Genomic DNA, 288,358 nt, shown 5'->3' on the forward strand with positions numbered 1-288,358 from the left:
CAAGCCCTGGGTGTTCTTCTCCGCCTTTCAGAAAATGAAAGCTCAATTGCTCTGTTTGAAAATCTCCTCTTTGTTACGTCACAAGGAGGAAGGTTACCTCCCCTCTCTCTGCTTTGCCCGCCCAGAGAATCTGGCCCGCCCATAAGAAACTGAGCTACGACCGTGCAAGTGTTTTTATCCTCGAGATACATCATGGCTTGCAAACGAACGAAGCATTACATTTACTCAGTTTGGATGTACAAAGGAAAACAAAAATATTTTTACAGTTCCTTCATCCGAGCCTCTGAATAACCAGTATCTTAATTTTATTTTCTCTGGAAATGCGCCTACACAACTTCTGTTGTAGGCACATTTGTCTGCGCCAAACACTTCAGCCACGACTGTTTCCTCAACTTGAGCTAATACAAAACTGGCCTTGCTGAAATTAAATTCTGGATCAGTATTAACTCTCCTTCGTCCAGCTACTTCGGTGCTCCAAAAAAAAAAAAGGGTATATATATATATTCATTTTTTTCTTCTTCTTTCTAATCAATGTATTTATTCCCAGGTGTTTTGCACCCCCCCCCCCCCCCCGCCGAAACTACACCTATACACCACGTCCTATTTCCCCTAAAGCAATAAAGTTTGGCTACTTAAAGACACCTTACACTCATGAAGTATGTTCTAAATGGCATAAATGCTGCCAATTAATAATTGACGTAACAACTTATTGTAAATGGTCAGTAGCCTAGCCTATCGATTAAGGTAGGCCACTCAGCATGTACACTGCCTGCCTCATTTGATCTTGATAGGCTAAGTATTCTGTAGCAAATAATAACAATAAACCCACCTTTTATTAATTAAAACTACTTCAGCATAACAATGCACCTAAAATATAAACCTGAGCAAGGGCAGCAATCGGTATCGAATCAACAGACAATTTAGCTAGCAGGGGAAGAATACAAACAACGAAAATCACCAGTTAACTTGATTTACATTTGCAAGAACTATAGACTTATACAATAACAGGCTTAAATGAACTGACAACATAAATTATACGACTTACAGTTCTCAAGGACGCACACACGCAATCTCAACTGCGGTGTGAAGCGCGTGTCCGTGCAATTCTCCGACATGCACTCTAACAATCACTGCTGATAGACAGCCTAAAATGTTGTACAGCCTGATTTCTGATACCGTGGCGGCAGAAATGTAGCCATAGAGGAAACACTGCACTATATATTATCATTCCAGCAGTGGCCCCCCCATTGAAATCAAAAGGCTGTTATGGTAAGACCGATTATGTTCTATACAGCTAAAACAGCCTGGGGTCAAATTGACACCAAACATAATAGGAGGGTTACATAAACATGCCCTTACACGCTAAATGTCTGTTATTACATGCTATATTAATATAACTTTTAGGGAGGAACACTTTTAGTTATGACGTTAAACTATACTTTGTCACGAAATATAGTTGTAGCAAATAGCAAATGTTCGTCTTTGAAACTACCTACAGATTTGAAAATTCCGTTGGCTAATTACAGGGCCTAACCTAAATAATGAAAATAAATAATAACTGAACTTGCAACAGTTTTGTTGCAAAGCACACTATTATGGTGAAATGTTATCTCGTGTTTGTTGAGTTAAAACCGAAGTATTGTTGCATAGCAAGCATCATAGCAAAAAGGCTAACAAACGTAAGAGTTAGCCTATACCCATTTTTTTTTCAATTCGCCATTTCACACAATTAAAAAAAACAAAAATGTGCAGGAACTTTAGGCCTATATTTATAATATTATGAATTGTCCGTTCCATTTGGGAGACCCAGTCAGATGAGCTGTCTGTCCCTCTCCCCTTTTTTCACACAGCTTCTGTGCACGGCACCTTCTCAGCAAGCAGGGGTGCCTGCAGCTGCCTGAAGGGGGCGCCAATTTGCCAATTCCCCACACAGTGAAATGATAGAAAAGAGAAAACCGCTTCGCGGCGCAGAGATTTTTATTTATTTATTTTATGCTCGTGCGCCCCCCACGTGACATGAAAAAATGCCGCCCCGGGCGGCTGCCCGGTCCGCCCGTGCCTAAAACCGCCCCTGCATTCCAGGTTAAGAATACCAATGGAGGCTGCGTTGGAAATCGTAAATCAAACTTTTGTCAGCATTTTGAGTGGAAATTTCATTTGCATTTGTACAGGTGTATTCGTGCACGTCGGGCTGGCCCTCGCAGCGGAACGACAGTTTACTGGCCGCTCTGTCCATTCGCGCACCTCACAGTTGCGTATTGATCAGACAAGAAGACACGCTTATCAACTCAATTACTATTTATCAAAACAGAACGAGGGTTCGGCTGTAGCCTACTTGAAACATACTATTGAGAACATATTCGCTGACATGCATTGCACGCGTGATGAACACAGCTTTGTTTTTTGTTTTTCATCGCAGACTTTTTTTTGCCTTTGGCGCTCGGGATTTGTCATTGGCGCTCGGGAAAACGGCTTTGGCGCGCGCCAAAATGTTCTCTATGCAGGAAAAACCCTGGCTTTACTGTATATGGTTACCTAGCTTGCTACCTTTAGAATGTGGCTGTAACATTAGTTCTGCAGCTAACAGCTGAGTTACTGTCGCTAATGGAAAGGTAGATAGCATCAAGTATGTGTGTGAATACGCATGCTGTAACGTGAGTGTTGTGCACTTCTTTGTTATTTGGATAACTGTTCTGCTGTTGGTGTTATGGCGCGTGCGATATCCGCCTTTCCCCTCATTGAAATGACTGAGTGTGTACCTCTGCAAACCAGGGTTATCAGATGAGAATGGGCAAATTCGAGGCATCTTACAGCAATGGGGCTACAGCCATTGCGATACATCCATTGTAAACATTAGCGCATGGTGCCGCCCTTCCGCTCATCATTAGCATTTAAAACTACAGACACCAAAACAGCGCGTTCTGAGGAAAGTGGGTATGGAGGACCAAACCTGCCATATTTACAAATGAATGAATGAATGAATAAATAAATGTCCACATACATGCATTTAGACAGAAATAAACGAATATATGTATTAATTAATGCACAATTGTCAATCAATAGTTACATATATTTTACATTTATGTATGTATTTATTTTTGTATTCATTTATTGATTGATTTATATATTCATTTATTTATTCATTCATTTATTCATTCATTCATTCATTGTTCCCAATATGATAATGAGAGGAGGCCAGTAGGCGTGGAAACTGACGTTCAGACATTGCAATCAATCCAGAGCCATAGATTCAATCTAGCTAACGCCTGGGACACACTGGCTGCGAAGCGCCCTGAAGCGCCACAATCTGCTAGGAATGGCGTGATGCTGTTCACACTAGACGCGCATTTCTCCACGCCGGTCACCAAGCCTTTCATTTTCTCTGAGCTTTCCTTTTATACATGTAAAGCTGACCTGGTACATAAACTTGGCATAGGCTACAGGCTAATTAGGCAACTTGTTGCTCCAACAACCGTCGCAACAGCATCATATTCCCAACATAACGTGGCAACGTTTGGCTTTTGTTGCCGTAGTCTTTGTAAAATACACAACTCCATGTAGGACTAAGCTACATTTAATCTTCGATGATTAACTTTGTGTCGTCAATCTTCACAAATTTATCTTCTGCTTGATTGGGGGCTATGACCGATATCCGATCAATTCTCAAAATGTAAACATTTGTAGTGAGGTCCACAAGACCACACGGAGCCAACATCTTGCCACACCTGAAGAGTGATTCAATCACATCAGAATCAGCCCTTGTGACACCCTCAGTATGCTGATTACCCACCAAACGCCGATGCAAAGGAACCATAGAATGGGGGGGGGACCTCCCCAATCTACAAATCAGCCCTCCTGCTAGCTTGCAAGCTTCAAAGGGATATAAAGCCCTAAGATGACCATCAATCTCTGACTCCAGCGAAACCGACCATGGCATGAACGCCATCAGGATTGGCGTTGCAAGGACGTCGCCAAGCTTCTCCTGAGATTCAACTTTATAGTGAACGCGTCACTATCTGGACGTTTCAACAGAAGAACCAAAAACGCAATTCCAAATGCGACTTCACTGAGATCCCGCAGACTCAGTCACATGACCCAGCGCAGCCGCGCTGTGACTTCAGATTCTTCAAATGGACCTTTGGCGCAAACCGCCCTCAACATCATTGATCAACCCCTGATCAAACGTAACTATGGCTAACGCTCTTTCCTCCTCGACATGGCATTGGCGTGAGCTCTGTTTATGATTTGTAAGGATGTAATCACTGACTGTACAATTTCTGCCTTTCTTTAAGTTAGACCATTTCATTCTGTTCATTGAAACCAATCTCTCATATCAAACCCATAATCCAACTTTTCATAAGATCTGTTTACCTTACTTGAATAAATTCATTGTAAAGATATTTTGACGTGCGTGTTCACTGATGTTACGATTGGCTCTACTCTTAGAACGAATTCATTCCTAAAGATGAGACTGATTATTACATATTAAACATAGGATTCCCTAATGTCCTAAACCAATATTAGGGTGGTGCCCCAGACTTTATGATAAATTAAGTATTTCTATCTTTAAACGAGCAAACCCCGCTACACATTTAAAAATAAAAAATCCTGATTGTTGATTGTCAAACCAACATTTTTGTCCTGTGTGTAAGAGCGAGATAGACGATCTGTCATAGCCCCCAATCAAGTCATTCCCTAATTTACCGACGTGCGTCTGTGGAGGGAAAAGTCTGCTTTGCGTCGAGTGCAAACTAGGAATGATAATTGCGTCGTTGACAAAGTCAATTGCGCTGGGTGCAAGATAGGGCCCTTAGTCATTTAGCAGACGCTCGTATCCAGCCTTGCCTAGGGACACAACATCATTTGCACTGCTGGGAATCGAACCGCCACCTTCTGATTGGTAACCCGATTCCCTAACCGCTCAGCCATCTGACCCCAATGTACAATCCAATAATATTGGATTGTAATAATAATAGACTAACAAATCAGTCAGCAACTAACATATTAGTAATCTTTCCAGAAGCCTTAATTGATTATGGGATACACAACTTTAGGATTAATTCAGTTTTTAAAATATAAATGGTCCACTAAAAAAGAGAAGTCTGTCTTTTGTCTTTTATATTTTTTCCCCTCTCTGTCTGACCTTGCTAGCACATTCTATTGGAGAGTAAATTAATGAGTGTTTTAGTATTCTTTTTGTTCTCAGGGTTTTACTATGCATAACTCCGTGTCCGTGTCAGTTTCTCAGCAGGAGAGTGGGCGGCAATCAGTCACATGATCTGCTTATTAATCTTTGATCAGCTTCTTGCCTCTTGAGCGAGAGGGAGATGGAGGAGTGGCGAAAGCTATCACATTGAAGCGCTTTCTAAAACTATTTGGGCTTTACTTTGATTCAAATACACTCTTTTTGTTCCTGTTTAAAATAGACACAGTGACTGATGAAAATGTCATGTGCACGCACACACACACACACACAGTAGTTGACTGTTTAGTGTTTATGTTGTGAAAAGATACCTTCCATGGGTCAAGAGTGTTAGACTTTGTCATATCATACAGTGAGGGATTTTTTTATTTTTGGGCAAACATACAAAATCAGCAGGGGATCAAATCATTTTTTCTAGGGGTGGGAATCTTTTGGTACCTCACGATTTGATTCGAATCAATCAATTGCACTCTGCTGTGTACATGAATATCAGGTACAACTATTTGACCTTTCAGGAGTGTAAGGAAGGAGTTTTTTATACCAAAAAGGTGAATAGATGTTACAAACAGGCTCTACACAGTCAATATCCCACCACCAAAGGTCAAGAGTCTCATTTGGAATTCTAATTAACTAGTGCACGGTGCCCATGATGCAGACTGTGATTAAGATGCCAGTGAAACACACACAAATTACTTGAACTATAGCAGTGTTTCCCCTACCATTATTTTAGGGGGGCGGCTCGCCCCCCCCAACGGCATCCCCCGCCCCTCCTGGAAGGTCAAGTTAATATATATATTTTTTTTTATATATATAGCGCCAGATCACAAAATAAGTAATTTAACCCTTGTGCTGCCTTCGGGTCACATGACCCAAAGGTTCATAACGAACCTTGTTTACCCAATTTTACCCAATACAAAAACAAATAAAAATTATTTTCTTTTAACCTTTGCAATGTGGGGGGTCTGAGACAGCCCAAAGAAAATGCTTCACTTTGGTTTTGAATGCAGTAAAGTTGTCGCAATACGACGGTGGGTCACAATGACTGATGGGTCAAAATGACCCGAAGATAACACAAGGGTTAAGGTTACCTTTCCTATACAACAGGTCTATAGATTGCTCTTTTATTGAACAAACTAAATGGCCGTAAGTTATTTATCTTATTTACACGACGGCATGTCATTTCTGTCTCTACATGGTCGGGCAACCATGTCTCTACATGGTCACCCCCCCCAAAGCTGTAAACTTAGGGGAAACACTGTATAGATAGTGCACAGTGCCCGTGATAAAATTCTGTCATCAGTAGTCGGTACCAATACCAGCCTTGCCACCAGATTGGGCCTGGCCTAACCTGCCAGGCCCAATCTGCCTGGCTAATGCTCTGCCAACCCTGCCATTACACTAATGACATAAACCATTTGGATCTTACCTTCCAGTCCTGTGTCTTTGTGTTGTGCGCTTGGGTCCTCTATTGTTGCTCCCGTAATAGTAAGTGACTTAGGTAAGCTGAATTTAATAAGACTGGTTTACGGGACAACTTTGCAGCTTCAAAAACTTGGCTGATGAGAGAGTTCCTTGGTCACATTAGAGGTAGTATGTGTAATGTGAAAGTGCAGACATACCTGGCTCCATGGATTTCAAGTACAGAAAACAAATCTGTTCCGTTTTCTTTTCCTCAATATTGGGAATAGTATGCTGCACTAGAGACCAACAAAGCAATCCTAGATCTTGATCCTTTAATGTGTGACGGTCTCTTGTGGATTGAAGGACGTCTGAAACATGCATGCATCTATCAGCCGAAGGTAAGAAATCCAGTAATTCTCCCAAAACAAAGTGATGTTACAAAAGTACTGGTACATTACCACACAAAAGTAAAATACCAAGACAATTTACAGAGGGAGCAGTCAGGGCCGCTGGCCTGTGAATTGTTGCTGGCAAGAGGCTGATAGGTTCAGTTCTTCATCACTGTGTCACCTGCCGCAAGTTGAGAGGGAAACTTGATGTCAAACGATGGCTGACCTCCCTCTGGAATGTCTAAGCTCTTCCCCGCCATTTATATACGTGGGTCTGGACGTTTTTGGCCCCTGGAATGTGGTTCGAAGAACTAGAAGTGGCGCAGCTCAGAGCAAGCAGTGGGCTATATTTTTCACATGCATGAGTATTATAGTGTCCGTGTATACTGTCGATTGCATCAACGCCTTGCTGAAGCACAACCACGGCAACCAAGGCAACAAGCTCAACTGACTTAGGAAGTGCTCTGTACTCTGATGGCAGAGGTGTCTGCTATAATTAATGCGAGGCCCTTAGTTCATGTTTTTTCTGATCGTTCTTCACCGATGCTGCTGACTCCTGCCATGCTTTTAACTCAGAAACCAGGTGTGCCTGTTCCAGTTGGCAATTTTAATGGGAAGGATCTTTTCAAGAGTCAGTGGACATGGGTGCAAGGGCTGGTAAATGAGTTTTGGACCGATGGAGGAATGAATATCTCCACACTCTTCAACCAAGGTGGCAAGTGGGACACTTCATGTCGAAATCTGCAAGTTGGCACATTGTGTTGCTAAAACAAAGCCAAGCACGTCGCAATGACTGGCCAATTGGTCTGGTCACTTCCACCTTTCCAAGCAGTGATGGGAATGTCTTCAAAATTGAGATTCTACGGTATTGATACGTGTGGTTGTCTTTATTTACACACGTGGACAAAATTGTTGGTACCCTAAGATATTTTGAGTTTTCTAACAAGAGACGAACTCCTAAACATCAGGGAAACAACTCCTGTGGATTTATTTCCCACTTTTCTGCTCCCAGCGACAGAATCAGTGGACATTTTAGTCAAAGCCACGCTAGGCTTTGCTCAAGCAGTGAAACGCCCTAGAAGGGGAAAGCGAGCGGGAGCGCTAGTTTGGCTACGCAGGCGTGGGATCCGAACACTGATACCTATTTTTTTCCTCTCCAACGTACGTTCACTGTGCAACAAAATGGACGAACTTCAGCTACTAACCCTAAACCTGAAAAACAGAGACCGAATACCAATACTCTGTCTTATCCCTACCCCTTATCCCTAGCCCTTAGTTTTGCGCGTTCCCGTGAGAGTAAGTGGTGTCCCAATACTCTTTTTGTCCGAGGGGTAGGTCTAAGACAAAGGGGTATACACCCCTTAAAACCACGTTTTTTGGGAGCTTACTTGAAACCTAGGGGTATGTGAATACTGCGCTATAAAGTCGCACGCACACGCATCCTCGATTACCTTGTGTTCTGCGCTGCTGCCATTGCTGGTCGCTTACCGTTCTATGTCTTGTGTCAGCCTATCTGTCGTTCGTGTTTCCCTGTCCGTCTCTTCGGACCCGGACGGCGTGTGTGTTTTGGGGATCTGGAAGAAGGTTTCGAGCTGCTTCCTGATGGTTCTCTGTCTGAGGAGCCCTGCACCTATATGCTATGTGAAAACTCGGAAGGTATAGGGCCCAACCAGTCATACTATAACTTAAGTAAAACAGATGTCAAATAGAACAAGGGGAATGTGTTGCTCTCAGGTGGAGGCTGGATAAAAGGAGCACATATTTGCACAATGGATCCTGGCTCTGCCTAAATCTACAATTGTCCACTACAGATGTACTATCCAAAACCTGGATGAGTAAATAATATAAATGACTGTGATTGGTTGGTTGACAAAAAGTGACATTCACAAGCCGTCATTGTTCAAGACTTTATGAAAAGTTTAACACGTTTCAACAAAAGGCACCTGATCTAGCTAAATGACCAGCTAACCAAACCCAAACCTTCCTTATCTCATCCCTATTTTGTTCTGTCTCTGTTATTGTTTAACAAGACGCTTAAGCAGCCCACAGACCCATGCTCCCGGTGACTATGTTTTGAATGATCAGCAGCGGGGCGGGGGAGGCTAGTCTCACTGACTGCTCATTAAAAAAAAATCTAGTTCACGCACGCATCACATATTAGGGGCATAGGCGAGTGAAATAGTTGCACTGTAGAGCCCTGGCTCTTATTATTAGGGTTCCTCCGGTAGGAGGAAACCTATTGTTTTTGTTAGTATTCTTATTATTATTAGGGTTCCTCCGGTAGGAGGGAACCTATTGTTTTTGTTAGTATTCTTATTAGGGTTCCTCCGGTAGGAGGAAACCTATTGTTTTTGTTAGTATTCTTATTATTAGGGTTCCTCCGGTAGGAGGGAACCTATTGTTTTTGTTAGTATTCTTATTATTAGGGTTCCTCCGGTAGGAGGGAACCTATTGTTTTTGTTAGTATTCTTCTTCTTATTATTATTATTATTTTTCTTCTCCGCTAAAGGGCTCAATAGCTCAAAAAGTCCTTGACCCGATTTTTTCCGATTTGGCCCAATGATACAACAGGTCACTCACTACTCCCAGACCGCTAATGGCCCATGTACGCCCATAGGTGGCGCTATAAGCCACGCCCAAAGTCTACGTGATTTCTCCAGCACCCCATTATTCCAAAATGCCTGAAAATTGGTACACATGCCTTATTTCTCATGGGGAACAAAAAAGCCTCAAGAACCCATAAGGTCCGCCATGATAGATTTTGCTGTACTGTCCAAATTTGGTACAACCTTCAAAACCGTTCTCCTCATGAACCATAGATCCAATCGACTTGAAATTTGTTACAGATTTGTAGAATACATGTCTTTCTATAGGGTGAAATTGAATAAGTAATGCAATACAAAATGGCTGAAAGAAGTGTATTTATGTAAATGTCCACATTGCCACAATATCTTTGTGTTAATAAATCAAATATAATTTTGACTGATGGTTTTTCAAACGTTAGTGCCTTCAAGTTGACATCATTCTGAAGTACCATACGCAATTTCACCTTGATATGTCAATATATGATTGAATTCAATTGAATGGCTCCACAGCGCGCGTGCTCCAAATTCTCAGACTCATCCTACCCCTTGACACTAGGGTGACCACCTGTCGCGCCTTGCGTTGTGTCGCACAGCATTTTCACCCCTTGTCCTGCACGTCCCATATTGAAAATGCTGTGCGATACAGCGCAAAGCGGGACAGGTGGTCACCCTACTTGACACACACGCGAGCTTGGCGAGACGCACACACATCCTTTCTGGAAATTGTGTGCTGACCAAGCCCCCACCCTCGGTTTTTAGCTCCTGTTTCATTTTGCTTCCAATCGCAGCTCGCCGTTACGAATATAAATTATTTTTTGGCGGCCATTGTTGTTTTCAACTGGAATCGCTTGATGTGTTGGAGGCAGCCACGTTCGGTAAGTCCTATTTTTACACATTTTAAGCTAGAATCAATGATTGGGTTTGTGAAAGTACACTACTCTTGAATTATGGTGAAGGTTTTAGCACTTTTAGACCTTTAGATCGTGAGTCTGAAGTGACGGAAACTGAACTCGAAAAGTAGCTACTGTAGCTCTAGCTTTTTTCCTCTGTGTTTTTAATTAGTGAATCATTTTGCATCTCGGTGAATTGTTCATCAAAAAGGTTGAGGAGGGCAGCCTTTAGGAGAAAAAGCAATTCCCCACAGACCTGTCGGCTCAGAATTTTGATTTGGGGCGTGAAAGTCTTTGTAATAAGCCTATGCGCCAGGGAGACCGCATATAGGCTTAGGCGGCAGCCATGTTTTGGTCGCGTCACGTTCATAAGTTCACCATTTTACAGTTAGGTCTACACAAAAAAGGTCGAGGAGGGCAGCCTTTAGGAGATGTGGGAATTGTGCTTTTAGCCAGATGCTCCGATTATTTTTGTGATTTGTGGACTTGCAATTGGAGTGATACTGCGTCCTGGGGGTACATTGTTTTGACGTTAGCCTCAGAGTCAGACTCGGCTCGCCCACTTGCAGTGTGTAAACAATTTTGTATTTCACTCAATTCTACTACAAAAACGTCAGGGAGGACTGCTTTTTGTAGACAAGGGCCTGCTAAGGATAGCCAGTATATCTGATTTTTCAAGGCGAGCCTGTTTCATTCGTCATATGCCCTGAGAAAGCGACCTACGTTAGCCAGGCTAGTTTTGCCAATTTCAGTAAGTCAGGCTATTTAAAGGTCTCTGACAGTCAGAATCACTGTTTACAGGCAAAGGTCGAGCTGGTCTTTTGTCAGATGTGTATATATTGACCAGTTTAGAGCTAAATACTCTTGCCAGAGCCTGGAATCAAACCCGTGTTTTGAGTGACTTTGCATGGGTCTCCATCAGGTCAACAAATTTGGATTCAAGTTCAAGTACTGCCACTGCATTTCACAGTCAAAACTGTAGTTTATGTCAAGTGTAGATGGAAAAAGCTTTGTTTTTCACAACTGAACCGACATGGATCCTTTCTTCACTTTTACAGGTCTGGAGGGTCATGCAGAGGCCTGCTCAACAGAGTTCAATAGAGGATGTTGAGAGCAACAACAGAGAATGCTGAGAGCATCACAGACCCCTTGCTGGACTATCCCTCTCTAGCTGGACAGCTTCATTCAGCTGGCCTGCCTGGCTGCCGGCCTGCAGGCCCTGCTTGCCCCTGCCTGGCCCTGCCTGCCAGCCCTCCAGAGACAGACAGTCACCCCACAGACACATTAGCTCTGCAGACTGCTTTTTTGAGGACATTGATGAAAAAAAACAACCCAGCATGTTTTACTTTGATGAAAGTCTAAATGTTTAATCCTTTCCATGTCCCAGTATGCCAAGCTGCTGACTTTGAGTGTCTTAAGTGATGAAACCAGTTCAAGTGATAGACTTTTGACCTGAATCCAATGATTATTCATCTGAATAAAAACCACTCAAGAGAAGTACTGCTTCTTTATTAATAGTATTTATGTATATATAATTGCGCAGCTCCCCCTGTCAATGATCTAGCACCTCCTCAGCACCTGTATTAAAAATTCTCTGGCGCCGTCCCTGCCCAGGGTTGATTGTAACTGGTGTTGGAAAACACATGTAGTAGGGAAGAATAGAGGGACTGGGCAAAGGGTGCTGGTGTGGAAAGTCCCCAAAAACTGTGCAGAATGGGCAGAAAATATTAGATGACATTGTATCGAGGCCCAATTGGGGCCTAGGATATTTACAATTGTAGTAGGCCATTAGATCTGTTTTAAAAGTTCAGGGGTGTAATTTGTTGGATATGAAGCCCCCACCCTCCACTCCAGAGACAGTTGGTGACAGAGAGGTGCAGACATTAAGTTAAACATAGTCACGCGTTAAGAGTAGAGTAAATACAGATTTACTTTAAAAAAAAATTTAAATACAGATCCCCCCCTTTCTGAATAAAGTTCGACTGATCTGATTTGTTGATTTCTGTTGCTCTGAAAACCAGTTTAGCCAAGCTAACTAACATTGTTTTTAGCTAGCTTGCATTACCATTCAATAGCTAACAAAACATTAGTAAAAATAGCTTGCTAATCGAGCAGAACTTGTTAATGCAGGAGACTCAGAGACCTTAGCGCATCACTAGCATCTCGTCATATCGCGCAGTCGGAGCACAGCTACATAATCAGCTGTCAGTGCTCTTGAGTACCCAGCATGCAGTGCGGCATGTCAAAAAACGCAAAGACTTGTGGAAAATAGTTCGGTTACAACGGCCATGCGAGGGATTTCAGTTGTTATCTTCGTTCAGTTAGATGTTTGTAATGTTATTGTTTGTTAGTTAATAGAATCTTGTTGGTCACCCTGAGTGTGCATGTCGTGTAGTTTAATTGGAACAGAGAGTCGGCATATTATCAGAGGCTAAACTCACAAGGAGTTGTATGGTGGCTGTACCCCAGCCAGTTGCCTATGAGGCTATTCTTGAGCTCTACTCAAGAAGAAAGTGGATATCTGTGGTTTTCAAGCCATCTTTGAGAAAGTTTGAAAACAATGTTGTGGTTGGTATGTATTGATTGTTTAATTTTTGGACTACATCTAAACCTCATGCGGCTGCTGCAGCATTTCTGCTTAGGAATGACCTGCGCTGGGAGAGAGGGAAACAGCATGGATGGGGATAGTGTGCGGGCAGATGTGTCTTTATATAGGGTGAAATGGAATGAGAAATGCCGTACAAAATGTCTGAAAGGGGTGTATTTATGTAAGTGTCCACATTGCCTCAATATCTTTGTGTCAATAAATCAAATATAATTTTGACTGATGGTTTTTCAAACTTATTGGCTTCAAGGTGACATCATTCTGATGTACCATGCACAATTTTATGCAATTTTACCTTGAAATGTCAACCGTTTCTTAACCTTTGTCCCAAAGCTGACCAAAGCTCATACTCTGCACTTTCTACTCATACAATCTCAACAGTTGGTGTGTAGCAGAGAGGATAGAGAGACTGACTTGTGACCTTATGCTCATGAGTTCAAATCCCCATTCAGCCTATTGTTGTTGGCCAAACATGAAGTAGTTTTGCTCTCTTGTTGTCCAACTCTCCATCTTCAACAGTGTACATGTTTATAATATTTTGCCATTTTGTGGAGGAACCCGCATCGCAGCTTGCAGCTATATTTGAGGCTTATTATTGTCAACGATGGATACTTGCTACGAAGTTGGGGTGCGCTGACTCTGCTCACCATGCAAACTTGGGATGACAGGGAGGCTTGTCCGGCAGCTGGAGTTGGCACCCTTGCTTCTCGAAGACAGTCGAATGCATTTTACCTTCATGCACAACGTTGAGGTGCTTATTCATTGCAGTAGTGTCCCCCCCCCCCCCCCCTTACAAGAAATGATCTTCGAACATATATTACACTTCGCTTCGTCCTTATCTTTGGCTTTATTAAAATGTAGCCAAGCCTTTGACCGCTTGGTACATTCAGCCATCGTAGCTAGCAACAAAATAAGAAATAAAGCGAAGTAGGGCGTGAGCCAATTAAATTCTTCTTCTTTTAGTTTAAAGGCGGTTGGCAGGCCATTCAATAGTATTTAGTAATTTTATTAGACAATCGATGTACGTTTGTGCACCAGTGATTTGATTTAAATGACATAACTTCTCTCTCGAGACAAGTTACATTATATTAGCCTACCTAGTCTTGATAGCAGTATCGATAAGCTTGGACCTGATTGATATTCGGGTTTTGAGAAATTTGGAACCGGGTCCTTACAGAACCGGGTATCGATCCCCATCCCTAGTCTTTAGAGGTAGCATAAATCTGCCCTGTATGGATGAGAAGGCTACAGGATCATCACAATGCTAGAATATCTGTAGGATCTCCGTTGCCAATGCGCATGCATGCTGCATGCACTATGACAATCTGTCTGGAGGTATCTGTCAGGAGATACCCCGGATACCGGCCAGGAACAGCATGCTGCTGACACACACACCTTGTTCCTTCCCACTAGATAACATATCCTCGTGTTCCAGCATAGCGTCTTTGTGCTGCCTTTGTGTACATCCTGGGCGCATGACGATGGGCCGCTAGAGAGTCAGCGCTGCTCTAGAGGTAGCATCTGCCCGCGTTGGATGAGAAGGGAGATGATCGGATGACGGAGAGATTATCGGTGTATGGGGCTGGTTGCGGGCGCACGTCTCGTCGAGCACTGGGTCTGGATGGGACGTGCGCATGGGACGGTTCCGTAGACCGCGCACAAGATGGTATGCAACATGACGGATGTGCACACATAGCCTTAGTCATCGTTAATGATAACATGACCTGGGCATCCAGAAAACGCCTTGTTTTTGGTCACTAGTAGTGGGATGTCATGTGGTCCTCATGTGGCTCAGGAGGAGCGACGCTCCGCTCTACACATAGAAGAGACTGGCGAAGTGTCTGTGTTTTGGGGATTTAACTCGTTGCTCTCTGCCTCATGTCATGCATGCTGCAGTGAAGGTAGGGAGCGCATCCCCATGTAGGCCTACATCCATTCCGCCAATGTTAAACCTATTTTTCATGTATATGAATAAATGGTGAAATCAATGAGTGTCTTGACTGAACTGCAACAATGGCGGACAGATCTTCCAGAGTCACCTAAATGTAATATTTTCACCTTAGATAATTGATTAAAAAATTATGACAGTCTTGTGCTTTACACAGTCCTGTACATATGTATTTGCAACCATGTTCTTAATTGAAACATATTTAAAAATCGCTAGTTTGCTACGCTAACGCTACATTGTTGATTTGCACAACAGTCCCGCATTTTTCTGATTAGCCTTGAATGGACTCCATGCATGTCTACAGTTTTAACTAAACACCAATAGCAGCGAATTTCGTTTGATATCAGTGCATAACACTACTTACTTTGGAGACATCAATATACGTAACTGTAACCAAGTGGTGTCTCATTTCATAGGGCTATGTAGCCCTTACCACTCAGTTTCGAGGGCTAAGGGCTAGGGGTAAACTAGGGGTAAGGGGTTCGAGTTTGCCTCGCTCTTTCTGGTAGGAGTGTACATATGGCCGGGTCCTTAGGTTATAGAGGCCCAAAGTATGTTCGCCGGCCAAATTCTGAGTGTGGAGCGAGCAAATCCGGATTCCCTGGTTATCGTACTGCAAATTTAATAAGGGTAATCTCAGCCACGAACTCCCCAAATACAGACAATTCATCAAATGCCCAACTAGAGAAGGGAACACTCTGGATGACTGCTACACTACCGTCAGTAATGCCTACCACGCCGTCCCTTGGGCAGCACTGGGTCACTCTGACCATGCCATGGTCCACCTGATTCCTGCATACACGCAGAAATTGAAGCTCTGTAAACCTGCTGTGAGGACATCAAAACAGTGGACCCGTGAGGCTATTGAGGATCTGCGGGCGTGCTTGGACTGTACTGACTGGGATATGTACACGACTGCTACCAATAGTCTGGATGAGCTCACAGAGGCTGTGACGTCTTACATCAGCTTCTGTGAGGACTGCTGTATTCCAACAAGCACCAGGGTGAATTTTAACAACAACAAGCCCTGGTTCTCTACAAAGCTCAGACAGTTGCGGCTGGAGAAGGAGGAAGCTTTTAGGAGTGGGGACAGAGACAGATTCAAGGAGTCGAAGTACAGGTTTAGCAAGTCGGTCAGAGAGGCTAAACGACTGTACTCAGAGAGACTAAAACAACAGTTCTCTGCTAACGACTCTGCTTCTGTCTGGAGAGGGCTCCAGACAGAATTACCAACTACAAGCCCAGAGCCCCCCACACCACTAACAACTTCCGCCTGGCCAATGATCTGAACGAGTACTACTGCAGATTTGAAAGACAATGGTACTGCCCTGAACTACCCCCCCCCCCCCCCCCACCACCACAGTGATGACTCTCTCCATTCAGGAGAGTGAAGTCAACAGACTGTTCAAGATGCAGAACCCCCACAAAGCAGCTGGGCCAGACTCTGTCTCTCCTGCCACCCTCAAGCAATGCGCTGACCAGCTGTCTCCGGTGTTCACCAACATCTTCAACACCTCTCTGGAGACATGCCATGTGCCAGCCTGTTTCAAGTCCTGCACCATCATCCCTGTGCCCAAAAAGCCAAGGCCAACAGGACTAAATGACTACAGACCCGTCGCCCTGACCTCTGTGGTAATGAAGTCTTTTGAGCGCCTGGTGCTGGCTCACCTCAAATCCATCACAGACCCCATCCTGGACCCCCTGCAGTTTGCCTACAGAGCCAACAGGTCTGTGGACTAGGGATGTCACGAGAACCGATATTACCGATACCTTCCGGTTCTAAAATTTCAAAACACCCACGATGCCAATTTTTTTGAAGCACTGTAGGCACCGTTAGCGACAATGCCAGTGTTAGCAGCATCGGTTCCGGAACTGATGGGGGCAGCATACGCTTCAGTGTTCCAGTATAAGCATTAATTGCACTTTATTATGTTGTTCTATGCTATATTGCACATGTTTTTATGTATTGTTATGACATTTTGATATTTTTCAAGTATTTTAGACGTGTGAGTTCTAAATATTTCCGACGGTCCACACAGCGCAAGTTATTTATCCGAAATGGTACAGTAGCTAGCTAGCTTTCGTTAGCTTCCTGGCTAAATTAGCAATTGTACTACCATGCTAGTGTTACTTGTTAAGGCCGAATTATACTTCTCCGACTCCGTTACGGACAGACGGACGGACGGAGTCGGACGGATTGGTTGAATTAGCCTTCTCATTAATACATTTTGAAGCCATACTAAAGCGTTTGTTGCATAGTTTTTGTCTATCGGAAAATATTCAGTTGGAATGTTCGAAATCGCATATGTGAGACCCGCATTCGAACGATCACATATGTGCGACGCTACTCCTTTACGGGTTAATAAAGAAGTTCAAGTACATGGAATCTTAGAAAACCCTTTTTTAACGTGGTATCGAAATCAGCATCGAGAACCGTGTTATTTTACTGGTATTGGCACCGACTACTGAATTTTTTGTATCGTGACACCCCTACTGTGGACGATGTAGTTAACATGGCCCTCCACTTCACGCTACAGCACCTGGACTCCCCAGCATCCTACGTCAGGATCCTGTTTGTGGACTTCAGCTCTGCCTTCAACACCATCATCCCTGCCCAGCTTCAGGACAAGCTCTCCCAGCTGAACGTGCCCGACTCCACTGGCAGGTGGATCACAGACTTCCTGTCTGACAGGAAGCAGTGCGTTAAACTGGGAACCCAAGTCTCTGACTCCCGGTCCATTAGCACCGGATCTCCTCAGGGCTGCATCCTTTCCCCTCTGCTCTTCTCCCTGTATACCAACAGCTGCACCTCCACTCATCAGTCCGTCAAACTCCTGAAGTTTGCGGACGACACCACCCTCATTGGGCTCATCTCTGGTGGGGATGAGTCTGACTATAGGTGGGAAGCTGACAACCTGGTGTAGTCAGAACAAGTTAGAGCTCAATGCTCTTAAGACAATGGAGATGGTTGTAGACTTTAGAAAGAATACAGCCCCACTCACCCCCATCACCCTGTGCGACTCCCCAGTCAACAGTGGAGTCCTTCTGCTTCCTGGGTACTATCCTCTCCCAGGACCTCAAGTGGGAACTGAACAACAGCTCCCTCACCAAGAAAGCACAACAGAGGATGTACTTTCTGCGGCAACTGAAGAAATTCAACCTGCCAAGGACAATGATGGTGCACTTTTACACAGCCATCATTGAGTCCATCCTCACCTCCTCCATCACCATCTGGTGTGCTGCTGCCACTGCCAAGGACAACAGCAGACTTGCAGCTTATCATCCGCACTGCTGAGATTGGCTGCAATCTGCCTACCCTCGAAGACGAGGCGAGCGAGGAAGATTGTGGCTGATTCCTCCCACCCTGGACACTCTCTGTTTCAACCACTCCCCTCCGGAAGGAGGATGCGGTCCATCAGGACCAAAACCTCATGCCTCAAGAACAGTTTCTTTCCTTCCGCTACTAGCCTTATCAACAAGGCCCCAAACTGACACTGTCACTTTACATTTAGTCATTTAGCAGACGCTCTTATCCAGAGCGACTTACAGTAAGTACAGGGACATTCCCCCCGAGGCAAGTAGGGTGAAGTGCCTTGCCCAAGGACACAACGTCATTTGACACGGCTGGGAATCGAACTGGCAACCTTCAGATTACTAGCCCGACTCCCTCACCGCTCAGCCACCTGACTCCGTATTTTGTTTTGTTTTGTTGTACATTTTCAAAAAAAAAAAAGTGTTCATAATGTTTAAAATGTTCACTGTATGTTTCTGATTCTGATTCAACAGAATCATAAAAAAAAAAAAATAACTACTGAAACTGGCCTGGGCTGCGTTTCCCGAAAGCGTCGTAAGCCGAAGTTGATCGTAGAATCCATCGTAGGACGAATCTTAGTTTTACAGGCCGTTCCCAAAGACATCGTAGCTAAAGTGTCTCTTGAAAATTCGTAAATCTTGAAAGTGCATAGATTAGCCTACTCCTTACAAGCATGTTTGGGAAACGCATGTAAGAAATATCGATGGTTTCGTTCTTTGCTCGATCGTTGCTACGATCCATTGTTATCGGGAAACGCAGCCCAGGTCAAAAATGATGGTACCCCTAGAAAAGATTTAAAATAATTTGACCATAGGGACATGTTAAAGGTGTGTCCTTTAATTTTTATCACAGGTGTCGTCAAACTTGTAATTAGTCAGGCTGCCTATTTTAAAGGGTGAAAACCCACTGTGCGGTTTGGTATCATGGGGTGTACCACACTGAACATGAACCACAGAAAGCTACAGAGAGAGTTGCCGCAGGAGATTAGAAAGACAATTATAGACAAGCATGTTAACCCTTGTGTTATCTTCGGGTCGTTCTGACCCATCAGTCATTGTGACCCACCGTCGTATTGCGACAACTTTACCGCATACAAAAACAAAGTGAAGCATTTTCTTTTAACCGTTGGGCTGTCTCAGACCCCCCACATTGCGAAGGTTAAAAGAAAATTATTTTTATTTGTTTTTGTATTGGGTAAAATTGGGTAAACACAACGATGATTCGTTATGAACCTTTGGGTCATGTGACCCGAAGGCAGCACGAGGGTTAAAGGTAAAGCCTATAAGACCATCTCCAAGCAGCTTGATGTTCCTGTGACTACAGTTGCACATATTATTCAGAAGTTTAAGGTCCACGGGACTGTAGCAAACCTCCCTGGATGTGGCTGCAAGAGGAAAATTGATGACAAAATGGAGAGACGGATAATACGAATGGTAACCAAAGAGCCCAGAACAACTTCCAAAGAGATTAGAGGTGAACTCCAAGGTCAAGGTACATCAGTGTCAGATCGCACCATCCGTCGCTGTTTGACCCAAAGTGGACTTCATGGAAGACGTCCGAGGAGGACTCCCCTATTGAAAGGGGACATTGGACTATTCTGAAGTGGCCTTCTATGAGCCCTGATCTAAATCCTATTGAACATCTGTGGAAGGCACTGAAACATGCAGTCTGGAGAAGGCACGCTTCAAACCTGAGACAGCTGGAGCAGTTTGCCCACAAGGAGTGGCCCAAAATACCTGTCGACAGGTGCAGAAGTCTCATTGAGAGTTACAGAGATCGCTTGATTGCAGTGATTGCCTCAAAAGGTTGTGCAACAAAATATTAAGTTAAGGGTACCATCATTTTTGACCAGGCCAGTTTCATTAGTTTCTTTTTTTCTATTATTCTGTTGAACCACAATTCAAAAGCAATGTCTGATTTTCATTTGCACATTTTCAATACATTTTTATTTATTATTACTTTTGTCAGTTTCAAGTTATTTCAGTGACCATTGTGGGTTTTTCTTTCTTTAATGGGAGGGTACCAACAATTTTGTCCATGTGTGTATTTGTGACCAACGGTGTATTGGAGACATAACCGCAACGGCATGAATTGTTACGATCTGGTTTAAAACATTGGGTAATGAAATGACCATCAAATGACGTTACTATTATGTCTCTAGCTGGTAAGTCAGAAACGAAGAAAAGTATGAATACATAACGTTGCCGTTACGTTGTGTGTTAGCTGGGACATCTACAATAGGTACCTTTACCCTTAGAAATGTGTAATGTAGCTACCATCACTGCAGTTATATTGGTGTTTGTCTCGTGTGTAATTTAAAGTGTAAATGAGACAGTCGTTTCCTAAGCAAACTAATACAGCATATCTGAGACTACACCAAAAAAACACCAAATGTTGAATTCTATAGTTGTTTAGGAAGCTGGCCACGGACGAACTAGCACCCACATTACAAGTCAAAAGTCCCAGTTTTTCGATTGGTAAAACAAACTATTAGAGCTAATTAGAGCCAATGCCTGTCTAAATACCATCCCGTATGTGGCACTGGGGTTTTAACATTTTAAGACGTCTGTAATTAGCAAAGGGGCCTTTACGCCCTTGGCTACTAACATGAACTTCAATGCCACAACCTTAACTTGATGTCTGTTCAGGAAAGTTTCCTCTACAGGACTGTGAAAACTGATAAAATTTTCCAGTTGGGACTTTTGAGATAGTTGAGTTTATGTCTGATGAGTGCCCGCACCCATTCAATGCAATGAAATCGCTTCAGGAACTCCCAACTCGGAATCTGTGCTTTTTTTTGTTGTCAAAAAAGGACAAAATTGGGCGTGTCTGCCATTTTAGAATTATTCATGTAATGTGTTCCCATCGTATTTAAGATGAAATATTCCACAAAGAGGTTTGTTAATGTAACTGTATACATCTTACTCATACTGGCTAATCAGCTAACATATTAAAGTAGAATACATACAAAGTCGCTGTCGTGAAACAAGCCTTTTTTGCACAAACTTCTGATTAAGGGAAGTAGCGTTGAACCTTAAAAAACACCAACATTTAACAGATATTGTTGATATTTTTGTTCAAAAGTATTGTATTATAGTTCATATGGAACCACATGATGGAAATAAATGACACCCACCATGAACTCATTGATAATGACAAGAAATACCGGCTGACGAGTGCCCATGGCCACACCTGGAGGAGTTATTCACGTAGGCTACAGAGGGGGGAAAGGTGACAGCATGCTAATTTACATTACATTTACATTTTAGTCATTCAACAGACGCTCTTATCCAGAGCGACTTACAGTAGGTACAGGGACATTCCCCCCGAGGCAAGTAGGGTGAAGTACCTTGCCCAAGGACACAACGTCATTTTGGCACGGCCGGGAATCAAACTGGCAAGCTTCTGATTAATAGCCCGATTCCCTAACCGCTCAGCCATCTGACATCTGACCATGCAATGCTAACTTTTTTGGCCATCTGCGGTGATTTAGAATTACAACAATTCAACCTCTAATCTCAGAAAACCTTTTAATCACCATTAATCAATAAGGTCATTTTATTTTTATTGAAAGTAACTATTTTCTCAATGGATCTCCGATTGTATTAAATGTTTTTTAAGAAGTTCTTTAAACATCACCAGCTAAAAAGTAACTAGTACTCTGAGTCTTTGAGAAGAGTAATTTGTACTTTTACTTAAGTACCCATTTCCAGTTCTCTTTTCACCACTGATTATTTGGCTACTTGACTAAGGTGTGATTGCCACAGAAAGCATACAAAAGTACTGTAATTCCTTATTGGCACAAATTCATTTGGTTTTAAGACAAAAAGTAAACACTGAATCCAGATAGGTAAAGTATGCATTTCGAAATTTGTTTTATTATAAATAATACATTTGAGTATATCTTAATTGTTCTTGCCAGCAAACTGAACAACTGTAAAGCCACAAAGCGACAATAATGGAGACAAAATGCATTTGATCATTAAAGCATGGTCACAGACAGAATAACAGCGTGTAGGTCCCGGCAATGAGATTAAGAACACAGTGAATATTGGACGGTATCCAGTACCTTAAAACCATGTAAATATTTTGACAAGAAAATAAGATACAATCATCAAAAGTATTCACACGTTTTCTTAAAAAAATACGGTGGATGAAGTACTTTCGGTTATTTGTATAAATTAGAAAACTAGTTTACAGTCTGTTCCACATTGGGATCTTTAAAGCACATTTGTGGTACTTTCAGAACATATTGTTAATAGCATTATTGTCATCACGTTTCACCATTATTTTCAATATTATCTCTGTGTTGTTGTTACTGTCCTTTTCACAGTAGGTAATGTGCAATCCACTCAGCCGACACAACAGAAAGCTGCACGGCACATTCATTGGACATGGCCAGGCTATAAAAGATGCGGTCCTGAGGCATACATGTGGATTTCATGACAACTGAAATAAAAACAAATGAACCACATCACAGCTCTCAATAAGCCATGAATGAAGGCCAGCACAATGACGGTCTCCTTTGGAAGACGCTGTAGAGAAACAAATTTAGAATGCCCAAAAAATTAAATAATAATCAGAGGAACAAAAGAAAGTACCATTGAACACACACAATTTTGTTTGTTCTTACTCCCACTTCTGCAGTCATGCAGAACTGAGGTAACCTCTGATGGAGGAGTCAAGGAGAACTTGAATGTCATGAGGAAGTTCTATTGTACCCAACTCCTAAGTTTTTCTCCAGCCAAAGTCCTGCTAGCTGCATTGCTGATGCATAAGTACTTGCTTTAGACCCACGGCACATTTTGTATTGCTTGGGCTCAAGGCTTGTGTCGCATTGAACAGGGTGATAAAGGTGTACAATTCCAGGTTCCTGACTGCGGAACACTTTTAAACCAGAGTTGATCACTTTTGTGAACAGGTCTACATCTTCCAAACCCCAGCCTTGGATTGACGTATCAAAACCACCAGCTTTTTGCAAGTCACTTTTAAATATGCAGGTTATTCCAAAGCCATAATCCCTCCAGAAACCACTTTTCTTGGTGAAGACAAAGTTGCTATCGTCAGGTGTGTTTCCAGCATAGACGATTTTGGGATCAAATTGACTGAAGACAACAGGAAAGTAGGCCTGCTGTCCTTTTATGGCATTTTCCCTACAGCGCTGTAAGGCATCTACACTGAAGACTAGGTCCACATCACAGAAGAACAGAAGAGTGTCGTTATCGAGCTGCGAGGAGCCCAGCTCCAGAGCCAGCCCACGGGAAAAGTAGCCCGTCATGGGAATGATGGACAAGTCTGCTTTAGGATATTTCTTACGGTACTCCTTGATCAGGTGTAGTTGCTTCTCCCTGTCCTGGTTGCTGTCATTGTCCATCAGAATGATAGCCATCTTGACATTCTGGTTCGGAATCAGGCAAGTTTTTTCAAAGTTCTCCATGAAGCGGACAAAGATGTTGTACCTGCCGGTCAGAGGGACCAGGATATTGACTGTCTTTTTGCTGTTTTCCTGCATCTCCCTGGTAGATTCAGAGAACTGGAAAGGTGAGAAGATCTTGAGGGATTTGGAGAGGAAAGAGAATGACTGGGATTCAGTGTTGATGGCCTCAACCAGCTCAGAGATGTCCAACTCTTCAGGTTCACTGAAGAAAGGCCTGCTGAAAGACTGCTGCAGATAAGCATGTCGTCGAACAGGCATTGTCACCTTGCGTCCCTTATGTTTCTTATACAAGAGCAGTAAGTCCAAGATATATTCAGCTCCATGTATTGGATCCACCCTGCGGTAGCCATACTGGATCTCCTTGAAGTCAATAACACGACCGCGGGCTTTGGAGTTCTCATTGATCATCTCCATGACCTGGAGCACTGTGTCTTCCAGAGCAGCCCGAAGCAGGCTCCCAAGGCCCTGACGGGGCATTTGGTTCTCCCCAGTTGAGTACAGATGACGGCCTGTGAGAAAGTCCCACTCAATGACATCGCCCCTCTCTGCTGGCTGATAACGTGTGTAGGAAGGTGGGGCTCCCAACTGCTGATCCTCCCACTGTACCTCTGTGTTGCTGAGATGGCTCATGGTCAGGCCTTCGCGGTGCAGTAGGATGGTGCGGTAGCGAAGTCTGGAAATCTCTCGACTCAGCATGTAGCTGTGCAGTCGGTACTGGTAAGCAGGCCTCTTGTTGGGGTGGAGTGTAATGGCATTATGGATCTTGCTACTATGGAGCTCTTGGATGAAGCCTTTCTTGTTGTGCTCATAATTCTCATAGAACAACTGCTGCATCTGCGGAAAAAGTAAACAACACAGTGGTCAGCTCAATGTAAATTGGAATGTTTCAGTGTGCAAATGGGTGTCAATTAATATAAAAGGATGACTGATATCTTGAAAAGGACACTTTTGCATCAAAGCTGGTGTTTGACATTTCATATTTGGGACTGACTACTTTGTAATCTAATTGGGTGTGCTTGCCCTTGACAAGGCTCAACCTATATTCTCTCTCATATATATAATTATTATTTTCCCACCCTAACTCGTCCCTCAATTTTTGCACTACATAGACAATGTCGGTGTCAAAATGTTCATTTCACACGACGCCACAACGTCACACGACGCATGCGTTCATGACAAGGTTATGTACGATAAATACAAGCTGTGAGTCAGTGTAGACCGACTCAGTGAACGACAAGGTTTAAGTCATTTTGCTACTTGCATAGCTAGCTACAGATGACAAAAAACACAGCCCAGGGTGGTATTGCAAGATAAATTGCTGGCTACATCCGCTGTGTCGTCCTGTTCTTTTTTTCATATACTTTTCAGCTTTTTGTTAGCTAGCTAGTTAGTCTTCCATTCCAGACCGCTTCCGGGAGGTACTATATTACCATTATAAAACATGCAAAACAGCAGCCCTCGAGGACCAGGATTGGAGAACCCTGCCCTACAGCATGGATAGACGGTCAGTAACGTTGTTACTGACACATAATGATAACTTCTAGTAAACTTGTTATATTTTCCAGAAATTCATTTCAAGATTATTTACGTATAGGTGGTCATATTTTCAGTTTGCAGCTGGTACTGTTTGAATCGCGATTCCAAGTAATTAACACATAAAACACTCAGAGACTGCAGGTAGGTCTGTTCTGATATTTGCAATTGATTTAGCTAGTGTTGCTGTTGTTGCTAAATTCAATACATTTGAGGGGGCGGAGCTTCAGCACATTCAGGCGACACGTCCCCCCAGTCTCAAGCAGAGAAGACTGCTGATTTTCTCTTTTTTTTCATTCGAATTTGGATGGGTAGTTAACAACACATTCTTCTGTGGTGTGATGAACTTAAAACTCATTTTCAATTTCACTTTACATCATCTTTAATTGTGTTGAAATACACAAAAGAAACATGACAGATATAACAAGATGGAGACTGGAGGTAAAACATATCAATAACTTGAATGACAGCCAGAATCTACCTTTTTGGGGTGTGTGGTGTAGTGTTGTATGGTTTGGCAGGTCAAATTACTTTTGAGAAACACAATACAGTTGATATTTGTCATATAACCAACCATTTCATTTCACTTTCTTAACAGTGACAGATAGTCATTGAGTTTACATTATAAAAATACATAACACTTCTTGTTAGTTACTTCTAACTCAGTTTGTTAGTCTTGTTTACCAGGACACAGCATGCTGATTCTGTGTTTGCAAGTAAAGGCTCTGCTGTGGCCTATTTATCAGAATCAGAATTTGGTTTATTTGCCATGTATGTTATACAAACACGGAATTTACTGTGGCAGGGAGGTTCAAAACACTAAACATATATGAATCTTAAATTAAGTAAAAGTACAAAAGTTTAACTATTTCTAAGAACTAAACAACACTATTTCTAAGAATACAACAATTTAAATATAAAATAAAATATATATAAAAATAATAATGAGCAGCGTGAGTGGTCAACATAGTGCAATCGGATACTGAGGTAAGGTCGCTTGTGCATACTGTAATTGCCATTAGATGGACTTATAATAGTTAAATAAGTGAATGAATGTCAATGGGTGTCCTTGGCCTTGTTGAAGAGGCCAGTAGCAGATGGAAAGAAACTGTTCTTATGGCGTGAGGTTTTGGTCCTGATGGACCGCAGCCTTCTGCCAGATTGCAGCCGATCACCTTCTTAGCAGTGCGGATGATACGCTGCAGTCTGCTCTTGTCCTTGGCAGTGGCAGCAGCGTACCAGATGGTGATGGAAGAGGTGAGGATGGACTCAATGATGGCTGTGTAGAAGTGCACCATCATTGTCTTTGGCAGGTTGAATTTCTTCAGCTGCCGTAGGAAGTACATCCTCTGTTGTGCTTTTTTGGTGAGGGAGCTGATTTTCAGTTCCCACTTGAGGTCCTGGGAGAGGATGGTGCCCAGGAAGCGGAAGGACTCCACAGTGTTGACTGGGGAGTCGCACAGGGTGATGGGGGTGAGTGGGGCTGTATTCTTCCTGAAGTCCACAACCATCTCCACTGTCTTAAGACCATTGAGCTCTAAGTTGTTCTGGCTACACCAGGTCACCAGGTTGTCAGCTTCCCACCTATAGTCAGACTCATCCCCGTCAGAGATGAGCCCAATGAGGGTGGTATTGTCCGCAAACTTCAGAAGTTTAACATACGGATGACTGGAGATGCAGCTGTTGGTGTACAGGGAGAAGAGCAGAGGGGAAAGGACGCAGCCTGAGGAGATCCGGTGCTGATGGACCGGGAGTCAGAGACTTGTGCTCCCAGCTTAACGCACTGCTTCTTGTCAGACAGGAAGTCTGTGATCCACCTGCAGGTGGAGTCTGGCACGTTCAGCTGGGAGAGCTTGTCCTGAAGCAGGGCGGGGATGATGGTGTTGAAGGCAGAGCTGAAGTCCACAAACAGGATCCTGGCATAGGATGCTGGGGAATCCAGGTGCTGTAGGGTGAAGTGGAGGGACATGTTAACGGCATCATCCACAGACCTGTTGGCTCTGTAGGCAAACTGCAGTGGGTCCAGGAAAGGGTCTGTGATGGATTTGAGGTGTGCCAGCACAAGGCGCTCAAAAGACTTCATTACCACAGAGGTCAGGGCGACGGGTCTGTAGTCATTGAGTCCTGTTGGCCTTGTCTTTTTGGGCACAGGGATGATGGTGGAGGACTTGAGACAGGCTGGCACATGGCATGTCTCCAGGGAGGTGTTAAAGATGTAGGTGAACACCGGAGACAGCTGGTCAGCACAGTGCCTTCTTAATTGATCACTCTAAGAGAAAATAATTAAACTGCACTGATAATTAAATATCTAGTATTCACATATCTTTGTTTTCACATTTTCTGTGGGGGAAAACAACTGAGATGTTACAGTGGTTTGCTTTGCAGCTTCTAAGGCAGGCATTGATTAATCAGGCATATCGCAAGATTCCCTTCATTAGATCATCCTATCTGATCTATTGATGAGGTATTGATGTAGGTTTGTGTATTCATTATAATGAGGTGTTACTTAAAGCAGGTCAGGATACTTAAACCCCCAAGCAGTGGTCCTTGATCCTTTTGCCCTATTATTACCAAGCTAAGCTTCTTTTTTGGTAACTGGTTTAAGTTGCAAATTAGTAGTTTGAGCTTGGAATGAAAGAACCGCCCAGAGAAGCTATTTTGCAAAGTGAGCTGAGGGACCACTGAAACATTTAGTAAAGTAAGCCAATTATGACTTGGTGTTACATTTTGCTCCCCTACCATAAAAAAAGGTGTAGGTTGGAGCATAAGTACTCTATTTGTGTCCTTCCTGTTCTAAACCTCACTTGATTTAAATGGGAGGCTGACATGTGGCTATGAGAGTAGCTTCGTACATGAGACTATAGTAAATTAGAGTAGTCTTAGTCATTTTAATGCAGTAGCCAGCTACTGCTCCAGTCCTGACCTTCACAGATAAAGCCAATGGTAGCCTAAAAGGTATGTTGATCATACACAAAGCCACACTGATCTTCTAATTAGGTGGTTTAGGTGACTTTGTAATACTGCTGACTCTCAGATCTTTTCATCTGATGGTCCCTGTTGGTTTTTGCCTCCCACACATTTTGATGAGGCGCGCTTAGTGCTGTGTGTTCTTAATTGCACTGTAAGTTAACAATTTGCCCAGGAAATACAGAGAAGGAAGTTTATTGAGACTCAAATTATTTTGCCTGTGTGCTCCAAGGTAAAGTTAAACATGTGTTACTTCTGCAAAGAAACACAAAGGGAGAAAGTGTTGAAGCTGTTTTTTGATTATAGTTTTGTGAGAGATATGGACATGAAACATACACTTTAAATTAATGCAAAGCACTATAATGACCATTTAATTTAAGGATGAAGATACTGCAACTGAGATGTTAATATACAAATAAACATAAAAAGCAGCTTCTTTGTATCAGTACTGTGTATATTTTTTATGCAGAACCACTACAAGAGGGCAAAGGTTAGTTTTGACAAATTTTGTTTACACACGTTTTTCTTCTTCTTTTGCCTATTTTAAAGTAGTCAGTTTTGGTCTATGGGAAGTGTGGTTATGAGATCACATACTGGCTGTGCAGTCAACAGTCTTTCCTGAATCATCCTCACACTAAGGTTCAGACATTACAGGGCAGATTTCTCCAGCAAGATTCCACGACTGAGTCAATCGCTGCTCTGCTTTAGCCTGCCAAAAGCACAGTGCTCAGCCAAAGTTCCATTTTGAGATATTCCCTTCCTTAATGCCAACTTAATCCGTCACTGTGAAATGAGGGTGGTTATCGTAAAAAAAAATATTTTAACAAAGATCATAGTTGTAATGAGAATGTAATCTTATCTCAAATTAGTAGACAATATTTTTTACACTAGATAAGTGGAAATAACATTTTGGGTGATGTTATTACTTGTCTATTACATTATCGTTATGTGCTTTATGTGAACCCCCTATGTAGATAATTACAATCAATCTCAACTGGAACCCTTGAGTCCTATACAAAATTGTATCTTTTACCCACAATGCATTCATTTGCATGGAATTTTAACAAAAGGGCTTACACCTAAAATATAAGTAATGCTTGGAACAAACTTGAAGCTGAACGGTTGATTGCATTGATTGCTTGTGTAAGGCCAAGAAACCACGGGGTCCGGGAAGTCTTAACACACCTCCATTTATAACCAATACAAAGCTCTCATTGTTGATCCTTTCCTTATCCACCACTACTCAGGAAGCATGACAACCAATATGTCTGGCATCCTGCTGGCAACCTGTAAGTCAACTGATTCTGCCAGATGGCATCTTCCCCTTAAACACATGCTGAAGAAATGCGACATTGGTCTTTCTGATAGAAGATGCAAGAATGCTCCTTGCAACCAAAAATGAATACCTTTTCTCTAAAGGCAGACATTTTAATCAATTCAAAGCCTGCCATGAGAAGAAGCTTTCTTCCAGTGATTTTAATTCAAAACATACTATGTTTAAATAATCCAGGATGAATTGAAATGTATTTAACCTGACTTGATTTAAGTGAGGCCTTCCCTTTGGTGCTACAGTTTAGCATGATAACGTGAACACTGTCAAACCCTGTTTCTGTCTTTATCGATCAGCCTACTTAGCAACCAATTCCGATCATGGGGTCGTGCAGTTAAGAAAATGCTGATTCTGTGAAGAAGTACATGCATAAAACAGGGCAGGGCAGAGACTATGGTAAACATTAGGAAGTGGTAATAGAGCACCTCTCTTTTGCTCCCATAGACATCTTCATGTGAAAATCTGCGTGACAACAGTGCCAGAACTCTGAAACTCTGCTGATAAAAAGGGAGGGGGGTATTTTTGTCTGATTGACACGATGATCCAACCAATGACATTGGTTGCAGACATTGTAGAGTAATCTGATTGGTCAAGGGAGTAATGTCCCACCCTAACTTTTCTAAGTTTCAAATCTGCCAACATTTTCAGAGTTTAAAAACGTTCACGGCGTGACAACAGTGCCAGAACTCTGGAACTCCGCAGAAACATGTTTTGAATACTCGTAACTGAGTTATTATGCTTACAAACATAACAGATATGTTCAACCTTGCACATTTGTATTACAAGCTTTCAAGTTTAGTTTTCAAGCTTGCAAAACTATTCTTTCCACACAACGGAGTTTCAAATCGTATATTTCAAGGTTTCAGACTTCTGGCATTAATCTAACCTCATAGGCAAGTCCCTCCAAAAGTATAGTAGCCACATATGCAATGTAGCAAAGGCCAATACAGTTGAATTGATTAATCACTTATACAAAACTTCCATCGTCCTCAAAGTTTAGCAAGAACTGTAATATCCAGTAATCCACTGGTGAATGATGTACTATTTCAATCAGTGCCTAATCCTCTACTGAGTGTGTTATTTCTCCTTAATTATATCCAGGCAGAGAAGAAAATTAACAGTGCTCTTCGATGCCCGTGGGTGCTAATGGGACCCTGGATTAGTGAGAGAAAATAATTTACTTTTAGACCCCACCCCTCACCACCACAGCTTCCCTCCCCTCAACTTCTTTCACCTCTGTCTCTGGGTTCTGAGTGTTAAGAAGGGCAAGTCAAAATTCAGTTCACAAAGTATTACTCGTCTCATCCCTTTTAAGTTTGTTGCACATCAAATGTATCCTTTGCAGAGAAACAGCGATAGGTAGATAACACTTGACAAAAAGAAATGCCACAAACCAACTGGATGCTTGCATTCTTGCAAAGCTTTGACAGCCTCTCCTGCTCTCGCTCACAAAGCCTTTGAAGGGCCTGAGAGTGATGTTTTCCCCTCCCTCGGATTTTGCAGCTCTCAGCAATACACCAATAAATGCATCAAAGTAGACGCTTATTGTGCTTACAAAAGCACAATATTTTTGTTTATGGCACGGGAAAACAGCAGGATGATGCAGTCAGTCCTGAATGCCTTCAAATATGGAAGCAAATCGTTACCAAAATTCAAATGCAAATGCATTTCCAGAAATGCATTTGCATTTTAAGAATGTGGCTGCATTATTTGACTCATAAATGAAATTAGTAATCAATCATCCGATTTGCATTTTAATTTTTTTCTTCAAGAGTGCTCAATCTTTCACTTAATTAAAATGAAAAAGACATTTGAGATTTAATTTTCAAAATATGCCCCAGCAAATAGATACCAAAATTCAATTTGAAATGTAAAATTTGAAAGCTTAAAATTTTCATTTTAAGAACGTGGCTGCAAAATCGTGACCACAATTCAAATGCATTTCCAGAAATGCATTTTCATTTTCAAGAACGTGGCTGCAAAATCGTGACCACAATTCAAATTCAAATGCATTTCCAGAAATGCATTTTCATTTTAAGAACGTGGCTGCAAAATCGTGACCACAATTCAAATGCATTTCCAGAAATGCATTTTCATTTTAAGAACGTGGCAGCAAAATCGTGACCACAATTCAAATTCAAATGCATTTGCAGAAATGCAAAATGAACGAAAAAGCATTCTGAGCGGCGCAGCAGAGTGACGTCAGTAGCCGCTCTTCTTCAGCTCCCTGCTGACCGAGCTACCCATCTTGTTCGGTAGGGGGCGGTGTGCACATCTGCATTGCATTACATTGCAAATGTGCCGGGAAATTGATTGAATTGCCGGGTCTTTAGAGCAGCGTTCCCCAACCGGTGCCCACCGGTCCGCGGACCGGTACCGGTCCGTGGGTCATTTCGTACTGGGCCGCACAAAAAATAATTAATAACATTATTTCCTTTTAATTGATTATCAGAGTCTAAAAGACATTTTATTCTGAAAAATGATTCTCTCCTTCTCCGCGGGCCTTTTCCCCTGAGCAAAAAAGCTCTGCAAAGACGTGTGTTTCATCATTTTTTAGCAAGTTTGTGGGCTTTATTGAGCGGTATCATGCGCGTCTCTTCCTCTTGACACATGACAAGTGATAGTTACCACTCAATGAAGCCTGTTTGAGACAACAACTCTATCGGTGTTTTGGATGAAGGCTATCCTGAGATCGCCACTAAAGCACTGAAAACCCTGCTTCCATTTCCAACATCAAGCGGGATTTTCTGCCGTGACAGCAATCAAACCAAATTATGGAATAGGCCTAAACTGGATATAAGGAACGCACTTCGGGTGTCACTGTCGTAGCTTATAGTCACACACAACAGTGGGACTGACACATCGAAAGCTAGCTAGTAACAATATAACGATAGAAAACCAGGCTAAGAATCTTAAAGATGGGGCTGAAAAATTAAGAGACAAAAATACATCAGATTCACTAGACATGGTTTTGTCAATTGAAAAAATGGCTGTTTATTTTACATAAAACTCCAAAAACTATTTTTCGCTCAAATCAGCTAAACTATTTTTCTTGCGCGCTCTGCGCGCTCGCATTAGGTGTGGAAGTCACTAACTAGGATCACATCAAACCCAGAATGTGCATGCATTAGCAGCGCAGCTGTCCAGGGCCTATCTTTCCTCCCAGTCCGTCCCTGCCGGTCCGTGAAAATATGTCTTACATGAAAGCGGTCCGTGGCGCAAAAAAGGTTGGGGACCGCTGCTTTAGAGGACGCATCACAGATCATGGCGCTCCCTCAAATTGTGCAAACACTGTTAGAATTAGCTGAGCAGGTAGGATCTAATAATATATCTGAGTCTGATGCCCATGACCGAGTAGAACAAGTCATAGAACAAGAGAGCTTGGCTGCATACTCTGCCGTCACAGATTTACACATTAATAGTAGCTCTGCCACTGTTTTAGTCATTGTTTGACATCAAGTTGCTCAGTCTGTGATGCGTCCTCTAAAGACCCGGCAATTCAATCAATTTCCCGGCACATTTGCAATGTAATGCAATGCAGATGTGCACACCGCCCCCTACCGAACAAGATGGGTAGCTCGGTCAGCAGGGAGCTGAAGAAGAGCGGCTACTGACGTCACTCTGCTGCGCCGCTCAGAATGCTTTTTCGTTCATTTTGCATTTCTGCAAATGCATTTGAATTTTGGTCACGATTTTGCAGCCACGTTCTTAAAATGAAAATGCATTTCTGGAAATGCATTTGAATTTGAATTGTGGTCACGATTTTCCAGCCACGTTCTTGAAAATGAATTTCTGGAAATGCATTTGAATTTTCAAATTTTACATTTCAAATTTAATTTTGGTATCTATTTGCTGGGGCATGTTTTGAAAATTACATCTCAAATGTCTTTCTTTTTCATTTTAATTAAGTGAAAGATTGAGCACTCTTGAAAATTAAAATGCAAATAGGATCATTGATTACTAATTTCATTTATGAGTCAAATAATGCAGCCACATTCTTAAAATGCAAATGCATTTCTGGAAATGCATTTGCATTTGAATTTTGGTAACGATTTGGTTCCATATTCAAAGGCATGGTATTAGTCCTTGTTGATAATTTTTTTATGAAAACTGTCCATTTAGAATGGGGGGAATAGAACCAAACATCACTTTACGGCTGGTTGTTCCCTTCCAGCTTCATGTTTTTCAAATGTACTGGATATGTATCCTAAAAAAGGCTTTGATATTTGTTTTGACTTTCAATTTAACCTGATACATAATTTTTTTTTGTTAATCAGTTGACCTGAATGTTCAGATTTCTTTTGATCTTGATGCATAATATGAATAGAAAAGTAATTTTTCCACATCTAGTTCCTTATTATAATGTATTAAGGTGTATAGGGAGGTGTGTAGGGAGTCAGGTGGCTGAGCGGCGAGGGAATCGGGCTAGTAATCCGAAGGTTGCCAGTTCGATTCCTGGCTGTGCCAACTGACGTTGTGTCCTTGGGCAAGGCACTTCACCCTACTTGCCTCGGGGGAATGTCCCTGTACTTACTGTAAGTCGCTCTGGATAAGAGCGTCTGCTAAATGACTAAATGTAAGTGTGTAGACTTAGGTATATAGTAATACATTTCTATTTTGATCTTCAGATATGGGTAAGCCGGTGGCCATCTTTTTATACAATGATCTAATTGGCTAAATTACTTTAAGACTTACCCATTTCAACTTCAAACTAGAGAGGGTACAATTTCTGGGGAAATTGTAGGGTGTGCTTGCTTGCGTCGGTTGGACAGGGGTCCAACTGATATTTCTGTATTTTATATAAAAATGCATACTTATTATTTATAAAGATGACATAGATTTAAAAGCATTTTTTTTTGCTGCTCATTTACAACTGAAAATACGAGTGAAGTGTAGAATGAAATGGATGTCTTCTCATTTCCCCAAGAGGCAAGAGGCAGCCTCATCGTTGAATCAAAACGAATACATTTGGCAGACCGGTGTACAAATTGACCTAATCTCTTTGACTTAAACGTCCTTTTAAGTTTTTCCCTTCTCGTGATATTTTCATGCATTTAGCCTACTCATTGCATTCATTCATTAATAAAGAACCCCCTTTGAAGATTATTCTACGACGTTACCCGGCAGTAGAAGATGAAATCGCGATTCAAACAGTACCATCTGCTAACTGAAAATATGCCCCCCAAAACGTAAATAAGCTTGACATTTATTTAGTGGAAAATCGCTCATTCATAAAAAGCTCACTGGTAGCGATCATTGTCAGTAACAACGCAAAATGCGATATAGCCCTGTGTGGAGAAGCTGCCCCGGTAAATTGTACTACTACGGTACAGTAGTAGTACAGACTAGACTACTGCTGTGTTCGTCTTGGTAGCGATTGCGTTGGTTGAATTGGATTTAACGTTCCGTTGTACGGTTTAGGCTGAAATTAATTATTTTCATGAACAGGTTGACAAAGTTTAGGCTGTGGCAATGAAGTTCAGGTTAGTAGTTAGATAGACTTTTGATTTAAGTAAGGGTGCCGAACATGTTCTGTCGCCGTTTGACTTCCTACAGCTGTGTAAATGTTTTTGTAGTGTCTCGCGTAGGCTACAGCGTTGCAGTGATACACTGGATTGAAACCACAGGTAATGATAATTTCACCCACAAATCGTTTACTTGTAATCTAATGTCATAATAAATCCTACAACGAAAATGTATATGTGAGGAATGTTTATTTTAACGATTGAAAACAGATACATCATAGACCACTGTAGTATGTGTTGCCCGGGCAACACAGGCTAATGTCATGATGCTAATATTTCAGTGAAATAGTAGACTACTGTTTCCGAAAGTAGATTTACTTCCTTAATAATATCAGCTTATATTGTACATTACACATCACAATTGTGTGTCATATCACAAAGTAAAATGAGTAAATAGTTATCACCCTGGCCTCTTTGCTTGTGGCGTTCCTGCAGCTGCCTTGCAGTAAAGCTATAGTTAGCCTAGCTATCCCCCAAGTTAACAGATGCGAAACGAATGTTCTGCTACAGGTAGTCACGCGTGTTTTCGTGACGTTAGTGACGTAGTGACGTTAGTAACGTCAGTGACTGTGGCTAGCAAATTAGCCACCGTTAGCTTCACTTTTCGCCACAAAAACTTAACTTAAGCCCAAACCATGCAACGGAACGTAAATTCCAATAGAAGCAACGCATTCGCTACCAAGACGAACCTTTTGACACCGCCGTTGTGTATGTAGGCCAAATATTGACTGAGTTTTAGGGGGGCGAAAATAAACAATAACTAGAAAAGGCTGTTCCTGCGAAACAGCAGTGAGAATGCTGAAAACCTGAATGGGGATAGCTGACCATGCTAAAAAAGCTGAAAATAGTGAAAATTTTGTAGAAAGTTATAAGCTGAAGCTTCAAAGCAACCGAAAGGTATTTTTGAAAGGGGCTGGAGCAGCATTCCAACAATGATTTGAAAGGATTTACCATTACTTTTAAAGGGAGAATAATTTGCACAAAAACCTTTATATTTTAAAAAGTATAAAAGTGAGAAATGAGAAAATACCCGCAAGCTGAAATGAATTTCAAAAATGTGTGAGTGACACAAAAGAGGCAGTGTGGAAGCTGAACTGCATCATCTGCATCATCTTAACAAAGCTAAGAGCTAAAATAGCCTACAATGCGGGAGAAGCTGAAAGCTGAACTGTTAAACAGAAGAAGTAGGCTAGCTAGTCGGAACAAGAATATTATCGTTTTAACAGCGGAAATATAGTTGGGATAGTAATAGCAGTAGCAGATGTAGCCTACCATTGAGTGCGTTTACTCGGCTTTCTTAGTAGGATTCAATGTGTTGATGGAATGAAACATACAGCAGTAGAGCCGATACAGGAAGACACGGCGACACTTTGTTGCAGAAGGATGATGGTGCAAGTTTTGTCCGTGGAGCATACAACGATTAATAAAAAAGAATCATGTAGACGCGTTTATTGAGTAATCGCATAACTAATTACACATGTAAACGGAGTAATCGTATTATTGGCATAAACCGACAATTGCTAGTAATCGTGTTTCTCATGGTCAAGTAAACGTACCAATCACCTGTGTGAGAGACTGAGTGGTGCGTGTCTGTCGTTACGGTGATGGTGCAGCTATGATTGCTAACGCGCTGAGGGCAGAGAATAAGAGAAATGTAGCTAGAATCCACACCTCAAACAAGATAACCTAGACGCAAAACTGTACGTCCAATCCAAAATATAAGGATATTTTCCGAGACCCAAGACTCTGCCGAAACCAGAGATATTCTTTATATGTCTGTGCAGTCAGAAATACGACTCTACCTGCAGTTTCAAAAACGTGTTCCTTTTGCTTTCGTGGTGCTTGTTTGTTTGGTTGCCACGGTGATGGCGCAGCTGTGATAGCTAACGAGCTAGGCAGAGAGAAAAACGAACATTTACCTAGCATCCACACCTCAAACAAGTTGACCTAGACGCAAAACTATACGTCCAATCCAAAATATAAGGATATTTTCCGAGACCCAAGACTCTGCCGAAACCAGAGATGTCCTTTATATGTCTGTGCGGTCAGAAATACGACTCTATCGGCAGTTTCAAAATCTTGTTCCTTCTTGCTTTCTCTGACTGATTTTACTCACCTCTCCATTGAAGTTAGTGAGAGAATTTGAAAGGCTGCTCTCGCTTCAAGGCTCATAGCTGAAAATCTGTAAATGTGAGCTCTTTAGTAGTTACATTGGCTGAAAGAGGACAATATTTCCTACATTTTAAGGTATAACTTGTTTCTGTAAGTTAAACTATATGAACGTTAAAGGAATTTGTTTGACAAATTAGTTGAATATCAGAAAAAGAGCAGCAAGCAGAGTGCCACTCTGCTTGCTGCTCATTCATAAAAATCAAGAAGGAGCAAACATTTTAATGTATTTCAAACTGTCATAATTCAAAATTGGCTGAACATTTGAAAAAGCTGAATCATTTGGGAATAGCTGAATGTCTTGTGAACATTGTAAAGGTTGAATGGTGTCTCTAGCTGAAAGTAAGCTGAAGTAGTTACGTTTGAAAGAGGAGGAAGCTTTTTAATGATTTGAAAGGATTTACCATTACTTTTAATGGGAGAATAATTTGCACAAAAACCTTAATTTCTTAAAAAGTGTAAAAGTGAGAAATACCAAAAGTCATAGCCATCATCTCCTGAAGGAGCTGAACGTTTTGATACAAAAGTTGTAGGAATCGGTTAAAGTATGCAGAACGAGTTAAAGGCCAAAAAACGGCGGAAGAACTGAGAAGTTGAAAAGCAATAGTGAGAATGCTTAACAGCATTCTCACAATAATATATATGTGAGAGAACAAAGGTTGTGCTCTCGCCGAAGGCTTGAGCACACCCAACTAGAGAGGGTACAATTTCTGGGGAAATTGTAGGGTGTGCTTGCTTGCAGATGGGTCCGTTTATTAACTGCTACTTTTACAACTGATATTTCTGTATATTTTATATAAAAATGCCTACTTATTATTTATGAAGATCGCATAGACTTAAAAGCATAGCGTACATTTGTTGCTGCTCATGTACAATTCAAAATACAAAAAGTGAAGTGTAGCATGTCCCTGTACTTACTGTAAGTCGCTCTGGATACGGGCGTCTGCTAAAATGACTAAATGAAGCCTACTGTAAATGTAGAATGAACTTAACCTATGACTAAAACGTCACCTTAAGTTTTTCCCTTCTACAGTAGTGATATTTTCAAGCATTTAGCCCACTCATATTGCATTAATTCATTAAGAACCACCTTTGAAACAATAGCTGAACCCCCTGGAAACAGACCTGTTTTAAGTAACAACGTTGTCACCGGCAGTATTATTAGCTAGATGGAATCGCGATTGAAACAGTACCATCTGCTAACTGAAAATATGCCCCCAGAAAACGTAAATAAGCTTGACATTTATTTAGGGGAAAATGGCTAATTCAAAATAAGTTTGCTGGAAGCGATCACTGTCAGTAACAATGCCAAATACGACCATTTGATCTTAGACTAGAGCCCTGGTGGCTCTAGTCTAAGATATTAGGTGGGTAGAACGTTACAGTTTATAGCAACCAAACTATATCGTGATTCAACTCAGCTTCAGTTAGCTAGCTCTAAACATCTTGAAAACTAACCTGACAAAGATCTGGACAAACATGCATCGTGAATTGTAGATTTACATAACACGCGTTATTTATTTGAATTAAACAGTCAGGAACATGAAACAACGTTAGCCCCATTGCCAATAAACTAGGCTAAATCATCACACATTCTACCTATAGCTCTTGCGTTAGCAAGCTAAACTAGTTTACATACAGTCTAGGTTTTTTCGCTATCTAGCTGTTCTTGCATTCCTTGCAAATCAGCGTTAATAAAAAGCAGATGAGCTAGAGTCTAGCTAACATTGACTAGTCGGGCATGATTGATGTTTGTCTATACCGTAGCGTAGAAGATCCCTGTGCAGTTCGACCCTCGACACATTTTGCGAATCATTTCACCAAGGACGGGTTTGAAAACCTGGTACAATGTAGCTAAAGCAGGATTTGCTATGAAGCTGTTGCTGAAAAAAGGTGCGTTCCGACCTTAGTTACGTTCATCACAACCGCAAGGTGTAGTATGATTTTGTCGGTCACAGTTATTAGCAATGCTAACGTATCCTGTATCTAGCACCTGCCTTTCTCCAGTTCTTTCAAATAGATAATCTAGACAGGCGTTAGCAATAGGCCAGACTGCTATTTGTTTTCTGGCTATTTTTTCGGAAGCTTCCCTTCTAATGCCGACTACAGCTAGTCTAGCTAGAGTCATTTGCTAAGTAAAGTATGTTGATGTGTTTGGAAACGTATTTAGGATTCTACCTATGCTAGATACAGGAGACGTTAGCAATGCTAATAACTGTTACCGACAAAATCATACTGTAGCCTACTTACAGCTTGCGGTTGCGATGAGCGTACGGTCGGAACAGCACATCTTTTCAGGTTCCGCTTCATAGCAAATCCTGCTTCAAATTGTCCAAGGTTGTCAAAACTGTCTTGGGTGAAATGTTCAGAGCAAATTAATAATTGAGTGTCGAACTTCGCCGGGATCTTCTCATAGACAAACAGCAGCCATGCCTGTCGAATGTTTGGCTCCTTGGGAAGACTATGAGTGTTACAGTGCGTTCACACTGCAGCGTTTTTTAACGCTCTGCATCGCTTGCCTTCCCACAGTACACCACGCTCGGGGGCGTGTTAGACAAGTTAATACAGAGTTGTAGTTCTCTAAGGTCACTGTTGTAGTCATGGCCAAGCGTGCAGATTTGGGTTCATGTACTCACAATATCGATCAAAATACCACTTTTACACAACATTTATGTAAGTGCAAGATTTTACTAGTGCAAGATTACAGTAGAATACATGTTACGCCACCGGTCACTCAACCAGTCGTTTGTAGGCTGGGCTCAGTAGCGAGCTAGCAGTGGCACAGAACAGTCACGTAATGTGACGACTACATTTAAAAGTAGGCTATAAAAACACACTAGGAACAATGACGACATCGGCAACCATGCACCATGCATTATTAGTTTAATGTAATCTTTAAATTCAGGCTCGTCACATTAGTAACTTTGTTCTGAACAGAACTGGGTGTGCAGACACATACGAAAAGTTTCTCCTCCATCTTGAAATTGTCAAACCTAGAAATGTTTACCATGACGAACAGTTGCTACGTTACAAGAAACAAGAAACCAATCCGATTGGCCAACGCTAGCGTTTTCACGCTCCTCATTTACATAAAGTTGAGAAAATCCAACTTGCAACGCTCCGCTCCGCTCCGCTCGCCTTCCCACAATGCCCTACGCGAGCGTCAACGCCTGGTTTCATTGAAAATGAATTGGAAGCCGACGCCACGCGCCGCCCGCTCCGCTGCAGTGTGAACGCACTGTTAGCCTTCCCTGTACAGCCTGGAACACAGCATTTACGACCGTGGTCCATTTTCAATATCCTTGTTATACTTCAAAACGTTATTCTTTGTAATTGCTTAGAAGTAGCCTACACAGAGCAGCGCGCAGCTCAACTAGCATCGGAGATCTACTGTACCTCGGACTGGGCAAGAACACAGGTTAGTGGGCTGGTCTGGATGTACATTTTGGGGCGTGACAAAGATACAGACCAGAGCCAAAAAAGGCGGTCCCCGGACTGACGTTGGTCCGGTGGCTTTGTTGAAAAGCTAGCGTTTTTACAGCCAATTTTTTTCATTTGGAGATTTGCATAGGAAAGAGGTTTGCGGCTTTGAGGTTCACTGTATGTTCATTTTACCCACCGAACTGTCGTTATTCAACTATGACAAGGTAAAATCGGTTTTGCAATCAGTCACCCCTTTGCTGCTAGTACACCACAGCCAGAGCCACAGAATTTTTTTCTATGGCTCTGACCACGGCACGATACTCCCTGTGCAACAGCACATCTATGCACGTTGTTTCCATGCGTCGTTGCTAAAGGCCGATATATGCTTCTGCGTTTTTCGAAAAACGGACACATGGGAACGCCCTCCTCTACGGGGAACGCCCTCTCCGAGCTCTCCGAGAGCCCCGGAGAGCTCGACGTGCACCTCCTGAATTTTCTAAAGGCCGAAATATGCTTCTGCGTCTCCGTTTACGGATGGGCGGGCGCACGGATAGGCACGGATACGGACGGATAGACTTCGTTTATGGTTCTCCGTAAGCTGTGGGTGCTGGAAACAATTCACCGCCAGAAGAGTAGGTGGCGCAACGGTTTTTTGTAAGTCGTCGTGGAGTGTTTATTTACCTAGGTCAGGGGTACTCAATTAGAAACCCAAAAGGTCCACTAACCAAATTTCCATTCAGTCCAGGGTCCGGAACAATTATGGTTTATTTTTCTGGCCCTTACCTCAGAGTTCTGGGGGTAATTTTGTTCAAAGTGTCCATGCTTTGTGTCATAGTGACCATAGCCGCGGGAACATAGGATATTTTATCAGGGGGGTGCTGCTGGGGGGGGGGGGGGGGGGGTTCTTAATGTTGCGGGCGGTAGGGATGGACTGGGAGTAAAAATAGGTCATGCACATTCTGTTTGATGTGATGCTAGTTCGTGAGAACGCTAGGATACTTAATGCGAGCGCGCGTAGCACGCAAGATCCTTTTTTTTGCCTTTATTTGAGCACAAAATCGTTTTTTGAGCTTTATGTAAAATGAACATAGCCGTTTTTCAATTGGTAAAACCTTGTCTAGTGAAGGTGATGTCTTTTTGTCTCTTAATTTTTCAGCCCCACCCTTACGTTTCTTAGCCTGGTTTTCCATCGTTATTCTTCTCCCGGAGCTCCCGATGGCCAGTCCGCTACTGCGGGGCTTGGCTGTGCCGCGGTGGTGAATTTTCAAGTCATATCATTGGAAATTCTCGTGCTGTCAGGGGGTACTACAGCACTCCAAGTTCCCACGGCCATGATAGTGACGTGATGATAGTGATTAGCTACTATTGCATAATAATAATAATAAAAAACAGAGAGGGTACAATTTCAGGGGAAATTGTAGGGTGTGCTTGCTTGCATCGGTTACAGGTGGGTCCGTCCTCTAAAGGCCGATTTATACTTCTCCGTTTTTACGGAGACGGACACAGGGAACGCCCTCTCCGACGAGGAATTCCCTCTCCGAGCCCCTCGGAGAGCTCTACGTGCACCTCCTGATTTTCCTGACTATCCGTCTGTCATTTTACAGATACCCCTTGGCTGTGATTGGTCCGTATTAAGAACCGCTTGCGTCAGGGGCGGGGTTGCCGTGATAAACAGGACCAACAGAATCCTTTGACCGCCATTACTGTAAGTTTTTACAATTCATATTTCAGTTAAACAGTACATGTAAATCAGCATCTGAATTAAAATGTGACGAGAAATGGGCAGTGTAGTTGCTGAAAATGTGCGTATTTTATTGATGAAACGGCTAATTTGTACATTTGCTCCGACTTCTCGATAACCTAGGTAAATAAACACTCGACAACGACTTACAAAAAACCGTTGCGCCACCTACTCTTCTGGCGGTGAATTGTTTTCAGCACCCACAGCCTACGGAGTACTATAAATTCAACCAATCCGTCCGACTCCGTCCGTCCGTCTGTCCGTAACGGAGTTGGAGAAGTATAATTCGGCCTTAAGTTTTTCCCTTCTAGTGATATTTTCAAGCATTTAGCCTACTCATATTGCATATTTCATTAAGAACACCCTTTGAAACAGCTGCGAACCCCCTTTGAGACAAGCTACTGTAACAACGTTGTCACTGGCAGTATATTTCAGATGGAATCGCGATTCAAACAGTACCGTCTGCTAACTGAAAATATGCCCCCCAAAACGTAAATAAGTTTGACATTAATGTAGGGGGAAATGGCTAATTCTAAATAAGTTTGCTAGAGGCAAGCTAGCTGTTGTTGCTCCACATTTCACAGATTGTTTGAAAGCCCCAGAAATGAGAACGTTTCTTTTGACATAAAGTTTAGCTGTGGCATTGAAGACAGTACTACACACTGCCAGTGGGCGAGCCGAGTCTGACTGAGGCTAGCGTCAAAACAAGCCGCGGTGTCACTCAAATTCCAAGTTTTACACAAATCACAAAAATATGCTGACCCGCTGGCTGTCTTCGCAATCGCCATATCTTTAAAACACACAGCCCTCCTTCTGATTTTTGATGTAGAATTGACCCTGGTACGAAATTAAGAAAATACTCATCAGAGATCGACAACAGCTGACGCAATCTTCAACAGAGGCTAACGGGGCTCTCACGTAGCAAACCAATCAAAGTTTTTACAGCAACCTACATTAAAATCTCACCATCTGGCTGTCTTCACAATAGTCATATCGTCATAACATTGCCCTCCTTCTGTTTTTTGGTGTAGAATTGACCGAACTATAAAATTACTAAAATACTAGACTACTATGCAGTGATGGGCAAGCTACTTGATATGTGTAGTGAGCTAAGCTACTAGCTACTCTACAATAAATTCAGATTCACTACACAGAAGCTACCACTCATAAAAATGTAGCAAGCTAAATTACAAAAATCTGTCAAAAGTAGCTTGATACATTAGTAGCTACTTTCAGTTAAACAAACTGCATACCAGGTCAATGCAATTTTAGTGATCAACACAATTGTCAGTCAGATAAAGGCTAAAATATGTTTAGATTTATTTATTGAACAATAGCCTAATACACAATGCTAATACACAATTGCTGTTATCTAGTCAGACTGGCCGCGCAGGCGCTGTGTGAGTGGAGATGACACGATGACAGCCCTCGCTATACTCAGTTTTCGTGAAATCGGTTGTAACGTGAACTGCAGAACGGGATATATGAGATGGTTTTTCAGTGCTTTGTCAACACAATAATCCACCAACCTTATGTATGAACATCAGAAATGTCCAGGAGAAATTAGCTTTTGAGGACGCTACTGTGCTACTTGATCAATAAAAGAGCTTAGCTACTGAAAAGTTACTTGGTTTTGTAAATAGCCACGTTACCACCAAGCTACTGACAAATGTAGTTAAGCTAGTAGCGACGCTACTGCCCATCAATGCTACTATGACGCTTGCATGGCTGCCGCCTAGGCAGTCTCACGGGCGACCTGCACTCGCTCAAATTACAAAGACTTTCACAACCTAAATCCAAAATCAGAGAAGGCAGTTCCACTCGAAATTGCTTTCTCAGCAAAGCCCAATGGTTTGTAATTTTGGGGGTTGGCATTTTTCACTCATAATCCAAGCTCCAACTTGCGTGCTAAAACGTCTCTTTCACGTTGTATCCATGCGTCGTTGCTAACGTGTGCTGACGTAGTGACGTAGCTAGCACTGAGTACCCTTCGTTGACAGAAGACACTTTTTGCCACAAAAACGTTGTAACCTCCTAAACTATGCAACAGAGTGTAAATAAAAATACAAGCAACTCAATCGCTACCAAGACGAAACTTTTGACACCTAGGTTTCTATGTAGTCCAAATATTGACTGAGGCTTAGGGGGGCAAAAATAATTTAAAACTAGAAAGGGCTGTTCCTGCGAAACAGCAGTGAGAATGCTGAAAACCTGAATGGGGATAGCTGACCATGCTAAAAAAGCTGAAAATAGTGAAAATTTAGTAGAAAGTTATAAGCTGAAGCTTCAAAGCGCCCGAAAGGTATTTTTGAAAGGGGGTGGAGCTGGACGAAGGCATAAAACTACAGAAAAGAGAAGAAAAATGCAAAAACCGAAATAATTCAGAAGAATTTGAAAATTTAGTAGAAAGTCATTTGCTCAGGTTTCAAAAGGCCTGAAATGTATGTTAGAAAGGACTTGCAGCGAGATGAAGGCAGAAAAGTACAGAAAATAGAAGAAAAATGCTAAACAAAAAGTGAAAAAAAATCAGAAAGAAGAGACACAATGCATAAAAATTTGAAAATTTAGCAGAAAATTATTTGCTGCAGTTTCAAAAGGCCTGAAATGTATGTTAGAAAGGACCTGCAGCAAGATGAAGGCAGAAAAGTACAGAAAAGAGAAGAAAAATGCAAAAGTACTGGCAGTTGGAAGGTATTGCTGTGAAAGGTATTTTTACTGGAGCAAGACGAAGGCAGAAAACAGAAGAAAAGAAGAAGAAAAATGCAAAACAAAAAGGGGAAAAATTCAGAAAGATGAGCTGCAGGACAATGTGAAAATTTAGCAGAAAACCAGTTGCTGAAGTCTGGGTTGAACAAATTTGAAGGTAAAAGGACAACACTGGGATGACTTGAACTTGCTGGAAAAAAAGGCAGAATTGATTAAATGTCTGAAAAAAAGTTATAAGTCCTAGCAGAAAAAGTTGAAGGTTTAAAGAAGGAGATGGGAGATGAATTCTGTTCATATTTTGAATTATTTTTCAATCCTTATAAAATGAAGTCACCTAAAGATGCTAAATAAGTAGAGAAAAGGGAAAAATTAGCAGAAATGTAGTTGCTGGAACTTTTCAGAGCTGGAAAGTACTTGTGGAAGGACAGTGGAACAGTGAAGAGCGTTGGCCAATCGGATTGGTTCCTTGTTTCTTGTAACGTAGCAACCATTGGTCATTGGCAACATTTCTAACCTAAAATCTAGGTTTCAGGTTCAAGGTGGAGGAGAAACTAATCATGTGTGCCTGCACAGCACACCCAGTCCTGTTCAGACACTGAATTTAAAGATGACATAAAAATAATAATCCATGGTGCAAGGTTGCCAATGTTGCCGTTTTCCCTGGTGAGTTTGTTATACTTTTAAATTCAATCTCGTCACATTACGTGACTTTGTTGTGCAACTGCAAAAGCTACTCGAACTCAGATTAAAATGCTGCTGCTGCAAAAAGCTGAACTACAGTATTGTGAGTATTAAATAAGATCATGCTACATCTAACCAGCAGATCATTTCTTGCAAGTGTGTCAAAGTGGTATTTGTACAGACTGTATTAACACCGTAGACGTGAATAATGCATGCATCGTCATCGTCGTCCATCTGACTTTAGCCGAAGCGAAACTAGAGAGAGGATGCAATGGGAGATTTCCTACAGTAAGCTAGATACTGCTTCAAATTGAAAACCGAGACGATCTTTTGATTTAAAGACAAGTTCCTTAACCTCTGTTGTCAATATCGCCAATAAAAAGTAAATACTCTTCAGTTACGAAGCATTTGTTTGTAGGTAACGAACAATAGTTATTGCAGGAAGAAGGTAGCTAGCTACTGTACAGTATGACCTGGTTTCGCCGTTCTGTGGCAGCTATGATGACAGTCGTAGTGTCACTAGAATAGCCATAACTTTAAAACAAAAGATCATATTTCAAATATGTCTGCTGTTCTACATTGCCCACACAATTATGTATATATATCAACTCTAATATGGCCTGTATCTTGTATTGAAAGTGCTTGAAAATTAGCTCGTCTAATGTATGGTGGACTGAGAAAACATATTTGTCAAAGCGGAGCGAGCGGATGTCGTGAGAGAATTCCTACTGTTAGATTTACTGCTTCAAATTGAAATTTGATATTGATATTTAGAGTAAAGACAAGTTACTTAACATCTGTGTTCAATATCGTCAATTAAAAGTAAAAACTTTCCAGTTACGAAGCGTTTGTTCGTAGGATTAACGCCAGCTGCAGCAAACACAACGTTACGCGACCCCGGTTTGGCTGTTCGTGACGGTCAGCTATGACAGTCTTGAGCCTCGATTTTTGCAGATTTCTGTGAAACTTGCAAAAATAAAAACGATCTAGCTAGATTATGTACACTTTAAGCTCAATGTACATACCTTGTTTGGCCAATTTGGTCGATTGTGGAAAAAAAACTCGAACCGTTTTTAGTTATGGAGAGCCATCGCGCTAGCTCGATTATAATAGAGAATAACATAAATGTAGCTAGAATCCACACCTCAAATAAGTTAACCTAGATGCATAACTATACGTCCAATCCAAAAAATAAGGATATTTTTCGAGACCCAAGACTCTGCCGAAACCAGAGATGTCCTTTATAAGTCTGTGGTCAGAAATACGACTCTATCGGCAGTTTCAAAATCTTGTTCCTTTGGCTTTCTCTGACGAATTTTACCCACCTCTCCATTGAAGTTAGTGAGAGAATTTGAAAGGCTGCTCTTGCTTCAAGGCTCATAGCTGAAAATCTGTAAATGTGAGCTCTTTAGTAGTTACATTGGCTGAAAGAGGACAATTTTTCCTACATTTTAAGGTATAACTTGTTTCTGTAAGTTAAACTATATGAAAGTTAGAGGAATTTGTTTGACAATTTAGTTGAATATAAGAAAAAGAGCAATAATAATAACTAGAAAGGTACATTTCCTGAAGAAAATGTGTGTGTTTTCTGAAAGCAGTTGAAACGATTGTTTTGATGGCTTGAATAGTGAATAAGGTTTTACAACATTTTTAAAAGAGGTATGTGCTTTAAAAACAAAATGGTGAGAAAAAGTGTTAAAAGTATATCTGTCATTGTTATGCATTGCGATATTTTCTTACTGTTGAAAATGGAGAAAAAACAGTGATGAAAAGAGTATCTTATTGACTTTCATACATTTTTAAGCGTTAAAAGTATGAAGGAATGAAACACTGAGAAACAGAAAAAAGTTTGAAGTTAGAAAAATGAGCAAATATATTGATGAAGAGTATATTGCATAACAGTTATCAATATCATAGCAGACAAAAGTATGTCAGCAGTATGAAGGTGAAAAAGTGTTGCTTTGAAACCAAAATGGTGACAGTGTTAAAAGTATATCTGTCATTGTTATGCATTGCAATATTTTCTCACGGTGGAAAAAGGAGAAGAAAGAGTGATGAAAAGGGTATCTTATTTAATTTCATAAATGTTAAAGCGTTATGTTAGAGCTCAATGCTCTTAAGACAGTCACCCCCATCACCCTGTGTGATTCCCCAGTCAACACTGGAGTCCTTCCGCTTCCTGGGCACTATCCTCTCCCAAGACCTCAAGTGGGAACTGAACATCAGCTCCCTCACCAAGAAAGCACAACAGAGGATGTACTTCCTACGGCAGCTGAAGAAATTCCACCTGCCAAAGACAATGATGGTGCACTTCTACACAGCCATCATTGAGTCCATCCTCACCTCTATCACCATCTGGTACAATTTTGCCACTGCCAAGGAGAAGAGCAGACTGCAGCGTATCATCCGCGCTGCTGAGAAGGTGATCGGCTGCAATCTGCCTACCCTTGAGGGCCTGCACACCTCAAGGGCCCTGAGGCAAGTAAGGAAGATTGTGGCCGACTCCTCCCAGCCTGGACACACTGTTTCAGCCACTCCCCTCCGGCAGAAGGCTGCGGTCCATCAGGACCAAAACCTCATGCCACACTAACAGTTTCTTCCCATCCGCTGCTGGCTTCTTCAACTAGGCCAAGGAGTCACACTGACTTGACCACTAATCACTTTATCTGCACAAGACACCATGTTGCCCTATTTGTACTATAGCCATTTTATTTCATTCTAAATCTTTTACATTTGTATCCCCTTAGTACGATTTAGACTTGTACACTTCTTATTTAAGATTCTTATGTGTGCACCTTTCTGCCACAGTAAATTCCTTGTCGGTGTGAAGTTTCTTGGCGAATAAAACCCAAAGTATTAATAATTGAAAGACGTAGAAACAGAAAAAAGTTGGAACAGTGAAGAGCGTTGGCCAATCGGATTGATTCCTTATTTCTTGTAACGTAGCAACCGTTGGTCATTGTCAACATTTCTAACCTAGAATCTAGGTTTCAGTATCAAGATGGAGGAGAAACTAATCATGTGTGCCTGCACACCCAGTCCTGTTCAGACACTGAATTTAAAGATGACATAAATATAATAATCCATGGTGCAGGTTTGCCGATGTTGTCGTTGTCCCTGGTGAGTTTTTTTTATACTTTTAAATTCAATCTCGTCACATTACGTGACTTTGTTGTGCAACTGCAAAAGCTACTCTAACTCTGATTAAAATGCTGCTGCAAAAAGGCTGAATTATTGTGGGTAGTAGATAAGATCATGTTACATCTAGCCAGTGGATCATCTATGTCAAAATGGTATTTGTACAGAACACTGTACTGTAGGCGTGAATAATGCATGCATGGTCATCATCGTCGTCCATCTTTGGCCGAAGCGAAGCTAGAGAGAGGATTCAATTGGAGGTTTCCTACAATAAGCTAGATCTACTGCTTCAAATTGAAAACGGAGACGATATTTTGATTACAGACAAGTTCCTTAACCTCTGTTGTCAATAGCGCCGATAAAAAGTAAATACTGTTACGAAGCATTTGTTTGTAGGTAACGAACGATAGACGTAGCTAGCTATGTGACCTGGTTTCGCCGTTCTATGGCAGCTATGATGACAGGGTTGTAAGCACTCGTCACTTTTCAAATCGGTCTGCTGTTCTACATTTCCCACACAATTATGTATATATATCAACTCTAACATAGCCTGTATCTTGTATTGAAAGTGCTCGAAAATTAGCTTGTCTAATGTATGGTGGACTGAGAAAACATATTTGTCAAAGCGGAGCAAGCGGATGTCGTGGGAGAATTCCTACTGTTAGATTTACTGCTTCAAATTGAAAACGGAGAAGATATTTAGAGTAAAGACAAGTTTCTTAAGACCTGTGTTCAATATCGTCAACTAAAAGTAAAAACGTTTCAGTTACGAAGCCTTTGTTCGTAGTAACGCCAGCTGCAGTAAACCTTTCGTGACCCCGGTTTGGCTGTTCGTGACGGTCGGCTATGACAGTGTTGAGCCTCGATTTTTGCAGATTTTTGTGAAACTTGCTTAAAGAAAAATGATCTAGCTAGATTATGTACACTTTAAGCTCAATGTACATACCTTGTTTGGCCAATTTGGTCGATTGTGGAAAAAAGTAGAACCGTTTTTAGTTATGGAGAGCCATCGCGCTAGCTTGGAATTGCGTTAATCCCACTCATCACTTCAGTGGTCATAACTTTTAAACAAAATAGTCTATCCTAAATCTGTCGGCTGTTCTGATTTCACGACAAAATTACGCATATTTCATACACTCTAACCTGTCCTCTAGCTTGTATTTAAAGTGGTTAAAAATGAGGTTTTCTAAAAAAGTATTGACGATGGAGAAGATTTTTGTCAGAATGGCTCTGTGAAATCGTCTTGATAAAGGATGATTTGCCTAACATAATCATACAAATATTTATATCATTAGAAAGCCCTACTTCTTTTCTTCAAAATTGTATAAACAGTTCAGGTCTATTATTTGAAAAACTATGCATATTCAGGCAGGAAAGTGTTAAACAGTGTCAAAAATTGACGCGGTGAGAAACAGTTCTGTCAGTGCATGACGTCACAATGGAATTTGATATGAACATTCTGAACCATTGAAACCCATTCATTTTTTTAGAACTTTAATATCTTAAACTTAAAGTTATCAATGAGAAAAGTAATAGCACACTAGAGCAGTTCAGACTTTATCAAATGAAGTTTGAACAGTGTTTCTAGCTTAAACGGTGTGAAAGGAGTAGGCAACGGAAAAATACGGAGCCCCTAAAGGGACATGAAAAAAAAACTAGAAAGGCATTTCCTGCTGAAAATGCATTGGAATGCTGAAAGATGAAATTATTTTTCTTAAATTGCAGAAAATACAGAAATGAGAAAATACCCGCAAGCTGAAATGAATGTCAAAAATGTGTGAGTCACACAAAAGAGGCAGTGTGGAAACTGAACTCCATCATCTAACAACGCTAAGAGCTGAAATACAATGCAGGAGAAGCTGAAGTAGGCCTAGGCTAGCTAGTCATAAAAAGAATATTGTAGTCTTAACAGCTGAAATTATAGTTGGGATAGTAATAGCAGTAGCAGATGTGTGCATTGAGTGCGTTTACTCGGCTTTCTTAGTAGGATTGAACAGCGATTGAATGAAAGCAGTAGGGCCGATACAGGAAGACACGGCGACATGAGTCACCTCTTGTAAATTGTATTAGGTTGAAATACTATCAAACTCTGTCTTGTGACTCCACTAATCAGCTAATACCAATCACCTGCGTGAGAGACTGAGTGGTGCGTGTCTGTCGTTGCCACGGTGATGGTGCAGCTATGATTGCTAACGCGCTGAGGGCAGAGAACAACAGAAATGTAGCTAGAATCCACACCTCAAACAAGTTAACCTAGACGCAAAACTATACGTCCAATCCAAAAAATAAGGATATTTTCTGAGACCCAAGACTCTGCCGAAACCAGAGATATCCTTTATATGTCTGTGCGGTCAGAAATACGACTCTACCGGCAGTTTCAAAATCTTGTTCTTTTTGCTTTCTCTGACGATTTTGTCACCAGATTTGCATTGGTCTCTATGGGGCGAGAGTTGGACTTTGTCTCGCTTTCGTGGGGCTCTGAACAAATGTGTACGTCTGTTGGATTCAACAGACAACTGTCTACGACCAGCACAAAATTAGCTATCTATTGATCCAAAAATGAAGCATGAAGAGCGAAAATTGTGGCAATGCTGGCAAACTAGAAATATTTTTTCAACGACATCCGAAGCTCAGGCCTCCACTCTAAGCGTTTCAGTCTGCACCCTGGGCTTTCACGTACACATGTAAATCTCAGAAACGGCTTGAAAAAGTCATGAAACATAATCAGTGATATTGAAAAAAGTTGAATAGATATCAAAAAGCTGAATTATTTAAAAATAGTTTAGGGTTTTGTCAACATTTTAAAGTTTAAATGGTGGCTCTAGCTGAAAGATTGAGGAAGAAGAAGGATTTGGAAGTTGAAGAAGTTTAAAGAAGTTTGAGAGGATTTGAAAGAAAACTCCATTGGAAACCCATGTTAAAAATATTATGAATATTGATTTATATTAATTCAAGCATAAGAGGTACAAAGCTGAAAAGTCATAGCACCCATGGCCTGAAACTGCTGAATTCTTTGATAGCTGAACGGTTTTAATAGCTGAAGATTTGAAGGCGCTGAAAGGTGCCACGGAAGAAATAGAAGAAAAATAATAAGTTGATTAAAGATTCAAAGAATAATACTTGGAATGCTGAAGCAGCATTCCAACAATAATAATAATAAAGAGAAACAGGAGAATGCTTAACAGCATTCTCACAAATAAATCTGGTGCGCACAAGATACTTTCTCGTGCTCACGAGAAACTTTCTCGTGCTCACGAGAAACTTTCTCGTGCTCACGAGAAACTTTCTCGTGCTCACGAGAAACTTTCTCGTGCTCACGAGAAACTTTCTCGTGCTCACGAGAAACTTTCTGAAACTTGTCGTTGTCTGGTCTCGTCTGTTTTGGCTCAAGAGATACACCCGTCTTGACCAGGGGTCTCATTTATAAACGTGGCGTACGCACAAAACGGGGCTGAAAATGTGTGTACACCACTTCCCACGCAAAGGTTGTGATTTATAAGAAACAAACTTGACGGGAGAATGTGCGGCCCCCCACGCTTACGCACATTTTGGAGACAGTGGGAATTGGCGACACAGATGACCGTACTGTAGTCAGACTGCAGAAAGTAAATGTGGGAAGAACGATTACTCATAATATGTTTTGTTTTCATCACACACGTTTTTTTCACTCCATATCATCATTATCATGAAGATTAAATCCAGCAGTGTTATTTGCGCTTGTACTGAGTGATAATTGTTCCACAAACACCTTGTAAAATCCAACTCAAATCTTAACTCAAAATTCAGCGCTGTCTCAACATCACGTCCACTATGGGCAGTGGCGGCTGGGACTTTGCAGAGGCCCCCGCAAAGTCGGAGCTCGAGGCCCCTCCCCTAAATCCACTCAAAATGTATCTCCATCTATTATCTTATACCACTGCCACTGGCAATATATTGATTGCTGTCTACCTTTAACTATAGCCTATATTCAGCAATGTGAGAAATAAAAAAATGAAAAAAGCACAATTGCGTCAGCACAACTGCATATTTGCCATCTGATAGTTCAGCACCAAGGATTATCACCGCGAAGTAACACACAATCAATGGTGGGAAAACATGTATTCTTGACAATAAGTAAGCAAGTATATTTATTGTAGACAAAAAGAATAATGCTAGCAACTTATTGGTCCTTCACTCAGTGAACGTTGTAAAGGTTTAACGTGTCTGCTTAAAAGTAAGGGCGAAACGTGCCAAATTATAATAATGATATTAAATAAATAATAAATAACAAAATTGGGTCATCTTGCTTAACAAAGCCCCAGTAATTACATTTGATTTGTTCATATTTGAAATTAGGCTAACACAAACTAAAACTACTGCATCATTCCGGGAGTGTTATTTTAAAATGTTAAGCGATCGCCGTGCATTTTCTTGTGCAAACTGTGTAACCACACCTTTTAGATCGAGGTTGCGGGCCCGTCTGTTTTCGATGCTGAGTACTGCCAACCCTGACAGTCTTTCTTGAGACATATTGCTTCTTAGATAGTTCTTTATTATTTTCAGCTTAGAAAATGACCTCTCGGCAGAAGCCACCGTCACAGGTACGGTCAAAAAGATATTTAGTGCTGTAGCAACTTCGGGGAAACTAGAGAGAAGAGAGTGGTGTTTCACATAAAGGAACTTAGTGAAATTGCTGGCCTCAGCACGTTACGGAAAGAGAGTAACTGTAAAGGAAAGTCTGAGGACAGGACATCTGAATATTGCACTGCCAATAAATTGGCCGATGAGTATAGATCATCATCTTTCACTAACAACAGTTCTTTAGGGCTCAGAAATTGAAAGCGGTTTGCAATTTCTTCCATTCCTCTAAACCAGCGTCCAAGTTGTGTGGTGGCAATGTCAACAGTAGCGTAGAACACAGACACCTTGAAGTATTCCTCTGCATTCTGAAGCCGTTGGTCTTCACTGAGTTCATCGAAGTGCCTTTTTGTACGCCGTGCACGCTTTTTATTAAAAGAAGTGCTGGTGCCCCATGATGCTGCTAGGGTTTGCGCTGTTGCCTCGATGTCTTCATACTCCCCCCTGAGCTTGGTCAGTGTGTCCATTGCGTTTCTTAACAGGCTTGCTGCATGAAGCAGGTCCATGTCTTGTTTCTGGAGAGCTTGCGAAGCAGCATTAACTGTCTCCAGTAATTTCGACTGTACTACTGTCATAAGCACAAATTCAAACGTCTCCATTGCCTTTTGTATGCCCGATGCCTCAGTGCGTTCTTCTGGTTTCTTAGACAGCATTATAATTTTACTCAGCGCCTGCATTACCTCTTTGTATCGGAAGCGTAATGATTTAATGGCATCGTATCTGGATGCCCAACGCATAGGGCACAGTCTTTTAAGAGTAGGTTTGGAAAGATGGTTCTCCAATAGCTTCCACCGGTTGATGCTTTCACTAAAAAACACATAGATCCTCTGTACAGTGTCATAATAGGCCCTTATCTCTGGTATATTTTGACAAGCATCGTTTAAAACCAAGTTTAGGTTATGAGCAGCGCAGTGGACATATACGGCATTTGGCGCTCGGTCTGAAATGCGCTTTTGGACACCGGAGTAAGCGCCACTCATTGTACTTGCGCCATCGTAGCCCTGGCCACGGCATTTGTTCACTGATATTCCAAGACTTTCTATCAGTCCAGTTATTTGTTTTTCAATACCTGAGGCACTTTGATCTTTCACGCTTTGAAATCCCAGAAAACTCTCGTTTATTTTAACCTCAGTCGGTTGTTCCTTTTCATCAGTCTCCACTGTAACATATCTAAACACTTGACTTAGTTGGTCAACCTTTGTGATATCTTGAGTCGTGTCCATGATAACTGAATAGAATTCAGCCTGCTTGATTTCAGTGACAATTTCTTCCTTTACTTTTTGGGACAGTAGTGCAATCAGTTCATTTTGAATTGTGTGGCTCAGATAATTCAATGTACTTTTCCTCTCGAGTAGATCTTTCAGTACAGGGTCATATCGCGCAAGAAGCTCAATAACAGACAAGAAATTACCATTATTTATTTCACCTATTTTCTCCCGATGCCCCCTGAATGCCAAATTACAAGATGCCAGAGTCAATGTTACGTCTGTTATTCTCGTCAGTACCTCTGACCAAAAGTTTTCTTGTTTTTTTAGATTGGAGTCTAACTCTTTATCAATGGTGTGGTCCGTTTTCCATGTATCATAAGCGACACATGCAGCCAAATGAGAACGACTGTATTCGTGGTCTTTGATTTTCCTTGAGAGACCCTGCCAGTCATTAATTCCCACATCCCATGCCACCTGGTGTGATCTGCACTGTCTGTTGCCGAAAAGCCAACAAGGCTCGCAGTAAACACGGTCTATCTTTGGTGAATAACATATCCATCTACGCGGAATCTTGTTTCCATGTTTAGTTTTTTTGACGTAGTGTTCGTCTGAAAAGCACCTGCCCTTACTGTCTCTAGGATATGGTCCCTTTGGCTGACACGACCCTTTATTTATTACATTTACATTTAGTCATTTAGAAGACGCTCTTATCCAGAGCAACTTACAGTAAGTACAGGGACATTCCCCCGAGGCAAGTAGGGTGAAGTGCCTTGCCCAAGGACACAACGTCAGTTGGCATGACCGGGAATCGAACTGGCAACCTTTGGATTACTAGCCCGACTCCCTCACCGCTCAGCCACCTGACTCCCAGATATTACATATCTCTTGATGCTGTCATGATCAATGTCTACAGGGAAAAGAGCCCTGTCAGTAGGGAACTCAGCGCTGGAGCTATCACTTGGAATAGAGGGGTAATCTCGGCTGCTCTGGTTGTCATCTTCTGTATGGGCTGGACAGGGTGGAAGAGAACTGGTGCTAACTGAACTATGTACGTCTCTGTACTCGAGAGAAGAAAGATTAGAAGAAAGGCTATGACTGCTGTTCTCAGGCAGTGCCAGTGATGACGTTGCGTTGGAAAGGCTGGTTACTGGTGAAGACGTGCTGGTGCTGCTGCTAGCTACCTGCTGCTGCTGAAGTGTTTCGTCTGTGGAGATTCCAATAGCTTCCTCTTTGGCTGGTCTAAATAATTGTGTGATTTTTGGGTGTTTAGCTCGAGCTTTTTCTGACAACAATTTACTGCTGCGCTTTTGAGCACCGCTTGCATGTTTTCTTTTACTCATTCTTTTCTTATTTGATATCTCGACTCGACCGATATCTAGCAAAATGTAATAATAAGCATTTTTGAAATTCGCGCGTTCAAGACAAGAGGCGTAATGGCGTAGTTGCGCACGTAAGATACGCAAAAGCCGTTTTTGCCATGAAAATCTGTTACGTTGCCTACATTACCGTATTCCTTTACCTGGAAGTTGAAACTTGGGGCTCTTAATGATCGCCCTCAAAGTTTTTTCAATTTTTATAAATATATATCTTTTTATACAGGCCTACTTTGTTTGTTTGACGCACAGACCTAGTTGGCTTTAGAGGGCTGTCAACGGGGCATGGAAGCTCCTATTGGGTCAAACAAGGTGTCAATCAAAAGGGGAGGGTTCAACGGACATTTTGATGCCTTCATATTGTAAATACTCCGTTGCTAACCGGAGAAAAGAACACTTTTATGTGAACAAGTTGTTTCTTCCGTCGGCTAACTTGCATAATGAAACAAAGGATAATGGCTATTCATGAACGTAAAACATTGTATTTGGACGAATTACTTTACATGGTTAGATACTTTGAACCCTTGGGACTGTAAGACTTAAACAAACCACACAGAGCCGTCGCATGGAGGGTGCCAGGCCCTGTGCTAACTTAACATGCGAGGCACTCCTTATTGACGTGATGCACGCACAAGAATCACTTTCAACCCACACGGAGACCATAATTCCGACACCTATCATCCTGCGCGGAGCCACACCATTTCTGCAAGACGTGCTGACAAATTTATCCAGCGATCCTCGAATCGACTTGTGAAATTCTTGCTTCTTTTTAGTTGTATTCCTTTTCTCAGCACCCGACTCATGTTTGCAAAATCGGTCTTGCTCTCTTGTAGGTGACGTTTGTTTCTCCCGGCCGTCTCCTTCCTCCTCGCACTCTCCCTGTGGTGTAACGTAAATCATGAACGATTTTTTGACAAACGGGAATTACATTTTAGATCGAGTCAAGAACAGGAATAAAAAAATATTGAAAGTAGAACATATTTTTTGTGATTTCAAACTAGGCAGGCGCGAGGCTGCGGTTATGCTTTGTATTATGACTGTTATTAGATCTGTAAGCCGCTGTTGTAGTGCGGGCGTGCATGTGTGGCTCTTTGCTATGGTGAGGTTTTTTTTGGGGCTCTTTATGCTGGACTGGTTAGCCGCCCCTGATCTATACCAAGGAGTAAATACAGGGCCAGTATTGCCAATTAGAAAAGCAGTTGATCTACTTTCGTGTCGGGGAAAGCAATGCCTCATAATATATTTAGTGAATGCATCATCAATATAAAAATTTGAATGAAAATGGAAAATTTCAATTTTCATGATCATTGAATGATTTTTCATTTAATTAATTGTTCATGATTATGATCATAATAAAACACAGGACAAAGAGTTTTGTCAAAAGTACTGTTAGTAAAGTGTGCTGCTGAGTCGTGTTACTGCACGTACACGCCGGCAACAACTCACAGCCTAGCAGGGGAGGGGCAAAGTGAGCTTGAGCGAAGTTAGAGGAGCGTTGTTTGCACAACCACTATGATGTAAAGGGAGTTGTGTGCTGAATGAACAGAAATTGAAACTTAAGTATCGATCTTATCACGCCAGTATCAATCAATAGGCTACTGATTCCAACATTTGTATCGATACTATCGATAGCCTACTTGAGATCGATTCGCCCACCCCTACGTTGTACCATCTCGCCGAGGATCGTGAACACATTTTCATTGATATCTGTGTCAGTCAGGGCCGATATCATTGCTATAATTTCAGCGAAGCTCTCAATATGATGTAAAACAAGTAATCCATCTCTTCAGCTACCGCCAACATTTCGACCACTGTAGCATGCAATATTTTATTCATTGAATCCGCACTAGGTACTGCCATCAGAGGCTTTAACCCGCCCCCTGACTTGGTGACGAGTGACAAAATATGTATGTTGCTGCAGCAAACACCGTGGATAAATGTAAGTATAAATAAATAAATGTGAACACATGAAAACGTAAATCTATATATATACACACAAATACATGTAACATTTATATATTTAGTGTCATTTAATTTGTAATTTATATATTTTGTATGTCAATTAAGCATTAAATTATATAATTAGTCATTTATTTGTGCTTTGTGTTATATAATTATTTATTTATCCAAGTATTTAACCATTCAATTATTTAATTAGTTTTGGCCCCTATAATCCTCCATAACTGAGAGCATTTGGTTGCAGTTCCACCAGAGTTCCACTGGGGGTATTCGCGAGCGCAAAATGAATGGGAGTCTATGGAGCTAAACGGCGAAATTTGTCTCGCCTGATTGTCGTTGAGAAATCACAGATTTGATTGTAGTTTTTGCATGTTCAACATGGATTATACGTCGAAAGTTGAATGAACGAGTACTTATGTGCTTTTGATTTCTTACAGGGTGAGTCATTTTTGCCTGTATCACGCTAGCATTCTGCTAATGAATGCTGATTGGTTAGTGAAGGACTGACTACGACCAGAGATCCTGCTTGATGGCATCCGAAGCGGAACCAGAATGTCAGAGCATTAGCAACATTAGCAACAACATTAGCAAGCCAAAACTCTTTCTAGCATGTGTATTGACAGGGAGAGCCTAACCTTTCAGCTGTGTTGTCGATGCCTCGTGAGAAAAAATGAAGTGACCAGAGCTTGCCGTAAAGCAGTATCTCTGGTCGTACGATGTGTATGACGTCATTGACTATTTAAAAGGATTTGTAAGACAAAAAAGCGACTTAAAAAAACCCCAGCAGTGTGTATTTTTTTTGCCTCCCCTTTCGAATTCAACATCCAAATTACTAGACAAAAAAATGTATCCTGAGAAAAGTGGATTTTGAGGGGTGTAGCTCCATAGACCTCAGGGTCAGATGGCTGAGTGGTTAGGGAATCGCGCTACCAATCAGTGTTGCCGGTTCGATTCCTGGCCGTGACAAATGACGTTGTGTCCTTGGGCAAGGCACAAGGGGCGATAGCAACTTTGTCTTCACCAAGAAAAGTGGTTTTGGGAGGGATTATGGCTTTGGAATAACCTGCATATTTAAAAGTGACTTGCAAAAAGATGGTGGTTTTGATACGTCAATCCAAGGCTTGGGTTTGGAAGATGTAGACCTGTTCACAAAAGTGATCAACTCTGGTTTAAAAGTGTTCCGCAGTCAGGAACCTGGAATTGTACACCTTTATATGTGTACAAGTAGCCTAAAAATCAGTGGTGGAAATAGAACTGAAAATGGGTACTTAAGTAAAAGTACAAATTACTCTTCTCAAAAACTCAGAGTACTAGTTACTTTTTAGCTGGTGATGTTTAAAGAACATTGTAAAACCATGTAATACAATCGGAGATCCATAGAGAAAATATTTACTTTCAACAAAAATAAAATGACCTTATTGATTAACAGTGATTAAAGGGTATTCTGAGATTAGAGGTTGAATTGTTGTAATTCGAAATCACCGCAGATGGCCAACAAAGTTTGCATTGCATTGCACGGTTAGGGAATCGGGCTATTAATCAGAAGGTTGACAGTTTGATTCCCGGCCGTGCCAAAATGACGTTGTGTCCTTGGGAAAGGCACTTTACCCTACTTGCCTCGGGGCTCAGCCACCTGACTTCCCTGACACATTTAAGACAGCTATGATAAAAATGTGTTATAATGGAAGCAAAGAAGCACACTATTAAATAGACAAGCACTAAAATCCTGTCCTGACATTCCAACCTCAAGCTGTAAAGCCTGTAGGGAAGTTCCATGAGGACATGGTACTCACTCCATGGGGCTTTAGGGCAAGGAAAAGAATGAAACCAGTTTACACACCAGAAGACTCTGCTCACACCACTCTAAGACTACTATAGGTAAATAGTTGCACTCACTCTGAAGTTCCTATGAATGCAGTATGCAGTAACTGGACACAAAAACATTAGAGGCCTACTGTAGTGATGCTTCAACTTGTCTGCTTAAGTGAGAGCCTATTTGTATCAGACTGCTGATTTCATTTTCCCTAAGGAAACAACATGTCATTGTACCAGCAGCCTATCACTTACATATCACAACTCTGATTCCAGAAATTGTGAAAGCTCTTGTAACCGGAATGCAGTAGTCACACTGAAAGTGTTTCAAAGAAGGCAGTCTTTCCCTCTATGACAGCTAAACCTGCACCTGCAGACAGCGAGCAGATTTCAAAAGACGATTAGCGCTTATTTGTGTTGATCAGATCCTTCTTTTGCCATCCAGTTCTACGAGGATTGTCAACAAATATATATTTCCTTATTATTATTATTATAGGAATAGTAAATAGTTTGTTTTAAACAGATTAAACAGAATGACTCAAAGAAGTATCAATGGCAATGCACATACAGTATGCTATATTCTTACTGTACAGTGCTACAATGACCTTATCGTGCATACAAATGTAATCCTAAGAAAGGCAGCTATGAAAAAAAAATATATAGCTTTTTTTTTGCATATTAATACATTGATTTACATGCATGGGTTCTCTGGACAATTCTTCCAGCCTTACAGCCAATTAATAAATCCTTGTACATTTTCACACAAAATAATGTTTTCAAAAGGACTGTGGCACCAAATGAGATGACCACATACTGTATTAGACTCAATATAAATTACATTACAGCCAAGTAAAGACACAAAGACGATACCAAGTAAGTAAACTGCACTGGAAAGCTGCCAAAGCCATCAGTGAGTTTGACCTCATCATTTATCAAACAACATCACAGGGTCTGTGTGTGTGTGCTTAAGAGACAGAGAAATGGATGGATTGAGTCAAATAGGCCTGTGTGGATGAGTGTGCTTGTGTGAATGTATGTCCCTGAATTATGTCTTTGCATGAGTATTTTCTCCCAGACCCCTGCACCAGCTTCAGACAGAGACAATATTTTCTGCACCATATAGTTTGGGATGAATGTAATAATGTTGCTGACCAAATTTCATTTCACACCTCAAATAACAGTAACAGTGGTTGAGAGAGGCTACATTGACAGTGCCTCTGTAGCTAGAGGACAAGCATAGGGAAAGTCCTACAGCTAAATGAGAAATCAAATGAGGGGAATTCTTGCTCTTGGAGACATCCAAACTGTTTATCTCTACAGTAATTACACATTAGAAAACTCTAAAACATAAAAGTACTAGTCTGAATACTCTTTATGCCATAATGTAAAAAGTATGATCAAATAACAGCTTTTTAACATTGTATTGTGCTCTTCAATAAACTGTACTGTAATATTACTTTCTCTCTTTGTCGTAGATAAAGAGAGATTTTTTTAGAAATATACATTTTGATTTAACGTGCCTTTCCCAAGCTCAGTGCCCCTGATGAAGATATCTATCAAGATCTCGGATGTCGAGGTGCATGGAATCACTGAGGAAGATGTGGTTGTTTATCTATATAAGGGTATCAGGTTGAACAGACGGATGTGACAAAATGAGAGATGGTGGGGAAACCCAATGATGGTATATCTGCTGAAATTCTGTGAATGTTTCAGCATATAGTAATATTGTCATCCTTCTACAGTATTTCATTCAGGAGAGTCCAGGGAATGAGTGGTGATGTTCATTTTACAAGAGATGATAGTATTAACATCAGGTGTTTGGCGTTTAGACCCCATGGGGAAATCAATGATCAGCCCAACAACCGAAGAGAAATCCTCCCATGGAGTCCAGACACTGGTGGCAGTGGCGGCGGCTGTAGCCGATGACCCTCGCCATTGTCGTCCAGTGCCTTTGTCCCTCCTGATTCCTCGTTTTGTCTGGCTGGGTCATCGTAGCCTGGCTCTGCCCTCCTACGTACTTCCGCTCAATTTTGATTTTGCTTCTGTACTAGGTCTGGGATTTCGGTGTATTAGTCGGTTTTCAGAAACAACATTTTTGTAGGTCCAATCAACAAATCCTGTCCTATTAAACAATGGACATCAAAACACAAAGCCACATATCACTTGGTTACAGCCATAACTTTAAAACCAGGTTTGGTTTGGTCATACCACAGTCTCCAGACCATTTCATAAAGTATTTCTGTCACCATTCATGTATTGAGTACTGTAAACATGAAAAAGTATTTGCCAAGTAACAAAAAATAAATGTACCCTAATTTTAGGACTATAAGCCGCGCCTTTTTTCCCATTTTTCGACCCTGCGGCTTATATAACGGTGCGGCTAATCTATGGATTTTTACAGCTAACGGCCACTAAGATATCAGTAAATTTTCGCTTAAAAAAAATATAAATATTCAAAGATGTGCACACTTTTTCAAGGTTTGTCAAAAATAGCCAAAGTTAAGTGGTTAAATGATTGTGACGCTATTAACTAATTTTGCTGGGGAACCCCTAGCACTCCCTCAAGGACCACTGGTTGAAAACCACTGCTGTAGATCACTGCCGGTATGTGCGCTGGGAGCGCACCGTTTAAGTTTGAAAGTTGAAAAGTTTGTGTGTCTGAAACGCTGTGTGATACAGTACAGTTTACACAGCACAGTATATGTTCTGTAGCTACTATTGCACTAAATGGTAACACTCAGTGTGCGAAATACCCGTCAATATTCGGGGTGGGTCCCCATCTCTCGATTGTTGCGCAATACCGATCTAAATTTAGTCAATATGAGGTAGGCTGGGACGGACTGGGAATAAAAATAGGCCTTGGACTTTGTTCCAGACCGGCCCACCAGAACCGGCCCCGTATACGCCACCAAAGTGCCCTGCTAATGCATGCACATTCTGGGTTTGATGTGATGCTAGTAGGGAGTTCTACAGTTAATGCGAGCACGCATGGTGCGCAAGCAATTTCTTTGGGCTGATTTGAGCGAAAAATTGTTTTTGGAGCTTTATGTAAAATAAACATGGCGCTACCGATGGTCAGTCCGCTATTGGCAGTAGGTTTAACATTACAGTAACTATTTTATGGATGCAAGCCAAGACAATCAGTGTATAGCCTACATGACAACACACACACGCACACTATTATTCTAGTATTCTATTATTCTATATGGTAGGCTAGTATTCGTAAAGCAACACTGACATAAGAAGTTGCATTGGCGAAAGTTGTTTGGATGCACGTTGTTTTATAACAAGGAGGCAAAGTTGTGCATTACAATGCAGACATGACAATGATTGGCACCAATCTGGCGCACTTACAAGAGCAATTAACTGAATAAATGCCAGGTATAGCCTATCGGAGACAGTTGCGGTCTTTCCATGCGCCCACCTGCTTCGTTGACCAACCAGCCGGCAAGTCACTTGTGCTAGCAGCAGTAGCAGCTAACGTTACCTCAGCACCTGCTGCGTCTTCGGAGCACTCTGCCTCGTTTCTTCTGGGGAATCACTGGGTGGGAGATGATCCTCTGTTTTGGTAGTGAGTGGGCCCACTGTGCTAGCTGCAACAGCATTGTCATTCGGTGCCTCTTCATCTCTGAGTGCCACCTTTTTGGATGTGAACCCAAAGTGTGTGAATGATACACTCTGGTTAGCTTTCGCTTGCTAGCCATTGACTTCTCAACGTTTCTGTTTGGCGCACAGGACTGGCTGGCTCCGCTTGGCCCAAAAAATGGTGAATAAATGTTTTGATTTCTGAATACTGAACATGGTGAGCTTAAAAACATTTTAGTGACAATATTTATTTATATATTTTGAAAAAATTGAGACCGTCTTCAAATTTAGCTTTTGAGGCTTTCAGGGGGGCTCATGGGATAATCGGGGGGGTTGAGACCCCCCGGACTCCCCCGTATTTCGCACACTGCTAACACTTGAATACCTTATGCAAATATGCAACTTGTTTGTTGAAATGTTAATAAATGGGAGCTTCCTCAAGCAGCCATCTCTTTCCCGACAATCCCCTCTTTGCACAAACCCTTACATATGGTAATTAAACATTAAAACACCTGCGGCTTATAGTCCAGTATGGTTTATATATGTACACATCATTTAATTTAGCTGCTGCGGCTTATATTCAGGTGCGCCTTATAGTCCGAAAATTACGGTACTTGTTCTCGTTACCAGCACATCAAATATTTGATCAAATTGCAGCAATACAAGGCAGTTATTCTAACTTTACTTATTCTAAAATGATTATAACAAAGAAACAGTGTGTAAACCCCACCGACACTGCCACCAACACCCTGTTAACACCATGATATCTTTGTCCACCGTCCAACGATCCACCCTTAGAGGACATGGCGCAAGTCCAAAGACGGACTGGACCTAGATAAGTATCATTCCCTCCTTAAATCCTTTTCTGCCCACATAACTGGTGCTAAAATTCACTACTTCCTGAACAAAATGAACTCTGCCTCAAACCCTCACAAACTTTTCTCTACCTTCTCCACCCTCCTTAACCTACCTCCCCCGCCCCCCCCTCCTCCCTGTCAGCAGATGACTTCTCCTCCTTCTTTGAGAAGAAAGTTGTTGATATTAGTAGCCAGTTCCCTGAACCTCTTTCCTACTCACTCGCCCTCTATGACTGATCCAACTAATAGCCCCACCTCCTGTCCCCTTGATCCAGTCCCCTCTCTTCCAATCCATCTCTCCCTCTACTGGTGTCCCACAGGGCTCTGTCCTTGGACCCTTCCTCTTCTCCCTGTACACCACCTCACTTGGACCGATCATCACCTTCCATTGCTTCTCCTACCACTGCTACGCTGACGACACGCAGTTGTACCTGTCGTTCCCCCCGACTGATCCGGGGATCTCAGATAGAATCAAGGCCTGCCTCACAGACATCTCCGCCTGAATGACCCAGCACCACCTCCAGTTGAACCTCGGCAAAACAGAACTTCTCATCATCCCGGCCAAACCCTCCATCTCCCACGATCTCTTAATCACCCTGGGATCTGCGACAGTGACCCCTTCATCCTCTGCCAGGAACCTCGGGGTTACCATGGATGACAAACTTTCCCTCACGGCCCACATTTCTGCAGTCTCCCGGTCATGTGGATTCACCCTCTACAACATCCGGAAAATCAGGAGATACCTGTCTGAGCATTCCACCCAGCTGCTAGTCCAAGCACTTGTCCTCTCAAAGTTGGACTACTGCAACTCGCTGCTCGCCGGTCTCCCAGCATGCACAACCCACGCTCTCCAGAGGATTCAGAACGCGGCGGCCCGTCTGGTCTTCAATCTACCCAGACGCTCCCATGTTACCCCGCTCCTCATATCCCTCCACTGGCTTCCCATCACGGCCCGTATCAGATTCAAGACTCTGGTACTGACCTTCCGAGCGGTGAACGGGACTGCACCCGACTACATCAAGTCTCTCCTCCAGCCCCCCCCCGCCACCTACGGTATTCTTCTGACAACCGTCTTGTGGTCCCACCGCTCAAGAGCGCCCGGTTCCAACACAAGCTCTTCTCCTGCCTGGCCCCCCAATGGTGGAATCAACTCCCCACCTCCATCAGGGACACTGACTGTCTCCCCACCTTCAAGAAAAGGCTCAAGACGCACTTGTTCCGGGAGTACAACGGCACTTAGGAATGCTTGGCTGGACCTGATGTTAGTTTCCTCCAGGATCACAATGACTCGTATTGAGAGACTTGTTGCTCTTGTTGGTTAGTTGTAACGGTTTCAAATTCTTGTACTCGCTGTGAAATATTTTTACTGTTGATTGTTTTTTCTACAGGTACACTCTTGCACTCTTGTGGGGAGTTTCATGTTGTTCAATTGTAACTTGTTTAACTGCATGCTCTTATGGTTCTTCCCTTTGGCACTTATTTGGTTTTCCACAATGTATGCTTCATGTTTTGGCTGCTTGCAATGTTTGGGGCTATCTTATTGTTATGATCAGTGACCGATGCTCTTTTGTAAAGCTCTCTCTTGGAAGTCGCTTTGGATAAAAGCGTCTGCTAAATGCATAAATGTAAATGTATTTGTTTCGCAACGTGCACGTAAAAGCATGGCGAGGTATATACAAACATGCCGCACTGAGGTAAAAGACTGCCTGTCGCGGGAACTGAAAATGGCAAATTAAGCTTTTCCGTGTCATGCATATGCATTCACGGGAGGGTCAGGGGAAAGTGGGAGTTTCCCATAAAGAGATGGGAGGGGATGCGTAAAGTGCGCCTAATTATGTATTCTGTGGAATGTACAAAAAACGCCTGTGAAAGCACACCTCTATTTTGCGGTGAACATTGTCCGCCTGTTAAAAGCAGGCGCAAACCAGGATGCGCCTGAGTCTCCGACTCAGCGTTCACATTCCATTCCAGCAGTTGTTAAACTCCTCGCTACATGGAGTTAGGCCTGAAAGGGTTAACTAAAGTTCGGGAGGAAGGTGGCACACCAAGACTCCTTCTCCAATCAAACGAATACGCATCAGCCCAGTAAAGCATGGAAGAATGCGACCAAACTCCCCTTGGTCAATTAAGAGTTCTGTATAAGGAGGAGTCAGGTGGCTGAGCGGTTAGGGAATCGGGCTAGTAATCTGAAGGTTGCCTGTTCAATTCCCGGCTGTGCAAAATGACATTGTGTCCCTGGGCAAGGCACTTCACCCTACTTGCCTCGGGGGGAATGTCCCTGTACTTACTGTAAGTCGCTCTGGATAAGAGCGTCTGCTAAATGACTAAATGTAAATGTATAAAGTATCTTCCATTCCTCTGGTCCCTGTGCTAGCATGTTGTTGTCACTTCAACCTTCCGTGCACCCTGTTGTTGCTATCACGCTGCCTGCCTGCCTCCTTCCCAGCTTGTGGTCGCTGCTTCGTGTCTGCTGCTCCCGCTCCGCTGCTATTCTGCTCGCCCCGTCTCCCGCTGTTCGCCTCCCGGCCTCGTCTTCTGCGGTAGGGGCCGGACGTCCTGGACCTCCACCCATCCGACCACGAGTTCCCCTCCCGGCTGGTGAGACGGTCCCGCCCACGGCGTTCTGGCCGCGTCCTCGGGACCCCCGGCCGCTCCCCGAGTGGTGCTGCTCTGGGCTCCTCTGCTTCCTTGGGTCCCACGGTTCCACCTCCTGGTCCTGGGCCTCGGCCTGGCCGTCCCCCGTGGTCTTCGCCCACCGGGCCTTCTACTTGGAATCGCTCCGGGTGTCGCTCCCAGGCCAGACGGCTGCCCGTGCTGGCCCCGGATTCTCCTCCTCGCCCTCTCCTCGGCCTTCCCGGCCTCACCTCCTCCGCCGGCTTTTCAGGCCGCTCCCTGTCTTCTGCTTTGCGGCGCCTGGCTCCGCCCGCTCCACGCCTCGGGCCTCCCGGCCCTGCCTTCGGTTTGGACCGTCCCCCCGCGGGCACCGACCCTGGTGGTCCGTCGCAATTTCGATGGCTGCTCCTTGTCTGCCTGCCAGAGCCTCCATGCATGCTCTTTCTGTGGCGGGACCCGTTCTCACTCCTCCTGCTCCCTCGACCCAGCCGGCCTGCGGGCCTTGGGACCGCGTTTGTGACCCTCCCATTCGCCGCCTTTCTGGGTTTTCTTGGGGTTCACTGGCAGGACTCAAACTTCTTGCCATCCGCCTGGCATTGGATGCAAAAGCAGGACGTGCATCTTCGTGGTTTCTTGAAGCACTCCACTGGATGCTCCTCAACGAGTCCAGAAGTCCCCTCCTCTTCCATCTCCTGGACGACTTCCTCACTATCGGCCCCCCTTCATCTCCACTGGCGCAAGGCCCCCACACCTCATCAGGCTTGGCTCTGCTACCAGCCTCCACCAACCACATCAGGCATGGCTCTGCTACCAGCCTCTACCACACTGCATTAGGCTCGGCTCTGCTACCGGCCTCCACCACACTGAATTAGGCTTGGCTCTGCTATCAGCCTCCACGAACCACAACAGGCTTGGCTCTGCTACCAGCCTCCATCACACCGCATTAGGCTTGGCTCTGCTACCAGCCTCAGGCTTGGCTCTGCTACCAGCCTCCACGAACCACAACAGGCTTGGTTCCGCTACCAGCCTCCTTCACACCCCATTAGGCTTGGATCTGCTACCAGCCTCTACCACACCGCATCAGGCTTGGCTCTGCTACCAGCCTCTAACACACTGCATCAGGCTTGGCTCTGCTACCAGCCTCTACCACACTGCATCAGGCTTGGCTCTGCTACCAGCCTCTACCACACTGCATTGGGCTTGGCTCTGCTACCAGCTTTTATGAACCACAACAGGCTTGGCTCTGCTACCAGCCTCAATGAACCACAACAGGCTTGGCTCTGCTACCAGCCTCAGGCTTGGCTCTGCTACCAGCCTCTACCACACTGCATCGGGCTTGGCTCTGCTACCAGCCTCTACCTTACTGCATCGGGCTCGGCTCTGCTACCAGCCTCTACCACACTGCATCGGGCTTGGCTCTGCTACCAGCCTCTACCACACTGCATCGGGCTTGGCTCTGCTACCAGCATCGGGCTTGGCTCTGCTACCAGCCTCTACCTCACTGCATCGGGCTTGGGGAGTCAGGTGGCTGAGCGGTGAGGAAATCGGGCTAGTAATCCGAAGGTTGCCAGTTCGATTCCCGGTCATGCAAACTGACGCTGTGTCCTTGGGCAAGACACTTTACCCTACTTGCCTCGGGGGAATGTCCCTGTACTTACTGTAAGTCGCTCTGGATAAGAGCGTCTGCTAAATGACTAAATGTAATGTAAATGACTCTGCTACCAGCCTCTACCACACTGCATCGGGCTTGGCTCTGCTACCAGCATCGGGCTTGGCTCTGCTACCAGCCTCTACCTCACTGCATCGGGCTTGGCTCTGCTACCAGCCTTTACCACACTGCATCGGGCTCGGCTCTGCTACCAGCCTCTACCACACTGCATCATGTTCAGCTCTGCTACCAGCCTCCTCCACCATCAGGCTTGGCTCTGCTACCAGCCTCCACCAACCACATCAGGCTCGGTTCTCTACCAGCCCCTCCTCGCTATTAAAGTAACTCCCTCCCGTCTCTCCATCCAGAAATTGCCTCTTGGCACAAGAGGCGGACCACTTCCTATTTCCGTATTCTCCGTTTTCCTGTACCATCTTCCCATGACGGCACCCCTCCACAACCTTCACTCCACACCCAAGAGGCCATCCTCCAAGCTTCATTCCACGCACACATACACCTCTCCATCCGCACTTCCACTATCCTGTACCTTGGCAGCATCAAGTTCATCAACTTCTTCTGCAAGTTGCTCTCCCTCTGCACGGCTCCCCCTCACTGCCGACCTGCTAGCCGCCTGCATACACACACTGTGCACTGTCTACTCCTCCCCTTCCACCCAAGAGGCCATGCATCCTGGCATTCTTTGGCTCCCTGAGGTGCTTGAGTTAACATCCACCTTCGACCCCTACGCTCACCCATGCGTCTCTGGCATCACGCTACATTCCCAAGCCACATTCATCTTCTCCCATAAAACGCAGCAAGACAAATCAGAACAGGCCAGCTGTTCCGATCTTCCTCTTCTGCCTTAACTCTCCCCTCAGCCCCTATGAGTCCCTGGATAATCTGGCTCTCTCCAAACCAAGAAGCCATGCCCTCACCTCCAGCCCACCATTCCTCGCGGACAGGACACGTTGCCTCCCGCTTCTGGTTCCACCATCATCCTCGCCAAATCAGGTATTGACGCTTCACACTATTCCGCACATTCATTCAGGATCGGTACGGCCTCCTCTGCTTCCAGCCAGGGCGTTGCCGACCACACCATCCAGCTCCTGGGTCGCTGGTTCTCCCCAGGCATACCGCTCATACGTCAGGACCAACATCCCCGACCTTCACCACAGTCAGGCTCGCATCAGCCTCGCTGCAGCCCGTAGGTGAGTCTGTTCCTTTTGGGGATCTGCTTGAGCTGCTGCTCGGCCGTGACCCATTAGGACTCTCCGCCACACCCCGAGTCCATGCCCAGACACCAGGCCCGGCTCTGCTACCGGCCTCCACCAACCGCTCCAGGCTCGGCTCTGCTACCAGCCTCCTCCACCATCGAGCTTTGCTCTGCTACCAGGCCTGAAAGGGTTAACTAAAGTTCGGGAGGAAGGTGGCACACCAAGACTCCTCCTTCTCCAATCAAACTAATACGCATCAGCCCAGTAAAGCACGGAAGAATGCGACCAAACTCCCCTTGGTCAATTAAGAGTTCTGTATAAAGTATCTTCCATTCCTCTGGTCCCTGTGCTAGCATGTTGTTGTCACCCTCCCACCCTTCCCTTTCTTCTCTGCTTCTCCCTGTCATCTATCCAGGCTTCCCAGGGGATCTGCTTGAGCTGCTGCTCGGCCGTGACCCATTAGGACTCTCCGCCACACCCCGAGTCCATGCCCGGACACCAGGCCCGGCTCTGCTACCAGCCTCCACCACCATTGAGCTTGGCTCTGCTACCAGCTCTGCTTCAACAAAAGCTATCTATTCAATCTATGACACTTATTGAGGGACTTGTTGCACTTGTTGGTTAGTTGTAACTGATTTAAGTACTTGTACTCGCTGGGAATTATATTATTGTTGCTTGCTTTCCTACAGGTACACTCTTGCACTTTTGAGGTTCATGTTGTTTAATTTGTAATTTGTTTAACAAAATGCCCTTATGTTTCTTCCCATTGGCACTTATTTGCTTTTCACAATGTATGCTTCATGTTTTGGCTACCCGCAATAACATGTTTTTGGGGCTATCTCGGTGTTTATGATCATTGACCTATGCACTTTTCTAAAGCTCTCTATTGGAAGTCACTTTGGATAAAAGCGTCTGCTAAATGAATAAATGTAAACGTAAACATGATTATCTAAATTATTGGACAGGCTTGTTTTTAAGGAGAGGCAGGGCAGAAAAGTATACCTGCTTCACTGACTCAATATTATTGTTACTTTTGTGTTTAAGTTTACTGGACAGAGTAAATATTGTGTTTTGTCACATCCTGGGCATAAAGATATTTACTGAATGAGTGTCTGGTAAAACTGCTCTTAACACAGATATGCCTGGGCCAGATAATAAAGCTAAAAAAGTACTGTGGAGAACAATAACACAGTTTACTGAGGTGAGACTGATATATCAAAGTTACCATACTCTTACCACACCCTCAGCTTTGGAAGTCATGTCTGGCTCTCAGCTTTCTGTGACAAAGTATTTGCAGTGCAGTTTACTGTATTTTTCATACCTTACTTAAATTGTTTTATTCAGTCAAGTCACTGACCTGCAGTCTAGGAATAGCTATATTACTCTTTCAAACGCCGGGAAATATTTTAACAATGAACATTTTAAATTGTGAGGCCATTTTGAATGTCTATCTTCCAGCTAATTAGAAAACGTAGAAATGTTCATTTGTTTTGTATTCTGAATCGATACTGTACGTTTCGAGATCTCACATTTTAGAAGTAAAGAAAACTTGCTTTGACTGCAAACATGGACAGTAGACTGAGTCCTTCAGAGCACACAAGCATATCTCCCTCAATCATTTGAAAAAATCTGTGATTTTTTCAAGCTCTTAATATTCAGGGTCAGACATTTTGGGAGGTCAAAAACAGACAGACCACGGAATAGATAGACACCCAATGTCCTCTAGTCCCCCATTTCCCTTTATCATTCTCTACTGTTCCCCAGAAGAGGGAGCATGACTTAGGGAGGGCCTTTAGAGGCTTGCTGCTCCAGCTCTATGCTGAGCTTCAGTCGCTCCCAGTCTAAATGATTAAACATCTGCAAAGGCTTTGATCTCATAGATATAAAATCCCAGCAGTTGGAGGGTATAGTGATCCCGACATACATGCAGCCACCCCCACTTTTACCCCTCTTTATTAATTTATCTGTTTGGCCAACAGTTATCAGCATTCTCTCCAGATTCTGTTGTGGTCTCATGGTGGTGTTGGGGAATATAGCATCAAATTAGATTACTTAAGTTATATCTCCTTCCTAATAAAGAGAAATAACTAACTGTTTGTTGCCAAAGCTGTGCATACATTTTTCACTCAGGCTACCACTGGAGTTCCATCAGCTTCTTACACCCTCAAACCTTTCTCTCTTATCTTCTGCCTCTCTGCCCTCTTTGACTTTTCCTTAAACATATTGACAGGCTGTTGCAAGGGTACAAAGCTACTTCGGTCTCTCCGTTTGTGAAATATGGGCAGGAAACTATTTGAAGTTTCACAGTTTAAGTGCCAACTCTTCTTTAGCTCTGGGGAAATGGCTAGCATCAGTCTTTCAGCAATCTCTCTCTCAACCAATTCCCATGAAATAAATGTACCTCTAAATGAAATCTGGATTTGCATCTGCAAGACCAGGTTGTTACTGCATACTTAATAGACTTAAAAGACTTGAGCGTTCCGTGGCCAATGAATGAGGTAAAAAGAAGAAATTCTGGCCTGCCCATTTTTCTGTCACTTGATGCAGAGAGAATGCTATAGATTGAGTGCCAGTTGGGGACTTGGGGGGGAGGGGGATTGGCCAACATAATCAGGGGAATTGGCCAGCTGCTTTGTATTCCTGTGAACATTTGGGATGCCTGGGTTGGCATTCTTCCATGCGCTTAAATAGCTGAGCTCCTTGGCTACTTTATATTGTTCTTAATCAGACCAAACTTGATGGCTGGATATTACAAAGAGGACAAATATGGAAAGCATAATCCACACAGGGTTTTAAAGGGGAAGAATAGATCAGAGACTGAAAGCACACCACTGTGACAATGGGTATAATTATGAGATTATGGTAGCAGGACAAAGGGTTGATTTTGTGGGGTTTTGTGGGAGGTCCTCGCACATTTGTATTCAAAATGTAGTACCTAACTAAATAAAGTTTGGGTGGTATTTAGAATTTGCAGGAATTTGTCGAAATTAGCTGGAATTTGCCATTTTACTTACTCGCAGGATTCATTCAAATGTGGCTACAACAAATCACTCAGGCAAACCTTCCAAACACCACCTTCAGCTAATCAAGTAGTGGCTTATAACTCATTTGAATTAAGATTGAAAGTTAAATTTTTGAACAAATCCCACTGTACAGTCTGACATCCCTAAAGTCTAAAATTGCCTATGCCAAATTTAAACCTGAGAGAAATTCAATTTAGTTAACAGTTGCTTTAGAATTTAAGATATTTCCTATGGGATTGAAAGCACGGTATGAGTTTTTAAACTATTATCATCCAGTATAGCTTATTACATAAAGGCCAGTCTTTTCAAACAGAGGTCATATTCATCTATTCTGGCACCAACAGAAGTAGTTACTGTAAATGTGGAGAGACCTCTGATGCATTCATTCAGACTCTCTCAACAGAACAAGCTTTAATAGTTGAAAATGGATAGAAACTACTATAAAGTGATACGTTTCAATATGGTTTTCCAAAGAATATTTAGACATGGATTGCCAAAATATTACAAATCACAAGCACACAAAAGACTATCTGTACTCAATTAGAAATGTAACAAGCTGATCTCCCTATTTTACTGGCAGATAAAGTATTGTCTTTCAATTAAACTATTAATTAAAACTGGAGAGCAGATAATAAGTAAACTATTTCAGAGGAAGTTAACTTTAAAGTGAGACAGACTCTGACTGCAACTCTAAAAATAGAAGGACAACTTTCTTGTGGCTGTGGTTGTCCCTTAGGGATACAATAACTCATCCCGCCTTCCAGAGGCTTTGTTGCTAATCCTCTCTGGTGGTTTGAGGGTGGTCACTCATCGTTACATACAGCTGAAGGGCGATAAAGTCCACTGCTTTAAAAGGTGGATTATACAGTAACAGCTTTCCTCTATCTTGGCCCATACATACTTAGTTGTTTCTTGGGTAAACCTGATGTGTTGACATAGGAATTGTTGAGTGTTATTGAATTATTAGAACTACTGAACTGAAACCACCCATTTAAAGTAAGTCAATGTGTATCAGAGTTCAGAGTCCAAGTCCATCCTTTTGCTGATAAACGAAAAATGCTTGGGTTTACAGACTTATGAATGCTGCTCAAGGAACCAGGTCTCACACTAAACCAACAGCAATTTGCATCTAGGGAATGCTAGGGTTGTGAGTAATTCCATAATACTAGTGGGATCATTTAAACACTGGAGGTGGACCTAAGTTTCATTTTGGTGCTCTGAGATGGAACGCTGGTAACCAACAGTACTTATCTTCAAGATGAATGCAGGTTCAGTTTACCTCCACACACTCTTGCATGTGCTGGAGTGGGAAACTGTGCTTATGAATGTGTTCAGTGTGATTTCAGGGCTTAGAAACAGCCTGGCTGTGTTCCTTACTCTGTTGAACTCTCTAAACAACCCTAGTCCAGCCAACTTTTTTAAAATTCTTTTTTTAACCCTCCCTGTCTGAGCATTTGGCAGTTAGAAATATGCTTGAGCAAGGATATGGTCAGGTGTGTGTTTTGTGTGCTCATTCTTAATGCTACCAACGTTTTCTCAACCATCCCCTTATCCACATTGTCCCTGTTCATTACCATGTATGCAAAACATGCACACATGCTGAGTGATGCACATTAGGGCACACGTTCTAGAACCTCAAAAAAGAGGTCCATGAATTATATATGCTGGTATGGTTTCCTCCCGTTTCTCTCAAGAGAATGGAGAGTTTACACTGCCAGAGGCATGAAAAAAAAATGTTTTATATATATATTTTTGTAAACAATATATATTTTTTAAACCAACTTATTTCAGTTATGCAGATATAATCATGCCTCATTCCTAGAGCAGGGTGACTGCATTAAAACACACACTCGAAGAAACAATTAAGGCTTGGATAAGAGAGGGACAATTGTACCAAAATGAAATATCTTTGAGTTGTACTGTGCCTCACAGCTTTAGGCACTAATGTTGAAACGAGACGTTACATCACCATACACGCTCAGCGGTAGCACTGATACCTGTTTCCACAGGATTAAACTGAACAATATGTCAACTTTCCTTAGTACAGAAACACCATGTCACCCATTCATTATCTTTCTGACAACAATGTCTGTCTCTTTAAATGACAACAAAAGGCATTATCTTATGGATACAAGAAATTTGATCTCTGGCTGTACGACACAGGTTGCATGTGGCTCAATTAGTTGAGCACAGGGCTAGGTACACCTACCTGTAGTTATTTAGGTTTAAAACAATCAGCTACAGGTGCAGTTCTATGGGCATATGTGAAGCCCTCTGTGAAATTGATTGTAAAAGGCTATACAAAGAAGCTTTGATTTGATACCTACTTGGATCATACTAGAGATACTGTAAAGGTTGAGTTTGAAGAGAGATATCTTGTGATATGTCAAAGGCAGGTGTTGGAAAAAGCCAAGAATATATTAACAGATGCACCATGAATTTCACCTTCTCTCCTCTGGTGTTTGTTTTAGAACTCCTATTAGTGAGACAAATTGACATAAATGTATCCCCATCTTTAAAGCTTGTAAATTCTAGGTAATGCTAAAAGGAATAAATTACATTATTGGGTGTGCTTTGCCTTCGGCAAGGGCACAACCTTTGTTCTCTCACATATATATTATTTATTGGGTGTGCTTTGCCTTCGGCAAGGGCACAACCTTTGTTCTCTCACATATATATTTATTTATTGTGAGAATGCTGTTAAGCATTCTCACTATTGTTTTCCTGTTTCTCTTTATTGTGAGAATGCTGTTAAGCATTCTCACTATTGTTTTCCTGTTTCTCTTTATTATTATTATTATTGTGAGAATGCTGTTAAGCATTCTCACTATTGTTTTCCTGTTTCTCTTTATTATTATATAAACTTCTTAGTTCTTCCGCCGTTTTTTGGCCTTTAACTAGTTCTGCATACTTTCACCGATTCCTACAATGTATGTATCAAAACGTTCAGCTCCTTCAGGAGATGTTGGCTATGACTTTTGGTATTTCTCACTTTTATACTTTTTAAGACATTAAGGTTTTTGTGCAAATTATTCTCCCATTAAAAGTAATGGTAAATCCTTTCAAATCATTAAAAAACGTCCTCCTCTTTCAAACGTAACTACTTCAGCATACTTTCAGCTAGAGACACCATTCAACCTTTAAAATGTTCACAAGACATTCAGCTATTCCCAAATGATTCAGCTTTTTCAAATATTCAGCCAATTTTGAATTATGACAGTTTGAAATACATTAAAATGTTTGCTCCTTCTTGATTTTTATGATATTCAACTAATTTGTCAAACAAATTCCTCTAACATTCATATAGTTTAACTTACAGAAACAAGTTATACCTTAAAATGTAGGAAGAATTGTCCTCTTTCAGCCAATGTAACTACTAAAGAGCTCACATTTACAGATTTTCAGCTATGAGCCTTGAAGCGAGAGCAGCCTTTCAAATTATCTCACTAACTTCAATGGAGAGGTGGGTAAAATCCGTCAGAGAAAGCAGGAAGGAAGACGATTTCGAAACTGCCGGTAGAGACATATTTCTGACCGCACATACATATAAAGGACATCTCTAGTTTCGGCAGAGTCTTGGGTCTCGGAAAATATCCTAATTTTATTGATTGGACGTGTAGTTTTGCGTCTAGGTCAACTTGTTTGGGGTGTGGATGCTAGGTAAATGTTCGTTTTTCTCTCTGCCTAGCTCGTTAGCTATCACAGCTGCGCCATCAGTGGAAACCAAACAAACACGCACCAGGAAAGCAAAAGGAACACGTTTTCGAAACTGCAGGTAGAGTCGTATTTTTGACTGCACAGACATATACATAATATCTCTGGTTTCGGCAGAGTCTTGGGTCTCGGAAAATATCCTTATTTTTTGGATTGGACGTACAGTTTTGCGCCTAGGTTAACTTGTTTGAGGTGTGGATTCTAGCTACATTTCTCTTATTCTCTGCCCTCAGCGCGTTAGCAATCATAGCTGCACCATCACCGTAATGACAGACACGCACCACTCAGTCTCTCACACAGGTGATTGGTACGTTTACTTGACCATGAGAAACCCGATTACTAGCAATTGTCGGTTTATACCAATAATACGATTACTCCGTTTACATGTGTAATTGGGTGTGCTCAAGCCTTCGGCGAGAGCACAACCTTTGTTCTCTCACATATATATTTATTATTTATTGTTTATTTTCGCCCCCCTAAAACTCAGTCAATATTTGGCCTACATAGACAACGTAGGTGTCAAAAGTTTCGTCTTGGTAGCGATTGAGTTGCTTGTATTGGAATTTACGTTCCGTTGCATGGTTTAGGCTGAAGTTAAGTTTTTGTGGCGAAAAGTGAAGCTAACGGTGGCTAATTTGCTAGCCACAGTCACTGACGTTACTAACGTCACTACGTCACGAAAACACGCGTGACTACCTTTGGCAGAACATTCGTTTCGCATCTGTTAACTTGGGGGATAGCTAGGCTAACTATAGCTTTACTGCAAGGCAGCTGCAGAAACGCCACAAGCAAAGAGGCCAGGGTGATAACTATTTACTCATTTTACTTTGTGATATGACACACAATTGTGATGTGTAATGTACAGTATAAGCTGATATTATTAAGGAAGTAGGCCCACATCTACTTTCGGAAACAGTAGTCTACTATTTCACTGAAGTATTAGCATCATGACATTAGCCTGTGTTGCCCGGGCAACACATACTACAGTGGTCTATGATGCATCTGTTTTCAATCGTTAAAATAAACATTCCTCACAAATACATTTTCTTTGTAGGATTTACTATGACATTACATTACAAGTAAACGATTTGTTGGTGAAATTATCATTACCTGTGGTTTCAAACCAGTGTTGCTCATTGCAACGCTGTAGCCTACGCGAGACACACGACAAAAACATCTAACTTACACAGCTGTTTAGGAAGTCAAACGGCGACAGAACATGTTCGGCACTCCCCTTACTTAAATCAAAAGTCTTTCAATAGGTGAAACTATCTGACTACTAACCTGAACTTCATTGCCACAGCCTAAACTTTGTCAATCTGTTCATGAAAATAATTAATTTCAGCCTAAACCGTACAACGGAACGTTTAATCGAATTCAACCAACGCAATCGCTACCAAGACGAACACAGCAGTAGTCTAGTACTGTACTGTAGTAGTAGAATTTACCGGGGCAGCTTCTCCACACAGGGCTATATCGCATTTTGCGTTGTTACTGACAATGATCGCTACCAGTGAGCTTTTTATGAATGAGCGATTTTCCACTAAATAAATGTCAAGCTTATTTACGTTTTTGGGGGCATATTTTCAGTTAGCAGATGGTACTGTTTGAATCGCGATTCTATCTTCTGCCGGTAACGTCGTAGAATAATCTTCAAAGGGGGTTCTTTATTAATGAATGAATGCAATATGAGTAGGCTAAATGCCTGAAAATATCACGAGAAGGGAAAACTTAAAAGGACGTTTAAGTCATAGAGATTAGGTCCATTTTTACACCGGTCTGCCAAATGTATTCTTTTGATTCAGCTATGAGGCTGCCTCTTGCAGGGGAAATGAGAAGACATCATATTTCATTCTACACTTCACTCGTATTTTGAGTTGTAAATGAGCAGCAAAAAAAAGATGCTTTTAAATCTATGTAATATTTATACATAATAAGTAGGCCCTATGCATTTTTATATAAAATATACAGGAATATCAGTTGTAAAAATGGCATTAAAATCCCTGTACAACCGACGCAAGCAAGCACACCCTACAATTTCCCCAGAAATTTTACCCTCTCTAGTTTATTTTTTTATTTTTTTTTGCCCCCCTAAAACTCAGTCAATATTTGGCCTACATAGACAACCTAGGAGTCAAAAGTTTCGTCTTGGTAGCGATTGAGTTGCTTCTATTGGGATTTACGTTCCGTTGCATGGTTTAGGCTCAAGTTAAGTTTTTGTGGCGAAAAGTGAAGCTAACGGTGGCTAATTTGCTAGCCACAGTCACTGACGTTACTAACGTCACTACGTCACTAACGTCACGAAAACACGCGTGCAGAACATTTGTTTCGCATCTGTTAACTTGGGGGATAGCTAGGCTAACTATAGCTTTACTGCAAGGCAGCTGCAGAAACGCCACAAGCAAAGAGGCCAGGGTGATAACTATTTACTCATTTTACTTTGTGATGTGAAACACAATTGTGAAATGTAATGTACAATATTAGCTGATATTATTAAGGAAGTAGGCCCACATCTACTTTCGGAAACGGTAGCGTTAGTCTACTATTTCACTGAAGCATTAGCATCATGACATTAGCCTCTGTTGCCCGGCAACACATACTACAGTGGTCTATGATGCATCTGTTTTCAATCGTTAAAATAAACATTCCTCACAAATACATTTTCTTTGTAGGATTTACTATGACATTACATTACAAGTAAACGATTTGTTGGTGAAATTATCATTACCTGTGGTTTCAAACCAGTGTTGCTCACTGCAACGCTGTAGCCTAGGCGAGGCACACTACAAAAACATCTACACAGCTGTTTAGGAAGTGAAATGGCGACAGAACATGTTCGGCACTCCCCTTACTTAAATCAAAAGTCTTTCAATAGGTGAAACTATCTGACTACTAACCTGAACTTCATTGCCACAGCCTAAACTTTGTCAATCTGTTCATGAAAATAATTAATTTCAGCCTAAACCGTACAACGGAACGTTGAATCGAATTCAACCAACGCAATCGTTACCAAGACGAACACAGCAGTAGTCTAGTACTGTACTGTAGTAGTAGAATTTACGGGGCAGCTTCTACACAGGGCTATGTCGCATTTTGCGTTGTTACTGACAATGATCGCTACCAGTGAGCTTTTTATGAATGAGTGATTTTCCACTACATAAATGTCAAGCTTATTTACGTTTTTGGGGGCATATTTTTAGTTAGCAGATGGTACTGTTTGAATCGCAATTCCATCTTCTACTGCCGGTAACGTCGTAGAATAATCTTCAAAGGGGGTTCTTTATTAATGAATGAATGCAATATGAGTAGGCTAAATGCCTGAAAATATCACAAGAAGGGAAAACTTTAAAGGACGTTTAAGTCATAGAGATTAGGTCAATTTTTACACCGGTCTGCCAAATTTATTTGTTTTGATTCAGCTATGAGGCTGCCTCTTGCAGGGGAAATAAGAAGACATCATATTTCATTCTACACTTCACTCGTATTTTGAGTTGTAAATGAGCAGCAAAAAAAGATGCTTTTAAATCTATGTAATCTTTATAAATAATAAGTATGCATTTTTATATAAAATATACAGAAATATCAGTTGTAAAAATGTCATTAAAAAACGGACCCCTGTGCAACCGACCCAAGCAAGCACACCCTACAATTTCTCCAGAAATTGTATCCTCTCTAGTTTGAGATGTGTTTTATGTGTTTGTCTTACTTGACAATCAATGGGATTGATTGTTGTTTTTCAACAATGCTTGTATGCTTCAACCAAATTGACTGCAGAAAATGTATAAAGATAAACTGAACTGATAAAAGACTGCATAAGAATCGTCCACATCTCATTCATTGGACAGAACCAAGTTTGAACATATCTCTGGACCACGCCATGATGTGAATGTTATTATTGCTTTCCAAGTCAATGAAATGAGCAGCTTAATGGCATATTTCATTTTTATTTGATGAAAGGTAATACAAATAATATTGGTGAAACGGTGTCCTGCACCAAACTGAATTCACAGATGTACCTAGCTTGCCTCCTCAGACTGGAGTGTCTTCTCTTGCCCTCCGCTGCTACTTTGAGGGAATGTGTGGATGAATGTGAGGAAGAGAAAATGAGAAAGAGATCAAAAGAAATCATGTGTTGTTGTGAATATATCTGTGTGTTTGTGTGTACTCTAGAGAGAGATGGTAGGGAGTGGGGAGATGTAGTGTCTGTACATTTTGATGTATGCATGCATCAGAATGAACTGTACATGGGGGGAGAGAGAAAGCTACACAGAACATATGTACTTACAGACCTACATCCATCGTCTGGATGTACGATGTAGTATCTGAATTTTGTATGCCTATTCTATAATATGCAAATGTAGAAGTTGTAATTTCATAGGACTGTAAATATTTTTATTTTAGCCCATTACAGTACAATGAGTTGTATTATAACTCATACGCATCTTATACACTCCCACTAATAGAATACCAGGTACACCTGCGCTTAACATATCTGCACTCACACATACACATACAAAGCAACCTGATACATAGCTCCATTGGACAGAGGCAGTCAAAGCCATGGTCCTTCCTCGTCATTCATAACGGAGGATGCATGGACAATCAATGACAATTAATGTCATGACTGCGCTGACATTTCGGCTTTCCAACAGATATCACTCCCATTCACTTTTCCCAGGAAAAGAAGGTCATTGGATCAATCCAACCCAAGACACATGTCTATAGAATGTACTGCCATGTACTCTATTCTGTTTGATCGTATGAGGAGGATGATTGAACGGGAATTGTAATGGATTACACACTGTAGTGGCGGTGTCCTTGGAGTGACTCTTCCTCAATGAAAGAAATTGACTCTTTTTTGGGGGGGGGAAAGTAAATCACTGAAAGAGGGCTAGGGTTGGAGGAGTGCCTGCTCTCCCTGCACCTCCCACAAGCACACATAGACTTCTGCTCTCGTACAAACACACACATCTATACGCAAGCACATAACCTTTTTCTCGCTCAATTTACTGCCCCCTCCCATCCCATTTCTGACAGCTAGAGAGCTTGAAGAAATGAAACCTTCACATCTCTCCGACAGAATATGTTCCACACATCCTAGCCAGATGTCCAAGTATGGTCATGGCAGGCCCTCTTGTTAGGGCAAGAGAGCAGAAAGAGTAGCTAAAGGAACAGTGACTAACTGGGCTCTGGTTCTCCATGGACAGAAAATAAATAACCCACTGGATTCTTCTGGGAAAGACTTATAGAAATGGTCTTTGAAAGAGCGGAACACAGAACAACAACAGTAGTCAATTTGAAAGTTTGTTAGATTGGAAGCAATACCATTTTGATATCACAGAAAGCACAGTGATGTGCTTTGCAGCTGGACTAGAAAGTTTCTCTTCAATCCAGATTAATTTATCATGTCTCTGTATCAGGGGTGTCACCAGCCATTGAGTGTAGCCCCCAATGTAATTTTAATATCTTGAGAAAAGCATTTGTGATGTGTGAGTTTTTGTAACATGCCGTAACAGTCTGTCAAAATAAATGCTCTAGCATGTCAGGGAACGTCTTTAGCTCTAAGTAACTCTGTCTGGGTGGGTGTGGGTCTGATGGTCCGCGCTGAGTGACATGTGACAACGGGAAGAGAGTCAGTGGGAAGAGACTAGAGGAGAAATGACAGAACGTGGGCAATATTTACTGGATTGTTTTATATTTTTCCAAAAGAGAGTAAAAAATCTAGCTTATAAAGAAACTTTTGAAATTGGATTTGGCACCTACAGTAATGAAAACAATGAGTCTAAAGTAACCTAATGTTTATATTAGGATACATAAAGTTCAAGAAACAGAATTCTGTGCTCAAATTAATTAATATTTTTGGCATTCTATGATTATGTCTCTAGCTGAGGTCAAATGAAGTGTAGCCTACTCAAGGTCCAATGTTAGGTTTGGGCTAAGCCCCGAATGTTAACAATATCTGGCAATGGCCCTGCTCAGTATGCCACTGCACCTGCTGTATTTCTCCTAACAAAGCTTGATGAAACTCCTGGTGATCATATTACAATAGAGTTAAATGTGAGGTGGGATCTGGTGATAAGTCTTTGCTTGGGTTAAAAAGTTAAGACCCCTATTTGGTTAGGTTAGCAGGAGCAAGCAAGTGATTCTAGGCAGCCTACATGCCTTGACAGGCAGTGGGGCAAAGAAGACAGATGTGCCTGTTGAGTGCAAAGAGGTGTCCAGACATGAATAAGGAGCTGGCCTTGCCACAGAGGAGGAGGAGCAAGACACGTGTATGTGTGTGCTGTGCTTCTACCACCCAGACAAGAAGTCAGACTTTCACCCCATCTTCAGGAATGCTAGGCGGACAGTTGCTTCCTCATGCCGAAACATAATGTTTTTTGGTACGTGTTGGCAGGTTTGATGTTCCTCAATGTTGTAAGGTAAATCGATTGCCCATCAGGCGTTTTGTCTGCCTGATGTAAGGTTGAATCAGTTGCATATCCATTCATGTTAGTATTAAATGTACTGAACTAGAAGTTGCATGTTAAGAACACGCTATATTCAGAAATGTGAAAAGCAGATTATCATACTTAACCTTTGTTTGTGGCATTAAATATTGAACTATTTGTTTTTTCAGGTCAGTTTTATACATTTTGCAGACAGTGTGAACTGAACATTGGATATCAAAAAATAATGCTAAAACAAGCTTTTCAGGAGTGGTAAACTAATTGTTTCCCTCAAAATAATTTTTTGTGATGCAAATTTGACAAATTCCCTTTGATGTAATAAGGAATTATACTTTATGATATGAAGGCCACTACGAAAACAACATGAACAATTCTCATGGCATTTTCTGATTTCTGAATTTGTGTGGTAGTTTGTACATTAGGTGTGCCTCATGGCATATGAAAAGCCAGTGAGCCAAGATGATTTAGTCCCCCCACAAATGTACAGTACGCTCCTCCTGCCTGATCGCTTCACGTGCAGTGATAAAAGCCCTAGTTAAATATCATTTGAGCATATCTAATTTTTTGCAACATATCCTCACAACAAACCTTAAATGTTTCTTGGAAGATAAATGTGTATACTAATGAGCGAAGCTAGTTCAGGCATGGCACCCATCATATCACCCATCGCCATGTTCACAAACTAGGAATGATACTTGCGTCGTTGACAAAGTCAATTGCGCTGGGTGCAAGATAGGGCCCATAATCTTTACCCTTACTTATCAACATATGACTATCAATGCCAAGTAAGTTACACAATGGGGTGTGAGAGCCATCAAGTTGAGACCCTGTCGAGCAACGATTTTAGCATATGAGAGGTGGGGGCAGGTTGACACCCAGCCTTACGGCTTATATATGCTTCTGCGTTTTTCGAAAAACTGACACATGGGAACGCCCTCTTCTCCGAGGAACGCCCTCTACGAGGTCTCCGTCAGCCCTCGGAGAGCCCCGGAGAGCTCGACGTGCACCTCCTGAATTTTCTAACTATCCGTCGTGAGCGACGGAGACCTACGGAGACCCCCTTGGCTGTGATTGGTCAGTATTAAGAATCGCCTGCGTCAGGGGCGGGGGCAGGGTTGCCGGGATAAACAGGACAAACAGAATCCTTTGACCGCCATTGCTGTAAGTTTTCACAATTCATATTTCAGCTAAACAGTACATGTAAATCAGCATCTGAATTAAAATGTGACGAGAAATGGGCAGTGTAGTTGCTGAAAATGTGCGTATTTTATTGATGAAACGGCTTATTTGTAAATTTGCTCCGACTTCTCGATAACCTAGGTAAATAAACACTCCAGGACGATTTACAAAAAACTGTTGCGCCACCTACTCTTCTGGCGGTGAATTGTTTTCAGCACCCACAGCCTACGGAGAACCATAAACGCAGTCTATGCGTCCGTATCCGTGCGTATCCGTGCGCCCGCCCATCCGTAAACGGAGACGCAGAAGCATATTGCGGCCTTTACACTTGCACGCACACGCATCCTCGATTACCTTAGTGTTCTGCGCTGCTGCCACCCACCACTGTCCCCTTCTCCTACATGTTGTCTGTCTGTACTCCACGTTGGGGGATTTAACTCATTGCTCCCTGCCTCATGTCATGCATGTTGCATTGAAGGCAGGGAGCGCTTCCCCATGTACATCCATTCCGCCAAAGTTAAACCTATTCTCGTGTATATGAATAAATGGTGACTTGACTGAACTGTCTTGACTGAACTGAGGGAGATTAGTGGATCCGTCTGAATTTTGGTGAATTCAGAAAAAGTTGGATGACCAAGGTCATTGGAAGCCATATGTTGAATCAGCTCTTAATGATCTTCGCCCTATATTCATCAAACACTATATCCAAATAGTGCTAAACATATGGTATACATTGTAACAAATTCCATATATTGTAAGTTCCCAAATACAAAAGGATTGCCTGCTGTTGTATGATTCCTATGGTCTGCTTTTCAACAATGAAAATGTATGTCAGCACATCAGATAGAAATACACCATTAGGATCAATCAGTATGAAGCATATGAATGATACAAATTTACTACAGGCGCATTCCATATGGAAGAGGATGCGCTGTTGCCTAGATTGATGGTGGGACCTACAAAACAATTTACAGAAAACTGTAGCCCAGATTGGATGGAGGGAAGTAGGGAAACAGACACACGGACAGTTTTTTCACAAGCAAATTGTTTTTATCTTGTGGTTTATTTTCAATATGTACTGTATATATATCAAATAAAATCCATATCAGTCCAAATGAATAGCAAGTATTAATTCTGCTTGTGGTTTAGCTGTTGTGCAGGCACGTTATCAGTAAGACCACAATTAAATGTTAAAAGCCTTTTTTTTATAAAGATTAAATAAACGTTCATGATATCCTGTTTATGACTATCTTATTTTACATGGTGTGCAAATTGAAACAGTGATATGTGATGTGCCATGGACACAAAGCAATGACATCAAAGATTTTAAGAACACGTGAGGTTAGTTTGACTATCTAGGACTGGAATGAGAGTGTCAAGCATTGCTCCCCAAGAGATTCTCATCAGGCCCTGTAGCCTTCAGCATTTTTTTAAATTTTAGAAAGCAGTGTTATCTACTTGCAAACACTTCCCTAAAACATCATTGTTTCACACCTTAGTAAATTAACATTTGATTTGGGACTTCTTAGTCACTCAGCAATGCATTAAAAAAAATAAGTTAATCAATATTACTTTATGTTTATTTACTTAATTACACATGCTGGTTGCACTAAACTGATTAGTGTTAATATGTCTTTAAATATTTTGCCATGTTGAGAGCTATAATCCAAAACAGCCTGGATCCATTTATACCTGTGAGGGCTTTAGCAGCTTATTTCATGGGTGTAAGACATAAAAGGGTAATTATGTTATGCTTTAGTCAGACTTCTAGAGCAACATGCTTTTTAACTGGGATGGACTGCTTGGTGTAGAATAGTCTAATCAAACATACTGTACTTTTCCTAGAAATATTATAAATAGTTCAATGAGGGGACCTTGAAAGTCACATGTCACCTAGCTGTATTGTAGTTTACAAATAAGACATATACTGACCACAATCCAAAGCTCTCAGATATACCCAAGATGCTGAGGAAGGTAGAAAATGTAATGTATTTATTTATTAAATTTGCTTGTTGAAATTGCTTTTCTCCAAAGAGACATATAGTCCAAGGGGGATTTAAACCTGCGACCTACAACAATTGAGCTATATTGTATTGCTATTTTGTATTTCATAACATAAGTCAGTCACAGTCATGTCACAACAAAACTTCACCCTTTTACCTCAAGCTGATTCCTTTCAACTCAAGCACAATTTAAACATGAATAGTATTCATATTATAGAAGTTCTTATATATAAAAACATTAAAATATAAACGCTTTTCTTGCCACACAATAGAGAGGACTGTCTTCTGATAGTGAAAATAGAAACATTGATGTAAATTGTTTTATTCTGATCACAGTTTTGTTTTCAATGTATTAAAAGTTTAAAGCGAGGGTTGTCATAGGACACCAAATTATTATATATTATAATTCCATTAGGACTTTCATCGACATTCCATTTTCCTAATAGAAACAGACCATGTGAGACTGTCTCAGAGGATGGGGCTTCCAGCATGAATATTTTTAAGGAGGAAATTACTAGGGTACTTCTTACAGTTCTTACAACTTCGCATTCCATTTTGGTCCTACAGACCTCCAATTACTTCACTCACAAACGTACATAAAGATGAATAATGTATGATGAGGATCATTTTACACAGAAAAAGGTGATTGAGGACAGTGTCACAATCATAAATATATTCAAAAATGTTTGAGACTTAGCATTAGCATATTAGCGCATATTAGTTTTCTTTATATCTAGTGACAGTGATCATTCAGGGCCTGACATTAAATTTTGGAGGCACTTGTGTTATTTGGTACATTAAACATTTACACCATTTCTGCAGAATGATACACTTTCTGTTATGTACTGTATTGCAGCTTCGTCCAAATATCTCTACAGACCGTGCAGCTAATTTCATGCTCCACACTTGAACGGGGGCTTTTTACTTGAAAGAGGAATTATTTACTGCGTCTTCTCAGTTACACTATCAGGGCTTGGAAATACTGTGACTTGCTAAAGTAGGCAAATGGCTAGTAGAACATAACATTTCATAATAATTTCAGTCAATCAAACAGCTGCAAGACCCAGTGAAATGTTATATACAGCTAGCAAACTAACGTTAGCTAGCATCTCTAACGACATTGGCTAACTCAACTTCGGTTGGCTATCCTTAGTATTTGCAAGCTGGGCAGAGCAAGTAACATGGCATTTTATTTTGTTTGAGTTTAAACTTGTCCAGTGGGGCAAGTACATTTCTCTTCCACTTGCCCTACAGAAAAATCCACTTGTCCCGGACAATCATGTTGTTAGCTGTAGTTCAGATAGTAGACTAGTACTACCGGTAAACTTATCTAGATCTAGAAGACATCATGCTAGCTATGGGCTAGCTATGGGCTAACTTGCCAGTCCCACCTGTAAAATAAGATAATCCCTAATTAAATATTTTCCCTGACGTTGTAAACACATTTCCAATTAAATGTCCCACGTTTTGATGGTACTAGCAGAGACCATATTAGACATTCTCTGGTACTAGCCTAGTGTTTATTTATAATCGATTTCAATGGTCTCTAAAAGGGCTTTGGTCTGTCGTCTCCCCAACGTGACGTCATGCAATGCATTGTGGGTGAAAGAAGAATCATTGCAAAAAGTAGCTACTTTTTCGTATTATATTCCGTTTTGTGACACCCAACAACATCAAATACAATGGATAACAGTTTAAATGTTTATTACCAACAAGCAAATAGCTGGAAGTTGGAAAAATAAACCTGCCATATGGCCTTAAACGGCGTTAACACAAACCCATTTTGACGGCGTCTATTCTTTTATCGCGAGATTAACGTTCTTTTTGGCCTAGCAAACTGTGTCGTTTTTTTCACATGCTGTTGCAACAACTACTGACGTTAGAAAACTACAACACCAAACCGGATCTAGCTAGACCCTAAACAAAACAACAGGCACGCCGCACACACTTGGGCTTGCGAGCCGGCTAAAGAGTAGTAGCAGAGCCTGTTTAAGGAGAGCCTGGCCACTCCCTATTAAGCCCCATTGTACCGAATTTTGTTGCAGTTCCACCAGAGTTCCCCTGGGAGTGATCGCGGTCGAGTGCAGAATGAATGGGAGTCTATGGAGCTAAACGGCTAAATTTGTCTCTTTCACCTGATTGTCGTTGAGAAATCTTAGATTTGATTGTAGTTTTTGCATGTTCAACATGGATTACAGGTCGAAAGTTGAATGAACGAGTACTTATGTCCTTTCGATTTCTTACAGGGCAAGTCGTTGTTGCCCATAACACGCTAGCATTCTGCTAACGAATGCTGATTGGTTAGTGAAGGACTGACTACGACCAGAGATCCCACTTGATGGTATCCGAAGCAGAACCAGAATGTCAGAGCATTAGCAACATTAGCAACAACATTAGCAAACCAAAACTCTTTCTAGCATGTGTATTGACAGGGAGAGCCTAACCTGTCAGCTGTGGTGTCGATGCCTCGAGAGAAAAGTGGAAGTAACCAGAGCTTGCCGTCAAGCAGTATCTCAGGCCATACAATGTGTATAACGTCAATGACATTTTAAAAGGCTTTTTAGAACAGAAAGGCGACTTTAAAAAAATCTATCACCCAGCGGTGTGGTTATTTTGCCTCCGCTTTGGAATTCAGAATTCAAATTACTAGACAAAAAAGTATATCCTGAGAAAAGTGGATTTTGAGGGGTATAGCTCCATAGACCTCCATTCATTCTGCACTCGACCGTTAGCGCCCTCATATGGAACTAGAGTGGAACTGCAACCAGTTCAGAACCCGGAAGTTTCCCGATAGTGGCAGTTCTCTCTATATTAGACATTCTCTGGTAGTAGGCTAACGCCTGGGACACACTGCCTGCGATCGGCTGCAATCTGCTGCGACACGCCTGGAAGCGCCTCCTTTTTTCTTTCGGCGCCCATGTTATCAAATGGGGCCGACCACACTGGCTGCGAAGCGCCGCGATTGCCTGCGATCGCCTGCGATCTGCAGCGATCGTTTCGGCAGCTGGTCTAATATTTTCGCGAGACGCTTGCGAAATCGGCTGCAGGATGATGAAATATACCATATTAGTTGATATATTTGAATAAAAAACATGTTATTAAAATTTTACTCCATTAATTGTAGACTACGGTGAACATTTGTAAAGTTGTAGACTCTATAATTACACAATGTTGGTAACGAACATCCTTTACATGTGGTTACCCTGATGAAAACGAATGAAAATAAACGGATTGATCCGTTGAGCTAGCATGCCCGTAGTTGTTTTGTTTGTTTGAGAGAAACGAGTTGTCACGCGTTGCACACAACACACACGCGTGCAGACATAGCCTACCGAGAGAGAACCCCCAAGTCGATGTCTAAAATCAGCATCAAATGAATTCTCGAAGTTGAAAAGCACAGGGAGTTGTTGTATGACCCCCCAGCAACAATTTTACAAGGACAACGTAGATAAGGATCAATGCTGGGATATAGCCAATGCCATGTTTAACCCTAAAAAAAACATTTGCACTAAGCAATCCGATCCACTTTTCCATGTTGATAAGAGCATTAAAATGAGAAAAAATTATGGGACAAAAAGAAATCAAGGGACATTTAGAATAGATAAAAATGTGCGATTAATTGCGATTAATCGCGAGTTAACTATGACATTAATGTGATTAAATATCGTTTAATCATTTGACAGCACTAGTTTAAATCTCTCTAATTGTATGTTTCGAGAGAACATTGAATTCAATTGATGACGTGAACATGGAATTTGCCCAACTCTGTATCCACGCACAAACACCTGGGTGAAACTTCTGAACTGGCTGTTGGCCAACCTAAATGGCATTCACTTTCACTCGTATAATCCTCTTGCCTATCCCTCTCTCCCTCTTTCACCCTGGCCCACAGAGTTTTCCAACTGTATCCATAACAGACATGGACACTGTTTTAGTGGCTGTTCCTGTGAAATAGACCCTGGCATGCTTCCCAGAAAGCAGTTATCCAAACATCTCAAATGGACAGAGGCCCGCATTTACAATTATAACTTCTACATCTCTATTTTGGAGTCAAGTCCAATGCTTTTCCTCTACTCTCTCATGTATGTAAGTGTTGGCAAGTGACTTATCTATGATCAGATAAAAGATATGCAGGGGAATTTTGAACTTGATGGCATATTTTGGTGACCTGCTTTGCTGTGGTATCAAGTCTTTCAGGAGGCCTTTGATGGGGGATTAGGCAGAGTAGGTGGAAGGAAGGAGGCGAGAAAAGCACATTTTCAGCTCTCTAGAATGGGGGACGATCTTTTCCTATCTCTAGAAGTCACATGATCTCAAATCAAATTGACAGTTGTTGATTTCAGCCAAATCTTCAGTTTAGCAATTTCTCAGACAAGATAAGATAAAGGAACTATGTGGAGAACTGTTTTTTTTATCAAGAGCCGTTTTTGACTCCATTCTTTAAGCAAGTCTTGCATGCATCTTCACAAGTCTTAATATCCTGCCAAATGGTAACAACAATAGTAATGCAAGGCTTGCATGTAAACCAGCAGTTTTATCACAATAAAACTCAATGCAGCTTTCAAAGCCGGATGAGTCACTGGGTATTTGTATGAAGTGTGTGCTTGGCAGTTTATCCATATCTACAAGGGTAACAGCTCGTCAGAGTACTCACCCTGCCAAATGCACACTCATAACCCACTATTATGCAGTGTTGGAATTCCTGAAATAATTAAGCTGCAAAAATGATAGATTATCAAAGTCCAGAATGTAATAGATAGTTGGTTAGATCAGTTTGAACATTAATATTACATGGTACAGATGCAGTGTTGTATTTAGAATATCGACAAAACCAGTCTTTGATTTGTTTATATACTGTATTCTGTAGGTTTAACCAGTGTGGTCATGTTAGAAAATATACTGTACTGCAAGAATGCAAAGAGTTCTAGCAGTTTGTATCTTATAACAATAGAAAACCTCATAACGGTATTTTTATACAAATATGTGTTGCATCAGTGCTACAGTGATGTTATGTTTTCATTTTTCAGAAATGTTATCCAAAATTATAAGGCCTTAACTTTGTAAAGTGCTGAGGAGGAACGTTTGTCACTGAGAGCCAAGTATTTTCTGTCTTAACAATGTCAGTAAAATATGCCATTATTTCCTGAATTGTTCATAGCAACAGTCTCATATGATTCCATCACATAAGTCTTTCAGAAATATAATTACATACAGTAGTACCTTTTTTTCACATAACTTCTTTTCTTTAGCACCATAGAATTCTATGGAATTCTATGGTGCTAAAGTATTTTGTTGGTAGCTATGTTTATTTTTATGATGGAGAAAAACAGATGAAAAGTAGTTAGAAGTCCTTCTGTAAACTCTCACATCAATATAGAATTTGGAATAAAATATTACTTAATGAAACTGATTAAGGCCGTGTTCACACTTGACTGCTTTTTTTCAACTGCCAGCGCCTTTTTTACATGCAACCCTATGGGAAAAGGAACTTTTCAGAAAAGCGCTGGGTGACGTCCAGCGCCTTTCTGACAGCTGACCAATCAGGACGAGGAGAGTAGGTATGCATGTACCTTCCCTGGTAACCTTCTACCTTAGTTACCAGGTTATGGCTCCTCAAACGCCAAAGCTAAAGCAAGAAATTGCATTTTATTCGCCATAGTAGCTAGCTATCAATAAGTAACCAACGGAAAATAACGGATAATAATGTATGCTAGAATGTATGATTCCCGTTCAAGTTACAGAATTCTCGCACTGAAAGCGCTCAAAAGGCGCTGAAGGCAGCGCTTAAAAAAAAAAAAAAAAGTCAATTGTGACCACGGCCTAAGGCTAAATAAAGTTTCCATTAAGGAAGTTATTATGTAAGCAAATGTTATCAGACTTAGGGAAGAAAAGTTGAATTTTCTGTCCCACGCACAGTATCCATTAATGTGGATAAAACAAGTGTGAAATCTTGACTCTCTATGCAATGGCCTGTACATTCTGTAAAATTATTTATAAGATTTAGGTAAAATGACATTGATGTGCTTTGATGAATACATTTCTTTGCAGAAAATATATTCCAGGAATCATCTACCAAATTGTACGTGTATAAAGCAATCCACTGCTCTTCCATTTTCTTTAAGATGTATGAAGGTAATTCTTTTGAAATAAATACATTTGAGTGTACAGTTGGTGCAGGGTAAAGTAATATGAAGTCAAACCTGAAGTATGGGCGAAAAATAATGAGCCTTCAAAGAAGGTACACTTCTAGTACAGAGCAACATGAAGGCATGTGGGCAGACTCTTACATGGTGGATGCAAAAATACACACACATAAATTCCATTAGCCATACTGCATTGGCAAAACAGAACTCTTGAGGCTGACAGACTGAATAGATTAGCAGTTTAAGTTCAAAATGTTAACAATCAAAAACAAAAGCATCAAGTCCTCTTAAAAACAATCAACAATTCTGTATAGTCTACCATTCTGCAAAGTGTTCACTCATTCATTATTATACACAATAATTATTCAGAATGAAGAAAAACCTTCAAACAACAATCATAGTAAATGATTTACCCCAAAATGTACACATAAACAGGAGGAAACTTCAGGACTATAGTGTTTCTAAAGGAGACTTAGTAGTGGATTTAGTTGTCTGAGGTGGATTTAGTTGTTAGAATGAAAATAGACTCCTTCTCCTCTGGCACTCATAAGTATTAGATGTACATATATTATTTTCAAGGCTGGTGGGATAGAGGGGATGATAGTGTGTGAGGTAGACATACAGTAATATCTTTGAGGAATCACTGAGGACTGTTTTCAGAGAGTACGTTTTGTCAGTCAACCTTTCAACAGTAAGCAACACAAATAGCAGAGGCACGTTGTGGGCAGGGATGCTGCAGGACACTGGTGTTCTCACAGATGCAGAGTGGCGGCAGTAATGAAACAAGCACTTTAACTTGGCCTGCGAGGCACTGCCTGCTCACTTCGCTGTCAGCGGGTGTAATCTATTACATTACATAAATGGAGACAATTTCCACTGAGTGAGTGAATGAATACGGTGATGTGATGTCACTTCTACCATGAGTTCAGCAAGGTCATTATTATTCCCAGTCCACTTACTGCTCGGACACTAAGCTTTACTTCTGAAAAAAACCCACAGCCCTCATCCAATTAAGTGGTGTTAGCACACAGTGGTGTTAGTATGTTGAATTAGCGCACTAGGATTATTAGCCTGTTGACTACACTTCACACTTTTGGAATCTAATATCCCGGAACACAATACATGACATTAAAATTACAATTAATACATTAAATTCCATGCAATACACTATCAGTGTATTAGATGCCCAAATGTAGATTTGGGCATCTGTTAAGCCATGTTTTGACAATAAATGTAAAATAATTTAAACAAATAAAATTTATTTTTGTTTGATAATGGCAATCTGACATGACAAGAAATAGCACTGTATTAAATAACTGTATGTAATGTAATACATTGTTTTAATTCAAATGAAATGAATAATTTATGGTCAGATTAATCCTTTTCCAAGGGTCAATTTATGCAATGGATCGTGCTCAGCTTTAGAACGTTGACATTCATCAGACAATTATGATATTAGCCTCTCAGCTGTAGTCAGCCATGCACATTACTGTACTTTATGCATTATTGATTTTACCAGCCATATTGAAATACACACCATTACACCATGGTTTGGCATCTGTTTTGATGCTAGAAAAAAACATCTCCAATTATAATGACCGCATATCTACAATAGCAAACTGGGTAAAACATGTATCTTTCGTCTTCGCTACTGTATCCATCCAACCATAGAACAAAAGCTCACGTAGAAGGCTGAGAGAGGAAGAGAGACAGTCATACTACATTCGTGGACACTTTCATTTTTTCCATCATCCCACCAATGCAAAATGGGTTTTATTTACAGGATAGGTGTTTCAAAAACAGATTACATTGAAACATCTGCAAACCTCAACTGCTTCCTCTCACACTGGTAGAAAGAATCAATTCTTCTCAAGGGAAAAAAATCTAGTTTTATCAGTCTTCCTCTAGGCTAGATGTCTTTGGGTGTTTGAGAATCATGCCCCACCGTATGTCCTAAGTCACTGTTTACAGAGGCTAAAGGGATTTATAGAGAGTTCACAGTGTTGCCTTGGACTCCACCCAAACCTTAGCTATTTATCAGCCATCATTCTTTTTGGGGAGTAAATTCAATGTATTCATCATCCTGGAAAGTTGGATATATATTGAAAAAGTTAAGGGTTTCAGTATCCTACATAAAACACAATCTGGTCTAGCATATCATAGCTTCCACTAATTCTGTGCATAAACTCCTACATCCTGTACTACAAAATCAGATGATGAGTGAATTAGTTGTGTATGTACACATCAATGACTGAAAAGATTACAGTAGATATGGATTGGCAGGGCCTGAATGTCGTAGTTTTATTTTGCTAGCGAACATTCTGTGTGGTAAGGAAGTAAACCAATAACAATATGTCCTCTCACTCTTTTTTCATAATGCAGTTATTAAAAATGTAATCTTCAGAATGTATTTTGCCCCTTTTATTTATTCATATCTGCACCGTGAAGTGTTTAGTATGTTTGTAACACACTTCCAATTTGTGGTATGAGGTTATCTATTCAAGATACAGAATACCTTCTTCCTATCTCAGTTTATCTCAGACCAACACTATATCCAAATCACCATAAAGATTAAACTTCCATTTTGCTACAATACCAGTGATTAAGACTATTATAAAGACAACTATAAGACTTATTGTTGCCTTATAATAGCTTTGTTAAAAATGGATTCTCATTATGAAAAGCAATAACTAATAATTTATCAGATTGTCATGCAGAGAGTGTTTTTTTATTATGCTTTGCCCCTCCAAGTTCATTTTGAAATATTTGAACAGCTCAATAAAAACAGCTACTGTCAACACTTCACATTAAGTTTACATGACTACATTGCAACTATATAGTAATACCTATCATAGCAACATTATAGTTACATGGGAACTGCTTTGTAACTTCAAACTTCATTAAGGCTGAGAGGTACAAGTTATTACACAAGTGAAACTTGGTTTGGTGGAGATCGTACTTTCCATAGGCAAGTAGATGTTAACAGTGATCTTGTTTTGTTAATGTAACCCACACCTGCCACTTTACAACATAACTCCTTACAGTAGGAGTTATACCTACCTTATATAGTTATACCTACCTTATATATCTGGCATACCGGGCAAATGCCCGGTATGCCAGATGGCCAGTCCAGCCCTGCTCAACGGGCTGTGATGTTTGTCTATGAGAAGATCCCTTGGCAGTTCAACCCTCAATTACACATTTGCTCGAACCATTTCACCGAGGACAGTTTTGAAAACCCAGGACAATGTAAAGCAGGATTTGCTATGAAGCTGCAGTGAAAAGAGGTGCTGTTCCAACCTTATGTTCATCACAACCGCAAGCTGCACTATGATGTTGTTGCTAACAGTTATTAGTAATGCTAACGTATCCTGCCTGTATCTAGCATCGGTAGAATGTGTGATGATTTTGTTTATAGGCAATGGGGCTAAAGTTATTTCATGTTCCTGAATCAGGAACATTAAATAACAACACAGGTTATTTATTTGAATGTAAATCTTCAATTCAAGATGCATGTTTGTCCAGATCTATTTTTCAGCAAGATAGCTAGAGCTAACTGAAGCTGATTTGAATCACGATAGTTTGTTTGCTAAGATGTAGTGCTAACGTCACCCACCTAAGTCGATCCTGTTTGCTTTGACAACAGAAGTGGAAACAACTAATGTAATCATTTCAAATGTTATCTAGTCAATCTGTTGAAAACAGTGTTGTGTTGACACAATAGATTTATTTGTAAGTTTTTATTTCAAGTCTCCACCTCTTGTTTCAGTGAGTGCTGTTGTGTCTTTGCTCCGCAGCTTCACTCGTTGTAAACCAACCAATCAGCGCGCAGCTCATCTATATATTCATGAGAATACCATAAAAGGAGAAAACCTAGCGTTTTTTCCCGGGACAAATTCACAAGAAGCATGAGCGGGCATAGAACAGCACCCGGGCCATTTTCAGCCCAACCATTGTTACATACGCTATTCGGAGACCTTAAGGAACAGTGTGAAATACCCCCCAAAAAACAGTCAATCACCCCTTTAATGAATACAAGCAGACCCCAGAGAGACTCAACAACTCACTTCTCCTGGTTCTGTCTCTGTTATGTTACAAGATGCCAGTGTGGCGTCGGAGACTGCAGGCCCCAATAAACATTTCAACAATGTTACTAGGTCCAGGATACAGTCTTCCAGGCTCTAAAACATGCTGCTGCTGAGAAGAGCCATCCAGAATTGTATGTTTGTTAATCATTGAAGGTCCGTTGTGTAAAATATGCAGATATATTGTTTATGTGGAAATTGTATCTCTGATACAACATTTAAGCTAAATAAAAGACAAACTATTTGGATATAAGGTGCACAGAACAAATATGAACTTACTTTAACATCTTTGCTTGCTTTTGTCACAGTATGCAAACTAAAGAATGTAGGACCTTTTTACACTTACAAGTAGTAAAATGCTTAGTAAAAAAGTACAGAAAAAGCAAAAGCAGACAGGCAGCATGCACTTTACTCCATGGCCCCCTGCCTCGTAATTCAATCAAATGGCAGCGGGCATTCCCAAGCAATCCATCAGCAGGATTGACTGCAAAAGACAAGAGCTTGTAATTATCTCCCAGATGTCTTGAGAATAGCTTTGTTTGTTTTTTTCAGCTCTTTGTTTTTACACAATTTCATAAAAGAAAACAAAAAAGCTTTTGTCATCTAGACAAAACAAAAGTAGCTCTGCCATATAGTAATTGGAAAAGCAATTTTTGCCAAGAGAGCTGTGGGGATTTTGTCATGTTAAAGGAGGCTGAAGCACTTTTGATATTTATAGAAATCAGAAGGCTTCTGTACTGTAGCAATAGTAATTTTTTCACATGGTTATTGGGATTTGACATTGAATGGACTTTTTTTTTTATTGATGTCAATGATAATAAAATAGATGGTAAAGCTTGGGTCTCACAAACTCAATCGATTTAAAGGCAAAATAGCCGTATTTGTCATTCAACTCTAATTGTGCATATACCGTTCTATATGATGGAGATTACATACTGTGGAGATACAATGTGATATATTCCATAACATTCAAAATATTTTATGTTTTACGGCTGCTGAAGTTTGTGTCTGTATTTATAGTATAAAACTTTAAATTACAAAAAAAGCAAACCGGAAGTGTGTCTGTATGTGTATCATACTACTTGAACTTATTAAAGAAGCGAACCTCAACTTGTTTGTTACTTCTGTTGCTAGTTGGAGATGACCGGGGACAGGGCATTCTTATTTAGAGTTTATCTTCCCTGGAACAGATTTCACGTTCCAATCTAGTGGGGCTGGCGTTGTCTTGGTGTCTAGGGCTACATCAAGTACTTTTGTACTTTTACTTAATTTAAGATATGTATATGTTTAGTGTTTTGCACCTCCCTGCCACAGTAAATTCCGTGTTTGTATAACATACATGGCGAATAAACCGAATTCTGATTCTGATCAAATACCCTTTTTTGTCTGCTAAACTGCTGCACTAGTTCTCACTTGACCGGTGGGGACCTCACCCTTACTGTTATTGTAACCGTTGTTCCTTTGCATTCTCTAATCCTGCTCTATTCTCTCGGTCCCCCCTCCAAACCTCCCCTGTGGTGTGTGTGTGTGTGTGGGGGGGTTGAGCTGTCAACATCTGCCTGGTCACAGGTCTGTCAACATTGGACCTAGTCGCCAAGTGGACATCGGTCTCCTTTGATGGACAACTGGTCCCTTCCTGTCCATCTACCTGGCTGTCCTGTGCTGCTGCACTGATCACATGCTCCCAGCCCTGTGGCTATCACTGCTTAAACTGACATTTGCTAACTCTGAGTTGAACTTTGGATGTTAGTGTTTCAACATCCATTTCTTTCTTTCTATACTCGAGTTGCATGTCTATGTTTAGCCTGTGTTCTGCACCTCTTTTTCACCAACCGTCTCTGGAGGAAGAGATCCCTCACCGAATTGCTCCTCCCTAGGTTTCTTCAGCTTTTTCTCAATGAGTTTTACAATGTGTTTTTCCTTGTCTGCCTTGAGGGTTTAGGTTGGTTCAGGGGCAGTTCTATGGGCATATGTGAAGCCCTCTTTGAAATTGCTTGTAAAAAAGAGCTATACAAATCAAATTACCAGTAGATTTGATATGATTCAGATGTCAGGGAATTCAAACATGAGAAAAAAACAGATTTTAAACATAGAACATCATGCATAATTAGCACAATTAAATATAAAAGTAGTATCCATTTAAACAAACAAATTAATGATATACCCACATATTTGACAATGATACTTTGAAAATTGCTAATTTGTTAAGGTGATTCAAAGAAGAATTGAGTGCTATGCTATTCTGTAAAAGCCTCAGAAAATGAGAACATGATGATATTTAATGTACAGTCCAGAAAACCAACATAATGTAGCTACAGGTCTGTAAGAGGGTTAATTGCTTTCTGCTGAACAAAACTGGTTGATCATAATTGTGTTACATGAGCCCCTTTGTACTTTGACTCTCAGGGGGGCAGGTGGGAAGGGAAAGGGGACTCAGTAGATGGCATTTTTTATATTGGAAGCTCTGGCATGTGTGTGTTCCACCGCTACATCCACATGTGTGCATGTGAGCCATCACTGTGAAATTAATGTTGTAATGAAATTAAGGTTTCTTCTTCTTTGTGTGTTATAAAACAAACTGTTAATTCTCACCTACACTAATGCAGAAGGAATGCAATTACATTATATGAGTGATGTAATCAATTGTACATTTCTTGTGTAACTGTATATTTTAATGCAACCCTAAACTGAAGTTATACTAACGTAAATTGTTTTACAATAGACAGAAGTGTTTGGCATGCATATTGAATCCTACATAATACCTTACACTGTAGCATCTTCACTGTGTGTTTGTAGGGGGTTTAATATTGTGTTGAAACATTGATCTAATCACACCAAGATCTAAAATGCTCTCTCCAGTATATATATATATTTTATCACTTGTGATCCTCCAAAAGGAACCTCATCTTTTATCTTCTGAAGATGTGCGTGTCCTAAAGGTTCAAGTCCAAAAGTGCAATGCCGCCTCACTACCAATGACAAAACATCCATCAACTATTCAAAACTGGCAATCACAGAGAGATGTTATGTTCATTGATAGCCCATGGATAGCCCACAGCTAATACAATGGAATGTTGATTTCAGATTCAGAAATCACAGACACAAGGACAGTACAAATGGTAGACATTTTTCAAAGTCTTGATGTCCAACAGATGGCATCCAACAAGTTCGGTCTGACTTTGGAATACTTTCTGTAAACTGTACCTGTGCTTCCATTTAGACAACATTATTCTACTGTTTTGCATCCACATTGGAACATGATGACCATGCTAACCTCCTCTTTCACAGCCTCTATCTGGCCATCAATTCTCCATAAAGTCTATCCACAGAGTTGACCAGGAGCAGGCAGCAGTGCAGAAACTGTTTGACTAAGGGTCTGATCATTCCAGCCTTACCAGCCCAGTGTTTACTTTCTTTGACAATGTGCTGCCTGTTGAGAATCTAGCCCCTGCCATGTGTCTGTAAGAGATACTGGAGTTGAGGCTGGGCAGGGCAGGACAGGGCTTGCCTTTTTCCTTAGAGTACCTATTTACTTATGCACCAACTTTGCTCTGTTCCATTCAGTCACCTTTATCACAGTGAAAGCTTGATGAACTATAGCTGGCTACAAGTTTTAGCCCAAACACAGTAGTTAGCTTTGTAGGAGCACATATTCCCGGTTGGTTGCATTTCAAGGACATTCATGTTTTCTCACTGTTACTGTGGATGCGACTTGGTATGCAACGAGTACTCTGTGGATCATTTAAAACACACTTGTGTATCCCTAGTTTTAGACCTTTTCATGGAGCGTAACCAGACAGCAGGGTTGGGAATTGCAATTGGTTGTTAAGGGCAGAGTGGCAGGCATTTCTCCAAAGTGAGGCTGACACACACTAAACCTTCAGAACTACAAACTATGACTGGCTGAGCAATGTGGGGAAATTGCTTCAGTGAATTGAAACACTTTAGGTACACCTTTAACCCTCACACAATTTCACCTCTGACTTTAGCTAAAGGCATGACAAGACTAGAAAAATAGGGTTTGGGGTGAAACTACAGTGTCACCCACAATAATGGGAAGGTTTATGGAATTACAGGTGAATTGAGGAATCTCACAGAGGTCACACTAGACCTGCTCAATGAAGTCACACGGGCTCTGTGTCATTTATGAATGTTCAATCTATACTTGAGTGAGTCTTTGTGCTGGAATCATTCCTATGAATGTACAACCACAATATGTTTTCATTAAGTTGCATCATGTGGTCAAAGTTAACAGACAAAGGGCTGTTTATAATAGACAAAACACTAGAACAGACACAAACATTACCCATGTTTGAGGCAAGTTTTTTGCTGAAGCAAACTTAAGTAAAGCTGCCACTGTCTTCCATCTCTTTCTTTTGTATGGCCTCTTTGCATTCAGAAAAGAAAATAATTTATGCTGAGTATGAAATAATTCTTTATAGGCGTTCAAACTGATTCTGCAACGTTAGACTCTAGCAATTCTAATTCAAATTATTCAAATTACATCCATTTAATTATTGAATTACTGCTGTAACAAATGCTTGCAATCCATTATACTGCTGATGTAATCTAAAGTAAGATGTCACTTCTAAAAGTGCAAGAGGGAAAAAAGACTTTAGAGCCAAAATAAATCTATCCGGTCCAACTGATATAACAAATAGCAGTTTTGCAGGCCAAGAGAAAGGAATAGGAAATGCTGAATAAAGGCAGATTTCTACTTCTGCGTTTTTACGGAGACGGAGACAGGGAACGCCCTCTCCATCAAGGAACGCCCTCTCCGTGCCCTCTCCGAGCCCCTCGGAGAGCTCTACGTGCACCTCCTGATTTTCCTGACTATCCGTCCGTCCGTCATTTTACGGATACCCCTTGGCTGTGATTGGTCCGTATTAAGAACCGCTTGCGTCAGGGGCGGGGTTGCCGTGACCAACAAGAGAACAAAATCCTTTGACCGCCATTGTTGTAAGTTTTTACAATTCATATTTCAGCTAAACAGTACATGTAAATCAGCATCTGAATTAAAATGTGACGAGAAATGGGCAGTGTAGTTGCTGAAAATGTGCTTATTTTATTGATAAAACGGCTAATTTGTAAATTTGCTATAACTTTTTGATAACTTAGCTAGCATCGCAGTACAGCGCCACATGCTCTTCTGGCAGTGAATTGTTTTCAGCACCCACAGCCTTCGGAGTACTGTAAATTCAACCAATCCGTCCGACACTGCACGATATAATTCCAGAAATCTGTGTGTGTCACTGATTTACTCACCTACTGCATCATGGGCACTGTGCCCATTCTATAGTTAGCATCCCTTTTGTAGCGTTAAGTGCTGGGTAGTTTAAATGCAGGTGGCATCTTGCTTTTTTCATTGTCTAAATGCAATGTTAGTGAGTTAGGTAAATATTATTCTGAACTGTTTTACGGAGAACAAGAGGCAAGCGCGTGATGTTTTTACAGGAGAATGAGGGGCGAGGAAGAGGAGGTTGGAGAAGGTTGAGGTAGAACACCCAAAGGGCGCTTTGTTCTTTAATGGAATAACTATGTCTTAATATTTGAGAGATCATTCAATCACTACTTTAGTAGTGTTAGTACTTTATCAGTATACTATATGCAGTGCTGTGAAAACAAATGTACTTTTTGTTTATGGTAGCTGGATAGTTTCCAGGTACTGTTTATATGGCATGCACTATAGCCTAATTTATAGTACTAGTGCACAGTGCCCATGATGCACTCAGTGATGTTGGTGAGACACACACACACAGATTCCTGGAACTAGAGCTAGTGTTAACTGTTAGGCTACATTATATTGCCTAAATACAGTATATGGTATATACACACATGGGGCTGCAAGACAAAATAAAACGTTAGAAAGTAGTGAATGCAACCCAAAGCATCAGGAAGTTGAAAACAGGATTCTAGCTGTCCATGTGGCAGGGCAGCAGGCATGATGAAAACCACATGGAGGGGAGGAACACCCCCCCACACACACATTTTAACCCCCATTGAGCCATGTGCAGATGGAGATAGGGCACGTTTGCGACAGATTCTGTCTCAACCACTGAGCTGACACAACTGTGGTCAAACCATCTGCAAGCGCAGAGGATGACAAAGAGTTGAGGAAATATCTCATTTGTAAATTGTGTTTTGTGAACCTCTTGATGTCTTTATAACATATACTGTACTGTTCAAAGCTCCAGGAAGAGGACAAATAAACAACAACAATTAAGAATTCTTTGCCCTTGACATTCTAATGTGAGCCAAGAGGCATCCTAAAATGGACTAATAACACTCCATTCAGATATTCTTGCTTTAAGTTTAGGCCTCAAGGAGCTTTATCTTTCGAACATTAAAATGTAACCCTGCTCCACAGGTTTCTCCTCTGTACGTAGGATGGGTGCATACGCATACATTGAGAACTCTTATTTAAATTACAGTATAACACAAAAGATACATGAAGCCAGTAATTAGTAGAAGAGGCTCAGCTCTCTCCCTTTCATCTGTCTCATACCCTTCACAATTCATGTCTGTGCACTTCACACAGGAAATATAGACACACTTGTAATTATGGCCCTCAGGTTCTCTCACCATTCATTGTGTGACTGTAGTCAATGCATGCCACTGATATAATTAGTAGGCCATCGGTATAGACAGACCCACACTGGATTTTACTGCAAAGACCAAATAAATCAAGGCATGTTGATCATTCTATTTAATCAAGTCATAATATCTTCTCTCTCCGGCCCACTTAGCACGGCAGTGTCGTAAGCTCTGGCGCTTTAATAAATAAGCAGAAAATTTGAAAAACCCTCTGATAAATACAGATATCTATCTCACTTTGCATATACTGATGACAGCTCTGGATTAGGGTCAGGTGTGACTGGTTTAGTGCCACTTTAAGGATGAAATGTGGCACTATATTACAGAGGCAGTATGCTTGCTGCCACCATATCTGCAATGCAACCTCTGAGGTAGGATATGCTTGTTTGACATCTACCTGAGGTGTCAGAGGTTAAGCCAATAATTGGATTGATTGCCCCTTAACAGTAGTGATGACCTCTTAGCCACTTGGTCACATCCCAGCAAATGTAAATTGTTGCTGCTATTTTAAATTTAGTTTTAGTATTTGATTAAATGGGTTGTCAGGTGCAAAACTAATGTCAGAAACAAAACATACATTTTTCTATGATAATGAGTAAAACCTTCCTAGTATGCTAATCTACATTTTAATGAATAATATAATAACGATGCTGGAGTTTACAGAACTCCATTGACAATGCTTAAAAGACAACTCTCCAAGGATGACAGATGAAGACAATGCAAAGCTATTGTTGCATGTGGCAAATCAGCATAACTATCATTTCTTTACAGCTAACTGTACATCAACTGTACTGTAGACCATTGTAATTCAAAAAAAGAGAAAGTATAACAATGCTATATGTAACACAGAGTCATACCTTCAGAACGATGCTAATCTGATCACCTCAGTAAGACACTGTATACTGCTGACCACATTACCCAATGAACCCTAACTTTTCATTGTATGACGTCTTATCTTTCGAGAGGAGTTTCAAAGGGTTAACAAGACCTTCTGTCTTGGCCAACCTTGGCGGACCTTCCTGCCTTTGCTAACCAAGAGGAACTCAGGACAAAGGATTGACCAAAAACGGACCTTTATAAATGTAAAAACATTTATCAAGGACTACACTGTTCTTGGACACTACAAGGATGATAGGAATTGATGTCTGATCATGTGTGCTATTCTTCTTTCTTTTCTGTATTGATTTAATTGATGTTTTAATGTAATTTCTTTCCATGTAGAGATAAGTTTGTGAATCTTGGTATCACACAAATAATAATTTACGAACAAAACCATTTATCAATATTGTGTAGATAGATTTTGATGTATACATGAACCTTTTAAGGCCATGATCCCAAAAGTTACAATCCATTCACAACTATCTGTGAATTAGCTTGGACCCAACCTGGGTGATGTACCAATGAACTGTCTCACCAACATCAAGACACTCCCCTTTTCTTTGAAATATAAAAATTAGCGACAAGTTCTACCAAAGGTAGTACTTCTAATCCAATTGAACGCACAACTCTATTTTGACGAAAGGACATATGATCGAAATATACAGATTTGTTTAACTACGGCCTGGGACTTATACGGACTAGAGCCCGACCGATATATCGGCGGCCCAATATTATCGGCCGATATTGGGCATTTTCCAATCTATCAGTATCGGCATTTATAATGGACGATAAATGAATATTAATGTTTGGGGTTTTTTCAAAGGACTTTAAGTTTCATATCTTAAGTTTGTATTTTTATAAATTTTATTTATCAGAAACTGAATGAACATATTATTTTAGTGAGGAAATAATAACAGGAGTCAGATGGCTGAGCAGTTAGGGAATCGGGCTATTAATCAGGTTGCTGGTTCGATTACAGGCCATGTCAAATGACGTTGTGTCCTTGGGAAGGCACTTAACCCTACTTGCCTCGGGGAATGTCCCTGTACTTAGTCGCTCTGGATAAGAACTTCTGCTAAAAGTTCTTATCCAGTGACTAAATGTAAACTACAAATAACTACAGTTAGGGAAATCAGTTTGTTTTGTTACGCATTTCTGGATTTTTTTAACATTTTTTTATATCGGCCGATATCGGAATATCGGATCTTTAAATCACCAAATATTTGTATCGGTATCGGCCTTAAAAATCCTTTATCGGTCGGGCTCTAATAGGGACCCGCTTTGACCCACAACTTCAACACACCGACAAAAGTAAATGTGACTAGCTATATTTCTTACTTGTGACATTGGCATGAAGTAATTTATATTGTTTGTGTTTGATTAGACAACAAGTAAAACTAACTAAGCTGCGTTTCCCGATAACGATGGATCGTAGCTGTTACAAGGGTTCTCTACGATCAAAATAACGATCCCAGACATCCCAACCTGCAGAGACTCATTTCAGGGAGGAGGCTTCTCTCCGACGCCCTCTCCGACATTCCCTGTGTAAGAGAGCTCTACGTGCACCTCCTGACTTTCCTGACTATCCGTCCGTCCGTCCGTAATTTTACGGATACCCCTTGGCTGTGATTGGTCTGTATTAAGAACCGCTTGCGTCAGGTTGCCGTGACCAACAAGACAAACAGAATCCTTTGACCGCCATTGCTGTAAGTTTTTACAATTCATACTTCAGCTAAACAGTACATGTAAATCAGCATCTGAATTAAAATGTGACGAGAAATGGGCAGTGTAGTTGCTGAAAATGTGCTTATTTTATAAGCACTGCAGCGCCACCTACTCTTCTGGCGGTGAATTGTTTTCAGCACCCACAGCCTTCGGAGTACTATAAATTCAACGAATCCGTCCAACTCCGTCCGTCTGTCCGGAACGGAGTCGGAATAGTAAAAATCGTCCTTTACGTGCATTTCCGAACATGCTCGTAAGGAGAACCATCGTACAGTCACCACGGCCCTCCAGTCTGCCAGAGCGGCTTCGAGGTCATCCGTCATCATTCTGCTGGACCTTTCTGCAGCGTTTGATACGGTTACCATCAAATCCTGCTGGCCAGACTTTCTGAGATGGGCATCACTGGCACTGCACTTCAGTGGATCTCATCCTACCTGTCGGGAAAATCCTACCAGGTCTCCTGGGGAGGCAAAGTGTCAGGCCCCCGCCAGCTCTCCACTGGTGTCCCACAGGGATCCGTCCTTGGACCCCTCCTCTTCTCCCTCTACACCACCTCGCTTGGACCAATCATCACCTCCCATGGCTTCTCCTACCACTGCTATGCTGACGACACGCAGCTGTACCTGTCGTTCCCCCCGACTGATCCGGGGATCTCAGATAGAATCGAGGCCTGCCTCACAGACATCTCCGCCTGAATGACCCAGCACCACCTCCAGTTGAACCTCGCCAAAACAGAACTTCTCATCATCCCGGCCAAACCCTCCATCTCCCACGATCTCTCAATCACCCTGGGATCGGCGACGGTGACCCCTTCATCCTCTGCCAGGAACCTCGGGGTGACCATGGATGACGAGCTCTCCCTCACAGCCCACATTGCTGCGGTCTCCTGGTCGTGTAGATTCACCCTCTACAACATCCGGAAGATCAGGAGATACCTATCTGAGCATTCCACCCAGCTGCTAGTCCAAGCACTTGTCCTCTCAAAGTTGGACTACTGCAACTCGCTGCTCGCCGGTCTCCCAGCATGCACAACCCGCCCTCTCCAGAGGACTCAGAACGCGGCTGCTCGTCTGGTCTTCAATCTACCCAGACGCTCCCATGTTACCCCGCTCCTCATCTCCCTCCACTGGCTTCCCATCACGGCCCGTATCAGATTCAAGACTCTGGTACTGACCTTCCGAGCGGTGAACGGAACTGCACCTGACTACATCAAGTCTCTCCTCCAGCCTTACACCCCCCCCCCCCCGCCACCTACGGTCTTCTTCTGACAACCGTCTGGTGGTCCCACCGCTCAAGAGCACCCGGTCCCAACACAAGCTCTTCTCCTGTCTGGCCCCCCAATGGTGGAATCAACTCCCCACCTCCATCAGGGACACTGACTGTCTCCCCACCTTCAAGAAAAGGCTCAAGACGCACTTGTTCTGGGAGTACAACGGCACTTAGGAATGCTTGGCTGGACCTGATGTTAGTTTCCTCCAGGATCACAATGACTCGTATTGAGAGACTTGTTGCTCTTGTTGGTTATTTGTAACGGTTTCAAATTATTGTACTTGCTGTGAAATATTTTTACTGTTGATTGTTTTTTCTACAGGTACACTCTTGCACTCTTGTGGGGAGTTTCATGTTGTTCAATTGTAACTTGTTTAACTGCATGCTCTTATGGTTTTTCCCTTTGGCACTTATTTGGTTTTCCACAATGTATGCTTCATGTTTTGGCTGCTCGCAATGTTTGGGGCTATCTCGTTGTTATGATCAGTGACCTATGCTCTTTTTGTAAAGCTCTCTCTTGGAAGTCGCTTTGGATAAAAGCGTCTGCTAAATGCATAAATGTAAATGTGTCTCTTAAGTTCCACTTAACAAGACGCTGTCCACTGTACTGAAATGTGATTCTTCTGACGCAAATTTAAAACTTTAAAATTAAAACGTTAACCAAAATAATTGACGAATTACAGTAGCTACACAAAAAATATTTTCTGTCGCTACAGAAAACGTTTTACATTTATTATAGGCTACTTATTTTAGTACTTTTCAATATACATTGTATGATACTACATGAAGGAAAAGACAGTAAGGTGAACGTGCAAACTGTGCTGCATCTGAGTTTTACACCGGTGTCAGGACCCTGCAATCAGCGACACAGGATGCTAAATACCAAGAGGAGGTCTTGTAAATTAAGTGGGCTTGTCTCCAAATTGAGGAGAGGAAGCTCTTGTTTGAAGAGATGAAGTTAACAAGGCTCTTCTGTGCCTATTCTTCTACCCAACCAACATGGTTGTGTCAAATTTAGGTTACCTTATAGCCTAGCATACAATGTTTATTTTGATTAAGTAAAGGCTGAACTGTGTATTGTAGCCTATCATATATTCAGTGTTGCCTGTCCCATCCTTACATGTTTTTGTTTTTTCACCTTATAGATCCATGTGAGGAGCAGGAGCAGGGAGAACAAACTCCAATACAACAACTATTTCTCAAATTACTTGTGCCTTGGTTTTTAACTCTTATTGGTACTCCACTTTCCATAGGCAAATATATATATATACACTACCGTTCAAAAGTTTGGGGTCACTTAAAAATGTCCTTATTTTTCAAAGAAAAGCACTGTTTTTTTCAATGAAGATAACGTTAAATTAATCAGAAATACACTATACATTGTTAATGTGGTAAATGACTATTCTAGGTGGAAACGTCTGTTTTTTAATGAAATATCTACATAGGTGTATAGAGGCCCATTTCCAGCAACTATTACTGTATGTGTTCGAATGGTACATTGTGTTTGCTAATTGCCTTAGAAGACTAATGGATGATTAGAAGGATTAGAATTAGAATGCCAAAGGTCTGCAATGTTGTAATTTCTGCAAATGGAGCATTATTTGACGAAAGCAAAGTTTGAAGAACAAAATTTATATTTCAAATAAAAATAATTATTTCTAATAATAATAATTTACCTTGTAAATGTCTTGACTATATTTTCTATTCATTTTGAAAGTTATTTGATAAATAAAATTGTGAGTTTTCATGGAAAACACGAAATTGTCTGGGTGACCCCAAACTTTTGAACGGTAGTGTATATATATATATATATATCCTATATTTACTACTTGATTGAACTACAAGGTTAAAAACCATGCATATAAATGGTATCACATTTGATTCAGATTTGATTTGACAAACACAAGTAATGAATACCCCATGTCTTCAACATGGAATCATTGTTTCTGACATGAATAATCAACTCTACTTGAATTGATGGTTGATCATTTATACTCATCATGAGTATAAGATATATCAGATGACATCATGATATCATGCTCCTGAACCTCATTAAAGCAGACCTGCAGAGGCTAACAAGGAGGTCCTTTGCAACCCAACTACTGGCCGTGTTAAGGTTCTATGCCACTGGCAGTTTTCTGGGGGTTCTTGGAGATGGACATGGGCTCTTCAAGGCCTCAGTGTCAAGATATGTGCAGGCTGTCATAACTGCATTACTTTGCCACATCCCAGACCACATCCAATTCCCCACAACCAGAGGGGACAAGTCTGCTGTGCAGGAATTAGGCTATCTTCAATGGCTTTTCACTCCCTCCCAGCCCCTTCACCCTGTGTGACTTCCCAGTCAACACTGTGGAGTCTTTCCATTTCCTGGGCGCTACAATCTCCCAACATCAGGCTTGGCTCTGCCACCAGCCTCTTCATCCACCGGGCTTGGCGTCCTACCAGCCCTATAATTCTAATAAACATCTTCAATGTTCAATTGTTGTTGTGTTATTGCACTCGTAAAAGCGTTACGTTAATGCATTTCTAGTTACTATTGCACATTACAACAGCCATATTTCAATTTCATAGTATTTTGAATAAGACTGACGTTTGTTAAATCTACCTTCGTCTATTGCATGCGCCAAACCAACCAAATCAAATTATTTTGTGTAACCTAAATTTAATTGAGAATATACCGGATTCTGAGATTTTTTTGGCACTTAAACTTGTATGGTTCACTAACAAATATCCCAGTTCCAGCGTAACGGGTGTAAAAAGAGAACCAAAATAATCTTATTTTCCATTTGAAGTAACTTTCAGCATTGGTCTAATGTAGTTTTCATGGTCGGCCTACGTGTGTCTCCACTTAGTCTCATCGCTTAAGAAGCACTTAGCGATCTACGACTGTTCTGGAGCTCTCGTTAATCTACAAGTATATCTACAGTATTCTCAAACGACCACACCCTTCTATTTATCCATGCTGAAATGAGCCTAATTCTCCTTCCTAGGTTATGTTGCTGCATAATCGAGATATCAAAGCATTTGTCTTCAGAGGGGCCTTATCAACCTTCTAATCCTTTCAGAGGAATTTGTTGTATTGTGACAAAGTGGTGTTGGGGAAACCGTGTTGACATAACACTGTGAGACACAGTGGGAGCAGTGATAAACTTTTCTATGCCAATTATTACATACATTATTTTGTTACGGGGAATAACAAAGTAATGATGGATTAAGACTTCCAGCCAAAGGCATTGTGACAGTGCTGAAGGAAGGTCATAAAGACATTATCAACTTGAAGGGTCCTTGTCATTAACTTGCTCTATTGGTAACAATGATAGATAGTGATATCTCATACTTTTGATATTTACAGTTTTTCTCCATTGCTAAAACACTAAAACCCATTGGCTGAACAAAGTTCTCAGTTGCCTGAACTCATGTAGCTAATTGTGCCTGTCTGTTGTCAAAACCTTAAACCATTTCACATGGTAAAAGACAATTTGCAGATCTCACTTAGACTGTTCAGCAAAACTCTAAACACATTCTCATTTTTAAAACACATTCTGCACTCTAATGCACATGTCATCCATACTGGTAAACACAAATGGCAACAATCAAATACAAATAGAGAAAACATGTCATTGACTAAACACAACCACTCAAAATAGATTTCACTTGTTTCAAATGATGTGACACAACCAATATAAGCCAGTTCAGAAAGCAAACAGGTTGTTGAAGGTGGGAAAATATTGCTTGTGATGTCGACAAAGTGCTCTGGCCTAACCCAGCCCAAAGACAAGAAGAAGCACATTGATCACGTTTACTCCTTTGATTTTTGTCCCTTTCAGTATTGTATACTGTAGTACAGTGCATTGTAGGCTGTATACTGTACAATGAAAAAATTGTATGGCCCTGAACATTGTGCTTTCCATTTGTTACAGTAACAGTACTGACTGCTTTATAGATTTTGACTGGTTGCAGGTTCATATCAACAAAGAACAAGAGTGAGTTGTGAGTAGTGAGATGCAGGGTACAGTACTGTGGTCCTTTTCCTCACATACAAAGCTCTACACGGACAAGGACCTAGCTACATTGCTAACTCCTTTATAAACTACACACCAGCTAGAACACTGCGATCATCAAATGCAGGCCTATTAGAGGTTACCAGAAGCAGTCATAAGAAGATTGGTGATTCGGCCTTTGTCAGTTACGCCCCAAAACTATGGAACAAATTACCCATAAATATTAGGGAAGCAAACACTCTAGACATTTTTAAAAGACAGCTTAAAACCTACCTTTTTACCGAAGCATTTAAGTAATTTTATCTCAAAAGGGTTTTCCTACTTTTATTAATTATATTATTGTTACTTTTAAGATGCATGTTTAAAGTTGGTTTCTCACTTGAACAGAGATCTTATTGGGATTTTTATTTTTGTTTGAATTGTTTATCACTTGTATTATTGTTTTTATTGATTTTATGTAAAGCACCTTGAGCTGCAATTCTTGTATGAAATGTGCTATATAAATAAAGTCTTACTTACTTACTTACTTACTATAGGGGTACAAGGAGGAGATAAAACAAAACTATTGCAAAGAGCAAAGCAGAGTAGTAATTTCTGATCAATTTTGAGCTACTATGATAGAACATGTTTTTGATCATCAAAAGACAATGACGGATAAATATGAAATTTGTTTTGAGATTATGTAAAAATGCTTCTCCCTGAGAAATATATGTTTTGAACGATGTGTTTTCTATTTTTTGGTGTATTGTTTACTGACTGCTTGATAATGTATATAATTTTGATCACTTTGTTTATGATTTGAGAGCAGTGTTTGATTTTGAGCACAGGTAAATCTGTTTTGAGGCGAAAGTTTCATTTTGCAAGAGGATTCAGTGGTTTTGCAAATAGTGCTTGAAGATGAGGTTTTGTGTTTACAGTTTTGAGAAAATGGGTGACTGTTTCAATAAATGTGTTTTAGCAATTGTGAAAAACTGTAAAAAGTGTTGCTCTTGTCAGCTGTTCAAAGAGGTTTGAAGAAGGGGATTGGAAAGGACAACAATAACTTTTGTAGAAGACATAACCACACATTGTTTCTTTAAAGTGAAATCCATCTGATCATTGATAAATAATCCACAATTAGGGACTAATTTCCATTATAAATATGTTGGGCTTCATAGCACCATGTGGTGTATAACGACAGTATGTGTAAGTGTATGTTGGTAGTTGGTTGGAGACAAAAAAGCGTTAGAGTGAGCGAAAGAGTGAGAGAGAGATTGAGTGTGTGGGTGAAGAGAAATAAAGAGTGGATGTGTGTGAGACAAATGTGACTGATTAAAATGTCCTGTTCAAAAGCCTCTCCTGCTGCAGCTCTATTTACAAGCCTTACCCTCCTCAGCAAGAATACCTCAGGTCCATTAAATCCTCTTTCACTACTAACATCACACTATTAATATGACTTTTTTCCTCACTGTAAAAGTGGGAACCCACAGAAATATGCAGTATGCTGACAGATGCAATGGTATCAATGGAAATTACTTATTGAAATGCCTACAATGTGGCCTGCGTACAGTACTTTAGGTCTGCTGCAATAAAGACATGCAAATATGAATAATTTACACAACATGTTGTATTTGAACTAATTCCCTCAGAAGTGCAATTTTAATCTTCATTTGTGTTCCCAGTATGTATGAAGAAAATAAAACCCGATAAATCATAAGTAACATGAGTTGTTTTTTGGCAGGTAGGAGTTGAAGTAGGATGACATTGTATAAGTGTGCTTTGACAAGCCTGATATCACCCCAAGAACAGTGTTTCGAGGGTCTCAACATACCTAAAAGGCTAATACTTCATGGACATGGACATATTTTCACCAGCCTTACAAGCTCAAACGTAGTGAACTTGAGCAAAATAAAAACACTGATCGTGCTCATCATTAATACTTGATTATTCCATAACAGTGATAGGAAATGATAAGATAATTCACCATCAAAAAGACAACAATGCAACCACACCTCTCCAACATTAGCAGGACGCAGAAATCTTGCAGACATCAACCTCGGATGATAAAAATTAATGAAGGTGTAATGTTGATTGTACATATGTATTCAGCTCATCATTGCATAGGGCACAACAAGAGATTGTCTGGACAATTAGTAGGACAAATGTATTAAACTTACAATACTGTCTAATATTATAAAAGCAGAACTTGGTCCTTAAGTTATATTTTAATGGTTTACTTGCCCGAAATTACAGTACAGTTATTTTCCATATTATTGAAGGGTGAGATTGGGACACATAATAATATGATTTACATGATGGCTGGTGTGTGGCTTCATTACAGCATGACATTGTAAGCAGGGACGTAGTCTCCAGGCATAAGCCTATAGTTATTTTTCAACGGTATAGTCTGGCATCAGGGCTAAGGTTAGGGTTAGGGCTGTCAACAGATGTCTGAGCAGACTAGACCACCAATACTGTTGACTGGTAAGTGTTTCCCCTTAGCCAACCTTTGAGATAATTGCTTCTGTCTGGACTGGCATTATCTGGGGATGTTAATAACACAACTATACTGAATACCCCAGAGGTTAACAAGTCTAAAAGATCAGGATCTAAGAGTGGATGTCAAGTTTTAACAATCTTTTCTTTGAACTTACAGTAGCAATAAGTATACTGAGCAAGGAAAAATTCATAACCCGAAATAAGTTGATTATGAGGCACTTTGAGTTTGACCGGTCACAGTCCTCAAATCTCTCTAATAATGCCAGGAATCTGTGTGTGTGTGTGTCTGTCTGTGTTTCTGAGTTTGCAGGTGTCCTTTTTATAATCCAAAGGAGTGCAGTGCCACGATTGACATTGTTCGGATGTGCCTCCACGGGCATCATGGGAACTCATCCCAGCCACTTCAAGGGGTTTCTTAGCTATCTAACAGACGGCAATATAAAGTGGATATACTAAAGGCTACATTCATCAATAGTTCACGCTGCAGCAAATGTATGATTATATCCGAATTACCAAGTTACAACAACAGAAAAGCGAATTCTTAGCTACACTTGCCGTGAGCCAATCCTTTCTTTCAAACCAACTTACACCAAACGTACAATTTTGTCGTTTGTATTTTTGTGTATTTTTAACGTTTAGATGGTGTGTCCCAAGTCGCTTTACTTAATTTTTTTCTTTTTTCTCACAGAAAATAGATGAGAAAATAAATAATCCATCTCACGCCAGCCATGTCAACAATCACGTTCCCCACTCTATCACACACAGTAGCCACTAGCACCTGACTGTACTGTCTATACATCCACTGTCATTGGTCAAAAAGTAAATGGCCTGTGTGGGCTGAAAGAATTTAGCGACAAATCAAGTTGGCGTGCAAGACACCTGTCACCCCCCCCCCCCCGGGACGCAATCCGGATGCGCGATATGCACCTTTCTCTACCAGAAATGAACATTGGACAGTCTCTCGCTCTCTCTAAATACAAAATCCCCTATTTCCGGGAGATTGTATAGCATTTGCGGGCGTCAGGGAGCCGCTATTGAAATGCGGGAGACTCCCGGAACTTCCGGGATACTTGGGATGTCTGCATCCTAATCACTGACTGCATCACAGGCACTATGAACTAGTGTTAGTAATGACGCATAATACTACGAGTACATCTTAGGAAAATGTACAATGCAGTACTCTGTGAATACAAAAGTAATAGCCTAAAATATCTGGATCTAGAACCTGGGCCTTAGTCCACATCTCCTGACCTGTTAACTCACGGCAGGAGAATGCACCAAGACACTGTTGTGGATTGGAAGTCTAAACTGAGGAGGAGGGCTTGACAGCTGGCTTCAGAAGTAACAAAGTAAAGTCTGCTAGTCTGACATTGCATTCTGCTCTTGATCTGAGCAACGTGGATGACCCAGCAGAAAAATAAATATGAATGATTTCTATTTTTATATGTCATTATTATTATACGTACTTTTCTAATATATAATGCCATGTAAAAAGAGACAGTTACCATACCATTAAATAACTTTGCTATAACCAAGCATGAGAAAAATAATCTACCTCTTCTGCTCTCCAATTGAAAAACTCCTTCACTCCAAACAGGCTTTGCCAGAAGGTGCCTAATTGGCTTGCAGACCGCATAGTTTTCTTTAGGCAGCAGAAAATATCATAAGAGGGGCCTTGGAATACCTCTAATTTAGTGAGGACGCTGTTAGGAGGACAGAAACTTCCTTCGTCTGCAGTTTAGGGTATTTTTCCAGCTTGGGCCTCACCTGGGGATATAGAAGCCATTGGAATGCATGAGCACACCCCTGCTATGCTCTCACATATATTAGGCTGGTACTGAACATTCCAGGGAGCTTTCCTTTGTGAAACACTGAGGATCTCTAACTGCAGACCTTATAACTAGACCCTCAGAGACAGAAAAATAGACTTCCCAGGTATACACAAGAAAAAGCAAGAATGAAACACATTTTCCTGTAAAGGTTGGTAAAAGAGAAAAAGAGAGAAAGCAAAAGAGAGATAGTGAGACAGTTAACGAGAGAAAGGTTAAAGAGAGAAATCTGTCAAAGGCTTTCATAGTGAGAAAGATACATAATTAGTGCCGTCCCTGTGAAAGTCTCTCCCTCTGCCTAGTCTGTTTGATGTTCTACTCAAATTCACTTTGTAGAATCTTCTGCCATCTGTACAGTCTTCAGGACTGCAGGTTATTGCTCCACTCCTCATTTACAACAGATGACTGTCTGGTGACATTGAACATGAGCTGAGAGCTAATTATCAACAATGTACAGGATGACTGCGTCACTCAGTGCTCCAAGGCATTGATAATAAAGTCGGCTGAGTAGCTGACCGTCTAACTAGAGTTACAATGTATGTCTAGAAGCTGTTGAAGGAGTAACATGTCTTCTCTATATTGCATTATTCATGCCTCCCAAACTACCTGTGATGTTGGATGGAACATAATGACATTGTAACTATAAAACGCTATTGTCTTGATATGAAATTAGAAAATGAGTTCACTCACTAACGCAGATTCCCTGAATTAAAATGATACCCTCAGAGCACAAAATGTACATGTTACATTAAGGTTACATTAACAACATAATACCTACAGTAAACACATTGTATAATAATTTATAATTATATTACATTTATTATTTATTGAAAAGGTATTTTATGTTAGCGGTTTAGGTAATTACAAAAGTGTAAAAAGGCACAGTATGGGGGAAGTTGATGAAAAGAGAAGTTAAAGTTTGTGTTATCAAAACATTGTCAATGTTAAAATCCACTAACCCCTGGAAAGTCCATCCTCCCCCATACAAAGTTTCACTAGTTTAATAACTTGTGCTAAACCATAATGAAGTGTAACTTTATAGTAGTATCTATGTAACTACAATGTTGTTACTATAGGTATTTCTTTGTAGTTACATGGTAGGTAATGTAACCTTAATATAAAGCGTTGACCAAAATTCTATTAAAATGTTTCATACACCAACATTAATTCAATAGGCATTAGCATAACTGGATGCTAATAAATCTTGTAGTCTTTATACTCTATTTTAAAAAAGAGTCTTTGCGCTCTCACTTTACGCAACAATAGGGCGAGAGTATCCACACTGTTTTCTATGTTGGGTATCTGGCAAATCTCAGAGGACAACACAAAGGTCAGTCTAGTCATGGCTCTGAGCATGATATGAGGATAGTTTGTCAACTTGTCACTCAAGAGCTGAAATGTATTCTGTATATTGTCACCTCTATCAGTGGGACAAATGTGTGTATGTGTGTGTGTGTGTGGGGTGGGGTCTAAGCTTGAGGTTTATGGGCCCTATCTTGCACCCAGCGCAATTGACTTTGTCAACGACGCAAGTATCATTCCTAGTTTGCACTTGACGCAAAGAGGACTTTTCCCTCCACAGATGCACATCGGTAAATTAGGGAATGACTTTGCGCTCCCGGGGGCGGTTCAGCGAAAAAAGGAGGCGTGTTCCGGCGCAAACGTTTCCTGGTGCTATTTTGCAGTTTCAGAAAAACTATTCCGCCACTGACCAGGAAAAAAGTAGTTATTTTAAGGGCGCAAGCTTGGTCCGTGCGCACTGCTGGCAAGGCCAGGGTCTTCTTTCTGCGAAGCTACGTTACATGTTTTGATTTATGGCGTGTTACATTTCTTCAATTATTATAAAAAGATTTTTCATGACAAATCTCTGTATGTGAACATGATTTGTAACAATTGTGGCAATTTTCTCCCATGCCTGTTTAACCGAAGCTAATTTGGGTGGGTTTCTTCTCCCATCTCCATCAGAATCAGAATTCAGTTTATTCGCCATGTAACCTATGTTACACAAACACGGAATTTACTGTGGCAGGAAGCTGCAAATAATAAACATATACGGGTCTTAAATTAAGTCAAAAAGTACAATAGTTAAACTAATTCCAAGAACTAAACAATTTAAAAAATAAAATATATATAAAAACTAGAGAGGGTACAATTTCTGGGGAAATTGTAGGGTGTGCTTGCTTGCGTCGGTTGCACAGGGGTCCGTTTTTGAATGTCATTTTTTAAACTGAAATTTCTGTATATTTTATATAAAAATGCATACTTATTATTTATAAAGATTACATAGATTTAAAAGCATTTTTTTTGCTGCTCATTTACAACTGAAAATACGAGTGAAGTGTAGAATGAAATAGATCTTCTCATTTCCCCTGCAAAAGGCATCCTCATCGTTGAATCAAAACGAATAAATTTGGCAGACCGGTGTAAAAATTGACCTAATCTCTATGACGTAAACGTCCTTTTAAGTTTTTCCCTTCTCGTGATATTTTCATGCATTTAGCCTACTCATTGCATTCATTCATGAATAAAGAACCCCCTTTGAAGATTATTCTACGACGTTACTGGCAGTAGAAGATTGAATCGCAATTCAAACAGTACCATCTTCTAACTGAAAATATGCCCCCAAAAACGTAAATAAGGTTGACATTTATTTAGTGGAAAATCGCTTTCATGAAAAGCTCACTGGTAGCGATCATTAAGTAACAACAGTAACAACGCAAAGTGCGCTATCCCTGTGTGGAGAAGCTGCCCCGATAAATTGTACTACTACGGTACAGTAGACTACTGCTGTGTTCGTCTTGGTAGCGATTGCGTTGGTTGAATTGCATTTAACGTTCCGTTGTACGGTTTAGGCTGAAATTAATTATTTTCATGAACAGATTGACAAAGTTTAGGCTGTGGCAATGAAGTTAAGGTTAGCAGTTAGATAGACTTTTGATTTAATGTGAGATGACGCTCTGATTGGTTTATTGCACGTTACGCCCAAACCACACCCATTAGTAATGCAGATACTTCGGACCTACCCATTTTAGATTTGTCAAAGTCATTTATCCCGCCGGCAAAATAGCAACCGAGACGGAGTCCCGCCCACAAAGTTACTTGCGCTTTGCGTTTTCATACTTGCGTTTCAGATCGTTAAAATAGGGCCCTATGTCTGGAAGCACTAATGAAGATAGATAAGGGTCCTGAACTGGCATGGCATTACTCACAGTTAACATCAGACTGGTGAATAGTGCTGTGTTATAATGCACTGTGAGGGACAGATGAAGAAAGCAGCCTTTGATGAAAAGGCCGGTCCTGAGATGGATGTCACTAGTCAAGGATCTCAGGAGCAGAGCAAAGCCTGACGTCATGGGCCTGTTTTGTCTGTGAATCTCAATGGCGTTGACACAAGTTTGCATTTATAGGTTTTCTGACCTTCAATCACCCTTTGCATTGGTTGTGCACTGTCAGCAAGACCACATCAGGATTGAACACTAGGGTAATTTTCGCACATCTGCTGATGTGACTCAAATAATTGACTACTACGATGTTTCTTTTATTCAACTCAATAGTCTAAGAACCCTTCCAAATCCTTCAAAAAGTTCACATATCTATGTTGTAGATGCTGCTGTTCAGTCCCAAAGTTTTCACACAGAGCTAATCTCTCTCAATTTCTACAACATAAATTGCAAGCAACTAGAGTCCATATTTAAGATAAATACCCCATGACCTTAACAACTCCCTTCCGGAAAAGGCATTAAATCTTTACAGGCATTATTACTTTTACAGACAATCTCAAAAGTCTAAATGAGTAGAGCCAGACAAATATTGTACTATACTGCAGCCTGGCAGACAAAATTGCTGTTTGAATGGCTCTGGGAGGAGAAAATTAGGACTTATCTTAGCCTCCTTACCAACTGCAAATGGCGAATGTCTGAGAGTGTTATGGTAGGGTGTCGAAAAACAGTGACGTTAGTTTCCAAAGTACATGTGAAGGGTGACTTGAACGGCAATAGAAGCTTTATAACTTAGACATTGAAGCTGAGCTTGTTGGAACTTAAAAGTCCTAAATCTGGCCAATTTCTTCCTCAGTGCAGTACTTACCTGGCCTTCCCCATTCACATCTTTTCAGTAAGCTGGGGTAGAAAGGATGAAGGTGGGTGTATCCAATTAACTATTATTTTTGACACCATTTCAGGTTTTTATGTGTCCATACGTGTGAGATACTATGTTATCTGGAGTGGCATTTGGCTCACGACCAAGTCCATCAATGGCTGTGCTCATACTGTTACACCATACTGCTCAATGACAAATAAAATAGGTCTCTGTTACAGCTTGGAAATACGACCTCATAGAATGAACAGTGTATTAAATGTATGGCCACACTAAAAGATATGGAGATGCACACAGAAATTGGCAGGTGCACACTGAATGTCCTCAGCCAGGTGCTGAATTGAAATGCTTATTTCTTGTTCTAGTGGCCTTTTTTGTCATGTTGCATATTCTGACATATATCTCTTCCTAGGCGTATTTACCTATAACACGATAAAACAGTAGAACCACGGCACATATTCCTTTTAAATGCACGGGGTGTTGGCGTATTTCACTGAATGGCCATTGTATGGCCATATGTATGTATGTATGTATGTATGTATGTATGTATGTATGTATGTATGTATGTATGTATGTGTGTCTAGAAGCATAACCTGGCCTCCCAAAAGATTCTCTGCTCATGCCAGTTTTCATCATTCCAGTAGTAACATTTGTCTAATGCTAAATGGTATTCTATAAATGCAAGAAACAAGAGTGCAGTCAGTCTCCAAAACATAAGCATTTTAGCATTGAATTACCTCCAAAGCTATGGTATTTGATATCACTGTCTTATCACGCTCCTTGTATTGAAGTAAACTAGTGCACAGTGACCATGATGCAGTCGGTGATTAAGATGTCAGTGAAACATACAAATACAAATTACTTTAACTATAGATAATGCACAGTGCCCGTGATAAAATTGGTTGCGCGCACACACACACACACACAGACAGATTCCTGGAATAATAGATAGGGCACAGTGCCCGGGATGATGTTGATGAAACACACAGATTTCTGGAATTATAGATAGCTGGTGATGACAGTTCTTCTCAGTGGCTTTGATACCTATATTTCTCAGATCACAATTGAAATTCTCTGTCATCTCTGAAGTACTTGTTCAACCTCCACATCATCTATTCTAGTCACTGATGCACATCATAAAATACATTTCTCATTACTTTAAACAAATTGTCAATGCTGTGTTACATTCATGCAACTGATTATGTAGCCTGCTTTGGCTGCTGTTTCCTTCGCTATCAATTGCTTATGCTAGACATTTAGTTTATAACAGAAGTCATTACATGCACAATGGTTGAGCCAGTTGTCATAATTATAGCCCTAATTAACCATACAGCACGTGCATGTACAGTTCTGCCTAAGGAATGTTTGCTATCTTTACATTAATGTTTGTATTTTTTCCTTTGTGCTATGCAATGCTGTAAAATAGTCTTGTATTTTGTGTTTTTCATTTGCATAAATAAGACACAACAACTGACATGGGAGACTAAATTAGTATGAACATTGTCCCTGTTGTATGCCAGTTTGTGGATTGATATGTCCATGCCTCAAGGAACCCACCAAGGAGGCTAAAGAGGGGTTATGCGGAAAACATTTCCGTATTCGGTAAAACAGACATCATCACTTCCGGATCTGTACACTCTATGCTGACATGGTGCTGTTTTACACAAGATGCCTCCAGTTTCCAATTTTATATCTCTGTGAATTATGTGCCAAAAAGGTCGAGGATAGCAGTCTTTAGACGAAAAAGCGTTTCCCCATTGATCTGTCGACTCGGAATTTTGATTTGGGTCGTGATAGGCTTATATGAGTGAGAACGGCTCTCCCGGTAGACTGCATAGTCTTACTGTAGGCGGCAGCCACGTCTCATTCGCGTCATTTCACAATGTAAATAATTTTACATGTCGGTCAATTTCACACCAAAAAGGTCGAGGAGGGCAGCTTTCAAGAGATATGGGAATTCTGCATTCAGCCAGGCGTACGAGTTTTGGTGGGATTTGTGTAAAACTTGCAATCTGAGTGAACCCTCTTCTGAGGATGTCGAAAGTTTCTTCAGGGTCATCTGACCTGCTTGGCCACCCCATTGCTGCTTGCAGCTATATTTCAGATTATTCTTGCTCTGCTAATAAGCTCTGCCAACTGCGAAAGAGCCTTCAGTGACCAAAAGAGAATAAAATCAGATGTCCGCAGCAGTCTCACATCCTCACGCCTTTCAGACCTGATCTTCATTTAAACAGAAGGCCAGAGCTTCAGCAGTATGATCCATCATCAGCTGTGGAGAGGATTAAATCCATATGCAACATAAAGACTAATTCAGACAGATAATGTACTTTTTTCCCAGTTGCATTGTTCATGCATTTCATGTAAACAGTCTGGCGAGTAAAATAAAAATTTTACTAGCCAATGGCGACTCAAGCTTCATTGTTTCCGCAGAGGGTTGCAAGGGATGGCAAATTGCAGCCAATCACTTTCTCTGCAGCGCAGATGATACACTGTAGTCTGCCCTTGTCCTTGGCAGCAGCGTACCAGATGGTAATGGAGGAGGTGAGGATGGACTCAATGATGGCTGTGTAGAAGTGCACCATCATTGTATTTGGCAGGTTGAACTTCTTCAGCTGCCGCAGGAAGTACATCTTCTGTTGCGCTTTCTTGGTGAGGGAGATGATTTTCAGTTCCCACTTGAGGTCCTGGGAGATGATAGTGCCCAGGAAGCAGAAGGACTAAACAGTGTCGACTGGTGAGTCACACAGGGTGATGGGGTTGAGTGGGGCTGGGTTCTTCCTGAAGTCCACAACCATCTCCACTGTCTAAAGAGCATTGAGCTCCAAGTTGTTCTGGCTGCACCAGGTCACCAGGTTGTCAGCTTCCCACCTGTAGTCAGACTCATCCCTACCAGAGATGAGCCCAATGAGGGTGGTGTCATCCGCAAATTTCAGGAGTTTGACAGACTGTTGGCTGCAAGTGCAGCTGTTGGTGTCCAGGGAGAAGAGCAGAGGGGAAATGATGCAACCCTGAGGAGATCCGTTGCTGATGGACCTAGAGTCAGAGATGTGTTTTCCCAGCTTCAGCTTCCTGTCAGATAGGAAGCCTGTGATCCACCTGCAGATGGAGTCCAGCACGTTCAGCTCGGAGAGCTTGTCCTGTAAAAGAGGTGGGATGATGGTATTGAAAGCAGAGCTGAAGTCCACAAACAGGATCCTGGCATAGGATCCCGGGGAGTCCAGGTGATGGAGGATGAAGTGGAAGGCCATGTTTATTGCATTGTCTACAGACCTGTCAGCTCTGTAGGCAAACTGCAGGGAATCCAGAAGAGGGTCCTGATGGATGATGGATTTGAGGTGTGCCAGCACCAGGCGCTCAAAAGACTTCAGTGTCACAGAGGTCAGGGAATTTAGTCCTGTTGGCCATGGCTTTTTGGGCACAGGGATGATGGTGGAGGATTTTAAACAGGCTGGCACATGGCATGTTTCCAGAGAGGTGTTGAAGATGTTGGTGAACACCGGAGACAGCTGGTCAGCACAGTGCTTCAGGGTAGCTGGAGAGACCAGCCTAGCTGCTTCGTGGGGATTCTGCCTCTTGAAAAGTTTGTTGACTTCTCCCTCCTGAATCGAAAATCTAGAGTCAATAATGGAGTGTGGGACTCTGGGCTTGTAGTAGGTGATCTGCCTGAGGCTTCTCCAGACAGAAGCAGAGACGTTAGCTGAGAACTGGTATTGTAGTCTCTCAGAGTACAGTCGTTTAGCTTCTCTCACTACCTTGCTAAACTTGTTCTTTGACTCCTTGAACCTGGATCTGGCCCCACTCCTGAAAGTTTCCAGACCTCAGCCATGTCCAACCTCAGCCTTCAGAGTTTTGATGTGAAAAAAAGCTGTTCATCACGCGTGCAATGCATGTCAGCGAATATGTTCTCAATAGTATGTTTCAAGTAGGCTACAGCCGAACCCTTGTTCTGTTTTGATCAATAGTAATCGAGTTGATAAGCGTGTCTTCTTGTCTGATCAATACGCAACTGTGAGGTGCGCGAATGGACAGAGTGGCCACTAAACTGTCGTTCCACTGCGAGGGCCAGCCCGACGTGCACGAATACACCTGTACAAATGCAAATGAAATTTCCACTCAAAATGCTGACAAAAGTTTAATTTACGATTTCAAACTCAGCCTCCATTGGTATTCTTAACCTGGAATGATAATATACAGTGCAGTGTTTCCTCTATGGCTAAATTTCTGCCGCCACGGTATCAGAAATCAGGCTGTACAAAATTTTTGGCCGTCTATCAGCAGTTATTGTTAGAGTGCATGTCGGAGAATTGCACGGACACGCGCTTCACACCGCAGTTGAGATTGCGTGTGTGCGTCCTTGAGAACTGTAAGTCATATAACTTATGTTGTCAGTTCATTTAAGCCTGTTATTGTATAAGTCTATAGTTGTTGCAAATTTAAATCAAGTTAACTGGTGATTTTCATTGTTTGTATTCTTCCCCTGCTAGCTAAATTGCACGTCTGTTGATTTGATAGCGATTGCTGCCCTTGCTCAGGTTTGTATTTTAGGTGCATTATTATGCTGAAATAGTTTTAATTAATAAAAAGTGGGTTTATTGTTAATATTTGCTACAGAATGCTTAGCCTTTCAAGATCAAATGAAGCAGGCAGTGTACATGCTTCAGAGTGGCCTACCTTAATCGATAGGCTAGGCTACTGACCATTTACAATAAGTTGTTACGTCAATTATTAAATGGCAGCATTTATGCCATTTAGAACATACTTTATGAGTGTAAGGTGTCTTTAAGTAGCCTAACTTTATTGCTTTAGGGGAAATAGGACGAAAATGGGGGGGGGGGGGGAGATGCAAAACACCTGGGAATAAATACATTGATTAGAAAAAAGAAGAAAAAAAAGAATATATACCGTATTTCTTCGAATAAACGCCGCAGCGTTTATTAAATAACGTTCATTTTTGGTGCAGCGTTTATTCGAGGGCGGCGTTTATTTAAAGAAATACGGTATATACATTTTATTTTATTTTTTTGGAGCACCGAAGACCCATTTTGACCCAGGAAAAACCCTGCATAGCTTTAGTTTATGCCTGTATGCAGAAATCAGGTGGACCATGACGTGGTCAGAGAAACCCAGTGCTGCTCAAAACTCCGATTCACTGTCACACCTGCACACCAGCCAATGTAAGAGTTAAAACAAATAGTGCCTACCACCGCCTTTCGTTTTGCCTGAAAGTTCTTTCACAATCCGCTCTCTCAGTTGTAACGCAGAGTCCTGGATCAATTCACACAGCCATGTTTCCTTGAAGCACAAAACCTAAGATGAATGAAAGTCTTTGTTTTTCACCACCAGCAGCTGAAGCGAACGCACGTTTGAGATAAATATACCCGGTAGCGGTGTGCGGACCCTGCTCCCGCGGACTTGCACTAGCGCACCGGCCCGTTTCCCCATCTATATCCGTGTCATTTTGATTCACACAGTCTACAACTAAAGTGACAGGAGACTTAAAACAAATGCAGTACTTTTGAGAATACTTTCAAGGGACGGGGAGCAGAACACCAGTTTCTTCAATGAGTAAAACCTACTTCAGAAGTAGATTAATTAAGATGAACCCTGGTATAAAAGGTGGGTTGAACTGTTGGCTTGACAATGGGGAGGGGGGGGAGGTTCTGCATGCTCATTGTAGTGTGAGATACAGATAGAGCTACTTTAAAAGAAAGTGACTGCCCACCTACAGTACCTCTTGGCACTTTTGGGAAACTCTAGTGAGTTGGGACTTCAACCGACAACTGGACTTCAATTGATACAACTCACCTCTACAGGTAGGTGTTGTGAGTCTCAAGACAATATGGCAAGTGATAGGCCTAATCTGCTTTCAAAGAGGCTGACTAGCGAACAGAACGACAATATAAAGTGGATATGCTTTCATAATAGATCAGTGAATTTTGTTACATAAATCAATGTGTTTACTGATGTCAAAACTGCCTGCACATTGCACATGTAGGCTACAAGCACTTTATGGTGAATTAGGCCTACAATTATGACAACTGGCTCAACCATTGTGCATGTAATGACTTCTGTTATAAACTAAATGTTTAGATGTTTGTGGTGGTAAGACAATTTAACAGATAACAAATATAGTAGATTTTGATCAACATAACATAAGCAATTTATAACATAGGAAACAGCAAAGAAAATTAAGGCTACATAATCATTTGCATGAATGTAGGCTACCACAGAATTGGCAATTTGACTAGGATAGATGTGGAGGTTGAACAAGTACTTCAGAGATGACAGAGCATTTAAATTGTGATCTGAGAAATATAACGTTTTTTTTGGATATGAAACCGCGGTTTTATATCCGGTTTATAACTCATTTGACATTTTTCTTGTGGTGGTGCAGTTTATATTTCGAAGCGGCTTATAGAACGTTTTAATAACAAAACAGTAGAAACACTTATTTCGTAAATGCTATTTATCCCGTTAAGGAGTAGCATCGCATATATGTGATCGTTCGAATGGGGTCTCATAGCGTAACGTCGCATATTCGTAGACGGTGAAGCCACCTCCATGAAATCAGTTTTTGCAGGTTGGGATGTCTGCTAGCATGGTAGTAGCATTGCTACGAGTGTTATGCTCGCTAACTTAGCCCGGAAGCTAATTAAAGCTAGCTAGCTACCGTTTCAGAAAAATAACTTACGCTTTGGGGCCCATCGTAAATATTTAGAACTCACGTGTCATAAATAAACGGTAAATATTAGTTAATTCCCGGGCAATAGAAAACATAAATGATGCACTTACTTTTGTTTTTGAAGTATGTTAGACAACGGCATGCTGTACTGCCTATACTCGTGCATTGCTTGGTTTCATTGTTCCTGTATCAAGTGCGGCATATATTCCAGTGTGGTTTATACTCAGATTTACAAACACAAAGCTCCCATTCTGGTGGGGTGCGGTTTATAGAAAATGCGGTAGGTAGGCCTACTACGGGTGGAACGGTACACAGAAGTCACGGTTCGGTTCATACCTCGGTTCAGACATCACGGTTCAGTACGAGTTCGGTACAATGGAGGGAAATCCAAAACAAAAATGCAGAAGGATTTTTTTTTTTTATTGTGCATGTCTCCGTTTTTTTTTGTCTCGTTCCAGTGATTGGCACACCTGGGTGATGGCGTTGGATATGCGTCAGCATGTTAGATGTATTTCCACTCACATACCCCACAACTGCTGAACAACGCCGACACACAGTCCTTGTCTTATCCACCACTGTCTCGCCTGTACTACTGTAACTGACTGGGAAACCAAAGTTTTCCCAAACTTGCGATCTTAAAGAGGCCGGCGGGTCCTCTATCTCTTGTGGGTTGCCACCACTCGCCATACTCGTCCTTCGTGCTGCTAGCTATCTCTGACTCACTCACTAGACTGCATACAAAAAACTGCATACATAGGCAGAGCTCGGATACACAGGCAGCGGCGCCAATCAGAGCCTCAGAGCTAAGGCGGGGCAACAGATTAGGTGTCCCTAAATAACACGAGTATCTAACAGTAGTTCCGCATTAGGCTACATTAATACATTTGCATGCAAGTTTTATTTTTATACTGTGTATTCTCCGTGTAAATTCATGCACCGAACCGTGACGCCGTGACGTACCGTTTCGGTTCAATACGAATACATGTACCGTTCCACCCTTAGTAAGTGCCAAAACCACTGAGAAGAACTGTTATCACCAGCTGCATCTACTACACTGTCTATAATTACAGAAATCTGTGTGTGTCACCGACATCATCGCGGGCACTGTGCCCTATCTATAGTTCAAGGAATCTGTATTTGTGTGTTTTACTGACATCTTAATGACCGACTGCATCACGGGCACTGTGCACTAGTGTATTAAACAAGGTATCGAAGAAGATGATCTGAATGTGACTTAGTCAAAAGATGTCGTGACTGTGACTTGCTCTCATTCTGGGACACTGGTGGCACGAGTAGACTTGACACGTATAGTATGCACTGACAGCCTAATCACCACCTGCCACCAGCAGCTGACAACCAGTCCCATTCTCCCATCTTACTGCAGCATGACAGGCATCTCATCAGCACTCCCCCCAGAACCAGTATCAGACAATGGCTTCTACTTGTGATGATGTACAGTTTATTTTCCTTGAGGGAATACTTAACTGAGAGCATGCACCATTTGGAGTATTTGTTTTGAGAAGTAGAAAGATAAAGATGCACAGCAGAGGGAGAGAAATACATACAGTCAGACCGAGGCAGACAGACAGAATGAGATAACCGAGATATAGAGTGAGGGTGGATTTCTACACCCAGCATTTGGTTACATGCCAAACTGTGCTGTCATCATTCACCGGGTGGCCTTCCTCTAGAAACCATTTACAGATAAATGCAAAATGCTGTGAGATGTATGAAAAACGGTCCACTTTCAATTCACAGGTGGTACTGTTTAGCCAGACGTTTTACAGCCCCAACCTTTCAATTTGGGCTCATTTGCTTTCAATGTTAATGTTTGATGCTGGCATTATACTATAATTAGGTTGTGGGCCTCTACAACAATCCAATGGTCTATGGTGAGCCTGTGTCAGGTGTGAGTGCAGGGGGTGGACACAATTGCAGGGAGAGGCAGGCAAGGCAGGTAAAAAAAAAGAATCTTCAAAAACTCTGGAATAGGGGCCTATACTACGAAGCAGGAATGGGATTAGTGAGTTAACTTCAGGTTTAACTCTGGGTTTTCTGTATCACAAGAGTGGTTCACTTCTTGCCAGGGTAGATCGCCATTCTAACTTACGCTGCACAACTACTGTAACCTGCTATGGAGCAGGTTATGTTCAAGATAGCAGATCAACACGTATGAAAGCACCGCTTACTGACCAATCAATTATCTTGGGAAAAATGTTTCATCGTTTCAAGAAAATCCAGTGGCCTCATCATGCATACAGTGAGAGGGCAGTAGTGTTCGAGTCAGACGAAACACTTTAGGTGTGTTCGACAGCGGCTGACTTGAAGCAATGCATGTCGGTTAGTATATTTGTCCAACTTGAGATGGCGCCAACGCCACGTCACTGTGGCCTATGCCATACCGTGAAAGTGATTCGATAGCAGCTGGCTGAGTCAGGCAGCACAACCTCTCCAGAGCGGCTGACCAAGCTCTGATGATGACACAGCTATTTCATGATTGGCCATACTCGAAAACAACCATGTCCTGTGTTTTGTGTTTATTCTGACACCTTCAGTTCCGCTAAAGCTCAAATACCAGTCCCCCCAGGATTTCGCAGGCCTTTTTTGTGATAGTTGCGGGCTAAAATTCCTGATTTCGCGGGAACTTTTCCAAAAAGTTGCGATGAAAGTTGCGGTGTTTTTTAGGTGTTTGTTGCGATGAAATTGCGGGAGCAAGTGAAAGTTGCGATAAAAAGTTGCGAATTTCCCTCTTTGTAATTTTAATTGAGTTATTGGTTGAAAATTAAGTAATTAACAAACATTCATCAAAGAATAAAACCATTGAGAAATGGTCCCCTAAATAACCTTACCATCATGCCAATTTTCATCATATCCAATTTTTAATCCTTATCCAACCAGGATTTACATTCGCATTGAAGGGAGGAATCTCCCTTTTTTAAACAATAAAGATTGAAATCTCTGTCTGCAATACCGCTCTCGGCCTCTACGCAACTCGGCGCTCTCACGCTTGCCAGGCATAGACAGCATGGGCGTAGGTTTATGGGGGGACGCTAGGTACTAGTCCCCACCAATATTTTAAGATGACAAAATTGTCCCCACCAAAATTTTAGCGAACTCCTTGGTGCTGCAATTTGGATCGATTCAGAAAAAAAATATTTTGCACAATATATTTGCAAAACTCATTCGTATTATTGTTCGTCGCCCAGAAAAGTGAAAAATACATTTCCAAGTTAACCAATGCGCCCTCGAGCCTGCGAGACAAGATGATGTCATTTAATTGGCTGAAGTGGCAAAAACACTTTGTGAATCTTGACTTGCAGAAAGAGAGCTGTCAGTCTGACACTGTAAACTACTAAATACACCAGGAAATAATAAAGCCTCCAACTTGATAGACAGAAGAAGAAAGCACATGCAGCGATTGACTGGTTGGGCAACCCTGCATACAGGACTGTTAACGGTGTGTTTTTCGCCTGGAAGTCTCTAGAAATCTGGCACCTTATTGAACGAAATTAAAAAGAGTGAAAGAGTTCACAGACACCAGAATGAACGCGTTCACAGTATCGTTCATCAGGCAGTAATACAGTAGCCTAGGTTCAGTTCACGTTCACCAAAATTATGAGAGTTGAACTTTCGTTCAATGAACGCGTTCAGGCACAACACTGGATTTAACCCTTACTGGAGAGAGTGGTGGGAGACGACGAAGATTGGTCAAAGTTGTAGTCGAACTCCTACACAGCTATTGGCTTTCCCTGACGAGTATCTTTGTAGCCTATATACAGAGATACAGTTAGGTCCATAAATATTTGGACATTGACACAATTTTCATCATTTTGGCTCTGTATACCACCACAATGGATTTGAAATGAAACAATCAAGATGTGCTTTAAGTGCAGACTTTCAGCTTTAATTTCAGGGTATTTACATCCAAATCAGGTGAACGGTGTAGGAATTACAACACATTTTATATGTGGCCCCCCCCTTTTTAAGGGACCAAAAATAATTGGACAAACTAACATAATCATAAATCTAATTGTCACTTTTAATACTTGGTTGCAAATCCTTTGCAGTCAATGACAGCCTGAAGTCTGGAACCCATAGACATCACCAGACGCTGGGTTTCGTCCCTGGTGATGCTCTGCCAGGCCTCTACTGCAACTGTCTTCAGTTCCTGCTTGTTCTTGGGGCATTTTCCCTTCAGTTTTGTCTTTAGCAAGTGAAATGCATGCTCAATTGGATTTAGGTCAGGTGATTGACTTGGCCATTGCAGAACATTCCACTTCTTTGCCTTAAAAAACTCTTTGGTTGCTTTCGCAGTATGCTTCGGGTCATTGTCCATCTGCACTGTGAAGCGCCGTCCTATGAGTTCTGAAGCATTTGGCTGAATCTGAGCAGATAATATTGACAGAAACACTTCAGAATTCATCCTACTGCTTTTGTCAGCAGTCACATCATCGATAAATACAAGGGAACCAGTTCCATTGGCAGCCATACATGCCCACGCCATAACACTACCTCCACCATGCTTCACTGATGAGGTGGTATGCTTTGGATCATGAGCAGTTCCTTCCCTTCTCCATACTCTTCTCTTCCCATCATTCTGGTACAAGTTGATCTTGGTCTCATCTGTCCATAGGATGTTGTTCCAGAACTGTACAGGGTCTTTTAGATGTTTTTTGGCAAACTCTAATCTGGTCTTCCTGTTTTTGAGACTCACCAATGGTTTACATCTTGTGGTGAACCCTCTGTATTTACTCTGGTGAAGTCTTCTCTTAATTTTTGACTTTGACACAGATACGCCTACCTCCTGGAGAGTGTTCTTGATCTGGCCAACTGTTGTGAAGGGGTTTTTCTTCACCAGGGAAAGAATTCTTCTGTCATCCACCACAGTTGTTTTCCGTGGTCTTTCGGGTCTTTTGGTGTTGCTGAGCTCACCAGTGCGTTCTTTCTTTTTAAGAACAAACAGTTGATTTGGCCACACCTAATGTTTTTGCTATCTCTCTGATAGGTTTGTTTTGATTTTTCAGCCAAACGATGGCTTGCTTCACTGATGGTGACAGCTCTTTGGACTTCATATTGAGAGTTGACAGCAACAGATTCCAAACACAAATACCATACTTGAAATGAACTCTAGACCTTTTATCTGCTCCTTGTTAATGAAATAACAAACTCCCATGAGGGAATAACATACACCTGGCCATGGAACAGCTGAGCAGCCAATTGTCCAATTACTTTTGGTCCCTTAAAAAGGGGGGGGGGGCCACATATAAAATGTATTGTAATTCCTACACCGTTCACCTGATTTGGATGTAAATACCCTGAAATTAAAGCTGAAAGTCTGCACTTAAAGCACATCTTGATTGTTTCATTTCAAATCCATTGTGGTGGTATACAGAGCCAAAATTATGAAAATTGTGTCAATGTCCAAATATTTATGGACCTAACTGTATATAGCTACTATATATATTATGTGAGGGGTCAAGGGGAATACCGGGTCTGGGGGCACCCTCTCCTGGGAGGTAGGCCTAAGGACGCTTAATTGAGGGGATCAAGTAAACAGGTGTGACTCATATTCCTGATTGTGCTTGCTTTAAAGGTCCCGATTAGATGAAGGAAAGAGGAGAGTGGAGCTGGAGATATACTCGGCAGACGTCGGTTGAGTGACCGCCTGTTATTTCGCCGATTGTTGGTGTTAACTTTGTTTTGACGTAAAGTGTTTAATTTACCGTTTTGGGAAATCCTAGTATGGCAGTGTGCCTGCTAGTGTTCTGGCTCCTCTGAACAAAAACAAATATAACCGAAGTGTTGCTGCAATTGTCCGTCTCATCGTCTCGTTTTTGCTGTCCTGCACCCGGGGGAAAGTATTCGGTGACGGAGATAGCGAATCGTCACAACTGGTGGAGGATGCGGGCAGACTAAGCGGAGACGTATCCCCTACACAGCCTGACGGACCATTTACAGCAACCAAGATGACGAGCGGGAAGTGGTGGCACAGCTGGCCGCCCTGTCGGCCCAACAGACCGCGACCTTGAACGTCATCAGGCAGATGTTGGAAAGGGAACCACGGGGACGGCCCACGCCTAACGTGAGCAGCCTGATACCCCGTCTCACGAAGGAGGAGGACATAGAAGCCTACCTGACGGCCTTTGAGAGGACTGCGAGGAGGGAGGCATGGCCGGTTGGAGACTGGGCGGGGCTCATTGCCCCGCAGCTGACCGGTCCGGCCCAGGCAGCCTATTTCGACCTGGGGGAGGAAGGCGCCGAAAACTATCACACCCTGAAGCAGGAGATCCTGGCCCGGTTTCACTTCAGCCCCAGGGAAAGGGCGGCTCGATTCCACGAGTGGAAGTACTGCGAGGGTGAGTCCCCGAGAGGCCAGCTGCACCAGCTCATTCAGCTGATAAAGGGATGGCTGGGACCTGCCAACACTATCGAAGACGTGTTTGAAACCATGGTGGTTGACAAGTGTCTCAGGGAACTGCCTACCCATCTGGTGAAGACGGTTAGCCACGGGAACCCTACCACCGTCGACAGGCTGGTCCAGTTGATAGAAACGGCGGGGGCCACAGAAGCACTTGTACGAGCAGGAGGGGCCGTGAGACCTCCTCGAGGACCAAACCCGAAGAACGAGCGGAAGATGGGTCCTCCTAGGAACGCTGACCAGACGCGCTCCCCTGCGCAAGAACCCAGGACTAGCGCCCATCCCAGGCAGACGCAGTGTTACCGGTGTGGGGCCTTTGGACACATAGCCCGTCACTGTACCACCGGGGATGAACCCATGCCGACAGAGGGTTCCACAGCCACACGGAGGGAGGGGCCAGCCCCAACTCCGGCGCCTTGCTGGCACACGGAGGTAACACCAGCTCGGCGGGTACCGGTGAGGATGGGCTGCGTAGACACGCATGCCTTTTTGGACTCAGGGAGCATGGTATCCTTGATCCGGGAGGACCTACAAAGGGAGTGGAATTATCTGACTGAGGATATGACGGTCTCGTGTATACACGGGGACAGCAGGGACTACCCTACCGCCAAGGTCAAACTCAACACCCCAGCAGGAAAGACGACAATGTCCATGGGGGTGTCCCCGTTCCTAACGGTGCCAGTGTTGCTGGGACGGGATTGTCCGTTGTTCGGCGCGCTATGGGCAAAGGCAGAGAGGAGTGCCCAAGCCCCAAAGAAGAAGAGAAACCCGGTTACACGTATCGGTCTGGCCCACTCGACGACCAACCACCGACGACCCGGGAGGAGAGGGGCAGGCGGACGCCATAAACGGGATGGCTTGCTGGGGGAAAGAGAGACGGGGCGTAACGGCGAACAGGAGGCGGATACTCCCGAACGCCGCCTTCACCAGCTGTTCGCCGAGGCCTCGCTGGAGGACGAATGGAAGGGCTTTGGGAGTTCGTAGGACGAGGGGGCCGAGGAGGAAGACAGACTACGGCAGGTGTTCATGGAGACCACTGAGGACGAGTCATGGCCCGGGTTCCACACAGTCGTCGGACGGTGAGGGCGAACAACCGCCCCCTCGACCCAACGTCCGGGACGTGACCCTCTCGGAGGACCTCATGGGACAGTTCGGGACGGCCCAGCAGAGGGACCCAGACGTCCGCAACGCGATGGGCAGAGTGGGGATGGTGGACGGGGAACGACTTACAGTCGAGGGTGAGTTAAAATACCCATTCTACGCCCTAACCAAAGGATTGTTGTACTGGGTCTGTGAACGCAGGGGTGAGAAGCGCAACCTGTTGGTGGTCCCACGCACCTATAGGGATACTGTTCTCTACCTGGCACATTCGCACGTCCTTGGGGGACACCTAGGGAGAGAGAAGACTGCAGAAAGAGTGCTGGCCCGCTTCTACTGGCCGGGAGTGACCAAAGACGTAGCTAAGTACTGCACTTCATGCGACATCTGCCAACGGACAGCCCCTAAGGCGCACTACCGTAACCCTCTGATACCTCTCCCCATCATAGAGACCCCTTTTGAGAGAGTGGCCATGGACTTGGTGGGACCACTACCGCGCTCTGCGCACGGCCACGAGTACATTTTGGTGGTGGTGGACTACGCCACAAAATTCCCTGAAGCGATCCCCCTGAGGACAATGGCTACAAAGGGGATAGCCAAAGAACTGTATATGATGTTTTCACGGGTCGGCCTGCCCTCTACCATACTGACCGATCAAGGTACGCCATTTATGTCCAGATTGATGAAGGACCTGTGTAAGCTGTATAAAGTGGAGCAGATACGCACAAGCGTTTACCATCCTCAGACTGACGGGTTGTGTGAACGCCTGAACAAGACCATAAAGGGGATATTGAGGAGGGTAATCGACAAAGACGGGAAGAATTGGGACATGCTTCTACCCCACCTGATGTTTGCCTTGCGCAAGGTCCCCCAGGCCTCCACCGGTTTCTCCCCATTCGAGCTATTGTACGGGCGACCCTGCCGGGGCATTCTAGACTTGGCTCGCGAAGCATGGGAAAATCAACCGTGCCCCTACCGATCACTAATAGATCACGTGGTTCTGATGAGGGACAGGATGGCAACAGTGTGGCCAGTGGTCCGGGAACATATGGCAAGGGCGCAAGCGACCCAAGCGAGGGCGTATGACAAGTCGGCACAGCCACGGCAGTTCCAGCCAGGGGATAAAGTGTTGTTATTAGTTCCTACACCCCAACATAAACTGCCAGCCCAGTGGCAGGGTCCTTATGAAATAATGACACAAACATCCCCGGTGAACTACAAAGTGAAACAGCCCGGCAGGAGAAAACCGGAACAGATCTACCACATCAATCTGTTGAAGGCGTATCAGGAGCGAGGAGCGCCGGCTCTGTATGGGAGTACAGCTGAGAAGAAGGCGGCCTCCACCGAAGTCCCGTTAGGGACCAAGCTCACTGCGCAACAGAGGAGAGAGCTGGAGGCGCTGGTTAAAAGGAACAGCCGGGTGTTCTCAAAAGTACCCGGACAGACAACAGCCATTCAGCATCACATCCCCACCGAACCAGGGAAAAGGTGCGCCTACGCCCCTACCGGTTGCCTGAGGCGCGTAGGGTCCTCGCAAAGCAAGAGGTGAGGGAGATGCTGAGGATGGGAGTCGTGGAGCCCTCCACCAGTGCCTGGTCCAGTCCAATAGTGCTCGTGCCCAAGCCGGATGGATCGGTAAGGTTTTGCAACGACTTCAGAGGCCTTAACGCCATATCCACATTTGACGCGTATCCCATGCCCAGAGTGGATGAATTGATAGAGCGGTTGGGGAAGGCCACCTTCATATCCACTTTGGACCTAACCAAGGGGTACTGGCAGGTGCCGTTGGCGCCGGAAGACCGACATAAGACTGCTTTCGCTATGCCTGATGGTCTTTACCAATACGTACGCCTTCCCTTCGGGTTGCATGGAGCAGCAGCCACCTTCCAGCGACTGATGGACACACTGCTCCGCCCTCATCAGGAGTATGCAGCGGCCTACATTGACGACGTAGTCATTCACGCGGACGACTGGGACGATCACTTACGGAAGCTACAAGCGGTCTTGGCAAGTCTGGAGGCAGCGGGACTAACAGCCAACCCAGCCAAGTGTCATCTGGGCTTGGACGAGGCCGAGTACCTAGGGTACACGATTGGCAGTGGGCTGGTCAGGCCCCAACAGGAGAAGACCCGGGCGGTGAGAGAATGGCCTCGCCCTATGAACAAAAAGGGAGTACGAGCGTTCTTAGGCCTAACGGGCTACTACAGAAAGTTTGTGCCTGACTATGCAGGGATCGCGGCGCCGCTTACGGAGCTGACAAGGAAGGCCGAGCCCCACCGAGTCCGGTGGAACGCACAGGCTGAAGAGGCTTTCCAGAGGCTTAAAGACATTCTGTGCAGTGAGCCTGTATTGAAGATGCCCGATTTTAACGCAACCTTCTCTGTCTCCACAGATGCTTCAAACACGGGGATAGGGGCGGTACTCTCCCAAGGGGAAGGCGAGGATGCCCACCCTATCCTCTTTATTAGTAGGAAACTGACACAGAGAGAGCGTAATTACGCAACGGTGGAAAACAAGAAGCGCTTGCCATAAAATGGGCTCTGGAGTACCTACGGTACTACCTGCTGGGGAGGGAATTCCACCTGATCACGGATCACGCCCCCCTTCAATGGATGGCTGGGAAGAGAGACTCCAACAGTCGTATCACCCGGTGGTTTCTCTCTCTCTCGAGTCGTTCCAGTTCCGGGTGATCCACAAGCCCGGTAAGCTGCACGGCAACGCCAACGCGCTTTCTCGCCGTGACGGGAGTAGCACGGCTGGCGCCAGCCCCTCTGGGTCTGAACTGCGGAGGGGGATGTGTGAGGGGTCAAGGGGAATACAGGGTCTGGGGGCACCCTCTCCTGGGAGGTAGGCCTAAGGACGCTTAATTGATGGGATCAAGTAAACAGGTGTGACTCATATTCCTGATTGTGCTTGCTTTAAAGGTCCCGATTAGATGAAGGAAAGGGGAGAGTGGAGCCGGAGATATACTCGGCAGACGTCGGTTGGGTGACCGCCTGTTATTTCGCTGATTGTTGGTGTTAACTTTGTTTGACGTAAAGTGTTTAATTTACCGTTTTTGGAAATCCTAGTACGGCAGTGTGCCTGCTAGTGTTCTGGCTATTCTGAACCAAAAATATATAACCGAAGTGTTGCTGCAATTGTCCGTCTCATCGTCTCGTTTTTGCTGTCCTGCACCCGGGGGAAAGTATTCGGTGACGGAGATAGCGAATCGTCACAATTATTAAAGCACCGAAGACTTATTGCTTACTTGTTGACCTTGTAAGATTGTCTTAAAAGTAAGCCTATTTACTTTGATTAAGCCTATGTTTGTATTTTTCTTCATTTGATAGTTTAACACCGTCGTGCAGCTGAAAGAATAAATGGTTTTACATGCCATAAGAATAAACCTAGGTAACACATTAATTCAATGAATACACAATTCTAATTATGGTCAGATCTAGGCCGACTCGTGCTTTAAGGATGGGGCAGTGATATTGGTAAGCCTATTTCATTGTGCATTCACAGTCTGCAATTTTTTTACCAGCTTTCTGTCCTGCAGTTGGCAGCGGTGTTGTTTTTAGCCTGGATTATTATTATCTAAATAAAACCATGTTGTTGTCTTCCCTGATGTTACTCGTGAAGTTACGGAACAATTATTGAGTTTCTTTATCAACAAGGTTGACATTATTAGATCTGATATACTTACTTACTTACTGATCATGACCCTTCTGATTTAGTCCCTTGCCCTGCTTCTCTCACTTGCTTTGAACCTGTGTCCCTCTCTACATTGATGGACATAGTGTCACATATGAAGTCTACTTTCTCCTCTACAGACATAGTTCCCTCACGCCTTTTGAAAGAGGTGTTAGATACTGTTGGTCCCAGTCTTGTGTCGATAATCAATAGCTCTCTTATTAATGGAACTGTTCCTTCCAGTTTTAAACACGCTGTGGTTCAGCTTCATATTAAAAAAAACTATCTAGTTCCTACAGATCTTAACAATTTTAGGCCCATTTCTAAATTATCATTTATGTCCAAAATACTGGAGGTGGTTCTTTCTCAGCTCTCTCCTTTTCTTAGTGAGAATGTTGTGTTGGACAACTTTCAGTTAGGTTTCAGAGCACACCATAGCACAGAAACTGCACTGCTTAAGGTACTGAATGATTTGTTGTTGTTCAGTGACTCTGGGAATTGTGCTGTTTTAATATTACTTGACCTCAGTGCTGCTTTTGATACTGTTGATCATGCTATCCTCCTGGATCGTATCCAACAATGGGTTGGGATCCAGGGTGTGGCTCTACAGTGGTTCCACTCTTATTTGAAAGATCGAACCTTTTCTGTTAATATTGGAAATATTTCCTCCTCTTCGGCAGCGATTATATGTGGAGTTCCTCAAGGTTCAATCCTGGGTCCAATTCTTTTTTCTCTGTATATGCTCCCTCTGGGCTCCATTCTCCGTAAACATAATATACCATATAGGCTGCAAGGTGAACCACGAAAAGTCTTTTAGAAAATGATTCCCGCTCCACAGTCTGGCATCTACACAATCTTTAGCTCATAAAAAAGAACGATTCGTGCTAAGCTACCAAAAAAAAGTTTGTTGCTGAAATTCCAGTCGATTATCGTTGCGTCTATGTTTTATGCAGAACTAGTTTCTTCAGAGCGTAATAGGATTTTGGTGGCACGGTTCGACACGTGATCGTTCTACACCAATAAGGTAGCTGCTTTTTGTCAACATGGATGGATATGTTTGGCAAATAGTGAATGGGACCTTGCACGTAACAGAAATTCGGCCCCTGACAGTGTTTTGCATGTGATACACTGCGGCTGCAAAAGTGCGTGTGAGACAGGCAGATGTTCATGTTTTTCTGCAGGACTGTGTTGCACAGACTTATGTCGTTGTTGTAATTGTGCCAACACAAAGGAAACTGAGGAACTGGGAGATAACTGTCCTGACACTGACAGTGAGGACTGAGTGTCCTTAATCTGTTATTCCTTATTCTGTTTTGTACAGTTTTATATATCATATTTCATATTTTTCATTACGATTGTTTTATGGTTGATCAGTGTTTTCATTTGTGGAAGAATGAATGAATGAATGTTACAACAACAACATAAGTCTGTCCCCCCCCCCCTCCCCCAGGTTAATGTAATAGCCTAGTTTAATAACTAATGTAATATTGCACATATTTTCGTACTATTTCCCCCTAGACCTTCCACTCATAAAGTATGTTCTAAATGGCATAAATGCTGCCAATTATTAATTGACGTATTAATAATTGACGTTGGTCAGTAGCCTATCGATTAAGGTACTCGAAAGCATGTACACTGTCTGCTTCATTTGAGCTTGATAGGCTAAGCATTCTGTAGCAAATAATATTAAACACTATTTATTAATTAAAACTACTTCTGCATAGTAATGTACCGAAAATACAAACGTAAGCAAAGGCAGCAATCGCTATCGAATCAACAGACATGTGCAATTTAGCTAGCAGGGGAATAATACAGATCACCAGTTAACTAATTTAAATTAGCAAGAATATAGACTAATACAATAACAGGCTTAAATTAACTGACAAGTTAGCTATACGACTTCTCAAAGACGCACAATCTCAACTGCGGTGTGAAGCGCGTATCCATGCTATTCTCCGACATGCACTCTAACAATCACATAGACGTCCTAAAATTTGGTACAGCCCTATTTCTGATACCATGGCGGCAGAAATGTAGTCTTGGCGGACCGCCACGGCAAAATAAACATAGGAAACACTAACGTGCAAAGTCCCACCCTCTATTAGACAACCATATCCATCCATGTTGACAAAAAGCAGCTACCTTATTGGTGTAGAAGGATCACGTGTCGAACCGTGCCACCAAAATCCTATTACGCTCTGAAGAAACTAGTTCTGCATAAAACATAGACGCATCGACAATCGACTGGAATTTCAGCGACAAACTTTTTTTTGGTAGCTTAGCAGGACTCGTTCTTTTTTATGAGCTAAAGATTGTGTAGATGCCAGACTGTGGAGCGGGTTGAAACGATAACAGGGTTCACCTTACGGCCTAATATCACTGTTATGCTGATGATACACAGTTATATTTACCGTTAAAACCAGGTGATACCAACTCTCTGGTGTTCCTGTTTGATTTCCTTAAAGACATCAAGTGCTGGATGGATAATAACTTTCTCCAACTTAATGAGAGTAAGACGGAGGGGATTATGTTTGGTACCCCCAGACCGATTGATGATTTATCTAAAAAAAAATGGGCCCCTTGTCCACCAATGTGCACTCCCATGCCAGAAATCTGGGTTTTATCTTTGATTCAGCACTAAAATTTGACAAATTAATTCTGTTGTCAAAGGTAGTTTCTTTCATTTAAGGACTATCGCAAAACTCAAATCTTTCCTCTCTTTCAAAGACTTGGAAATTGTTATTTATGCACTTATATCGTCTTGAATTGATTATTGTAATTCTCTGTATTATGGCATTTGTCAATCATCATTATCACGCCTGCAGCTTGTCCAGAATGCGGCTGCTCGAATGTTGACTGGTACCAGGAAAAAGGACCATATCTCCCCCATATTGGCCTCTCTTCACTGGTTGCCAGTCAAATATAAAATAGATTTTAAGGTGTTGTAACTTTTTTTTAAAGCTTTACATGGATTGGCTCCATTGTATATTTCAGATCTTCTTAGGCTGTATAACACTTCCAGGCCCCTTAGATCATCAACCCAGCTCCTTTTAGCCATTCCACAGACTCGGTTGAAAACGAAAGGTGATCGTGCCTTTTCAGTTGTAGCCCCTACTCTGTGGAATAAACTGACAATTTTCATCAGGTCATCCCCCACCACCGAGACATTTAAGTCTCGTCTTAAAACATATTTTTATTCTTTGGCTTTCGAGTCAGTTTAGGGTCACTCATGCTTACTGTAATTGTGATGTTTGCCTGTTGTTCTTATTTATTGTTGTTTTGCCCTATTTGATGATTTTGTACAGCACTTTGGTCAGGGGCGGCGGCAGAGAATTTTTTATGCAGGTGCTGAGGGGGTGCTAGATCATTGACAGGGGGAGCTGCGCAATTATATATATAGGCTATATATTATATATAAATACTATCAGGGCCGGAGTGTGACCCATTTTCAGCCCGGGAATGTAATGGTCAAAACCAGCCCATCCCCACCAGGGGCCGAGCCATACGTTGAACATTCGGTTTTAACCCAAACATAGGACCTACAGGTTTTGATGTGAGGTGAAATCGGAACTTCACATTAATGCGAGCGCGGACAGCGGACGAGCGAGATTTTTTGCATTAATTTCAGTGCAAAATGGTTTCTTGAGATTTATGTAATATAAAAATTACGTTGGACTCATATTGTCAGAGCTATATTTTCCGGAAATTACAACCCAAATTTTTACCTGAAAGATTCTGTGCTTTTGAGAAAACATTTTTCCCACCCTTGCAGGAACATAGTTTTATGAAGTGACCGATTTTTTTACCTGGCCAGTTTTTACCTGGCTTTTTCAGTTCCTCCTGGCATCTTTTCCCCATCCATTTTATTCTTTTCGCATCAGCTTAATCTTGCTAATTCCCTCCACAACAATAAGAAAGACAGCGTGCGCGACAACTGAAAATTGCACTTTTTAATGCACGGTCTGATCATGCGCTTATTTAGATTAAAACCTAGTGTAGCCTATTAGCTTACTTATCAGTCACACAGTAACTTAACAAACTCGTTTAATTCGGTGTGTGAAAAAACAAAGAGAAAGCAGGCGATCTGCTGGCCCAATTTATGAGCAGGCAGAGCGGCCCACCGGGAATTGTCCCCTTTTCTCCCGATGGCCACTCCGGGCCTGAATACTATTAATAAATTAGCAATATTTTTGGGGGTGTTATCGGGGTGCTTTGGTCTTTCTTGGGGGTGCTGAAGCACCTGCTAGCCCCTCCCTAACGCCGCCCATGACTTTGGTCAGCATTGGATGTTTTTAAATGTGCTTTATAAATAAAAATGACTTGACTTGACAAATAACGCCAGGAATCACAGTTTTTTTTTCTGCGATTATCTCGAGAACCGGGCACTGTGTAAAGTTCTAATCAGGCAAGTGTCCATTTCAGAAACCAAGGACATGCCGTTTGACATTTTTTGGATAAGCGCTTTGAGATCCCTAAAACATAATTTGCCATCAGTTTCACGATGGAACTCTTTCAGCCATGTTGAGCTGGCACTATAGGCCTACATAGCGTTGAGCTGCACTATATGCTACACTAAGCCGAGCGCTTGAACAACTGCATGGGGCCAGTTGCATAAAAATAGACTTAGTCTTAGACTTAAATGTGACATTAAGTCTGACTTGCCATAGACACTTCAATTTACCTGTTGCATAAAGCTTCCCTATGAGAGACTGTAAGGCTGGGTGTCAAACCTGCCCCCACCTCTCATATGCTAAAGTCTGGAGTTTCTGGACGGTCTCAACTTGATGGCCCTCACACCCCATTCAAGATGTGGTCTGATTGGTTGTCCTTGTGTATAAAGGGAATTGTAATGCATTGTTCTGTGGATTCTTCATCTCCTGAGACTTTCTCCTCAGTTCTCCCTTGTCCTACTGTCCTACTCCTTGCTCACCTCTTGCTTTCTCTCTGATTTACAATGATCATGGTAGAGTAGGTATGATTTAAAGCTTTCATATTGTAACATGTTTGCCTTGTAATTGATTTCATTCATTTGCAATGTCATTAAATGCGTATTTCATTTAACCGTACTTTGACCATTCTTGCTCTGATTTAACCCATAGTCAAATAAGCTTAATTCTATTTGTATTGGCATTATTTGGTTCATGCTAATACACTGTTCAGTTTCCCATCTTCCTTTAAACCACGGGGGAATTCGTTTTGGTTGTTTGGCCAATATTTAACCCCCTACAAGACTAATGTAAGACGGACTTAGATACCCTGTCTCACAGATAGTGGAGACAACCGTCAATCCCGTCTGTAGTAGACGAGCAGATGGAGAGCTTCACACAGTTGTGGATGGAGAGGCAACATACACTGTTGTTAAGGCTACTTGGTGAATATTAGCAGCTACAAATCAGACCATTTAAGCTAAGTAAGCTGTTTTACCTAGGGCATCGGTAGGCAATTGCCTGGGGCCTCGTCCACCAAAGGGGACTCTTTCCCTTTCTTTCTTTTAATATAAATATTTCCTTTCTTGTCAGTCCAAATTTATTTTAAACAAGCACAAATTTGCAAAGGCTGCCATGTATGCTCATGCAATACAATATTCACTGATGCTATTATAACATTTACTTTTGGAAACAGTGGTCAATTTTCTCTATTTCACTGTAGCATTAGCATAATTAGCTAGTCTATGCCCTGTTGGACGGTTATGACAGAGGTCTGTGACACATTCGTTTTTAATAAATATAGAATAGTTATCAAATTAATTATCAAAAGGTAATTCAAGAAATTAATCAAGTTTACTGTGTATATTATAATATGTGTAAGACGTGACAGATTTAGAAAAAACACATCTATAACTTGTAAGCCTTCAATTGAAAACATACTACAGCTGATGGTATTTCACAAAGAGACTTTGCAAATCATAGAAAATGTATAGGCTTGCTAAAGCCCTTAAACAAATCAGAGAGTAGGCCTACTTGCCAGCACATGTACATACTGTAGATACATTCAATACTGCTGATTAAGCTTGTCTCCCACTGGTTGGAAAATCATGTGATCTAACTCTAGAATGCAGTGACGGTTTAGCCTTGACACAGCCAGAGGGAGACTGACAGTGTAATGTTTCCTTTAATCAATATGCAGATTAAGTTTGTCAGACCAAGAAAGCAATTTGACTTGTTGGGAGGATTAAGAAAAGTCATAGAAAGTGACAATATTTCTTTAAATGTTGGCCTGATTATTTTACTTGCGTACTTACTTCTCTTTACTCTTTGTAGTCTATTTCAGGAAAAAACATTAATTGATTATGAACAATTTGTAACTTTTTTGTGCAGTTCTGTGGCTTTGAAATAGTAGTACAGTAGAGTGGCCATTTCATTTGAAATGCATCAACATTTATAGAAAATGAAAGAGCAAAAAAATATAATAAGTATTTGATCCAGACTGAGAACAAAAGACTTAGGGCCTAATGTACTAACGCTTTTGCGCCCACTTCAGGCGTATTTGTTTCGCAGTTTGCACTTAAAAGCATGGCGAGGTATGTACAAACATGCAGGGGCGTGTCTAGAACATTTTGAACAGGGTGGCAAAGCAGGGGCACAGCCTCAGAGCAGGCCATCAACCACGTATCGAGACTCAAGTTCAATTTTTTTTATCTACCCTTGTTGTAGGTAATGAAACACTGCGTGTTATATCTCAATAAACTAAGAATTTTCCATTAACATTTTCCTCCTGTGTGTAGATGTTAGTAAATGGTCACTTAATCTAAATTGAGCACCCCAGCTATGGGATTTCCCTATTGCAAATTATGATTTATTCTAATGTCCGTTCGTTATCTGCCGCTTGTCCGGGGGTCGGGTCGCGGGGGCAGCAACCTAAGCAGGGAGGCCCAGACTTCCCTCTCCCGGCCACTTCCACCATCTCTTCCTACGGGACCCCGAGGCGTTCCCAGGCCAGCCGAGAGACATAGTCCCTCCAGCGTGTCCTGGGTCTTCCCCGGGGCCACTTCCCAGTGGGACGTGCCCAGACAACCTCACCAGGGAGGCGTCCAGGAGGCATCCTTATCAGATGCCCGAGCCACCTCAACTGGCTCCTCTCGACGCGGAGGAGCAGCGGTTCGACTCTGAGCCCCTCCCGGATCATTTCGGCCACTTGTATTCGCAATCTCGTTCTTTCAGTCACTACCCACAGTTCGTGACCATAGGTGAGGGTAGGAACGTAGATCGACTGGTAAATAGAGAGCTTCGCCTTTCGACTCAGCTCCTTCTTCACCACGACGGACCGAAGCAGAGCCCGCATCATTGCGGACGCCGCACCGACGCCTGTCGATCTCGCGCTCCATTCTTCCCTCACTCGTGAACAAGACCCCAAGATACTTGAACTCCTCCGCTTGGGTCAAGATCTCCTCCCCGACCCGGAGATTGCACTCCACCCTTTTCCGGTCGACAACCATGGCCTCAGATTTGGAGATGCTGTTTCGCATCCCAGCCGCTTCGCATTCGGTTGCGAACCGCTCCAGTGAGAGCTGAAGGTCGCGGCCCGATGAAGCCAACAGGACCATCATCTGCAAAAAGCAGCGACCCAATCCTGAGGTCACCAAACCGGACCCCCTCAATGCCCTGGCTGCGCCTAGAAATTCTGTCCATATAAGTTATGAACAGAATCGTTGACAAAGGGCAGCCCTGGCGGAGTCCAACCCTCACCGCGAACAAGTTCGACTTACTACCGGCAATGCGGACCAAACTCTGGCACCGGTCGTACAGGGACCGGACAGCCCCGATCAGGGAATCCGGAACCCCGTACTCTCGGAGCACCCCCACATGAGCCCCCGAGGGACACGGTCGAACGCCTTTTCCAAATCCACAAAACATGTGTATACTGGTTGGGAGAACTCCCATGTACCCTCCAGGACTCTGCCGAGGGTATAGAGCTGGTCCACTGTTCCACGGCCAGGACGAAAACCACTCTCCTCCTGAATCCGAGGTTCGACAATCCAACGGACCCTCCTCTCCAGGACCCCTGAATAGACTTTCCCAGGGAGGCTGAGGAGTGTGATCCCCCTAAAGTTGGAGCACACCCTCTGGTCCCCCTTTTTAAAGAGGGGAACCACCACCCCGGTCTGCCAGTCCAGAGGCACTGTCCCCGATGTCCACGCGATGTTGCAGAGTCGTGTCAACCAAGACAGCCCTACAACATCAAGAGCCTTAAGGAACTCCGGGCGGACCTCATCCACCCCAGGGAGTCAGGTGGCTGAGCGGTTAGGGATTCGGGCTAGTAATCTGAAGGTTACCGGATCGATTCCCGGCTGTGCAAAATGACGTTGTGTCCTTGGGCAAGGCACTTCACCCTACTTGCCTCGGGGGGAATGTCCCTGTACTTACTGTAAGTCGCTCTGGAGAAAAGCGTCTGCTAAATGACTAGATATAGATACCCCAGGGGCCCTGCCACCGCGGAGCTTTTCAACCACCTCGGCGACCTCAGCCCCAGAGATAGAAGGCCCCCCCCCCCCAATGTCCCCAGACTCTGCCTCCACGGAAAGCGTGTTGGTGGAATTAAGGAGGTCTTTGAAGTATTCCTTCCACCGATCCAGGACGTCCCCCGTCGAGGTCAGTAGCGCACCATCCCCACCATATACAGTGTTGACAGTGCACTGCTTCTCCCTCCTGAGTCGCCGGATAGTGGTCCAGAACCTTTTCGAAGCCATTCGGAAGTCATTCTCCATGGCCTCGCCGAACGCCTCCCATGCCCGGGTTTTTGCCTCCGCAACCGCCAAAGCCGCGTTCCGCTTGGCCTGCCGGTACACATCAGCTGCGTCTGGAGTCCCACCAGCCAATAAAGTCCGATAGGCCTCCTTCTTCAGCTTGATGGCAGCTCCGCCCCTCTCCTCACCCGAGTGTCCAAGACATTCGGCCCCAAGTCTGATGACACGACTACAAAGTCGATCATCGAACTGTGACCTCGGGTGTCCTGGTGCCAGGTGCACATATGGACACCCTTATGCTTGAACATGGTGTTCGTTATGGACAAGCTGTGTCTAGCACAGAAGTCCAATAACAAAACACCACTCGGGTTCAGATCGGGGGGGACGTTCCTCCCAATCACGCCCCTCCAGGTCTCCCTGTCGTTGCCCACATGAGCATTGAAGTCCTCCAGGAGGACGAGGGCATCTCCGGGAGGAGCGCTTTCCAGCACCCCCCCTCAGAGATTCCAAAAAGGGTGGGTACTCTGAGCTGCCGTTTGGTGCGTAAGCACAAACAACAGTGAGGACCCGTCCCCCCACCCGAAGGCGGAGGGAGGCTACCCTCTCGTCCACCGGGGTGAACCCCAGTGTACAGGCGCCGAACCGACGGGAAACAAGTATTCCCACCCCAGCTCGACGCCTCTCACCAGCTCTAATGTATTTATAATAATTTAACAGTCTAGAAATTAGTCTACAGTTTCTTCGATGGATTCCGTAAGTTTTACCAATCATACACGTCAGAAACATTCTAACTGAAAACTTGAAATGACAAGATTTATCATTTGTAGACCTACTCATACATTTGGAACCATTTATTCAGTAATTTTACCATTATTTATAGATTACTAGAGTAATAACAAACATAAATATAACTGATATCATACCTTTACTGTATTACGTGCTTATTAAATCTTACTGATGTTCAGAGGACATACCTTGATGAGCAGACACTGCATCAGGCACTGTTGGGGGTTCATTGCTGCCTGTGTCAGTCATTTCTTTGTTCTTCAGAAAGTTCACATTGTTCAATAATATTATGTTCACCTCACGTCAGCCGTATGTAGAATTCCAATGATTTCTTCTTTTGTATAATATGTGGCAGTAGGCCCTACATTATTAGAATAATCTGGTGTATATTTGAGATTTTTTGACACAATTTTGAAAAAGTTATTAAGATTTGTGAGAATGAAGATATTTTCAGAGATTAGTGATTTTCTATAATTTTGTTTGAAACTTAATTGAAAAGGTAAAGGCTGAGGAAGTACACCAGACATTGTAGGAATACTCTGGTGTCCGTTTGAGGTTTTATATTTATTAAAATATTATAAGTCATCATTTTTCAAAATTGTATGGGTAGTTTTTACCCAGTCCCTAACGCGACACTGCAAAGTAGCGTCTTCCAAATGTGAGACGAATGTCAAATAACTTCACCTCGGTCATCTTATGACTGAAGTAAGCCAGGATCATGATTTCCACTTAATATAGTAAGCTTGGCAGGATAACAATACAATGCATTGCGTTACTTATGTTAACTACTCTACAAACCAATTATCATGTGAAACAGTTACAGACAAATGGCATGGGTATTTAACATCTTATAAATAAAATGTCTCACATCGTGAATGCTTGCTAGCTAGCATGCTATTTTGCAAAGCAAGCTATACAGTCTGTAGAGACTTTACATCAGGCTATTTTTGGATTACGAACTGTATTCCATACACCGAAAGTAAAGGGGCTGCATGGTGTTGAATAACGTCATACAAATTCCTAGCTCATGTTTAGTTTCTGAATGTTTATATCCTTACAAATATCTCCCAGCACACATATGGAAAAATCAACGTTAGTATCTTCAGCATCTTCTCTCATGCTTCTCCAGTGTAGTTGTTGAACATGCCGCTAAGCCTGAACTCCTGCCCCTAATATTTTAGATTTTTTTTCATTGGCCATTATTCATGCATATGGACAAGACTGTCAGCAAATAGCAGATCGCATGGTAGGGGTGGCACCAGTGGTGGCCAATCACTTTTCAGTGGTGGCCAATGCCACCCCTGGCCACTCCCTGGACACGCCCCTGCAAACATGCCGCACTGAGGTAACTGAAAATGGCAAATTGCGCTTTTCCGTGTCATGCATATGCATTCACGGGAGGGTCAAGGCGTTACATTACGCGTTACAGATTAAGCAGCCATTCAATATTACAGTTACTGGAAGAAATCAAAGATTACATCGAATCTCCGACTCAGAGTTCACATTCCATTCCAGCAGTTGTTAAACTCCTCGCTACATTACAAATATTGTCATCAGGATCATTTCAACCAGTATTCGCTGTTTTGACTTTGGTGGCTGATCCATGATAGAAAGAGAGAAGGAGGTCCATTCAATTGCGCGTTTAAATGCGCGCAATGTACGGTATAGTGGGCGGAGAAAGGCGCTGATTACCCGATGACCTGCAGGTTTCGTAAATACGACGTAAACTTAAGTATCACAGCGTGCACAATCTGCGGGTTGGCCATGGCGCTAATAACACTACGTTTGCAAATGTATGTACATGAGGCCCTCCATCTTTGAAACACTTACATACATATAAATTATTCTTCACTAAAAAGCACATAGATCCAACCAAACAGCTGCCGTGCCATAAATGAAATTACTCTTACATCATTGTAAGTCAACCATGCACATTCACTCTATCTAATTATCTGTAATGACTTTCCAACAGTTATATGATGGGGAAGAGGTACTTCGCAGTCTTACTACATACTCAGAGGAAGAAGACTCATCTTTTTTTCACCTCAAAATAAGAAAGGCTATCATGATGCCCAGACTTGTATGGCATTAAAGCTGCTTCCAAGTAAACACATTTTGCACATATAGAGAAATACTTCTCTATATCCAAGATCCAACCAACTCCCGACTACAAACACAGACTTGGCATGGAAGATCATGTCAGATAGTTGGTATATAAGAGTTGACTACAGTGTAATACCCAGGATTGGTCAATCCCAGGTTTGACATGTGATTAAGGTATTATGCTTTGGTTGTGTTTCCATTGTACCCCACTTTGAATCATTCTGAACAATAACGTCAAGCTTTAAAAAGCCTTTAAGTTAAACGGTATAACAAATTGGATGTTCATGTCGTTGCCCCATGTCACACACGATCACATAAACATATTAGACATTTGCTTTAGAAAAGCTTAACAAAATATAAACCTCTTAATAGAATTTGTTAAAATGTAATTAATCCATTGAGTTTATCAAAGGCACACAGCCCATTTTAACTGTTGTATGTTGTTCATCTTGCTAATTACCCAGTGTTTGCAGGTCTGATGGACATTAGAGCTGGGCGGTATGGCCTAAAAATTATATCACGGTATAATTTGAAGCATGGACGGCAACGGTTACTGTCACGATATAGTCAATTTCTGGAAGGCTCTACCACGGTATAGTCAAAATCCATAGTGTAGGCCAAATTCATACCTGTATTTCTATACCGTTCATACTGTCCACGTTCATACCGTCCATAGTGTCCATTAGTGTCCCTAATGGACAATATTCAAGAGTAGGTTAACAGAAAGTCAATGCATTTATGAAGTCACATATTTAAAGCTAACATATGACATGTAAGGCACTGGGTGATGAGAGATTCTGCCCGCTGTGCTTTAAAATACAACTCCATCCTGATAAAGTACATTAAGCCACATACAACGGAAGTTAATGTGATGTCTACGCCACTGTGATAAGTTGTCATACTGCTTGTCAGAGTTTAAAAGATTGCTACACTGGAAGGAAAACCAATTTAGCTCTACTTGGAATGCAAAGTATATCAGCCACATGAAATGTGAAATAATTGAATGAATAAGCTGTCCTGTTTATTACATCCTTGCCAGGGGTAACAGTATTTCTGTTGAGGTCTACTCTGAGGTCACATAACCTGCAATTCATGGAACTTGCACCACAAACAGATGATATTGCTCAGCGGGTAGAATATCACAGCTGACTGTAATCACATTCCAAGCGTATAATCTTATTTCAAATTGCAAGGGAACATGGTTTTCAGGACAGATGCATCCACAATGAGATGCTCTGTTTAGCTCAAACTCATATTGGTCACAACCCTGAGGATCACATGACCAAAGGGCATAGGTATGTGGCAGATGGTCATCAAGATATTCAGCTGGACTTATTTAAAGTTCGGTGTAAACCCTATTAAAGACAATAATGAGGGGTATAGGATGTATTGATTTACATTGCAATTCCCATCAGACTATATTGATCAAATATTGGATAAAGCTGATATACTGCACTTGACAGGCATAGATGATTCTATGAAGAGCTATATGTGTGCTCCTTATTTAGATCTTTGTCATCCAGCATTTGATTTGTTGGATGAAAACCCTCTTGGCTTCATTCAATCAAAGCATCATACTGCATGAGTGTGATGTATGCTCCATCCAAAATCAAGACGTAAAAAATGTTATGCAGCTCAAATCCCCCCCCCCCCTGGAAGGTCAAGATAATTTAGTTCAATTTCTTTATTTTTTTATATAGCGCCAGATCACAAAATAAGTCATTAAAGGTTACCTTTCCTATAAAACAGGCCTATAGCTTGCTCTTTTTTTAAACAAACTAAATGGCCTTATGTTATTTATCTTATTTACACAACGGCATGTCATTTCTGTCTCTACATGGTCGCCCCCCCCTCCCAAAGCTGTGGAAACACTGGCTTTACGTTTATGTAATATAAGACTACAATCAACATGTATTGAAAATGCAATTATGCTTTCTGTAATTGCACACAACAATTATGTGCCGTTAAGCACAACTCTAAGCAACTACATGATACATTCATTACACACTCTGTAGATATGTCATAACTGATCCAGTATGAGTCAGTTATCAGAGTCAAGGTTTCATTAATACTGTATGTTATGAGTAATGCCGTATCACATTAAGAACGTATAATTTGTCCCCCTGGCACTGAACATCTTAGCCTTTTAGGATTCCACCTTGCAAGCTGATAATTAATTTAAGTAAAGTATAGTTAATGTAAATCGTTATTGTAAATTGATACCAGCACTTGGTCTGGTGCATACTATGCATGATTACCAATTTGACATCCATCCATTTTGGCATCCAATGGTAGACGTAACATCTTTTTATGTTGTTATAAAATTAACTTGGCCAGTTCCAACCTAGCCAGCTGTCCTTGAGGTAGACACTACATATTCACAATATAAGGGTATTGCCTTTGCAATGCAATTTACATTTAGTCATTTAGCAGACGCTCTTATCCAGAGCGACTTACAGTAAGTACAGGGACATTCCCCCCGAGGCAAGTAGGGTGAAGTGCCTTGCCCAAGGACGCAACGTCATTTTTGGGGGGGAATGACGTGGAATTGAACCTGCAACCTTCAGATTACTAGCCCGATTCCCTAACCGCTCAGCCACCTGACTCCCAGGTACCAATTTAGAATGGGGTTGATATTTTGTACTGTAATAGAAAGCACTATTTGCAAGTTTGTATGCCTCTTTCTCTTCTAGATAAGATACATCTTCCATTGGAGAAAACACATTTGGAGGGAATTCATTTCCCATTAATCATTCTCAGTTCTTGGGGGTATTTTAATAGCACAAAGGTGATGTCTATCTTACATACTCCACACACAAGTAAATGCACAGACATACAGTGTTTGTATGGTTATCCTTGTGGGGACTCACAATGCAGTCCCATTCAAAATCCTATTTTCCCAAACCCCAACTCTAACCATAACCTTAACTTTAATCCCAAACCTAACCCTAGTTCCTAACTCTAACCCTAACCCTAAAATTATCCCTAACTCCCAACCCACAGTATAATTCTAGCCTTAAACATTGGTTTTCAAACTGGGGTATGCATACCCCTTGGGGCACGCAAACTCTCCAGGGGGTATGCAAGAAGAAATCTCTAATGGCTCACAATGCATTGTAATTACTATAATTTGGCAAAATAATACATTTTTTATCTCTCTGTTTTATAAACTTCAGATGCGTTGATGATTGTTTCAATTGCTTGCTGACTACTAATGTTCAGTGCACACATGGCAAATTTACATATTCAATTAGCCCTGTTTTTAACAGAAGCCATATGTTACTAAAATATTGGTGTAGGTCTAATCCCTCCTCCTGTGTGTTTGTACCAGCCAATCGTGAAGTCTTGTTTTTGCAATTTCCCAATTATTGGTCCATTTCAAAATACACAACACATGACCAATTAAAAGCTGAGGTTCCGCCTTGCAGACTAATTTAACGATTATTTTACTAGCCGCTATGTGCTGATGTGAAAGCTGAAAAGTTTTTTAATGTTTCAGATAGTTAGGTCATTGTTTGTTGTTTGTATCACATTATTGTACCATTTATATATATATATTTATATTCTATTATATGACTATATCAGATTGGGGTACGTGGTGGACCATATTATTTTAAATGGGGTACGCAGATTATAAAGTTTGAAAACCCCTGCCCTTGAAATAACACTCGACCTTGTCGAAACCTTGACCTTGCCAGGAAAATGTCCCCACCAGTGAATTTTTCCTTAGTTTACTATCTTGTTAAACAATTCCACATACACACACACACACTTTTTCTGATCATCTGAATATACTAGTGCACAGTGCCTGTGATACCGTTGATGAAGGAAGATATCGATGATACACAGTGATTCCTGGTATTATAAATAGATTGTGTAGTGCTTGTGATGTTTCTGCTTGAGATTCTACTTGTGATCCGCACGTTCTCCCCGTGCACACATGGGATTCCTCCGATAATAACCCCAAAACAAAAGAAATGCTACATCCCCCGGCTAGGTCACGGGTGAGCACTTGGACCTGGCACCCTGGTGCTGTTGATATTACCGCCCACTGCTCCTGGTTGCCCTTGGAGGAAAGGACAACCGGATGGGAACATGCAGAGGGTGAATTTCATCAGGTGGACGCTGAATCATAAGCATATGTGTGTGTGGGGGGGGGTGCTAAACAATGTTGTGTACACATGACTAATTTCTAATAAAGATGCCCACTTCAATTGAATCCATCTTCATCTTTAAGTGATGCAGCTGCAGTTTTTCTCGGTTGCTTTTGTACCTACATTCCTCAGATCACAATTGAAATTCTTAAAACTACTTTTCAACCTCCACATCCTTTAGTCATCTATGCATATCATACAAGCAATTACTAATTCTTATGAACAGAACGCCAATAATTTTGTACATTCTTGTAAATGAATGTAGCCCCCAGTTGTCTGCTATCTCCTACATTATCAATTGTCATGTTGATAAATATATTGGTTTTCTATTGAAGTCTTACCATATCATTGTCATAAAAACCCTAGACATATTTTACGTCAGAAAATACTTAAGAGTACTATGTTATAGCCTATTGACAACATCTCTCTAATAATGCCAGGAATCTCTGTGTGTGTATCTGTGTACGAATTAGAATGGGTTTACTTTCCAACGAGTATCTTGAGAACCGGGCACTTTGCTAAGTTCATATATCGCAGGTGTCCTTTTTATAATCCAATGGAGTGCAGTGCCGCAATTGAAGTTGTTTGAAAAAGCATTTAGACATTTTCACAAAAACAAATCGCTGCCAGTTTTGCTGGCTTTGCTCTCAACTCTCAGCCATGTTGAGTTGACTGAGCTGCAATAAGCTAGCTCTCGCGAGCTGAAACAATGTGTATATAGCAAGCCGGAAACAGGCATTCGACAGAAACTAAATTATATTATTTATGTAAGTGAAGTTCTAGCTAACTAAGAAAAAGACTATTTAAAGTGGATGGTTTATTTCAGTAGATATAGCTGGAAGGTTATTATCTACAATTAGTTTGCAGTGCTGCTTCCAAAGGGTACCCTTTAAGGATGAAATGCTGGTTAGCTAACAGAACCACAATATAAAGTGGATACCTTCAGTATAGATCAGTGAATTTTGTTACAGAAATCAATGTTTTAATGATGTCAAAACTACCTGCACATTGCAAACGTGCACAAAACTCTCAACACCAAATCAACTACAACATTGTAATCACCAGCGCGCACCACGGACATGCGCACTATTCCTACCACTTTAGCCTCCTTGGTCATTTTCTTAAGGAATGGATATAGTGACAGGCACAATGTTTGTACAAATTGATTCTCCTCTGTCAGTTGTTGTGTCATATTTATGAGAATGCGATAATGCAATAATGCAATAATGTGAAAATTCAAGACTATTTTACAGCATTGCATAGCACAAAGAAAAAATAAAACAAATACAATACAAACGTTAATATTATAGAAAACACCCCTTAGGTACATAATCATTTGCATGAATGTGCCAGAGCATTGGGAATTTGTTTTAAATAATGAGAAATGTATTTTATCACGTGCATAAGTGACTAGAATAGATGATGTGGAGGTTGAACAAGTACTTCAGAGATGACAGAGAGTTTCAATTGTGATCTGAGAAATATACCAAAGCCACTGAGAAGAACTGTCATCACCAGCTGCATCACAGGCACTGCACTATCCATCTATAATTCCAGAAATCTGTTTGTCACCGACATCATCGTGGGCACTGTGCCCCATCTATAATTCCAGGAATGTGTGTGTGTGCCACCAATTTGATCACAGGCACTGTGTACTATAGTTCAAGAAAATCTGTTGTGTGTTTCACTGGCATCTCAATCACCGACTGCATCACGGGCACTTTGCACTAGTGGTTAAGAATTTTGACTATCTTGTCTGTGAACAATGACACAAGCAGTGATGGCTGGTGGTGATATTGGGTGGGTGGGCTAAAAAAAGTGTAGGCTACTATAGGCTACATTCGTCAATAGTTCACGCTGCAGCAAATGCATAATTACATCCGAGATACCAAGTTACAACAACAGAAAAGCGAATTATTCGCTACACTTGCCGTTAGCCAATCCTTTCTTTCAAACCAACTTACACAAAACGTACAATTTTGTTGTTTGTATTTTTGTGTAATTTGAACGTTTAGACGGTGTGTCTCAAGTCGCTTTACTTCTAATTTCTCTTCCACAGAAAACAGATGAGAAAGAAAATAATCCATCTCATGCCAGCCATGTCAACGATCACGTTCCCCACTCTATCACACACAGTAGCCACTAGCACCTGACTGTACTGTCTATACATCCACTGTCATTGGTCAAAAAGTAAATGGCCTGTGTGGGCTGAATGAATTTAGCCCAAATGGGCGACAAGTCAAGAGGGCATGCCCGACACCTGTCACTCACAAGTCCCCACTCTTGTAGTAGCACCCCCAGCTGTCATTGGCCAAAAGTCAGTGGCCTGTGGGCTGAATTAATTTAGCCCAAACTAGTAGCAAATCAAGGGGGCGCGCCTCAAAACTTGTCACACACACTATGAAGTTGATAGTGGTAGATAGATGGTAGCTGATGAGTTTGGGCTGGAAAAAATAAGACCCTTTCGATTTTTTTAGTTTTTCTAGTGACTATTTGGTGTTGCTGCTCTAGGTGCCACCAAAAGTTTAAACAATCTGTTGTAAGGGAGGGCTAAGCCCTGTTAAGCCATGTATAGCAGCCCCCCTGGACACAAGGACTCATTTTTAATATTAACAATATAAAGCATCAAGGATATAACATTCGTTTTTGGGACCAGACACCTTTGTACTAATGCCCACACCCAAAATTAAACGGTCATACCTCATAGGACCAGACGCACTGCGTCCCTCCGAAGCGCCGCACACAGCGGCCTACCTCCACATCTTCATGGGTGGTGTACATCTCCTTGAGACAGGTCCCTATGTGGGGCACCATCCGCCGCAGCACCTCCCTGCTAAAGATCATGCCGGGACCCCCCATACAGAAGTTCTCTCCAGGCTCTAGTGCTAGTTTTCCCAGCTCCTCTGCAGTTCCTAGACCTGTCTGGCCAAGGTACAGGGGCTTGCTGCTGTTCAGTGACCTCAGCAAGGCCTCCAGCTTTTCACCTGGGGAAATGGGAAAAGCACAAAGAAAGATAAGTATCTGGGGTAATAGGAAACTGGAAAGTGCTAAACATGTTGTATAAAATTAATACAAGTTGTCTGTTTTATTTGTGACATACTGGTGTAAAGCAATGTTTGTATTTTTAAGTTACATTTAAAGTGATGTGTTCGGCATTTGGACTGCAACCATGTCATGCTCCATTAAGACACCACATAACTCAGTATTGTCCTCTCATTTACAAATGCTCCTCTCTGACATCTCTGTCCATACCCCGAAGCACACTCAGGTTCACCATACTATAGTAAACTTCACACAGTCTTGTCCCTTTGATTACTACATTTACACAAAAAAGCACTCTCAGAAAACGCATGTACCCATTATTTGAAAGTATGATGCCATACTAAAACAATAAATACATCATCATATCTATTATGAAAATATGTGTATCATTAAGATTGAATAAGAATGTGCTTCAAGTATTGTTTCAATGACATTATATGATATCTGATATGTTAAACTAATGCTTGCAGTACACTTGCAAATATTAAAACCAGTGTTTATTGTATATAATATGATACATTACATTCTAAATGCTGCTCAAGTCCCTAACATGGCAGATTCAGTAACATGCACGTAAACTAGACTGCAGTCTCTCACCATTGTTTAATTGCTGCTCTTGGTGGCTTTCATTTAAAGGATCTGTCACTGTGAAACTGTTAAACGTTAATCCACTTGAAAAGACTAACTTAAATCTGAGTGTATTGTACTCACAAGGTGACCCAAATATTGTAAAGTATTGTATGTAGACTTGTATAGTTTTCTACCGTATAAAGCCTAAAGTGACACGCTTTCAACTGCTCCTTCATACAACAAGACTGCAGAAAAGTCAATAATTGTAACACTTCGACAGTGGTTTGTTTTGTTCTCCGTGACTAACTTTACCCATTAACAGTAGCTCAATGATGACAGTTGGATCCGAAAATACATTTACTGTAAATAAACTTCCAATAGACTGAATGATGCAATGAGGCTTAAACGTCAATAAAACGGGACTGTAGGCCAACATTCTCTTGCGAGACATCATCAGTCTTGCGTTCCAGCAAAGAAACGATTTGCCTTGACATAGGCTAAGCCTACATTATTGGAATACATGACATATATCAAATCAAATCAAATGTATTTGTATAGCCCTTTTTACACGCAAGCATGTCACAGAGGGCTTCACATACGCCCATAGAACTGCCCCTCAACCAACCTAAACCCTCAAGGAAGACAAGACGATATATAAAGTGTAAGTACTAGTACTAGTTGTAACAAACTTAATACTGTCTAGTTGGCTAAATAGATCTGAGAACTCTCACAGTACTTACAAAGTCCCAAAACAATGTTAACCCTTGTGTTATCTTCGGGTCATTCTGACCCATCAGTCATTGTGACCCACCGTCGTATTGCGACAACTTTACCGCATACCAAAACAAAGTGAATCATTTTCTTTTAACCGTTGGGCTGTCTCAGACCCCCCACATTGCGACGGTTAAAAGAAAATTATTTTTATTTGTTTTTGTATTGGGTAAAATTGGGTAAACACAACGATGGTTCGTTATGAACCTTTGGGTCATGTGACCCGAAGGCAGCACAAGGGTTAAGCAGGCCTATGTATGATTTGAGGACAGGCCGAGAAGGGCATCACCATTCACCTCGTATGTAGACGTCATCGTCTGCTCTCATGAACCACTCGTATTTATCCAGATAATGGTCGTGCATGTACTTCAACATCATAAATGATTTCTTCTGTGGTGGATATGAGTCATCTACACCTGTCAACGACACCACTGGAATAGGCATGGGCATGGGGACTGATTCCGAACTCTCGCTTGAGAAGAACTCAACCTTCCCGGGGATGGAACGCGTCCACGTCCTGTGCGCGGCCACAGCGCGCGAATCCAGGTACTTCTTGGCTGTCATAACACCTACGTAAAGAAAATGCTTAGGTCGGGATATAGGTCCACCGCCGTCCCCGCTACCGTTGGCAGCCTTGTAGACGCGCTCCTCCTCTTCTTCACTGCCCTCTTGGCTTGACGGGCTATCCAGGTTTTTAAGTAACGCATTACTTGTGGTGCTTCCAAGGATCTCGGGTACTTTACCAATAGCAGTATTGCTGTAGTAAGAGCACATTGACGATTTTTTTCGCTTGCCACTAATTTCCACCACTCTAGGGACAATAAGCCAAGACGCTGCCGTAAATCCAAGGAAAACCCCCACAATTACGCTCATCCACGGTCTTCTGGACCTAACAGCCATGGTGGAACAAATTGGCTATAGTTTAACTACGGAGTAAATTATATCATTTGAAAAATAGGCACGGGATAATGTTTTTTGTTGGGCAGTTGCCATTAAGTTACTATACATCAGCAAAGGGCACTAGTTGACTTTTACCTGAAGGTTTGAGTATATATCTCAACCCCAAAGATAACATCTTCAAAATATACCTAACACGCCTTCTATCCGTTTATAATCTACTGGTCTCGATAGGCGGTTAAATTGCTATTCTGAGAAACTGTCAACTGACCAGGTACAGTGGCTTTCTGCAAAATCCTACTTTCTTTATCTGAAATGTCCAAAGCGACGGATGAAGTTGTCGTGCAGTCCGAAAGAAATTCCACCATGTATCCAAAACTCATTAGGTTACTTTCCAGCTGATACATTGTTCCATAGAGTCGCCTATGCAATTACAGAAAGTAAACTTCGTTGTGCAGGCAGGCAACACGCGTTTATATGTTGCCACTGTCAAAAAAATCTCACAAAGACGATTCTGTATATACACCGTGTTCTATGTAGAAACCCTGCCACAGCAGTTTATCCGCCCCTGACTCGCCATCTTGTTTACAAACGGACGTCCAGGGAAATTAGTTTAATATCCACCGTCCCTCTTTACTTTCCCAACGTTTGGGAAACAGGCAATCAGTGTTCGTTTGCATATTCATTGCTGGAAGAAATAACGGGAGATTCTTCTTGCAGGGCAGGCAGAGGGCGGAGCGAGTCAGAAAGCGAGCTGTTCTTCTTCCCTGCGTGACGTCCGAGGGGGACCCATAATGGAAAGTAAGATGCAACATCCCTTGAAACACTTGCATTCTCTTAAATCTAGAAGTAATATAAATCTAGTAATGAAACACGTCTTTGTGGCTATTCGTTTAATTGGTAGATAGAGTTGGATGAAGCAACAGATATAGGCACATTCTGTCGCCTTGAACTGTATTTTCCTTTGATCTGCATCTACAGTGCTAATAGGATTCCAGTAAAACAGTTTTTGTTGTCAAACTTGTCATTTCAAAATGTACACAGATGGAGAAATGGAAAGGTTTGATTATGTGTCATATTTGTAACGTGTTTTGTCAAAGAATTAACCCTTGCATGGATTGAACAGGCTACAGAAATCTGTATATTATTTGGTTTGTGGTAATGTGGTATATTTTACAGTTTTCTTTTCAATTAAATTGATATAGCCTTGTTGGCTCAATGGTTCTTCTGAACACGTAACACAAACCATCATATGAATAGACATTTATAAGAACCATTTGAACACATGTGCTCAATGTAAAACACTATGATGAATGGAAAACACTTCTTCTTCATTCATCATAGTGAGTTAGGCCTTTTTTTGTTCAGTGTTACATTTACTACAGACAGTACATACATAAGTGTGTTGTAAAATATTTGAGAATATTGTTTTTATACTCAGAACACAGAACTACACGGTAACAAATATATTTTACGTATTTTTCCCAGAAAAACAATGTACACAGTGTACATCCCAACCAACACAAAGTTGCACATACAGTGGTCTACATACAAAACAACAGAATCATTTACTGTATAGTGTATACAGTTACATTATTATTATTTTTCTTTGTATTTGCCGTAATGTAATGCCGTTATTTTCTAGGACCATGTTCATGATTTCAGTTTCCTGTTCAGGAGACAGAAGACGTTCCCGACCACCTTGTGTTGGTAATCTTTCAGTTCTGCCAAACAAATAGTAAAATGCTGTAAATACTGTGTAGGAATACAAAGTAGGAATACATTTTCCAAATACTTGAAACATACTTTATTTTTACAGTCCTACAGAACAGTCCACAGGCAATACTGTACTACTGTACTCATTGAGTACTATTGATATGCAGTAGGCCTACTGCAATTTTGTAGTGAGAGTAGATTCTTACCTATTCTCATTTCGGAAAGTCCGGATGATGGATGCTACAGTGTACCTGCTCAAATTTGGCTGTACTCTTTGCCCAGCCTCCCTCATTGTTAGACCATGGTTGACTACATGGTCAACCAAAGCGGCTCGTATCTCATCAGAGATTATGGTCCTTGGCCTTCCTCATCCTCGTCCTCCCCGTCCTCCTCCTCTTACTCTCACTCCTCTGCCTCTGTTTCCAATGTTGGCATCCATTGCTCAAAAACAGAAAAGGTCACCTGTTGCCCTTTTATGCTAAAGCTCCGATTGCTAATTGTAAAACTGTGTGACAGGTGTTTGTCCATGCGATGAGTCAGTGTGCGTATTTGAATGGCAGTGTGTTCCTTGTGAAAACAAAAGATTTTCTTCATGAAAATTGTGCCAAATGCAGAGAATTGTGTGTAGTGTTTTGAAAAAAGTGTGTTTTAGAACTGCAATTTGAGTGTAAAGCAGGAATTGTGCTTGTAGTTTAGCAGAATTGGTTCATGGGGTTGGTGCATGAGTTACATTGTGGTCATTGTGTCTCAAGTACCAGTATTTGTGTGTAAACAATTGAGAAAAACTGTAAGCGCTTTCCATCCTAATCCCACTCCTCTGTGTTGTGTCACCCTCTAGTGGGTGAAACTGGGAAGTCTTATAAAAAATTTACGGTGGACGTAAACTGAAAGTATTGGTAATATTCTGAATTTGTGATGTACTTAAAAACAGCAAATACACATTCTAAATGTACAAAATTGTTTAAATCTTTATTTTAAAATGAGACCAAGCCCAAACATTTGATTTCCACTGTAATGTTTGAAAAAGAGCAAATTAGATGAAAAAGAGCAAACTAAATAGTTGGCCACCCCTCATACAACTTCCAATATGATGCTACAGCATAGTAGAGACCTGTCTGTCTATGTGTCAATCTTGGGGAACTGGATTGGAATTACCTATTTAACAATCTATCAACAGAAGGGTTCTGGTCTAGGGATTGCATGTGGACAGGGTTTATTCTGAATACTGAAATAGGCCATATGCTAATATAGTTATTGTCTTATTGTTTATAGGTATGAGAGTACGCATATGGCTATTGCTTTGCACAAATTTGACTTTTGGGATGCATTTTATTGTACCTTGGCAGATTTTGCACATCAGTTATTATTTCTCTTTGAGATCATAATCGGGACTGTGATGATAACAATGATCACACAGATTGACAGAATAATCCAGCTAACTACTTTGCACATCTTTTTTCGTTTTTGTTCTGCCTCCTTCTTCTTGAGTAAGGAATCATATCCGGGCGTGTAGAGATCCTCTAGCCAGAAGTCAAGATCCTTTGGAGTCTTTTCTTCCTCCTGCTAAGTAAAAACACAGACATAAGGATCTAATGTCACATTTAGTGTGTCACATAACAAGCTCATAAAATCAGTAGTCAGCCATCACTTCAATTCATGGCATAGTTTATCTCCTGCTGTAGTTATGTTGCATATGCGTAAATTATATAGCTGCTCAAACATCCTTTCAGAATTATGATTAATTATCAAAACTCTGATGAGTTAATGTCATTCATGATGAATCATATTGGATGTAGGCTTACACTGTAAACTCAGAGACCTTGTTGCTATGTTACTAAAAAGTGCATAGATCAGCTCTTCACATATAGGTAATTGGTTATGGATATGGTAATTGGAGTTCCAGGCCTAATGTAGGCCAGCATCAATGTTACTGAGATTCCTACATTTCCATTTCAGGCCAAATACATATTTTTCATATCTGTTTCATGGCTCAACACCCACACACTACAAAAAAAGTGCAATTCAACGAAAGAGCCATCGACAAATTAAAACCCAATTTTCTCCTCAGCTAATGTTATTTTTTCCCTTTTACCTCTACAATCTACTATGTTGTGAAATCACATTGAATCTGAGGACTAATCGGCTGTCTATTGCGCCATGATTCAGTCATGAAGATGACAGATCCTTTTCATCAAGGCTTTGTAGTCACTTTCACAGAGAAAGTGATGTATACACTCTTGTAGTCAGGGACTCAAGAGAATCTGACAGCTCTCAACTTTAATTTGATTTCCGTTGTTGGCACTATGTAGCACACTTTTAACAGTCACAGTGCCTACATTTGCTCAAGAGTCCAAGGTTTCTGGATGGAGACCTCAAGGGTTATCAGCTGGCACTTGGTTGAGGTGTCAAGGCCAGTGTTGGGGTAGTTACTCCAAAAAAGTAATACATTTAGTAGACGCTCTTATCCAGAGCGACTTACAGTACAGGGACTTTCCCCCGAGGCAAGTAGGGTGAAGTGCCTTGCCCAAGGACACAACGTTATTAGGCACGGCTGGGAATCGAACTGGCAACCTTCAGATTACTAGCCCGATTCCCTAACCCCTCAGCCACCTGACTCCCCTAAAATGAGGACAGATCTCTTTTTTATGCTTTTTAATACCACAAAGCTGACAAAAAAATTGTGAACATCAACCTAAAAGTTGTCAAGCATAACAAGGCTAAAGTACTGGCAGTAAGCAAAATGTCTCAAAATAAAAAAATAATGCTTAAAACTTTAAATGGCAACATTTACTCTACTATGTATGCTGCTACAAGCCTATTTATCTCTGCTTTGGTAACCTGCTGATGTTGAAAGTCAAGTCGTGGCTGCTTGGCTGGTGTCGGCAACAATTGCAACGGCAACCTTTTTTCGGCGTCAGTGTCACTCAGGGTTCGGGGATCCTTACCTATCGTCTTGAGTTAGCATGTTGCCGTTGAAGATGCTTTGACAGATTAGAGGTTGTGTTCGCGGCGATGGAGAGGTGTTTTTGGCGTGGGCACAATATACATTATACAGTTACTGTTGTGGAGACTATGTTCTCTGGTCAGTAATGCTTAGAAGCCACTGTGGTGCATCTGATTAAAATGCCGGAGATGATGTACTGTTCCAAAGTTGTTTTTTTATTGTAAAGTTGAGAGGAATGGTGTTGGTTAGATTTGCCTTTAAGGGTGTGTGTTTGTGTGTGTGTCTGTGTGTGTGTGTGAACGCACACAATACAACATTTTTTACTCTCCTCAATAAACTAATGTCCGCACCAGAAACATGGCAGTCCACTACTCCGGTATTCCCGCCACTGGGTATCGTCAGCGCGAGCATCCCCAAAACTGCACTCCGATTGGCTGTACCAGTGGAGCCATAAGGGGTGCATGCACTAACGGCATGACCCAACAGCAGCGAAAAGGGCTGTTCACGTGCACAGCCTAAGGGGGCAAAACCATCAGTCCTTCGCGACAGTTACGTTTTTGTCCTTTCGCGCAACTAATACGAAGTAATGTGCATACCTCCATCCCTCAAAAGACGTCCTAAGCGGCTTTGCCATTCTTGTTTCGCCTCCTGAACTATGGGGCTAAGTCAACTGACGAGTGTTAAGCAAACACACGTAGCCTACTGTAAAGGGAAGTTTGATTTGTTGTTTTTTCTTCTCCTCCCGATATGCAGATCGCAGTAATGCAAGTAACGCAAGTAACGCAAGACATTTTTGTATTAGTAACTGTAATACGATTACTGAAGAGGGCTCTCAAGTGTCACTCATTTCGGTCTTTTGTCACGCCCTCCCGCCACACATTGTATTTCTCACGCAGAAAAAAAATATTTATAATATATTTAATATGCCGCAGCACCCAACCAAAATTCCTCTGGCCGCGCCACTCTCACTATGGAACCGGCAGGAATCAAGCGCGTCTCCCCTGGAGTTCTTACAGTGCGTTCACACTGCAGCGTTTTTTAACGCTCTGCATCGCTTGCCTTCCCACAGTACACCACGCTCGGGGGCGTGTTAGACAAGTTAATACAGAGTTGTAGTTCTCTAAGGTCACTGTTGTAGTCATGGCCAAGCGTGCAGATTTGGGTTCATGTACTCACAATATCGATCAAAATACCACTTTTACACAACATTTATGTAAGTGCAAGATTTTACTAGTGCAAGATTACAGTAGAATACATGTTACGCCACCGGTCACTCAACCAGTCGTTTGTAGGCTGGGCTAGCGAGCTAGCAGTGGCACAGAACAGTCACGTAATGTGACGACTACATTTAAAAGTAGGCTATAAAAACACACTAGGAACAATGACGACATCGGCAACCATGCACCATGCATTATTAGTTTAATGTAATCTTTAAATTCAGGCTCGTCACATTAGTAACTTTGTTCTGAACAGAACTGGGTGTGCAGACACATACGAAAAGTTTCTCCTCCATCTTGAAATTGTCAAACCTAGAAATGTTTACCATGACGAACAGTTGCTACGTTACAAGAAACAAGAAACCAATCCGATTGGCCAACGCTAGCGTTTTCACGCTCCTCATTTACATAAAGTTGAGAAAATCCAACTTGCAACGCTCCGCTCCGCTCCGCTCGCCTTCCCACAATGCCCTATGCGAGCGTCAACGCCTGGTTTCATTGAAAATGAATTGGAAGCCGACGCCACGCGCCGCCCGCTCCGCTGCAGTGTGAACGCACTGTTAGTCGAGCCTGCCACTTATCAGCCAATCAAAAAAAATAAAGGGTCTATACAATAGCCAATTGGAAAATAGCACCATTGTATCTGGGTAAGATTTAATGCAACAACCAATGGAAAAAAAGCATATCCTGTAATTTTTCACGTGATTCTGCTACAACGTCTTCCAAAAGTTTCGTTCACCTACAGAGCAAACCACGGGAGCTCGAGCATCACTTTGAGCACAGTCATGATATCCTGTTTTAATGTTACAACAAATTCACAACTTGTTTGACACAAACAATGACAACTTGACTGCTGTTAGAAAATGTTTCCCAGATAATTAGCATCAGTTTTTCATGAGTGTCTTAACCAACAGTTTTACAGCCTGTTCACTGACAACACCTGCTCAGAACAAGTAGTTCATAGATGTAGCCGGTGTGTATCGGTAAAACTCACTCCTCAGGTATGTAAAAGGCCACCCGCGTCGATGGTTAGCTAGCTTTTCGTTGGCGTAGTTGGTAGTGGTGGCGCTTGGAATGTCAGAGGTGGCAGGTTCAAAACCAGTGCGGGACGAACATAGGCCTGATACCTTTGCCGGAGCTTGCAATATTTCGTCTGATACATATAATAAGCCTAGTCATATTTTCGTTATCACACGATGACTGACATATTGTCACATTATAAACATCTCTTTCCAAATAAGCGTAATAATTTTATGTGTTTTGCATAGTCGATGTTATAGGTCACTTTTAAAATAATGTCTTTTTTTTTGTAATTATATCCTGCCCATGGATGCATTAATCATTGCTGCCTTTCAAAGATGTCAGGTAAAAAGCAATTAATTAATTAATTAATTAATTTTGACCCCCTGGTGGGGGGGGGTATGGGGGGGGATGTAACTCTTGCCTGTCTTCAAAACTTGAGAGCCCTGCTGAAGTTATCAACAGTAATGCGTTACATTACTGCGTTACAGACAAATGTAATCTGATTACAGTAACGCGTTACACTGGTCAAGGCTGATGCATTATCTAACCCGATAGAGTTACAACCTGGATCCACTGTCAGAAAGCATTAGGTAGGAACAAGATGGCGCTGTAGAGTGAACAGCATTGTAAGCCAGCTCCAGTGGCATTTATCAGAGTTTATATATTAATCTATCATGTCTGGACAGTAAAAGTACGGAATTTTGTAGGGGAGGTACTCTAACATGAGTCTAGATCATTATTTTCGCCAAAATTCAGAAAGCATGAAAAAAACATCGAAGAAAGTGGTGAAGACTACTCCTGAGGGAACTGGTGTTAGCGGTGAACTAGCGGTTGCTAGCCCAGGGATGGAGCCAAATATTATTCAAGCTTTGGACAACATCACTGACAAACTCACTATGGTGATCGACACAAAAGTTTCCACAGTCTTAGAGGCCATTAAAGATCAGACAGCACAGTTGCAAGCAATTGCAGCACGCGTAGGGGAGGCTGAAAAAAGAATTTCTGATGTCGAGGGCACAACTATAGCCTCAGAAGCTAGGATAGCATCCCTTGAAAAACAAGTGCGCGACATGTTTGAGCACATCGATGATCTTGACAACCGAGGTCGTAGATGCAATGTGCGTGTGGTTGGCATACCAGAAGGCTCCGAAGGGACAAATCCAGTGGAATTTTTAGAAACGTGGATACCAGAACACCTTCAAATGACTGTGAAAGATGGTCGTTTAAAGCTTGACAGGGCTCACAGATCATTGGCACCGAAACCCAGTCATAACCAGCGTCCAAGACCATTTATACTGAAGTTTCACAACTTTCAAGACAAACAGCGGGTAATGGATGCGGCACGGCGGCTCGGATCTCGAGGTCAAGATGATGCTACGGCCAGAAAGCCCAAAGTTTCCTTCTTCAATGACTACTCGGCAGAAGTGGTTCGGCGGCGGAAGGCATTTGATGACACGAAGACCCGACTAAGGAAAATGAACGTGATCTATGCATTGCTCTATCTGGCTACTTTAAGGGTGACAGTCGATGGTAAGCAGAAGAGATTCGACTCTCCGAAAGATGCCGCTTTACTCGCACAGTCATTAGAAGAAGGACGCAAAGGTATGCCAGACTGAAGACTGGACTCAGACACTGATTTTTGAAGATTAATGTGGTATGTTACCTCCTGTTTGAGTTTATCTATACATAGACTTTATATTTTATTTGCCAAGTATAGCCACTGTGAGTAGGCTGACGTGTTGTTGTTTTTTTTTGTGACGATGGTGGTGAGGAATGAAGATTGGGTGGCAAGCTCTTTAGTCTTGCCATGGGCGATGTTTGGAACTCCCTGCAGGTTAGGTAGCAGGGACAACCCCCTTGAAAATTTAAGTTTAATTTGTTTATTTTTGTATAGTAGTTCTTGTTCACATTACTTTTTTTGTTTTTCTTCTCTTGGCTCAGTGACTGCACATGTCGTTTTATATGTTTTAGGATTCATGTTCTCAGCATACTTTCTCTACATAACGAATAAAGTTGGCCTATATGGCGAGTAATAAGTTACGTCTATGTACATGGAACATAAAAGGGGTTCATAGTCCTGTTAAAAGAAGAAAAGTACTGCGTTTTTTGAAAAAAGGGCATATTGATATTGCTCTCCTGCAAGAAACGCACTTGGATGATGAAGAGCATCTCAAATTGCAGAAGGAAGGTTTTAATCAGGTGTTTTTTTCCTCATTCACCTCAAGAAGTAGAGGAGTGGCTATATTAGTGAGAAGGAACTTGCAGTTTTCATTGCTGGACTGTATTAAAGATGAAAGTGGCCGATATGTTATTGTAAAGGGCATCTTGCAAGATACAGTTATATCTATACTGAACGTGTACTACCCTCCTGCTCACCCCTCTGACTTTATAACTAAGGTATTCTTGGACTTTTCTGAGATTCAGTCAGATATTGCCATTGTAGGTGGAGATTTTAACTGCATACTAAACCCACTTATTGATAAATTACCTTCTAAAGCTATGTCTCTTTCACCACAGGCTAAGGCACTCTGTTCTATTTGTGAGGATTTAGGATTTGTTGATGTTTGGAGAACAATTCACACTTCTGATAAAGCGTATACTTTCTTTTCTGCACCTCATGGCTCTCACAGTAGGATTGACTACTTTTTCATGTCAGGTCTCGCGATGCACAGGGTTTTGTCTTGCTCTATTGGTAGTATTTTGATTTCTGATCATGCCAAGGTAATTTTGGACCTCTCCATCAAGGGTGTAAATAGTGGAGTGAAGTTCTGGAGACTGAACACATCACTCTTGAAAGATCATACATTTGTTACTCATTTTACCACTGAATTTCAGTATTTTATCTCCATTAACACTCGATCCACAGACAACCCGGCCTTATTATGGGAAACTGCTAAAGCATATGCTAGGGGGTTGATTATTTCCTTTTCAGCAAGTAAAAGAAGGCAAAAAAGAGAAAAGCAGAATCTGTTAATGGCTGAACTTAAAACTAAAGAAAATGCTTATGTTGAGTGCCCATCTCCCACTATTTTGACAGAAATATCTGCAATTAGAACAACCTTAGACAACCTTTTAACACAAGATGAGGAAGTCAAAGTCAGATTTATTAGACAAAAGTTTTATGAACATGGGGATAAACCTGGGAAATACCTAGCATATCTCACAAAAAAAAGAGCAGAGTCACAAACCATTGCAGCCCTTTGTGATGCTCAAGGCAGCCGTATATATGATAATAAGCTTATAAATGACACCTTTAAGATATTTTATCATAATCTCTATAGTTCTGAGCAGCCAAGGGATGCGTCTGTTCTGATGGATAAGTTCTTTGACCAGCTAAACTTGCCCACTATACCATCAGAACATAAACTTGCTCTTAATTCACCCATTTCCAGAGAAGAGGTGTTTAATGCCATAGGAACTCTTCAGAATGGGAAAGCTGGTGGACCGGATGGGTACAGCAGTGAATTTTACAAAGAGTTTTCAGGCATATTAGTAGACCCTTTAGTCAGCATGTTTAATGATGCTTTCTCAAATAAAGAGTTACCCCCGACCTTGAAAGAAGCAAATATCTCACTCATACTGAAAAAGGGGAAATGTCCTGAGTCCTGTGCCTCTTATAGGCCCATATCCCTTCTAAATGTAGACAGGAAGATCTTGGCAAAAATTTTGGCTATACGCCTTGAAGGTCTCCTACCTAAAATTATAAAAGAGGATCAAACTGGTTTCATAAAGGGGAGAAACTCTTATAACAATGTTAGGCGTCTTCTTAATATCATTCAGGTCTTCCAACGTAGACAAGTTGATGGTTTAGTGCTTTCTCTGGATGCAGAGAAGGCCTTTGACCGAGTTGAATGGTCATATTTATTTTACTGCTTGGAGAAATTTGGTTTAGGGGATAATTTTATTAGATGGGTCAAGGTCTTGTACGATAATCCTCAAGCAGCCATTCTTGCTAATGGACTGAGGTCTGACGGTTTCCCTGTGCATAGAGGAACAAGGCAGGGCTGCCCATTGTCCCCCCTGTTGTTTGCCATGGTTATTGAGCCATTGGCAGAGGCCATAAGGACAATACCCTCTATCCAGGGCTTACAAATAGACAATGTACATCATAAGATAAGCCTTTATGCCGACGATGTCTTAATTTATATTTCAAGTCCAGAAACATCAATACCTGTGTTACTTGATGTTGTTGGTTTATTTAGCAAATTTTCTGGATATAAAATTAATTTGACAAAATCAGAGGCCATGCCGCTAGGGAGCCTAAGCTCAATACCTACAACACTGCCTTTTTTCCCCTTTAAGTGGTCCCCAGGGGGCTTTATCTATTTAGGTATATTCATAACCCCTACATTTGAGCAAATGTATAAGGCTAACTTTGTTCCATTGTTTGAGAAGGTGAGGCTAGATTTGGAGCGGTGGAACTCTTTGCCAGTCTCCTGGCTAGGGCGTATAGCTCTTATTAAGATGAACATATTGCCTAGATTGCTTTACCCTATCCAAATGATCCCAGTTTTATTTTCAAATGGAGTCTTAAAAAAACTAAATGGTTGGCTTAGTGCATTTATATGGAGCAAACGTAGACCAAAGCTAAAGATGGCTACCTTACAACTGCCAAGCTCTGAAGGTGGATTAGATTTACCAAATTTGAGAAAGTACCAGCTCTGTGCTCATTTGCGATATATATATGATTGGATCGTAAATGAGACAGCCTCTGTCTGGCTGGATGTGGAAACCTCCCTATCAAAATACCCACTGAAGAACCTGTTGTTTGTTAAGAGTTTTAAAACTGTTAGGTCATGCTGTGACAATATTGTTACTCTCAACACAATTAAGGCTTGGCGACTAACACGTAGACTTGAGGGGAGGTCAAAACTAACATCAGTTTTCACTCCTATTTTGAACAACCCCGATTTCCAACCAGGAATTCTTGATGCTGGCTTCAGACAGTGGCAGGATTGTGGCATTTATGTGTTGAAAGACCTAATTTCTGATAATACATTAATGTCATTTAACCAAGTGGTTGAGAAATATAATATCCCCAGACAGAGCTTCTTTCGTTATTTACAGATAAGACATTATATATTGCACAGTACAACCCTAATTGATAACCCTGGTGCATCTCATCTTGAGAAAGTACTGTTTGCAACACCTTGGAGATTGTCTATCAGTCTACTCTACGGAGCTATGCGTACTCTGGCAACTGTGGCTTTGCAAGAGCTTAAAGAAAAGTGGGAGAGCGAACTTTCTGTTACAATCAATGACAATGAGTGGGACGATATTTGGGTCTACGCTAAATCAATTTCAGTCTGTAATCGAGCCAAATCTATACAGCTAAAAATTTTACATAGAATGCATATATCCCCCAACCGCAGACATCATTTTAATCCAACTTTGTCGCCAATGTGTCTTAAATGTAAAACAGAGATTGGTACTCTAACCCATTGCCTTTGGTCATGCCATAAACTGCAAAGATACTGGGCTAATGTTTTGACAGAAATTGAAAAGATACTTGGGCAAAACTTACAGATGGATCCAATGTCTCTTATTCTAGGTCTCCCTTCTAGATATGTAGTGTTAAAAAACCAGAGGCTCTTCTGTATTCTTACATATGCAGCTAGGAAGAATATATTATTACAGTGGATAAGCGATAGACAGCCAACTGTTAAGGGCTGGCATAATGTTTTGTTTGATTTAGTACCTCTAGAGTACCTGACATGTGTGATACATTCCAAATCTAAACAATTTTATAAAGTTTGGGAACCTTATCTGAATTATTTGGACCCCAACGTTTCTGACATTATGTTACAGGGATTTTTTGAAAAGTCGTAAGAGAGAGTACTTTGCTGTGTATCTGTTTTCTTTCTTTATTCATCATTTTTATTGTATTGTATGTGTGTAGCTGAGCCGATGTTGTTGTATCTGTGTGTTGTGTTTGTGATGTGTGTGTTTGTTTGAAGTATGGTTGTGTGCTAAAAAAATTAAAACCAATAAACATATTTGAAAAAAAAAAGAAAGCATTAGGTAATCTCAAAGAGGATCTTTGAAAAACAGAGCAGAGACATGATGTTTTGTTATTGTGAGAACTAGTTATTATGAAGAGTAATAACGAAAAATTGTATGTAGCTTTCTATTTTGGAGATAAGGTGATTCTTTGCTCTCTACTGTACAGCGTCAGTCTGACTCTGTTCCTCTGTGCCTTGTCTACACCTCAGCTTTTTTCTAAAATCTTCTATTTATCGACCGACACACCCATCCATCAATCCACACTATCTTGAAAAGGTAAACATCACCTTCATGTAGTCTGCTAGGTTGGCATGGATAGAGTGTCTGTCATACTCCTGTATTGTCCATGAGGGTTTGGACTTCTGGGTTTCCCCTGAGTCTACAGTCCGGATGTCCATGTACAGTGGATTCCTCTTAATGTTGGTTTTGAAGGTAACTGGGGTGATGTGCTTTTCCAGGTACCTGTCCATGAAAACAACAGGACTACCATCTGGAGAGGGGGAAGATCTTCTCTCAACATGGACCCTTCGTTGGTCACTCAAACCCCCTCGACCCCTCTGTTGAAGATGGAATAAGAAAACAAATAAGGGTGCTGTGGTTAGAGAGCGGAGATTTTCTTGGCTACAACTTTAAACTTGTGCAATATGCAGCTGTATTGCCCTCCATGAGAATGTTCAATTACACCAACAGAGGATATTGGCTTCTTGGGAGCGATCAGAGTCATTACTTTTTAAAGGTGACATGACATGAAAACTTAACTTTAGGAGGTTATTTAACATTAATGTGAGTTCCCCTAGCCTGCCTTTGGTCGCCCAGTGGCTAGAATTTTCGATCGGTGTAAACCAAGCCCTGGGTGTTCTTCTCCGCCTTTCAGAAAATGAAAGCTCAATTGCTCTGTTTGAAAATCTCCTCTTTGTTACGTCACAAGGAGGAAGGTTACCTCCCCTCTCTCTGCTTTGCCTGCCCAGAGAATCTGGCCCGCCCATAAGAAACTGAGCTACGACCGTGCAAGTGTTTTTATCCTCGAGAGACATCATGGCTTGCAAATGAACGAAGCATTACATTTGCTCAGTTTGGATGTACAAAGGAAAACAAAATCTTTTTACAGTTCCTTCATCCGAGCCTCTGAAGACCCAGTATCTTAACCCTCGTGCTGCCTTCGGGTCACATGACCCAAAGGTTCATAACGAACCATCGTTGTGTTTACCCAATTTTACCCAATACAAAACCAAATAAAAATAATTTTCTTTTAACCTTCGCAATGTGGGGGGTCTGAGACAGCCCAACGGTTAAAAGAAAATGCTTCACTTTGTTTTTGTATGCAGTAAAGTTGTCGCAATACGACGGTGGGTCACAATGACTGATGGGTCAGAACGACCCGAAGATAACACAAGGGTTAATTTTATTTTCTCTGGAAATGCGCTTACACAACTTCTGTTGTAGGCGCATTTGTTTTGTATGTCTGCGCCAAACACTTCAGCCACGACTGTTAATACAAAACAAGCTAATACAAAACTGGCCTTGCTGAAATTAAATTCTGGATCAGTAGCTCTCCTTCGTCCAGCTACTAACCTCGGACAAGTAAGTTAACTAACGCTATATCATTTTGTAGCTTTACTGTATATGGTTACCTAGCTTGCTACCCTTAGAATGTGGCTGTAACATTAGCTCTTCAGCTAACAGCTGAGTTACTGTCGCTAATGGAAAGTGTCGTGGAAGTTTTTGAGAGAATCAATCGTTTAAGCTGAAGTCGGGTGAAGTACAGAGTTAATGTTTATTTGACGTAGATTTGAACATAATAACGTTATCAACATAACATCATCGACACACAAACATAAGACAATAACACAAAGACAATTCTATACAGCTCCATTTAGCATTCTAAAATGGAACCGGGAGAATCCAGCCCACCAGCACTACCCAGCTGATGGCCCTGAACCCCCCAGAACATTCTTCAACAGACCATTTTATAGATACGACAGTTCTCAAAAGCCATTGGTCCATCCTACAGACATGCAGCTATACCAAATATCTTCTGTCATTGGTTAAATCCTTAGAAAAATACAGTTGAATCCACATTGTCTTCAGACCAACTGTCTCTTCCCCCCAGGTGACAAGAACTCTCTCAGGTCACCCAGACTTCCCGTCTCTTAGACTTCACGTCTCCTAGTTAGGTGTCATAAAACTGCAAATGGCATCTCTACCAAATGGAGTTGAATCAACATTCATTGTATCAAGCTACTTAACCAACTGTAAACTTATCCTAAAACACATTCATTGTACATAGGCCCAAAATTTCTTTCACAAAAGGTAGATAGCATCAAGTATGTGTGTGAATACACATGCTGTAACTGAGTGTTGTACACTTCTTTGTTATTTGGATAACCGTTCTGCTGTTGGTGTTATGGCGCGTGCGATATCCGCCTTTCCCCTCATTGAAATGACTGAGTGTGTACCTCTGCAAACCAGGGTTATCAGATGAGAATGGGCAAATTCGAGGCATCTTACAGCAACGGGGCTACAGCCATTGCAATACATCCATTGTAAACATTAGCGCATTGTGCCGCCCCTCCGCTCCTCATTAGCATTTAAAGCTACAGACACCAAAACAGCGCGTTCTGAGGAAAGCTCCTTGTGGGACTGCTAGTAGTGGCTGTAATTCTGCACCAAGGCTGAATTTCGGGATAGAGAATTCTGATACAGTATTAGGGGACTACTAAGGCCTATATAAAAGCATCCAAAAACAGCATGTCATGTCTCCTTTAAACCAAAATTTGTAAACCAGAATTATTTTTTGTTCTTGCATTTTTCTTTATATATTGAACCACCCAGAGACAGCAAAACAGAGTATGCAGTCTCAAGTCCTATTTCTCTGTGTATCTTCAAATGAGAAATTTAATAATTTCCCAGACATTTAACATTGACCTACATACATTCTTTAGTTGATCTTCACTTGCTGACAGTATACGTATTGTTCTCTGAACATTAACATTAATCAGATGGGAAACCCAATAGTTTCTAAATGTGTCAAAGGAATGAACATGGCTGTTGTGTTATATTTGAAGCCTATTATGTTTGAAGCCTAAGTCACCTACTAGCTGCTAGTCTCCTCCTAAGGGCCTATCACAATATCAACTTCCATTACTCTCCCAGGTTTCCAACCCACCTACCTGTGAATAGACCCTATTGTGCCAGTGCCTCTGCCCTGTCATGGCTGCCCCAACCTGAAACATCCCATGTGTAGAGGGCAACATCCCCACGTCCAGCTGAAGGAACTTCTCTGGGTGATTGTTGTTGGGAAGAACTGAAATGTCCATCTTTCTGCCGTCGCTAGCAAGCAAGCTAGTGTCGACACACACATCCACGCAATTCTGTGAGCATCCATCAGCTGGGTAATTATTTATGAGCAGGTGTCTCTTGCAGGTGTGTGTGTAACCCAAGCTGACCTCTTTCACCTCTAATGTTGAGACTTGCAGAACCAAAAGAGTAAGAGAGGAGTTAGCTTAGGTAAGGTATACGTAAGTCTGAGTCATCAGTGTATTGGGTTATACAAGTGTAGTGCCTACTGGTATGTAACTATGTTCATTGTAGTTAATTTACTAGGGGTATATCACAATACATAATGTTTACAATATGTATCGTAGAGTTATGGCAATATTTTTACAATATGACGTCCGTTTGATCCTATTGGTTGAGCTACCAGCACACAACCTACTCTGCACCTGCGTCATGCGTGCATTCATTGCATTCACAGAAATCGCTTGAACTGAGTTAACTAAATTGTATGTACAACAAAGAAAATTATTGAAAATGTTTAATGTTTTGGAAATAAATCTGTTAATTTAATTTCAGTTTCATTTAAAATGTTGTTCAAAATATTGTGATACGTATTGTATTGTACACTCAGTATTGTGATACGTATCGAATCGTGAGCTGAGTGTATCGTTACACCCGTATAATTTACCATTTTCAAAATACTAGTCTCCAGCAAGGTTTGCACGGATACTATTGTTTAATGTTTGACTTACTGTCAAATTAGACTTGTTTGTGCTATATTTATATATTTCTTTAGCCAGAGATAGCTTTCTGATGTTGTGTATGAATTCCATTTTGCTATATTCATGCAAATGATTGATCTTGTTCAAGTATTTTGGAACAATTAGATAAATTGCATTGAAATGTTTTGTTACATAACACCTAATGCGCAACCAATAAATTCCTGTTATCAAGTTTTACCATGGAAACCACAAAAAACAAACCAAGGTGAATTCATCTTTATTTTTTGATAGAAATATATACAAGTTTATTCTCCAAGACAACTGCATGAAGGGGAAGAAAATATGCTACATACATAGGAGGAACTTCAGTTTAAAGTTGCTTTGTCTCTCAAAAAAATCCTATAATCATTCCATATCACTCAGATACACTCATCCACAACTTCTTCTCAGCCAATAACAGAAGACATAAACCAAGCAGTAATTTTGCAACATGTGATGTCCAAACTGAAGGTTCATTGGAACCCATGCCAGTGCAGCAGTACTTCAGTGTAAACATGTACAGTGTTTCATATCTATATTCAAGTAGAGGAGTGTGGAATAGCACTTTCAAAACTGTTAAAATAGTTAATTTGTGAAGAACGATGTACAGCAGATTGTCCTCTTGCACTGATGGAGCATCTAGGATTGTAAAAAATGTTAGATCAGAATATTTGGCCATATTGTGTTCATGAGTTTGAATAGCGTAATTATTTGACATCCAACTGGGGATTATTTCCCTTGATAATTTGTTTGCTAAATTTAACCAACCACCTTTGAATTGCTCCAAACTTTTAATATCTGAATTTAAGGGTGTAATTAGACTTTACTTGCAACGTGTAGGCCAAAGAAATAACGACTGTGGAAATAAGTACAGCATTATAGAAAATTGTAGAAAAGTATAAAAACAATTAGCACCATTACCATAAAAAAAAAATAACTGAAGAATATTAGAACTTTTGACTTGGTAGACTTGTACAAGCACAACAAATATCGGATGAAGGCTAGTCAACAATTGCACACTTATAAGTGAAACATAGCTGGTTGTTTCTGTATGATCAAAGGACCTAGAGCATAATATAATAATAAAAAATGTACAATGCCAATAGCGTGGTGTTGGTTTGGTGAGACTTGTTCAGACTGTTCTGTGTGTTGGAATAAGTGCACGTGTTCATTGACATTAAAAGGAATCATGAACAGTATGCTCCCTAGAAGAGGGGAGGAAGAGAATGTCAACTTTTTTGCTGCATCTTCTGTGCATAAAAGTCCCGGCAGGTTTCACAGCAGCGTTGGTACCAGCGCATGTCCTGGCACAGGTTCTTCTCACGGATGACTTTGCAGTACACTGGCCACTGGTCCCGTAAACATTTGAAAGTAAGGGCAGCTACAGTATGGAATGATAGGGATGGTAGGTTTAGGTTGATTTCATGAATTACTTGTTGTTTGTACTTTTCTGTAATAAAGGACATATCCAAATGTTTGTTAAATTAATACATTTCAATGGTTTTCATAGTTGTGGTTTTATACTGTTAATGAAGGTTGGAACTTTGATAATATTTTAGTAGGTTCAGTAGGGAGTCCGGTGGCTGAGCGGTTAGAGAAGCGGGCTAGTAATCAGAAGGTTGCCGGTTCGATTCCTGGCCGTGAAAAATAACGTTGTGTCCTTGGGTAAGGCACTTCACCCTACTTGCCTCGGGGAGAATGTCCCTGTACTTACTTTAAGTCGCACTGGATAAGAGCGTCTGCTAAATGACTAAATGTACTGGACTCTGTAAAGTTATTGGGCTTACCACCACCAGGTGGCAGTGTTAAACTAATTTAACTTGGGCACTGTATTATTCTGTGTACAAGAGTTTACTTCTTCTAAAAGTCTATTAATGTTTTGAATTCTGTATATCAGAACTCAGATCAGGCAAGCAAACTAAAACAGGGCAACAAAACTAAAATCTATAAGACTATTTCAAATACATCATCTTACTTATGTCTATCCATCACAAATCTCAGTATATGATTATAAGAGAGAGAGAAAAATAAATAAGAGATAAAAGTCTTTTAGTCTGTCTCCTTCTTTCTCAAATTCAAACTGTCTCCATGTATCTTTTCAGTTCTTTCATCCAAAGTACATTAACCTAACACTAATGAATGTGCTTCAAAAGGTCATTTGTGAATTGCTCCACTGACGAAAAGAGAGAATCAGCGATGCTCTCCACAACACACTCTCTCTCTCTTTCACTAACAGCATTGTATTGCGTCCGTTCTGCTTTGGTTGGCCGCGGCCTGAATCAACTTATCTTCAAGCTTGGCCCGTGTGCTGACACACTTATTGAAGTGAGCAGGCCTGTAATGACACAGGGAGTTGTAAACATCACTCTTTGCCAATGACATGCTTTGGGACCACCAAGATGGTTTCTCTGTTTCTTGTCCGCTCCGTCAGTTCTATATCAGGAGAGGGTAGATTAACGATTTAGGCCTGCCGCTTTCCGAATGCATGCTTCTTGTTTTTTTTTAACCCAAGACGGCGTGAAGGCTCCACCAAGGCAGACACGATCCAACACTTTGATGTGAGGATTAGCAAAAAGCACCATGGCAACCAACAGTAAAACAACTCACACCTCTTTGTACCTCTGCTTGAGTGTCTGAGACATCTTTATAGCTTCATGGGAATTTGAACTGTCGGAACTAACTGTGTGTAGAAATACTCATCCGTGACTCCCATTCAAGGACTAGGTAAGGATCTGAAAAATTATCCTATTGATTGTATTGTACTACACATGCAGGTCTTGTCTGAAGTAGTGTGTGTGTGTGTGTTTATGTATACAAAGGCATTTCAGTAATAATTACAGTATGCACACGCACACACTCAGTTCATACTTTCCAGATTCCTAGAGAAGCTTATCACAGCCAGCTGTGCAAGATTTAGGTGCAGGGGGGTGGAGGGTAGTTAAGGGGCAGGTTGCCCTGATTTGTACCATAGACACCCACCCCTCCCTCCCTTCATCCCTACAGCTGCATCTCTATGTCTGAAGGAAAAAAAGAAGCAGGGAGTGTGAGCCATCGTACGCTAATCATAAACATTATAACTGTAACCGCATTGGCCTCGGCCCCGGCTTGGCTCAGCAGCTGCAATAGCTATCCCGCAGCTGTGGCTCATGATAAACAGTGCCTTGTCTTTCCAGAAGCCTTAATTGTCAGAATGACACCTTCTATAGTATAACGGTCCAGGCTCATAAGGTGTCAGTACATGAGGGGACACCAGTTGAAAACCAGTGTGTTTTTTGGGGTCAACAGAGGTCACCAAGGTGTGTTGATATGTATGTGTCTGGCAGGCGGCTGAAAAGGCAGCATAATGCCAACTCATAATTCTACACATTCTGCACATCATGTTTATTTTATTAAGTCATCCTCGGCACATTCTGGATCGCAGACGCCATCTCCACTTTGGTTTTTCTCTATGCCAGACTTTCCTCGTCGTCACTGGGCAATTAATGACTCCAAATTAATCCAAATACTTTTTGGTGGAAGGGCCTTTTGAAGAAACTACCAAGCACAACTTATGTCAGACAGTCTGCTATTGGAAACAAATGATGGACCTAATAGACATAATAAGCCAGAACAGGCTTGGGTCCATTTTGTAGTCACTGGTAGATACTGCCGGAGAGTAGTGATTATATTGAGTCTAAAGAATGGTTACTGGAACAGAATCCATGTGTAGACATTTCTACAGCTAAAACAGCACAATGGGTAATCAATTTGTAGATTTGATTTAGATGAAGAAACTAAATATAAGTAACTGTCTAAATCTTCCGTGAAAAAATGAAATCATAAATTTAAAGTGATATCTGAATTAGTTTAGTCAATTGTGCTGCAATCGTGTGTTCCCATTGCTGCATTTCAAGCCAGATTGGATGGTAATCTCACCACAAACATGCATGCAGCAGTACCATTTAATTGAATGAAACCCACCCAAGCGCGGTGAAGTGATGGTATTGACGTTGTTCCTCTCGTTGCATGCCTGCTGCTGACATGGTCGGTATGCTGCCGGCTTTTCCGAGGAGAAACACTCGTTGCCGTGACGCCCGGTGATCTTGTGCATGCACTGGATCACCCGGGACTGCATGCCTTTGCCACAAGTCACAGAGCACTGTGGGGACCACAAAAAAGAACATGTCACATCACATTGCACAACACAGGTTGCATTGACTTCCATTTAAATACATTAAGCTATAACATTGACAAGTGCTTTCTACTACTTAATAGAATATCAGCTCAAAATTATTATGGAGCTCCAGCACCTATACATAAGCAATACTGGTACCTTTCTCAGTCCCGGCATTGTATAGTGTAAACCAGGGGCGTCGTTAGACCCTTTTTACTGGGGCACGTGCCCCAGTATAAATCTGCTGTGCCCCAGTAAAATCTAAAGTTTGAGTTTTAACAATTTACTTTATTGGTCAGTGCATTCATTTAGATTGATAATCCCGGAAAAAACGCAGTATCCCAATCAACGCTTGTAATATCAGAGCAGTTTAACCGAAAACACAAACCGATGCCTGCAAAATTCCATGTCAGCGCGCTCATCTGAGCTTGCCAAATAGCCACTGCAGCACGCACACAGAAGTCCATGTGTCAGACTCGGCAAACCAGTCAAAATTGAGGTAGGCCAAGGAAACATTACAAAACTAAAGAAAGTTTCTAAATGATAGGCCTACCGATCATCTTATTTTGACTAAAACATAAAAACAATATTACATGAAGCTCAAAAAACAGTATTTGCGCTCAAATGAATGCAAAAAAGTTGCACGCTCGCATTAACTATTAAAGTCCCTGCTAAAGCTGATATCAAACTTGCGTTTCTGAACTGTTGTATAGTGGGTTAAGCAAGGTGAGTTTCTAAAAAAAAGGGATATGAATAGGGGCCTGTGCCCCAGTAGAGCTTTATGTCTAACAACGCCCCTGGTGTAAACCAAGATTAATTAGGATTTGTGTTTAGAGTTTGGCATGCAAACATGACACAAACCTGCATGCCATGGCAATAAACAGATCCAAAAAGTTGTGTTTCGTGACCATTCGTCCAATGGTCACCCCAGTGGTTATACACTTTTGTGAGCCTATGCTGACAGTCTGACAGAAAGTTCAAGTTGAGTGTCCCTCTATTTCTCAGGCCAGTGAGCGGTCACCACCCTTACTGGCTCAACAGTGAGTGGCTGTTAGTAAGTGCCCCATATAATGTAGGCAGAATGAATCCAGAGGAGTGAGTGCAACACTGGCTTTAACACTAGCCATATAGCAAGGCCTGACTGTACAGGTTATAGTTTGCCAAAAACACAAGACGACTTTGGGACTAAATTGGTCTAGAATTGTTGGACACAGGCTGAGATTATACAGGCACAAATGGTGTCAGTGCAGCACATGTCCTTTAAAAATAAAATTAAAGTAGCTGAGAGATGGCGGGGTGGGGGTTAAGAGGGGAAAAACACAGTCTGTTCGCTTTCAACTTAAGGATCTCTCAACATATGCTAGCTTCATAATGCATTGTTGACTAGACTGTTTAGCCAACAGACGGTTGTTGTTACTAGAACAGCATGTTGGGGATCAGATGTGTTTTGGTCTCTGGACCAGAGGAGCAAGAGAGAGAGGGCTCCCTGGTTCTCAGATTCTTTCATACATTAGTCTGCTATAGCCATTCCAACGGCTCAGTAAGATGCCGATACATCTTGGGCATTTGGCACTGCTATGACAGCATACTTGCCGTCAAATTTAAACATTTACTCTGGAGATGGAAGGACAGTTATTGGCCATGGCTCCCTTTGTTTGTCTTGAAAATGGACCAATAGATACAAACCTGAAGTTCATGAGGTATACAGATGAATTACAACAGAAACTAATATTGAGTAAAGCCTTTAAAGTATAGGTTTAAACAGTCCCCTGTACAGACAGAGGATTAAAAGGGATTTGTAATTGTGTTAATTTGGTTTATTTATGTTTTGTTAGCCAACAAAGCATGACTATATATAAAACTTAGTGGCTGAAGCATTGATTATAATACATTTTCAGTTATAAACCGTTTCAGTGATTAGAAGAAAAAAAAATCAATTATAAAATGACCAGCTACAACGTTCCCATAACCAAGACTTCTGCAGTACTCACATAGGACAGGGCCATCTGAACCAACTGTTTACTCAGTGTAAATGTGGATTATTAGCATTGTCAATGTCCAGAAAACACCGGGGCTTGGAATGTCAGTACACTGCATATTCAAAACAACTGTGCCATTACCCCTTAGCCTTGGCCATCAGGGTCCCCGTTCAAAGTCAGCTCTTGCAGACTGTTGTACTTCACATCATTCATTCAGACTTTCACACAATGGGCTTGTAACGAAACATTTGGGGAACTGAGAAAATTGTCTCGGCGGGCAAACTGTGCTTCAATTTGGTGGGAACCTACTGTAAGTACCGTAAAAGCAGCTGAGGAGAATTACTGTGCTGTGTTCAGTGAGAGACTTGGTAAGCGTCCAATGAAAGTTTCTACTGAGAATGAGTTTTATCTGGGAAAAACACCTGGCTCTAATTATAGGCTAGGCAGTACATTTTTCTGGTGTCGTACCTGGTGATACTCATAAGGCTCATTGGTCCTATTCATGTGCCAGAGTGCCCAGAGTCTAACCAAAACCCAGTTTTAAGCCTTTTAAAAAACATTTGTCAATCACGGCTATCACTGCATCCTGCTCAGCCCAGCAGGCAGGAAACACTAACAACAGATAAGCATGCATCTTACATTCTAAACCTTGACATGGTTGTGTTTGTGTGTGCATGTGAGTAGGGGTCTTCTCTCCCTTTGCACTTAAATTGCTGAGTGAGTAATTAAATCAAAGTAAAAACAATGCTGCCATTGAAAGACAACTTCTGCTTTTCAAACAATAGCAAGTAACCAATGAACATTACATTTAACATTACATTTTGTCAATTTAGCAGACGCTTTCATCCAAAGTGACATACAAATGCTGTATATAGAAACTGCACAATACAATTCCCCAAAATGTACAAGGATTCAAGTGAACAAATCCAGTCAGTTCTCAATTCCCCCTCCCCTACAACCCCAATCAGAAGCATACAGCCTCTGTCTTAACTAGTGTTACCATTGTGGCTGACTGTGAATAAGGTGTTGTGGGCCTGGGTAGGATCCATGGCAAACAGTGAAAAGAAAGGGAAGAACCCACCTTGGCCCAGTCTCCTGTCCTCCAGATGTAGCACTTGGAGTAGTCCTCACATTCCTCCACCTCACGGGGCAGGGTTGTCAGATCACACTTCTTGCGTGGGTTGGTGCACTTAACGAGCCTGTGACGTGCCCCTCGACCGCACTTGACGGAACACTGCAATAAACAACCGTGTAGTCTATATTGGTGTGTGGGTTAGTGTGCTTGTCGCCTTTGTGATATGAAGTAAAAAAATAAAAATAATAATAGTATAAGACAAGAAAGTAAAAGATGGGTATCCCATCCACACTCAACCAAACACAACAAAATACTTATTTTTTTATCGGTCTCAATACTGTATGGTGGTTTCTTTCTATTCTTCTTCTGCACTTGATCCAAAGAACAGGTTTGTACATCACATGTACACCTTGTAAGATTATACAGTCTCCTCTGTCCAGTTTGATTCACATTCAGCAGGTGTAAAAGCAATACCCCCTTTGAAAATACTTGTTTCTTATTTTATATATTCAAACAAGACCGATGTAAGGACTTCTGTACTGTTCTGTTGGTCTTTTTTGCTTTGACCCATTACATTTTTTTAAGTCATGACATGATAATCTATTGAAATAGGCACACTATAATCCATGGTGCTAAATGCAATCCAACCTGAGTCAAAAGGTAGTTTTTGTGGATCCCAGATCACACTCTGAGGGGTAACCTCTACCTGCAACATATCTATCTGTCCACATCCCAGAGGTCATCCTATTTTCCACAATCCCTCCATGTCTCTGTCTGCTTTCACATTCCCCCTTTACTCTCCTCTGCCTCTACATGTTCACAGCTGCCAGGGGATTGGACTGAGGAGGGGAAGAAAAGAGATGGGATCAAAGGCAAGGACATACCCTGTCAGTCTGAGGCAGGCCTACAAACCCCCCTGGTGTTGGCAGATGTTTCGCTTTAGACCCTCACATCCAGACCCCCAGTCCCAGGTGAGTTATGGACCGGTCCATAACCTTCGGCAGGGATGGCATTAAATCAAACACGCGAGTGGGACTCCCTGCCCCCCCCATCCCATCCCATTTCTTTCTTTCTCTTCTAAAAGGAAAGAATAGTCTTCCACTGTCTTCAAGACAAATTTGTGTTTTTACAGATGGAAAGGAAGGTACTGTGGCAGAGACTCACAATCAATTGCTCGTGTGTCTTGTCTAGACTTACTCATTTAGTTGACCTTTGAGGACTTAAATGAGGTCAATGGGTCAATGCTGTCTGGATTTTTTTTCTTTTTTTCTTCTTGAGATCAATAACAAGATTTCACCCAATTCAGCCAATTTTTTTTAATTCAGGTGTAGCCAAATAAGATTTCTTCAACAATAAATTATGAGGAAATCAACAGAAATTAGGATTTCTGTAAGAGTGAAACATATTTGTGATGGGTGTAAATTGGTTTTAAAAATAGTTTCAGCAGCTTTTCATCAGCTTTATCAAAGAGAGATTTTAGTTGAATACATTTCTTACGTAAACCTTTTTCAAAGAATCCCCAACACTATTTTGTGTGAGAAAATCTTCAAAAACAAGGAATTGAGAGCAACATGAGAGCAAAGCAGATTGAGGGACTTTCTCCTTATCAATACTGTTGGCTTGGGAGCCAGTGCAGCCAAGGGGCAAGTTCCTTTTGTCTAGTGCCAGCGGGCCCTTAAAGGAAGGGAGGAAGGGAGGTAGGGAGACATGAGGTGAGAGAGGGAGGGAGGCAGGGAGGGAGGCTGGCTGGCTGGCTGGCATAGAGACCAAGGCCAGCTATCATGCAGGTGCTTTAGGGAGAGCTCAAAGGAATCTCGACATCATTGTGTAAGTCATTGTGAGGACAGAGCCAAAGACTACGAAACATTAAACATCAGTCTTTTAAGCTAGGGAGGGGGGGGGTTACTATCAGTTGCCAAGCTAAATGTACACGTGTGCCCCCTATTTACTTTTGATCAGTTTGGCAAACTAAATAACTACTGAATGTTTGACTCTACTGTATGTAGGTTACCTCAGACCAGACCCCAGCTTCCCACACAGTGAGACAGTCCTGTCCTTCACAGCGTTGCATATGGGCAGGTTTGGGCCCGACGCAGTCCTTGTCCTTGGCCTTGACACGAGTCCCATTGCATAACTGGAGGGTGCAGGCCACTTGTCTATTCTGAGAGCCCTTACCGCAGGTACGAGAGCAGGAAGTCCACTCTGTCATCATCCACCTGCAGAGAGGAGGGAGACAGATGTCAGGGAGGACAAATGATCAAACTGACAGTAACACACAGGGAACTGCAAATATGTGCATGCACACACACACACTCACACAACCCATGTCCCATACTCTATAGGTACGTCTGCCCCACTCTTCAAAACTGTCTATTTTGGCATTCTTTGAGTAAATGTGTTTGTTTGTGTGTGTGGTTGGGAGAGGCCAGCTGGCCAGGAAGACTAAGGGTTGGGGGTAATGGGGGGCAGGCCAGGCTGAACCAACGAGCGCTACTAGGCTCGCCTGACGTGATGTGGCCTCATCTGGGCGACAGATGTGAAGGAAGAAAGAGGCACCAGGAGCTTGGGGACTGGTTGGGGGGGACTCAGGGAGTCAAACTCAGTGGTTATGATCTGTGAAGAGCAGGCAGCAAGGACAGGGTCCAGCTGTAAGTCTGCTGGGCCAGACAGTAACATGACTTGACCTCTTTGACCCAGCCAGCAATCACAGTCCCTCTTCCCCATCTCTCACTCTTTAACTCTCCCCTCTCTCTTTTTGTCTTTCTCTGTTGTCTCTGATATCACATTCCGCAAATGAACCGCTTTCCAGTTATCTGATTGTCAGAGGAGCACCACATTGACTGTCCACCACAGCGGGGACAGTCAATGTAATTTATCCTCTGCTTGGTGTAGCTCATGACTAGTTGAAAAAGTGATGTCTATTACCTTCATACACATGGGAGATAAGACAGGAACCGATGATATCAGGAGGAATGTAAACACGCTGCAGCCACATTGAAAGCTGACTTTGCACTACTGTGGAGAAGTAAGTGAAGCAACTTTGGGTATAAACAATGCCAAACATGTTTACAAGCAAAGCAAAATGACCCCATAAACCTATGTAAAGATTTATATTGGCTTGGGTTGGCTAACTCAAATTCTATAACCTTAGCTCACATAAGCACCGAGGACTACCTATGCAGTGCTTTTGAGCACATTCGACAGATTCACAATAACTTATCATATACAGTATGTGTAACCAAGCTTAATTGGTTGGCTTCTCAGTAGTAATAATACTGCTCTTTCACGCTACCAAAGAGCTAGCTTTTCAGTGGCATAGTTAGTTTACACTAGTTAGTTGTGTTTAGATGTGGTTGTCGTGTTTGCGAGTCAGTGGACCCCGGTTCACATCCTAGTGTGGGAGGAATGGGAGAAAGCTGAGCTACTGTACAATGACTCCTGTAACATATGTCATGCTGTCCTTATGAGCAATACAGCATTTACAAACTTCAGCTACATAAGCATATGTTAGCGCACTTTTATTCAAACTGTCAGTCCCTCCCAGGACTTGGAAAGATGGGACAGCATTTTGTTTCATTATTTTTCTCTGAGCTATCCAAGAAATGAGTCTTAGAAGAGAATTCTTCCACACTGTGAGAAATCTGTTCTCAATGAGTTTAGCTATTATCCCACATTTTCCAGTTGTAGTATCTGCCAAATATGACAATGGCACAGAGAAAGAGAGGGAGAAACACATTTTGTACAAACATCAATCTCTCAGGATTACTTAGATTTTCCCTCCTCCCAAGTCACTCAAGAAAACAGTTTCACAATGATGTCATTGGAGAATAATGACAGTTGCCAATGTGAAGAGGCTGGAGAGACTCTCAACTCTGTCAAACATGTTACAGAAAGAAAAGAACAAACAGCCACAGTTTTCGTCTTTCTCTCGCCAATTTAATATTGTCTAACAGCGTTTATGTCAATTTTGACACAAAATAGTCTTCAGAAGTCTTCTGATTATACAAGTCCCCTTAGATGAGTCATTGTGCTTGCAAGATGAAAGGATTCCTCTATCATATTAAGTGATTCCTCAAAAGAATAGACGTGGCACAGTGAAAGAGCCAAGGACATGTCAAGGAAATGCTTTGGAACAAGAAACTATCATCCTACCATGTGATATGTACATTGCCCCTGAAGTGACCTGTGCAAAAAATGTAATCACAAAGGCCCAATACCAATGTCCCCCCTAAATCCTAAACCCTGAACCCACCTGGTACGTGACGGAGTGCAAGAGGCTGCAAGGGCACAAAATGCTATGAATAGGAATGGGACAGCACTTACTTTTCTGTAAAGTTGTCGTGTTGTTGGATAAAATCTGATGAAAGCATATTTCAGGACTCTCAAGTCTCATGCATTTGCCATGAGACTGACGCATTTAAACAATTTCTCACGCTCTCATGCAACACCTTGTATTTCTCACGCTGAGAAGTAAGGGATAACTTGTCCCACTATATAAATTACAGTTAATGGATGAGGCGCAGGCATACGGAGGGAATTTTTCCTGCTGAGTTGATAGTTGTCTCGAGTTATACCGAGTTAAATGCCACTTACAAGAAATCTGAAACATCACCAAGTGCATCCTGTTTGCTTTACTTACACTTGAGATGTGTCTAGAACTTGTCCCACAATTCATGTCAATAACCAAGGGAGTCAGGTGGCTGAGCGGTTAGGGAGTTGGGCTAGTAATCTGAAGGTTACCGGTTTGATTTCCGGCTGTGCAAAATTATGTTGTGTCCTTGGGCAAGGCACTTCACCCTACTTGCCTCGGGGGGAATGTCCCTGTACTTACCGTAAGTCGCTCTGGATAAGAGCGTCTGCTAAATGACTAAATGTAAATGTAAACCAAGCCATGAAGTCCAAGGAACAATCTGTAGACCTCAGTGATAAAAAGGGCATGAAATCAATTTCTAAAGCTTTGAGAGTTCACAGTAGCACAGTGGTCACAATTATTGTGAATAATTGGAAGAAGTTTGGAAATGCCAGGACTCTTCCTAGATGTAAATAGTTGGACAAACTGACTGGGCAAGGAAGGCTTTGTCAGTGAGGTGACCAAGAATCACTAAGAGAGCTCCTGAAGTCCTCTGGAGGGATGAGGGAACAGGCCGGAAAAAAGACCCTCTCAGCAGAACTCCATCTATCAGGACTTTATGGTCAAGTGGTTAGACGGATGCCACTCTTTAGTAAAAGGCATATGACAGCCCGCTTGGAGTTTGACAAAAAGCATTTAAAGGACTGAGAGCATGATGAAAATGACTCTCTGGTATGATGAAACAACAACTGAACTCCTTGGGTAGCTCTCCAAGCTATATCTGGCGATACCAGGAACTGCACTCTAATACCGTCCCCACAATGAAGCATACTGGTGGCGGCATCATTGTGCTTCTTAGCAGCAAGAACAGAGAGACTGGTCAGAAATGAGGGAAGGAGAAATGCATCCAAATACAAAGAGGTCCTTGAAGAAAGCCTGCTCCAGAGTGCATGCAACCTCAGACAGGCGTGATGGTTCCCCCTTCACCACGACAATGACCCACAGCATACAGCCAAGACAATGCTGGAGTAGCTTCTGGAAAAGTCTGTCACTATACTTGAGTGGTCTAGCAAAGCCCAGATTTTAACCCCATCAAACATATGCGGAGAGACCTGAAGATGGCAGTTCACAGACACTTCCCATCCAATCTTACGGATCTTGAGAGGATCTGACAGTAAGAAAGGGATAAACAGCCTAGATCCAGGTATGCAAAGCTTTTAGAGATGTATCCAAGACGACTTGCCACAGAAATTACTGCCAAAGGGACTTCTACAAAGTACTAAAGTATGGGTCTGAATATGTACAGAATGTAAATGAAATATTTTTTTTTTCTTTCAAAAATGTCTAAAAACATGTTATGGGTATATGAATATGGAGAGAGATATGTCTCAAAAGTATTCGTAAATGCAAGTACCATGATCCACAAATGTTTCACGATTTACAAATGTGTTTTGCGATCCACAAAAACAAAATTCTTCCTCGTGATTTGTAAGTTGGCATTTACATAAATGTGCTATGATTTGTACACATCGATGTCCATTCGTAAATATATCGTTTGTAATTTCTTAAAATACTTAACATTTCGTGTGTGCATTTCTCATGGTCTGTCATTTGTAAATCTACAATTCGCGTGTGAAGTGTTGAATCTGCATTTGTGGATCGCCCAATACACGCGTGCAATCCTTCTTCCTATGACGTAATTTTGAGACATTATTTTCGGTCTTTTGCGATCCACACACAAATAGCTTTCTGATCCACAAACACAACCCCCCCCCCCCTTTCGACAGTGCCATCCGGTAGGTGGCACTGTAAATATAATTTTACAGTAAATATAATTTTACAGTATGTTTGACAAGATTTGCTAGCTAACCAGCCATGTCACTGTCCCAAAATCAATATCAAGATTTTCACGAACAAAGTAGGCCTATTGGCCATATACTAGTTCTACGCTACAGTACGGCCGCAGCCTGTGGAGCGAGGTAAATAGCAAATGGGATGTGAGATCAGCGGTTACGTGTAGCCTAGTACTAGTAGAGCTATATGGCCGATACTTTATTCGTAAAAAAAATTATATTGATTTTGGGACAGTGACATGGCTGGTTAGCTAGCAAATCTTCTTGTCAAACATACTGTACAATTATATTTACTGTTTGTCAACCATACACAATGTTATTGCCTTTGAATCTTGTTAGCCTAACGTTAGCTTTCGGGCTAATAGCTCAGTCAAAGGAAAGCCGGTGGGCAGAGGACAACACTGCCACTTACCGGATGGCACTGTCGAAAGGGGGGGGGGGGGGGGGTTGTGTTTGTGGATCAAAAAGCTATATGTGTGTGGATCGCAAAAGACCGAACAGAATAGGTGTGTTCGACATGGACTGCGGCTGCATGAAACGACCGGCGAGACTAGCCGCTTGCAGTCGGGTAGGAGTTGAAAACGGCTCTGTAAAGTCGGACATTCCAGCTTCTCGTGGTTTGCTGCGTTGACGTCAGTCATGGCCGATCAAGCGCTGTGTGCTTACTTTACTTTATTTATAATTAAACTTAGTCTTTCCGTTAGTGAAGAGGCGGACTAAAACCCTTTCTTCAACACATTTTTTATTCAATTAAACAGTTTGGTCCGGATTTGACCGTTGGCGAAACTGAAGGTGTCAGAATAATTACAAAACACGCGTCAAAGTTGTCATGTGTGAGTCTGGCCAATCATGAATAGCTGTGTCGTCATTAGAACCCTTGCAGTTGCTCTTGAGAAAATGCGCTCGGCTACACAGCCGGCAGTTCTCGAATCGATCTCACGGTACTTTGATGGCTACGTCACAGTGACCTAGCCTCGGCGCCGTCTCAAGTCGGACAAAAAGTCTAACCAGAATTCACTGTTTCAAGTCAGCCGCCTGCAGCCGGCTGCAGCGCTGCATGAAGTCAGTTCATGTCGAACGCACCTAATGTCTCAAAATTGCGTCATAGGAAGAAGGATTGCACGCGTGTATTGGGCGATCCATAAATGCAGATTCAACACTTCACACGCGAATTGTAGATTTACAAATGACAGACCATGAGAAATGCACACACGAAATGTTAAGTATTTTAAGAAATTACAAACGATATATTTACAAATGGACATCTATGTGTACAAGTAATAGCACATTTATGTAAATGCCAACTTACAAATCACGAGGAAGAATTTTGTTTTTGTGGATCGCAAAACACATTTGTAAATCGTGAAACATTTGTGGATCATGGTACTTGCATTTACGAATACTTTTGAGACATATCTCTCTCCATATATGAACATAGCTTAATGGGCAAAAATGGCAATTGTATCCATTTAAAATTAAATCAAGCAAAATAAAATGGGAACCAATTTACTGAAACCACTTTGTTGTCGAAGTTTCAACACAAGGCCATATCAGAAGTTGTGATGTGAACACATTTATAATTTTTCTCCATCATTACATTGATTAAAATGACCTTCTATATAATCAAAATAAATGTGCTGATTCATACAATGCCATAGGCCAGTTAAAGCAACTAGACTGTATTACACAAAGGCTGTTCCTAACCCTGAAGTTGGCCTTTGTCCTAACCTTACCTCATCTGACAGGGCTGCTCGTTACACTTGCGAACTTGAGGCTCAGGTTTGGTGAGGTGCCGGCATTTTCTGTTGTCCACGCTTGTAGTTTTGTTGACAATTTTGCTACAGGTGACAATAGTCTTTCTTTCTCCTAAAACAAATAATAATGTACAGTATACATTGACATTACCTTTTGAAAAACCGAAACTATTGTGCATTTTATTCATTAATGAGAACTTCTACATCTCATGTAAAAGGACATAAATACATTAAAGACAATTATACAAAATACTACACAATAGGCATTTCACAGATAATTAGGAGAAACAGTTTGGTGTGCTAAATACGAACCGGTAAATTAGCATACCTCCTCCACACACAGCATCGCAGTCCTCCCACCCAGAGTGGGTCCACATGAAGAGAGGCTCAGATGGCTTGGGGCCTGCTCCCAGTCCTCCCTGGAACTCTGGGCTGGCCTCTGTAGGGATGGTGTACTCATAGTGGATGCAATGGTTCTGCTCATTGAACAGCAGCACCTAATTTAAAAACTTAAGGTCAATGTGCAGAAAACATTTGTTCTATGTTTATGTCTACTGACGTTATCTAAATCATCAATAAATTAGTATGTACGTAGTTTGGCATGTTATATAGGGTTGTGTACTGTGTGTACAGGACACAGGTTTCCTTTGCAAAAAACTAAAATCATTCAAATCATACATGAAAGTGAGTTTGGTTAGAAATGACTTTGATTTCCTGAGCTATGAGCCTGTTTTTGGAATAATCTTCAAAATATGATAACATAAAATTGATTATTTCATCACCTTTAATGAACTGAAAGTCAGACAAAAAAACATCTTTGTCAAATCAAGAAATTCTATTTTTTCAAAAAAATAACCCTAAACCTTAATAACCCAAAATTTCCAATTTTGAAAAACCCATTGAGGCATATATATATTTTATCTGGACGGAGCTATCATGAGATTAAATTAGTATTAAAGTTGGAGCCAGGACCACTCTTCTGTGCCCATTTCCCATGATACGTTTACTCTCTGCTTGACCTGCGTCTGAGAGTTGGCCGCCCCCCTGTTGGCATAATCTCATTAGCAGTGCTGCTGTGCTTGTCAAAGGGTAATCCTATTAAAATTATAACCCTAATCCCCGCCATGACAGAGTTGTCGCTGACCACGGCCAGCTAATAATGCCACCCATCATATCCTCAATCATTAACTTGGCTGCTTTTGCTCACGCTGGTCACAATCCAACTCACAACCTGATGAGCTGCATGCACCCTTACGCCTGTGGACATGCTGCTTAAATCAGCGTAGTGAAACCCGCTCCTGAGATGATTTTCTTTGACAGCTAAACAGTATATCATATTTCATTTAATGCTTGTTCCATTGCTTGAGCATAGTCTTATTGTATAGTTCATTATCATTATGATTATTGTAGAGTTGAAGAAAAAGGTCAATTGTTTATCTTTGAAAACCCATTCCAGGACAATAGAGGCAAAAACACATGGTAATACCATATTGCTGGCTAACTAAGCTATGGGACATTAAATGGATTAAAAGGAAATAAATTCACCATAAGATGCAGAGGAGATGTGGTGGGACCCTTGGCAGACATTTTCTCCCAGAGTCCCCTCCTGACATAGTGGACTGTTGTGCCTGCCATGTTGAAAGAACCTGGGTGGTCTATCTTCCAGTTGCTGTTGATGGAATGCTTGCTCGTGTCTTTGAGAGCTGCAAAATGTAAACATGGGAAAGGGTGAGATCAAAACCTTTTGATAATGTTTACTACTCTTTGGAAGTATGTTGTTGATGTGCTGAAAAAAAAGTCCAGATAGGCGAATGTCTGGGAAAGGTTATTGTAATTGTTAAAGGGGTCATTGACTGATTTTATAGGGTATTTCACACTTCCTTAAGGTCTCCGAATAGGGTATGTAACATTGGTTGGGCTGCAAATGGCCCAGGTGCTGCCAGAGGTTTTCTCCCTTTTATGGTATGCTCATTAATATTTAGATGAGCTGCGCGCTGATTGGTTGGTTTACAACGAGCGAAGATGCAGAGCAAAGACGCAACATAGCCTGCATCGTGAATTGTAGATTTACATGACAACACTTAGGTTTCATTCGAAGCTTATGTCTTTTTTGTACATTAGCATTGCTAATAACTGTTAGCGACAAAATCATACTTACAGCTTGCGGTTGTGATGAGCATACGGTCGGATGTGTATGTACATTTTGGGGCGTGACAAAGGTACAGACCAGAGCCAAAAATGTGGAGCCACCAACGTCAATTCAGTGGCTTTTTGGAAACCGCCCGTTTTACAGCTGCAGTTTCAAATTGTGAGATTTGCATAGGAAAGAGGTGTCAATGGACTTTGAGGTTCACTGTATGTCCATTTTACCCACCGAACTGTCGTTATTCAACTATGACAAGGTAAACTCGGTTTTGGATTCAAAGACCCCTTTAAATACTTTTGATAACCATACATCTTGGAGATATTTAAACCAACAAAAACAAAGACAAAATAGTTACACTAATATTCGTTTTACATTTACCTTCTATTTAGCAGGGATTTCCAGGTTAAATGTTGGTCAAATTGACCAACGAGGCAAACAGACAAGTCATGGCTCGAAATACACCCCTACTCGTGATACAAAGCTCCAAAGTCTTCCCCTCACTGAGCCCTGCAGTAACCTCTATCTAATCGTATCACTCTGCCTTCCTACGCGTTTGAACTTGTCTCGCCTCCCTTCTGCCTCATAGGAGGGGCAGGAGGTCTTAGAAACAGGGAGAGAGGACTCGGGCAGAGTCGGTCGTAGGGAGTAAGGGGATCAACCGTGGCCTTGGTGCCCCTGGCCCTTGGAGGACTCAATTGAAGTGAGCCGGTCCGTGCTTCTTAATCCAGGTAACATGAAAGCCGAGATACAGGCAGGCATGCCCCCGTGCCGATTCCCCTTGATAGCTGGGGAGGATCAGCTGACAGATATTAGACAGATGGATACAGTGCAGGGTCTAACCACATGGCCACATGAGAGATCTGGGGGAGTTCCATGTGAATAAGGAGCTTTGTGAGTGGGCTGTGGGGGTGGGGGGTACAGTAAGAGTTGTAGTTTCTGTCTTGGAGAAAGTTTCTGAAGGCATTAGAGGATATCTGGTTTAATGGTGAGACCGCTATTTGTCGTTGATCCTGGCAGTGATCTCAAGGTTCTACTAAGGCTTTTTTGAGAGTAGTCAATAGTACTTGTTTAACAGTCACAAAGCAACCAAGGCTTGGGTTCATATGAGCAGCCAGTTGCTTGCTGATAACTATCGGGCAGGCAACAAGAGTGGAGGAGAATATGCGGTTGTATGACAGAAATATGTCCGAAGGTTGACGTTTGCGATGGGGTGAACTGATAAGACAAAACCACAATGATGCAATGAAGTATCTGTTTCTTACCCAGATAACTCTGAGCGGGTATTTGCTCCACCACTCTTATTCTCCTGGCCCCTTTAGGAATAACCACTGCTTCCACATAGCCTAAAGAGACCCAGAGGAAAGCGAAATAAAGAGAGAGAGGGTGAGAGATACAAATGCGGAGGAATGAAAGGCAGATGAGAGAAAAATGGAGAATCAAAAAGATGGACAAAAAGTGTTACTGTTTGAGGAAGCTTTAAGGAAAGACACTCGTCAAGACAAAAATATCCATTCCACATGGAGCATAGTATAAAACCATGGAATTGTGTCGAACACAACTTACAGTGGGATGGCATAAACAGTGAAAGGCTGATGTATCCAAATTTGTTTTTTTTTTATCTGGTTTTGCTTGTTCATTTGTCATATTTAAATACAAACAAAACAATATTTTAAGCTGTACTGGAAGGGGCAGCAAATCATCCACCAAGGCGTAATTGTTGTAATTTCCAAACAACATGTATAATGTGCCAAGTATGATAACACAGAGGAAAAAAAAACATTTATCTAAAGTTTTGGCTTGGCAGCAGTGAGGAACCATCTTGACTATAAACACAAAATACACAGTTTTTAAACAGTGTTACATGACTGTGTCAGTGTGGAATCTTTGGCTGACAATAACCATTGGTTATAAAAGAGACCCCACACAAAGCCTCGACTGGCTGTGATCCAGAATGCGTGGGGTGTGTGAGTGTGTATGTGTGCGTGTGTTGGGGGGAGATACATTTATAATATGGTATATTATACATATCTTTCAACACAACTGGCTGTCCTCCAAGAATATAGGTCACAAATATGCTGGAGTGCTGGAGAGCTTGGATAAGGAAGGCAAAACCTACACTGTAATCCCAGGAACATCAACATGACCTAAGCAGTTTCTGGTGCCTTCAACTTGCATTTAACTTGCAAACTGTTCATTATTACATAAAATAGCTTGCATGTGGCCGTAACACCTTGTATGGTGACATGTGATTGTAATTTTCCAACTGACACTTGTTTGAGGGAAAATTTACTTTGTTGATCTCCCCTGCATTCTGACATATAGTGGTTAATAATCCTACCTGCACCTCCCGTCTGGTTGAAATCTCCCTTGACAACCTTACAGGACTTTTCGTTGCCGTTACATACTCCACAGTGATCTTCTCTGGCCATGGAGCCAAGGATCCCATCACAGCCCACTTTCTAAGACAAGACACACAAAACATACACACACACAATCACATTCAAGTTCAAATGTCAATCAATTTGGTGGTCAAGAATAAGATGCCTTTCTATAGGTAAAAACATTTTTTTTTTTTACCTGATTAGAAAATTGCACAGAACGGCAATTTTGTACACTTGTCTTGAGTGCCTTGAGTATATTAAACATTACCTCCTGATTTAATAAGTCATAACTTACTAAATCTGAAAATAAACTAATACAAAAGTGTGCCATTCAGGTGCCATTGATTTTGCTAGATGTAAATCGGTGTTGGTGAGCAGAGCTGTGTGTAACTGGGCTGGGCTTTATATTGTATTTGCTGGTCCAGTGTTTCACACACTCTCTTTCACCAACCGTCTCTGGAGGAGGGCATCCTCACTGAATAGCTGCTCCCAAGGTTTTTTCATTTTTTTCTCTTCTAGTGAGTTTTTCCTTGTCTTTAGGTTTAGGTTGGTTGAGGGGCAGTCTATGGGCGTATGTGAAGCCCTCTGTGACATTGCTTGTAAAAAGGGCCATACAAATAAATGTTGATTTGATTTGATGATGATGTGTCAGTCTTGCCATTCTCTGTCTACCTCTCACTACCTCTGTATGCAGACTGCTTTTGAAGATAGTGGGGAGGCAGGACACAAGTTTGTCTCAATTATTTTCTTGTTGCCTTTCTCTCTCTCTCTTGCCAGAAAGGTCTTGCTTTCTGACCCTTGACCAAAATAATTTCAACCTCCCACATCTCCCCTTTCTCTTCCATCACCATCTCTGTTTCTTGTCTCTCTTCTTATACCCCACCCCTCTCTGTTCTTTCTTTCTCCTCTCTCTCTCTCTCTCTCTCTCTCTTTTCTTCTACTTTTCTCACATGGCACAAATGTACACCATGGGACGATTACTCTTGGTCTTGTGGAGCCAGTGTTTGTTTCAGTCACGTTCACCTACTCCTCAGAGTGTTGTTAAGATAATGGAGGGTGGCCTTGGGGGTACATCGAAATGAAAGTGTCTGTGATTTATATTTGACTGTAGGAGACCTGTCACTTTTGCTTGTCCCAATAAATAGTCGATTGGATACAGTTTGTGAGTTATTTGTTAGGGTGAGAGGGGCAATCTGTTACCCTGTCTCAGATCATCTGAGTACATGACTCACACAATCAGCGACAAGTTAAACAACTTATACTGTACCTGACAAGTCCCGTTGGCACAGAGACCTGCTTCCTGTGGACCACAGGAAGTCCCATCAAGGACCTTTTCAGACAGGAGGTGGGGTTGTTCCTTCCCAGAGGAGGAGCAGAACAGTGTGCATGGCCTCTCTGAATAGAAACAAATATGAGTGAGAGAAAAAGATCAAGTGAGCTAGAAGAGAGAGAAACAATTATCCATCACACAACTCTTTATGTTCGTTCTAAACAAGGTGACTTTCTGTTTATCATTGTAAGGAATGTGGTATACATTGTAAACCTTGTTATCTGCCTTAGCAGATACAAAATGACTAGAATTGTGGTAGTTATGTATATGTTACATAGACAATGCATGCACACTGGCCAATGCTTTTTTAGCTACAAAAGCTGAAGCCTTTTACAGAAGTTTCTCAAGTATACAAGTAGTCAGATATTCATTCAGCAGATGCTTTTATCCAAATGACTTAGCTTACAAATACTGCATACAGAAAGTACAGCAGAAGATCAAGGATCAGAAGTGCATATTCTACAGTATTTTGGTGGTCAGAGTAAAAAAAACCTGACTGTATTTACTAGTCCCATTGCAAAGTAACCACATCTCAGCTAACAGGTACACAAAAATACCTAATATTATAGTGCAAAAATGACATCTCAATTGCTTAATTATAGTGCATCAATGACATCTTGATTACGGTAGCTAGCTGATGTAATGTGAACAAAACAATAAAACTACAGTAATATCTCAATACTTTGGCTGTACAGTGAAAACATTTACATTTAATCATTTAGCAGACGCTCTTATCCAGAGCAACTTACAGCAAGTACAGGGAAATTCCCCCGAGGCAAGTAGGGTGAAGTGCCTTGCCCAAGGACACAACGTCATTTGACACGGCCGGGAATCGAACCAGCGACCTTCTGATTACTAGCCCGATTCTCTAACCGCTCAGCCACTGACTCCCTGACAGACGCCCAGACAGTTTATGCAGTGATGTCATTTAAAGATCAGCCACTTAAGAGAGACTGCTTTGTCATTCTGCACTGAACCCAGGTTCCCTAATTGCAGGCTGGTGCCTTTTGGTACTGTAACATGGGCCTGACCTCACTGTAAGGATGGGTGTCACCCTGCCCCCACCTCCCATTTACAAACATATCTTGCAACATCAACTATTCATGGGTGTATTTTCTTGCCAGACAGGTCAAAAGGTATACACTTCTGGGAACCACTCTTTGCTCCAACAACTTCACCCCACTCAACCTCTCACTGATATTTATCAGTTACCTGACACCCTTACATTGTGGACTTCTCAAAGCCCAAGACCTGACCAGGAGGCCCAGTGTGCAGTTTTCTTATAGCGGTGTGTATATGTTAATGTGTGAAATGCAACTCCTGTAATTCTGCTCAGAGGAAAAAAGTCCAGTGATAAATGGTTTACATTGAGACAGGAATCTTAATCAATGGTCTAAACAATTATGGCTATCTATGGAAATCTCTTACAGTACAAAGATAGCTTTTTTCTCCTGTTGCTTCTGTGGAAAATATGGGAGAATATGGATTGGAGCCAGTTTGAATACATGGTTCTGATTTAGAAAGATGCTTTTGATGGTGGGATCACACACAAGACAGCTCAAAGTATACACATAATTGTCAATCATTTTCTAGTATTTGAATGACTCCAAGACTAATTCACCTTCTTCGCAGGGCTTCACTACTTTTAGTTAACTGTTAAGTAAGTAAAATGTATAATGAGAGAGAGAGAATCATGTAACCGGTAAAAGTTCAGTAATGTGGAATAAAGGGATATTGAGATGGTTGTGAGAGGTAGACAGAGAATGGAAAACTAGACAGAGAGAGAAAGAAAAATATTAATAACAAAAAAGTAAGCTGAACAAATCCATCTCAACAGAAAGGGAGAGAGATAGAGAATAAGTTAAAGGACCCCAGGCTTAATAAAAGGAGCTTTGTACTACAGCAGGCAGACCGTTTATGCAGTGATGTCATTTAAAGATCAGCCACTTAAGAGAGACTGCTTTGTCATTCTGCACTGAACCCAGGTTCCCTAATTGCAGGCTGGTGCCTTTTGGTACTGTAACATGGGCCTGACCTCACTGTAAGGATGGGTGTCACCCTGCCCCCACCTCTCATATGCTAAAATCTGGAGTTGGTGGACGGAGTCTCTACTTGATGGGTCTCACACCTCATTGTGTAACTTACTGTCGCATTGCTAGTCATATGTTGATAAGTAAGGGTCAAGATGTGGTCTGATTGGTTGTTCTACAGATAACACTTAGGTATAAAGGGAATTGTGAAGCATTGTCCTTTAGATTCTTGTTCTCCTGAGGAATTCTACTCAGCTTTGGCTTTTCCTTCTCCTTCCTCACCTCTTTCTCTCTCTGATTTACAATAATCAAGGTAGAGTAGGTAAGAGTTAAAACCTCCACTTTGTAACATGTGTGCCTTGTAATTGATTTAATTAATTAGCAATGTTATTAAATATCTATTTCACTTAGATTGCTTTGACCATTCTTGCTCAAATAACTGCAATTCCATTGGTATTGGCATGATTTGGTTAATGTTAATACACTGTTCAGTTTACCTCTCTTCCTTTAAACATAGGGGAATAGTTTTAGTTGTTTGGATTAATATTAAACCCCCTACATCACACACAAACACACACATGTAGATAGGTCCAATGTTCTTGAGTTGCAATGGTGTATTCGTGGGGGAAGATAAATTAATTACTTTAATTAAAAGTTTTGTGAGTGCCTGTCGCTGTGGTGTTCAGAGTACCCACCGTCGTCCATGACTGCGTGCCAGTGGAGGGAGGGGCGGTTGAAAGTCTGGCACTGCTGGTCTCTGAAGCTGGGGATGCCGGAAGGGCAGGGCATGTTCTCACACAGCCTGTACTGCATCTTGAGGCCAATGCAGTCCCGGCTCTTCCAGCTCAACCTAAAGGAGACAGTATTATACTGTATGTTAATCATAAGTACAGAGTTTACAAGAAGTTAAGAAGAGATCTCATCAGGTAAAACATTATCGCATGGCTTGGGGTGCGACCATGCTCCGGCTCTTGTGTAATGCAGCTGTTAAATGGGTAACGCTCTAGGCATTTGAGATTTCTCATGCCACCTCAAATGCGTTTGCATAGCAAAGTTTGTCACAGAGTAGGCATTGCAAGTTATGAGTAGGAGGAAATGTGGCACATTAAACCATTTTATGACAGTCAATAACGTTTGACTGTACTGTACACCAGTGCGTTCGCTGGCACCCCGGAGTGTTAAACCCTACCCTGGAGCCTTCGCATTTCCCTGTTCTCAGACTTGGTTAGATGACAATACATTACTAAGGAAATCAACTGTTCTTACCTACAAAAATATACAAAATATACAGTATATATTTTTTACTCATACCACTTTAAGTACCTTTGGCTCTCACACTTGCGTTGCCTGCCGCTGACCCCGGTGCTGCAAGTTCGACTGCAAGCTCTCCAGGAGCCCCAGGGGCTCCACTCTCCCATTGTGGGCTCCGTCGGTGGCCCCCGGCTCACACAATCCCCAGCACGACACCACTGCAGAACCGCACAAACACACACACCAGAGTTGAATCAAAATCCTTGAAGCTTTCAGCCATGTTGTGCTGGCACTATACGTTGAGCTGCACTATAGGCTACACAACATTTATCTGAACTCAACTAAGCGCTTGAACAACTGATCTCAGTTGAAATGCTGTGAATTGCTCTGATGAGTGGTTCGTGAAAATCAAATAGTCCATCGTGCAACGTGCATCGCTGTCTATGACAAACTCAATAAGACAAGCAGACTCATGAATTATGGCGAATTCCAATACAACCAGGTGAGCATGCTTTCTTTTTTGAATGAAATGCTGGCTAACTAACTAAGAGAAAGGCCAACTTTTAAGTGACTACTTTGTTTCAGTATAGCTACATTACATTTAGTCATTTAGCAGACGCTCTTATCCAGAGCGACTTACAGTAAGTACAGGGACATTCCCCCGAGGCAAGAGGAGCAGACGCTCTGGATAAGAGCGTCTGCTAAATGACTAAATGTAAGTAAGGGGAATACCCCCGAGGGATAACCAACAGCGAATTCAGTGTCTCCTGTCGGTGGTGGGGGGGTTGGGGGGGGGGGGGGATAGACTAATGCGTTCTGCAGAGGAGGGAGACACGTTGGTCACGGTTTGGAATGAAAGGGAGAAAACAGGACAGTAACACGGCGGATATCGCTATAAAAAAAAAACGACGACGACGTAGTTAAGGCGGCAGGCGTGTGTTGCTTAGGCGGTCGCCTTAACTGAAAAGTGCTGCGGGAAACGCACGGGTAAGCGCACATACGTAAATTTCCTGATCACTGTAGTCTTTCAGGACTACAGATTTACTACTGCTCAACTATGATAGAGGCAGAGCTGGAGGCTGATGGGGGGGGGGGATTAGATTCAATTTCCCTGGGGGAGGTCACTGAGGTAGTCAAACAACTCCACAGTGGCAAAACCTCAGGGTCTTTTTCACAAGTGAGGGGAGAATGGAGCGGGAGGTTGGCCGAAGAATAAGGGCAGCGAGGGCGGTATTACATTTTCTCTGTTACACCATTGTCAACAAAAGAGAGCTGAGCCGGAGGGCAAAGCTCTCGATCTACTGGTCAATTTGCGTTCCTACCCTCACCTATGGTCATAAAGGTTGGGTCATGGGCACTGCACGGGGTCTGTAACTTGATGATTTGGGCCTGTTCCTCGGTCATTTGTATGTGTTGAAACGAGCTGCAACAGGTATAGGACAAGAACACTATTCCTACCACGTTTTCTTGAGGCATGGATATAGTGAGTCATGGGCATATGCAGTGGCGGTTTTTGTTTGTAGGGCTACCTGGGCGAACAACCCATGTTGCCTATGCTTAAATCCGCCACTGGGCATACGACAGGAACAATGTTCTTACAATTACAATTATGACAACTAGCTCAACCATTGTGCATTTAATGACTTATGTACTTTACTAAATGTCTAGATGTTTGTGAAGGTAGACAATTTAACAGAGAACATCTAATACATTTTGATCAACATGAGTAATTGATAATGTAGGAAACAGCAGACAATTGTAGGCTACTTAATTATTTGCATTAATGTATCAGAGAATTGGCAATTTGTAAAAAATAATGAGAAATTGCATTTAGGATTTGCATAAGTGACTAGATGATGTGGAGGTTGAACAAGTATTTTTTAGAATTTCAGTTGTGATCTGAGAAATGCAGATACCAAAGCCACTGATAAGTATGAGAACTGTCATCAACAGCTGCATCATGGGAACTGCACTATCTATCTATAATTCCAGAAATCTGTGTGTGACCGACATCTTACTCACTGACTGCATCACAGGCACAATGCCCTCTCTATAATTCTAGGAATCTGTGTGTGTGTCACCTACTTCATCATAGACACTGTGCACTATCTATCTACGGTTCCAGGAATCAGTCTAACCAACATCTTAATCAATGACGGGCACTGTGCACTAGTGTAACAAATGAAACATTATTACAATCTGATAACTGGTACTGTATTATTAACACTCAAAACACCTTGCCCTGTTGGTTTGGTGAGAAAAGCTTTGTAAAAACTTCTCAATATAATCACTGTTTTACTGAGAGAAGCACTACGGCCCCTTAACCCCATGTCTGACATCCAGCAAACTCCACTGTCATGGTTGGTGTACAGACAGGCTTTTGCAACAATCTGATATTTGAACACAGGGATGTAGTTCTGTTAGCCTGGACACAGAGAGAGAGGAGAGGCAATCTGAAACCTGGCCAGGGGGTTCACTGTGAGCTGCTCCAGCTGGTCTCCTCCTCCTTCTCTCTGTTTTCCATGGGTTGTCTCTTATGAGGCTGTTTGTAATAGCTCAAAAAGTTTCACAGTTTCTGTCTGTCTGTTTTCATAGTGTATAAGTATTATGTTTAAATACTTACAGAAAACTGTGACTGTAGAAACTGCAGTACATTATAATGCATCTTTATTAATTTCTATTCTTTAAAATAGAACTATATATATATATCTTTTTAAACATATTTTGGTTATGGAAAAGAACATAGAAAATGAGACAAAAATACACAGCACTGTACCCACCTTGCCAGTGTCACACGCTGTACCATCCATAGGGGGATCCAGCTTGGTCTTACAGTCTTTCTCTCCATCCACGAGACACCATAGGCCAGAGCACATCACATACTGGGACACAGAGAGGAGAGGAGAGAGACAGGGTTCCAATAAGGAACACTTTACACGACTATACTGAAGCTACAAAAATCCTGTACTTGGGATTTCCAAATTGTTCTCAAATAAATTATTCGAAATGAAATGCTATACAAATAAGAGGCATACAAGGTTGCTATAGAAAACCCATCACAGAAACCCCTTCTAAAGGAATCTTTCTCACCTTAGTCTATATCTGTGCCTACAAAGAGGACTAGCATAGCTGAGTGATGAGTGAAGCTAATTCCTATTTAAAGGTTGAAGGTCAGGCCAAAACCTTTTTGAGTTAATTCTCCTTTGCGACCGGTCAATATAACATGCACTCGTCATTTCTCACGAACACAAACGATGAGGCGTTTGGGGTGGTTGCAGGAGTGTTCTAGGTCTAGGAAGCCAGATGTGAGTTAGAGGAGTTCCCAAGTCACCAGCTGTTACTTGTACTGGAACTCTAACCACTTCCAGGTTTAAGCCCACATCTCATCTTTCAATGGGCACACCGCACACATTGAATACGTAACCGCAAACAACTGGGTTTATGAGACAAACTACAAAAGCTGACCTTTTGTGTTCCTTCTACCCACTCTTCCCACTTGCACGTAAGTTAAATAAAAACAACACCTAACAGGCATTTCCCTGTAAAAACAAGATCTGGTAAAAAACCTTTTGGATGGATACTAGCTACATTACAAATAGTCCTGAGTTGAATATCACGCTAGTGTCATCCATGAGCTGGTTCTTTTTTCACAATGCACAATGGCATTAGTGCAGTGTTAGTAAGAAAGCACAGTGGTTGCTATGGTGTCTGATAACAATAACATAATGAATGGGGTGTTTATGAGATTGCTGAGCCCCCTGAGATACGTCCGCCACAACTTATCTGGAACACAGCTTTTGTGACAGGAGTGCTTAGTTCTCCAGATAAACTTTTGTGGTTCATGGTAGAAATCCACTCCAAGCAATTGGTTGGGGATTCAATAATATGTGGCTATTTATATGAATTACTTCTCAACTGCTTATCAAATTTGGAACATTCCTCATGGTCCCCTAGAGGGCAAGGAGAGAGGGATTTGTTCTCAGAGTGATAGGGATCTTATTTTTTCCTTCCTGGAGGAGGAGAGTCAGACTGATGAACAGCCTTGATATGTGCATTCAGTTTCATACATGCTGCAACATACAATAGAGTGGCACCAGTGTAGGGAGACTCCTTGGAGAGCACAAAGAGAGAATGAAAACATTTAGAGTGATATACCATATTGTGCCATATGATTTACCTCATAACTAAAACCCATTTAATCTAGAAATTGTGGCAAAATCCCTAAATTCTTCTGTGATATCCTCTATTCTATATCCCCCTCCTGGACCCTCACCTGCATGTTCTTGCAGTGTGATGCACTGGGGCCAAACAGGATCTGACACTGTTCGTCTGCAGTGTAGGTCATCCCTGGGAGCTTGGAGGGCAGAATCGCTGAATTCAGGCTCAGAGGGTCAGTCTGAAGGAGACAGCTGCTGGATTTGGACCTACAACAAATTAGCAAATGCACTCTTTTCTTTCTACTGAACACTTGATTATTATCCAAAGAGATGACCAAGACATGGGACAGGGCAATGTTATCTATTCCCATCTTTGAAGAGAAGAATACTGTATGTTTCACAAGGGTATTCTCTACTCAAAAAGAAAATATTAAGACGGTGGGAGCCAGTCCATGGTTAACATGTTTTGTTGATTCAGCTCTACTATTTCTGTCTGTTCTTGCAGGGCTTCTCTAACCTTTTAAACTCATCATTGGAAAGAACTAAAAGCAGAAAAAAAAGTGGGTAAGCAATACAAAAAATTGCATTTCACTGCAATTTGGGTTTTGGTTGGGGTTGTAGTTTAGGTAAATGTATAGGTATTTTAATGTATTTTGACAGTTATTTAACTGTACATAAACCTATGGGCACTTTAAGTAATATATTGTGAAGAGTGGAGAAGTGATTGTTACCTCAAGAACTTCTCCATGTCTCCACGGCTACAGCTGGACCAGGACACGTCACCCAGATTTTGCCCTTTGACCCACTCACCCGACATGATGTGAAGACCATCTGCACATGACTGGTGGTCATTGTCATGGCTAACGCCCATACTAAAGACAGACAGACAGAGACAGACAGACATTATCACAGTGGTTTTTGCAATCGTCAAAACTGGGGACAAAGTCATTCAAACCTGGACAGAGGGTACACTATGGCATGAAACCACCAACATTAGTCCTTGCATGCAAACAAGGAAACATGTAAAGTATGTTCAACAACAACTAAATAACTGCACAAGTACCCTGATTCATGGGCATTGTCTGATCATGATTTGCATGTTGAGGGCATAAAGTTAGAATAAATCTGAAACAGATTTGAATTCAGCTAATCCAGAGGGTGAGGTAGGGAGGATTCAAGCGGTGGATTCTGTCCTGCTGGGCAGGACAGAATCCAGATAAACCGAAGCAGTCCTTACCCTAGAACAAGGAATGCCTCTGTACCTGTATATTTAAACCTGACCAGGGTAGACTCAACAGTAAACTAAGGCTGGCTTTATACTAGTTGCAGGTGGAAAATTACATGAAACCTAATTTCCATGCAACTGGACAGTTACATGAAGCAATACAACATAATCAAAGTCTCATGCAACGTTTATTTCACTAAGATTTGCTAGCTACATTTTTTTCTTACTAGATGATATAAAGAGGGAAGTGTCATTGTAACTACATTTGCATTTTTGTATATTATTTCATATAATTTGCTTGCTCTTCTGGTACTGGCTAGCTACTTTGTTTCAAAGTATTTCTGCTACTTTGGCTGACCCGGAGAATAGGAAGAGAGCTATCAGTGCATTTGTGCTGTTTGATATGCAGGAGGAAAAAAACATGACCTAAAAAGACTAAAAGTCTGAGGGTGAAGGATTAAAGAAGAGACCATCTTCTGTTTTATTATTTTGTTCAATTTGGTGATAAACCATTGTGGAGAAAATTAATCAGTTGAAACTGGTTGGATTGATACCAAATCAATGGTAGTTTCACGTAATCTGACTCATTAGCGTTTTGATTAGCTGTTGTGATAAACCACTTTCACAAAAGAGTTTTGCAACTGTTAAGTTTCATTCAATTTTCAAGTGCATTGCAGAGGGCTTTAAAACTTGCAACTCAATTGCAACTTTTTTTTCACCTAAGTTTCATCCAACTGAAAGTTTCAATGTGCAATGCCAGCCTAAGGCTGATTTACTTTTGTGGTTATACAATGTGGCAATGAGGCAGAGATGGGAGAGCACTGTTGAAAAGAAGCAATCTCATTTTGAACGATGGAATGAGGACCAGATAAGATATCCTTATGTCTCTGTGAGCTATTACGAAGATCAAAGCCTTATTAATACACACACATAAAAACACATCCTCTAAACCAAAGTCCCTTGACTAGAGACACCATCTATCAATTAATTATGATTATCCATTCATCCATTCATTCATTTCACATATTCTAGTTGTTGGTGCGGTTTTCAAACTTGGGAAAAGCAAATAAAGAGGTAGCCATTACTTTAGAATCCATAATGGACAGAGCTTGCAGCTAAAGCAATTTTTTAAAGAAGGAAAATATAGTTTACTCACTAATGTATAACACATGCTATATGTCATAAGCTATCCACACAAGCTTTATTTAACTATTTGGGAAAAAACTAACATCTGTTATCAACTTAATTACAGTAACAAACAGAACATGACCTCATCAGGAATACTTCACTAATTTGTATATTTTTCAAAATATCAAATGAATTAGGGTTAGGGTTAGGTCAAAGTCAGTTTAAATTTCAGTTAACTTTGTGTTAAAGGTCATTATTGATGTCAAAGTCTTGAAAAGTATTTCAAATCATTGCATTTACTAGGACAATTATGTGTCTTATTGTTTAGTGTTTTCGAAAAGAAAATGACAAACAGGCAATGGTGGATGAGGCGTTGAAGCGTTCAATTTGTGTGGATTCACAGGAGACAGCACTTGGTAATTTTTCGAATGCACTGCCTCCATGATAATTCCCACTGAGGCCAGATATTCTGTCATCTTAAAAGTCTAAATACATCAGTTTTCCAAAACACTCAGGCCAAGCTTGGTCTACCATTGTCGGCGAATACTAGTTGTCAAACAGCTGATCACAGGAAAATCCTACTAATCATCAAAGAGTTATTTTATTTTCTGAACGGTCTTACAACAGATGTGAGCCCTGACATTTACGTCACTGAAGGAAATACTCACCTGAGCTTCTTGTTAAGCCGCGCCAACTGGGCTCACATTGTATCATGCCATTGACAGTTGCACTTTATTTCTACCTGTCTCTCATTTATGTGCGATTCAAAGAAGAAGTTGGAGATAACTTCACGTCTCGTCGTTTTCAGCGTCGACAATGAGTGTTGGCTTTGTGAAAAATTAAATACTCTATAAATCCAATACTGTATGTGCCATGTATTGACAAACATCTCTGATCCATGAGCTCATTTGGTAAAAGTGTACTCTAGTGTACACTGTAGTGTATTACATCATCAACTTTCTAATATCTAACATTACATATACCTACACAAAAAAAACATAAAGTAATTATTCTAAAAGTATAAACACTATATCCAAACGAAAACTACCCAATGAGCTCTCCTCAAAGCCCATGCCTTACATGTCGAAGCATAAACATATAAAGTGCTACAATATGCAATCACCGCTGTTTAAACATTGAAGGAATAGCTATATACAAAGATTGACACAAACTCAGATGCCTCTAGTATCTCAGTTGTCATGAATCAGCACTATCAAAATCAGCATTTGCTTTGAGCTCATAACAACGAGCAAGACAAGTCTGATCTCATCACAAGAGACTCAGATTTGTCAGACCACAACAGACCCACAATCTGACAAACAAAAAGATACACAGACAGACATTCCTAGCAACAAAATAACCTTAGATACAACATGTACAGAAAACCCATTTACAAAGCAAAACAGTTTAGCTTTGGGGATTCTTTTAATTTTTGGCTGTCATAACTAAACAACTGAAAATCGAACAACCTAGGAGTTTCCTATTTTGAATTTAGGACTGAGTAGATGATGACTTAGCCTTGGAAGTTTTTAATTAAACCAGATGCTACATTAGAATTAGTGGAGCAGCTAGGTAATAGTCACATAGTGAGTCTCCGTGGTGTAGACTGTGGAGCCCACAGCCTTTTTGGCTCTTCTAATCCTTATTACAGATATGGTGTACACTCTTAGCACTGACACAAGCCAGGCCATTGTTTTAGCGACTGGTTTAGCTGCACTTCACAACCAGTTGCAATTACTTATGATGCTATATAGGAGACATTAGTATTCCAGCATTGCTGTATGTTAGCATTTTGTCATTTCACCTGAAAGTTTGGTTGTCCATCTATTTTGTTGAAATTACACTCATGTGGTGTACTGGACTCACTTGTGACCCATCTCATGGGCAATAGTAAAGGCAAGGTTGAGCCCATTGTCTTCAGCCAGAATGCACTTCCTTTTCTCACTGCACATACCACTTAGGTAGGCAATACCTGTGATTGAGAAGGGAAATTGTCAATATGTAAGTTGGTCTGTATTCTCAGTAAGACACAAGATTAAAACAAATGCAGACATAGCAGTTGCAGTTACACTGTACAAATAATGCAGTTTAACTCATAATTTATGATCCAACACAACTGCAATTAAAAATTCACATTTATATCAACCTAGTTTCAGTCAACTTTTACTTAATAATTCATACTAATTCAACATGGCTGCTTTTTCCCTCATCCTCAAACTTTATTTGCCTTCTTTATAATTAAACTGACAGGGATGTAGACCCTTTTAAAACACTGGGTTGGGTTTGATGGGAGAAACACTTAAATTTCATCCATTATCATATGCTCATGCTAACATACAAGTGTCACATCTAGTGTGTACTTCTGTATGTTAGACTGGAAAGCTGCTGCTCCTGTGGGATCGGGTTAAGTGGAGAAAACATAAAAAGAGAGATTTCTTCCTCCTCTCATGTAGTGGATCGTATACCGTGACCTTTGATGGCTTAATCACCCCATTGAAACGGATCCAGAACTAATGCTTTCCATTACGAAACTCTGGCCGAACAATCCCACCTTTGATGGGCGAAAATAGGTGCAGTTTCTTGGGGCCTGTATGTCCATTAGGGTCTCTCTCTCTCTCTCTCTCTCTCTCTCTCACACACACACACACACACACACACACACACATACAAGCACACATACAAGCACATAGACACTCACTAAACTGAACATTTTCCATGTTTCTGTCTTTGTGAAACCTCTTAAAACCAGGCAATATGACTCGCTTTAAGGGAGGCCTCTCTTGGCTGCTGGGTGCTCTGTGAAGTCCATGACCCCTACTGTATGATAATGCTCTTTATCCCACCCATTAATGTGAGGGCCCTGCTCGGTAGTCAAACCATGTCAATACCTGGCAAAGTGACTTGTGTGGAGTAAAATCTGTTTTGTTAGGTGTTGTTACCTTTCACAGAGAAAATACATCTTTATGTAAGATGTTTTGATGTATTGACTTGCAAATACACGACTCATTAATCAATTTTTTTGGAAGTGTACAGTGATGAAATTGACATGGCAGTCTAAAATATCCACCAACTCACAAACAACAATGAAAGGCGTCAGACACATGCAGTCTGTAAGGCTTTCATTTGTCAATATAATGGAAGCAACAGAACCGCTGCAGATATGTCTGTGTCCTACTTCAATCATCAAGCAGTAAAGTAACGTAATATAAGAACTCTCCCTCTTGCCTTTTTATGAAGTCAACATCGACCTGCAACGCTTTATCCCGGGGACTTTCATCCCTCCTGGAGCATCTAAAATCAATTTTCGCTTGATATTTTTATAGTTTAACATCAATCTCACAATAGGTCTAATGACAAACCCAGGCCTCTAAGCTCACATGTGTGCTACACCTGTATGGACTCTGCTGGTGTAAGACGAGATGAGGTCTGAGCTGAAGTAGATAGTGAAGATCGCGATTTGGATTTGGTTTGAACCCTTATCTTAAGTTTCCTCCCTTCATCCTGTCCTTTCGAGGGCAGCCATTTTATGTGACATAACAGGACTGCAGCACTGTGCATTGTTGCAGAATTCCCAACAAATTCCTTTGTTGTTTTAGCAATAGTTTAATCCATTGACAATATTAAGATAAAACTCAAATGTATATCTGTATCTGCTTACTCAAATGTAAACTATACACAAACTATTTTCTGAATCAGAATCAGAATTCGGTTTATTCGCCATGTATGTTATACAAACACGGAATTTACTGTGGCAGGAAGGTGCAAAACACTAAACATATACGAATCTTAAATTAAGTACAAGTACAAAGTTTAACTATTTCTAAGAACTAAACAATCTAAGAATACAACAATTTAAATATTAAAAAAAATATATATAAAAATAAGAATACGAATGAGCAGCGTGAGTGGTTAACATAGTGCAATCGGATACTGAGGTAAGGTGGCTTGTGCATACTGTAATTGCCATTAGATGGACTTTTAATAGTTAAATAAGTGAATGAATGTCAATGGGAGTCCTTGGCCTTGTTGAAGAGGCCAGTAGCAGATGGAAAGAAACTGTTCTTATGGCATGAGATTTTGGTCCTGATGGACCGCAGCCTTCTGCCAGAGGGGAGTAGCTGGAACAGGGAGTGACCAGGGTGGGAGGGGTCGGACACTTCCTCGCACGCCTCAGGGTCCTCGAGGTGTGCAGGTCCTCGAGGGTAGGCAGATTGCAGCCGATCACCTTCTCAGCAGTGCGGATGATACACTGCAGTCTGCTCTAGTCCTTGGCAGTGGCAGCAGCATACCAGATGGTGATGGAAGAGGTGAGGATGGACTCAATGATGGCTGTGTAGAAGTGCACCATCATTGTCTTTGGCAGGTTGAATTTCTTCAGCTGCCGTAGGAAGTACATCCTCTGTTGTGCTTTTTTGGTGAGGGAGCTGATGTTCAGTTCCCACTTGAGGTCCTGGGAGAGGATGGTGCCCAGGAAGCGGAAGGACTCCACAGTGTTGACTGGGGAGTCACACAGGGTGATGGGGGTGAGTGGGGCTGTATTCTTCCTGAAGTCCACAACCATCTCCACTGTCTTAAGAGCATTGAGCTCTAAGTTGTTCTGGCTACACCAGGTCACTAGGTTGTCAGCTTCCCACCTATAGTCAGACTCATCCCCGTCAGAGATGAACCCAATGAGGGTGGTGTCGTCCGCAAACTTCAGAAGTTTAACAGACGGATGACTGGAGGTGCAGCTGTTGGTGTACAGGGAGAAGATTTTAATACAATAATTAAAACTGTCAAATCATGGTACCACTTTACTTCATGTGCAACATTACCAGTGTTGGGGGTAATCAGATTACATTTGATAACTTCAGTAATCGCATTACAGTTACTAATACAAAAATGTCTTGCGTTACTTGCGTTACCCATCTGCATATCGGGAGGAGAAAAAAACAACAAATCAAACTTCCCTTTACAGTAGGCTACGTTACCAAAGCAGAGATAAACAGGCTTGTAGCAGCATACATAGAAGAGGAAATGTTGCCATTTAAAGTTTTAAGCATTATTTTATTTTGAGACATTTTGCTTACTGCCAGTACTGTAGCCTTGTTATGCTTGACAACTTTTAGGTTGATGTTCACAACTTTTTTGTCAGCTTTGTGGTATTAAAAAGCATAAAAGAGAGTATGAGTTGATTTGGGCATATATATTGTTATTTGGCAAGTGCATCTCAGGTGATGTCACGGAGTAATCCAAAAGTAATGTAACTAGTAGTGTAACTAGTTACTTTCAGCAGTGAGTAATCTAGTAAAGTAAAGCATTACTTTTTTTTTTAAAGTAACTAGTAATGTGTAATCTATTACTATTCTATTAGTAATCTATTAGTAACTATCCCAACACTGAACATTACTAACATCTAGAAAATGAGTTAGCAGTGTAGGATAGAATCAAAAGGGAACTCACCAGAGTAACACTGAGCAAAAATAACATGGAATAAATTGGTTTAAGCCAGGGGCGTTGCTAGACATAAAACTCTACTGGGGCACAGGCCCTTACTCATATGCCTTTTTTTCTTCTTCCAAGCTTGCACAAGAAGTGTGCAACACAAAGCACTATACAAACTTCCCTTGCTTAACCCACTATTGTCAGGGTTTGAGGGGTGACCTAGTGGTCACTGTGTTTCATGGCAGCGCTCTTTCTATCAGCAGCTTTTTACTTCTCACCACCTGTTCCTTGTTTTGCGCTGATTACACCCCTTATAAATACCCTCTGTTTTCCCTCCTTTGCCGAAGAGTTTTGTTATGAGTTCCAGTTCCATATCCTGCGATACGGTTTTTGTTCCAGCCACGTTGAGCCGCTGCCTTACCCTTCCCTGGACACACTGGATTGCCTTCCTGACGGTGATCCTTTCACCGGGATCATCCCCTTTTGAGTTACCTTCTACGGCTTGTTTTCTGTTTTGGTTCCAGAGCTTTGCTCGTGAGTTTTCAGTTGTCCTTTAATAAACTTTACGTTCCGCACTCCGCTTTTGGGTCCTCCTTGCAGCCAGCCGTGACATAACTCTTCGGCCAGACATGGACCCAGCGGAGACTTCTCCTGTTCGTTCTGCGCTGGAGCACCAGGGTGCAATCCTAGGCAGGCACGGGGAACAGCTAAACGCTTCTCGCCGCATGACGGAAGTCCTCGTTGATCGGGTCTCGGAGCTCACCACGGAGCTCCAGCGACTTCGGCAAGACCAGGACAACATGCAGGGGACCGCCGCCTAACGTTCTATGCGTACTCCGGAGCCCCGCATCAACAATCCACCGCTGTACGCGGGGGAGCCTGCCGCCTGTCGTGCATTTCTCACTCAGTGCGAGGTCGTCTTCTCCCTCCAACCGGTCACATACGAGACGGGGCGCACACGGGTGGCCTACGTCATTTCTCTCCTAATGGGTCGGGCTCGTGAATGGGGGACGGCCGCCTGGGAGACTCACCATCATTGTTGCGATGACTTTGATCTCTTCAAGACTGAGATGACCAGGATCATTGATAGATCGGTGTTCGGTAAAGAGGCGTCCCGGCAGTTGGCCTCGCTTCGCCAGTGCCGTCGGACAGTGGCAGATTATGCCATAGAGTTCAAGACCTTGGCTGCCATGAGCGAATGGAATGCAGAGGCCCTGGTGGCACGGTTTTTAGACAGGCTGACAGCAGAAATCCAAGACGAGATCTACGCCCGTGGCCCTCCAGATCTGCTTGATGACCTGGTCCGTCTTGCCATCTGCCTTGATCAACGCTTTGACCTTAGGCGCCGGGCCCGGAGCACCACCCAGGTGCGAGCAGAAGACGTTACAAACCCTTCTCTTGGGCCTTCCTTTCCCTCCCTGCCTCCTCCGGAGCCCATGCAGATGGGCAAACTAAGCATGTCGACAGAAGAGAAAAGCCGCAGGATGAACCTGGGCTTGTGTCTGTACTGCGCCGGAGCGGGTCATGTTGCGGCAAAGTGTCCGTTAAAAGCCCCTGCTCACCGTTGAACAGGGGAGTCCTGGCGAGCGGTTCTTCTATCTCTCCATCAGTCGGTGCCCGTACACTGATTTCTGTTACCCTGTCATGGGATCGTTTGTCCCTCTCCTGCTCTGCCTTGGTGGACTCGGGTGCAGAGGGGAATTTCATGGACCTTGGCTGGGCCGTTAAGAACAGGGTTCCCCTTCAGGACCTCCAAGAACCTCTCACGGTACACACCATTAGCGGTGAGGAACTTACCACCATCACCCAAGTCACCGAGTCCGTGGGTCTCGTGACCTCAGGTAACCACAGAGAGAACATGTCCTTTTTTGTTCTTGACTCTCCCTCTGTGCCCATGGTTTTGGGCCACCCCTGGCTCTCCCTCCATAACCCTCATATTAAGTGGTCGGCGTCGTCCATATTGTCTTGGAGTCCTTACTGTCATTCCCATTGTCTTGTGTCTGCCTGTCCTTCTGTGCCTGTTTCTGTTCCTGTGTTACAGGACGACATGGACGTTTCCGGGGTCCCAGCTATGTACCATGATCTGCGGGTGGTTTTCACGGGCTGCATGTCTCCCCCCTCACCGGCCCTACGATTGTGCCATTGACCTGCTCCCCGGCACTTCTCCTCCTCGGGGCCGTCTTTTCTCCCTGTCTGCCCCTGAGCGGGCGGCCATGGAGAAGTACTTGGATGATTCTCTAGCAGCGGTTATCATTTGTCTTTCCACGTCTCCGGCCGGGGCGGGGTTCTTCTTTGTGAAGAAAGAGGAGGGCTCGTTGCGCCCCTGTATAGACTATCGGGGGTTTAATGACATAACGATCAAGAACCGGTACCCCCTGCCGCTTATGTCATCGGCCTTCGATCTCTTGCAGGGAGCAAGGGTGTTCACAAAGTTGGATCTTTGCAACGCTTACCACCTGGTTCGGATACATGAAAGGGGCGAATGGAAGACGGCTTTTAACACTCCTGTTAAAGCTTTATGTTAAAGCGGAGAAATGCGAGTTCCACGTCCAGTTAGTTCCGTTCTTGGGGTCCATCGTCTCGGTGGAGGGGATTTGCATGGATCATGCTAAGGTGAGGGCTGTCACCGACTGGCCACAACCTGGCTCTCGCAAGGCCCTTCAGCAGTTTTTGGGCTTTGCTAACTTTTACAGGCGATTCATTCGCAACTACAGCCAGGTTGCAGGTCCGCTGACGGCATTGACCTCCAAGAAGGTTGCGTTTCTGTGGTCTCCTTCAGCCCAAGCTGCATTTGGTATGCTCAAAGCCCGTTTTACTTCGGCTCCTATCCTCATAACACCTGATCCTGCACGGCAGTTTATAGTGGAGGTTGATGCGTCAGAAGTAGGTGTCGGTGCAGTCCTCTCTCAAAGATCCCTTCAGGACAACAAAATGCATCCCTGTGCTTACTTCTCCCACCGTTTGTCCCCCGCAGAACGGAACTACGACATCTGCAACAGGGAGCTGCTGGCAGTACGCTTGGCCTTGGGGGAGTGGCGTCACTGGTTGGATGGTGCGTCCGTGCCTTTCTTGGTATGGACTGACCACAAGAACCTGGAGTACATACGGTCAGCGAAGCGCTTGAACTCCAGGCAGGCCCACTGGGCGCTGTTGTTCAGGCGCTTTGACTTCCCGCTCTCATATAGACCTGGGTCTAAGAACGTCAAGCCCGACGCGCTGTCCCGCCAATTCACCATCCCGGCTGACGGCTCTCCACCAGACACCGTCTTGCCTACAAGCAGGGTGGTGGGGGCTGTTGTCTGGGATGTGGAGGCACGCGTCGGGCAGGCTCTGGCTGGAGTCAAGGTGCCCGAGGGGTGTCCGGAGGGTCTGCTCTTTGTTCCCGGGTCGGTGCGGGCAGATGTCCTCCAGTGGGGTCACTCTTCCAGGCTCACGTGCCATCCCGGGACGAGGAGGTCGTTGGCAGCCATCCGCCAGCGCTTTTGGTGGACGACCATGGCCGAGGATGTCCGTCGGTTCGTGGGGGCCTGCTCGGTTTGTGCTCAAAACAAAACCTCCAATTCGCCTCCCGCTGGTCTGTTACAACCCCTTCCTGTCCCTTCCCGTCCCTGGTCGCATATTGCCCTAGATTTCGTCACGGGTCTTCCTCCATCTAGTGGCAATACTGTGATTCTCACCGTGGTGGACCGCTTTTCTAAGGCGGTTCACTTCATTCCCCTTCCCAAGCTCCCCTCCGCGAAAGAGACGTCTTCCGGCTCCATGGCATGCCGGAGGATGTGGTCTCTGACAGGGGGCCCCAGTTCACCTCGCTTCTGGAGGGAATTCTGTCGACAGATGGGCGCTACTGTCAGTCCAAGGGTTGTCACAGCCTCACTTTGGGAAAGCATGCCCTAGTGGGAACATTAGGGGAGACTGTTGGGCACAGCATCTAATCGTCTTCTTTGGAAAGGGCAACATTTGGGACACTGTCATGTAGGGGCAGCATAAAGGGCACTTCATAACAGCACCCTTTTCCATTGGAAGTAAGGGCATGGGAACAGTCCAATTTAAACCATTGTAAGGGCACCTTATAGGGTACTGCATCACATTTTCTCTACTATAAAGGAACTCATGAAGACATGTTTTTACATTTATAGAGGGCACACTGTCATTTATTGCATGGGGCATCCTGTGCACTCAAGCATATTTCACAATGTGAATGGCAGACAGTAGGGCACTTGGTCTAATTTTTGCCACTCTCGAGGGCATTTTAGAAACACTTTTTCAACCATGGGGGCACCAGACAGTCACTCCCTGAGTCTTCCAGTGGGCCTGGATACACCCATGGGTTATTGCACCTATAATATTGGGGGAGCCAGAAGGAGAGGTAATATAGAGGCTTGTCAACATATAGGCTACTTTAAACAATGAAAATACTTTATACAATTGAATAAAAAGTCTCCTTGATTATTTGTGTCTCAAGATGACCTGAAAAACTGATGATAATATTCAGGTACTGCTTTGGAGCAAAGTATACCCTTCATATTTCCTGGCATAGTTGCCCATTCAAGAATGTCCCACATGCAAAGACACACAGAGATGCAGACAGACTGAACAGTGTCAAGGCTTGGCTACAGTGAGTTTGCTTCCTTGTGTGTGATTCCAGCAGACTATATAGTCTAGGCCTACCTACATAGACTGCAGTCTACTACTCTCCTTTCTATTACTTTCTACAAAGGATGGTAGGCTGCTCTTATGTGTTCATTGCCATCCTTGAGAGTTGCTAAAGTGTTTTTCTATGTATATATTTTTTAAGAATGACAATAACATCTATCAAGATAAACTATGCTGGGCCTGCTGAACCTACGTATACTTCTTCCACAGATACTGGTCAGGAAAGCATTACTTCTGTCTCTGAAGACCCTTGGGGCTGGTGGGATAAACGCTCTTTGTATAATCTGAGCACCTTCATCCACCACAGGGTTGTCAAAGAACGGATACGCCATAATTGATTGTAACTTATCTAGACGCTCTGCTTAGTTTCTAAGGCCTTATAAACCAATGGCTTTTGAAAACAGTTAAAGTGACATTATTTCTTAACTTGTTTATTTAAATTAATTAATATATGTAAACACGTAAATCATTCCTGTCTGCACTTCAAAAGGTCTGAATTTACATTTCCGAACAATGTGTGAAATGTGTGAAAACGATTTTACATTTGTGGAACGTGTTTTACATTTGCGGAATGTGTTTCACATTTGCGGAACCAGTTTTACATTTGTGGATCACATTTTACATTTGTGGATCGCGTTTTACATTTGTGGATCGCGTTTTACATTTGTGGATCACGTTTTACATTTGTGGATCGCGTTTTACATTTGTGGATCGCGTTTTACATTTGTGGATCACGTTTTACATTTGTGGACCGCGTTTTACATTTGTGGATCGTCATACGCATTCGCAATACTTTTGGCCCTGTTTTGACTCTAGCATCAAATCGGGGCCAAAAGTCACGTGCGTCAAATCGGGGACAAAAGTCACATGATCTAAGTTCAGCTTTTTAATGCCCTATTTGCGAAGCTTTATGGCACCAATTTTACGCAATCCCCTTGAAAATGTCTTGCAAATATGTATTTAGAAAAAAACTCAAAGGCAAATAAAAATGTGATTGTTTGTGCACAGTTAATCACATTTGTGGATCTTGATTTACATTTGTGGAAAGCAATTTACATTTGCGGAACACGTTTTAGATTTGCGGAACACGTTTTACATTTGTGGAACACGTTTTACATTTGTGGATTGTCCTATACGCATACTCATTGTCAGAAATGTTGCATCAAAGACGACAGCCATACACAGGGGCTATTTATAACGCTAATTTTGACGATGAAATGCGCCGGCTCTTCAGACCTGGATCAGGAGCATCAAGGAGCGGCAGCAGCACTGATTCCAACATTTCTGACAACGAGTTAAGCAAATCCACCAAAAAACTCAAATGTAGAATTCAGTTGTTTAGGAAGCTATACGGACAAGCTAGCACCCCCACTACTTGAGTCAAAAGTCCCAGATCAGTTTTTAAATTGATGAAACAAACTATCATTTAAATTAAAGCCAATACCTGTGTGAATACCGTCCCGTATGTGGCACTGGGGTTTTAACAGTTTAAGACGTCTGTAATTAGCCGAGTGGTCTTAACACCCTCGGCTACTAACCTGGACTTCAATGCCACAACCTTAATTTGTTGTCAATCTGTTCAGGAAAGTTTCCTCTACAGGACTGTGAAAACCGCTAACATTTTCCAGTTGGGACTTTTGATATTTGAGTTTAAGCCCGATGAGTGCCAGCATCCATTCACTGCAACGAAAAAGCTTTCATGGACTCGGAATCTGAGCTTTGAGACGCTTGACAAAAAAAGAAGATATTTGGCATGTGGTGCGTTTTAGAATTGTTAATATGATGTGTTCCCATCGTATTTAAGACAAACTATTTTACAAAGAAGAGGTTTATTAATGTAACTGTATACATATCTCACTCATACTGACTAATCAGCTAACATGTTAAAGTAGTCTACATCCAAAGTCGCTGTCGTGAAACTAGCCTCACATTTACACTAATTATGGTTCTTACAAATATAAATATTCGTATTCACGTAGACTATTAATATTACTTACATATACTATCATTCTCTTTCACACATACTATTTGTCTCTCTTACATATATTGTCATACTTTAGTATGATGGTGCATATAAGAGGGTATTTCTGTGTGTGTAAAAGAGAATAGCAATCTGTGTAAGAGAGTATGATAGTAAATAAAGGACAGTTTGACTGTGCATGTGAGAGTATGCCAGTTTATGTGCAAGAGTGTAATGGTGTATATGCGAGAGAGTATAATGGTATATATGTGAGAGAGTATAATGGTATACTGTATATGTGAGGTTATGGTGTGGTATGTGAGACCAAGTCGTTTATGTGAAAGAGTATAATGGTATATAGGTGAAGTCATGGCGTGTATGTGAGACCAAGTATGAATTATGGCCTATATCGCCTATACGGCCTCTCATAGCTAAACCCAGAAGAGCGCGCAAACATGGAATTCTGTGGGCACGTATCAGTGTGTTTTCGGTTACATCAACTACGTTGATTTTACAAGAGTTGATTGGGATACTGCGTTTCTTTTTTCCGGGATTATCAATCTTAATGAATGCACTGACTAATAAAGTAAGTTGTTAAAATTCTAACTTTAGATTTGACTGGGGCACAACAGATTTATACTGGGGCACATGCCCCAGTATGAAGGGTCTAGCAACGCCCCTGGTTTAGGCAATGTGGATGTGTAGAATTATTTGTGAATAATGCAGCCTTGCAACTGTAGTACAGAGAAGCATTATAAGGAACCCCTAGTAAGCACAGGTGCAGTGTTTGCAATAAAGCACACAGGAAAGGCTAATGTAAGTAGGGGAAGGCTAACAATCTCCTGTATGAACCAGAGAAACGGCTGTTAAAAAGTAGGTCAACGGCTGGCTTCCCCCTGTACTTTATACCAGTGCTTTCCCTCAGTTCACAGTGATGGCTTAGTGACACGCCGTGTGTGTGTTTGCAAGAGAGATACACATTCCACACATGGAGTAGGGAGAGACCTAAAGCTGGCCCTAAATTTGGGAGGTTGTAAGGGCCAAAGGGGTGAGGTCAAATACTTTGACACCTCCCAAAGGTCATTAAAGTCTAACAGACTCCAGGACGGACAGGCAACACCCAGACAGCATGTGGTGGTTTTGAACTGGTACCTGGAAAAAGTATCCGGTCCTCTCATGTACATAAAACAAAACAAACACCACACACAGACAAAACTAAGCACACACGCACAGCTGTCATTTAACAAACAAGATTCAGAGCTGAGAGGTGGTCCTCTTTTCAAAACTTCCTGCCATTGTCAATTTCTTTCCGATATACTGTATGTAGTTAATAATAATTTACTCTCTTAACAAGCTCCAAATCATAGTCTATTCTCAATGGGGGTATTGGAACACACAGAGGCAAAACCCCGTCAAGCTAAACACATCACAACAAGAACCCTCTCCAAAAAAGCCTAGATCTGGTTTCTACAATTTTGCTGTATTCACACAAAGCAATTGTGTGTTGCTTTGAGGCCTGTTGTTTCCTTCTGGTCACCCCCCCTCCTTCTGTGGACAAGGCTATCCGTGAGTAAAGGCATTTGCTGAGTTTTGCCAGGAGTGGAAGTGCCTGCGGTGTGAGTCGTTATTTTATCCATAAAAACCAGGGCAAACAACAACAATGTGGCCATTACCGAAGCACTAATGGAGTATGTGCGTACAAGTGTATGTGTATACGTGTATTTTGGAACAATACAAGACCTTGTCAAATGATGGGGGAGAACACATAGATTTGCTTTGGCCCTCACACACACACTCACAAATAATCCCATGCACACAAACACTTATGTGCTTTGGGAATGTTTGGCTTGAAGTCATTTTAACAGTTGTAACGGCACACTGTGAGTCTCTAAATATTTACAAAGGAAGAGGAGCAGGCCGTTATCATCACATGTCTTAGTCATACTTTCTATAACTATACAAACACACTCTTTCAATGACTAGAGTCCATACACTACTAGTAGAGACTAAGGTTTGCTCTCATAGAATAATTGTTGATAGCTAAAAGGCTATCTGGCAATACTGTAGTAAAATCTGATCTGATTGGCTGCCTCATAGATTACTAGTCAAACTCACTGGGTGTTCTCCGAATGCCTCTACACATTTCCTGTCTCAGAACAACATTGTAAACCTCACCATTGTCCTTATATTTATTGTAAATACTCAGATTAAGCTGCATTGTTTAGATATTCAATTACAAAGTTGGTGGAATGGAATCACATGCATGTCTGGTGCATGAATGGCTGCAAATGCACTGTAGATTTGCACAGTACTGCTGTATAAATGAAATACAGTGTACATTGGAACAGACTAGATCAGATTGAGCTGAGATATGCAGAATTGAATGTGCAAAGAGAGTTTGGGACTTTTGGGGAGTTTGAGGAGGGGAGCAAAAAAAAGTGGGCCATCATAAAAACTGAATGGAAAGATAAGTTCAGGAATTACATTTATCATTTACATTTATCTCTCTTCATTGCAAAGAAGTATAATCCTTTCATTACAATATCATTTTTGCAAAGAACATCAATGAACAACTGTGGTTTTTCTCACACAGGCACAATATACATTCACAAACATAGAAAACTTCACTCACCTACAGTGTCACATGGTTCATCCTTATGCACGCAGAAATCTTTCCTGAAACATATATATTTTTTAAACGTCATTACATTCACCAACTAAAGCCACCATGATATTCTGACCCCTTTGCCACTCAATTGGTATGGCTCACCGGAGAACAACAAGGCCTCCTTATCCCATATAGTGAAGGAGCGTACTAAGTGTTGGAGATTAGAGGGGATATTCGAGTATTAGAGCTGACATCGATCCCCAAAGCCTTTATAGAGGTTAATCAGGAGTTATGTCACAAGTTTAGCTGGGAAAGTGCTGGTGAAAGGTTGCGACCTCAGCAGGCAACATGCAAAGCCTCAGGGACTCCATTCAAGCTCTCTCCAGAGTCTATAGTGTCAAAATGCAAGGGTGACAGAGGAAGAGCGTACAGTATGTAAGTATGTGTTCAATTAAATCAGTACTATCAAACAACTATTACAGATATAAAGCGCAGACATGTAAGATGTAGCCTATTTCATATTTAATTATGACATTTTGTGAGTTCTAACATGCTGGTTATGTAGGAAAAGCAATAAGCAATAAAAAAGGTATTAGATGTGCACAAGCACAATTATACTCTTTATTTAAAAGGGAATGGAAGGGGTTTAACAATCCGTAATTGCTATGACTTCATTCAGGTTAATTCACTTGAAGTTCTCTTATGCTTTTCTTATGTAATTATCTGGTGAACTCTCAAAAGAAGAGCCATTGTTCCTCCTCACAAGAATAGAGATAATTTCATAGTTTTTAGCATTTGGCAAATGTTACAGATGATTCCAGTTCTCTCTGTTCTCTTTGTAATTTTTGACCACAGTGTGTGTTTGTGTTCAGGGGCCAAGCACTAAATCAGAGTTTGTTCTTAGTGTTTGTGTGTACGACAAACACACATGCACAAACACAGGTGGGAATGTGGGCTGTCTGCTAACCCTATCTGGGACTGGCAGTCTGAGTTTCATCTAACAACACTTAGCAAAGTTCTAACATCAAACACCTGCTCGCTGGACTCAACCCGCCAGAGTGCTGAGACACATCAACAGGTCAGAATCATATTTCAGCTCTGGACAGGCCAGAACTCTCTCTTTTTGGAAGGGTATTTAAAGGTAAAGTAGAGGGATAATTTTGGTAGGCCGAGAGATTCAAAGATCGACATACGCGAGCACTGCCTAAAAACAGCTTACTTGAAACTAAAACCAGAGCACGAAGTGTCACTGAAATGTTTTTCCATTACGTTTTTTTTCTTCTTTTTTCCCCGATACCTCATGACATGAGGGAATTAGATAGAATAATGAAACAGGTTAAATTAGCTGTGTGACATATCGCCAATTGCATCTCAGCTTGCACATAAGCAAAATGGAAGTCTATGACGGTAGGCCACAGTTTTTTGTATTTGTGTGGCAACTGTTGCATTGATAGAGTAACACCTTAACTAGAGAGGGTACAATTTCTGGGGAAATTGTAGGGTGTGCTTGCTTGCTTGCGTCAGTTGCACAGGGGTCCGTTTTTTTATGACATTTTTACAACTGATATTTGGTATATTTTATATAAAAATGCATAAGGCCTACTTATAATTTATAAAGATTACATAGATTTAAAAGCATAAACGTAAATAAGCTTGACATTTATTTAGTGGAAAATCGCTCATTCATAAAAAGCTCACTGGTAGCGATCATTGTCATTAACAACGCAAAATGCGATATAGCCCTGTGTGGAGAAGCTGCCCCGGTAAATTGTACTACTACAGTACAGTACTAGACTGCTGTGTTCGTCTTGGTAGCGATTGCGTTGGTTGAATTCGATTTAACGTTCCGTTGTACGGTTTAGGCTGAAATTAATTATTTTCATGAACAGATTGACAAAGTTTAGGCTGTGGCAATGAAGTTCAGGTTAGTAGTCAGATAGTTTCACCTATTGAAAGACTTTTGATTTAAGTAAGGGGAGTGCCAAACATGTTCTGTCGCCGTTTGACTTCCTAAACAGCTGTGTAGATGTTTTTGTAGTGTGTCTCACGTAGGCTACAGCATTGCAGTGAGCAACACTGGTTTGAAACCACAGGTAATGATAATTTCACCAACAAATCGTTTAATTGTAATGTCATAATAAATCCTACAACGAAAATGTATTTGTGAGGAATGTTTATTTTAATGATTGAAAACAGATGCATCATAGACCACTGTAGTATGTGTTGCCTGGGTAACAGAGGCTAATGTCATGCTAATGCCTCAGTGAAATAGTAGACTACCGTTTCAGAAAGTAGATGTGGGCCTACTTCCTTAATAATATCAGCTAATATTGTACATTACATTTTACAATTGTGTTTCACATCACAAAGTAAAATAAGTAAATAGTTATCACCCTGGCCTCTTTGCTTGTGGCGTTTCTGAAGCTGCCTTGCAGTAAAGCTATAGTTAGCCTAGCTATCCCCCAAGTTAACAGATGCGAAACGAATGTTCTGCTACAGGTAGTCACGCGTGTTTTCGTGAGTAACGTCAGTGACTGTGGCTAGCAAATTAGCCACCGTTAGCTTCACTTTTCGCCACAAAAACGTAACTTGAGCCTAAACCATGCAACGGAACGTAAATCCCAATAGAAGCAACTCAATCGCTATCAAGACGAAACTTTTGACACCTAGGTTGTCTATGTAGGCCAAATATTGACTGAGTTTTAGGGGGGCAAAAATAATAATAATATATATGTGAGAGAACAAAGGTTGTGCTCTCGCCGAAGGTTTGAGCACACCCAATGAGTAAATAGTTATCACCCTGGCCTCTTTACCTGTGGCGTTTCTGCAGCTGCCTTGCAGTAAAGCTATAGTTAGCCTAGCTATCCCCCAAGTTAACAGATGCGAAACGACTATTCTGCTACAGGTAGTCACGCGTGTTTTCGTGACGTTAGTGACGTAGTGACGTTAGTAACGGCAGTGACTGTGGCTAGCAAATTAGCCACCGTTAGCTTCACTTTTCGCCGCAAAAACTTAACTTGAGCCTAAACCATGCAACGGAACGTAAATCCCAATAGAAGCAACTCAATCGCTACCAAGACGAAACTTTTGACACCTAGATTGTCTATGTAGGCCAAATATTGACTGAGTTTTAGGGGGGCGAAAATCAATAATAATAAATATATATGTGAGAGAACAAAGGTTGTGCTCTCGCCGAAGGTTTGAGCACACCCAATGAGTAAATAGTTATCACCCTGGCCTCTTTACCTGTGGCGTTTCTGCAGCTGCCTTGCAGTAAAGCTATAGTTAGCCTAGCTATCCCCCAAGTTAACAGATGCGAAACGACTATTCTGCTACAGGTAGTCACGCGTGTTTTCGTGACGTTAGTGACGTTAGTAACGGCAGTGACTGTGGCTAGCAAATTAGCCACCGTTAGCTTCACTTTTCGCCACAAAAACTTAACTTGAGCCTAAACCATGCAACGGAACGTAAATCCCAATAGAAGCAACTCAATCGCTACCAAGACGAAACTTTTGACACCTAGATTGTCTATGTAGGCCAAATATTGACTGAGTTTTAGGGGGGCGAAAATCAATAATAATAAATATATATGTGAGAGAACAAAGGTTGTGCTCTCGCCGAAGGCTTGAGCACACCCAATAAGCTTTCCTAATGAATGTAGAGTTATGGGAAAATTTGAGAGACCACTGCCCCTTTTTCTTTCATTTCCAAAAAAGTTGAGAAAGACAATTTTGAGTGAGGAACAGAAGGGTACAATTTAAAAGTCCACTTCAAATTTCACCCTTCTGTTCCTCACTCAAAAATGTCCTTTTTCAAAAATGAAAGAAAAAGGTGCAGTGGCCTCTCTATATTATTTCCAGAGCCAGGCCCGGGGTGGGTAATCGGGAGAGTTCCCGGTGGGCCGCTTCACTTTTGGTCCGGTGGGCCGCTTCACTTTTGGGCCGGTCGAGGATTTTTTTGTTGTTGACATTTGCCACGTTAGTCTATCTTCTCTTAAAATAGGCTACACGTGTTCTGCATTCTGACATCGCAGCCTCTGCATGGGTTGTACCATGTGAGGGAGCTCAAAAAACTATTTTGCGCTCAAATAATGGCCAAAATGTTTCACTTTTTTGGGAATTCCCTTTCTAGCATCAGATCAAACCCAGAATACGTTGTTGGTTTGGGCTGAGCCCCGAATGTTTACACCGTCTGGCTCCGTGCCTGATTAACACTCGGATCGTTAATCAGTCTCAAAATTGGTATCAATATAAAAAAATACGATCCCTTTCGGTAATCATGACCCCCCCCCCCCCCAGAAAAGTTCACCCCCAGTCAAAGCAGGCTGCATCCGGCCCTGTTTGGTATACAAAAAAGTGGGCCGGTCTTGGGCCTCAAACTCCCGGGCTGAAAAGTGGTCCCACTCCGGCCCTGTCCAGAGCTGTATGAGTACATGCTAATGACAACCCTGAACTTCAATAATGGGTGCATAAAAACAGATATGCAATGGATAAATTGATGACAGTGAGCTGTAATTGTTTAGAAGTCTGTCTTTCTCTGGTGGTTGTGTGCATTGCAGTGGCACCTCACCGTGTGATGAGAATGGCAGTGTCCACGGAGGGAAGGTCCTCTCTCCACCGGGTACTGAAGTCAGAAAGGACGCTCTTCCTTCCGTACTCCTCCTGCTGCCAGCGGCAGAAGCTCTCCAGCATCTTCTCCCCATGGTGCCCAATATACATGTCTGTCTACACGGATGAAGGGAGGGGGACAGAGAGAGAAACAAAGAGAAATATATTTTGTCTTATCTATCATTTATTTCAGGTATGACTTGCACATTGAAATTGGTTGCTTGACATGTATGTTGTTTAAAGTGTCACCTACGGGGGTATCATGAAGCAGCACTAGTTTAGTCAGTCTGATATTCATCTGAATGCCCAAGCTCTTGTGCTGAAATAAGTTGAAAACCTATGGAAGAGAAACACGACTCATAAGTCATGCTTGCATGTCATATCAAAGGCAAAACACATTGTAACTCAACAGTACCTGAAAGTACAGTTGATACAGATCAGAGACACAATAGTGTATGTCGACTCGTACCATGTTCATGATAGTGAGGATGAAACGTTTAGCTGCCTCAGTGCCGTGATAGCTGACCATTGCTGGGTCAACCACTACCAGTGTCTCAATGTTGTACTCTTGAAGTAGCTTGTACGAGTACCTCTTCCCTCTCCCCCCTTCAGTGGGTCTCTTGGTCTTATTTCTCAGTTTTTCTGTAAAGAAGCAGAGAAAAAAGAGATGTATAGTTTGCAACATAACTAAGGGAAAGAACCAAACCACATTATTGTAAAACTATGTAATAGTGTCATAAAATGTTGCCACGTCACAACATTCGTACATAGGTATTGTATATATTGTAACTTACCAAAGCAACACATCAGTATAGAAAGTGAGATGTCAACTGATGTCAGTTTTGTTACAGCTAAATTAATTGGCCTTGTGTTTTCCAATTGTTTTTCTTGTTGGTCTCTGTGGTGTGGGTGTGTTTGTCTCTCTCCCTCTCTTCCTGGTTCCTTGATTCTTACTAGGGGTGTAACGATACACTCAGCTCACGATTTAATACGTATCACAATACTGGGTTCACAATATTAAAATGTATATAAAAAGAAAATGACATTTAAAGAACAGATTTATTTCCAAAACATTAACAATTTTCAATAACCTTCTTTTAGGGATGCACTCTAAAAGAATAAGTAATATTTTGGGCAGTTTTCGCAGTTTTTAATAGCCTATTGTTGTGCAGTATTTTTGCCATTGCATAAATGTGTTTTTGTTTATTGTAATTGTTGGTATTATTATTATTATTATTCTTGTAATTTATCTCATGAACACATTGATAAAAAGTTTTGAAATTTGGCATATTGATACAACATGCCACAAATACCACCCAAACATAGCCCACATCAGAACATAGGGGGCGCCACAGGCCACGCCCAAATGTCCACTTTTCAGAGTGATGGCATTTCCACCCCATTGCTCCAATTCTTCTGAAACTTGGTGTGCATGCCTAATTTTTCATGAGGAACAAAAAAGCCTCAAGGACCCATAAGGTCCACCATGATGGATTTTCCTGTACAGTGATAATTTGGGAAAACCTTCAAAATTCTTCTTCTCTTGAACCAAAGATCTAATTGACTTGAAATTTTGTACAGATATGTATCATTGATGTATTTAAAAACATTACTTAAGACAGTTGAATCAAAACAAAATGGCTGAAAGGGGTGTATTTATGTACATGTCCACATTGCCTCAATATGTTTGTGTCACTAAATCAAATGTCATTTTGAATGATGGTTTTTCAAACCTAATAGGCTTTAAGGTGACACCCCCCTGAAGTACCCTGCAAAGTTTCACCTTGATATGTGAAAATATGACTGAATTACAGCTGTTTGAGCTTGGACCAAATCTGACAATGCTTGCCTTATTTTATTATCCAGTTACTGAACATGGTAAAGTCCAGATCTGGGAATGGCTCAATTGGATGAGATGTTGTGCTGGTCAACGTAGGGTTGTAGGTTCAAAACCAGTCAAAGGCAAAACAATTTTTTTGGACAGAACGGTTTCTAGTCTTCCGGTCAATCCTCCGGTTGTAAAACATAGCAATGAGTGTTTATTTGAGCCCATAACAACACTCCGATCATCTGTTTAGCGAGACTGTGTAAGCCACTGCAAAACAAGACAGGTTTACCACAGTAGCTAGCTACTTGGAGTCTATGCATGGTAGTGTCAGATTCACAACCGAGTTAGCTTTAATGAAGTATATTGATTGTTCAGGTGGATCCCTTGCCTGTTGCACAACTTCATTTCAGTAACCTAAGCCAGGACAAATCGCCACTGATGCTAGGCATGATTTGAAATCCCTTCCATGACAAGTTATGGCACCCCAAACAACCTTTTTAAAGCACTACGAGTAAGCTATTCTTTACAGCAGCAACCCAGTCATCCCGTTGTCCCATTTTTATGTCCCATATTCAAATAGGACTAAATTACAGCTGTTTGAACTTTAACCAAATCTGACAATGCTTGCCATTGGAGAAATGTCTTATTTCCTGATACAAAAACTGAACAATCAAATGTCTAAGTCTGCAAATGGCTTAGTAGGATGAGACGCAGTGCTGATGTGCGAAGGATGGTGAGTTCAGGCAAAGGTATAAACTTTTTTTTTTTTATGACAGAAATTACAGTTTCAAGTCTTCCGGTTAATCCCAGTGTAACTATCTATTATGTCAATTTTACAACATTTTGTCATGTTGAAGGAGTAATCCGCCATTGCTGCTTGCAGCTATATTTACTTTTGTCTTGCTTTTCAAAAAAATATCTATCACAAGACAACAATTTCAAAATATTTATTTAAATGTTTTGCATTCCAGCAGACATTATTTGGCCATCTTTAAGCCCCTTCTTTGAATAGCCTATATTAATCCGATAACTGACTGCTGAAAGAATGTAACGCAGGCTACTCTGTACGCCAAAAAAAGTTGGTAAAAAAGTGCATTGAAAAGAGCAAAAAAGTGGATGAACCCACCACAAATTAACACCCTGTCTACTTAAGGCCGATATATGCTTCTGCGTTTTTCGAAAAACGGACACATGGGAACGCCCTCCTCTACGGGGAACGTCCTCTCCGAGAGCCCTCGGAGAGCCCCGGAGAGCTCGACGTGCACCTCCTGAATTTTCTAACTATCCGTCGTAATTTCGGAGAGCTACGGAGAGCTGCGAAGACCCCCTTGGCTGTGATTGGTCAGTATTAAGAACCGCTTGCGTCAGGGGCGGGGTTGCCGTGATAAACAGGACAAACAGAATCCTTTGACCGCCATTGCTGTAAGTTTTTATAATTCATATTTCAGCTAAACAGTACATGTAAATCAGCATCTGAATTAAAATGTGGCGAGAAATGGGCAGTGTAGTTGCTGAAAATGTGCGTATTTTATTGATGAAACAGCAAATTTGTAAATTTGCTCCGACTTCTCAATAACCTAGGTAAATAAACACTCGACGACGACTTACAAAAAAACGTTGCGCCACCTACTCTTCTGGCGGTGAATTGTTTTCAGCACCCACAGCCTACGGAGAACCATAAACGAAGGGTTAGGGTTAGGGTTAGTGGAGTGACGCCCGCGTCACTCCACTCAACCAGAACTCAACAGTAACCCCATTAGTGAAGAGACGGACTAAGACACTTTCTTAAACAATAGTATTGCAGTCTGTCAATAAAGGCATATTTTTATCCATAAAGGCATATATTTAATCCAATTGTACTGTTTGGTGTTTGAGCATTAGTGAAACTTAAAGGGGTCATGGATTGCAAAACGGATTTTACCTTGTCATAGTTGAATAACAACAGTTCAGTGGGTAAAATGGACATACAGTGAACCTCAAAGTTCATTGACCTCGGCCTCTTTCCTATGCAAATCTCACAATTTGAAACTGCCGCTGTAAAACGGGCGGTTTCCAAAAAGCTGAATTTGTGACGTCATAAATGTAGCATCATCTTTGTCACGCTTGTTTTGTATTTATTCCAACACCTTCAGTTTCGCCATTGCTCAAATCCGGACCAAACTGTCTAATCGAATTAAATATTTGTTGAAGAAAGGTTTTTAGTCCGCCTCTTCACTAAGGAAAGACTAAGTTTAATTGAGTTCTGGTTATATTATCAATCTGAAGATTGGAAAAAGAGTCCAATACATAAAATGACAAATTTCAGTGCACTGGTTCGTGCAAGTTCTAATGCGAAAACAATTCAATTCGCAACCATGCAGTTCGTCAGCGATAAAGTAAGCAAACAGCGCTTGATCGGCCATGGCTGACGTCAACACAGCAAACCACCGTTTCTAACTCCTCCCCAACTGCGGCTACTCTCGCCGGTCGTGTGGAGTCGGACATTCCAGCTTTTCGTGGTTTGCTGCGTTGACGTCAGTCATGGCCGATCAAGCGCTGTTTGCTTACTTTACTCTATTTTTTAATTAAACGTAGTCGTTTCGTTAGTGAACAGGCTGACTAAAACCCTTTCTTCAACACATTTTTAATTCAATTAAACAGTTTGGTCCGGATTTGAGCATTGGCGAAACTGAAGGTGTCAGAATAATTACAAAACACGCGTCAAAGTTGTCGTGTGTGAGTCTGGCCAATCATGAAAAAAGTGTGTCGTCATTAGAACCCGTGCTCTTGAGAAAATGCACTCGGCTACACAACCGGCAGTTCTCGAATCGATCTCACGGTACTTTCATGGCTACGTCACAGTGACCTAGCCTCGGCGCCGTCTGAAGTCAGACGAAAAGTCTAACCAGAATTCACTGTTTCAAGTCAGCCGCCTGCAGCCGGCTGCGGCGCTGCATGAAGTCAGTCCATGTCGAACGCGTAGGTGCGTTCGACATGGACCGTTCATGCAGCACCGGCGGCGCCGACAGCCGGCTGCAGGCGGCTGCAGGCGACGCCGGCGCTATATTAAGTCGAACGCACTTAATGTTTCACCCCTTATCCCTACACACCTGTGTCTCATCAGTAATAACCAAGCTGTAATCCATTGCCATCACCCTCCTCTGCGAATTTAGATTTGCTCCCCTTGTCAGTCTGATTGTTAGACCTGTTGGTTGTGTTCCTGTGTGTGTAAGTTATTGTTCCTATGTGTTCCAGCCCCCTATGTGTTCCTTGTTGTTTTGTAATCAAGTACCTTAGTTTCTGAGTGTTTTGTGTCTTCAGCTGGAGTCCATTTCATGTATCAAAAATGGTTGTATAGAGTATTTGTTCCAGGTAAGGGAATTACGGGGCTAGCAACACTGATCCATGCCATATAGACACGTTCTTAAATTATCTGCTCAGACTGGCTGGAAGTACTCAGACATCTCTCAATGTGCTGCGTTGGATTCCATTACAGATGAGGAATAAGTACTACAGTGGCGTGGGGAAAGCTTGAAAAAAATGAAGGTTTTTGACTGAGCACTGCTAGTCAACACCTGAATCTTTCCAGTCGAAATGAAGAACATTCTTGTTACAGGTTTCTACTTTGTATGACCCACCAGGAATGACTCCGCAGTAGTGGCCAGTTGTTTGTTTCTCTGTGGTGTTGTCTGTCTGTTTGTATGTCCTCTCTTCTGTTGAGCGTTTCCTCCGGTACACGCGATGAGCCTGTCCTGTGACAGCCAATGTCTGGTTCACAGGCTCGATGTAGAGGAAATCATTATTGATCTGAATGAAACCCATCTGCAATGGAGAGATGACACGTACTAAATGTACACATACTAAATTTACACACTTATCAATGCCTTACAGTAGCAAAAACAAAGAGCCATGATACATGTAGCACCGTCAGTTTTTGAACCACCCTCCTTTCGTCTCTCATTCCTACCTTCCCTCTTTTTCTGTCACTGTGGAGAATTTCTTAGATTTCCATCCTCTTAGAGAACCTGACAGGACCACTACTGTCTCCAAGGAAGCAGTTTAGTTACACAAAAACATAAATATCTGGGTCATATTTTGTCATAATCAGCAGTAATGTGGCACCCTTTACATTTAGTCATTTAGCAGACGCTCTTATCCAGAGCGACTTACAGTAAGTACAGGGACATTCCCCCCGAGGCAAGTAGGGTGAAGTGCCTTGCCCAAGGGCACAACGTCAGTTGGCATGACCGGGAATCGAACTGGCAACCTTCGGATTACTAGCCCGATTCCCTCACCGCTCAGCCACCTGACTCCCTCCTCCTCCTTTAACTTGTCTTAACAGTCGGGTCACCCTGCTGCCTGACATCAATCCATTTCAAATTATGCAACACAGTGACGTTTTGGCTGACAGTTTAGTCCCCTTAATTCAGCTCTGTCTGCAATTAGCATGTCACTTGGCCGTGGTGTGAGTCAGAGATTTTTCACACTACAGCAGATGGCTGAAGTGGTTGTGACATTATCACTTAGTCTAGGGCGACATAGATCAGTAGACCCCTCAACATAGCCCTGGAGGCCTGGAGCTGTGACATCTACAAAAAGGGAGGATACATTTACATTACAAGTACAAAAACAAAGCCCTGCTTACAAACTCACTGCAGACCACCACCTACAACTACCCTGGATCTAATTGCAAGGTCTAATAACCCAAATTGTCTGTGCTTATCCATTCCCTGAAGCAGCAGCGAAAAGAAACGTTGCGGAAAAAACAACATATTGTGAATGTCCCCTAAACTAAATCCTGGGGAATGCCTTGGGTCAAATGTACGAGTGTACAAGCGTTTCTACAGTTTCTGATTTATGAAAAATACACTTGGCATGAGAATCTGTGTACTTCTGCACACTTCAGATGTGATATGGCGACACTGACCAAAAGGCGGAGAGAAAGTGCATGCGTTTACTTGATCTACAATGGGAGTAAATAGTATAGGCCATCTATAATATATGCCAATTATCTCCCTTCAACCTATTTATCCAGAAAGAAAAGGTGTGAATTTGGACCACAAATGAGATATATATTTGTCATATATCGTTGTGCAATGGCTGCTTTAGTGCTTTTGGAGGACATCGCCAACAGGAGATTAAGGCAAGCAGGAGTTCACCCGTGGCCCACAATGATGATAAATTGTTATAGATATCCAAGAGCCAATCTTTTGGATCTCTGTATTGAGTGAGCTGGGCCCTGTGGTGGAATGCCCAACAAAAGCCAAGCAAAAGTCAAGCAAATCGACTGTAAAAGTTCTCTGCAACTGGGACTTTTCAGCAGGAGCTGGCAGACAGGTTCGGGATAAGCCAATCCACCCTCCTGATGCCCGAGGTGTGGGATGACATGATCCACCTGTCCCCAAGGTACATTAGATTCCCTTACACTGCGGTTTACCAGGCCAACATTAAAGCGTAATTTACAGCGAAAACTGGTTTCCCAAATGTAATCAGTGCTATCGACTGCACACGTTAAATAAGGGCACAATGGGTTGATTAATTCATTTTTTGTAAATCCCCCCCAAAAATACTCCAACGTATACAGGCAACAAATAACTGCTATCCAGAGGCCACCAAACAATGCTCCTCCAACTCCATTCAGTAAAGTTGATCTCTTTCAGGTTTTTTTTTGTTGTCTCATTAAGAATAATTCCTTGTTCACAATAGGTTAATTGAGAAGTATATTGAGAAACCTGGCAAAATATGGGTGTTTCAACAACCCTTTCTTTAATCTGCATTTTGTTTGTTTGTTTTTTGCACACGGCACATGAGCACAATTGTAGCTGTTAGCCTAAACTCTACCATATTGGTGTTATTAATCCTTTAGGCAAAATGGCAAATAAATCTGTGGTATGGAAGCATTTGATCAAAGTACTGGGTGACTCAAAACATGTTGAATGCACACTCTGCCAACAACGGTTTATATTCTATAGTTTGACATTGAATATGATGTAGCCTACCACTTAAAAACCGTCAATTGGCCATCGGATCATTGTTTTACAGTGTGTAGCTATAGGCCCAGGATTTTTATGTTTCGGGAACGAAAGTTTTAGGCTATGTCTTCTTATGCTGTGCTACTGTAGGTCTAACCATCTGCATTTTATTTTTAACAATTCGCATGCTGCACTTTTTCAGGCAGTGATCAGCGCGCTCTGATGATTTGCATGTTAAACAAACATTATTTTTAATTTGTAGTACATTGTAAGAGATAATAAATAATAACCAATCTGCCATTTTTTATTATATCGGCATTCGGTAACAACAGGACTGGTGACACAAGTCTTATTATTAGTAGCTTAATAGCAAATTTGATAGCGGCTGAATCTGGAATGTCCAGCAGCTACATTTAGTCAGATCGGGAAAATGTTTGTACATTTAGGCTATGTTTGTCTAGTTATCAATCTCCCTTCTTACGCATGTATTTCTTTTATATTATCTATTAAAACAATGAGGTAAAACATCATACAAAATGGTTTGATGAAAAACGTTTCAAATTTAGATTAGTCGATTTTCAGAAGTGTTTAGTCGAGTCTTGGTCGACCAAAGAAAAGTTTAGTCGGGACAGCCCTAGTACTCAGTGTTCATAAATAGGGAAAAAAAACTTTGCATACAGTTTTACAGTTTTCTCGGTAGGCATATGTAGCAGGTTAAACTCACTCCTCAAGCATGTAACAGGCCACCCTTATCAGTGAAGAGCTAGCTTTTCGTTGGCATAGCTGGTAGTGGTCGCGCTTTGGATGCCAAAGGTGGCAGGTGCGATCCCAGCAAAGGGCGAACATTAGCCAAGTGTAACTCTGATAGGGCAAGACCACATCTGTTACATACAAACTGGTGCCATCATTACACTACGCACGAGGAGTACACAACTGCTACACATACTTTTACAGATGAATACACAGAATTTGATACATTTGACTGGTGTTTAGATGGAATGTTCAAAAGTGTACTAAGGAAAAGGGTTAGGGTTGTAGGAGATCGGCTCATGGTGAATGATTTTGTTTGGGTTCATTTAGGTCAGATGACTTGGGCAGACTAAATAGGCCATTGGATAGCAGGCTTTATTAAAATACATCAGACAAGGGTGAAAATTGCGTTCAACACAAGCAGACAGTCAATGGCATCCTTTAAAGGTTGACCCCACCAAAATTTGATTATGAAGATGTACCCTCTGGAAAAAAGGCCTGCAAATATTTTCCATTACAAGTTCCATAACGAATACATGTTCACTATTGGATCTCTAAGAATTACTATCTTCATTTGCTGATGCCTGGAGTGACCGGTGTCTGCTATGGATGCCTCAGCCTTCTTTTCTACTAACTAGTTAGAAACGTACAACTAAACTAGCAGTTATTGGTAACATATCAGCACTTTCTATAGTCAAAATGAAAACCAGGAGAAAAATATTACATAAATTAAGGTTTTAACAAAACTTGTCTACTGGTTTGACTTGCATAATAAAAGACACTGCACTGATGACTTGGCATGTTTTTCTGGTAGTAGCGCTTTTGCTTTTTCTTATGACTTGAGCATGCTATCTCTTTGTGGCTCCAGTATTCCAGTATGTTCTTTGCCCGTCTGTCTGGCTGTCTGATTACATGGTTTTAGGATTAGGGCCACATCGTTCATTGCCTGTCAATCTTAACCCAGACTATTTTCTGTAACTTTATCCTGACTCCTGAGACATTTACTTCACAATCAAAAACCACAATTATCTAACTGCCTAATATTCAACCCTTATATGTGGAATCTAGAATACGTTTTTAAAAACTCTAAGAAGCAATGCAACTTCAGTTCTCATGTACAATGCTTATCTCCAAAAGACATCAAAGAGGACACTGAAAATCCAACTGAAGGTGACTTGTCGAGTTCTAAAATAAGCACACACAAAAATAAACTTTTCAGCACTTCTCCAAAGAGATGTAATCCATTTTAACTGTGGACAGTAACAGTATTCTCCACAATCAATATCCATCTGAAGTGTTTTTCTTTATGTTTAAAAGCCCATCTGGTTCTGCAAAATTACTCTTCACACACAAATTCAGAAAATAACCAAGTTCCCCTTCACTGCAAAGCACAGAGATAGTATGGACACTGTCATTTGTGTCATTTGTTGTTTAGGAGCACACAAAACAGGATCTGTTAGCAAAAAGAAACTGAAAATATACTAATTTGGTACATCTCTTGGCTTAACTGTAAAACAATTCCAAAGTTACTGATTTGCTGTCTCCATTGTAAAACTGAATTGTCATGAACTGCAGTATTTCATTAATTCAGCCTATTTTCACATGAACATGCACAGGAAAAGAACACTGTCCTCCTGCCAAAAGTTAATTTCATTTTGTGTGAGGCGAAACTCTTAACAAGGCAGAGCCTGGGATTGTGGTCCAAAAAGTTGACATCAAGCCCAATCCCTCCTCACAACAGGAGATCACCCTTAAAGCCTCAGGGGGAAGCTAATGATTCTGTTCTTTGGCTTTTGGGAAAAGTTCATGCTGTCTGCCCCGAGACTGCTGAAAGCAGGGTGGGCCAAGAAAACATTAGACCTTTCAGAACGTCCCTCCCATACTCTTAAAAGACACACCTGAGGGCTAGGTGAGAGTGAAATGAAGGTGTGTGCTTTTGTTAACCCCCACCCCCTCCCCCATCACACACACACACAGTCTGTCACTAACTGTCATAAGCAGGATAACATGCACAGACAACATTGTATACAGCATTGAAAGGAAATGTAAATTGCTTCCAGATGCAATCATGGTGCTTAGTTTGAATTAGCAATGTGTCAAACCATTCCAAAGACAAAAGTCACACCCAACGTACCAAGAAGGCTACCCACATTTCAAGCTTATTGATATAACATTCGTTTTAAATATGTATTTACCAGTCCTGCGCAGGTGCTGAATGAGGCGACAGATCCTTTGTAATTGAGAACAGTCCCGCTGTAAAAGCACGCTTTCTCTGAGTTGGCAGCGGTCGAACCTGGCCCGTTGCTTGGAGATGCCTTTCGTGCTTTCTGTCTCCTCTCCACCATGAATTTCTGGGACAGAAACCGGGTGTCTCTCTTCACTATGATATGCAAGTCTCTGCCAAAAGCTGGAATTTTTAGTTTCAGTCGTGTTTGCGGTCTCGGAGGTTCCAAATGGTACAGCACTGGAGACTCGTATTCGTCCCAGTTTGAAATGGAACGGACCTCCCGAGAACTGCTCCCGGCGCTATTTGGTTTATCGGGAGCCGTTGGGGTTGTGTCTGGAAAAACCTCCGGGAATACGATTTCAGACTCCTGGAATGGATGCGGATCTATGAATAAGAAGAAAGAAGAATGTAGCAAACGCTGTATATTAGTTGTTACAGTCGGCTTTCTCAATTTAAATGGGAGAGAAGCAAATGCATGGATGTTATCGGATTGGGCAATAAAATCAATGAATTTCGCATGTCTCCTGTGCTTACGCCTCAGCAAGACACAACAAGTTTTACAATGCGATTAAAATTGCAAATTAGTGCTGCATGAACATTACAATGCTTGGCATCTTTAAATAGGTGTAAGTCCTGTACCTGCAACTGCAAACGCTCCGACAAAGCATAATTGATGGAAGAGAGTGCATATGCACTTCAGATGCATATTCACAATAATGTTCAACCAACTCGTAGCTACAGTAGTGTCGTTACAAAGTTGCTGTCGATGCACAGAAGTTAAATTCTGTATTGTCTATGGACTGTCTGTCATTGTTATCCATCTCCCGGTAAATGCGTTCCTGTCCTCTCACATGAGTGTTTCCAAATGAATGACTCGTAATCCTGCAGTGTAGCCTAAATCAAAAAGTCAACATAGCAATAGGCTTGTAGCCTACTACATCTTAAAAGCATGGACGAACGAGAGAAAGGGTGAGAGAAAGAGAGAGAGGTGTATAGAAGTGTATTTTGATGAATGGACAGCGCACTCTGATCGGTAGAGAGCACACGAGAGCAAGAAAGGCACACTAACCAGAGCACCAACAGGGGAAGAGCAAGAAATCGGCTACACATGTTAAAATGAGTCGACATATTGAAGATAACTAACTCTTTAAATACTTCTGCTCACTAAAACTAACTCGAGTAAAATGAACAGTTGTGTTATTGGCGACAGTCCGTGCGAAGTTTTCCATGCATGGACTAATAGGATGTTTCTTGTGTGCTCTGGAAATTGACACTTCCTTTACACCTGTACATCCGTGACATGTAAGATACTATATATTTTAGATAGGTCACAGACTTGAAAAGCTTGATTTGGAGAAGTTACCAGTTGCCATAAAAAATCACACGTTTTATGTGAGCAAATCCATGATGCCATATTTGTGTGTGTGTATGTGTGTGAGGGGGTATGGGGGCGTATTCTATGGGCGTATTCCGTGCCTTGGTTCATATCCAAAGGGATCACTGGCGCCTGTATGGGAGTCAGATGGAGCCTGACTCTGCCCTCCTACGTAGGCCCTACTTCCGCTAATTTTTGGGTGTGCTCAAGCCTTCGGCGAGAGCACAACCTTTGTTCTCTCACATATATATTTATTATTTATTTTTGCCCCCCTAAATCTTTGTCAATATTTGGCCTACATAGACAACCTAGGTGTCAAAAGTTTCATCTTGGCAGCGATTGAGTTGCTTGTATTTTTATTTGCGTTCCGTTGCATGGTTTAGGCTGAAGTTAAGTTTTTGTGGCGAAAAGTGAAGCTAACGGTGGCTAATTTGCTAGCCACAGTCACTGACGTTACTAACGTCACTATGTCACTAACGTCACAAAAACACGCGTGACTACCTGTAGCAGAACATTCGTTTCACATCTGTTAACTTGGGGGATAGCTAGGCTAACTATAGCTTTACTGCAAGGCAGCTGCAGAAACGCCACAAGCAAAGAGGCCAGGGTGATAACTATTTACTCATTTTACTTTGTGATGTGAAACACAATTGTGAAATGTACAATATTAGCTGATATTATTAAGGAAGTAGGCCCACATCTACTTTCGGAAACGGTAGTCTACTATTTCACTGAAGCATTAGCATGACATTAGCCTCTGTTGCCCGGGCAACACACACTACAGTGGTCTATGATGCATCTGTTTTCAATCGTTAAAATAAACATTCCTCACAAATACATTTTCGTTGTAGGATTTATTATGACATTACATTACAAGTAAACGATTTGTGGGTGAAATTATCATTACCTGTGGTTTCAAACCAGTGGTGCTCACTGCAACGCTGTAGCCTACGCGAGACACACTACAAAAACATCTACACAGCTGTAGGAAGTCAAACGGCGACAGAACATGTTCGGCACTCCCCTTACTTAAATCAAAAGTCTTTCAATAGGTGAAACTATCTGACTACTAACTTGAACTTCATTGCCACAGCCTTAACTTTGTCAATCTGTTCATGAAAATAATTAATTTCAGCCTAAACCGTACAACGGAACGTTAAATCGAATTCAACCAACGCAATCGCTACCAAGACGAACACAGCAGTAGTCTAGTACTGTACTGTACAGTAGTAGAATTTACCGGGGCAGCTTCTCCACACAGGGCTATATCGCATTTTGCGTTGTTACTGACAATGATCGCTACCAGTGAGCTTTTTATGAATGAGCGATTTTCCACTAAATAAATGTCAAGCTTATTTTGGGAGCATATTCAGTTAGCAGATGGTACTGTTTGAATCGCGATTCCATCTTCTACTGCCGGGTAACGTCGTAGAATAATCTTCAAAGGGGGTTCTTTATTCATGAATGAATGCAATGAGTAGGCTACATGCCTGAAAATATCACGAGAAGGGAAAAACTTAAAATGACGTTTAAGTCATAGAGATTAGGTCAATTTTTACACCGGTCTGCCAAATGTATTCGTTTTGATTCAACGATGAGGCTGCCTCTTGCAGGGGAAATGAGAAGACATCTATTTCATTCTACACTTCACTCGTATTTTCAGTTGTAAATGAGCAGCAAAAAAAAATGCTTTTAAATCTATTTAATCTTTATAAATAATAAGTATGCATTTTCATATAAAATATTCAGAAATCAGTTGTAAAAATGTCATTCAAAAACGGATCCCTGTGCAACCGACGCAAGCAAGCACACCCTACAATTTCCCCAGAAATTGTACCCTCTCTAGTTTATTTTGCTTCTGTACTAGGTCTGGGAATTCGGCACATAAGTCGGTTTTCTCAAATCAACTTTTTGTAGGGCCAATCAGCGAACAGCAGGAGTGGCTGAGAACGATGATGTTGGTGCCGTGCGCTAGTTTGAGTTGTAATTCAGTAATGGCGGCGGAGAAAGATGCAAGCGAAGCTATTCGGTCGGTTGTGGCAACGCTGCCGAATATCCATAAGTTAAAGCTGGAGCAAGAACAATCCTTGCTGAGTTTTGTTGGTGGCCATGATGTTGTGGCCCTTCCCACGGGGTTCGGGAAAAGTTTGATTTTCCAGATATGGCAGCTGGCTCCGTTACAGTAGTGGTGAAGGAGTTGGCTAAGGCGAACGCTAGCAATTGGTTATGGCAGATCAGAGAGGCTCTGGGCAGATCCAATAGTTTTAAACTTCAACAGAGTACCCGCCATCAAGGAAGTTAACGCTTTTCAATGGAGCGATCCCAGACCCTCTGTACAAATGAAATGTACGAGGGTCCGGTTAGGACCAGGCTAGGTGATTAGTGCCAGGTGAACAAAGCTAGCAACCGTCGCTTTCGCTAATGCTGGGTACACGCTAAAATATTTTTTAAATCTTTTCAGATTTTCAAAATGTGAGAGACCACAAACATGAGGACAAAAAAATCCTAGATTTAACCGTTTTGCTCCTATAGTGTGTGGTGTTTGTCCTAGGGGTTCCCCCCACACATCAGGATTTCTGATTCGCCATTGGGGCGGCTCCGACTTTCTTCCGAGCAAGTTCGGTCACTCTTAACTAGGGATGCGTATTGATGAAATTTTAACGATTCCGACTCCTTATCAATTCCTGCTTATCGATTCAATTCCTTATCGATTCTCTTATCGATTCTCCCCTCTACAGCCAACTAGGTCTGTGCGTCCTGCACCCCCCCACACACACACTCATTCTAAACAAATTTCTCAAACTGGCTTTGACTGGCTCTGAAATGAGCTAATACCTACCACCTCTAGGCCTCTTCAGGCCTCTGTTTTCAAAACAAAATCTAGTCGGAGATAGAAACTTTCAGCTTCCTTGTGTTAAAGCTTCTATTACTCAACACCAGTAGGACTTACAGGGGTCCTAACAACAGGGGAAATAACTTCAGTGTCACCTTTCAAAAGAGACCATTTACATGCATGTACTCCAAATGGTTCAACAACAGCTTTCAATGTACTTTGGGTATGTTGTTACGTTTTCAGGCACATTTAACAGTACTATTAAAAGATTAAACAATTAAAATGCTAAGTTTAATAATGGATTAAAAATCGATATGCTCAGTTTAATAATGGGACACGCGAACGTTTGCTGATAACACACGCTGCCCCGATAACGTGAAATGATCAATAAGATCAATACTAATGAGGGACGAATGCCGGAGCTAAAATGTATGCTTCAAACGACGGGACAGAAGATAACTAGATCGACTACACACAATAAAGGCAAATTGCTTCACACAGTAACAAGTGGTTGTGATCACTTTTGAGCAGTTTAGCTCTACCTTAGATAGTTAGAGATGAAGCGCGAACGTTAGCTGCACTGCTGCATGCATCGAACACATGACGTTCCAGTAACTTCATTCCATGCTGTGTGTTCAAATGCTTCTTCATATTTGTAGTATTTCCTCCCTTCGACGAAATAGACTTTTTACACGCGATACAAGTGGCGTTGTTGTCATTTTGTCGTGTAAAATACAACCAAACTTTAGAACGCTTCTTCCTAGTTGCCATGTTTGCTGCAGTCTGTCTGAATAAACTTTAAAAGTTTGCGCATGCGCAACGGCACAGAGAATCGTTAACAGAATCGTTAAGGAATTTTGCTAACGATTCCAAGGAATCGATTCACTGGGAACCGGTTCTAAACAAGAACCGGTTCTCGATACCCATCCCTACTCTTAACACATCTCACACCAAGGGAAAATCTGATAAGATAATCTGTAGATAATCGGGACATTACCTAGGATTGTCGGGACATTAGCTAGGTTTGTCGGAAGGGGGAAATCGGCCCAAAATCAGCCCGATTATCTTGTGGTGTGTACCCAGCATAAGCCAGAGCCCATCTACGGAGTGCCTATCCACTCCCTATTAAGCCCCATTGCACCGAATTTGGTTGCAGTTCCACCCGAGTTCCACTGGGGGCGATCGCCGGCATGAGGCAATAAGTGCTAAATTAATGGGAGTCTATGGAGCTAGAAGATTAAATGTGTCTTTCGCCTGATTGTCGTTGAGAAATCTCAGATTTTATTGTAGTTTTTGCAAGTTCAACATGGATTATAGGTTGAAAGATGAATGAACGAGTACTTATGTCCTTTCGATTTCTTACAGGGTGAGTCGTTGTTGCCCATAACACGCTAGCATTCTGCTAATGAATGCTGATTGTATGACGTCATTGACATTTTAAAAGGCTTTTTAGAACAAAAAAGCGACTTTAAAAAATCTGACACCCAGCAGTGTTTATTTTCAGTTCAGAACCCGGAAGTTTTCCGAGAGTGATAGTTCTCCCCATATTAGAAATTCTCTGATAATACACAAAAAGTACTGGAAATAGTAATTGTCTGTAGTAATTCTCTGGCTAAGCCTAACAAAGCTGACAATAGGTGAGTTCGACATCGAACATGAAACGACCGGCGAGAGTTGCCGCTTGCAGTCGGGGAGGAGTTAAAAACAGCACTGTAAAGTCGGACATTAGGTGCGTTCGACATGGACTGACTTCATGCAGCGCTGCAGCCGGCTGTATGGGCTCAAAACGGGGCCAAAAGTATTGCAAATGCGTATAGGACAATCCACAAATGTAAAACGTGTTCCGCAAATGTAAAACGTGTTTCGCAAATGTAAAACATGTTCCGCAAATGTAAATTGCTTTCCACAAATGTATGGAGCTAAATCAGGGCCAAATGTTTTGTTAATTCGAAAAAAAAATCTTTAGTTGAAAAACTAAAGCTTGACATTGAAAATGTAAGTTTTGGTCAAAAACTTTAAAAATAAAACCATGAATTCAAAGAAAAAATAATTTTTTTTCAGGTTGAATATAATTTCGATTAAAGTCTGGAATTATTTTGAATAAATTATTAATTTAAATTTTTCACTTTTAGATTTTCACAGTTTCACATTTAATGTTTTCAGATTCAGATTTTTTTGCGGCTTTGATTTTTTTTTTTAAGTTTCAGATCTGTTTTTCAGTTTCAGACTTTTGGCCCTGCTTTTGCGTAGGGGGCGTGGCTTCAACTCAGAGGCGGGAGTTATGAGTGACAGCCTAACCAAGAGGCAGAAGACTCGGCAGTTGGCATGGCATCCGCTCCGCCAAGGCAACACGCTGGCGCCAGCGCACAAGTAAGACGTGAAAGATATTAGCCTTTTTGAATAGATACTTACATTATCCCCGCAGTGGCATTTTTTTGTCATTGACACATACCCTCAAAAATGCTAATATCTTTCACATGTCTTACCTGTGCGCTGGCGCCAGCGTGTTGCAGTTCCACTCTAGTTCCATATGAGGGCGCTAACGGTCGAGTGCAGAATTAATGGAGGTCTATGGAGCTATACCCCTCAAAATCTACTTTTCTCAGGATATAATTTTTTTTCGAGTAATTTGAATTTTGAATTCGAAAGGGGGGGCAAAACAAATACACACTGCTGGGTGTTCGATTTTTCTTAAGTCGCCTTTCATTTCTAAAAAGCCTTTTAACCCGTTAAGGAGTAGCGTCACACATATGTGATTCTGAACATTCCAACCGACTATTTTCCGATAGACAAAAACTACATGACAAACGCTATAGTATGGTTTCAAAATGTACAATTAGGAGGCTAACAAGTAACACTAGCAGGTAGTAGCATTGCTACGAGTATTATGCTAGATTGCTAGGTAACGGAAGCTAACTAAAACTAGCTAGCTTCCGTTTTGGAAAAATAACTCACTCCTTCAAAGGAGTGACTTATTGTCATTGTCAGTTATTGTATTGTTATATAGTCATTGACGTCATACACATCGTACGACCAGAGATATTGCCTGTTTATCAATCCACGTTTTTTCCGTTCTTGTGTTCTTGCGAACTCGTTTGACGTCATCTTTCATTGCCCAAGTACAGTTCCAATCCAAATAACACAAGTCACCAAGAACGCCAAAAATACCCGGAAATGTTCCTGATCCGCCCCTTTTATCAAGGATGCATTGGATGGTGACTTGACCAGCGAGAACGCTTCTGATTTCCCAGAAGTCCTTGCGGACTTGCAAGACCATTCTCGCAAGGACGCTTGTAAGAACGTTCTTCAAAAGAATGTACTTGCGTTCTCAGCGTTCTTCGGATTGATAAACAGCCATTGTTATATAGCAAGCTCTGGTCACTTCCTTTTTTTTTCTCGAGCTCTCGACAACACAGCTGACAGGTTAGGCTCCTTGTCAATACACATGCTAGAAAGAGTTTTGAGTTGCTAATGTTGTTGCTAATGTTGCTAATGCTCTGACATTCTGATTCTGCTTCGGATGCCATCAAGCGGGATCTCTGGTCGTAGTCAGTCCTTCACTAACCAATCAGCATTCATTAGCAGAATGCTAGCGTGTTATGGGCAACAACGACTCACCCTGTAAGAAATATAAAGGACATAAGTGCTCGTTCATTACATTTTCGACATATAATCCATGTTGAACATATAAAAACTACAATAAAATCAGAGATTTCTCAACGACAATCAGGTGAAAGAGACAAATTTAGCCGTTTAGGTCCATAGACTCCCATTCATTCTGCACTCGACCGCGATCACTCCCAGTGGAACTCTGGTGGAACTGCAACAAAATTCGGTACAATGGGGCTTAATAGGGAGTGGCCAGGCTCTCCTTAAACAGGCTCTGACGTAAGCAAATAAATGGGGTGGCAGTTTACCCATTTCGGATTGGTTTCAAACTTAGCAAAAATCAGGAAAAAGTATTCTATGAAAAAGCTAGTAGTATGACCCAGGTTCGAGAATCGAACAACAATTATTGGGGGAGATAGTTTTAGATATGTTGACTGGAGTTAATAGAATAAAAACGACCGGACGAGTCAGGTAGCAAATCGGAAATGCAATACCACCTATATCCACCGGGGCCGTTGCCTCAATCCGAGGGGCGAGGGCAGGGCGCCCCTCGATTTGAGGCAACATCAGCAAATCGCTGATTTACGTGAGCTTAATGAGAACAAGGAGAAAGGGCTTGATAATCTACAGTTGCCTGCCTTTATAGCAAGTTTTACAAATGTTTGCACACATACATGACGGTTGTTTGTAGAGTTTCTTTCCGTTATTTGCTTAATGACTAAATGTTATTTTAAAGCAGATTTAACCATTTTGTAATGAACACTATTATGCTCATGGCATGACAAACGTAATTATAGCCTAATATAATTAGTTATAATATCGTGGCATGTTACAGCGTCATTATAGATGTAGGCTATAAATCATGTCTAATAACCACAATATTGTTATGGTCTTTATAACAAATGTATATATTCTTAGAACTTTGTCAGTTAACACCACAACAATGGCATTAACAATAAGATAGTAATAGTAAACAATACTCATTATCATTATAATAGTAACATATGTAGGCTTGCTTTGCCAAGCTAGAACAACGACGGAGCCAGATATTCAAGTTTACAGTTTCTTTAATCCGCAGTCAAACTAAAAACACGAAGCAAAAGGAGCAACGTATAGGCCCTGCACGTATAATACTACAGTACTAATAGTATTGATTTTCGTAAAGTTCACATGTATCTGCTTCTTGATCGGACTTGTACCACATTCTGACAGTTTTCTGCAATGCCTTAGCTCCAGCTCACAAGCTCGCGACTGGTTGTCGCAAAGTATGACGTGTACAGCTAGTTGCAAGCATGCACGAGTTTCGGAGCTAGGAACAAGTTTCTGCGCAAGACCGGACGAGTCAGTCTGGAAAGATGGCGCGGTCCATTTTGCGCTCTCGCTTGCCTCACTGCGCCACTGAGCATTTTTCATAGAAATGAATGGGGACGCCAACTTGGAAGAAAAATCTCTGTGTCTATATAAGTCTATGGTAGCCGAGCGCATTTTCTCAAGAGCAACTGCACGGGTTCTAATGACGACACAGCTATTTCATGATTGGCCAGATTGGCCAGACTCACACAACTTTGACGCGTGTTTTGTAATTATTCTGACACCATCAGTTTCGCCAAGGCTCAAATCCGGACCAAACAGTTTAATTGAATAAAAATGTGTTGAAGAAAGGGTTTTAGTCCACATCTTCACTAACGGAAAGACTAAGTTTAATTATAAATAAAGTAAAGTAAGCAAACAGCACTTGATCGGCCATGACTGACGTCAACGCAGCGAACCACGAGAAGCTGGAATGTCCGACTTCACAGAGCCGTTTCTAAAGGCCGATATATGCTTCTCCGTTTAAAAAAAAACGGACACATGGGAACGCCCTCCTCTACGGGGAACGCCCTCTCCGAGCTCCCCGAGAGCCCTCGGAGAGCCCCGGAGAGCTCGACGTGCACCTCCTGAATTTTCTAACTATCCGTCGTAATTTCGGATAGTTACGGATACCCCCTTGGCTGTGATTGGTCAGTATTAAGAACCACTTGCGTCAGGGGCGGGGGCGGGGTTGCCATGATAAACAGGATGAACAGAATCCTTTGACCGCCATTGCTGTAAGTTTTTAGAATTCATATTTCAGCTAAACAGTACATGTAAATCAGCATTTTTATTAAAATGTGACGAGAAATGGGAAGTGTAGTTGCTGAAAATGTGCGTATTTTATTGATGAAACGGCTAATTTGCTCCGACTTCTCAATAACCAAGGTAAATAAACACTCGACGACGACTTTCAAAAAACCGTTGCGCCACCTACTCTTCTGGCGGTGAATTGTTTTCAGCACCCACAGCCTACGGAGAACCATAAACGAAGTCGATCCGTCCGTATCATCCCGCCCATCCGTAAACGGAGACACAGAAGCATATTTCGGCCTTCACTCCTCCCCGACTGCAAGCGGCTACTCTCGCCAGTCGTTTCATGCAGCCGCAGTCCATGTCGAACTCACTTCTTGCTTCTCGAGGTTTGCTACGTTGACGTCAGTCAGGGCCGATCAAGCGCTGTTTGCTTACTTTATCGTTTACATTTAAACCTTGTGCTGCCTTCGGGTCACATGACCCAAAGGTTCACAACAAACCATCGTTGTATTTACCCAATTTTACCCAATATAAAAACAAATAAATAGCATTTTCTTTTAACCTTCCCAATGTGGGGGGTCTGAGACAGCCCGACGGTTAAAAGAAAATGCTTCACTTTGTTTTTGTATGTGGTAAGTTGTCGCAATACGACGGTGGGTCACAATGACTGAAGGGTCAGAACGACCCGAAGATAACACAAGGGTTAAATGTAATTGTTTTCGCATTAGAACTTGCACGAACAAGTTTAGCATAGCCCAATATATTGGGCTATGTTAAACTCTTTCTCCAATATGCAGATTGATAATACAACCAGAACTTAACTAAACTTAGTTTTTCCGTTAGCGAAGAGGCGGACTAAAACACATTTTTCAAGCTATCGCAGTCTGTCAATAAAGGCAAATATTTAAAGATCCTGTAAACTGGAATTGAAAATGAGTTTTAAGTTCATCACACCACAGATTAATTTGTTGTTAACTACCCATCCAAATTTGAAAAACAAACAAACACGACAAGTCTATGTTAAGTTAGGCTTTGAAATCGTGAGAAAATCAGCAGTCTTCTCTGCTTGAGACTGGGGGGGGCGTGTCGCCTGAAGGAGCTGAATCTCCGCCCCCTCGAATTTATTGAATTTAGCAACAACAGCAACACTAGCTAAATCAATTGCAGATATCAGAACAGACCTACCTGCAGTCTCTGAGTGTTTTATGTATTAATTAGCCTACTTTGTTTTTGCATCATACCAGCTGAGTAACAGACCGTCTGTGATCTGACGTCGATAGGTCGCTGTGACGTAGATTGGTCGGGTTTTGGCTCCGCCTATACAAAACCTGAGTTGAAAACGGTGCGCTTTGAACATGCTTTCAGGAACTAATTTCACACGTATATGTACTGAGAAACAAATCTAGGGATGTCATGATAACTACTTTTTGTTGTGCGATATATTGCACCAAAATTAATTGCGATAAACGATATTATTGTAATTTTCAGACCATTTTATGCCACTGATTACATAATGACAAAATGTTCCCACACCAGAGCTGAAGATTGCGGCTTTGAAACCAAGTCAATTTTTACTTGTTCTTCCTAACTAGCTGTAGATGTAACGAAACAGAAGACTTTATAACACAGTGGGTTCACGCCTTCTCTTCACCTGTCGGTGTCCGCTCTGTGTGTGTGTGTGGAGACGCTAGTCCTGCCTACGCTTTTGACACAGAAAGCAGACAAGATGACAGAGGCAGCGGGATCGACTAAAATGTTGGTGACATTCATTTTATGTAAAAATGTATTATAATCATTATTTTTTATTATAAAAATGATCAGTTGCAATATATCGCGGCACCAAAAATGATTGCGCTCATTTCCATATATCGTGCGATAAGTCAATATATTGACTATCGCGACAGGCCTAAGCAAATCATGGAATTTGCTTTACAGGATCTTTAATTCAATTGTACTGTTTGGTCCGGATTTGAGCATTGGCAAAACTGAAGGTGTCAGAATAAATACAAAACACACGTCAAAGTTGTCGTGTGTGAGTCTGGCCAATCATGAAACAGCTGCGTCGTCATTAGAACCCGTGCAGTTGCTCTTGAGAAAATGCGTTCGGCTACACAGCCGGCAGTTCTCGAATCGATCTCACGGTACTTTGATGGATACGTCACAGTGACCTAGCCTCGCCAGTGCTGCATGACGTCGAACACACCTAATCACTCCTGCCGTTACGTCGCTACGTCTGCAAAGCTGACAATCACTCACACCGCTACGTCTGCCATTTTTATAATTTAATTGTGGATTTACCGCTGTGGGAACCTAAATTCCATCAACAAAGTGGATAAGTAAGAAACTCGTTTTGTGGTTTGCATAACATATGAACATGCTCAGGGAAGTGCACAGGAATTTTGAAGGGCAGTTGCTCTTGCCTGAAAAAAGGGCAGATTTCCTGAAACTCAAGATGATGATTCATTGTAGTCTAGCAGATGGTAGAGGGAGCTGCTAGACTCTTATTAAAATGATACGTAGCGAGTTATGTTCATCCCATATTTTTTTATATAAAAAAATATATTTAAAATAGCATACAAATATTTTCACTTGATTACATTTGCCATCAACATGATACTCATATAATTGAGATGGATATGCAATGGATGTGGTTAGGATCATCAACTGTCCTGTAGTGTAACGGAGTGAGAACCGTGGAACTCACTCCTCAGGTATGTAAGAGGCCACCCGCGTCAAAGAAGAGCTAGCTTTTCTTTGGCGTAGTTGGTAGTGGTCGCGCTTGGCAAGTCGGAGGCCGAGCGTTCGAATCCCGTGAGTGGCGAACTACCTTGTCAGACGGAGCGTGGCTACGGCTCTTACAGACCCGTCACATTGGTGCCGTGACCCGGATTCACTAGGTTAGCGTCAACTAACCGCCAGAGTGAGTTTCAGAGGGGTGAGTGTAACGGAGTGAGAACCGTGAAACTCACTCCTCAGGTATGTAAGAGGCCACCCATGTCAAAGAAGAGCTAGCTTTTCTTTGGCATAGTTGGTAGTGGTCGCGCTTGGCAAGTCAGAGGCCGAGTGTTTGAATCCCGTGAGTGGTGAACTACCTTGTCAGAAAGAGCGTGGCTACGGCTCTTACAGACCCGTCACAGTAGCCTACATCAAAATGTAATTTATGATAAAGAACGGACCAACGTTATCATAACCATGAATTGAGATTATTCCACAAGAGAAACATTTCATAAGAGGAAATGTATAGAAGTAATAATATACAATAATAGTACATTTAATGGGGTTTGTGGTTTGTGTTTTTCAGATTTGATGATGGTAGGACCGTTTTTCTAATGTTATGACTGTAGAAGCAACAGGTAAACTTCAACTATCTACAGTGGTCATGTACAGTGAGGGTAAACAATTATTTGATCCCCTGCTGATTTTGTACGTTAGCCCACTGACAAAGAAATGATCAGTCTATCATTTTAATGAAAGGTTTATTTTAACAGAGAGACAGAATAACAACAATCATATCCAGAAAAAAGTATGTCAAAATTGTTATAAATTGATTTGTATTTTAATGAGTGAAATAAGTATTCGACCCCTTTTGAAAACATGACTTAGTATTTGGTGGCAAAACCCTTGCTGGCAATCATAGAGGTCAGACGTTTCTTGTAGTTGGCCATCTCAGGGATTTTGTCCCACTCCAATTTGCAGATCTTCTCCAAGTCATTGTTTTGAGGCCTCAAGGTTTTGAGGCTGACGTTTGGCAACTCGAACCTTCAGCTCCCTCCACAGATTGTCTATGGGATTACATTTAGTCATTTTAGCAGATGCTCTTATCCAGAGCGACTTACAGTAAGTACAGGGACATTCCCCCCGAGGCAAGTAGGGTGAAGTGCCTTGCCCAAGGACACAACGTAATTTTGCACGGACGGTCCAGCAACCTTCTGATTACTAGCCAGATTCCCTAACCGCTCAGCCACCTGACTCCCACATTTTATTTGATTAAGGTCTGGAGACTGGCTAGGCAACTCCAGGACCTTAATATGCTTCTTGAGCCACTCCTTTGTTGCCTTGGCCGTGTGTTTTGGGTCATTGTCATGCTGGAATACCCATCCACAACGCACTTTCAATGCCCTGGCTGAAGGAAGGAAATTCTCACCCAAGATTTGACAGTACATGGCCCCGTCCATCGTCCCTTTGATGGGGTGAAGTTGTCCTGTCCCCTTAGCAGAAAAACACCCCCAAAGCATAATGTTTCCACCTCCGGTCTCATCTGACCACAACACTTTCACCAAGTTCTCCCCTGAATCATTCAGATGTTCATTGGCCAACTGCAGACGGGCCTGTACATGTGCTTTCTTGATCAGGGGGACCTTGCGGGCGCTGCAGGATTTCAGTCCTTCACGGCATAGTGTGTTACCAGTTGTTTTCTTAGAACATGGTCCCAGCTGCCTTGAGATCATTGACAAAATCCTCCTGTGTAGTTCTGGGATGATTCCTTACCGCTCTCATGACCATTGCAACTCCACGTGGTGAAATCTTGCATGGAGCCCCAGACCAAGGGAGATTGACAGTTCTTTTGTGTTTCTTCCATTTGCGAATAATCGCACCAACTGTTGTCACCCTCTCACCAAGCTGCTTGGCGATGGTCTTGTAGCCCATTCCAGCCTTGTGTAGGTCTACAATCTTGTCCCTGACATCCTTAGACAGCTCTTTGGTCTTGGCCATGGTGGAGAGTTTGGAATCTGATTGATTGCTTCTGTGGAGCCAGAAATCTTTCTGATTGAGAGGGGGTAAATTAAGTATTTCACTCATTAAAATGCTAATCAATTTATAAACATTTTGACATGCGTTTTTCTGGAAATTTGTTGTTATTCTGTCTCTCACTGTTCAAATAAACCTACCATTGAAATTATAGACTGATCATTTGTCAGTGGGCAAACGTACAAAATCAGCAGAGGATCAAATAATTATTTCCCTCACTGTACCTACAGTAAAAAAAATACCCAGGCCACTGAATGCTTACTTATATCATGTGTTCTGGTCTCCACCACACAACAAATTCACAACGTAAGAACAGCTGAGCATCAAGGGATTCCTGACATTAATTATTGCTGTATACATTTTGAATAAAAGAAAGAAAAACACACAAATTGCACCTCCTTTCTCACTAATATCCCAACTGTACTGTAAGGTTCAACCTAATGCCCCCCTCCACCCCCCCAAACTTTATCTCCACTGATCACAGACCTGGCCGAAACACATTTGGCCCTGGCAAGGAGCACAGATTTTCCATTAGACACTGCAACTGGCAACTGAGAGAGCTGACAGGGGCCTATGAGGTAACTAATGTCATAAATCAAAGAGGCCAAGATCATTTTTAAGGGGTGTGAAAGAGGGGGTGTGGGTTGGGGTTAAGAGGGGTCTAAGTGTAATCTGTAAGGACTAGTCAAAGAAATTAGCAAAGATTTGCAGTGATTTCTAGGAGTGGTATTTGTGGAAACGGTTTGTGAGTTGTGATGGTGTTTCATTTTTCAGTGGAGACCAGATTGAGTGTGTCAGTAAATATGAGACTGTAGTAGACCTTGAGTTCATGACTTTAAAGATGTATTTCACCATGAGTACATTTTTCCATGTTTTGTGTTGTTTGGTCAGATAAAATACAATACAGGGTCTAGAATGGTTAATGAGATATTAATAAAATGGATTGTCTGAACATGGTTTTGTGTTAATGCTGTGGCTTTCCACTACTTAATTGTGGGTGATCGGGTGATGGAAGAGGGGGGGTTCTGACATTCCATTGAAGGGTGAGAGGGAACGCCACACAGGGAGCAGGGTGACGCAAGCGGCAAAAATCCAGCTGTAGATCTTGTTGTCCAGGGTGCCCCAGAACATGTTTTTTTAATCAATCAAACTTTATTTATATATAGAACATTTCATACCAGGAGGCAACACAATGTGCTTCACAGAGGGGAAGAAGGGGGGAGGGGATCCCCACGCTTATGTTTGACACAAATCTTCCACAGGGAAGCAAAAAAATATACAATGCCAGTTCGCACATGGCAAAACGCACGATAGGTGTAGAAACCGGTGCCTCCGAACCTCCGAAAATGAATGGAGGCCTCTTAGATGTTATCTAAGACAAGCCAGCACTTCCACAGGTTGAGGGTGTGTTGGGATACCGTGTTAAATAGATGCAAGACATGTTGTGATGCAGTTCTCCTTCAGAACATCATCTCAGGGTTTCAGGTGAAGATAATGAAGAGTGGAATGTTGGGGGATGTGCTTTCATCACTGCTGGTATCAGCCACTACATTCCTGAAGCACTGCTTTATAAAAAGAAAACAAAGTGCAATTTTCCAAGAGAAGAGGAAAGGCACAAGTGAAGCTGTTGCAGTGTTACAGATTGATTTTGCAGAAAATTACACCACTGCATATCAAGATGAAATCCAGGCAGCCCATTGGACCAGCAACCAAGTTACACTTTTCACTGCTGTTGGATGGAGCAGAGCAGAGGTGCAATCCTATGCTATTGTCAGTGATACACTGGAGCATGGAAAAAGGGCTGTGGCTACATTCCTGTCAAAGGTGGTGGAGGACCTGATGGAAACAAATCCAAACATGAAGGATCTGCACATCTTTAGTGATGGAGCAGCATCACAGTTCAAAAACAGATTAATTTGGTTCTTCATGTTCACAACCGTTAGGGACATGTTTCCAAGCCTGAAGGTATGAAGTTGTATTAAAATATTTTTGCGTCATAATGGACTGTTCAGTATTAAAAGATTAAACATGGTGTTCTAACATTCAGGGGTGTTCAGATTCAGTTTTTAACTGATCTTCATTTAATTTTGTTTAATTTTTAAAAGGGAGCTGTTGATGGAGTGGGTGGAACAGTTAATAGGTGTGTCAGTTCAGCAGTGTTAAGTCGGAAGGTTATAGTCAACAATGCATTCTTTCGCCAAGACAGCTGCTGAATGTTGCCCTAACATCAATGTAAAACTGGTGGTGGAAAGGGACATCCATGTGTTCACTCAGCAACACCAGCTGGAGAGTCTGTGGGTAAATGTGGCATCTCTTGTAGGTAAGAATTTCAGAGCATGTTGTGTTCACTAATTAACTTATGTACATGTTGATGGAGTTAGTGAAGAGATGATGTGAGTCTTAACTAAATGCAATTATTAACCTCTTTACCCTCTGACTTAAGTACCCGGAATGTACACCATGTTGAGCCTACCTCTTGGGGTCATATCAAGCATCAGCTGTACATAGGCATACATTTGGGTTGAGACGGTAGGGACCATGGCCACGTGAACTATCCGCCAGTCCGCATTAGCGGACTGGCCATCGGGAGCACCGGGAGAAGAATAACGATGGAAAACCAAGCTAAGAAACGTAAGGGTGGGGCAGAAAAATTAACAGACCAAAAGACATCACCTTCACTAGACAAGGTTTTACCAATTAAAAAACGGCTATGTTTATTTTACATAAAGCTCCAAAAACTATTTTGCGCTCAAATAAAGGCCCAAAAAGTTGCGTATTTTTACTCCCAGTCCATCCCTGCCGCCCCGCAACATTAAGCCACCCCCCCACCCCCCAGATAAAATATGTTCCTGCGGCTATGGTAGGGACATGTCCCCACCAATGTTAGGAAACATGTAATAGTCCCCACCAATAATTGCGAGTCTAAACATATTATTTTCATTCTTTTAACATTTTCTGCTCCACAATTGGTTAACTCTCTCAAGGTCAGGCCCTTGCACACTGAGTGCGAAATTCGTGTCCGAAATGTTCGCCCCTTAAAAAATAAATACAACCTCACGTTATGTCAATCGCGCTTACACACTGCCTCCGAAAATTTCGTCCGTCCCAAAATAATTGTGGATCGGGTTCGATTTTCTGCGTTTTTTGCATCCATAGCCAGCAATTCAGAGCCACCGAATTTTGAGCCTGACGATTACGAAAAAACAGGAACATTTCGCACTCAGTGTGCATGGGCTCCTGGTTGGGTACTGAAACCCGGTTCCACTATGGAACCGGGAATCGGACCAGATCAGAACGCACATTTCGGTTCCTCGTTTTGGTTCCACTTAATGTGTCAACTTAAATATTATCCCTCTGTTGCTCTGAAACGGACGTAAACTATCACACTTTCTCTGTATTCTACCGTTAGCTAGCTACCGTAAATGCTACTCTACTTCAAAATGCCATATTTTCCCTTTGGTCTCACCAAAACGGACGTTAAAGCATATTAACCATTCACTGCACGTGATCGCTAGTAAACATATTACACTTGCTCTGCTAGTCTATCGTTAGCTAGCTTATAGTGCATTTAAAATGCCTAAAGCGAAGCGGTTGAAAATGTGGCTGTATTTCACAGCCAAGGATTCCGACATCACAAAATGCAACAAATGTTTCAAAACGATTTTGTGCAAAGGGGGAAGCACGTCGAATTTATTGAAACATGCGGCGGCACACGGAATACTTCTTAAAGCAGAGGGATGCACCGTGTTCAACAGCTTGCGGACATCAGTCCCGGGACAGCCTCCCCAATTTGTCTGCCCTTTCAAACTCATACCTGTGTGTACAGGCCTCTTCGACATTATCTGAGCGAGTTTTCTCCTGTGCAGGACATGCCATAAGTCAGGAGAGGTATCGTATCTTGCCAGAGAAGGCAAATATGGTCATTTTTCTGCAAAAGAACTGCTGAAGTTTGAATATGGTTTAGTTAGCATACCAACTCAACATTTATTTTGTTGGTACTTGTTAATAGTGTAACTGTTATTTATTGTAGTTGTGTGTTAGGTGACTTAGGTTTACTTATTATATATTTAAGTAGGCTACTTCAAAACGTTAATATATTGTTACATTTAAATAATTTTCCATTAAAGATCCTGTAAAGCAAATTCCATGTTTTGCTTCTAAGTACGTTATATACGTGTCAAATGAGTTTCTGAAAGCATGTGCAAAGCGTGAAAACTTTGTCGCACTGAAATGTGGAGTTAGACCGTAGAACAGTTTCTCTTCCATTTTCAGATCAGGTTTGAATGGGCGGAGCCAATAAATGACCTATCTACGTCATTTTGACCCATCTACATCAGATCACTGAATGGCTCCTCCTGCTGTACTGTTATTGTAGCCTACATCAGCTAGCTAGCTATCTTCAGGATGTCTCCCTCCACCAGCAACTGCCTCTTCCCTGAATGCAAGAACTCCAGCTGCGCTGCAACGCTATTTAAGTTCCCTATTGATAAGGAAAGGAAAAATAGGTGGATAGATTTTGTGAATAGCCACGCTCATGGAAAACTTTGGATAAACTCCAACAGCCGCCTCTGCACTGATCATTTCACGGCGGATAGTTTTAACATGGACCAGAGACAGACGGGGTTCACGGACACACGGCTTCTCTTGCAGCGCGGAGCCTTACCGAGCATCGCCCTCCCGGCCGTTCATCCTCCGGTCGGTTTCGGTCGGTTACCGGGGCAGCTTCTCCACACAGGGCTATATCGCATTTTGCGTTGTTACTGACAATGATCGCTACCAGTGAGCTTTTTATGAATGAGCGATTTTCCACTAAATAAATGTCAAGCTTATTTACGTTTTTGGGGGCATTTTTTCAGTTAGCAGATGGTAATGTTTGAATCGCGATTCCATCTTCTACCCGGTAACGTCGTAGAATAATCTTCAAAGGGGGTTCTTTATTAATGAATGAATGCAATATGAGTAGGCTAAATGCCTGAAAATATCACGAGAAGGGAAAACTTAAAAGGACGTTTAAGTCATAGAGATTAGGTCAATTTTTACACCGGTCTGCCAAATTTATTCGTTTTGATTCAGCTATGAGGCTGCCTCTTGCAGGGGAAATGAGAAGACATCATATTTCATTCTACACTTAACTTGTATTTTGAGTTGTAAATGAGCAGCAAAAAAAAGATGCTTTTAAATCTATGTAATCTTTATAAATAATAAGTAGGCCCTATGCATTTTTATATAAAATATACAGAAATATCAGTTGTAAAAATGTCATAAAAAAATTTTGCTCTTGTGGTTAGTGGTAACTGATTTAAAATTGTTTGTACTCGCTGTGATATATTGTTGTTTTTTTTATTATTGTTGCTTGTCTTTTTTTCCACAGGTACACTTGCACTTATAGCAGTTCATGTTGTTTAATTGTAACTTGTTTAACTACATGCTCTTATGGTTCTTCCCTTTGGGCACTTACTTTGGTTGTTCACAATGTGTGCTTCATGTTTTGGCTACTCGCAATGTTTTGTGGCTATCTCGTTGTTATGATCAGTGACCTATGCACTTTGTAAAGCTCTCTCTTGGAAGTCGCTTTGGATAAAAGCGTCTGCTAAATGAATAAATGTAAATGTAATGTAAAAAACGGACCCCTGTGCAACCGACGCAAGCAAGCACACCCTACAATTTCCCCAGAAATTGTACCCTCTCTAGTTGTCATTGTTGTGCTGGTTTACCATTGTAACCATGAGTTAAATGACTGTTACGTTTCATAAGAAGAGCTGGATTCGTACAAATTTACAACTTGCGCAGTAAGTAGCTTCTTTCAGCTGAGACTCTGCAGTGTAACTTTGCGAGGGCCTCGTTCACGCCAAGCGACGCAAGATCTGAGGCGTTTGAGGGGCTCCTTAACATTTTAATATTTATTAAGTCATAGTGAAATTACATTTATTAAGTTTACTTCTTGAAGTACTTAAATTAATTGAAAGTGCTGAAAGTATTGAAAAGTATACTTTGAGGCTCTTTAGGAAGTATACTTCATGAACTGAAAGTGCACCACACAGGTTACTTTAGAGTATTCCAAGGTATACTTTTAAGTACTTTAGGAAGTATACTTCATGAACTGAAAGTGCACTACACAGGTTACTTTACAGTATTCAAAAGTAAACCTTGAAATAGGCTACACTATAAGTTTACTTTAAAGTGTACTAAATGACCTAAAAAGTGGGGCAATTCAGTTTACTTAGTACAAAAATAGTATATAAAATATAGCTGCAAGCAGCAATGGGGTGGCCAAGCAGGTCAGATGACCCAGAAGAAACTTTCGACATCCTCAGAAGAGTGTTCCGAGTACACGCAGCAAGTTTGGCGTGAATCCATCAAAGATTTGCTGAGATACGACACAACTTTATGTTTGGCGGCTCTGCTGCCGATTTCGATTGGCTGTACCGGACAAACGGTTTCGAAAATGTAAAATCATTTTGATAGTTTGTGTGAGGATTGCATTGACTATAGCTTGTAGCTCAACTACAGGTAACTAGCGACTGCGGTGTACCTGGCTTCCTTTGCAGTGGCTTACAGTCTCGCTAAACAGAGAATCAGAGACATGACAAGCTCGTCGGCTTTGGCTGGATTCAAACCTCTGACGTTGCCAGGACACCAACTTATCCTAGTGAGCGATTCTCAGTGCTGCAAATCACAGTTCAGTTACTGGGTAAAAATATAAGCAGTTTTTCCTGTGGCAAGCGGTTGTCCGATTTGGCCCAAGTTTAAACAGCTGTAATTCAGTCCTATTTTGACATGTCAAGGTGATTGTGGTCTGAAGATAATCTGTCCCAAATTTGGTGAATATTTGATACATTTTGTAGGAGGAGTGAACAAAAACGTTTTATTAATTCATTCAAAATGGTGGCATCAATTCGGCTGGTATCACAAGTTAACATGTGTCAGACACGGGATCGACCCCCTAGAGGTTAGAGGACACATATCTACAAAGCACAATAAATCTGACTCTTCTTGAGTATAGATCCCCTGAGAATGAAACATGGTCATTACCATTATACTGTTAGACAGCTACTGTGGCATACCTGGCTTCACTAAACAGATAAACCAGTATCATGTCAGGCTTGATGACTGTGGCTGGGTTCGAACCTATGACCTTGCACTTCAGAGGAACCCGTCTTATCCCAGTGAGCTATTCTCACTGCAGGGAAATGCTGTGTTCAATTACTGTATAAAAAAAGTAAGCAGTTTCTCCTGTGGGAAGCGTTGTCAGATTTGACCCAAGTATAAAAATCTGTAATTCAGTCCTATTTTGACATGTCAAGGTGATTGTGGTCTGAAAATGATTTGATTACATGTCCATGAAAATAGGAGCAACGGCGAACGAGGAGTTTGTTTTTATGAAAATTCCAAATGGCCAACGCCCAAAATGGCAGACACGGGACAGTGTGATATATTTCGACTTAGTATGCCACTTAGAATTAGAAGAGACCAATCTTGTGATTTATGACAAATCTGTTCAGAAGTTATGATGCAAGAAATCCGATTCACTGGCTAGATGTAGCATCACTATATCGACAAAGCACAATATATCTGACTCTGAGTATAAATCCCCTGAGAATGAAACATTATCGTGACCATTATGATTATACTGCTTGACAGCTACTGTCGCATACCTGGCATCACTAAACAGATAAACCAGTATCATGACATGCTTGAGACTTTGGCTGGATTCGAACCTACGACCTTGCACTTCAAAGGAGCCCGTCTTATCCCAGTGAGCCATTTTCAGCGCTGGGAATTGCTGTGTACAGTTACTGTATACAAAAAGTAAGCTGTTTCTCCTGTGGCACGCATGGTCAGATTTGGCCCAAATTGTTGCCCCAACAGCTGTAAATCAGTCCTATTTTGACATGTCAAGGTGATTGTGGTCTGAAGATAATCTGTGCCAAATCTGGTGAATATTGGATACATTGTGTAGGAGTAGGGAAAAAAGTTTCATTCATTCATTCAAAATGGCGGCCTCATCAATTGGTCTGGTATCATGCGTTAACATGCGTCAGACACGGGATCTCCTAAGATATCACGAGACATAGGAATCACTTAAATACGACAAACAAATCAACAGTTATTGGTCAAAACACAGTTTTGCCTATTGTAGCGCCCCCCAAGAACTCAAATGACCCTACCTTTTTTGGACCTCTTAATAACAGGGTCATGAATCCATACACCAAGTTTGGAGTCAATGCATCAAAGATTCACTAAGATATGACCTCACTTCCCTTTTTCCGGATCAGTTGCTGAATTTGATTGGCTGTAACTAACAAACGGTTGCGAAAATCAAAGCTCCAGGGCATAACTTTTGTGAGGCTTGGTCTGAAGATCATCTGTGGCAATTTTGAAGAAGATTCGTCAAGAATTGTAGGAGGAGTAGCGAAAAAACGCTTTTCGTTAACATTCAAAATGGCGGAGAATCTATATGACTGGGTATGACGTCATAGAGTGCGTTGAACTTGTCTTGATCCAGGGAATCCAATGATACCTCATTTTGGAAAATGCGGCATATGGTTCAAAGGTAACGTGTGTAAACACACCTTCAACTTTGACCCATTGGTGGCGCTAGAGGGTTGAAATGGGAGACATGAAACTTGGTGAAAGTGATGAGGGGACAGGTCCCAAAGAGTGTGCCAAATTTTACAACTTCTGAGCATGTGGTTCTAGGGGCTGCCATAGACTCCCATGGCAGATGTATAATAATAATAAATATAGCTGCAGGCAGCAATGGCGGGTTCCTCCTCAGCATTGCAAACCATTACAAAATTGACATGACACAGACATGTATTTCATACATGTACACAACATTTCAATACAATTGGATCAATGGCTGATTTTAAGTCATTTTTTGAAATTCTTCACAAATTGTCACTGTAGAGAAATATCCATGCTGCCGACATTATGGGTTCTTGAGACTTCTTTGTTCCCCATTGGCAATAAGGCATGCGTACCAACTTTTAGACATTTTGGACTGACAGGGTTAAAATGCCACCCTTTTGAAAGTGACAACTTTGAAGCGTGTTCTGTCAGGCCACCTGTGCTCTGGTCAGGCCCATCATGCAGAGATCCATTCTTTAAAAGCTTTGATTACAACAATAACTTTATGAAAGTCAGAATACACTTTAGTAAAGGACGTGTGTAGTTTATGTACTACTACTGCTTGCTCTGCCCACACACTTTCCCCATCCATGCTGTTTCCCTCTTTGCCAGTGCGGGTGGTGCGGTGGCCGCATGAGGTTTAGGTGTAGTCCAAAAGTTGCCTCCCACAATCAAAACATATTAACTGCAACATTGTTTTCAAACTTTCTCAAAGATGGCTTGAAAACCACAGATATTGACTCTCTTCTTGAGTAGATCTCTTTCCAGAATCTCAGTCAATCCAGAATCAAGATTAGCCTCATAGGCAATTGGTCTGGTCTAGGGCACAGCCCACGTTCAGCTCCTTGCAAGTATAGCCTGTGATAGTAAAATGGCCGACTCTCTGTTCCCATTAAACTACACAGCATGCACACTCAAGGTGACCAACAAGATTATATTAACTAACAAACAATGGCCGGGTTTCCCAGATTCGTTAAGAAGCTCTTAACGCTAAGAGCTTCTTAAGAGCGTTCTAAGAACGCTCTAGAACGCTCTTAGAACGCTCCTAAGAAGCTCTTAGCGTTAAGAGCTTCTTAACGAATCTGGGAAACCCGGCCAATAACATTACAAACATCTAACTGAACGAACACAACAACTGAAATCCCTTGCGTAGCTGTTGTTTTTTTAACATGCCGCACTGCATGCTGGGTACCCAAGAGCGCTGACGCTGATTATCTAGCTGTGCTCCGACTGCGTGATATGACGAGATGCTAGTGGTGCGCTGAGGTCTCAGAGTCTCCTGCCCGAGTTCAAGTTCTGCCCGATTAGCAAGCTATTTTTACTAATGTTTTGTTAGCAATTGAATGGTAATGCAAGCTAGCTAAAAACAATGTTAGTTAGCTTGGCTAAACTGGTTTTCATAGCAACAGAAATCAACAAATCAGATCAGTCGAACTTTATTCAGAAATGGGGGGATGGCGGGAACATTAAAGGTGTAGGTACAGTAAAAGTGAAATGGAACGCGTCTTTCTGCCTTGAAGCTGCGTGCGCATCAACAAGACCCCATCTATATGTAAAGATAACATCCAAGCTAACAATTTCGCCAAATCTGACTGCAGCATTGTATACCATATGTACCGTGTTATGGTTGTTTGAGTTAAACAACTTGCTAAATGAATTAAATGTCAAATCCAACTATAAATGTATAAAAGAGAGTTCCAATCAAATCTGAATTTGTTTTAAACCTAGAGGTTTAAAAGGTTACCTTTGCCTAAACTGACATGCACCAACTCAGTTTCAACAGCCATTTACACATTTAGTCTCTATTTGTTACTCTATTCTTAAGGCATGTTTAACTTAATGTCTGCACCTCTCTGTCACCAACTGTCTCTGCAGTGGGGGCTTCACAGGGTGTCTACAGGTATAAACAAGTTAAATGTAAGACCTTTTAATACCACTTCCAAATGAAATTAAAGACCAAACTTACGATGGAAATACAAATCAAAAGTGGAAATATACAGTCATCTTTCCAAGTAAACACTGATGTCTGTTCAATATGAACAGTATGGTAAAATGACAATAATCGGTTGAGTTTAAGAACATTGACTAAATGTGTGTAATGCGGAAGGATAACACAAAAATGTAATTGCTGTCCTAAATTATACTTATTATTACACTAGGGTGGAAATGGTGGAGCAGAAACTAACAATTCCATGAATCCCATGGAAACAAAGGCAAATGTGTGAGATGTACTGATGTGGAGCACAAATGCTCCAAGAAGCAGTACTTCTCTTGAGTGGTTTTTATTCAGATGAATAATCATTGGATTCAGGTCAAAAGTCTATCACTTGAACTAGTTTCATCACTTAAGACACAAAGTCAGCAGCTTGGCATACTGGCACATGGAAAGGATTAAACATTTAGACTTTCATCAAAGTAATGCTGGCTTGTCCTTTTTCATCAATGTCCTCAAAAAAGCAGGCTGCAGAGCTACTGTGTTTGTGGGGTGACTGTCTCTGGAGGGCTGGCAGGCAGGGGCAAGCAGGGCCTGCAGGCAGGCAGGCAGGCCAGCTGGATCAAGCTGTTCTGGGGTCAGGGCTGAAGAGAAGCTGTCCAGCTAGAGAGGGGTAGTCCAGCAAGGGGTCTGTGTGGATCTCACCATCCTCGAGTCTGTTGCATCCTCTGTTGAACTCTGTTGAGCAGGCCTCTGCATGACCCTCCAGACCTGTCAAAGTGAAGAAAGGGTCCATGTCAGTTGTGAAAAATGAAGCTTTTCCCATCTACACTTGATACAGACTTCAGTTTTGACTGTGAAATGCAGTGTCATTACTTGAACTTGAATCCAAATGTGTTGACGTCATGGAGACCCATGCAGTCACTCAAAACACAGGTTCGATTCCAGGCTCTGGCAAGAGTATTTACCTCTAAACTGGTCAATATATACACATCTGACAAAAGACCAGCTCGACCTTTGCTTGTAAACAGTGATTCTGACTGTAAGAGACCTTTAAATAGCCTGACTTACCGAAATTGGCAAAACTAGCCTGGCTAACGTAGGTCGCTTTCTCAGGGCATATGACGAATGAAACAGGCTCGCCTTGAAAAAGTCTCCCTGCCGCATAGGCTTATTACAAAGACTTTCACGCCAAAAATCACCATTATGAGCCGACAGGTCTGTGGGGAATTGCTTTTTCTCCTAAAGGCTGCTCTCCTCGACCTTTTTGATGAACAATTCGCCGAGATGCAAAATGACTCACTAATTAAAAACACAGAGGAAAAAAGCTAGAGCTACAGTAGCTACTTTTCGAGTTTGGTTTTCCGTCACTTCAGAATCACGATCTATAAGGTCTAAAAGTGCTAAACCTTCACCATAATTCAAGAGTAGTGTACTTTCACAAACCCAATCATTAATTCTAGCTTAAAATGTGTAAAACCAGGACTTACCGAAAGTGGCTGCCTCCAACACGGCTTTCACGGGAGACGACTTTCACGGGACACGGGAAACAACAATGGCCGCCGAAAAATAATTTGTATTCGTAACAGCGAGCTGCGATTGGAAGCGAAATGAAACAGGGGCTAAAAAACGAGGGTGGGGGCTTGGTCAGCACACATTTTCAAGAAAGCATGCGTGTGTCAAGGGGCTCTGGCCCCTTGTGTGTGAGAGAATGTGGAGCACGCGCGCACAGGAGCAAAGGGAGAGAGGATTTGGGGAAACAGCCCTAGAAATTAGCCAAGCATGCATGTTTCAAATATTCACTAAAAATCGAGTTTTCATGTTACAGTCAACTTTTTCTCAGATTTGTGTACTCAACATTCTCAAGAGTCTTCATATGAACTAGTGATTGAATCAGAGTATCAGTTTTTGGCCGGCGGATGTGTAAAGCATTATTTTAGCATTAGCAATAAATTCAATTTGCTTTATATCAATCATTTTTAGAGGTATGAAGTTGCCTTTGCACATGGTAACATGTTGTAGTGTCTTCCACGTGACATACCAAGTTTGGTGTTGATATCTCAAAGATTTGCTGAGATTTGACCAAACGTCCTGTTTGGTTGCTTTGTTGCAGATTTTGATTGGCTCTACCGGACAAACGGTTTTGAAAATCAGAAATCCCTACGATAACTTTTGTGAGGCTCAGTCTGGATATCATCTATGGCAATTTTGAAGAAAATTCGACCAAAAATGTAGGAGGAGTAGGGAAAAAACGCGTTTCCTTAATCTTTATTGTACAGACAAATCCAATATGGTGGCCGTTATAGCTTCTTGAGGCTTTTTTATTCCTCATGAGAAATAAGGCATATGTAATGAATTTCAGAATTTTGGGACTTATGGCCTGCAAATGGCATCAATTTGAAAATTGACATATTGGGGCGTGGCCTGTAGCGCCACCTATTGTCTCACATGGCCCATGTTTGGTATGGTAGTTACTAATGGTCTGCAGTTTCAACATGCCAAATTTCACAACTTTTTACGGTACTGGTCTAGGGGCTGCCATTGACTCCCATGGGTAAAAAATAATAATACCACCAATAACAATAGGGTTCTCCTACCGGAGGAACCCTAATAATAAATATAGCTGCAGGCAGCAATGGCGGGTTCCTCCTCAGCATTGCAAACCATTACAAAATTGACATGACACAGACATGTATTTCATACATGTACACAACATTTCAAGACAATTGGATCAATGGCTGATTTGAAGTCATTTTTTGAAATTCTTCACAAATTGTCACTGTAGAGAAATATCCATGCTGCCGACATTATGGGTTCTTGAGACTTATTTGTTCCCCATTGGCAATAAGGCATGCGTACCAACTTTTAGACATGTTGGACTGACAGGGTTAAAATGCCACCCTTTTGAAAGTGACAACTTTGAAGCGTGTTGTGTCAGGCCACCTGTGCTCTGGTCAGGCCCATCATGCAGAGATCCATTCTTTAAAAGCTTTGATTACAACAATAACTTTATGAAAGTGAGGATACACTTCACTAAAGGAAGTGTGTAGGTTATGTACTACTACTGCTTGCTCTGCCCACACACTTTCCCCATCCATGCTGTTTCCCTCTATCCCAGCGCAGGTCATGCCATTAGAAGTAGCCCAAAAAACATACCATACACAGTCACACTGTTTTCAAAACTGAAACTGGTTAGAAGACCATGGCTATTAGAACTCTACCTGAATTGAGCTCTCTCTAGAGTCTCAGTCAAACAACTGTCAAGAGTCATGTAGGGAACTGGACCAAGGTATAGCTAATGTCCAGCTGTTAGCAAGTGTACCTTGTGATGGTACAGCAGCTTAACAATACTTTGTCATGGTCAGACTCTCTGATCCCATTAAACTACACAACATGCACAATCAGGGTGACCAACAGTAGGGGGGGACTGAGGACTGTTAGCAAAGTATTTCTATTCGTGTTTTGTTAGTGATTGAATGGTAATGTCAGCTAGCTAAAAACAATGTTAGTTAGCTTGGCTAAAATGGTTTTCATAGCAACAGATATCAACAAATCAGATCAATCTAACAGGGTGACCAACAGTAGGGGGGGACTGAGGACTGTTAGCAAAGTATTTCTATTCGTGTTTTGTTAGTGATTGAATGGTAATGTCAGCTAGCTAAAAACAATGTTAGTTAGCTTGGCTAAAATGGTTTTCATAGCAACAGATATCAACAAATCAGATCAATCTAACTTTATTCAGAGGGGGGGGGGGGGGGTGGGAACATATAAACTAGAGGTGAAATGGTAGGCATTGTTCTGCCTTGAAGCTGCGTGCGCATCCTCATTGTTTGTAACCACCAACCCATCTATATGTAATGATAACATCCAAGCTAGCAATTTCGCCAAATTTGACTGCAGATTTTTTACACCATATGTACTTCGTTATGGTTTTTGAGTCAAACAACTTGCTAAATGATTAAATGTCTGTTAAATGTCAAATCCAACTTTAAATGTATAAAAGAGAGAATTAAACCTAGAGGTTTAAAAGGCTACGTTTGTCTAAACTGACATGCACAAACTCAGAGCACTGAGTTTCAACATCCATGTACACATTTTGTCTCTATTTTTTACTCTTTAACGCATGACTATGTTTAACTTAATGTCAGCACCTCTCTGTCATCAATTGTCTCTGGAGTGGGGGATGGGGGCTTCTTATCCAACAAATTACATCCCTGAACTTTTAAAACATATCAATGGCCTACTACAATTGTAAACATCCTTTGGCCTTCCCATGCTGGGAAGAAAACTACAGTTTTTCTTTGATTAAACGTTGACCTTGAATAAACGCTGCACCAAAAATGAACATTGTGTGATAAATGGCACCTTCGATTAAACGCCTCCCCACAAAAATCAGAAAACGGTTATTTAATTGGTTAAATTAAAACACAGTATTTATTACACAAGTAATTTACAAGTGTAGCATACTATTATCCCATGAAACACTGGCAGGCACAAGTGTCTTTCTTGCTACAGATTTATTTGAAGCTTTTTCTCCAAATCCACCGTTAAAACTAAACTCACGCTGTAATGAGAAAATAAAGACCACATTAGCTTAATATGAACATGCAATGACATGCGCAGCATGTAAATAACATTCACCAAAGTCAAATACAGACACAAAACAACATACTTTGTTGGCTGCATGCTGTAGCCTACACAAGGGAATAGAGGTTTCCTTAGATTGCTAACAACCTCTATAACAACCTTAAACTTATCACTTAGAGTGAATGTGCATAAAGCTCCAGGACCTGACAACATCCCTGGCTGTGTTCTCAAGGCCTGTGCTCCTGAACTGGCAGAGGTGTTCACTGACATCTTTAACCTCTCCCTGTCGCAGTCTGTCGTCCCCAATAGGTTCAAGGGGGCCACCATCATCCCAGTCTCTAAGAAACCATCAGTGAGCTGTCTCAATGATTACCGCCCTGTTGCCCTGTTGTGATGAAATGCTTTGAGACGTTAGTCAAAGATCACATTACATGCTGCCTGTCACCTGCATTAGACCCACTCCAGTTTGCATATAGGCCGAACAGGTCTACAGATGATGTTGTAGCTTTGGCCTTGAACACTGCTCTCTTTCACTTGGATCAGAACAACATATACGTGCGGATGCTCTTCATCGACTTCAGCTCCGTTTTCAACACCATAGTACCATCCAGGCTCATCATAAAACTACAGGACCGGAACATCAGTCTTTCCATGTGCAGCTGGACAGGACACAGGCAGTACGGCTAGGTAACATCACCCCACCAGTCTAACACTCAGCACTGGTGCCCCACAGAGTTGTGTGTTAAGCCCACTGTTGTACTCTCTGTTCACCTATGGTTGTGCAGCCACAAAAAGGTCCAACACTATCATTATGTTTGCTGATGACACCACCATTATCGGCTGCATCAAGAATGGTGATGAGTCTGCCTACAGAGCAGAGGTGGCAACAATGACATCCTGGTGTCAGCATAACGGCCTGTTGCTTAATGTAGCAAAAACCAAGGAGTTGATAGTGGACTACAGGCGGCTGCCGGGAGAACATGCACCCATTCACATCGCGGGCACAGCTGTGGAGAGTCAAAAGTTTCAGATTTTTTGGTATCAACATCAGTGAGGATCTGAGCTGGACCACCATATTGGTGTGGTTACAAGGACAGCGAAACAGAGGCTCTTTTTTCAGCGGCGACTGTGGAAATTTGGCATGGACTGCACTATACTGACCAATTTTTACCGGTGCACCATTGAGAGCATACTGACTGGTGGCATTACAACATGGTTTGGCAACAGCACTGCCCAGGACAGGAAGACACTACAAAGAGTGGTCAAATCTGCACAGCGTATTACAAGGACTGCATTACCATCCATTCAGGACCTTTACAGCCAGCGGTGCAGGAGAAAGGCCAAGTGGATCATTTCTGACCCTAGTCATCCCTGCCACAGTCTTTTCTCCCTCCTGCCTTCTGGAAGGCGATACAAGAGTATAAGGTCCTGTACCAGCAGATACAGGGATAGTTTTCTCACACATGCCATCAGGATGCTGAACTGTCCTTGAAATATCTTTTTGCACTACAATTTTTCTTATTTTTTTCTACCCTTTTTCTCCATTCTTTAGTATTTAATTTTTTTATTCTGAAAGTTGAACGGACATTGAGCACAAAGAATTTCATTACTTATAAATGCTGTTTATGAGTATATGATAATAAACTTGAACTTGAAACTTTTATCAGAGCTTTAAATTGTCTGTGCTTCGCTTGCTGTTAGGTTGTCGACTCTCACTCATGAGCGTCCCAAAAGGCCTTCAAAATAAAGTCACGTAATAATTCTGAATACAATTATATAATTCTAAATTAAGACATTGCTTGAAAAAAAATTATACATTATTATAATGCAATTGCGACAATTGCATTCAGGCCTATAGATAGTTATACATATTGTATACAATATGGCGAGGTAGCTGACTTAACCATCCCTGAATGTGCTTTTCATCAACACCAAGTTTGCGTGCTATAAATCTGTTGCTGGTGGTGAGTGCTTTCTGCACAGGTTTCTGTTTGAAAGCTAAAGTGTAAGAATGTTACGGCATGCTGCGTCAGATTTGTACACAAAGTAGAGACACGCGCGGCATACATTTTACACTGGGCTTTTGTTTGACTTCCTTGTCTATTCTGTGTTTGTCTATGGCTGCACTGCAGCTACAATTCACTGAATCTCTCTTACCAATTAAACGTTTCCCTTGAATGAACGCCACCCTCGAATAAACGCTGCACCACTAACTGCTCTATTAAAAGGGTTCACTATGAAGCAAACCATTCTAACAAAATAATAACAACATTTACAATGATTTCAACAAGAAGTCTCTCTGACTTGACAACTCTCTAAACAAGCAACTTTCCAAAGCAATCTCTGAAACAGCTGACCAGTGTGGTAATGTTATGTTGACAACTAAACCGCTGATTGGAAGTGCGCGGCTGATTGCCAATCACGAGATAGGGAGACTGATAGCCAACCGCCAACAAACGCTGACTAGACCATACCTGCATGCAGCGAATAGAAAGAAAGAGGGGAGAAAAGAAAAAACACACAACCACAACTATACAGACTGAATTAGGACATTTTAAACATGGGTCCGTAACAAAGACGTTGTTAAAAATGCTCATTCACATTCATTTTTCTCAATTAATCTTGTCACTTAAACACACTGGTTTAGCATTTTTTCCCACAAGGAAGTCTAACCTCAACAGTGGATCCTTGGTCCCTGGATCTCTTGCTGGAACATGGCATCTAAAAAACACATAGAAAAACCATCAAAAACTATGAAATGTAACATACCACACTACTGCTTAACAATTTCATAGTCTTACATTATCATAACTTCATACTCAACAGTTCTAGTATACAGACCTTTAAGAAAATATTGAAATGGTTAGGATTCTCAAAACACCAATCTCTGTACTTAAAAAAAATATTTAGACATCCATTATTTACCTTTATTCAATTTACACTGTTTACATTCAAATTTAAGTCTGTAAAATGTAAACAGAGAAACGGACTCGACTATAAATACAAATTAAGACCAATTGAGAACAATTTATCTTGCAAATGGTTTTTACTTTAAATTCATGTTTCACCAAAAGAATCATCACAGTTTAACACAAATAACCAAACCTTACTGTTAAAATACTGCCAAGCCACTGACTCACATTAGAAAATTAAAACAAATAAACATAGCCTAGAAGATGTACCTGTAGGTCAATTACATAATCAAGAGCATGGAGTAGGAATGGATGGATGACAAAATACCCCGCCGAGCCCAATCCATTAAATATTTCCTACCCATAAGTTAATTTCCTGAAATGCAATAATTCACCAACATTTTTACAATTTCAAGCTCCAAACTTTGTGGGAACAGTTTGGAGATGGCCCCTTCCTGTTCTAACATGACTGTGCAACAGTGCACAAAGCAAGGCCCATAAACACATGGATGAGCGAGATTGGTGTGGACGAACTTGAGTGGCCTGCACACAGTCCTGACCTCAACCCAATACAACACCTTTGGGATGAATTAGAGCAGGGACTGCGAGCCAAACCTTCTTGTTCCACATCAATGTTGGACCTCACAAATGCACTTCTGGAAGAATGGTAAAACATTTCCATAAACCTCTTAAACCTTGTGGAAAGCCTTCCTAGACGAGTTGAAACTATTATAGCTACAAAGGGTGGTCCGACATCATATCCTATGGTTTAAGAATGAGATGTCACTCACGTTCATGAGCGTGTAAAGGCAAACGAGCGAATACTTTGGCAATTTAGTGTATAAAATTGATACAAATATAAAATGTTATCAAGAGATAGGAAATCGTGCAGCATGGTACAAAATGCCGATTACAAACGTATTGTAGGTCTATAGGCTTTCAATGGAACTCCTAAACGATCAAACCATGAACCCAAACAAAGCTAGCAAGCAAAACAACCATGGTACCATTGCTACTTGCTTATGCTAGGTAGCTCTAACTGTGCAGCAAACTAGGCTACCTAGCTACAGTTTCAAAAAGAATAACTTACGATGTGAAGACCGTCAGAAAAACTTGGAACGAACAAACAAAATTACATCAACAATGACATGTAGCTAAAGATAGAATAACCCAACCGTAGGTACGTACAGTACATAAATTTGAAACGCCGTCCACAAAAGCAAAAACTAGCCTTAAGGGTTATAGCTTGCTCGGCATTTGTTTGACCTCCTTGTCTATTTGTTTGTGTATGGCCGCACTGCAACTACAATTCACTGAATCTGTCTTACTAATTAAACGTTGCCTTCGAATAGACGCCGCACCACAAATGATCATTGTGTAATACACGCTGCAGTGTTTAATCGAAAGACACATTTGGAACTCACCGTACTAATTTAAATTACATCAACAATGACATGTAAAAATAGAACAACCCAACCGCATAGTTACGCACAGTATACAAATTTCAAACGCGTCTCACAGAAGCAAGTATAATGTTAAAGATTTTACGACTTGCTAGCCTGCAATACTGTCTGTACAAAGAGATATCCTTAGCTCAGCTAGCCTAGATAGATTAGCTGCTATCCTGTTTACGACAGTATAAAAGTCTTCAAGTTATCATACGAATACAAACGCTAAAATACATGTTTTGTACTGCCATTGTAGGATCTTATTACTCACTGTCAAATGTAACAATGAAAATCTCTGAGGGCTGCAGGAGTTCTCCAACGATAAAATAAAATGGTCGTCTTCTTGTGCGTGTACCAAGCTCGCGCGTGTGTCAAGGGGCTCTGGCCCCTTGTGTGTGAGAATGTGGAGCACGCGCGCACAGGAGCAAAGGGAGAGAGGATTTGGGGAAACAGCCCTAGAAATTAGCCAAGCATGCATGTTTCAAATATTCACTAAAAATCGAGTTTTCATGTTACAGTCAACTTTTTCTCAGATTTGTGTACTCAACATTCTCAAGAGTCTTCATATGAACTAGTGATTGAATCAGAGTATCAGTTTTTGGCCGGCGGATGTGTAAAGCATTATTTTAGCATTAGCAATAAATTCAATTTGCTTTATATCAATCATTTTTAGAGGTATGAAGTTGCCTTTGCACATGGTAACATGTTGTAGTGTCTTCCACGTGACATACCAAGTTTGGTGTTGATATCTCAAAGATTTGCTGAGATTTGACCAAACGTCCTGTTTGGTTGCTTTGTTGCAGATTTTGATTGGCTCTACCGGACAAACGGTTTTGAAAATCAGAAATCCCTACGATAACTTTTGTGAGGCTCAGTCTGGATATCATCTATGGCAATTTTGAAGAAAATTCGACCAAAAATGTAGGAGGAGTAGGGAAAAAACGCGTTTCCTTAATCTTTATTGTACAGACAAATCCAATATGGCGGCCGTTATAGCTTCTTGAGGCTTTTTTATTCCTCATGAGAAATAAGGCATATGTAATGAATTTCAGAATTTTGGGACTTATGGCCTGCAAATGGCATCAATTTGAAAATTGACATATTGGGGCGTGGCCTGTAGCGCCACCTATTGTCTCACATGGCCCATGTTTGGTATGGTAGTTACTAATGGTCTGCAGTTTCAACATGCCAAATTTCACAACTTTTTACGGTACTGGTCTAGGGGCTGCCATTGACTCCCATGGGTAAAACATAATAATAATACCACCAATAACAATAGGGTTCTCCTACCGGAGGAACCCTAATTATAAGAAAAGGTAGAAACCCTTATGGTGGCTTCGCGGCTTGGCCACCAATTATAAGAAAAGGTAGAAACCCTTAAGGTGGCTTCGCCGCTTTGCGGCTTGGCCACCAATAATAATAATTATAAGAAAAGGTAGAAACCCTTAAGGTGGCTTCGCCGCTTCGCGGCTTGGCCACCAATAAGTACACTGCTAGTATACTTTAAGTAACATGATAATAGTATACTTCTTATACTAAGTATACTTACAAAATAAACTTGAAGTGTACTTCTTTTTTGTAAGGGTAGCCTACTTTCATTTTTTTCAAGAATCAGTTTAGGAATCGTTTTAAAAGTACCGGTTCGGCATCGGAATCGTATAAATCCAAACGATACCCAACCCTACTCCTGATTGGCAGGAGAGCGCTGATCACAATGTGTACCAGTCTGTCAACTAACAGTGGTCAGGTGAGCGTCGAAGCGAGACTGAGAAGAGATTTAATGATTGGCTTTTTGGCAGGCTACCCCTGTAAGGTATACGTCAGAGGCGTTGTTAGACATAAAGCTCTACTGGGGCACAGGCCCCTATTCATATCCCTTTTTTTTCTTTCAAACTTGCTGCGCACAATGCACTACTAGGCTATAGAATCTCCCCTTGCTTAACCCACTATACAACAGTTCAGGGACGCAAGTTTGATATCAGCTTTGGCAGGTACATCAATAGTTAATGCCAGCGCGCACATTTTCTTTGCTATCATTTGAGCGCAAATACTGTTCTTTGAGCTTCATGTAATATTGTTTGTCAAAATACGATGATCTGTAGGCCTATCATTTAGAAACTTTCTTTAGTTTTGTATTGTTTTCATAGCCTACCTCAATTCTGACTTGTGTGCAGAGTCCGACACCTGGACTTCGGTGTGCGTGCTGCACCGGCTATTTGACACACAGAAGAGCGCGCTGACATGGAATTCTGCGGGTATCGGTTTGTGTTTTTGGTTAAACTGCTTTGATTTTACAAGTGAAGTTTTGTGTCTATTCCAATATGTAATGATGGTATTCAATGACACAAATCTGTGTTCTAGAAAGAGTGGTCTGGAGTCGCAGAGGTCCCATAATATCAGCTTTAATGCAGCAGTTGGAAATCAACAAGTACAGAGCTCTGGGGTTGTCTACGTTTCCCTACCTGCAACAGAGTTTGGGCTGGTTCACAAAGTCCAACTGGCTATCTGTCCCTGCCCCAGCATATATTATACAGTGCAATTAAAACAGAAAGATGAAAAGAGGGTTGAGCTTGTTCTCTCGTGCATCAGGGAGTTGTTCTTGCCTACGCGTCCCACCTGCTCGGCTGCCATCTCCACCCGGTTTCAAGGTTGTTTCTGAAAATGAAGAGATACAGACACAAAGAACAGCCTGCTTCCTACACCCTGTGTGAGACACCATGTTTAAGCCTGAGCACACTTCTAAGTTTCATAAGACATAACTTTAATAAGCACAATATATTCTTTACAAGCGTTGATTCCGATACTGCATTTATTTTTTCTGGGATTATATTATATTATTATTATCTAAATAAATGCACTGACTAATAAAGTAAATTGTTAAAGCTCAAACTTTAGATTTTACTGGGGAACATCAGATTTATAGTGGGGCACATCAGATTTATACTGGGGCACGACCCAGTATAAATGGGTCTACCAGGGTCTAACGACGCCCCTGGTATACGTTAACATTGAGTGAATAATAAACAATAAAATCGAATTATATTACACTCCTGTATATCATTGTTGAAAATGTAGCTCTATAGTGTTTCTATAGTTAACGAACCTTTGCTAGCTCTGGAACACAACTACGGAATTGTCTGCTTGCTAGCTATCGGACATTCATTTGTCTTGAATGGAAACTATGCCGTAGTTGCGGTCGAGGCTATGCTAGCTAGCTCCTACCTGCAAACTTGTAAAATGATTTGTTAAAGATCCTGTAAAGTGGAATTAAAAACGAGTTTCAAGTTCACCACACAACAGAATAATGTGTTATTAACTACCCATCCAAATTTGAATTAAAAAAAAACACAGACAAGTATGTTAAATTAGGCTTTGAAATCGTAAGAAAATCAGCCGTCTTCTCTGTTTGAGACTGGGAGGGCGTGTCGCCTGAAGGAGCTGAAGCTCGGCCCCCTCGCTGGAAGGCGCCGCCTCTCTCAAGTAAGCTACCTACGACCCAAATAATGGACGCTACGTCAAGCCGAACAAAACAGTATAGAATTAGAATGTATTTGTTCAATGAGTGAAACATACAGATGCATATAAATGAAATATTCCCCTGAGCTGTAACACAGGAGTAAACATTTACAGCAGAGACAGCAGACAGTGAGCTCTCCAACTTCTACTTCTAGCACATTAGCTACCATTTCACCAAAATACCATCATTCTACACCGAGTAGCCTAATATCAAGTTACATTTACATTACATTTACATTTAGTCATTTAGCAGACGCTCTTATCCAGAGCGACTTACAGTAAGTACAGGGACATTCCCCCCGAGGCAAGTAGGGTGAAGTGCCTTGCCCAAGGACACAACGTAATTTTACACGGCCGGGAATCGAACTGGCAACCTTCAGATTACTAGCTTGATTCCCTAACCGCTCAGCCACCTGACTCCCACATCCTGAAGTTAGCGGTTTGCACTAATTATAGCAGAGATACCCCTGGAAAAGTTATCTAGTATAATTATAACAAGCACACAGAACTGAGTGATGAACTGCTGGCGGCGGAGGATGAACGGCCGGGGGGGCGATGCTCGGTACGGCTCCGCGCTGCAAGAGAAACCGTGTGTCCGTGAACCCCGTCTGTCTCTGGTCCATGTTAAAACTGTCCACCATGAAATGGTCAGTGGCGCAGAGGCGGCTGTTGGAGTTTATCCGAAGCTTTCCATGAGCATGGCTCTTCACAAAATCTATCCACCTATTTTTCCTTTCATTATCAACAGGGAACTTAAATGGCGTTGCAGCGCAGCTAGTTCTTGCATCCAGGGAAGATGCAGTTGTGGGTGGTGGGAGACATCCTGAAGCTAGCTAGCTAGCTGATGTAAGCTACAATAACAGTACAGCAGGAGGAGCCATTCAGTGATCTGATGTAGATGGGGTGAAATGACGTAGATAGATCATTTATTGGCTCCGCCCATTAAAACCTGATCTGAAAACGGAAGAGAAACTGTTCTTTGGTCTAACTCCACATTTCAGTGCGATAAAGTTTTAGCGCTTTGCACATGCTTTCAGGAACTCATTTCACACGTATATAATGTACTTAGAAGCAAAACATGGAATTTACTTTACAGGATCTTTAAGGATTTGGTAAAACCCCACCAATGTTCAAACCAAACCTATGCCCTTGGCTGTATACATCCTCATCAGAGGCAACTACACACACATTTGTACAGTCTAACCACATGGGTACCTCAGCCGATACTTTACAACCTCCACAGCCAAACAACACGAAGATTAAGACAGGAGACTGCATGCTTGTTACTAGTTACTTGTTACTTGCATAATTCATAACTGTGCCAGTCCCTCCTAAAAATTCTCGTGCTCCTTGGCCATTTGTCCAACAATTGTCTCTGAACTCTCAAACAATTCAGTATTTCTTAACGTAAAGTACTTGTTTGAACAGCAATAGTCTCAAAAGTGTTACAGTCTCTTTGCAATAAGTGACTAAAAATGACCTAAGTGCATACTGAAGATTTTATGGTTTTTAAAGGGGAACTGAATTGCATGATTGCATTGAAATTGAGCTGTCATTAACTGCTCAAGTGACTTTAATTTTGCAGATTTATTGAGACTGAGAACTACGCTACATGGCTGCTTTAACTGCACAAGACTGCACATGCGACTCCTTCTGCTAACAAGAGGGCTTTATTAGGAGATCTGGAGGCACTAGCTCAAATACTTGAATAAAGACTTGAATAAAGTGCACAGGCCCACAGAACCTTAACAAGAGAGGCAGTTTTAGGAGGCAGTTCATTCCCTAGATGTTTAGTAACCATTACAGATTACCTGCTTTGGGTGGATATGTTGCACAATTATTATAATACATAACAGACATCAGCTATGAAAAGAATGTTGAAAAAACAGGGGAGGGAACTACTTTAGCTTGATGACTTTACAATTTGACAGTATTAAGAGCATTACTCTAACTCCCAGGCTCTAAAGGTTGTATCAAAAGAGGGGTTGTCTAATATAAAAACAATGTAATATTGAAAAAGTTAACACACTGCCATTATTTCAGTTTATACACATTAAAGAAGTTAAACTAAAAGCAGGGATATTTCCACAGTAATTAATCACCAGGGAGCACCATGACATCACTTCCTATCCATGTAGAGGGACTCAGACCTGTTCTGTTTATTTGAACAAGTGAATAATTTTGTGTCTAAAGACCGGCAAATAGACTTTAAAGAAACACATTCTCTTTCTTGTCCCGGGAATGTCCAAATAATCAGACAGTTTCTTCTGTACTGTCAGAATAATTTATTAATACATATAAGTACAGTTTCAAAATCTACCTAAATAACTTGTTAAATACCCCTTTAATCCTCATAGAAACTGCAGGCCTCAATCAAGTATAATTTCTGTCATGGCTCTTTTTACTATAAATCGATGAAGACCTCACTGAAAGAAATTTCTCTACACCTTTCTCTACACCTAAGATATTACTCAGGATTGAAAGCAGGCCTGTGTAAAATGTTTAGGCAGCCTGTCTATGAGGACCATTATCTCAGTATATTGACCTGCTGTTGCTGCAATCTCACAGTCAGCACTACAATGGATGACTGACTCTGTTTAGTCTACTGTCAACATCTTTACTAAAGCTTTGGGAAAACCCACTGATGTGGCTGCCGTCTGGGGCTCCATGATACAAACATAATAGCTAGAAAAAACAGAGAGAATAACTCAAATTCAATACATATTTTAAACATCTACATTCCACGTTTCTAGGATTTAACTCAAAATGTAGTCTGTAGAAAGAACTGCATTCATACTACTGCACAGCTGGACAATATACTATACAAAACAGTGAGTGGACTAGAGCAAAACTAATTACAATAGCCTCCATAAATCAATAGCAACCCTATGAATTCAGACAAAACATAGCAAACAAACCCATTGGCTTAAAGGAGTTTAGTTAAATGCATGTTTTTGCTCTATTCAGGCAATTTCTGTTACTCTCAACCAACAACAGTGTTTGATATCCTTTCTGTACAGGACCCTAGGGAGCTACAATGCTGGAAAAGCAGCCAAGCAAGCTGTGTAAAAAAACATACATAATATCATTCGCAGCCAGGCACTGGTAAAGGACACCTGGAATACTAATGTAGGGGTGAATAAGGGATGGGTGAGATGAATGAGGGGACTGCAGACAGGGGAAGAAGCGGAGGAAGGAGTCAAGACTATTGTGTAGTATAGTTTATAGTCAGAATTCTGACTCTTATGATGATATTGCACTATTCGAACAACAGGAAGAAGAGCTCATCGAAAAGCTGCATTGCTGTCTCTAATTCTAACTTGGACTTGTAGTTAAGTGCAATGCAACAGTCAGAAAATTATTTGTCAAAGAAAGGAAAAAGAGTTTCAATATCACTATCTTGGAGGATACTCATCTATTCCTTTTCCACTGTATATAGTTTCTGTCTTTTAATTTGACACTGGAATTGAAACAAACCCAATCACAGTTGGAATCAGACGCAGGTACAGTGAGACCACCAGTGGCAAACTGTCTTTCAGACAGTTACAGTTGTCATGCACCCCAGCAACATGTTGTTACCAATCACCAGCCAAGATCTCCTGCATATCCCAAGTAACCACCCAATATCAGTTTTTCTCCTCTCTCCTGCTCTCATGAGTTTGCTTCTTCTTCTTGACATCACTTTCCCCCTTCGCTCCTGCTACGACATTCCGTCACCTCTCCAAGCATAAAGTGGTGATATGATTTCCTCTCTGGCCTCGACAAATACTGTGCACATATATGTGCACAGCATTTGTCAATATAGGTGTCTATACAGTATATATGTACTGTACATAACACTATTGTGTGTGTATGTACTGTATGTATTGTGTATGTGCATGCTTATTGTGGGATTCATGTCACAGTGTTTGGCTGTTCATCAGGTTGGACAGTTTACAAAGAGACAAGGGATGTGTAAGCTCAAGACTGTGATAAAGAATCTTGATTCTTGGTACAGCTTGTATACAGTAAAATTTGTTTTCTGTTTCATTACCCAAGCTCTTAGTCCACGAATGTTGTGTGTCTACCTATGTGTGTAAACTACAGTAAGAAAAACTATAATTTATCAAGTATGTGTGAGGGGTCAAGGGGAATACAGGGTCTGGGGGCACCCTCTCCTGGGAGGTAGGCCTAAGGACGCTTAATTGAGGGGATCAAGTAAACAGGTGTGACTCATATTCCTGATTGTGCTTGCTTTAAAGGTCCCGATTAGATGAAGGAAAGGGGAGAGTGGAGCCGAAGATATACTCGGCAGACGTCGGTTGGGTGACCGCCTGTTATTTCGCCGATTGTTGGTGTTAACTTTGTTTTGACGTAAAGTGTTTAATTTACCGTTTTTGGAAATCCTAGTACGGCAGTGTGCCTGCTAGTGTTCTGGCTACTCTGAACCCAAAAAATATAACCGAAGTGTTGCTGCAATTGTCCGTCTCATCGTCTCGTTTTTGCTGTCCTGCACCCGGGGGAAAGTATTCGGTGACGGAGATAGCGAATCGTCACAACTGGTGGAGAATGCGGGCAGACTAAGCGGAGACGTATCCCCTACACAGCCTGACGGACCATTTACAGCAACCAAGATGACGAGCGGGGAAGTGGTGGCACAGCTGGCCGCCCTATCGGCCCAACAGACCGCGACCTTGAACGTCATCAGGCAGATGTTGGAAAGGGAACCACGGGGACGGCCCACGCCTAACGTGAGCAGCCTGATACCCCGTCTCACGAAGGAGGAGGACATAGAAGCCTACCTGACGGCCTTTGAGAGGACTGCGAGGAGGGAGGCATGACCGGTTGGAGACTGGGCGGGGCTCATTGCACCACAGCTGACCGGTCCGGCCCAGGCAGCCTATTTCGACCTGGGGGAGGAAGGCGCCGAAAACTATCACACCCTGAAGCAGGAGATCCTGGCCCGGTTTCACTTCAGCCCCAGGGAAAGGGTGGCTCGATTCCACGAGTGGAAGTACTGCGAGGGTGAGTCCCCGAGAGGCCAGCTGCACCAGCTCATTCGGCTGATAAAGGGATGACTGGGACCTGCCAACACTATCGAAGAAGTGTTTGAAACCATGGTGGTTGACAAATGTCTCAGGGAACTGCCTACCCATCTGGTGAAGACGGTTAGCCACGGGAACCCTACCACCGTCGACAGGCTGGTCCAGTTAATAGAAACGGCGGGGGCCACAGAAGCCCTTGTACGAGCAGGAGGGGCCGTGAGACCTCCTCGAGGACCAAACCCGAAGAACGAGCGGAAGATGGGTCCTCCTAGGAACGCTGACCAGACGCGCTCCCCTGCGCAAGAACCCAGGACTAGTGCCCATCCCAGGCAGACGCAGTGTTACCGGTGTGGGGCCTTTGGACACATAGCCCGTCACTGTACCACCGGGGATGAACCCATGCCGACAGAGGGTTCCACAGCCACACGGAGGGAGGGGCCAGCCCCAACTCCGGCGCCTTGCTGGCACGCGGCGGTAACTTCAGCTCGGCGGGTACCGGTGAGGATGGGCTGCGTAGACACGCATGCCTTTTTGGACTCAGGGAGCATGGTATCCTTGATCCGGGAGGACCTACAAAGGGAGTGGAATTATCTGACTGAGGATATGACGGTCTCGTGTATACACGGGGACAGCAGGGACTACCCTACCGCCAAGGTCAAACTCAACACCCCAGCAGGAAAGACGACAATGTCCATGGGGGTGTCCCCGTTCCTAACGGTGCCAGTGTTGCTGGGACGGGATTGTCCGTTGTTCGGCGCGCTATGGGCAAAGGCAGAGAGGAGTGCCCAAGCCCCAAAGAAGAAGAGAAACCCGGTTACACGTATCGGACTGGCCCATTCGACGACCAACCACCGACGACCCGGGAGGAGAAGGGCTGGCGGATGCCATAAACGAGATGGCTTGCTGGGGGAAAGGGAGACGGGGCCGAGTACCTAGGGTACACGATTGGCAGTGGGCTGGTCAGGCCCCAACAGGAGAAGACCCGGGCTGTGAGAGAATGGCCTCGCCCTACGAACAAAAAGGGAGTACGAGCGTTCTTAGGCCTAACGGGCTACTACAGAAGGTTTGTACCTGACTATGCAGGGATCGCAGCGCCGCTTACGGAGCTGACAAGGAAGGCCGAGCCCCACCGAGTCCGGTGGAACGCACAGGCTGAAGAGGCTTTCCAGAGGCTTAAAGACATTCTGTGCAGTGAGCCTGTATTGAAGATGCCCGATTTTAACGCAACCTTCTCTGTCTCCACAGATGCTTCGAACACGGGGATAGGGGCGGTACTCTCCCAAGGGGAAGGCGAGGATGCCCACCCTATCCTCTTTATTAGTAGGAAACTGACACAGAGAGAGCGTAATTACGCAACGGTGGAACAAGAAGCGCTTGCCATAAAATGGGCTCTGGAGTACCTACGGTACTACCTGCTGGGGAGGGAATTCCACCTGATCACGGATCACGCCCCCCTTCAATGGATGGCTGGGAAGAGAGACTCCAACAGTCGTATCACCCGGTGGTTTCTCTCTCTCGAGTCGTTCCAGTTCCGGGTGATCCACAAGCCCGGTAAGCTGCACGGCAACGCCAACGCGCTTTCTCGCCGTGACGGGAGTAGCACGGCTGGCGCCAGCCCCTCTGGGTCTGAACTGCGGAGGGGGGTGTGTGAGGGGTCAAGGGGAATACAGGGTCTGGGGGCACCCTCTCCTGGGAGGTAGGCCTAAGGACGCTTAATTGATGGGATCAAGTAAACAGGTGTGACTCATATTCCTGATTGTGCTTGCTTTAAAGGTCCCGATTAGATGAAGGAAAGAGGAGAGTGGAGCTGGAGATATACTCGGCAGACGTCGGTTGGGTGACCGCCTGTTATTTCGCTGATTGTTGGTGTTAACTTTGTTTTGACGTAAAGTGTTTAATTTACCGTTTTTGGAAATCCTAGTACGGCAGTGTGCCTGCTAGTGTTCTGGCTATTCTGAACCAAAAATATATAACCGAAGTGTTGCTGCAATTGTCCGTCTCATCGTCTCGTTTTTGCTGTCCTGCACCCGGGGGAAAGTATTCGGTGACGGAGATAGCGAATCGTCACATATGTATGAAGCAATCTACAGGCAAGGGAGGTTATGAGAAGCTGTCTTTGGTCCCACCACAACCACACATATGTTCCATCTGGCTCTACCAAGAGTACAGAAATATAGTAATCTGAAAATGTTATACAGTAACACTCCCAGAACAGACTTTTATTCTATGCAGAGTTGACCTAACCTGATAAACGTCACCACAGGAGCATCTACTCTAAGGTCAGGCTGGGAATCCACGGGAGCAAAGGCAACCACGTCATGGGTGACATGAGCAGATGCCTCAGCTGCAGAGACCTGCAAATGAGCGCTTGCCCTCTGGAGAAGCCAGAAGTGGTGAGCCAATAGGTGAGCCCCATTCCAGCATCCAAGCACCCTCCCATCTAATTTTCAGTCTTCATTGTTGACTTACATTTAGTCATTTAACAGACGCTCTTATCCAGAGCGACTTACAGTAAGTACAGGGACGTCTCCCCGAGGCAAGTAGGGTGAAGTGCCTTGCCCAAGGACACAACGTCAGTTGGCATGACCGGGAATCGAACTGGCAACCTTCGGATTACTAGCCCGATTCCCTCACCACTCAGCCACCTGACTCCCTGACTTCATTGTTGTCTACTTGTCCATCTGACAAGTCATGTGAGATACACTAACTACTCAGACAGACCACACTGTTGTGACAAAGCCTGCTCAGAAAACTTTTGCAGGCCACCGACAATCTGGGCTAGTAGGCTCTACAGTGAAAGAGCCCAAAATGATTCCCGCAGCAGCTCTGAATAATGAGGAGTCACGGTTATCCTGGCATTCCTCAGACAAGGACTAAAATAATCTTCACCTAAAATCTTAAGACCCATTGGAAACATGACACACCTCCCCTAACTTTGTCATTTTACTTTCAATTCAAAATAATACAAATATTTGTTGCTGTAATTTGGCCATAAGTGCTCTTATTATATAAACAGTCTAGGCTTAAGAGAATATATTTCTCCCAACATCAAATTGAGAAGTAGCTGTAAGTACTTAATACCAAGTGTTCCCATTCATTCTTCAATACAGAAAACAATTAAACAAAAATGTATTTTTTCCAAATGGCTTTACCACATCACATTTAATTTTATTGGCTGTTGTAATATGCCAATGGACCTGTTGTTTTCTTGTCATGTGTCATCTCCTCCCCTTCATACAGACACACACAAAAAAATGCTATTGTTTGAATTGCACCATTTATCAACTGCTTCTCTGGTTTCTCTCAAACTATCTGTGGGTTTCTTCCTGTGTCAAGCAAATAGATTTTTTCCACATGCATTTCTCTGGATCTCTTGCACCATAGTGGTTTAGTAGCTCTCAGTTTCCAATATCACCTGTTTCCCATGGACAATGCTTGATGAAAAGTGGGACCATGTGGACATCCTTCCAAGTCCAACGGGACTGCGGGGCAGTGATGAGTCATTTCTTGGAAAAACTTCCCAGTGCATCCAATACCTCAAGGTGCACTCTCCTTCTCTGTCTTTGTCCCTTATCCTCCCTCTCTGTCACTCAGACATATCACCCACGCAAGCACTAATCTGTATGTTCAATTTCGTTGATCACTATCTATTTTTGATTGCTTTAGAATGTCTTGCTCTTTTTATCTTTTTCCCTCCTCTCCATTCTTTCCTTGTCTGTCACCGTCTATTTATCCTTGGGTCATCAAGTGGCAAAGGATTCTGAGAATTATTCAGTTGGATAGAAATAAAAGTAGTAACTGAAAAGGAGCAATGCCCTCCACCCTTCTAAATTGAGCTTCTGAATTGAAGTGATACATTGTCTGTTAAAGCATTTTATGTAGTAAAGAACCTTTTGTGAATAGTGAAATTATAAGAATTGTTGATTCAACATACTTTGCGTCTTTGTTATGAAAGTGCTATGAAGAATACAATAAACAACAAGTATGACTTTAAATCCAGAAAACAAAGTAGGCTACTCTTACAATCCAATACACCAATCAGAGCGTCATCTCACATCCCCTTTAAAAGCAGGCGCGCTTGTTCCATGGCGGATTGCTATTATAATGGCGGATTTATGGAAGCAAATCGTGACCTAAATTAAAATGCATTTGCAGAAATGCTTTTCATTTTAAGAATGTGGCTGCATTATTTGACTCATAAATGAAAGTAGTAATCAATCATCCTATTTGTATTTTAATTTTCTTCTTCAAGAGTGCTAAATCTTTCACTTAATTAAAATGAAAAGAACAAGCACAGGGTTTGAGAGCGTTTTGTCTGAGAATTATGTCGTTTGGTTTGAGTGTTGTGTCTGAGAATGACGCCGTTTAGTTTGAGAGCGTTTTGTCTGAGAATGACGCCGTTTAGTTTGAGAGCGTTTTGTCTGAAAATGAGGCCGTTTAGTTTGAGAGCGTTTTTGTGTGAGAATGTCGTTTGGTTTGAGAGCGTTTTGTCTGAGAATGACGCCGTTTAGTTTGAGAGCGTTTTGTCTGAGAATGATGTCGTTTGGTTTGAGAGCATTTTGTCTGAGAATGATGGCGTTTGGTTTGAGAGCGTTTTGTCTGAGAATGACAGAGGTTTTTCTGAGACTGAAGCCGTTTCGCCTGAGTCTGACGACTTTTGGTCTGAGACTTGACGCCTTTTCGTTTGAGTCTGAGATCTGAGGATGTCCTAAAATGAACACCGTACTGGATAAGCATGAGAGAAGACGCTGAAGATACTAACGTCGATTTTTCCATGTGTGCTGGGAGATATTCGTAAGGATATAAACATTCAGAAACTAAACATGAGCTAGGAATTTGTATGACGTTATTCAACACCATGCAGTCCCTTTACTTTCGGTGTATGGAATACAGTTCGTATTCCAAAAATAGCCTGATGTAAAGTCTCTACAGACTGTATAGCTTGCTTTGCTAAATAGCATGCTAGCAAGCATTCACGATATGTGAGACATTTTATTTATAAGATGTTAAATACCCATGCCATTTGTCTGTGTGTTTCACATGATAATTGGTTTGTAGAGTAGTTAACATAAGTAACGCAATGCATTGTATTGTTATTCTGCCAAGCTTACTACATTAAGTGGAAATCATGATCCTGGCTTACTTCAGTCATAAGATGACCGAGGTGAAGTTATTTGACATTCGTCTCACATTCGGAAGACGCTACTTTGCAGTGTCGCGTTAGGGACCGGGTAAAAACTACCCATACAATTTTGAAAAATGATGACTTATAATATTTTAATTAATATAAAACCTCAAACGGACACCAGAGTATTCTTACAGTATCTGGTGTACTTCCTCAGCCTTTACTTTTTCAATTAAGTTTCAAACAAAATTATAGAAAATCACTAAACTCTGAAAATAGCTTAATCCTCACAAATCTTAATAACTTTCAAAATTATGTAAAAAAATCTCAAATATACACCAGATTATTCTAATAATGTAGGGCATACTTCCACATATAATACAAAAGAAGTAATCATTGGAATTCTACATACGGCTGACGTGAGGTGAACATAATATTATTGAACAATGTGAACTTTCTGAAGAACAAAGAAATGACTGACACAGGCAGCAATGAGCCCCCAACAGTGCCTGATGCAGTGTCTGCTCATCAAGGTATGTCTTCTGAACATCAGTAAGATTTAATAAGTATGTAATACAGTAAAGGTATGATATCAGTTATATTTATGTTTGTTATTACTCTAGGAATCTATAAATAATGGTTAAATTAGTGAATAAATGGTTCTAAATGTATGAGTAGGCCTACAAATAATAAATCTGTCATTTCAAGTTTGCAGTTAAAATGTTTCTGACGTGTATGATTGGTAGAACTTACGGAATCCATCGAAGAAACTGTAGACTAATTTCTAGACTTTTGAAAATTATTATAAATACATTAGAATAAATCATAATTTGCAATAGGGAAATCCCATAGCTGGGGTGCTCAATTTAGATTAAGGATGTGACCATTTACTAACAACTACACACAGGAGGAAAATGTTAATAGAAAATTCTTAGTTTATTGAGATATAACACGCAGTGTTTCATTACCTACAACAACAAGGGTAAATAAAAAAAATGTGAACTTGAGTCTCGATACGTGGTTGATGGCCACCCTGCTCTGAGGCTGTGCCTGGCCACCCTTTCCAAAATGTTCTAGACACGCCCCTGATTGTATGGGGATGGGAGAAGAAACCCACCCAAATTAGCTTCGGTTGAACAGGCATGGAAAGAAATTGCCACAATTGTTACAAATCAAGTTCACATACATTTCTCATGAAAATCTTTTTAATCATTGACTGAAAGAAATGTAACAGCCATACAATACATCAAAACAATGTAACGCAGCTTCGCAGGAAGAAGACCCTGGCATCGCCAGCAGTGCGCACGGGCCAAGCATGCGCCCTTAAAATAGCATCTGAATAACGCGCCACTGACGTTAGACTTTTTTTTCCTGGTCTGTGGTGGAATTGTTTTCTGAAACTGCAAAATAGCACCAGGGAACGTTTGCGCCGGAACACGCCTCCTCTTTTCGCTGAACCGCCCCCGGGAGCGCAAATTCATTCCCTAATATACAGACGTGCGTCTGTGTGGGTAAAAGTCTGCTGTGCGCCGGGTGAAAAATAGGAATGATACATAACCTACACCCTACTGGCTCTTCACTTAGAGCCAGCGGTAGCTAGAACGGTATTTCCCACGATGGTTTGTTCAATTAAATGAATGGGGGAGGAGGCGGCGTACAAAATAATGCACTTTATTCACAGTATGGTAAGGTGCTCACACAAGCTACTAGTACAACAAGCTGCACTATGGCTGCGATTTCGTTACAATGCCTGTTACAAAATGTCGAATCAAACTATCGTAATCAAATCAACCCAAAAGAGGGCACTCTCACTGCAAAGAAACGAAAATGCCTGTCCAACAAAATAAGTGACACACAAAACAACACTTGGAGGTGGTTTCACATGTAATTAAAGATCCTGTAAAGTGGACCTGAAAACGATTAAATTCGCCACACCACAGAATAATGTGTTATTAACTACCCAATAACACCGACAAGTATGTTAAATTAGGCTTTGAAATCGTGAAAAATCAGCAGTCTTCTCTGCTTGAGACTGGGGGGGCATGTCACCTGAAGGAGCTGAAGCTCCGCCCCTCGTTGCCTACCTCCGACCCAGATAATGGACGCTACGTCAAGCCGAACAAAACCGTATAGAATTAGAATTTATTTGTTCGATGAGTGAAACATACAGATGCATATAAATAAAATGTTCCCCTGAGCTGTAACAGTAAAAATGGACACCAGACAGTGAGCTCTCCAACTAGGGTACTTTTAACACATTAGCTACCATTTCACCAAAATACCATCATTCTACACCGAGTAGCCTAATATCAATTTAGCGGTTTGCACTAACTCATAGCAGAGATACCTATGGAAAAGTTATCTAGTATAATTATGGAAAAGTTATCTAGTATAATTATAACAAGTACACAGAACTGAGTGATGAACTGCTTGCGGCGGTGGATTGTCCAGGTGCGACAGGAGGAGGAACGGCCGGGAGGGCGATGCTCGGTACGGCTCCGCGCTGCAAGAGAAGCTGTGTGTCCGCGAACCCCGTCTGTCTCTGGTCCATGTTAAAACTATCCGCCGTGAAATGGTCACTGCATTTAATCATTTAGCAGACTCTCTTATCCACTGCAGAGGCGGCTGTTGGAGTTTATCCGAAGCTTTCCATCAGCGTGGCTCTTCACAAAATCAATCCACCTATTTTTCCTTTCCTCATCAATAGGGAAATTAAATAGTGTTGCAGCGCAGCTGAAGTTTTTGCATCCAGGGAAGATGCAGTTGCGGGTGGAGGGAGACATCCTGAAGCTAGCTAGCTAGCTAGCTGATGTAGGCTACAATAACAGTACAGCAGGAGGAGCCATTCAGTGATCTGACGTAGATGGGTCAAAATGACGTAGATGGGTAACTTTTTGGCCCCGCCCATTAAAACCTGATCTGAAAACGGAAGAGAAACTGTTCTACGGTCTAACTACACATTTCAGTGCGACAAAGTTTTAGCGCTTTGCACATGCTTTCAGGAACTAATTTCACACGTATAATGTACGGAGAAGCAAATCATGGAATTGACTTTACAGGATCTTTAACCCTTGTGTTATCTTCGGGTCATTCTGACCCATCAGTCATTGTGACCCACCGTCGTATTGCGACAGATTTACCGCATATAAAGACAAAGTGAAGCATTTTCTTTTAACCGTTGGGCTGTCTCAGACCCCCCACATTGCAAAGGTTAAAAGAAAATTATTTTAATTTGTTTTTGTATTGGGTAAAATTGGGTAAACACAACGATGGTTCGTTATGAACCTTTGGGTCATGTGACCCGAAGGCAGCACGAGGGTTAAAAAGGCACACAACGGCAAACCGCAAGCCCTGAACTGCTGTCCTATAGTAGTTGCCCAGGAACAGCGAATGGTTTTAAATATAGTTGAGTTCGTAAAAATCTACGGTGGGGAAAAACAGTGGCTACTAATGATCCCTGAAAGTAGCAAACTGCATCCAAACGTACTGGTTTTACATGCAATTACAACTTTGGTGCAATTAATACCTGTAAGTCTGTGCTGGGGTCAGACTGCAGACGGGAACCATGTATTTCTAGTAGGGCTGTCCCCACTCAGTCGACTAGTCGATTTTCTGGTCGATATGCTCTTGGTCGACAAAGATTTTTTTTAGTCGAGCTGCCGTATGGCAGTGTGAGATCTGATTCCCGCTTGTCATCATTGCTTAACGAAATGTTCTACAGAAATTGTAGATTATATTATTTAAGACAAATAAAGCAACTCTAAAAATATATAATTTCAAAGAAAAGGTGTTACCGTTTTCCCTTTTGTTAATCTGCGCTTTGTTTTGTTTTTGTATTTTGCACACGGCACGAGCACAATTGGGTGCCGAACTACAAACTCTGCCATAGCCTACTTTGTCGGTGTTATTAGTCAAAATGGCAAAGAAATCTGTGGTATGGCAGCATTTCATTACATTTACAAAGTACCGGGTGACTTGAAAAACGTTGAATGCAAACTCTGCCAACAACGGTTTATTTTTCATAGTTCGACATCGAATATGATGTAGCATACCACCTGAAAAACGTAAGTTGGCCTAGCCCTACTTCGCTCATGCTAACGCGCTGGGTTGAAAAATGAATATGCCTATTATAAGAATCACATCCAAATCGAATGACATTATCTTCTCCGGCCAAGACAACCCCCCACTCAGCTTCTACGTAAGTTTGCATGCTACAAGTTTTCAGGCAGTGATAAGCGCACTCTGATGATTTGCATGTTAAACAAACAATATTTTTAATGTGTAGTACATTGTAAGAGCTACTAAATACCAT

General features: G+C 41.8%; 3 protein-coding genes across 4 annotated transcripts; all 3 read right to left on the bottom strand.

Annotated features, from left to right (window-relative positions):
- Nucleotides 1-22,198: 22,198 nt before the first annotated feature.
- chsy3 (chondroitin sulfate synthase 3) lies at nucleotides 22,199-159,012 on the bottom strand. The gene is made up of 3 exons (XM_062484425.1): nucleotides 157,618-159,012; nucleotides 155,639-155,922; nucleotides 22,199-24,605 (listed from the first exon to the last, which is right to left on the bottom strand). The coding sequence occupies exons 1-3, from the start codon at nucleotides 158,219-158,221 to the stop codon at nucleotides 23,034-23,036; spliced, it is 2,460 nt and encodes an 819-aa protein (XP_062340409.1). The 5' UTR covers nucleotides 158,222-159,012; the 3' UTR covers nucleotides 22,199-23,033.
- A 1,806-nt stretch (nucleotides 159,013-160,818) lies between these two features.
- On the bottom strand, nucleotides 160,819-174,438 carry LOC134039088 (major intrinsically disordered NOTCH2-binding receptor 1-like). The gene is made up of 3 exons (XM_062484837.1): nucleotides 174,292-174,438; nucleotides 171,409-171,678; nucleotides 160,819-161,491 (listed from the first exon to the last, which is right to left on the bottom strand). The coding sequence occupies exons 1-3, from the start codon at nucleotides 174,436-174,438 to the stop codon at nucleotides 161,291-161,293; spliced, it is 618 nt and encodes a 205-aa protein (XP_062340821.1). The 3' UTR covers nucleotides 160,819-161,290.
- Nucleotides 174,439-175,380: 942 nt separating this feature from the next.
- Nucleotides 175,381-237,057, bottom strand: LOC134038820 (A disintegrin and metalloproteinase with thrombospondin motifs 19-like). Of its 2 annotated transcripts, XM_062484415.1 has the most exons (23): nucleotides 236,838-237,057; nucleotides 236,167-236,582; nucleotides 230,888-231,071; nucleotides 225,912-226,084; nucleotides 225,696-225,779; nucleotides 225,405-225,559; nucleotides 220,860-220,903; nucleotides 208,057-208,162; nucleotides 204,569-204,709; nucleotides 203,954-204,104; nucleotides 202,461-202,562; nucleotides 199,753-199,898; nucleotides 199,125-199,279; nucleotides 196,337-196,464; nucleotides 195,027-195,147; nucleotides 193,951-194,031; nucleotides 192,088-192,245; nucleotides 190,871-191,039; nucleotides 190,522-190,654; nucleotides 184,377-184,581; nucleotides 182,372-182,524; nucleotides 179,119-179,296; nucleotides 175,381-176,539 (listed from the first exon to the last, which is right to left on the bottom strand). In XM_062484415.1, the coding sequence occupies exons 1-23, from the start codon at nucleotides 236,902-236,904 to the stop codon at nucleotides 176,388-176,390; spliced, it is 3,402 nt and encodes a 1,133-aa protein (XP_062340399.1). In that variant the 5' UTR covers nucleotides 236,905-237,057; the 3' UTR covers nucleotides 175,381-176,387. The 2 variants fall into 2 exon arrangements, 1 of the variants encoding a protein (XP_062340399.1); XR_009932689.1 differs by lacking the exons at nucleotides 175,381-176,539; nucleotides 179,119-179,296 and adding an exon at nucleotides 183,072-183,204 and having other exon boundaries at nucleotides 182,403-182,524.
- Between the last annotated feature and the right edge of the window lie 51,301 nt (nucleotides 237,058-288,358).

This window comes from Osmerus eperlanus, chromosome 18 (assembly GCF_963692335.1).
Source record: "Osmerus eperlanus chromosome 18, fOsmEpe2.1, whole genome shotgun sequence".
NCBI classification, from domain to species: domain Eukaryota; kingdom Metazoa; phylum Chordata; class Actinopteri; order Osmeriformes; family Osmeridae; genus Osmerus; species Osmerus eperlanus.

Excerpts from the sequence above, each read along its gene's own strand:
- chsy3 (XM_062484425.1), bottom strand. The coding sequence starts at position 158,221 with ATGGCTGTTAGGTCCAGAAGACCGTGGATGAGCGTAATTGTGGGGGTT. Across the intron at positions 155,923-157,617 it reads CGATGACGTCTACATACGAG|GTGAAAAGCTGGAGGCCTTG; the intron begins GTGAATGGTGAT and ends CCATTTCCCCAG. Across the intron at positions 24,606-155,638 it reads AGTGCGTCTGGTCCTATGAG|ATGCAGCAGTTGTTCTATGA; the intron begins GTATGACCGTTT and ends CTTTTTCCGCAG.
- LOC134039088 (XM_062484837.1), bottom strand. The coding sequence starts at position 174,438 with ATGGACATTTCAGTTCTTCCCAACAACAATCACCCAGAGAAGTTCCTT. Across the intron at positions 171,679-174,291 it reads ACAATAGGGTCTATTCACAG|AGGGGTCGAGGGGGTTTGAG; the intron begins GTAGGTGGGTTG and ends CATCTTCAACAG. Across the intron at positions 161,492-171,408 it reads ACCTAGCAGACTACATGAAG|GAAGAAAAGACTCCAAAGGA; the intron begins GTGATGTTTACC and ends ACTTAGCAGGAG.
- LOC134038820 (XM_062484415.1), bottom strand. The coding sequence starts at position 236,904 with ATGCATCTGAAGTGCATATGCACTCTCTTCCATCAATTATGCTTTGTC. Across the intron at positions 199,280-199,752 it reads CGCAAGTGTGAGAGCCAAAG|GTTGAGCTGGAAGAGCCGGG; the intron begins GTACTTAAAGTG and ends TGTCTCCTTTAG. Across the intron at positions 184,582-190,521 it reads GAGCAGCCCTGTCAGATGAG|GTGGATGATGACAGAGTGGA; the intron begins GTAAGGTTAGGA and ends TCCTCTCTGCAG.